Source organism: Schistocerca gregaria, chromosome 1, assembly GCF_023897955.1.
Source record: "Schistocerca gregaria isolate iqSchGreg1 chromosome 1, iqSchGreg1.2, whole genome shotgun sequence".
NCBI lineage: Eukaryota > Metazoa > Arthropoda > Insecta > Orthoptera > Acrididae > Schistocerca > Schistocerca gregaria.
This window is the reverse complement of record NC_064920.1, coordinates 792,802,423-793,039,687: the sequence shown is the minus strand read 5'-3', so window position 1 is coordinate 793,039,687 and position 237,265 is coordinate 792,802,423. Positions and strand designations below refer to the sequence as shown.

Sequence of the window (237,265 nt, the reverse complement as noted above, 5' to 3'; positions counted from 1 at the left end):
TTACACAGTCTTCATGCCTGACAGAGCTGTTAGTAGAGGCCAGTCTGTTCACGGCCCTAGCTGGCCACCCAGGTCACCTGATCTGTCGGTGTGTGATTGTGTGAAGAGCCCTCAAGTCTAAGGTGTATCACAACCACCCTCATAGTCTTCAAGAACTGCAGAAGAACATTTCAGATGAGACTGTAGCACTGCTAGCAGTACAACTTTGATCTGCTTCAACAACTTGCTAACCACGGGCCAAAAGTGCCAGGAGATGAATGGTGGTCACTTTCAACATCTGCTGTAGTCAGGTCAGTACTGCATTTCCTTTCCTCTGCTGTGTTTCTTTGTACCCTGGAACTCTGTTCTCTGGACCAGTTTCATTTGCCCCACCCTGTATAACAAAAAATGTGGGGCTAACAGCATAAAATATAAAAGGTCAACTGATAATAGATTTGCAACACCACTTGTGTTTCTCGTTACAGTTAGGTAAGTTAGTAGATGGAGTCAATTCACCTCAAGTCATGATTTTTGTAAGATTGATATTTTCAGATATCTGTGTAAAAGAAGACTTGTTTACAATTTTGACCTTGAGAGACACTACATGAGAGAAGATTTTTATGACACACTCAAATCCTTCATTTCTGAAAACAATCTGTAAATCAGAATACTGTGTCTATTAGTACCGATGAAGTGAATTGCATGGTAGGCAAACACAAAGGATTTGTTACCTTGCGTGTGAATAACATATCTATTTATTTATTCCATGTGATGCGATGGTACACAGAGTGTGGCAGACGTTGGAAAATATCATGTAACTTTGTTAACATATATTAACATAGGCCTATAGTATCCTAATGTATTATATTGCTCAATGTTTTCAATTTAACACAAGCAACAAGATTACTGTTCTAAGTATTCATTTAAAGAGTAAAAACAGTGACACAACAAATATGACTTCACGGCTTTCCTAAATTTTATGTTGTCTTCGATGGACTTAATACTAGTGGGAAGATTGTTGAACAGTTGGAGGCCCATGTGGAAAACTCCCTTTTTACACAATTGAGTGTTTGTACGTATAACATACAGGTTTGTATTTTTCCTGGTGTTGTGTTCATGTACTTCATTATTTTTTATGACTCTGGGGTCAGTTGGCACTATGTATTTTCTGAAAAAATTTAGAGTCTCAAGAATGTAGAGGCAAGGCAGTGTAAGGATTTCCAACTTTCTGAAGATGGGTTTGCTCCCAGTAATAATCCTCATTGCTCTCTTCTGGAGTCTGAATGTGCTCAGAGTAGTTGGAGAACTTCCCCAGAATATTACACCATATTTTAGGTGGGCTTGTATGTAAGTATAGTATGCACTGGTTAATGTTTTCAGGCTAGCTCATGTTTTCAGTACACTCAATGCATAACAGCCAGTACACATCCTGGCATTTACCTTTCCTGTATGTGTATTCCATTTCAGGTTATCTTGAACTGACAGACCTAGGAATTTGAAAACAGTGTCGGCATCTATTGACTGGTTATTTATAGTGACAAATGGATGAGAGGAATTTGCATTTTGTGTCGTGTGGAAGTTCATGGAAGCTGTCTTTTTAGTGTTGATAGTTAATCTGTTGATTTGTGCCCATTTGCTGAGTTGATCAGTAGCCAAGTTCACAGCTTTTTGCACAGCCCCTGTATTCTCCCCTTTGAGGAGTACAGTTGTGTCATCAGCAAATATTAGTGTTTTGTGTGCATCAACATTCAGGCTTAAGTCATTAATATACAGGAGGAAAAGTAGGGGACCCAATACTGAGCCTTGTGGAATACCTTGCTTTACAGTTTTATTACTTGATAGTATTTTGGTTATTGAGTTGCTTCGTATATTAGTATATTTCATGCTGACTCTCTGCATCTGATTGGTTAGGAATGTAGCAATCCAGTTGTTTTTGCAATTCCTCTGATACCATAGTGTTCTAATTTTTCTAGTAATATTTTGTGGTCAACAGTGTCAAAAGCCTTTGACAGACCCAGAAATATGCCTGTTAAGGGTTGTTTTCTGCCTTTCTTTAAGGATCATTGTATCATGCACCAGCAGGTACTTTGTGGACATATTTTGGAAACGGCACATGTTATGAGTATTCAAAAGCAGCCACTACAGAGAAGAAAGTTTACAGTGATATTAGAAGAATTGGATAGCCAATACAGAGACCTTCTATTGCATACTGAAGTTCGACGACTGAGTAAAGGCATGGCTGTAAACAGATTTAGAGAACAGCCAACAGGGATAAAATCTTATTTGAAAAAAGAGAATGATTTGATGTTTAAAGCTTTCCTGGCGTACTGATTGTTTCATAAAAACATGGGAGAACTGCCGGATATCAGTAATGTCCTGCCACGATATTTCGGCGCAGTCTTCTGGCCATCTTCAGGTGAGTGCCACTGTAGTAGTACTGGCGAGTACACGCTGAGCTCCACTATTTAAAGCTGTACTGAGGTGACATTGCGCATGCACTGCTCAGCGTGTGTGTTCATAACGGCTCTGTGCGCTGCGCCTTGGCCCTCCACTGTGAAAGCCTGGCGTATCGGTATGAGGTCGATTTCCATCTTTATGCAGATAACTACGTTGACCTCGAAGTTTCTCTATAACAGGATTCTAAGCAGAGTTTAGCTGATAACCGTTATCTTGATTGATGAGAGTGTCTCATTGTCAGACAATCTTATTTCCACAGATTCATTGATAATCGAGCTCCAAAAGTGTGATCTATGGGCCAAAAGTTTTGTGTCATTGTAATTAATGGAATGGTCTGTGGAAATACAATGTTCAGCGATTGCGGACTTGGTGGGTTGGAAAAGGCGAGTATGCCGTTGGTGTTCCACAATGCATTCCTGCACAGTTCGTGTTGTTTGCTCTATGTATGATTTGCCGCGTTCACATAGAATTTTGTAAACACCTGGTTTACGCAGGCCCAGGTCGACTTTAAATGGATCCCACCAGTGATGAAATTTTGGAAGGAGGGCGAAAGATGACTCTCACTTGATACTTTCTCAATATTCTGCCTATCTGTGAAGAAATATTCCCAATAAATGGTAGATAAACAGTCGACCTGAAAGCCTCTTCCTCTTCCTTGTTCCGTCGTTTGTAGGTCTTCATCACTCTGTTCACTTGCCTAGGTGGAAAGCCATTCTTCAAAAATACTTTTTGCAGGTGTTCCAGTTCCGCTTGAAGACTGTGGCCGTCAGAGATAGTATGGGCATGGTGGATCAAGGTTTTGAGAAAGCCCATTGTTTGTGCTGGATGGTGGCAACTAGTAGCTTGTAGAGACAGGTCTGTATGAGTGGGCTTTCTGTACACCGAGAGACCAAGTGTGCCATCACTCTTCCGTCGCACCAAGACGTCTAAAAATGGCAGACAATCATCTTTCTCTATGTCCATGGTAATCTTTATGTTTTCATGTATGTTCATGTGAAATAAAATTTCTTGCAGACATTCCAGACCATGAGGCCACACTGTAAAAGTGTCATCAATGTACCGCCAAAATACTGTCGGTTTAAAAGTGGCAGAGTCGAGTGCTCTCTCCTCAAAATCCTCCATAAAAAGATTGGCCACCAGGAGAGACAAAGGACTCCCCATGGCGACACCGTCAGATTGTTCATAAAATCGGTTGTTAAATATAAAATATGTAGAGGAGAGAGTGTGCTCAAACAACGCTGTAATGTCTGCACTGAACATATTGCCAATGAGATGTAGTGAGTCCACCAGAGGCACCTTTGTGAACAGTGAAACCACATGAAGACTGACCAATAAGTCATTACTTTGCAGTTGTAGTGACTTAAGTCGACTGATAAAATCACCAGAATTCTTTATGTGATGTGCACACTTGCCTATCATAGATTTCAGCAAAGATGCTAAGAATTTTGCTAGGTCGTAGGTGGCTGCTCCAATGTTACTCGCAATTGGACGTCATGGCACATTTTCCTTGTGGATCTTAAGCAGTCCATATAGCCTAGGTGGAACTGAACTGTTTGGTTTTTTCGACATTTATGATAGTGTATATTTCAATTTTTTTCGCATATTTAATATCCTGAAAGTTGAGTCGTAGGCCTACAACATTTGGTGGCAAGAAAATTATCTTTTATTGTGTGCCATTAAAATGGTTATTTTGGCTACAGAGTTGTTTAGTGCTTAAACCTTTATGAATTTTTGAGTTAGTAGATCTCTAAATGGGCTACAGTGCATGTAGTATGTCTCAAGCCTAGAAAGGTTCAGAACCCTCAAGTCAGGTGTCGAAAGGAATTTAATGTATTAAGTCTGCCTAAGAACATTGTAAATACAGGAATCCATACATAAAATACAGAGGACTGTAAATTAGAATCCTTAAATGTATGGAAAACATGGAAGAAGGAATGATTTCCATGCATGTAAAAAATAAAGTAAAGTTCAAATCTAATGAAACTAGTAGTTTCCACTTATGTCAAGAAGTGGAAGTCTGTGCTTGTGAATTGCTCATACTGGAAAAATCATTTATAATTAGTACCATATGTAGATGGGAAACTTCCAAATAGTCTTAGAAAAATTTGTGTCATTAATATGCTACCTAGCAGACAAAAGAAAATGGATGATACTCTATGGAGATTACAATATTAATTTTCTGAAAGCTTCAGATAAAAGAAATGATGTGTGAAAAAAAGGAAAAAAACAGGAATTCTGTTGTTAACATCTCCATCAGAACCATACAGCAAGGAGCACACTACTAGACAACATTTCTGTAAGTGAACACTTAATCAGTTTTATAAATGATGGCAACTCTGCTCCTGATGCACAGCTAATCATACGAAATAACTTAACTGATTTCAGTGATGTATATCATAGAAAATAATCAGCCTAATTAATGGACAGTCTTACAGGAAGCTGGAAAGATATTTACAATGCCAGTTCCAAATTTTCTGTATTTGTGGGTGGGTTTTTATCAGTTTCCTCCAAAAAACAATAAATTATAGCACTAATAAGACATCAAAAAGAGCTCTGGATTATAAAAGTAATTAAAATATAATGTGCAATGATAATGAAATTTTTGAAATGGTTAGGACAAACAGAGAAATAGGACAGATTACATATTACAAGAAATACACTACTGTCTAACCGTAAGTGATATAAAATAAAAAATCCTATGAGTAATGCCTGAAATTAATAACACTCGTAACAAAATATGGTTAGGTTATTTTTCTGCTTCAACCCTTTTCCAATTTCAGATGCACATTATGAGATATGGAGTTGTTGTTTGTTGTTGTTGTGGTCTTCAGTCCTGAGACTGGTTTGATGCAGCTCTCCATGCTACTCTATCCTGTGCAAGCTTCTTCATTTTCCAGTACCTACTGCAGCCAACATCCTTCTGAATCTGCTTAGTGTATTCATCTCTTGGTCTCCCTCTATGATTCTTACCCTCCACACTTCTATTTTCTTCTTGTCCAATGTCCATGTTTCACTTCTATACATGGCTACACTCCATACAAATACTTCCGGAAACGACTTCCTGACACTTTAATCAATACTTGATGTTAACAAATTTCTCTTCTTCAGAAAAGCTTTCCTAGCCGTTGCCAGTCTACATTTTATATCCTCTCTACTTCAACCATCATCAGTTATTTTGCTCCCCATATAGCAAAACTACTTTACTACTTTAAGTGTCTCATTTCCTAATCTATGGAGATATGGAGTAAGAGGGCCTAATTTTGCATTATATGTCAATCAAGAGTAAAAGGAGTAAGCTGCCCTCATATAATGCTGCAAACAAGATAAATGATATCTAGTTTTAGTGCTTCATATCAGGTACTTACAGCGTAAAAATTGGCTTGTGAGACACCATCTGTGATGGACAAGAAGTTTCAGTCTCAAAATGCAGGAATAGATGCTAGTTTGGTCACACGAAATAGTTGCTTCCCCTTTATAATTATTTGAGACTCTGACTGTAAGAATAAAAAATGATATTATTTGAGCTGTAACTACAACATAAAAAGATAATTTTCATGCCACACCTTCTTTCTTTTTTTCTGCCTTCTACTTTCCACTTCTTATAAGCCTCTCAACACAGCTTCCTTTGATTGTATGTTCTTTCCTCTTTACTTAATATAGTTTTATAATCAACTTCTTATCTTATATGATTTTATTATGAGTATTCTTTTAATGATTAATAGCCTGTTTACTTGCACTCATCCCCCAGGAGCTGACTGTTCTCATGATATTTCACATCATTCTCAAGTCTGAAGGCAGCAGTGATACTCTTTTCAAGATTATGTTTCGTGGGACATGGGCTCTGAGTGGTTTACTTCATCCTTTTATGAATCATGTCACATTTCTATCCTTTCCACTTATTTTTTCTTATGTTCTTGAAGAAAAAGAATCTAATTGTGAAAATGAGTCATCACATTTAATTAGCAGTGTTGGCACTCAACCTCATACTCCAACTTCAGCTATGTTATACAATACATAATTGATTCTTTGCAAACAGCTTGAATATTGTACAAGCAGAAAACAAAAGAGATGCTAAATCAACTGAAAATCATATTCAGCAAATTAGAGTATTTCCATTTAAATCCAAAGGCAGGGAACGTGAACATTCAGCAATAAGGTTGGTTTATATTTCCACAAGCTATGCTGCATGATATGCAGAGTGCGATTGGCTTTGCTGGTTGGCATGTTGTGGCTCACGAGTTCAAATCCAATCACCAGCAAATATTGTAATTTAGAATTACCGGTAATCACTTTTACAAGTACCTCAAAATTTGTTATGTTTGTAAAGTTTGCATATTCAATGTTTGTATAAATTTTAGCACTTTGTGTCTGTTCTGCCCATATGTTTGTGTTTCAAATAAACATGCTTTCAGTGTGCTAAATGTTGTATTTCATTGATGACTCCACCTACAGGGGGCCATACCAAATATGACAGAAACTGAGAAAATCACACTCTTGATGAAAGGAGTTGCAGATGATGGTAAAGGATGTCACAACAAGAAAGGTATACATCAAGTGGTATCAGTGCACTCAGGAAATGCAACAGAAAAGAATCAGATGAAAGAGGTGTGACTAACTCTTGAATATGGTCCCTATGGCAGTTGTGGAAGACAATTATGACCTTGCTTCTCCTGTATGCCAGGTGGTAAGAGAAGAAATACAGCATTTTATGACAGCCAGAACTGTAAGATCAAGAAAGCAAGAAACTGCAGCCATGTATGTTGACCCCATATGATGGGAATTAAATGAGAATGTTGGAAATGAGGTGTATTGATCTTTAGCATCAATCTCTGCTATCAGTTGAATCCACCAGAAAGAATGGACCATCTTGACTTAGGCCACAATTGACAACACAAGTAGAATGAACTCCTCCACCAAGAATAATGCCAAACAGAAGAACAGATATTTGGAGGGCACAGAAAAACACAAGGCTAATTTTCCACTGTGGACACACTGAACAAGTTGTATGCTACTGCAGAGAAAGAAAAAAATAGTGTCCAACCACTACTATACTGCCAGACTTCAACCATAACAACAGTTCTATTCATGTCAGGCAACTGCAGATAATTGTAGTTGACCTGTGGGGCTACGACCATAACTGTATCCTGGATGAGATCCTCCTCAGCACATCATAGATATTTCTCATTCCCATAAAAAGCTACTAACATTTTGCTAAGCTGCCATATTCGGGAAAAGTAATTAAAGCGACCATCTATGGAAGTGAGGTCGTCATAGATGAAAATCCTTCATGAATGATAGTAACCAAGTTGTCAAAAATCTCAGTGATTTCATCAACAATGGCCAACCTGTGTGGCCGCTAGTAGACACAGGGGCTTCTTTTTCTTTAATATTTATAGCTTATTGTCACCAGCTAAAGAAGACTGATCCATGATATGAAGGTGATCATGCTGAAAGTCACAAATGAGAAATGTGTCCATCCGACAATAACATATATCTAAAAACAAAGATGATGTAACTTACCAAACAAAAGCGTTGGTATGTTGATAGACACACAAACAAACACAAACACACACACAAAATTCAAGCTTTCGCAACCCACGGTTGCTTCATCAGGAAAGAGGGAAAGACGAAAGGATGTGAGTTTTAAGGGAAAGGGTAAGGAGTCATTCCAATCCCGGGAACGGAAAGATTTACCTTAAGGGAAAAAAAGGAGAGGTATACACTTGTGCACACATACATATCCATCCGCACATATACAGACACAAACAAACATATGTAAAGACAAAGAGTTTGGGCACAGATGTCAGTCAAGGCAGAAGTACAGAGGCAGAGATATTGTTGAATGACAGGTGATGTATGAGCGGCGGCAACCTGAAATTAGTGGAGGTTGAGGCCTGGTGGGTAAGGGGAAGAGAGGATGTATTGAAGGGCAAGTTCCCATCTCCAGAGTTCTGATAGGTTGGTGTTAGTGGGAAGTATCCAGATAACCCGGATGGTGTAACACTGTGCCAAGATGTGCTGGCCATGCACCAAGGCATGTTTAGCCACAGGGTGATCCTCATTACCAACAAACACTGACTGCCTGTGTCCATTCATGCAAATGGACAGTTTATTGCAGGTTATTCCCACATAGAAAGCTTCACAGTGTAGGCAGGTCAGTTGGTAAATCACGTGGGTGCTTTCACACGTGGCTCTGCCTTTGATCATGTACACCTTCCGGGTTACAGGACTGGAGTAGGTGGTGGTGGTGGTGGGAGTGTATATGGGACAGCTTTTTACACCGGGGGCGGTTACAAGGGTAGGAGCCAGAGGGTAGGGAAGATGGTTTGGGGATTTCATAGGGATGAACCAAGAGGTTACGAAGGTTAGGTGGACGGCAGACTTGGGTTGGTAAACAACGATGTGCACAAAGGTTAGGTGGTTGTGTTGCCTCCAAAACACGTTAAAGGGTGGAGAAATTCGGGAACATTTCGAAAAAACTCTCCTGTTGTCCTTGTGAAGAAGGAGGGCACATGGCGTTTCTGCCAACAGTCACCGCCTGAACAAAATCTCAAAGATTTCTACCCATTCCTGTGCTTTAATGACACCCTAGACTGTTTTATAGGAACGAAGTATATCTCAACTATGGACACACAGGCTGGCTACTGGCAAATCAAGACTGATAATGCTGACCATGAAAGGATGACTTCGTAACAACTGATGGTCTCTATGAGTTCAAAGTTATGTCATTTGTACTGTATAATGCTCCAGCTACCCCATGAATGTATGATGGACAACCTACTTCAACATCATAAATGAGCCCTAGTTAGTGGCTATGGAGTCCACGTCAATTCGGAGAACATAAGAACAGTCCAGATTTTCTGAGTTCTCATTACATTTGTGGTGTAACAAGTTTTCTCAAATATGCTCATGTCACTGGTGATTTATAAAGGTTTTCTGTACTAAGGCACATCCCTTACAAGAACTACTTCAGACAGACAACATATTTTCCTGGGACGAGATGCAAGAAAGATCTTTCTTTTTCCTTAAGAAGGCATTAGCACCTTCTCCAGTTCTAACATTGTATGATGAGAATACTGAGACAGAACTTAACACCAATGTTAGTGCTTATTGGACAGATGCAATTCTCATGAAAATTCAGAAAGCTGCTGAAAAGATGGTAGCTTATGCTTCCAGAGATGTACTACTCAATATCCTTTGGCAGAACACACTAGAGTGGATGAAATCTCAGTGTTACTGTATTATATGACATTGTTGCTGAGCAGAGGGAAGATCCAGCACTACTGAGACTCTTAGAAGCCTTGAAGGAGGAGGAATGCACCAAAGGAGAATTACAGTTAATGAAAGGAACATTGTATAAGATGAACTATGATGTCATCCCAATCTCGAAGTATTTTATTAACACTCCAACTTCTGGTAATCTGGAATTCGTGGAAGAACCATTCAGAATCAAATACATGACCCATTGACGAGGTGTGTTCCAATCTGTTAGAACCTGTAAGGAGTTCCAGCAATGGAAGTATGTGCTACAATTACCACCAGAGCATCTGATACAAATTCCACCTGCACCAGAGCCATTCCATCAGACTGTAATCAACCTCTGGGGAGGTTCCTGAAGTCAATAAATGGAAATCAGAAGATAATATAATCTGCACTTACTGCTCACTGAGCAAGTTGTTGCACTGGTCAGAACAGTGGACTCACATCTGGTACAAATTCCTGTCGTGCTATCCAGATTTCAGCTTTCTGTAGTTTCCCTAAATCACTCTAGACTGTCAGTGGTGCCTCCCATGTGACATCTGTTCATCCTCTTGCAACTAAAGGCAGTGGCTGCGTTAGTAGCAAGGTGCAGCATCTCTGAGTCACTATCCAAACCTGCTTTTGGTCAGGATATTAAAATAATAACTTTCTCTTTTAATGTTTTGTGATATCTGCCCCACATGTGTTTAAACAGATGCTTTGCACAATGCCACAGGCAATCTGGATAGAGTTTTCATTGAAGGATGTCCATAAAATCAACCACTGCCAAGCTAAAGTCACACACAATCACTGTGTTCGTCAGCATGCGCTGAGCAACAGTAGAGCAGAGTGAAAAGTGTAATATCTCAAGGAGGAACTTGAAACAAGTAGTTCTGGATGGGAGAATGCAAAAGGACTATCATTCAATCGTAAAAGAATTGCTTACAGTGCAATGGATAGGTATGTGCATATCAGAACACTTCATGATGGGAGGAATCCTCTACCGTATACACTCACTGTAAAGAAATTTCTAAACTGACTGATGTGTGAAACGAAGTATGGGGCAATAATGAAGACATGCTGAATAAAACCTGCTTGGCTAATAAGAGGGCAATGTCTGAGGTTTTCAATGACTGTTGAAGCACAATATTATAGACATATCTCTCACAAAGCCCAAAGATATTCAGTCCATGCAAATAGATTGTTAATGGTATAAAAGGTAGTCTCCAGACACTTGGATGAAACAGGAACTGAAAAATATGGGAGCAAAGTGAAAGCAGAAATGCTGAATTCAGTTTTCAAACATTCCTTTAAAAATTTTTTGAAGTATTGTCCCAGTTTAATTCTCATACCTTTGCAAAGATCGGTGAAATATATATTAGTATCAGTGATTTTGAGAAACAGCTAAAATTGTTGAAACTGAAGAAAATTCCAATGAAATCGCTAACAGATTATGTACTGAATTTGAGGCTGAGTTAGGGTACACTTATCAAACTTCAATACTTGTAACTTCAGGTCTGTCCCAGGGAGTTGTGTTGGGTCACTAGCTGTTCATGGTGTGTTAATGACGTTACAGACAGTATAAATAGTGAAGGTAAAATCTACTACACCACTAGGCTGCATCACATTCCACTACAGTCTTTTTTTTTTTTTTTTGTCATCAGTCTACTGACTGGTTTGATGGGGCCCACCACAAATTCCTTTCCTATGCTAACCTCTTCATCTCAGAGTAGCACTTGCAACCTACATCCTCAATTATTTGCTTGATGTATTCCAATCACTGTCTTCCTCTACAGTTTTTGCCCTCTACAGCTCCCTCTAGTACCATGGAAGTCATTCCCTCATGTCTTAGCAGATGTCCTATCATCCTGTCCCTTCTCCTTATCAGTGTTTTCCACATATTCCTTTCCTCTCCGATTCTGCGTAGAACCTCCTCATTCCTTAGCTTATCAGTCCACCTAATTTTCAACATTCGTCTATAGCACCACATCTCAAATGCTTAGATTCTCTTCTGTTCCGGTTTTCCCACAGTCCATCTTTCACTACCATACAATGCTGTACTCCAGACGTACAGCCTCAGAAATTTCTTCCTCAAATTAAGGCCGGTATTTGATATTAGTAGACTTCTCTTGGCCAGAAATGCCTTTTTTGCCATAGCGAGTCTGCTTTTGATGTCCTCCTTGCTCTGTCCGTCATTGGTTATTATACTGCCTAGGTAGCAGAATTCCTTAACTTCATTGACTTCATGACCATCAATCCTGATGTTAAGTTTCTCGCTGTTCTCATTTCTACTACTTCTCATTACCTTCGTCTTTCTCCGTTTTACTCTCAAACCATACTGTGTACTCATTAGACTGTTCATTCCGTTCAGCAGATCATTTAATTCTTCTTCACTTTCACTCAGGATAGCAATGTCATCAGCGAATCGTATCATTGATATCCTTTCACCTTGTATTTTAATTCCACTCCTGAACCTTTCTTTTATTTCCATAATTGCTTCCTCGATGTACAGATTGAAGAATAGGGGCGAAAGGCTGCAGCCTTGTCTTACTCCCTTCTTAATACGAGCACTTCATTCTTGATTGTCCACTCTTATTATTCCATCTTGGTTGTTGTACGTATCGTATATGACCCGTCTCTCCCTATAGCTTACCCCTACTTTTTTCAGAATCTTGAAGAGCTTGCACCATTTTATATTGTCAAACGCTTTTTCCAGGTCGACAAATCCTATGAACGTGTCTTGATTTTTCTTTAGCCTTGCTTCCATTATTAGCCATAACGTCAGAATTGCCTCTCTTGTGCCCTTACTTTTCCTAAAGCCAAACTGATCGTCACCTAGCGTATTCTCAATTTTCTTTTCCATTCTTGTGTATATTATTCTTGTAAGCAGCTTCGATGAATGAGCTGTTAAGCTGACTGTGCGATAATTCTCGCACTTGTCAGCTCTTGCCGTCTTCGGAATTGTGTGGATGATGCTTTTCCGAAAGTCAGATGGTATGTCGCCAGACTCATATATTCTACACACCAACGTGAATAGTCGTTTTGTTGCCACTTCCCCTAATGATTTTAGAAATTCTGATGGAATGTTATCTATCCCTTCTGCCTTATTTGACCATAAGTCCTCCAAAGCTCTTTTAAATTCCGATTCTAATACTGGATCCCCTATCTCTTCTAAATCGACTCCTGTTTCTTCTTCTATCACATCAGACAAATCTTCACCATCATAGAGGCTTTCAGTGTATTCCTTCCACCTATCTGCTCTCTCCTCTGCTTCTTATGCAATCAATATTTCAAACTCTCTGCTGGGCTCTTCTTCAGGGTCTTCTGTCATTTCCAGTTAGCTGAACACTATCAAAGACCAATTTTGCATTCACTAATAAAATTGAGTTACCCCACATTCATTCTCCAGGAGCATGGTTGCTACTGGGTGGCTATCATCATTAAATAAAAAGTGAAAGAGGCAGAGCAACAGGAGGGGAATGTTTATCAAGACATTATTGTCACATTATAGACATGACTTCCTGGTAATTGATTGCATCCTTCACACATATTTGTTGCATATTTATTTCCTTGACAGCAGAAAAACATGAAGCTGTAAGCCTGTAACTGTATGCACTATTGAATAAAGCTCTATTCATTCTTGGAAATCTTTATCACTTCTGTGACCTCCTTTCTATAAATGTTTCTTCCCTAGGCTAGTATACGTATGTTATTGGCTCAAATGTTTAGCTACTGCAGATTTCATCAGTAATTTTAGCTGCATGTGGCATTAATGCCCTTTAATATGTTCTCCCCATTTTGTCTATATACACTTTGCCACAGCCATATGCCACTTCACAGATTCCAATAGAATGGATATAATCAGGTACACCTGTTCTGAGCAAAAGAACTTTTCTGACTGAAAATTGTGGTCTGTATACCATTCTTGTTAATAGCATAATTAATAATATTGTCATGTCATAACTATAACCAAGTTCAAATCCAAAAGCAGGGTCATTAATGAAGTACAACACTTAGCAGTGAAAGCATGTTAATTATGGACACCAATGTAGAGAGAAAACAGAATTGTCTAATGAATGTAGAGTGCTGCTATTTATACAAACATCGAATATTCCAGAATACACAAAAATTTCAAAGATTATAAATTTCAAAAATGCGCTAGAAATGCTAAGCACTAATTGGCAAACATTTGTTGATTATTGGATTTTAATTGGCAGTCTGTAGCCCACCAGCCAGCTACACTAGCCACTATCTCACTTTGGATGCAGCACAGCTCATGGCATTGCTACCTCTCCTGGAGAAACACAGTGGTTCTGAGGATCTCATTGGAACTGACTACAACATCATAGACCTAGAACTTATCATTGGTCCACTCTATAGCAGCACTGAAGGATCCACATATTCTCTTCATTATGGTGAACAACTGAAGGTAGGCCCTCCCATTCGTGCTTTGCAATCATCAAGTGGAGCTTCAAATTCTCTGAATGAGAAGAACCCCAACAATCTGCACTTCAAGAAAGTAGTAGGGCTACATGTGGGGGACATGGACTAAGTCTCCACTCTTTTGTCTTCTTGATGAAGGGTCATAATCCTTGACTTTGTATGTGATGTCTGGTGCATGACAAAGGATACAAAACGGCCCAATGTAGCATTTTAGTGACTTTTCCAGTAGTCCCACATTTGACACAGGAATAAATATTCACATTGTGTCTCCCAGGCTTGATCTCACTGACCAACGCTTTATGTTATAGCATTCTAGTTCCTTCTCCTGGGCTCCCAGGATCACATGCAAGCAAGCTGTAGATGGTAACTGTAGATAGTAGAGCACTTGCCTACGAAAGGTAAAGGTATTGAGTTCAAGTTTCAGTTCAGCACACAGTTTTAATCTGCCAGGAAGCTCCATGTCAGCGCACACTCCACTGCTGAATGAAAATCTCATTCTGGAAACATCCCCCAGGCTGTGGTAATGCCATGTCTCCACAATATCCTTTCTTCCAGGAGTGCTAGTTCTGCAAGGTTCACAGGAGAGCTTCTGTGAAGTTTGGAAGGTAGTTCGAGTCTCGGTCTGGCATACAGCTTTAATCTGCCAAGAAGTTTCATATCAGCACACATTCTGCTGCAGAGTGAAAATCTCATTCTGGAAGCTCTCTTGCTTCTGGTGACAATGTGTTTCATGCAGTCAGCCTAAATCTGGCTACAGTTGCCTGAGACTGCAGTCATGTGTGTATGAGTTGCATCTGTGAGAGTTGTATATCTGCCATCTATTTTTGACAAAGGCCTTACAGGCCAAAAGCATTTGTGACAGTCTTTTTGTTGTGCCTATCTGGGACTCAGCATCTCTCCTATATGGTGAGCACCAACTTTCCTTTTCAAACTATTGTTACATTCCATGCTGGATTGTCCATTGTTTGATTTCAACCTAAATATCATCTGGCTAAAACAGCAACAGTGCATCCATCATCACTTCGGCTACATGACCATGGAGCAGAAAGAGTCATAGGAATCGATTAGTGTCTTGCATTGCTGTGTTATATGTGAATTTTAGAACAGGAGGTATTGTATCCCAAACTTTCTGTCCAACATAAACATACATGGGGGGGGGGGGGGGGGGGAGGGGGCAAATTTCACAATGTCTTATTAAGGCATTCTGTGAGGCCACTGTCAGTGGGTGTCAGTACTCACCATGTACCACCTTGCTCAGTTAGTAGTAAGTGCAGACTATATACTTATTGATTTCCTTTTCTTGCCTTCAGGATTCTCCCCAAGAGGTTGATTCCAATGGAATGGCTCCGTTGCAGGCAGAACTAATATTAGTCATTCTGGAGGTAGCTGTAGCACATGTTTCCATTGCTGGTATACCTTACAGTGTCTAAAAGATCAGTGGACACCTGACCAATGATACCTACATTTGTTTCTGGCTAGGGCCTCCATGAATTCCAGATGACCATAAGTTGGTGTGGTTTGGAAATATTTTGGGATTGCTGGCAATAGATGAGCTGGGATGACATCATAGTTCATCTTTGCTGCTTCAAGGCTTCTGTAGTTTTCAGCAGTGCTGGTTCTTCCCTCTCCTCAGCAGCAATGTCATGTAACACAGTGATACTGAGATTTTATCCACACTGCTGTGTTCTGCCAATGGATGTAGAGTAGTTCATCTCTGGAAGTGTAAGCTACCATCTTTTCAGTCCCTTCCTAAATTTACACCAATATTGCACCTGTCTCATAACCACTAACAGTTGTGTTAAGTTCTGTCTCAGTATTCTCATCATACAATGTTAGGACTGGAGAAGTTGCTAACACCTTCTTATGAACAGAGAAAGATCTTCCTTGCATGTCATTCCAGGAAAATTTGGTGTCTCCCAGCCATAACTCTTGTAAGGGATGTGCCTTGGTACAGAAAACCTTTATAAATCACCAGTAAGATGAGCATATTCTGAGAAAACTTGCTACACCATGCAATGCATGTCTGATACAACATACCAACACAATATGTGTGCCTTACAGTATTTTGGCATTTCGGCGAAGGTGCACAATAATGTCTGACCTCTCACAGTAATACAGTAGGGACATGAGCAAAGAGGAATAATGGAAACAGACACTACTTTGTGTGCACCACATACTGAGATTTGGGTCAGAGAGGAGGCATGCTTGGATGGCTGAAGTGGCTAAGGCATAAAGTGGAAAATTTGAGTTTGGATCCTGGTGTGGTGCAAATATTTTTTTTATCTATCTATATTTTTTTTATCTATCTATCACCAATGACTTATTTTAATGGCACAATACAGAAAGTATCTTTCATAGGTTGTACTTTTCTGGGAAGCAAGAGACCAGGAGTTGTAACACCAGAGATAATTCTCAGTAATGTGCCAAGTATATACCTAACATGATTGATTTCCCCTCAAGTGATGTTGCTCCTTTAACTTCCTCTGATCAGTTTTCTTTATCATCAAAATTATTCCCACTTTATGGAGGAGGAGATTAGTGTTTTAACGTTCTGGCAATAATGAGGTCATTAGAGATGAAGCACAAGCTCGGATTAGGAAAGAATGGAGAAGGAAAGCAGCCTTGCCCTTTCAGAAGAACCATCACAGCACTTGCCTTAAGATTTCAGGGAAATCATGGAAAATCTAAGTCAGCATGGCCAGACATGAGTTTGAACAATCGTCCTTCCAAATGTGAGTCCAGTGTGCTAATCACTGACCTCACTCAGTACCTTTTTATGAAGATTTCATTAATCAAATATCCCTTTCCTTTCTTTAAAGGTGGATAAATACAAAATGAGGGATACAACTATGAGAAATCTCTTACTGTATTTACTTAACATACTAGTGGTAAACCTCTAAGAGTCTATCACATAGTTTAAATAGATATGATAGTAGTATAAAGTGATACAAAATGGGACAAAAATGTGAATTCAGTGGCAGAGAAGATGAATGAAACGCTTAGATTTGCTGGAAGGATTTTGGAAAAGTGGAGTGTATCTATTAAGGAAATTGCATACAAAATGTTAATGCAACTAATTTTAGACTACTGCTCAGTCATTTGGAGTATTCATCAAAAAAAGCTTGCTAGTGGGCATCCAACAAATTCAGAGACCTGCTTTAAGGATTCTTACATGCCAGTACAATCCATACAAAAGTGTATGATAACTTACATATTTACCTTTTGGAGGCAGATGATGTTTTTTTAAATTTTTTAAAAAAGAATGCTGGCTCTCAGGGAACTGTGCAACAGCTCTGCTGCCTCCATCAAATCACTCACATAGAGACAATATGAATAAGATGAGAGGAATTTGTACTGACCATATAAACAGCAGTTTTCCACTCACCCCAAAAGCAAATGGAATAGGACATAAAGTCACCAATATTGGTGTGATCCTGGCTAATGGAAATGAAATGTTTTCCCACTAAACAGCAGATTTGCTGAAAGCTGGCTGGTGAATAGTGAAAGGGCTGGACATTACCTTTGCTTCAAATACTTCAATACATTTAGGTTTCATTTATCTTAGTATAAATGTTCTCCTCTTTGATTATCTTTTCAGTTCTCGTGTCATACTTTTGGTATTGTTAGCATTGCAAGCTTCCAAAATACACAGTACTGAAGCAGTAATATACTCTACACAACTTATGGAGAAATGCATGTGAAATCTTCTTGTTATTCTAAGTTCACACGGACACTCCAACCTTGCAACACACTAGTGTGAGCCTGTCAGTGACTTACATATCAATGTGATGGACATGTATTCAGACAGTACAGGTTTTGCTTCTGTTTTTAGATATGGGCACAAGAAGTCTTGAAGATCATCATGCTCTACTAGCACTATTTATTACTGGATTCTGAGGATGGCATTTGGTTAGATTAGATTAGATTAGATTAATACTAGTTCCATGGATCATGAATACAATATTTCATAATGATGTGGAACGAGTCAAATTTTCCAATACATGACATAATTAAGTTAATTTAACAACATAATTAAGTTAATATAACAACTTTTTTTTATTTGTTTTTTTTTTCTTTCTTTCTTAATTTATATCTAAAAATTCCTCTATGGAGTAGAAGGAGTTGTCATTCAGAAATTGTTTTAATTCCTTCTTAAATACTTGTTGGTTATCTGTCAGATTTTTGATACTATTTGGTAAGTGACCGAAGACTTTAGCGGCAGTATAGTTCACCACTTTCTGTGCCAAAGTTACATTTAATCTTGAATAGTGAAGATCATCCTTTCTCCTGGTATTGTAGTTATGCACACTGCTGTTACTTTTGAATTGGGTTTGGTTGTTAATAACAAATTTCATTGGAGAGTATATATACTGAGAAGCTACTGTGAATATCCCCAGATCCTTAAATAAATGTCTGCAGGATGATCTTGGGTGGACTCCAGCTATTATTCTGATTACATGCTTTTGTGCAACAAATACTTTATTCCTCAGTGATGAATTACCCCAAAATATGATGCCATATGCAAGCAATGAGAGAAAATAGGTGTTGTAAGCTAATTTACTAAGATGTTTACCACCAAAATTTGCAGTGACCCTTATTGCATAAGTAGCTGAACTCAGCAGATCATCAATGTGTTTCTTCCAATTTAATCTCTCATCAATGGACACACCTAAAAATTTTGAATATTCTACCTTAGCTATATGGTTCTGATTAAGGTCTATACTTATTAATGGTGTCATACCATTTACTGTACGGAACTATATGTACTGTGTCTTATCAAAATTCAGTGAGAGTCCATTTTACAAGGAACCACTTAGAAATTTTCTGAAAGACATTATTGACAATTTCATTAGTTAATTCTTGTTTGTCAGGTGTGATTACTATACTTGTATCATCAGCAAAGAGAACTAACTTTACCTCTTCATGAATATAGAATGGCAAGTCATTAATATATATTAAGAACAACAAAGGACCCAAGACTGACCCTTGTGGAACCCCATTCTTGATAGTTCCCCAGTTTGAGGAATGTGCTGACCCTTGCATATTATGAGAACTGCTTATTTCAACTTTCTGCACTCTTCCAGTTAGGTACGAATTAAACCATTTGTGCACTGTCCCACTCATGCCACAATACTTGAGCTTGTCTAGCAGAATTTCATGATTTACACAATCAAAAGCCTTTGAGAGATCACAAAAAATCCCAGTGGGTGGTGTTCGGTTATTCAGATCATTCAAAATTTAATTGATGAAAGCATATATGGCATTTTCTGTTGAAAAACCGTTCTGGAAAGCAAACTGACATTTTGTTAGAACTTCATTTTCACAGATATGTGAAGCTACTCTTGAATACATTACTTTCTAAAAAATTTTGGATAAAGCTGTTAGTAGGGAGATTGGACAGTAATTGTTGACATCAGATCTATCCCCTTTTTTATGCAAAGGTATAACAATAGCATATTTCAGTCTATCAGAGAAAATACCCTGTTCCAGAGAGCTATTACACAGGTGGCTGAGAATCTTACTTATCTGTTGAGAACAAGCTTTTAGTATTTTGCTGGAAATGCCATCAATTCCATGTGAGTTTTTGCTTTTAAGCAAGTTTATTATTTTCTTAATTTCAGAGGGAGAAGTGGGTGAGATTTCAATTGTATCAAATTGCATAGGTATGACCTCTTCCATTAACCGTCTAGCATCTTCTAATGAACACCTGGATCCTACTATATCCACAACATTTAGAAAATGATTATTAAAAATATTTTCAACTTCTGACTTTTTGTTCATAAAGTTTTCATTCAATTTGATGGTAATACTGTCTTCCTGTGCTCTTGGTTGACCTGTTTCTCTTTTAATAATATTCCAAATTGTTTTAATTTTATTATCAGAGTTGCTGATTTCAGACATGATACACATACTTCTGGATTTTTTAATAACTTTTCTTAATATAGCACAGTTGTTTTTATAATGTTTGATAGTTTCTGGGTCATACTCTTTCTTGCTGTCAGATACATTTCCCTTTTCCGGTTACAAGATATTTTTATACCCTTAGTAAGCCATGGTTTGTTACATGGTTTCTTACGAGTATATTTAACTATTTTCTTGGGGAAGCAGTTTTCAAATGCATTTACAAAAGTGTCATGAAATAAATTATATTTTAAATTGGCATCAGGTTCACGGTACACCTCATCCCAGTCTAACAGCTGTAGGATTTCCCAGAAATTTGCAATTGTTAAATCGTTGACTGAACATACTACTTTGGAGGACTGTTTAGTACTGCTGAATGGAGCTATGTCATATATTGTAACTAGCTGTGCACCATGATCAGAAAGATCATTCTCAACAGGCTGAGCATTTATCTGGTTAAACTTACCTTGGTCTATAAAGAAGTTATCTATCAGTGAGCTGCGATCCTTTACCACTCGAGTAGGAAAATCAATAACGGGTGTCAAATTGAAAGAACCGAGTAATACTTTAAGGTCATTTTTTCTATTACCCTCTTTCAGAGAACCTACATTGAAGTCCCCCTTGTCTGACAGATAGCACAACAAGGAGTCCAAATTTTTCAGAAATAGATGAAAATTTGCCAATGGGGACTTATATACAGTTACAATTATAAATGTGCCTTTATTTAAGGCACAGGATTCTATATGTTTCTCTACACAAAACTTTTTTGTGTCTATACTTTTTGCACAATGATAACTTTTGACATATATGGCAACTCCTCCTTTCTCCATGTTTTCTCTAATTACATGTGCAGAGAGCTTATATCCACTTACATTTACCTTATCCATATCAATGTGATATCAGACAGGAATAGTATATCTATTTCATTCTCAGCTTCTAAACAAACCAGAAGCTCATCTATTTTATTCTTTAAACTCCCAATATTTTGATGAAATATACTTACATTATTTTTAATTATACTTTTATGAGAACCTTTCCTTATTCTAACATTTGCAGTACTCTCCTGTCTGAGTTTCTCATTGTGCTTAGGCCTAGTTACTATACCAGTGGTCACATGATGTTCAGAGAGGCAGATTGTGTCAACTGGGTTGGTGACTTTAATTCATCAATGAGATTACCTAGGACTGAGATACAACTTGGTGGAGATCAAATTTCTGGTGATTGGTGAAAATTTATAATTGACAGCTGTGATTGGTGATCCAATGTGCTAGAGTTGTGCTGTTTAATTTCTTTCCTAAACTGAAGATTTGTTTCAATCCTGACCTCTCGTAGAGCCCTGCTATTACCCCAGCCAGTTTACCCATCCCTTTCCTGTTGAGATGTAGGCCGTGCCTGTTATAGTCCTACCTACTGAGAGAAACAACAGGAACCACACCAATATGAGCCCCCGCACCCGACACAAGCAGCCGTTCCAACTCCAAATTAACTCTCCCAACAGAAGAGTTCAAATGAGGCCGATAATGGCGTATCAGGACAGATACAAATTCAACATTGGTGCGTCTCGATGCTGACGCAATCTTTATCAGGTCACACTCTATACTGTACCCAGGATCTCTGTCGATACTGTTCCCTGGCCCTCCCACAATAACCATGGTGTCTTCCCTAGTAAATCCTTTACAGAGTGAACCTAAATCCTGTATCACCTGATCCAGACTAACACTTGGTTTGAAAAAATTTGTGACCTGGTATTCTGGTCCTAATTCCTCCTGCAGAAGTTGGCCTACACGTCTGGCATGAGAACAGTCTAACAACAATTTTTTTTTCCTTTTCGATGGCTTTCCTACATTCTTTTTCAATTTCCTATTGAAAGTTTGTTGTGTCTTGTTAATATTGTTGTTCAGTCCAAAACTTGCTTTGATGCAGTGCTCTAAGCTAGTTTCTCTTGTGCAAGCCTCTTCATTTCTGCATAACTACTACCATCTACATACATTTAAAGTTGCTTACGGTTATCAATACTTGGTACCTCATTACAATACCAATCCCCTCACATTTTTCTCTATTACGAAATTGATGGCTCCACATTGCCTTGAATGAGTCCTAACAACCAATCTATTCTTTCTGTCAAGCTGTGCAGTAAATTTCTTTTCTGCCTGATTCACTTTCAGTATCTCTTCATTAGTTACCAGATCTACCTATCTAATCTTAAGCACTCTTCTATGTCACCACATTTCAAAGTTTCTATGGTCTTCAAAATTGACTGAACTGCTTACATGCAGATTTCACATCTACATGAGGCTATACTTGAGACAAATACCTTCATAAAAGATTTCCCATCACTTAAAATTTATATTTGATGTTAACAAATTCCTCTCTTTCAGAATTGATTTTTACTGTTATGTCAGCATACAATTATTATTCTCTCTACTTCAGCCGCTGTCATTTACTTTGCTGCTCAAAGAAAAAAAACTCATCTACTACTTTTAGTCTCTCATTTCCTAATGTAATTCCCTCAGCATTACCTGATTTAATTGAAGTATGTTCCACCATCCTTGTTTTACTTTTGATGATTTTCATATAACAACATATTTGCAAGACACTACCCATTTCATGCAAGTGATTTCCAACTGCTTTGACATACCTAACAGAATTACAATGTTATCAGCAAAGCTTGAAATTTTTATTTCTTTTCATTAATACTCCAATTCCCTTTCCAAATTTTTCCTCAGTTTCCTTCAAAGGTATTTCAACGAATAGATCAAATACTGTCAGAAATAGGCTACACCACTAGTTTACCTCTACTCAACTGCTGCTTCCCTTTCTTGTCCTTCATCTCTTGAACTGCAGTCTGGTTTCTGCACAAGCTAGATAACCATTCACTTCCTGTATTTTATTGCTGATACTTTCAGAATTTCAGAGACAGCACTTCGTTCAACATTGTCAAAAGCTCTCTCTAAATCTAGTAAACCATAAAAAAAAGTTTTGCGTTCCTTAAAACTATCTTCAATAATAAATCATAAATAACCTCCTGTGCGACTTATTTAACTGATGGTTCAGCAATTTTCACATCTGCCTTACTTGTAATGGGGCTATTACATTCTACGTGAGGTTTCAGCAAATTCTGCCTGTCTCCTAGATCTTGTATACAATGGAATAATATTGCCATGGTTTGATCTCCTGAAGGGCTTTAACAAATCTGAGCCAATGTATCCTAGGCCACGGTTCTTGTTTCAACTTAAGCCTTACTGTGTTCCGTCAGATTCTTCTGTATAGTATCTTACTATCAAATCTGCATATACTTCCTTTTGTCTCTCTATAATACTGTCTTCAAGTTCATTACCCTCATATAGACCCTCCACACATGATGTCTCAGGAGAAAAGATCAATATTAAGAAAAATGAGAGGAACGATCATTTGAAACATGAAAGTATAGTAACATTTGCTCTACAAAGTTCCCACCTCAGGAGCTATGAACACTTGTTTACCTTCACTACAGTAAAACACATCTCTTCTACAGAACAAGTGCTCATATATCTTAACGTTCCCTTTTATAGCCCATGTTCACCAGACAAATTTTCTTGTGTTGGTCCATACTACCCTCTTCAGAAATACAGAAAGCAACAAGCTTGTAGTAGAAGAGATTTGTTTCACAGTATCGAAGATGAAGAAGTGCTCGTAGCTCTTAAAGTTAATTTACTAAGCCTTTTTGCTTTGAATGTTTATTCCTGCTATATCCCTAAATACTGACTACTCCTCCTGGGACACACTGTATACTCCCTTCATTTCAGCCTTCCCATTTTTGCTTCACACTAATGTGCCACCTGGACTCTTAATGCTCACACAGCTGCATTTCTTATCTCCAAAGATGCCTTTAATCTTACTACAGGCAGATTTTCCTTAGTACTGTGTGTATCTAAAGGTTTGCATTCCTCCTCTAGCCCTTCCTGCTTAGCCTTTCTGTTACTCTAATGTTCAGCCATCTTTATGCTCTTCTGTCAGCTTCACTTTTATGTTTCCCCCTTCCATCAGTTAAATTCAGTATCTTGTGTGTTATTCAAGCATGTCTACCTGGTCTTGTCTTATTGTTCGCCTGCTGCCTACACTGCACTCTCTCAAAGCAATCCATTCATCTTCTGTTATTTTTCATTTCTCCCATTTCAGTCAATCATTATCTAATACTTCAGGATAGCTGGCCACAGAAGAGCTGGGATGATGAGCAACCATTTCTGCCCCACTCTTATACAAAGTTCCTTTTATTAATTGGAATTCTCCTTTGGTCTGTTCCTCCTCTTCCTCCAAGGTTTCTACAGTTTTCAGTAATGCTGCATCTTCTTTCCATGCAGCAGCACTATCATACAGGGTTGAGAAAAATTGTGTCACGAAATTCTAACCCTGGACAGCTGATGCCAGTAGGAACCAAAATTACTAATGGTGTGTAGGTCAACATTGCATCATTTTTTAACTATGGAAACTTAGCGCCACACGCTCCGATTTGCCGTGGGGTTGCCCTGTTGCCATTCGTCGGCTAGTGCTATGGTTGTCGGTTCACACACATACATGTCCCTCACCCCGTCAGTGCCCCGACGTGACACACACACACACACACACACACACACACACACACACACACACACACACACACGTCGAATAGGTCTTGCTGCTTGTCTTCACCGTACATCAGAAGCATTCAAATGTAAGCTTCACTTTGGAGCACACATACGTCACCTGCGATTTAGCCATACAGTAAGCATGGCAGCACAGTATTCATTTGAAGAACAACGATATACAGCGTTTGTTTATGGATTAACTGACGGTATGCACATGAAGCTCGACAGATGTAAGAGGAACATTTCCCAGCAAGACACCACCCATACCCGCAAACGTTTACAGCAGTTCACCGGTGACTTGGCAAAACAGGTTCATTAACGGGATATCATGGAGACCTTGAACACGACAGGATGCTGCATTTGAAGAAAATGTTCTCGAGCGCTTCGAGGAAGCACCTATGTCAAGCAGTTGGACACAACATGGGGTCACTGATTGGTCAGTCCGGGAGGTTTTGAGGGTTGATGGCCAGCATCCATTTAGTTTCCACACTGTCCAAGATCTAAATCCTGTGGTCGGCTATGAAGACCGACTGGGGTTTTGCTGATGATTTCTGCGATGTGTTGCACGATATCCCAACTTCCTCACGTCACATTTTATCCACGGACACCAGGAACAATTTTTGCTCAACATTTGGGCAGGCATTGTGGGTGACCATCTGATTGGGCTTGTCCACCTACTACCTCTACTTACTGGGGCAAATTACCTTCACTTTTTGCAATAAACTCTACCTGGCTTGCTGGAAGATGTTTCCCAGGACATATGGCTATGCTTGTGGTTGCAGCATGATGGTGCGCTGCACATAACAGGACAGCATGGATATTTAAATGAACTCTTCGACGGCCAGATAATTGGCAGAGGTGCTCATAGGACATGGCCCTCGCAACCACCAGACCTCACGCCACCGCACTTTGGGGATTCTTCAAGGTTCTAGCATGGCCACCTGCGTGCGAAGCACCTAGAAATGAAGAGGAATTAATGGATCGCATTCAACATGGCACTGATCGGCTTCAGGGCAATGCCAGGAATCTTTGAAAGAGTTTGGCAAAACACTGTTTGACATTACCAAACTTGTGTCACATCAGAGGGTCGCCAGTTCAGGCACCTGCTTTAAGTAAACGATGTCCTAGCTACAAAAAAAGGACCTTTCAAATGTGAACACAATTTGTAAAAGACTTTCTGTATGTGAACTAACAGCTATTGATGGGTTTGTTCCCAGTACGTCTTCTCATGAAACTACAATGGATGTGTTGGGACCCGGCAGATTCTCCCCTAGGCCCACAGGGTGGAAGGCTGGCATGTTACCACAATACATTCCCAATCTCTGGCAGGCAAAGCATTCACGGTCATGCATTGTCTGGCAACATGGCAATCCCGTGGCTAATTGGGACACGTGGTGCCAAGTTTCCGTAGTTTAAAAATTATGCATTGTCGACCAACACAACATTACCAATTTTGGTCCCCACTGGCATCAGCTATCTAGGGTTAAAATTTCATGACAATTTTTCTCCTCTCTGTATAATGCAGTGATAATGAGATTTCATTAATAGTGTTGTAATGTGCAAAGAAATCATTGAAATGCTGTCAATGTTCTTATGTTTTTGTTAGGTTGTGTATACCATTGCGACGTACTCATAAAGTCACAGTGACAGCCTTACCAGTCAACCCGAGGAATCCTTCAGGCCAGTCAGCTAGTGTATAGAATGGTGGTCTATAACAATGGTGCGCGATTTGCCAAATAAATCAATCTGGACCATGTTCATGGTCAAATAACTGCAAGGCGTTCTTTCTACATTGTAGAGTAGTCCTTCTCAGAATTGGAGAGTATTCTGGAAACATAACACATCAAATTTTCCGCACCTTCCTGAATTTTCATCAGAACTACACTTATCCCATAACCACTAGGGTTGGTGCGAAGTTCTATATTGGCATTCTCGTCATCCAATGCTATTACTTGTGAAGATGTTAGTGCCTCCTCAAGGGCAAGAGAATATCTTACTTGCACCATGTTCCAGGAAAATTTGGTTTCTCCCAGCAATAGTGCTTGCACGCACATCAACATACAGGAAGAATATAACTGTCTCTTAGATGGAGAGTGCTGCTATTTATACTGACCTCAAATATTTAAGAATATGAAACATTACAAACCTACAAAAATCTGAGAATCTTTTGTAAATGATAAATACTAAATAACAAATACTTCCCAGTGGTGGGATTTGGAAGGGCAAACTACAGCACACTATCCAGCAACATTAACCATGAAACTATGTTGCATGCAGTCGCAGTAATGTTTCATTTGAAACCTCTTTTTATGTACAAACTATAATAAACTGCTGGCCTTCATTGTCTTCTTCAAGAAATCCAACTCTGATTCCAAGCTGTTATTGTCACCAATACGACATGGAACTGGTGTTGAGGCTCTGTTTGCTTCTTGGCTGTGTGGTGAAGTAAAGGGGCATCAAAGACCTATTTGTCTTCGTAGGTATACATTCTGTGTCCCAGAGTTTTGTCAGATCTTCTATAGACAAATACATCTTGAAATGAGAAACCAAGTGCATTTCCTACCTTCAAGGTGAAGTTGATCTTGGGATGAACCTCACTCAAACCCAACTGAGAGCTATGAAGTTCTTTACAGCTGTATGGTCATAAAACAATGAGCCAGTCACATAATAGAGCCAACAAGAAGGCTTTGGTGGTGTATTACTTAATGCCTGTTGTTCAAAATGCTCCGAAATATATCAGCTATTACTGGTGACAAAGTTGAATCCATTACAATAGCTCCAGATTGCTGAAAAGAATCTACTTTGTACTTAAAATAGCTAAATGTAGAATTAATTCCATCAGGTCACACAAACAGCAATGAGATTATGATAAACATTCCCCTTCTCTCACTCTGCCTGTTTTGTTTTCCATCCAATGATGATGATCAACCAATAACATCAGAAAGAATTTCAGCCCATAACCCCACTTCTTCAGAATTCACGCAGGATACCTCCCATTTATAGATGGATGTGCCATACGTCTTTGACAGTGTTCAGTTTACCGGGAACATCAGAGATCATGCAGAAGATCACAGCATAAGAATTCAAATGTCAATTGTACAAGAAGAAATTAAACAGTGTAACAAATTAGAAGATTTTACCTTCAATGAAAATGGCCACAAAAGCCTGCAGACTTACATAAAAAGCTTGTATGGACAAGATATTTACATGGTCACTACACAAAAAAAAAAAGCACAGATGAATTATTACACCTTTACAGATTGTGCAATGATCAAGTCACATGCTCAACTGCACATGTACTGCCTATATGTGAGCATAAGGCAGTAGCAATCAGTGATAATATCACGTTTCACATGGACACTATATGTAAACAGCGGTAAATGTAAGGACATGACAATGTGGCAAAAAGGGGCAATCGTGTTTGGCCATATGGTTTTTTTAGTAGCTGGATTTGTTGATGTTTCATAGCAGACTGTCCAACGTGTTTGGAAGCAGTTGTGTAACATACATGGCTATGAAACACGATCTCAGACTTATGGTTGGAAAAAGATCCTGACATAGAGACTGGAGATGTGTTTCTTAGCTTGTGAATCAAAATTGCTCTCAAACCCAATAAGAAATGTTGCAGGCAGTCGACAGAAGATCCACACCAATCTGTTGGCAGAGAACACTGTCATGGGATCTGCATGCAATGAACATTTGGAGTCAGTCACCTCGAAAGAGGCTATTGCTCACACAGACACATACGGATGGCAACAGCCAAGTTCATTGAGCCTATTACTCCCCAACAGCCTATTACATCTCCACTGCCCTGCAAAATCACTTGATTTGAACACTACAGAAAATCTATAGAACATGCTGGAACAGCAGATAAAACACTGGCATCTGCATACCCACTATTTGGTGGAACTGTGAGGTGAGGACCTAAGCGAGTTGCTTAACTGGGATGCAACATACCTGCACAACTTTGTAGACGACTTCCTACTGGAGAACCTCTGCGAAAGGAGAGGTTATATGCTTAGTGATCTGGATTTTCTCCCTTGGTGTCAGAATCAGTCACCAAGTGCAGTTAATAAATACCATGAGGATCTACTTAAGAGTGAACCACTTCTTCATGAAAGAATCCAACAAATACCCAGGGACTTATATTGTGTTAGTTCCATTTCAACTGTTGTATATTTTTCACTAGCAATGTTCCCTCACCTCAAGACAGAATGAAATTCAATAATGCAATAAGTTTATCAAATTTCTATGCAATGAAACAAAAAAGAGAAGGTCTAGAAGTTGTAACTGCATAAATAAGATACCATTCTCTATCCAAAATGGATAGTGGTATACCTCTCATAAGAGGAATTAGATGAAAGAAGCACCCCAGTTCTGGGTACAGGACTACATTTCATAACTAAATCTATGAAAGTTGTTAGTGCATCAAAGAATCCTTGTTTACTCGTCAGGAGATTCAGTCCAAAGAAGTATGACAGGACATATTCATTATTCTGTGGTGAATGAAACTGCCCAAATGCAACATACCAGCAAAGGAAAGGAAAGCTATTGATGACTTCATGAGAGAGAAAAGCATCACTTGATCAAAGCAGATAACGGTAATGCTTCAGCTGTTATGGTTGCTGTAGATGCACCAAAAGAACATGGGACAACTATTGGCTGATCCTGTGTACTGCAAGGAAAAAAGTGACCTGACAAACTGAAACAATAGAAAATTTAAAAAATCTGTTATCAGACTCTAGAACAGACAGTTCTATCAGCAGGATTTAATGGTCTACCAAAGATACACAAAGAAGGGTGTCCGAGACAAATAGTGAATGGACTTAACTCTCCAATTTACTTTTCAGCATATCATTTGTCGGGGAAAATGAGACATCGAGATGTGTGTGACCTGATCTACGTGTTTTATGAGATAGGTTAAACATAAAAGAAAGAAAAATTTGATGGATAAGCTGATGGTGTTAGTCTGAAAAAGACGTGGCGAACAGAATACATGCTGCCCATGTAGCATTTGGTCGCCTCAGAAAATGAGAATAAAAACCTACCACTATACACCAAACTGATGGTTTATAAAGCTGTTGTCATCTCTAATGCTGCTCTATGGTTGCAAAACGTGGACATTATACTGCTGCGATCTGAAGAAACTAGAATGCTTCAACCAACAAAAGCTAAGATACATCATGAACATGAAATGGGATGACTTTACATCAAATACCACTGTTCTAGAGAAAGCAAAAATGAATAGGATAGAAGCTCTCCTTATTGGGCACCAACTAAAATGGGTTGGACATGTCCAGCGGATGAGAGATGACACAGACTTCCACATCAAATGCTGTACAGTGAAGTGAGTGCAGGTAAAAGGCCATGAAGTGCCCCTCTTAAACATTATAAGGATCATTATAAGAAAAATCTAAAAACCTTGAACATTAATTCGAGTAACTGGTCCACCATAGCAGAAGATCGCAGTTGCTGGTGCTCAACTACCTCAAATGCTCTTCAAAACTTTGAGCGGGAACATCATAGACCGGAGAATGACAAACGCCAGAGACGCAAATTCCTCCAGGCCCCTGTCATGCCCTCCACCTTCCAACATTTGTAATTTCTGTGGTCGCGTATTCCATGCAAGGACTGGACTACTATGCCATCAAAGACATTTCCATGCCTGAACCATGACAAAGGAAATCTTATGGGAGAAATGAAAACTCTGATATGAGTATCAGCCGACAATGAGGACAACGACTATGGTTTCATCTATTTTGCCACTAGCGGCTGACATTTTTATGGGACATTTTGAAAAACAGATATTAAGTAATGTGCCATTACGGCCTTCTTATTGGCTCCACTATGTGGATGACACATGTGTTATAAGGCCACATAGCAGATTTTCACAATTTTTTGAAAATGGAGTTCATCCCAGCATCAATTTCCCCTAGAAGGTTTTAAGACACTGAGTGTATAGAAAGCCTACAAACACTGACAGGTCTTTAGATACCAGTTCACACCACTACCCAGGCCAGATGCAAGCAGTGGTGAACAATCTATCTTCACATGCCATTCATGACAGTGACGATAATAGTTTGGAGTTTTTTAAAGAACAAACGAAGACCAATATCAATGTTGGTTTGTCCATAGACAGGGCTTTCAAATGAAATATTATTAATTATGCTAATAATAAAGATGAGGAAGCAGCTTCTCAGTCTGTTAGGTTGTCATTCACTTCTAGAGTTATTGATTGCGTCAGCAGAATTTTACAGAAAAATGGTCACAGTCCAGTGAGAACAAAATAAAAGACTTTTTCTAACACAAAAGCACATGTACCTGATTACCACACACTTTCGGAGTCTATGAAATGAAGTGTGGCTATGGCGATGTGTATACAAACAAAAACAGGAAGGACAGTAAAAGAATATATTTAAAAATATGAGTACCACATGCTGTTAAAACGAACTGTGAAATCTATGGAAGCCAAATGTTAGGCGAACTGTGGCCATACTTAGACCTCAGTAATGTATGTGTGCTAGCCAAGGACAGTCACACTTATAGAAGGAAACTCAGAGCAGCGGAAATAGTGAAGAGAGTTATAGGCTTCCAGCTTCATGGCACCTTGCCAACAAGGAAGTAACTATGCAGCGTGGTGTGTGAAGAATACAAACATAACCATGGCATGACTATAATATTTTGATAAACTTCCCCCCCCCCCCCCCCCCTCTCCCCGCTTTGCTCTGCCCAGTTTGGTTTCTATCCAATGTTCATGGCCTACCAATAATAGCTGCAAGATTTCAGCCAATAATTCCACTTTTTGAGAACAAGCACAGAATAGCACCCTTTGACAGTGTTCACCTAACTGGGTCTACCAGACAATCCTGAAGAAAATCCCAGCAGAGAGGTCAAACCATCAACTGTGTTAAAAATTGAAGAGGAACATGTCGGAAAGTAACAACTAGGAAGCTTCTACCTTTACTATTAATTTAGTCCTCAAGATCATTAATATACAACATGAACAGCAAGCATCCTTCCATAGTTCCCTGAGGTGCATCTGAAGTTACTTCCACATTTATAACAAGCTGTTCTTCCAATCATCAGTGACAAAGGACACAAAAGCCTGCAGCCTTCCTTAATATTAACAGCAAACTCAGACTTTTTTTTTGCAGATGTTGCAGTTATCTATAATGAAGTATTGTCTGAAATAAAGTGCAATAATGATCATTTGGATCCTGATAAGACTTCAAAACAGTGCGAAGACTGGAACTTGCTTTAAGTCACAGCTGGAATCAATCAACTCGCACAGATACTTGGTGGTAACAATCAATAGGGCCAGGATATATAATGATCACATAGGCTCAATCATAGGTCAAGCCAGTAGCAGACTTTGATTCATTGATATAACACTACAGAAATGCAATCAGTGCACAAAGGAGATTGCTTACAAAAGATTCATGTGACCTATCCTAGAATACTGTTCTAATGTACTGTACCCACAACAAATAGGATTTACTGGGGACATTGAACATACACCAAGATGTGCAGCATTTGATTGACTCACGGGGCAGCATAATGGTGATGCTAAAAAAACTGAACTGGCAAACTATCCCACGAAAGCTACTTAGTAGGTTTGAAGACCAAACTTTTAAGTGAAACTATGGAAATCTCATGTTGGAATTTCAACAATATTATGAAAAGGATAATTTGTTTCTCATTGTAACGATTACATATTGAGTTGCAGACAGGCACAACAAAAGACAGTTACACACTTAGTTACAGTCAAGCAAGTCACTTGTGTACAGTTGTGTATGTTTCGTTACTTTCGACAGAGAAAATAAAGCATAAAATGAGGATAAACTTCAATGGTGTTGTATTGAGTTATTCAAAAATTGTTTAAGGCAGCAAACAGTCGTCAACTGGACACTGGAGGGAGATGACTTATGAGGCATCTGACAATCTGTGAAATTACATTTCAATGGTGTAATCACGAGCAAATAGCTAGCTTAGACCAGTGAGGCTCAAAAAATGACAGAGTGGAATTATTGCCATAGATGTCTCAAAGTAGTGTGAATATTCTTCTAAACTACATACTAACTACAAAAATATAGCAAGCGAATTTTACACAGTTTTCTTCATGTGCAGTTCAGGCTTAACATATTGGAAGAGATTCTCAGTCCCTTTGCCATTTTCTGTCGCTGTTCACATAAATAGTACTAAAAGCTGTCCAGCAATTATTACTTTTAAATACATTTAATTTTAGTATACTGCATTAATAATAAATAAGTGACTTCACACACAATAATTTGTAATTGAACTGAAAGGTACAAAACAATAACACAAGACACCTGCAGTAAAACAAACAAGGTGTATAATGCAGATCATTCTCTTTTTCTCAAACTAAATTTGGTGTAAAGGTGAAAATAAACCGTACTGACTGTAAAAGCATACATAGTTATCTACAAAGAACAACAGAGTGTAAATGATATTTTTTATACAAGAGATTACACCACTGTTTTACAACAAAATTTGTAGCACTGAAATGAATGAGATTTAGGTAATACAATGCATTGCTTCTGGCACAAACTACTCCAACTGCTAAAAGTATGTATTTCATTATTCATATATTTCACGCAAAATTTGTTTCATTTTTCAGTCACAGGTTTTGAAAAAGTTCTAAAAATATATGTTTTAATTTGGCTATATGAAAATAACAATGTCCTGATTTTTTTTACTGATGAACAAACAGTTAATATACCGTCAAACGGGGTGATTTTGGATGGTTTTGTCATTATTTTGATTGTAACTTTCATATATATTGTCAGATTAAATTGACTGTTATGGAAGTGGTAGGGTATATGTGTAATGAATAAAATATCCCAGAACCAGAAAGTGTATGTGTAGGTATATTTATCTCAGGCAGTTAAATAAAGTGTCCGAAGTCATCCCATGGACTGGGATGATTTCAGACACGTGTTTTTTAAATCTCTGTCCGAAGTTAGAGTATATAGAGGGCAAAATTGGACATTTACTGCCTTTTTTAAAAATTCTACATGCTTTTTATTTGATTCTGGTGACATTTTACACATTGATCATGTTGCTAGGTGGGAAATTTTCCAGCTTTGCCTTGATATTGGAGAAAAACATCTTATCAGTCTCTTTGTTCACTCCTGCATGAGCTCCTTTAATATTTTCAGTTAAGTGAACAGTGAGATGCTCTGACTGTCGTTTGAGGAATAAATGCACCCATTCTTCTCTTTTTGGCCAGATTTATCAAGGTAGCCTTTAATTAAATATCTAATATCCAATGTAGTGTAGGGAAATCCCCAAAGTGTAACCCTCAAGATACCTTGCTTCAACACTTTTTCTTCTTCTTTTTCTTCTTCTTCTTTATTTAGCGCTGGCTGTCCTCCCATTTTTCTGGATGTGCCTCCTGCACTTTATTTTGTAGAGTTGATTTAGGTATACCATACAAATCACACGCTTTTCTGTACAATAATTTACCACTCTGAATATCACGAACAGCTCTATCTAAAAGTTCCGGGTCATAATTACACCGTACTGTAGCACCTCTCCTGCTCTTATATGTATTTGGCAATGTCTGAAATCACCCCACACAGTACACAGTTTTACAAAAACCTTTGTTATTTTATAACCTTGCAAGATAAACTCAACAAACTTGTACAGAAATTGTCTCAATGCTGTTAGCTACTGAGCACGTCGACAATTAAGGTAACAATAACTTATCACTCGGTGCAACAATAGAAAGTTTCCACTTCACAATACTGCATGGATTTTTAACACTGAGACTGTTAGTCAATTATTCACCTAGGGAAACAATTGACGCAAAATAAAAGTTGTGGAAAGCAATACATACAATCTTGCACTTAAAATAACTGGTGCATGGACGTTAAAATAAGTAACTCTCTGTTTCTACGCAGTGGCAAAGAGCAAATAAGCTATACTGTCGGAATTCGCCCCAGTGTCCGAAATCACCCCGTTTGACGGTACATGGAAAACAAAAGATGGCTTTACTTCCCTGCAATTACCTTATGTTCCACAATTTTACACTTCAGTAGTTATAATTAATAAAATTTGCATATGTCCGTAACATATACATATATAGTGCACATCGAAGGATTTTTCAATTAAGACTTGCTTGAGAGCATGTTGACTGCACTCTGGAAATGAATGCAAATACATTCTATGTACACATTAATTACACACGTAATTTGTCAGACTTCCCAAAGAAAAAATACAAAAAAATATCAACAACAACAAAAAATGAAGTCTGCCATTCTATTAACAAATACAAAACTAACAAACAACATAACAATAATTTTATTCAAGTAACACAGCACAGTGAAATTGTACGTTTCCAGGCATGCGTGTCAATGGCACATTGATGGAAAAAATAAGAAACTTATATCTCACTGTATCCGACAGTAACTGAAAGTGCACACTGTCAAATGAGAACAACTTAATATGAATTTTCATGATAAACCTACAACTGTTGTCCTCAATAAGAAATACTGTTTTTTTTTTACAATATAGAGATACAATTGATTTGTGGCAAATTCACACATATCAATGCCTGCTTAGTGTTCTGAAAACAGTCAAACTTAGCTTAAACTAGGTACAATTTTGAATGATTTCATTTGACTCTTGTATTTTCATGGGCAAGCTGAGATGCTGACCACTTTCCTTTAAAAACTAAATGAATGAGAAACAATGATTAATCAATGCCTCCATAATCTTATAAAAGGAAGGCGATAAAATCATTTATACATCCATACATCAACTGTGATTTATAAATACATATTGGTCTGCAATACAGGATAGAATCAAAATGTACGTAAGAATAATTGGCAAATGTCGAATGTTGGAGCTGCTGAGCAGCAGGCAGGTACATAGTAAATTGCTTAGCTTTTGAACATTAGTAGAAGAAACAAATTTCACAATTACTAATATTATGTGGAGTACATGTGAAATGTAGCTGTTTTAATTAGTGTATTATAATGGCAAGAATGCAAATGACAGCCTTTCACAAAGTGCTTGTATCACATATTTTGCCAATAACAAATTCTATTACAAGCAACAGTGTGCACTATTATCAGCCATCCTGTTGCTTGTTTTAGAATTCTTTGGAAAACGCACAGATAATTCTGAGGTTTCTAGATACAAAATTCCCTTTCTTGGTAGTTGTAAAGACAGTGGCAGATAGCAAAGTGAGGACAACAGAAAGTCCCCCCCCCCCCCCCCCCCCCCCTGTTTTTAATACTGAAATATTCATATTTATTTTCAATTGTTACGATATTTATTTTTCAACCTTTAATGTTTATAATTCATATTAGTGCATTTGTAAGATACCGCACTTTATTTCAGTCATAAGCTCAAATTCTAGCTGTGAAATATAATGAAACAGTCCACAGTGTGACTGAGTGGGTAAGAAAAATTACACAGACATAGCATTATGTTGTGCTTGTTGCAAGATATACTGGGCAACAGTTCCAAAATGTTCCTCTACAGCAGAAACCAACAATATTGTTTTTGCGCAAACTAAAGAACATTTTATTTTATTGCTTGCTTCTTCTTTCTTCCATGTATGTATAATACCACTCTTCACACATATAGCAATAGACAACCCTTAGTGGAATATAAATAATGGAAGGAGCAAATATAACAATTCACCATAAAGCTGAGGCTTTGAGTTGTTGATAGGCACTTAAACACATCTGCAAATGTTGCTGAGCTTTTGGAAAAATCCTTCTTCATAGCTAACAAATATACATACACACAAATACATAATACCTGTATGTCTACATTGTCCTGGTCAATTACTCAGTTCTAGCTCTATAGCTTGACTCGGTTGACAGGCAGGAGGAGAATGGAGGCAAGAGAGGGTTCGAGGGAAGGGTGGCTAATGGTCGGGAGCAAGAGACAGCGTATGCACAGAATAGGGATACGATACCAGTGGCATGATGATAAGCAGTCAAAGTGAAGGTGAAAAATTTGGTTAAGATGTTCAAATGCGACTACTAATCATTGTGCCCGATACTGGGGAACATACTACCTACAACTGTTCCCACTGCCTACAAAGTGATATTCCATTACCACCCATTCTACAAAATATCCTAGTTTATGCTAACATTACACCTACTCCCAATCCCTGGCAGTATGGGTTATTCTCCCTTGGAAAACCTAGGTGCAAGACCTGACTGATGACACATCTGGAATCAGTCCTATCCCACCAGATCTACTGCACAACATTTTATGTGGGCCTGCCAACTGATCAGCTGTCCACCTATTTGAATGGACACCCCAAACTGTGGGCAAGACCAGTGGTGCTGAGCACGTCATCCTCAGCTTCAATGACTGCTATACCTCAAGCCATCTGTTGATGGGAATTATCCTCACAACACTGTCCATCTATCCTGTAATGCTCCTGTCCTCAATCTACACTAGTTCCTGTCCCAAACCCACCTTCACTCCTGTCCTAATGATCGCACATCACTCAGTCTACACTCACATCTTCCACTTCCTCTGTTCTACCTCCTCCTTTTTCAATCCACTCATCACCAATGTGCACAGCACAAAATAACCCCTGCCTGCATCAGAGTGAGATTCCCAAAATCACATTCCTATCTCGTGAGCTTGCTGCCTCTCCATCTCAGCTGTTAGCCCCTCTTCCGTCCAACCCTTCCTCTCATTCCCCACCTCCTTTCTCCCCTCAGCCTTTTCATCTGACACTCTCCCTCACCCCAGTCAAGATGCAGTGCTGGCACAATGTAGTCAACTAGGACGTTAGTACTGCACAAGAGTGTAAGTGTATTCTGTTACCTCTGAAGAAGGATTCTTTTGGAAGTTGAGCAATATTCTCAGTGTTGTTTAACTGCCCATCCTTAACTCAACACCTCAAATATCACTCTTATTGAAAACTTAGACTTCAGTGTTTGTATGTTGTAGTACCAATCCCTACATCAGAAAATTATGGTTTATACACAGGCTAACCACAATATCAACAACCCATTTGTTGAACACACTGAAAATGGCAGCAGTAACAGCTTCAGAAGCTGTTTTAACACTCATGCCATGTGATTCTAACCCCCCCCCCCCCCCCAAAAAAAAAAAAAAAAATTTGTCTTCAGCATCAGCTTCTCCGGCCTTAAAGGTAGAAATTGCCTCTTCGGCATACCCTACTTCCTCCATTAGCCTTATCCAAATATTTCCTGTCTTTTCATTTCTCACATAATTCCTCTCCTGTCTAAAATTTCCTCCGCAACCCCCTCGCCCGCCCCTCACACAAAGTTCCAAAAGTGTCACCTTTCTCAGTCCTCATTTCACTAATTTTGCTGACAGCCAACTGCCTTTGTCTTCTTCTGTGCTCCCCATTATATTCCTAAACTCTTTTCTCATTTTTCAAAGGGATTACAAAGAAAATGACTGGAGTTGAAGAAGTAAAACTTAACTTTACTGTTAATTGTTTGACTTCTGTTACATAAATAAATATGTAACAGTGCAAATCTGGCAAGAAACACTACTAGCAAAAAAAATTTACAACCCTCCATCAAAGAAAATTACTGGAGGACATGAAAGATAACTGACAACTTACAAATGAGAAACTTTAGGGTAAAACAAGTATAACAGGCAATAACAGGAATCTATATATTTGTCGAAAAAAATTCGTTACTTCCAACATTTACTGTCCAACATCTAATACCAATACTTACACATTTCATTTTGTATAATAAAGGAATGCATCTGTTCACAGCATTGATGTATTACTATCACAAAAATATTTCTCATTTTTAAATTCTATACAATATTATATACAAACAACTTTAAGACCCTGTACATTATATTCAATATACAATAGAAATACAAAACATAACATGAATTTTACAGTAGCTGTATCCTACAAATAACATTTCTTGATATTAATAACCTGTATCTGATGTCTGGAAATTACTAGTGTTGTTTATGTTAAGAGAAATTCACCATTTGGTCACTGTTGTTGTTGTCCAGAATTAGGAGACGAAAAGAGCAACTGTGCTTGTTGCTGAGAAAGCTGAAAAGGTATTGGTTCCTCTGTTCCATGAGCTTGCAAATTCACCTGAAGCCACAAAGTAATATGAGTGACAGTGAAAAATTAAATTAAAAGTTAATATCATCACAGAATCAAAGATATTCACAGCTACTAATCACATTTATAACCCTCAATTAACTGTGAAATTTACAATAAAAGAAGCAATAACAAAAATATTACAAGCATGACATGACAAATTTATTTCATTTTATGTGAATTATATGTATTGTGGATAAAAAAAATAGTGGACAGCAGGAAACAGAATTTTTATTAAGCTCAAAAATACTAATAATTGTTGGTACCTTGCAAAACAGAGGAATGTAAGGAAATTGTCATTAATGACTTCTTAAGACAATGAGCAAAGAAGTGATGTGATTTCTAGGATTCTCTCAACAAGTTTGACAGAAGATATGTTTCTTGGTATTCAATCAGGTTGACAATTACACTTAGGCCAGAATATTTTGATGACCAGTCTTATACAAGTGTTTTCATCAAATGCTGTGAGAACTGGTCTTAAACATGATTGCTCCCTGGAATCCAATCAGATGATGAGTAATCTTTAGTAATGTACAACTATTTATATCACAGTTCATTTCCAAACACAAGCTAACGCTTTAAATGCACGTTTTCTGACAACGGCACTGTTGTTCAAAGAAAAGTATGTCCCTTAGATAAGTTCAACTCTAACTATTAGATTTCCTGAAGCTCCTACTGTAATAGACTCCCATATCAGAAAAGCTGGAATCATGATATTAGTCTTAGTCTTGCTGTATCTCATTTTATGCTTAATCTCAAGGCAGTGCTTGACTGAAACTTATTTGTTTGGATGCCAATAAAATGAATCACTAGGAACCGATAAAATTTGACTGAAAGATAATGTGACAAATAACATGAATTTGGTGGCTTTTAAGGAAGCAATGCGAATTTGACAGTTTTTAAGGAAGTAACACAAAATCAGTGTTTTTCAACAAATTTTGTCTGTTTCCTCGTAAGAAGTGTTGTAAACCTAATGATGTCAGTAACATATTTAATGTTGAAATGTTCCATGTTCAAATGTTGACTACTTTTTGCAGTTGTGACGTTACTAGTGGCCTTTTGACTATCGACTTTTGCAAGCGCATACCGATGACCATTGTGTGAATTTCAATTATTTATTTCTTTTGTATTGTATGTGTCACAGTATGCCATTTCAAAGCAATGGCGCAATGAAAATCTACCACTAACACAACATCCTGCTCATTAAATGTGGTTAGTAATGCAGCAACAATATAAGGCTTGAAGAAATGTGATCACTGAGATTTGAGACGGTAGCCGAATGAGTAAGCCGTAATTTAGTGGATATTTTAGTGGTTTATGATACAAATGGATGCAGGTTTGTGTCCCACTGCATGCTAGTATGTATTTTTTTTCCATCGTAGCATTGTCAACACAGTCTGGGTCTTTTGTTATGAATGTAATGCAAATGTTTGGAAGGAGGTGGGTGCGAACACTGCCAAAAACATCATGAATCATTCAGCTTATGACTCTACCACTTTTTACACTAGAAGTAAAGGAAAAAATCTGAAAGTGTAAAATAAGTTATGTTCTGCAATAAATGATGTTAACATTTCTGTCTGATTAGATGTCGAAGAATGAAGTAAGTATTTGGGCGTTTATTTCCGAATATGTGATGAGCTCCGAATGGTTGATGTGGCAGGTATCTCACAGGGCAGCATTAATTTCTGCTACACAAACAAGAAGCTATAAAATTCATCTTTTTGGATTTCCAGCACACTGGATTAATAACAGGAGAGCAACTTGAGTTAACCAGTTTGCTGTAGAAAACAGGCGAAGTTGCAAAATTCAGTTACTTTTGTTTAATTGATGACCAGTTTCACATATCAGAATCCATCTTCAAATAATCCAAACAAAGAAAAAGGTGTACTCTGTGATATCACGCAAACCACATTAACATTGTACAGTCTCGCTAGCGGGATGAAAGCAGAGCTCACCATCTGCAGCATTGTCGACAGGACTGACTGCGGACCTTTGGTACAGAGCCGAGTGGAGGGTCTGAATCAGAGACTGAGACGGTTTTGCGACCGTGTGGGCTGCAGATTCCTCGACTTGCGCCATAGGGTGGTGGGGTTTTGGGTTCCGCTGGATAGGTCAGGAGTCCACTACACGCAGCATGTGGCTACACGGGTAGCAGGGGTTGTGTGGTGTGGACTGGGCAGTTTTTTAGGTTAGATGGCCTCGGGCAAGTACAGAAAGATCAACAGCCTCAAAGGGTGCGGGACGGAGTCAGGACATGTGGGGACCAAGCAGCAATCGGTATTGTAATTGTAAATTGTCGAAGCTGCATTGGTAAAGTACCGGAACTTCAAGCGCTGATAGAAAGCACTGAAGCTGAAATCGTTATAGGTACGGAAAGCCGGCTGAAGCGAGATAAATTCTGCAGAAATTTTCACAAAGGCACAGACTGTGTTTAGAAAGGATAGATTGCATGCAACCGGTGGTGGCGTGTTTGTCGCTGTTAGTAGTAGTTTATCCTGTAGTGAAGTAGAAGTGGAGAGCTCCTGTGAATTATTATGGGTGGAGATTACACTCAACAACAGAGCTAGGTTAATAATTGGCTCCCTTTACCGACCTCCCGACTCGGTAGCATTAGTGGCAGAACAACTGAGAGAGAATTTGGAATACATTTCACATACATTTTCTCAGCATGTTATAGCCTTAGGTGGAGATTTCAATTTACCAGATACAGTTGGGACACTCAGATGTTTAGGACGGGTGGTAGGGACAGAGCATCGAGTGACATTATACTGACTGCACTGACCAAAAATTACCGCGAGCAATTAAACAGAGAACCGACTCGTGGAGATAACATCTTGGAACTATTGATAACAAACAGACCAGAACTTTTCGCCTCTGTAAGCGCAGAACAGGGAATCAGTGATCATAAGGCCGTTGCAGCATCCCTGAATATGGAAGTTAATAGGAATATAAAAAAGAGAGGAAGGTTTATCTGTTTAGCAAGAGTAATAGAAGGCAGATTTCAGACTAACTAACAGATCAAAACGAAAATTTCTGTTCCGACACTGACAATGTTGTGTGTTTATGGAAAAAGTTCAAGTCAATCGTAAAATGCATTTTAGACAGGTAAGTGCTGAGTAAAACTGCGAGGGATGGGAAAAACCCACTGTGGTTCAACAACAACGTTAGGAAACTACTGCAAAAGCAAAGAGAGCTTCACTACAAGTTTAAACGCAGCCAATACCTCTCAGACAAACAGAAGCTAAACGATGTCATAGGTAGCATAAGGAGGGCTATGCGTGAAGCGTTCAGTGAATTCGAAAGTAAAATTCTATGTACCGACTTGACAGAAAATCCTGGGAAGTTCTGGTCTTACATTAAATCAGTAAGTGGCTCGAAACAGCAAATCCAGACACTCCGGGATGATGATGGCATTGAAACAGAGGATGACACGCGTTAAGCTGAAATACTTAACACCTTTTTCCAAAGCTGTTTCACAGAGGAAGACACTGCAGTTCCTTCTCTAAATCCTCGCACAAACGAAAAAATGGCTGACATCGAAATAAGTGTCCAAGGAATAGAAAAGCAACTAGAATCACTCAACAGAGGAAAGTCCACTGGACCTGATGGGATACCAATTCGATTCTAAACAGAGTACGTAAAAGAACTTGCCCCTTCTAACAGCTGTGTACTGCAAGTCTCTAGAGGAACGGAAGGTTCCAAATGATTAGAAAAGAGCACAGGTAGTCCCAGTCTTCAAGAAAGGTCGTCGAGCAGATGCGCAAAACTATAGACCTATATCTCTGACATCAATCTGTTGTAGAATTTTAGAACATGTTTTTTGCTCGTGTATCATGTTGTTTCTGGAAACCCAGAATCTACTCTGTAGGAATCAACATGGATTCCGGAAACAGCAATCGTGTGAGACCCAACTCGCTTTATTTGTTCATGAGACCCAGAAAATATTACATACAGGCTCCTAGGTAGATGCTATTTTTCTTGATTTCCAGAAGGCGTTCGATACAGTTCCGCACTGTCTCCTGATAAATAAAGTAAGGGCCTATGGAATATCAGACCAACTGTGTGGCTGGATTGAAGAGTTTTTAGCAAACATAACACAGCATGTTGTTATCAATGGAGAGACGTCTACAGACGTTAAAGTAACCTCTGGAGTGCCACAGGGGAGTGTTATGAGACCATTGCTTTTCACAATATATATAAATGACATAGTAGATAGTGTCGGGAGTTCCATGTGGCTTTTTGCGGATGATGCTGTAGTATACATAGAAGTTGCAGCATTAGAAAATTGTAGCGAAATGCAGGAAGATCTGCAGCGTATAGGCACTTGGTGCAGGGAGTGGCAACTGACCCTTAACATAGACAAATGTAATGTATTGGGAATACACAGAAAGAAGGATCCTTTATTGCACGATTATATGATAGCAGAACGAGCACTGGTAGCAATTACTTCTGTAAAATATCTGGCAGTATGCGTATGGAATGATTTGAAGTGGAATGATCATATAAAATTAATTGTTGATAAGGCGGGTACCAGGTTGAGATTCATTGGGAGAGTCCTTAGAAAATGTAGTCCATCAACAAAGGAGGTGGCTTACAAAACACTCGTTCAACCTATACTTGAGTACTGCTCATCAGTGTGGGATCCGTACCAGATCGGGTTGACAGAGGAGATAGAGAAGATCCAAAGAAGAGCGGCGTGTTTCGTCACAGGGTTATTTGGTAACCGTGATAGCGTTATGGAGATGTTCAGCAAACTCAAGTGGCAGACTCTGCAAGAGAGGCACTCTGCATCGTGGTGTAGCTTGCTCGCCAGGTTTCAAGAGAGTGCGTTTCTGGATGAGGTATCGAATATATTGCTTCCCCCTACTTACACCTCCCAAGGAGATCACGAATGTAAAATTAGAGAGATTCGAGCACGCACGGAGGCTTTCCGACAGTTGTTCTTCCCGCGAACCATACACGACTGGAACAGAAAAGAGAGGTAATGACAGTGGCACGTAAAGTGTCCTCCGCCACACACCATTGGGTGGCTTGCAGAGTATAAATGTAGATGTAGAAAATTGTACATGCTTGCATTTAAGCCATTAGTCATGTTAACAGAGACCAATCATTGGCAGGACAACTGTTTTGTGAATGCTCGCTGCCAACCAAAGCTGAGTGCATATCTTTCTGCATGTATTAACTTACCAAAATTTTAATTAACATTGCTATGATTGTTTTCAAATTTCGTTGAAATAAGGTTCATTTAAGCAGTTACCAGACAGCTTGCCCCGCACATGCAGAGTTGAAATCGTGTATAAGCAGGACCTACTTGGACTTTTGGCTAATTGGAGTGTGGTTGTTTAGTGTATAAGCAGTGACAAAAAGCAGCCAGAATCTACCTGGCAAAATTTTTCTGACACTGCCAAGCTTCCAAATTTGCACATGCGCATAGCTGTCTGTGTTAGAGTGGGGGTGCACTTCACAAGACTCGTGTTTTGTTTGTGGTGCATTTTTCAATCGTTTCAAAGCTATTGCAGTTCCCACGTTCGGATACTCATTTTCATATCTGCTGTTTTTTATTCATTGTATTCTTATTCTAGACTCGGTGCCAAACAAATATGTCCTGTGCAATTTGTTGCCTACAGCAACTGCTGACGGAAGGGTGCGAGAATTTGAAATCGATGGTTTACATGCTCCCAATAAGTTAACAGTGTTCTGTAAATTCTGCAGTATCAGAGTTTCATGGGAGTATAAAGATTCTATAGTGAAACATGAGCAGACAGAAAAAAAAATGGCAACAATATGATGCAGACCAGTTTGCCAATAAAGCAGCAGTCTACAATTAGCAGCAGCTTTGAAACTGCAAAAAAGAAGATGATCTGTTGTGAATATCTGGCCCAAAGGACTGTGGAAACCTCTTTGAAGGTCAGCATTCCACTCTACAAATTGGAGAACGAAGACTTTAGGCAGTGGATGAATGAGTTCATTGAAGGTGAGCAGTGGTTATATTGAGGCTACAGCCTGCCTCAAAACTTTTTTTGGTAAATCTTCAATTTACGTGTACTCTCTATCAGTCCGTACCTCTCATCTTTGATAAAAATATAGAGAGGACCAGGCAATTGGAACAGAAATAAATATATGTTTTTTTAAATACTTGCAAAACTTCAAAACAAAACAACTTGGATATTTGAGATAAAATTTATGTTGATGCTGAGACTTTCTCAGTTTTCTCATCTTTGTATCTTACGATATGGGCAAATCATTAATCGTTTAAAAAAAAAAAAATGTTAAGTCTGCAACTGTAAGTTCTAATTAACATATCTGGAAGTATTGGAACAGTGTGTCCCACTCCTTCACACTTAGACTGAATGAACGTATTGTACAGCTGTTAGGTAACATACGTAACCTCAAGCACTACATACCCTGAAATTTTCACCAAAAGCTAATTAGTGAATCTTAAATAATGGTACTAATTTAGGCATAAGAGCTGATTGTTACAAATCCACAACAACTTCTTGGTTCCTTTGACTTGCTTGGTTTACTGTTTATAGGCCACTGTTCTAATAACCTGGTGTTCCAATTACCCCAGTTCTCCCCTTATCTTGCTCTTGTACAGTATCATATTATTTTAAGGTTCAGGTAACTAACAGACTGTTATTTTTAGGTGTTCGTAACAACATATGTGTTAAAACAGTGAGAGAGTCTATTGTGCCTTCAATACACCAGCAAATGAAAACTGAGGTAATGGAACAACTAACACGGAAAGATATTAGCCGACGAGACCGCTGACAGAAGAAGCCGTAGTGTTTTTGCCATTTTGTTGAAAACTATTGAAGCTTGGAATGAGCAGAAACTGGCAAGTGTGAAAGTCCTCAATGCAGGAAACTCGACACAATGTACTCATGGTATTTTGGAGCCTTCTCAAACAAATAATATACAGTATGATAATGTTAAAGCAGTAGTGAGTGGCAGTGCTAGTTATATGAACAAATGCATTAACTGCTTGAAAACAATAATAGGTGATAATTTAATCCACGTTCAATGCTGGTGCTGCGCGGAGTGGCCGGGCGGTTTAAGGCACCATGTCACGGACTGCACGGCCCCTCCTACCGGAGGTTTGTGTCCTCTGTTGGGCATGGGTGTGTGTGTTGTTATTACAAGGGAACCTCCCCATCGCACCCCCCTCAGATTTAGTTATAAGTTGGCACAGTGGATAGGCCTTGAAGAACTGAACACAGATCAATCGAGAAAACAGGAAGAAGTTGCGTGGAACTATGAAAAAATAAGGAAAATATACACACTGAGTAGCCCATGCTAAGATAGTCAACATAAAGGATAATCTGAGCTCAGGAGCGCCGTGGTCCTGTGGTTAGCGTGAGCAGTTGCGGAACGAGAGATCCTTGGTTCAAGTCTTCCTTCGAGTGAAAAGTTTATTTTTTTTTATTTTCAGACAATTATTAAAGTTTAGGCACTCACACATAATCAACTTCACTCTCCGAAATTCCAGGACATGTTCAGATTTGCTTGGAGATTTGCAGGATTTGACGGTCTACACACGTAAAAATTTGAAAACGTTAAAAACATATGATTTGACAGAGCACAGGGAAAAGTATGCGACTGTGAAACTGTTGGATTCATTTGTTGCAGTTTATGTGACAAACTCTTATGTTTTCATCACTTTTTTGGGTGTAATTATCACATCCACAAGAAAACCTAAATCGGGCAACGTAGAAGAATCTTTTTACCCATTTGCCAAGTGTACAAGTTAGGTGGGTCGACAACATATTCCTGTCATGTGAAGCACACGCCGTCACCAGTGTCGTATAGAATATATCAGACGTGTTTTCCAGTGGAGGAATTGGTTGACCTGACCTTGCGATCAAATGTTTTTGGTTCCCATTGGAGATGCACGTCCTTTCATCTACTAATCGCACGGTTTAGCTGTGGAGTGGCAAAACACACACACTAAACTTATTACAGTGAACAGAGACGTCAATGAACGAATGGACAGATCATAACTTTGCGAAAATAAAGAAAAAAATTTCACTCGAGGGGAGACTTGAACCAAGGACCTCTCGGTTCGCAGCTGCTCACGCTAACCACGGAGCTCCTAAGCTCAGATTGTCCTTGATGTTGACTATCTTAGCATGGACTACTCAGTTTGTTTATTTTTCTTATTTTTTCATAGTTCCACACAACTTCTTCCTGTTTTCTCGATTGATCTGTGTTCAGTTTTTGAAGGCCTATTCACTGTGCCATTTTATAACTAAATCTGAGGGGGGTACGATGGGGAGGTTCCCTTGTTAGCGTAAGTTAGTTTAAGTAGTCTGTAAGACTAGGGGGGCAATGACCTCAGCAGTTTGGTCACTTAGAAATTCACACACATTTGAACATTCAATGCTGAGCACATACAATTAATCAAATTGCTAACATTTATTCCAAGGAACTTAGTAAGTTATATGCTACTAACAGCTATTTAAAGGGTGCTTTTTTAAACACCAGGAAGAGGAAACATTTATATCTGCAGTTTCTTAAAGAGAAAAATAGAAATACAAAGATTTTTCCTCTTCCAGTTTTAACATGATGGAACTCTTGGCTCTCCACAGCCATTTGCGCAGCATAATATTTTGAGGTAATGATTGAATTCTTCTGCAGTGATGATATGCGAGAGATGCTGAATGCAGGCTCTGAGTATATTTCGCTGTCAGATAATGATGTTAGAGACTTCAAAGCATTCCGCTTCACATGAACTTTATTCAAAGCTGAAGCATCTTGAAGTATGCTTCAGTATTGTGGGAAAAGGAATATTTAGCAATGAAACCAGTTAGATTTTAAAAACGATAAAGAGGGAAGTGCTTCAGGCAGGAATTTAGGAGGGATTGATGTGAACTGGGCTGCAACTCCAAATGAGATTGTCAGCTCTAATGGCTACATATCCAAGTAAATCAGTTTTCAAAGCCTTGGGTTCTTGTTTAGACCAAAAGACAATAATTCTCAATCCTATTAATTCCGAAATGGCCAGAATCTTGGAACCTGTACCTGGGATGACTGTTCTTAGTACTACATATACTCTGTAAGGGTATTAGTCTCTCTCGAATTTTATTCAAACCCAAATGTCAATGCAGTCGGGACATGTTGACACAGTGAAATGTTTCCAGGCAACTGCTGTCGACAGACAGCAATTTGCAGCTGCAGCGTTGAAAGCTGACAGCGAGAGGCTGTTTTCAAACTATAATGAAGTACTGACAGATAGGTGGCACAATCTCTCTGAAGACAACATTGAAATAATGACAATGCTGTCATTTGAAAAAACTAACTGTCTACAGAGTGTGCTTTAAAGCTACTGTAGACCGATCTTTTTTTAGCCAGTTTCTTTATACTTCAAAAAAAAAAAAAAACAAAAAACAAAAAGGGGGGGGGGGGGGGGGGTACTATAGGACTATGCATATTCTCACTTTTTCATATGTTTACTAGTTTTTACTTCTCTGGTGTAATGTTGAACTATGCTTCTTTTGTTAGAGGATGGATTTCTGTTTTGTCTCTTTTTACCCTATTTGTCCAGATTGCAGTAAAAACAGCTGAGAATGCTGTACATGAATGAGCCTTACTACCAGTTGTATACATGTGTCAAAAAAGAAGAAGAAGAGACTACATTAAAGGAAGTTTTTATATTGAAAGACTGTGTTACTGATAATAAATAGAATTTAAAACTCAAAACTTGTACTGAAACATATTATAAACTTTGTTTCCAAGCAACATGTGCGTGAACATCAAAAAAATTAAGAAAATTAAATTTTGTCTTATTTTTAAACCAAGATAAATACCTTTTGTAAATGTTTATAAATATTTTGTTACTTAGGGGTACGTAAAAATAACCTTCAAGTTTTCTTAGTGATATTCATACAGAAAAATCTCATGGGGATGCAGCCAAGACATTTTATTTATTAATAATAGCACTGCAGAGGCAAAGATTTTTCTTTACATTAAAAGATTTTCTTTTAAGTTACATAATTGCTATTCCATAAGGAATTTCAAATATTTAATACAAATATTTAAGTCAGTGAGAAAAAGTGTTGAGGGTCAAAAACATGCTGCTGACCTGAAAAAAAGGAGAGTTCTGTATATTTTTTAATCTGCTGGATACATCATCATTGATAAATAATTTTTTTGCAGTATTTAAAATACATGTATCACTCAACACCATTCAGACCAAGCGCAGCAACAGTCTATAAATGTTACAAATTGAAATAATAATCCCTGTTGCAGATACTTTATTGATAACACATTTCATGCTTCTAGCGAATTTTCAGATTCTTGAGCCTCAGAGAGCGGTTTCTGTGGTCATCACAGCTCAAGAATGATATGAAGAAGCACGAAACAGGTCATCAATAAAATATCTGCAACATACTGTTATTTTCATTTTTACCTTTGGTATTTTCTAAATAATTATTTGTGTCAAAAATTTTTGTTAAAATAATTTTTCTCTACACTTGTCTCATGTTTGGCCCACTCTACCTTAGGTGTAATTCCATTTTCAACATAGCATTGAAAAACGGTTAAATACGACAAAAATAGATAACGGATAATAGTAAAAGCTTGCAAGAAAATAACACCGATAAGGGCAAAAAAATAACACCTATTTTGGTCATAAAATAACACTGATTTTTTTCCTGTTCCTATGTATCACTGATGTTTCTAGAACTTTTCTATAACTATTCTACTAACCTCCACCACACAAAACCAGCATAAACTGCAGCACTGGAACAGAATGTATAACAAACTATTTTCAGAGGTGTAGATCATCTTTAACATTACAAGGCAGATCTTTTTGTTTTTGGGGACAGAAGCGAAATACAATCACTGCCAAATTTTCATTGGATGCTACTACATTTCTACTGATAACATTCAACAACACCAATAATTAGACACAAAATATTTCATCACTAAGAAGGAGGAGGAGGAGGAGGAGGAGGAGGAGGAGAAGAAGAAGAAGTAGTAGTAGTAGTAGTAGTAATAAACTTACTCACCTGCTGAGGATCTATCATGATGGAAGCCGTTGGTGTATGGGTGCGGGCTGTGACAGTAGCCACAGTGATTGGTGCATGGTAAAGCTCTGATGAGACAGGAGTGGATGATTCACCCTCTCGTCCCACAGAAGTTGTGCTACTAACAGCTGCATTGTATGGCAGTGTAACCTATAGAAATGGAATATTAGCCTCATGTAAGAACAAATTTTTAATTTCAGTTAGTAGAACAGCAAAACTTTCTATTGATATGATGAATATTGACAGTGCTTAATCTCAATTTCAATTATACAATGGAAAATCACTGATCACTGCTACATCAGTGATTTCTAAGAAAAGATTTACTTAATTTCAATTAGCCATATGTAACAATCTTTTCATCGACAAATGAGACAAATTTAACAACATAACATGTCAGCCTATGCAAAAACATAGAGCAGATAATATTATTTCTTTTTTATTTTACTATTTTTTATTTATTTTTCTCTATCTCTCTCCTTTCCCACTACCCCCCCCCCCTCCCCCTCTCCACTGCCCGCCACCTAACTTGCAGCACTTCACTGAACGCCATCTCCACCATAATATCCCTCCCCCTCTCCACCTCAGCCGCCTCCTTTCCACCACCCAGTCACCACTCCCATCATGCACTCGAGCTGCTGCTCAGTGTGGTTTCAGTTGCCTGTGACTGCAGTCGTATGTGTGAGTTGCGCGCGCGCGCGTGTGTGTGTGTGTTTATTGTTGACAAAGGCCATTGGCTGAAAGCTTTAAGTCTGGAAATCTTTTTGTTGTGCCTATCTGTGACTCAGCATCTCCACTATACAGTGAGTAGCAATGTTCCTTCTCGTAATATTGTTACATTCCTTCTTGGATTTTCCATGGTATGATATTTACTTTTTTTATCTTCAGCACATACAAGGAAAGGCTAATCCCAAGACAAGTAGTTTGCTGCTGAATCTCTTCAACTTAGCATTGCATATCTCGTGTAGCAATAAAATACAAATGATAGTTATTTTGCATTCTCTTTACTCCTGCATTTATATTGAGCATGAGAAGATGTATATGTAAATATAAATGTAAAAACTTTCTGTGGGCACTGCATTACAGGTCTTTCAGAAAAAATATTACTTACGTAATACTAAGTAACAATATTATGAAAAGGAAAGTTGCTACTCACAATATAGTGGAGATGCTGAGTCACAGACAGGCACAACAAAAAGAATGTCACAAATAAAGTTTTTGGCAAGTAAGGCCTTCATCAAAAACACACACACACACACACACACACACACACACACACACACACACACACAACTGCAGTTTCAGGCAACTGAAACCACACTGTTAGCAGCAGCACCAGTGCATGATGGGAGTGATGAATGGGTGGGGGTAAGGAAGAGGCTGGGGTGGGAAGGGGAAGTGACATGTGGTCCCATTCCAAATATACCGAGGGTCTCACTGAAGCCTTCACAGACCGTAATTCTCCTTCCAACCTTGTACAAAAACAAATCTCCTGTGTCTTATCTTTCCTATCTCCCACCACCTCCCAAGTCTCACCATCCGGCCACAGAAGAGCCTTCCGCTTATAACTCAGTACCATCTTGGACTGGAGCAAATGAATTACATTCTCTGCCATGGTTTTGACTACCTCTCGCCGTGCACTGAAATGAGAAATGTCCCGCCCACTATCCTTCCCACCCCTCCCACAGTGGTATTCTGCCATACAATGAACCTACACAATATACTTGTCCATCCCTACACAACCCCTGCTCTGAACCTCTTATCTCATGGCTCATACCCCTGTAATAGACCTAGATGCAAGACCTGTCCCATACATTCTCCCACCACCAACTACTCCAGTCCAGTCACAAACATCATCTATCCCATCAAAGGCAGGGCTACCTGTGAAAACAGTCACGTAACCTACAAGCTAAGCTAAAACCACTGTGTTGCATTCTATGTGGGCATGACAACCAACAGGCGGTCTGTCCGCATGAATGACCACCGAAAAACTGTGGCCAAGAAACTAGTGGACCACCCTGTTGCTGAGCACGCTGCCAAACATGACATCATTTTAATGACAGCTTCACAGCCTGTGCCATATGGATTCTTCCCAACAACACCAGCTTTTCTGAATTGCGCAGGTGGGAACCTTACCTGCAATACATCCTACGCTCCCCTCCTGGCCTCAATCTTTGTTAGTCACTGTCATCACCCATCCACCCCCTTCCCTATTCCCATTCCAGCACTACCCAGCCCACATCCACCATCGCACCCAGTCTTTTTAGTTCTCTCCTTTTCTGCTTCCCCACCCCTCCCCCAAGGTCTCCCCTCCCTTCCATCTAACCTACAGCACTTCACTGTCCACCACCCCTACCCTACTACTCCTCCCCCTCCCCACTCCAGCCTCCTCCTCAGCCCCATCCAGTCGCCTCTCCCATCATGCACTAGTGCGGCTGCTCGCAGTATGGTTTCAGTTGCCTGAGACTGCAGTTGTGGTTGTGGTGTGTGTGTGTGTGTGTGTGTGTGTGTGTGTGTGTGTGTGTGTGTGTGTGTGTGTCGCCCATTTTTGACTAAAGCCTTACTGGTCGAATGCTTTATATTTGACAGTCTTTTTGTTGTGCCAATCTGGGACTCAGTATCTCCACTATATGGTATTAACTTTCCTTTTCATAATACTGTTTGACGTAATAATAAGTGAAAGAAATATTCTTTTTTGGATAGGTAAACATAAGAAACTTTACTCTTTCTATGGAGTTATGAATGTATTCATTTAGTTATTTTCCAGAAAGTTCAAAAATGTAAGAAACATTACTCCTTATGTGATGTTCTGAACAAAGTGTACATACCAGAATGAGATTTTCACTCTGCAGCGGAGTGTGCGCTGATATGAAACTTCCTGGCAGATTAAAACTGTGTGCCCGACCGAGACTCGAACTCGGGACCTTTGCCTTTCGCGGGCAAGTGCTCTACCTGCCTTTCGCGGGCAAGTGCTCTACCAACTGAGCTACCGAAGCACGACTCATGCCCGGTACCCACAGCTTTACTTCTACCAGTAGAGCACTTGCCCGCGAAAGGCAAAGGTCCCGAGTTCGAGTCTCGGTCGGGCACACAGTTTTAATCTGCCAGGAAGTTTCAAAGTGTACATAGTTATTTCCCAAGTAGCTTCAGCAAGGAATTATAATTTGTTAAATAGAGTTGTTAGGATTATTGGAATAAAAGAGATCTCTGCATAAAATTTTAAAGTTAAAATTAAAACAGTCTTCAGCTCATAAAACATATATTATGATGGTGACTGGTTTTGGTTTATTTACAGACCCTCTTCATCTTCAGCCCATTATGCAATAGCAGTAGGTGGAGGTGGAAGGCAGTTGGTGTTTGTCTTTAAACAGGGAGCACCTGCTCTGTTCACTACCTCTGCCTGCCACCACTGAAGAACAATCTGAAGATGGTCTGAAATAGACTGAAACCAGCCAAAATAATAATGAATGTTTTTATGTGGTCAAGGTGTTTTAATTTTAACTTAACATTAAATACAACATTACTTTTCTATCAATTAGATGATGTACTTAAACCAATTGTGTGAAAATCTATTTAAATCAAATTTCTATCAATTTTAGGTAGGGAGCCAGAAATGTTCAACGTTTTAGGGGTGGATGAAACATGACGGGTTGTTTTTGATCGAACCTCCAGTAGCCGCAATGGTACTGTGTGGCATCAGCATCCATGTGAGAGGCTAAAGCATTGTCGCAAACATCAGTGTCACCATTGCTCTACTTCACTTCCACGAATCACAAGCCCACAGGAGTGCCAATAATTCACACTCCAGGGTTATGCTGACTGTAACAGGGAGTATCTTACCACAGTGTACAACTGCCAAGCCAACGAGAGCATCTTCCATTCACCTCTCCACTGGACTTCATCTATCATAGAGCAATCTGCTACTCACTGCCGACCACAGTCTGAAGGGCTTCATCAGTGTAAAATCATTCCATTACAACATCAGTGATTGCCCTTCAGTCTGAACCAAGTGTAAAGCCAAGTCCCAAGAAACTGTTTCCTTGTATTCTCTTTAGTAGACTTAATAAACATACAATTGTTCCTTTTCTGCCAGGGCACCTCAATTTGCAGCATGTTGTTCCCGTCAGTCAAGAACATTAAAGTTCATAAATCTGCAGAAACAGTCAAGTTTCTTATGTTTGCCTACCTGCACAAAGATTACTTTCACTTATTATTGTGTTAGTTACAGAGAAAAATACCTTATCTGGAGACTGAAAACAGAAGAGGATTTCTTAGGAAAATATTCAGATCAAATTCCTGCGAAGGAAATTGGATAAAGAGGCCACTGAGATAGGTCTACAAAGAAGCAACAACATTAACAGACACCTTTACTAGAAGAAGGATGAAATTCCATGAACATATCCACAGGGTGAACAGGATCAGGGCCACAATGCAAATATTTTGAGGTAGCAAAAACAAGACAAAATAGATCATGGAAACAGTAGAAAATATTAAAAATTGGGACCCACACAAGATAATATAAGCAATTGACAATAGTTCATGAACACCACAAAAATGCTTTTACACAAAAACACAAAGAAAAGAGAACAAGAAAAAGTGGTCAGAAGAACCAAGAAAGAACACAGCAAAAGTACGAAAAGAATTTGGGAAGATTGACAAAACAAGAACAAATCATGGAACAGATGCATGATCTGTTATTTGGAAAAAGTATGCAGCCACCTTCCTTAAACTTACAACTAAAAAATCAATTATAGCAATGCACCTCACTGTGCTGGGAAGATAAGCTGGTATCACTAACTTTGAGTAAAAGATTATATTGTTGGAAGAGAACTTTGAACAGAGGTAAGGCATACCATACAATGAAACCAGAACTATAAAAAAATATATAAATAAAATAAAATAAAAATATAAAATTGCCACAAACTAAAAAGTAAAGGCAGCCCTGATAAGCACTACACATAGGGATGATTATGAGATAAAGTGTTAGCAATTCACATTGCTCTGAATAATAATGATTGATGATCCTGTGAAATGTTCCAACAAGATCCACACAATAGTTCTGAACCACAAAATAATTAAAATCATACATTTTGAAGCAATGTTTATCCTACCAAATAAGGCAAAATGTGAAACTTCCTGGCAGATTAAAACTGTGTGCCCGACCGAGACTCGAACTCGGGACCTTTGCCTTTCGCGGGCAAGTGCTCTACCATCTGAGCTACCGAAAAACGACTCACACCCGGTACTCACAGCTTTACTTCTGCCAGTATCCGTCTCCTACCTTCCAAACTTTACAGAAGCTCTCCTGCGAACCTTGCAGAACTAGCACTCCTGAAAGAAAGGATATTGCGGAGACGTGGCTTAGCCACAGCCTGAGGGATGTTTCCAGAATGAGATTTTCACTCTGCAGCGGAGTGTGCGCTGATATGAAACTTCCTGGCAGATTAAAACTGTGTGCCTGACCGAGACTCGAACTCGGGACCTGGCAGAAGTAAAGCTGTGAGTACCGGGCGTGAGTAGTGCTTCGGTAGCTCAGATAGAGCACTTGCCCGCGAAAGGCAAAGGTCCCGAGTTCGAGTCTCGGTCGGGCACACAGTTTTAATCTGCCAGGAAGTTTCATATCAGCGCACACTCCACTGCAAAGTGAAAATCTCATTCTTGAAAGGCAAAATGTGATGAGAATGTGGAGTTCCAAACATTCACTCACAGCGCAACAGTAGAACAAAACATACAGATTTGAACTGTTTTCAAATATAGTTTCTACTTGAATGTATGTCCAACAAAGGCAATATTCTTAAAAGGATAGTTGCTACTCACCATACAGCAGAGATTCTGAGTCACAGATAGGCACAATAAAAAGCGTGTCTGTGTGTGTGTGTGTGTGTGTGTGTGTGTGTGTGTGTGTGTGTGTGTGTGTGTGTGTGTGTGTGTTGCTAATTTCGATAACGACATGTTTGGCCGAAAGCTTTGTTTGACAGTTGTTTTGTTGTGCCTATACAAATCAGCAGAGAGAGAGAGAGAGAGAGAGAGAGAGAGAGAGAGAGACTTTTTTTCTTTTTACTGTCTCCTTAACTGGTAAGTTAACTTTGTCTCACAAATAATATTTGAGTTCATTCTTCACTTACAAGGTGACTGGCAGCAGTGCTGCTGATATTAAGTGACATAGGCGAAAGAAGACCATAGCGTGCCATAAACAACTGCTCTGAGACACGACGAAGTTCCTCTTGTTGTTGTACTATCAACTGCTGAAGCTCTTCATGCTTGCGCTGCAACTGTTCCTGAATGGTGTTCTGTGCTGTTGTCATTGCAATTGGCTGCCGCACCAGCTGCAAATATGAACATTATGGCTAACAAACAGATTGTTATAAAATACAGAATGAATCTAAATCAGAACACAATAAATGCTCCTGATACTTTAAGAATGCTTATAGCAGAAAAAATTTCACAGATACATAAATGTGTTGGTAATACCAATTTAATCAGTTACCAATTTTACGAGAACTGTAGTGTGTAAAGTTTTGGCAGACTGTTAATAATTTAGGAGTACAGAAGACCACTGACTGAATATACGAAGCATTGAATCATCGACAAAAAACATTTCTGTCAGCAGGAGATGGTAGATGAAGAGGATGGGGGCAGAAATAGAGGTTGGGGATGGTTAGCCTGTGATTCAAGAGGAGACAGCAATTTTGCTGGCTAAGAATGCCAGGAGGGAGGGATGGCAGGATCACGTGCTCGGCATGTGATACACAGGTACCAGGCTTGGCATGTGATACACAGGTACCAGGCTCGGCATGTGAGATGGGGCACATAATGAAGTGGCACAGAGACATGGAGTGGGAGGGAATGACAGGCAGAGGAAGGAGAAACTGTTAGGTGGAGGGTATAGTAAGAGGGGCCAGGAGGGTTACAGGAGTGAAGTATGTGTTGCAAGGTTGTGCCACAGCTTTGTGGTGACAATTTATTCTCTACTAATTTCCTAAGGCTCATCCCAGAACTTCTCCTCTGAGTCCATCTACCCCCTCACCCGAACAGCACCCCCTCCCCCCCTTCCACACCAATCTTCAATATTTTCTCCAAAATACACAAACTCAATGATCCAAGATGCACCATTAGTTATTATGCTCTTGCTGAAAGAATTTCCACTCCTGTTGACCAAAACCTCCAACTAACTGCCTAAAGCCTACCCTCTCACAACAAATAATACCCACTTCCTTCACTGACTCTCCGCCAGTCTCATCCCTTTATCGCTTAGGTCCTCCCCATCCCTTTACCAACTGGAACCCTTCTCGCCAATGGTGATCTCACCTGCCTACACACCAATATCTCTCATGCCCATGGCCTTGCCCACTATGAACACTATGTCTCTCATCATCATTCACAGTCCAAACCTCCTAACTCATTCCTCATACACCTTGCCCACTATATCTTCACACATAACTACTTCTCTTTGAGGGGAAGGTATATAGACAAATTTGTGGCACAGCCATGGGCATCCACAAGGCATCCTGTTAGGCCAATTTTTTATGGTTCATCTAGAGAAAATCTTTCTAGCCTCACAAACCCAAACCTCTCGTCTGGTTCAGGATCACTGATGATATCTTCATGATTTGGACTCAGGGCTAAGACATTCAATCCAGATTCCTCCACAATCTCAATACTGCCTCCCCTACAAGTTTCACCAGGTCTTCCTCAATCCAATATGACACCTTCCTCAACATTGACCTTCACCCTTCTGATGGCTCCCATCCACACCTCGTCCACATTAAACCCACTAATTGCCAAGAGCACCAGTATTTCAACAGCTGTCACCTGTTTCACATGAAAATAATAGCACCCATACAGCCTAGCCCCCTGTGGACAGTGTATCTGCAGTGATGAAAACTTCATTGCCCAATGTGTTGAAGGTCTCATGAGGACTTCTCTGGACTGTGACACTAACTGCCCCAACTCCCACCCAAAAAACCTAGTCTGAAAACCGATTTTCAGATTTCCCACACCGTTTCCTCATACACCCCTAATCCTCCAAGCACTCCTAAGAATCAGTTAAAAAAAGAGGACCCCCTTCATCATCCAATATCAACCTGGACCACAACAACTGAGCCATATCCTTCTCCAGGGCTTTGGTTATCTATCACCATGCCCAAAAATGTGGGGCATCCCACCCAAGTCCCTTCTCACCCCTCCTAAAGTGGTATTCCATTGCCTATGCAAACTTCACAACATCCTAGTGTGCACTTACGCCACTGCCACTCCGAACACCTTATCACAGCGAACATACCCCTGTGGAAGACCCAAGTTTAAGATCTGCCCAACCACTCACCCAGGACTCCTATTCCAGTCCTATCCACCAGAATTAATGACCAGTGCCAAACTGTGTCCAAGAACAAAGTTGACCACTCAATGGCACAACAAGTAACTGAGCACAACAAGCTTGAGGTCAATGACTGCTTCACGACCTAGGCCATCTGGGTCCTTCCCTCCAGCACCAGCTTTTCTGAACTATGCACATGCTGTAACAAAGGGGGTGGATTTCTTCCATTAGCTTCCACAAAAATTAGTATAATTGTTTCCAAATTCTGTGTTCTATTTGATATTATCATTTATATGGCATGTTCACAGTGCATAATAATCTCAAATTTTGAGTCAGGGCTTATCCATCTTAACTTTATCATTTGTTACAGTCTTTGGGTTATTTTGAATCTACTAGTGTGATTAGTTTACCTCAAAACTGCAGTAAATACAAAACATCAGAAATTTCAGATTTTATTGTCACTGTTTATAAGTACACAGATAGCAAATTACTAACTTCCTGACACAGTTAATAAAAAGGAATATAAATAATTATAGCATTTAAACAGCTAATGATGAAAACATACTAGCAACCTTGGCATTCACTTAGTTTCAGAGTAACTGAGCTGTTTAGTTAGAAACATTCTTACTGAAACAGAATCCCAATTTATGCAAACTTGCCAATCTAATTCAACAGAAATTATTCTTGTATCTAGAAGTCCTCATTCAAACAAATCTTTTGATATTCAGTTACTCAGAATATAAATCTTGTATTTTAATTTATGAAAATACAGCAAACAACAATAGTTAAAGCTATGTAAAATTATTGTAAATCTTTGAAAGCAAACATTTAAGAAGCCATTTTAGTCAATCTGCAGAAGATTGTGAAACAAGTAATCTGTGTCCACAAGTATGGGACAATGCACTGCAAAACAGAGGAGTCAACAGAAATCACAAGTCTTAGAAGTACCATTATTTATCTAGATTTCATGTCCTGAAGTTTATTTAATAATCTAGTGACTGTTGTAAATGAATAATTAGGGATTGATGAAGGACTGTGCCATACTTCAGTAATGCTTATTGTGAAAACTAGATCAGAATATGAACAGTGCTACTTCCAACAGTTACTTGCTGTTTACATCATTTTTGTATTGATATTTCTTCAAGAACAGCAATTTGAGAACTTCAATCAGTGACTGTGTTAATTATTTGTTTGCCACATGTGAACTTCAGGGTCACTTCGGTGCTAAGTTACTGCACTTGAACAATTGCATTATAGGACATCGGACGAGTACAGCAACTGGCTAACTGTTTATCTGTGTGTAATTTAAATAAACAAGGCTCGAACTGACCCCATATAGTAGTTCATTCAACATCCAAATGCAAATAAAGTGTTTGAACTGCAAAACTGGTGGAGGTTACATTACTTAGAACAGACTATTTTTGACACCCACTTTTCAGCCATATTCGACACAGTCACAGCTAGCGGGGGCATACACGTACAGCCAACAGTTACACTACAATGGGAAATGTAAAAAACCTAAATTTAATTTCAATGTGATGCAATGAATGGAAGATTGACTTAAACACTTAAAAAATTCAAATTATGTAGGTAAACAGACAACAATAAACACTCAGTAATATTTGGCTATAAGATACATTATATGTCCCTGGACTCTGATTTTGAATACGCAAAAAGTCGATTATAGTTAGACCCACTGGAAGCTGCTGACTAAAGTCTACAAAAGTTGCACAAACGAGAATCTTGAGTAATCTCTTGAGTACTAACAGATGCTTTGGATTTCTTATCAAAGTCAACATGAAATATTTGAATGAGGGAATTCCAAAGTGGAATGCTGCCAGCATTCTATCCAACAAGTTTAGTCAATATGAGAGTTATGAAGATGTTCACAGAACTTCAATGGGAATTAGTAACATAAAGGTAATTTTGCACAATAAATGTTATGGGTAAATTTATCAATAAGTATAATCTCATAAATTTAAAGCATCTGTGTTTAGTACAGATGTTTCCATGGCATATTTTACTACAGGTAAGGAAAAAAACAAGAGAAATTAGAAGAGATGTGGAGCACATGGATAATTACTGTTTCTGCAGCCTATTTATCGAAATAAGACAAACAAAAAGAATAGCAAGAAATATCTGCTAGTGTACATTGTGCAGTGTCTTGAAAAGTATTTATCCAAATTTATAAGTCAATTTTAAATTTATAGACAGGTGGCAAACCTATGTTTATATCAAATGACAGCTTCTCACATTGTGGACAGGTATTAGAAATTATGCTTATTGTGAACTGTACTAATCATTCATTCTTGGAATACTATGCTCTTAAAGTTTTAATGAAAGTATATATATCAACTTCCCATGAATAAATTAGGGCAGTGGGTTTTACAGGTGAGAAACTTACTGAACTGTTCATACAATATAAGCTTTCACGACTGATACTAACATCACTTTAAACTTCCGGGTTATTAAACCATTGTCTATGTATAAAACTTTCTCCTAATGTTTCCTCTCTGACTGTGGGAGACATATTCAGAGATAAAATGGCTTATTGCAACCAAAACTCCAGGGAGCACTCATTAAACAGGCAGTGCAGAAGGCACCACTGTCTATCATGTGACATCGGCCATGAGATTATCATCAGTATTACCAACATTCTCGATTGGAAATAATCTATCACCATTCTGACGTTGTAATGTTGATATCAAAATTTTGTCTAATTTAACATCTTCCTCTTTTCTTTTAAAATTATTATGGTATTTATAGATCTCAATAGCCTCTCTATACATACACATATGATAATGCAATGTTTTCGATATGACACTCTTGTCAGTGAATTTTATTTCGTGAACATACTTTTGGGAAAGATGTTCTGCTACAGCAGATTTATCCATATGTTCTAGGTGGCAATTCTTCTTGTGTTCAACAGGATGGGTGTTAACACTTCTCTTTGTGGTACCAATATAAACCAGTCCATAACTATAAAGAATTTCATATACACCTGGTGTGGCCAAAGGATGTTGTGTATCTTTTGCCAATCTTAGACATTCTTTTGGTCAGAAGATAGTTTCCACACTGTACTTGCTCAATGTCTTCCCAATGCGATCCGTAATCGTACTAATGAACAGAAGAACAGAAGGAAAACTTTCCCTTTGGGTGGCCATTGTTCCTCATTGGTCCTGTTTCTCTCCCTAGGGCAAAGTACTCTATCTGTCTCCTTGCTAGAATGACCCCTCTTCTTGAATGCTAACCGTAGATGTTTGAGCTCATCTTTTAAGTTAAGTCGGTTCTAAAATTTGTGCGCTCCATCTACCAGTGTTTTAATCATCACTCTTTCCTGTCTGGTGTGGTGGTTAGAATCTTTATGCACATAACGGAGAGTATGCATGGCTTTTCTATATGCACTGTGGCCCAATGTCCCGTCCCCTCACTTGATAACAGACACATCCAAGAAATCCAGTTGGGTGATATTCTCCGACTCCTCAGTAAATTGTATTTTTGGGTTGATACTGTCAAGGTGTACCACGAAGGCATCCAATTTCTCTGCACCTCGAGACCATGATACGGAAGTATCAACAACATAGTGGTGCACCTGGCTGGTATTTTTCTGGCAGTCTGCAATGCCTCTTGTTCAGAGTTTTCCATAAACAAATTGGCAACAGCTGTGCTAAGAGGACTGCCCTAGGCACCACAACAATCTGCTCATAAAAATCATTGCTGTATTGAAAATAGGCTGTGGTGACGCAGTGTCTAAAAACTCCACAATATCTGCAGGAAAAATATCAGCTATACATGGGATAGCTTCATTCACTGGAATCATGGTAAACAATGGCACATAAAAGCTAACCAGGATATCATCTTCGTCCCTTTCTTCAATGAAATTATATGAATTTTTAATATGACTATCAGTTTTGCCAACATCAGGTTGCAGCAAGGTGTCTAGCTTATTCATGGGTGGGAGACTCTAAAGCACTCACAAATATGCATCAATGGAAGAGTGAAATAACCTCACAGTCATTGGTGACTGAAACGTCTTAATTGATTGTGGAATGATTATTTACTCTGTCAGTTCAGGCAAAATACAGAGACAACTCATTAGAGCTCTCGACTTGGTATAGCATCAAAAACATGCTTCTGAGACAATTCACTTAGAAATTACGTATAGAAAGGCCTACCATCTCCCCCAACCCCACACAACCTCCCCACACTGCCCGTAACAGCTCTGTCCTGTCCCCCATCACATACATATCTTAAAGGCAGCACAGTGTCTTCCCCCACTCCTATGCTGCTATCCTTCCCCCTCCCCATCCCAAGTTGTCCCCTTATCCCCAACCCCACCCATCCCATCAAATTGTCACTTATGTCAGATACAGTCACAGTCAGACCCCAGCATCTGGAGACAGTGGCCATGTTCGTGCGTGTGTGGAGGGGGGAGGGGTGGGGGCAACACACTTCCCTGGGGCATTCCTGATGATACCCTAGTCTATGATGAACACTCTTCATCAAGGACAAATACTGGGTTCTATGACTTAAGAAGTCGTAGAGCCACTCATGCATTTGTGAACTTAATCTATATGCTCGTACCTTCATTAACAGCCTGCGATGTGGCACTGCATCAAATGCCTTCTGGAAATCTAGAAATATGGCACTGCCTGTTCCCTTCACCCATAATTTGCTGTATATCGTGGGAGAAAAGGGAAAACTGAGTTTCGCATGAGCAATGCTTGCTAAAACCATGCTGATCCATGGAATAAGCTTCTCAGTCTCAAGATAATTTATTAAATTCGAACTGAAAACATTGTAAGATCAACACTATTACCCTTGCTGTTATTCTTCTGTGTACTGAAATTTGCATCCAGAGTGTAGAAAACAGAAAAAAGCTTACAAGTATAAAAATTGTAAAGTGAGACCTATAGATGAATACGGTAAGCAGATCCAGAAAATATAGGTTGCAGTGGTTACTCAGAGATGAAGAGGCTAGCTCAGGGTAAAGTAGCAAGTAAAAATTGAGTAAGGTTCTCTGTACCAGTATTTGTCATCACTTTCCTGTTCTACCCACAAAGGAAGCGAGGGAAAAATGTCTGTCTAAATACCTGCATACAAGCCATAATACTTCGTATCTAGTCTTCATGGATCATACGCAAAACATAAGCTGGAAGCAGTAGAATCAGTCTGCAGTCACCCAGAAATGCCAGTTCTATAAGTTTTATCAAAAATGTTTCGCAAAAAGAACACTGTCATCCCTCCAATGATTCCCATTGAGTTCAAGAAAGCATCTCTGTAATACTCACATGTTGATCAAACGTACCAGTAACAACTCTAGCAGCACACCTTTGAACTGCTTAAATGTCTTCGTTTAATTCTGTATCAGTGTCTTCATCGGTTTTGAGCTGCTGAATTGTTTGCTTACCTCAGTTGCAGGCAATGTAGTAACAACAGCTGGGAAACCTGTAGCCAATACTGGCTGGACAGGTATGGCTGTAACATATTGCTGCTGGGCTTCTAAGAATGGAGCTGCCACTGGTAGTGAAACTTGGGACGTTGAGGTTGGTATCGCATTTGATGATGACTGTTCTTGTTGCTGCTGCTGTTGCTGTTGTTGTGGTTGTTGTTGCTGCTGCTGCTGCTGCTGCTGTTGCCGCTGCTGTTGAGCTGGTGGAGTTACAGGCATCTGTAATTTGCTGCTGACTGACTTCGACCGTCGCTGCAATAAAATCATCATTCTTCTTATTTTTGAAATGGTGCATTTTTATGGAACTACTGACTGTCATTATTTTTCTGTAATATTTACTGCAGGCACATATAGCCCTTCATGTAGAAGCAAGCAATTTCACATTTTATAAACATATTGTGTCTCTCTTATAATATTCCAAATTTTTAGACTTCTTTTCACATTAAAAAAGTTTTTCTTCTTTGTTGATACATCACTGGAATAATCAATCTTGTACTCTGTTACATAGGTAAATTTATCTTCCTAGTTTTGCAAGATTGAAGTGATTTTTACCATCTTATATATATTCAGATGCTTTACAGCTATGAAAAGAAAAATGGATGTGACCAGTAATATAAAAAGCAGGAAGGGTTTTTGAAAAAAGAATGTTTGTAGTATGTTATCTATATCTCTACAAGTTCTTGTCCATAGTTTTCTGGTTTCAATTGGCAGTTGCAGTCACATACAAAACTCTTGTATTTTCTTTCTCTGTTTTGAGCTTACACAGCATAGTTGCAGCTATACATATGTTTCATCTAATTACCCTACACTGGGTGTACTGCACATATGGCTCTGAGCACTATGGGACTTAACATCTGAGGTCATCAGTCCCCTATAACTTAAAACTACTTAAACCTAACTAACTTAAGGACATCACACACATCCATGCCCGAGGCAGTATTCGAACCTGCGACCATAGCAGTCACGCAGTTCCAAACTGAAGCACATAGAACCGCTCGGCCACCGCGGCTGGCTACTGCACATAATTGCATCATCTATGCATGAAGTTCATAGACATTGTCTGGTAAGATTAACACCAAAAAGACACATCTGTAGTCATAATTTACATACATGCTGTAGAAGCTGCCATGGGCATTGTAAGACAATACTGGCCACTGTTTGTCAAAACTGTTTGTGGCTTTTATGGAACACATGAGACACACTCATCAGTGTTGAGCATATGCTGAACCTGCTGATCTATTATTAGTGCAAATTTCATGCAACAGATTAAAATATTAAAACAAGACAGAAAATTATGAATTAATTAATTAATGATTTTAAAGAATACAAATGGTGTCTGCTCAGCAGAATAGGATGTTTTGAAGGAAGAAGTGAATATTTTGCCACTGTCTTAAGTAGTTAAAGCATATGTGATTACACCGCACAGGGGGGGGGGGGGGGGGGGGGTTGATGGGGAGCGAGAGGAGGGAAGAAGAAGCATAGTAGTAAGATAACAGCACTCCAAAGAAGCAACCAACAAGTAACAACTGTTAATTTTAGACAGGCATGTGTGATAGTTTGTGACTCAATGTATTTGGTAGCAAAAAATGAAGTACTGCATAATACGTACTTGTTCATAGTGGAGGGTAAAAATAAAGATACATGAATCAATGGTTTGCTATAGTGAAATTACACCAATAAAATCAGAGAGAGTGACAGGACTTTACAGGCCTCTGCAAAAGATGAAGCTGACCAAACATTGAACAGATTAAGCATTTTACTATAGATAGATTTAATATACCATTGACATTTTAGTTCTCTGGTGAACTAGCGTTGGAGAAAGGTAAGTAACTCCACTGGACACATAGATAGACACTGTTCTTTTACAGTGAAAATTGCAGAAGAAAAAAATGCCAATACAGTATGTACGAAGAAGGTTGAGGCTTCAGTGTATGAGGCAGACAACAAAAGGTCTAAAATTAACAATGAATTATGAACTGAAGAGACCTGTAGGAGACAGGGAGAAATGTAGGACAATATATCCTACCAACCCATCTACAGACTGCAATCAAAAGGAAAGAAGATCATCTTTTAAATGGTTTCCTCAACAGACAACTCCCGGCACAGGTTTTACAAAAAACACACACACACACAGAATAGTTAATGAATTCAAAATAAAACATTCAGAATGAGCCTGTGGAGCAGTAGCTGGAACAATATTTACAATTAAAATGATTGGTAACGTGATCATCATGTCACATATTGGAGACCTGTCACAACAAATCGCTGAAAGACAACAAAACAACACTGCACAGGAAAATATCGATAATTGACAAGGTAAAACTGAGAGACTTACATATCAATGCCACTTAAGAAGATGACACCTCACCTCAACAATGTTTAAATGTTCCCAGTGCTAACAAACAGCATTTCATTTTGAGAACAAAGTTTTTCGCGACGGCACTGTTGAACAAAATATTCTCGGACTTCTTGCCGCGTCAAATCTTGGTAAAACCTCGAGCTTTTGACGATATTCACCACCATCGTCATCGTCAGGAAACTGACTGGCTAAACAGCAGCTGTGGTGGACCTTATGTAGCCCCAGGACGGCTTGTGATTGGACGGCTCCTGATTGGACGGCGAATACGTCATGGTGTCACAGATGTTGTCAACGCCTGCACTGGGGCGCCATCCCTCCCGGAGTATCGTAGACCCGCGACGAATCTCTCTGACGCTTCTCCATATCGAGTGCTCGCTTCCATGCACCACTAAGATTGTAACCATTGTCACGATAAAAATTGTTATCGCACATTCTAATTTCTATCGCCTCTTTAATTACCGAGTCCCAGTATGTGGAGGCCTGAGACAGAACTTTTGTTTCACCAAACAAAATTTTATTTTTCCTAGTGAGGCTATGCTCCGCAATTGCCGATTTTTCCAGCTCCCTATTTTTAATGTGACGTTGATGTTCTCTACAGCGATCGGAAATGGTCCGGACTGACTGACCGATGTAACTACTTCCACATTCACAAGGAATTTTGTAAATACCAGGAATCCTGAGACCGAGGCAGTCCTTCACAGGAGGTTGAAAGATAGGTCTTAAACCTCGTCTACGAAGGATCCTGCCTATTTTACTGGAAATATAACCGAAGAAAGGAAGAAACAAGCTAGGTTGTTCATCATGCGAACAATCATTATTTTCACGTTTCTTTCTCTTCCAGAACGCTGACTTTACATCCCGTGAACCATAGCCGTTCCTACGAAACACGTATTTAAGGTGATTAATTTCAGAATTTAAATGGTCTTTGTCAGACACAGTTCTTGCTCTATATATCAATGTACTTAGAACGGCTTTCTTCTGAGCTGGATGATGGAAACTCTTGGCGTCGAGATATAGATCTGTGTGCGTTGGTTTGCGGTGCACAGAGTGGCCAAGCCGCCCATCTGCTTTTCTTTGCACCAGTACATCTAGAAACGGCAGTTTTCCCTCTCTCTCTCTATCTCGGCAGCGAACTGAATATTCGGGTGCACACTATTCATATGTTCCAGAAAATTCTCGAGGCTCCTGAGCCATGTGGCCAAACCAAAAACGTATCATCCACATAACGATCAAAAATAGATGGACGTAGTGGAGCCGAATTTAGTGCACGTTCCTCAAATTGTTGCATGAAATAGTTAGCCAATACAGGGGATAATGGAGAACCTATGGCCGTTCCAACCCTCATTTCATAAAATTTCCCACGATACAGAAAGTAGGTGGTCATCATGACATGTCGAAACAACTGTACAGTTTCTGGAGGAAAGTGTTCTGTCAGAAATTGCAATGTGTCCTCAATAGGAATCTTGGTAAAAAGCGAGACCACATCTAGGCTAACTAAAATATCATTTGGGCCAACTCTAATCTGTTTGATTTTTTCAATAAACATTTGAGAGTTTTTGATGTGGTGTTCACAATGGCCAACTATGTGAGTCATTAAATTAGCCAAGAATTTCGCTAGCCTGTATGTAGAAGATCCAATGGCACTAATGATGGGTCTTACAGGGACATTATCTTTATGGATCTTAGGTAATCCGTAAAGCCTTGGAGGCCTAGGGGCTCGAACTTTAAGATTTTTTTATGACATCTTCTGGAAGACCAGAATTTTTCAAGAGCTCCGTTGTTTTTCTGCTATATGATAGAGTTGGGTCCCGTTTCAAACATTTATAAGTGCTATCCTCCAATAAAGATGCTATTTTGCTATGATAATCTTTAGCATCAAGAACCACTGTGGCCTTACCCTTATCTGCTGGCAGAACAACAAGATCTTCATCCCACTGTAACGCACGGAGACCCTCTCTTTCTTCTCTACTAATATTCGATTTGGGAGGCTTGGCTGAGGCTAAAATGCGACTGGCGGTAAGTCTTACCTCGTCGGCGTCATCCTGTGAAAGATGTCTAACAGCCTGTTCCACTCCACTAATAAAATCCACGATAGGAACAGTGCGCGGTGTAGGAGCAAAATTCAGTCCTTTATTAAGGGCCGAAATAAGTTCCTTCATCCAAATTCTTGCTTGACAAGTTGACGACAGGTCATGCTGGTTCATGAGATGAATCCAATCTTTCCGTGCCTGCAAGCCGCTCAAATTTCTTAGTTTGTTTAGCCGTTGAATTGCTATAATGAGCTCTTTGATGAGCTGCCGTCGACGTATCGACCCACTCCCAATCTAAAGCTGAGAGGACTGCAGACAAATGGAGATGGCAGTGATACAAACAGCGAGCATTAGTATCCAGTTCATACCTGGTGTGTCATATCCTTTCTCTGACGATCACCTTGCTGGTTATCTGTAAAATATTACTCACTCCTGCCGACCTTATGTGATGTTTAACCACAGCAAACTTGGGTATGATCTCCTTATCCCGACATCGTTGCAGAAATGCCAAATTACTGCGCAACTGAGCATATTTCACGCGTAGCTTCTCCAATTGACGAACCTGGCGTGCAATGTCCTCGCCGTAATATGAATGTAATATGAGAACAAAGTCTTCCGCGAAGGCACTGTTAAATAAAATATTCTCGGACTTCTTGCCGCGTCAAATCTTGGTAAAACCTCGAGCTTTCGACGATATTCACTACCATCCTCATCGTCAGGAAACTGACTGGCTAAACAGCAGCTGTGGTGGACCTTATGTAGCCCCAGGACGGCTTGTGATTGGACGGCGAATATGTCACGGTATCGCAGATGTTGTCGACGCCTGCACTGGTGGCGCCGTCGCTCCTGGAGTATTGAAGACCCGCGGCGATCCTTCGTAAACGAGGTTTAAGACCGATGTTTCGACCTCCAAGGAAAATCAAGGGGATGTTGCGTCCTGTGAAGGACTGCCTCGGTCTCAGGATTCCTGGTATTTACAAAATTCCTTGTGAATGTGGAAGTAGTTACATCGGTCAGTCAGTCCGGACCATTTCCGATCGCTGTAGAGAACATCAACGTCACATTAAAAATAGGGAGCTGGAAAAATCGGCAATTGCGGAGCATAGCCTCACTAGGAAACATAAAATTTTGTTTGGTGAAACAAAAGTTCTGTCTCAGGCCTCCACATACTGGGACTCGGTAATTAAAGAGGCGATAGAAATTAGAATGTGCGATAACAATTTTTATCGTGACAATGGTTACAATCTTAGTGGTGCATGGAAGCGAGCACTCGATATGGAGAAGCGTCAGAGAGATTCGTCGCGGGTCTACGATACTCCGGGAGGGATGGCGCCCCAGTGCAGGCGTCGACAACATCTGCGACACCGTGACGTATTCGCCGTCCAATCAGGAGCTGTCCAATCACAAGCCGTCCTGGGGCTACATAAGGTCCACCACAGCTGCTGTTTAGCCAGTCAGTTTCCTGACGATGACGATGGTGGTGGTGTGGTGGTGGTGAATATCGTCAAAAGCTCGAGGTTTTACCAGGATTTGACGCGGCAAGAAGTCCGAGAATATTTTATTCATCGGCATTTCATTTTATTTGTAGAAAAAAAGACAAGAACGCAGGCAAGCTCCCAATGCGTTTTGGCAAGCTTGTTAATTGGGAATGTGAGTCATTATTCAAGCACAAAATTTACAGGGGGCCAGAAGGCACCAGGAGGGGAGGGGGGGGGGGGGGGGGGGGGGATCGCATGAAAATTTGAAATTTTCTCAGGAATAACTACAAACGCAAATCTGGAGATTGTTCTCCAGAATTATTTGCTGTTAGACACAGCATCATACACAATGTAGGAACAGCTACAACAGCAGAATAATTGCTAAATGAAATGAAATTCTATGAAGAAAGTTTCACTTTCAGACCCCAGGAGCTACCACAGCTCAGTTATACTCATTGAATTAACTATCCAATCGAAGTCTATACGCCATCTATTTTACAATGCTATAATTATGTGAGGATTGGACACAGTACCAAACGAAGCCACAGATCACAGGATGCGAGTGTTGCAGATGTCCTCACAAAAGCAACACTTATGGAGAAACCAGTCACAGTTTCTAATTATGATGAACAACCTAGCGTGTGATCCAAATGCCATATTAAAAATTTGTCCAGATATATAAAACACAACTAAATTAATAAATTTATGGCTCTTAACATTATTACTTTCTGGGTATCAGTAGCTTCACTTGAAAACAGAACTTACATGAATGTACTTACCCCTTACCCAAAATAGACAGACAGGACAAAGAATTTCTGCCCTTACCAAGCCACCACCATTTTAATGGAAACTTCAGCACTGCCACCTGCAGCTCACAGCAATTAGCTCACACCACAAAGCTAATGACAAAGATGACAGGAAAAGAAACTTCGGTGGCAAAATTGACAGAATAACATCCACCTTTTGCTGTACAACACAACCAGCCACAATGGCAGCAATGTGGAATATATGAAGACCACAGAGGACCACTTCATAACTCTGTAGCCCAGGAACAAATATATCACAACCTTCTCTTCTTCTTGCCCCACATGGCTGTGATCCTTTTCTATCACAATACATTAAGCATAAATATTACCATAATGAATGACAACAAGAAATATAGGCAACCCTGTTTATGGAAGAACTGACAACTGCATTATCCCAAGAGAAGAATACAGCACCTGGCATCAATTATACATCACGAAAAAGGAAACTATTGTTGCTAAATCTTTATTAATAATCTATTGCCTTGAAGACTCAAAACAGATGTAATGAAAATATACCATGCCATCTCCATTAACAAAATGAGAAAAGACTAAGACTGAGTACCCTGCCTGACAATGCTAATGGAAAGGACTATTAAGTGGCATTCAGTATGGTGGTGTGAGAACTAGAAAGTCTTACGAGATTAGAAATTTCTTTTGGAAAGAGACTGAAATCCAGTTACAGCTACTCATTGATGAACAACTAACTTTTCTAGAACTTATTACAAGTTAGTTGCATGCATATACTTGACCAAAAAGCAAATGAAAACTTCCTTATATCAATCTTGGGGGAAAGAATGGGAAAACTTAAAATTCCCAAAATCATTTGAGAACAACACCGTACACGCTTCTGAGAAGTTGGAAAGTAACCATACTGCAAAGCAGAAATATGTTGGGACCACAGAAATTAAAAGAGGACATCCACAAGAATCAGTCTTAGCTTCTTCACTGTTCAACCTATGTAACACAAACTTTCAAGAATATTTTCACAGTGGTATCCAAACACACAATATAAAGCTGAAATGTCTACATAAGCAGAAGACAAAAATTTACAGTCTTGTCAACAAAAAATGAATACAGACATTAGACTTACCCATGAGTCATGCATAGACAGAGGCCTTGTATTATCTGTAGTAAGTCGACAGTGATGATCTTAAGTATACACAGAACTCTAAGCAGCCAAACAATGCAGCTGCAACAGTGTAACTTCCCAATTGCTAAAACAACAAAATACCTTGGAGTCATAATAAATAATAAGAACAAATGGAAATATCATCTCAGACACATTGTTATCTGATTTGATTAAGCTTGCTGTGATATTATGAGGTACAACGGAGTATAGTAGGTGTGTGTGAGTGTGTGTGTGTGTGTGTGTGTGTGTGTGTGTGTGTGTGTGTGTGTGTGTGAGGTTTACGGGCGCTAAACAGCGTGGTCATCAGTGCCCAAACGCATAAAAACAGGAAAACATGCAGTGAAGGGACTAAGACGAACAGCGAACACGGAGAACAGCTAAAAGACACAGTCCTGATGCAGTTCCAAATCCTCACATACAGAGGCAAAACAAGAGAAGGAACGCACTAAAAAAGGAAAGGAAACACAGGTAAAAGAGAACAGAAACCAAAGGGAAACAAGGAGGTAATCGTGACTGGCAGACCTCTTACCTAAAACCTGGGTGAGCCAGTCACCCAGCAGCACAGTAAAACCCTCTCCCTAAAATCCGAGACAACAAATTGGACAGGACACAAAACCTTAAGACCTTAACCACAGTCATTGCGTCATCTTGCAAAATAGAGGGCAAATCCGGTGGCAAAGAAACCACCGCCCTCTTGTCAGAGAATAAAAGACAGTTAAGTAAAATGTGGCGGACAGTAATCTGGACGCCACAAGCACTGCAGATTGGGGGGTCATCCCACCGGAGTAAAAACCCACGCGTTAAGAGACTGTGCCCGATGCGGAGGCGAGTGAGGAGAACCTCATCCCGCCTGCATGACTGGTAGGACGTACGCCATGGCCGCGTGGTGGCCTTGACCAGACGCAGCTTATTTTCACCGACTGCCAGCCACTCCTCTTCCCACTGATGCATAACATGATTATCAGCTTGGTACAAGTGTTGCACGGTCTGAAGGGCACTCAGGGATTCAGAACAGATGAGGAACTTAAGACTGGGAACACATCTCATCTGCTCCAATGCCCGCAAGATCGCAAACAATTCGGCATCAAAGATGGTAAACGCCGCAGGAAGCCATAACTTGACGACTCGATCAGGAAAAACAACAGCACAACCCACAGAGTCCCTCTGTTTAGAGCCATCCGTAAATACTGGTACACGGTCGGGATGCTGGCGTAAAATATCGAAAAATAAGGACGTAAAAACAAACGCAGGAGTGCAGCTCCTCCGGTACTACGACAACTCTAAAAGGACGCTGGGCCTCTGGAGCAACCAGGAAGGCAGGCGGGTAAAACCTTGTCGTTGGGGGGCCACACGTTCCACACCAAGGGACTCAAGCAAATGCTTGGCATGAATCCCAAATGGTCTCGTTGCCCTGGGATGACTGGAAAAGAGACGTTCCATAGGCGGTCGGGCAACGGTAGGGTACGCAGGGGAGGTAGGACAGGCAAGGAATTGACACACCCATCGCACCATGAGGAGTTTCCGCCGGATGGCGAGCGGCGGTTCCCCTGCCTCAGCACACAGGCTGGGGATGGGACTGGTACGGAAGGCACCAGTGGCCAGCCTGATACCCTCATGGTGTACTGCGTCAAGAATCTTCAGATGCGAAGACCTTGCTGACCCATACATGGTGAAACCATAGTCAAGACGTGATCGGACGAAAGCCCTATAAAACTGCAGCAGACACGCCCGATCTGCTCCCCAGGACCGATGGCTCAGACACTTCAAAATATTCAGTGCCTTCAGGGCCCGCACCTTGAGGTCTTTAAGGTGAGGCAACCACGACAACTTGGAATCATAAGTGAGGCCCAGAAACCTCACAGTGTCTCTAAAAGGAAGAATGGTGTCCCTCAGATGCAATTCAGGGGAGGGAAAAAGACGTCGAGAACGATTAAAATAAACACACACACACACATTTGTCTGCAAAAAAGGTAAAACCCGTCTTCGCAGTCCATGCCTCTAAGCACTTTATCGTAAGCTGTAATTGCCGACTAGCAGTGACAAGACTGAAGGAAGAACAGAAAACAACAAAATCGTCCACAAACAAGGAGCATTGGCCAGGACTCCGGATACTGGACGTGATACTGTTAATGGCGACGGCAAAGAGGGTGACACTTAAAACGCTTCCCTGAGGAACACCATTCTCCTGCACGTACAAGTCAGATAGCACATTACCAACCCGATATCGAAAGAGGTGATGGGAAAGAAAGGACCGAATGACGATGGGGAGACGGCCACAAAAGCCCCACTCATGGAGTTGATTGAGGCTAAGGCGGCACCAAGTAGTGTCATACGTCTTATTAATGTCAAAGAATACACCTAGACAATGCTGGTTACGTAGGAAGGCCTGCTGGATGGCGGCCTCAAGCAGGGTCAAGTTGCCTATAGTGGAACGACATCTCCGAAAGCCACACTGAGAGGGGCTAAGGAGCGACGGTTGACCATTCGTTCCAATGTCTTTCCGGCACAGCTAATCAAAGCAATACTTCAATAACTACTGGGATGCGTTCGGTCCTTCCCCGGTTTGAGGAGGGGAATCAAAATCACCTCCCTCCACGAGTCAGGGTACGTGTAGGATAACCATTTCATATTAAAACAATTCAGGAGAACTTCCTTGGATGGCAGCAACAAGTGCTGCAGCATCTGTACTGGATTTGATCATGACCAGGCACAGTATCATGAGCCACAGACAGTGCCGAATCCAGTTCCCTCATTGTGAAGGGGCAGTTGTAGGGTTCAGAGACCGGAAGTCCAAGTGACCCCTCTCGATGGCAGTGCGGTAGCAGCAGAAATCTGGATCACAGTTAATAGTGGCGGTAGATTCTGCAAAATGCATGGCCAGTGTCTGGGCAATGTCTCTCGGCGCCGTGAGGAGACATCCCGATGCAGCAATGTCGTGACAGGTAGTTGGCTGAGTTTCCCGGAAATCCTCCTGATGGCTTCCCATACTTTCATAGAACTAGTGGAGCGGGAGATGGAGTTCAAGAACGATTGCCATGACCGTCGTTTGCTCTCTTTAATCACTCGCCGCGCTTTGGCCCTTGTCACCAGAAAGGCCACAAGATTGTCAGCTGAGGGATGGCACTTGAAGCGGCGCAGAGCTGCACGGCAGGCTCGGATGGCTGAGCGGCACTCAGTGGTCCACCAAGGGACAGGACGCCTCTTGGGATGACTGGATGACCGTGGGATTGACAATTTAGCAGCAAGGGAGATCACGGCTGTAACATGGTCTACCCATTCGTGGACGCCGGCACGGTGTTCCAAAACAGCCAGTCGGCTGAAAAGTGTCCAGTCAGCTCTGCAGAAGTGCTACTGGGGCGGCACTGGTAATGCCAAAGCCTCATCCAGGAGACGAATCCAAAGGGGGAAGTGGTCACTAGAATGAAGGTCAGCAGCAACCTCTCACAGAGCAGAATCCGCGAGTGTTGGAGACCAAAAGAAAGGTCAACAGCCAATGACGACCCGGAAGCAGTACAGAAATGAGTGGGAGCACCAGAGTTGAGGATGCACAGCTCTTCAGACATCATGAGGCTTTCCAGAATGCGACCCCTGGGGCAAGTAGTCAGAGAGCCCCGTAAGACATTATGAGCACTGAAGTCCCCCAGAAGAAGAAATGGGCAGGGGAGTAGTCTAATAAGGTCTGTGAGAGCCTCAGCATCCTGAGGTGGTAAGTAAACGGAACAGACTGTGAGCCTCCGACCCACAAGAAGGTCAACTGCAACTGCTTGCAAGTCCGTAACGAGAGGGAGCTCAGATGAGGGGTGCATGTCACGGACAAAAGCCGCAACACCACCCTTTGCCCTTTCCCCCGTCAGATCATCTTTTCGATATATGGTATAGCCCCGTAAAGAAGGAGCATCAGTGGCCTGAAAATGTGTCTCTTGGAGACATAAGCACAAAGGGCACTTTTGTACAAGGAGTTGTAATTCGGCCACATGCGTCCTGAACCCATTCAGGTTCCACTGTAATATGGGAGCAGGTGAACAGGGTGGCTGAATTTTCACCCTACCTCTGTGCTTTGGAGGAGAGCCCGTACTGGGCGGAGATTTATTCCTGGGGCGAGAAGATCGCCCCCGGTCGACATCAATGTCCATCAGCTCCGATGACGACCCACGGGAGATGTCAGACAGTACGATGGCCTTGTCATCGGACAGACCCTGACTAGTCTCCTCAGGTGGCAAAACCTTCGCCTTCGGCGTCTTTGTCTTGGGGGGCTTAGAATGCAGAGCCTTGTCAACAGGTGGAGCTTTACTCGCCTGGGAAGAAGGCGCCATATGGGGAGAGGCAGGAAGTACCCCAATGTCAGCAACCACGGCCTTGTCCGACGTTGTGGGGAGAGTCGCAGGTTTCAAAACAACCGCAGCAGCACAAGTGCACTGGCAAACGCAGGTATTAGTGCTAACACTAGCAACCTCCGTTTGCATATTTGTACCAGTTTTTTCAGAGGGGAAGCGAAAGATGTCGTAAACACAGGAGGTTGTATGGCCTTAAAAGAGCTTCTTGGCCTCACCATAGGGGATGTGCTTAGATGTTTTAATCTCCTGTATCTTCCGTTCTCCTAGATAGATTGGGCAGATCCGGCTCCAGACAGGGTGACTCCCAGAGCAATTCAAGCACTTCACAGGTGATGAACAAGCGGCTCCTTCATGGGCAGGCTGACCACATTTACCACAAGTGGCTATCCCATTGCACCCCAACGTAGTATGCCCAAAGTGCTGACATTTAAAACAGCGCATTGGGTTGGGGAAATATGGCCATACTGGCAAACGTAAGAACCCTGCTTTAACATGCTCTGGGAGTCTCGGGCAACTGATCGTGAGAATACATAAGTCGGATTTGACTAGGTCTCCATCGACTCGTTTCATAATATGCTGTACGTCAACAATACCTTCTTCAGCCCACTCAGATTTTAACTCGTCTGTGGGAATCCCTACATGTCACAACACCCTTACTATAGTTCAACGTGGAGTGGAGCTCGGTCTCGATAGCATTTTCTCCGAGACAGGTTGCTTTCCGAAGAGAAGCGACTTGACGGGAACTAGAAGTCTCAACTAACAGAGTACCACTGCGCAGTCGCTTAACAGATTTCAGTGTACCTGCAATTCCCTCAAGACCCTTGTGGATGTAAAACGGAGAAACCCTCTCAAAGCTACCCTCCTTCCGTTGAATAATCAAAAACACATTCTGATTATCAGCATGTGTTCTGTTACGATAGTCTGATAAATCTCGAGCAACACCAGGTGCTGAGGACTCGCAGCATGAAGTCGCTTTTTCGATGGGGTGTGTTTGCCTACCAGTGGCTCACCCAAGCCAGTGGTAGGGGGAAATGTAGAGGTCAAAGGGTCAATCGCGGTCCCATGAGCAGCTAGGGAACTAAAGGTCTGCTCAGACAGAGTCCCGCGTTCCTGAGTAAGCCTTATACAGCTGGGGTGCGGCAGGTGCCCCAGAGGTTGCCCGCTTGCGACTGTTCCACCCCAACAGCCATGCATCTTATAGGTGCGGAGCACACCGTAAGATTGAGGGGTTTATATAGAGGTTGGCCTTCCTTGCAATTCAGGCGGTCAAGCCAAGATTATCGTTCCCCGCAGCACACAACATTCCACCACCGCGCCATACGGTGGTCGCTGAAGCATGTCCAGGGGTTACGGTGACAGGAGACTGGCGGCGCTGACCAGTCCCCAGCTCAGGACCCCGGGGTTGCCAAGCCTGTATTCAGCAAATGAATGTTGAGCCCCTGGGGGGCGAGTATAGTAGGTTTCCAATTGATAAACAGTTGTGACTCTACAATGAAGCCTAATAAGGACTCATTTGATTGTGGACACACATGATATGGATTAGCACCAGACAGCACACTCCAGAAACTTGATACTATGCAGTATGAAGCCTTGCACACAATTACAAAGGATATTACATTGACCAGGGCCAATGCATTGCTGATTGAAGTAAACACGCCACTTTCAAGACAATGAAGAACATTTTTGTATGTAGCAATCAAGATTGCTGTCTGCTGCATTTGTGTTGCATGTTTGTTTTCATCATGATAGTCAAAATGTTTGTGTGTCAATTGTCTGATGTGCTGTGTTTAGTTTATTGTCGACAGTCAAAAAAGTTATAAGTGTTTGAGTGCTCGGTCAATGTTTATTTCCAAAAAGTTGGAATAAGTATTTGCATTAAATTTTGCTTGACAAATGGAATAAAGTGCAGCACCACATTCAAAGTGTTGACTGTGGCTTCTGACGAATGTACTACGGGTAAGACAAAAGTTTACTAGTGGTATAAATGTTCCAAAGATGACTGAGAAGATGTTGAAGATGACAACCTCCCTGGACACTCTAGCACATCAGTTACTGACGATGACGTAGAAGCAGTGAGAAAATGGTTCTGGAAAATCCACAAATCACCAAAACATTTGTATATTTCCATTATTAGTGGTCTTCTGAACTATTTGTTGCAAGTTGCTATAAGAGAAAGTATTTCGTATTATTTTGCAAGATGTCTTGTTACTCTCACCACTTACAAAGCTGTAATTATCCCAATCGACTGTTAAGTGATACCAGATTCAGTGTGGACATTGTGAAAGAGAGTATTTCTATTTGCTGACATTAGATCTAATATGAATTATGATAAAAAAGTAATGGGAATTTTTGTTTTTCTTAAAGAACCTTTACTTATTGATCAACACCAATGATGTTTCCTTCCAAGCAATTCTCCACTTTTTCCAATCTTGGAAGACCTTCTGGAACTCACTTTTCATTATTCTGTACATCTCCTTCAGCAAATCTATTTTTGCCTCATCAATGATGGCAAAATATGTCCTTTCATTGTTCTCTTCAGCCTCAGGAATAGAAAGAAGTTGTAAGGGCCCTTGTCCGGTGAACGCAACACAAAGGTTTTGCTTTTTCGCAAAAAGTCATGAAGAAGCATTAAAGTGTGAGCAGGAGCAATATCGTGTGCAATTTCCACAACTGGTTTGGTACAATTTTGCTTCATGCAAATGGTGCAAATGGTGTAGTATTCCTTATTGACCATACAACGATAAGGCCTGGACCAACATAGAGGTTGCATGCTGGCCTATCCTCTGGCTGACACCAAGCAATTTTTTTTTGCATTTTTTTGGCAAGAAACAAGTGGCAGCAAAGTTCGTTCCATACTTGTTTCATTTCGATCAAAAACGACTTTGCATAGACTTTGCTCAGAAATTTATGAATGAAGCTGACAATCATCCATAACTTACTTATAAATTAATATCAGATGACAACACATGAATATACAGGTATGGCTGTGAAATAAATATGAAAATACTTAATTCCTTTGAAAATTAATAACTTCTAAAGACCTTAAGTCACCTTAAAGAACACAGTACATACAGATAGCGCACAAACAGCACCATTACAAAATGGCTTCAGAATTTCTATTAACATAGGACAAAATGAGTTATGAGAGACAATTTTCATTCTAAGAGTTAAAAAATGTATTCTAATGCTAAGTAAATTGCAATACGATTTGTGCAGTGGTAATATTAGAAAGTAGATCACAATATGTGATTGAAAGTACCTGGACACCTGGCTGAAAATGACTTAAAAGTTCATGGCGCTCTCCACTGGTAATGCTGGAATTCAATGTAGTGTTGGCCCACCCTTAGCCTTGATGACAGCTTCCCCTTTTGCAGGCATATGTTCAATCAGGTGGTGGAAGGTTTCTCAGGGAATGGCAGTCCATTCATCACAGAGTGCTGCACCAAGGAGAGGTATTGATGTCAGTCGGTGAGGCCAGGCAAGAGGGTGTTTGTCCAAAACATCCCAAAGGTGTTCTATAGAACTCTGTGCAGGCCAGTCCATCACATGGATGTTATTGTCATGTAAGCCACAGGCCGTGCATTATGAACAGGTGCTTACATGGTTGAAAGATTCAATCGCCACCCCCAAATTGCTCTTCAACAGTGGGAAGCAAGAAGGTGCTTAAACCATCAATGTAGGCTTGTGCTGTGATAGTGCCACACAAAACGCCGAGGGACGAGGGGTGAAAGCCCCCTCCATGATAAACACGACCGCACCGTAAAATCATCACCTCTGAATTTTACTGTTGGCTTTACTCATGCTGGCAGATGATGTTCACCAGGCATTCAGCATACACCCTGCCATCAGATCATAACACTGTGTACTGTGATTTGTCTCTCCACACAATGTTTTTTGACTGTTCAATTGTCCAATGTTTATGCTCCTTGCACCGAACAAGGCGTCATTTGGCATTTATCGGCGTGATAAGTTGCTTATGAGCACCCGCTCAACCATAAAATTCAAGTTTTCTCAACTCCCCCGTAACTGTCATAGTACTTGCAGTGAATCCTGATGCAGTTTGGAATTCCTGTGTGATGGTCTGGACAGATGTCTGACTATTACACATTACGACCCTCTTCAACTGTCGGCGGCCTCTGTCAGTCAAGAGACGAGTTCGGTCTGTACGCTTTTGTGCTGCACGTGTCCCTTCACGTTTCCACTTCACTATCACATCAGCAACAGTGGACCTAGGGATGTTTAGGAGTGTGGAAATCATGCGTACAGATGTATGATGTGACACCCAATCATTTGACCATGTTCGAAGTCTGAGTTCCGCGGAGGGCCTAATTCTGCTCTCTCACGATGTCTGATGGCTACTGGTGTCGCTGATATGGAGTACCTGGCAGCACATGCACCTAATATGAAAAACCTATGTTTTGGGAGGTGTCCGGGTACTTTTGATCACATAGTGTATTTGCAGAGGTTTGATTCTCATTAGATTTAAAACAGTCAATGGTAAAAAAAGCTAATCTGACCATTTCTCTGAATAAGATTTAGTTAACCCAAAACCAAGGGCTCTAGCAAGCAACTAATGCCACCACAAAAAGGCTGGTGAAATTCTTGCCCTATTTCATGTATAATACTTATGGTAGTGATAAGTTTAATGTAATTTTTATTCATTAAGTTTCATGTGCAACCAGTGAAGACATTATGCTACATTTTCTGATAAAAAGGCATGAAACTATCAATTTTTAAAAGCTCATGGAAATCAGCATGCAAGCACAATACATTTAATGTTTAGACAGGCAGCTTTAATAATAATACATACAGGATGTGGGTAGCAGCTACGTTGGCCTTGGTGACTTCACTTAGTGAGATCAGAGATGAATGTGTGTTTGCTTATGCGTGGCATGTCAGTCATGATTAAGTGCTTAAAGTTTTTCAGGTGACAAGTTAAGTGACTCATAGAATTTCTGCAGGAGTTTGTGAGCCAGGTAAGTCTTCAACAGTTGCCCTCATAGACTTCAACTTACAATGGAAAAGCAGTGTTAGATCTGGAAAAATCCTGTATAGTTTCAGGACTTCAACTGTAAACTGCAGCATCGTGTTTGGAGACTTGATGGCTTAGACTTGTGGACTTCGAAAAGTTGTCCACAACTAATTTTTTGAACTTCATATTAGAACAGTAACATGGTGAGTTGGGCTTCGTGCATTCTTGAACAAGCTCACAAGTCAATCAGACATTGCAATCACAGCATTACGCAAGAGCTCAATAAACATTCTAACTTCTGAGCAGCACCCAGCCTATGTTCAAGGGAGGTTTACTATCTTTGGCTCGGCAAAAAAAAAAAAAAAAAAAAAAAAAAAAAAAAAAAAAAAAAAAAAAAAAAAAAAACCACACACTTTCTTTGAGAATTTTTTTCTTAGGATGTTTTATAGATATCAATGTCAAATTTGGTCAAAATGTTTATTGACATTTCCTCTTTTTTTGACCAGGAATGTCGAAGAGCAAAGGCGGAAGTGCCGTTATAATGGAACAAAATTTCGATGTGGACCTCCACACGCAGTATGCCACAGGTCAGACGGCTCGTCTGAAATCAAAACTGAGTTGACGTTAGCGAAGTAGATAAGATTCTTTAGGAGTTGTACCTCGCTTAAGTTATTTGGGCCATAGGAAACAAAATGGCGGCCATTTGAAGAAAATAAGGTTTTTTCATCGATTTTTCAACTTCGTCAGCCAAGTAAAAATATTTATAATTGATGGATCGGAATAAAAGTGGTATAACTCCTAGACAATTTGTTAAGCTTCATCAGAAACAAAGAATCATACCAATCGGTTCAGTAAATTTGAAGTTAACATACTGCATGGTAAAAAAAATGTCATTTTGAGAAAAACTCTTTTGAAGTTTTGACTACATATAAATGCAACATTATGCAATGTACATTCAATCTTCTATTCCGAGCCCATAAACTAGTCCTTCCTCTTCATCATAGAGGGCGTTCTGCACAATCTGGGCCATCCTGCGCTGCTCCAGAGCCGCTTGTATGGCCGGTGGCAAGCGGTTTTTGGCCGCTTGAATTCGGTGGTCATCCAAATGCTTGGAAAACTGCATCGAATAGAGTCCCAGGGTGACGTCCATTGTTGTCATGGTCTTCAGACTTGCTGAATACCCTTCGATGAAGCTGCTCACTGCCAAGAAAGTCGCATCTCCACAGTCTTCGCACCAGAATGCAAATGCTTGGGGGCTAACTTCCAGACATACGTGTTCAAACTCTCATTTGAATTTTGTGTATTTCCTCCCAAGCACCAGTACAATAACTCGTCCTCCGAAAGAAACAAACTAGTGAATGGAAAATGTCGATTTCAGGCAGGTGCATTTTTTTGCTCAACAACAAACATTTCCGTTCCATATTCGGAAAAACTGTTTCAGGGGTGGATTCTAAACACTTTTATGGATCAAAAATCCAATTTAAACAAAAAAATCGATTTTTTGGACCAAAAGATAGTAAACCTCCCTTTCAGAATGTTTATTCATTTCACCGAGCACAATTCTGTCTGCAATTTAATCAAGTTGTTGGAAGTTACGACAACATTAATAGTGTAATGCAACAAGTGTCTGGCCATAGACACACAGGATGTCAATGAACTTCAAAAATCGGTAACACTATTACTTAAGCCCTTTGACACAAGAGACAGTGTGTAGGTGGAAATAATTCTCCATCTGACAGACATCTTTCATTTCTTTAATTTAGTTCTGGTTATAAACCTTTCCTTTAAGACATACTGGGAAGTTACTTCTGAATATAGCAATTATCCTTGGAGGTGGGTGAGGCACTAAAGTCAATGGCATAAAGATGTGAAAAGCAATGGGGAACTGGCACATTGAAAGTTCAGTTTGATACCCTACATTTAACAAGCATGGCAGAATCTAATAATCCATCCATCTTTAATGATCATGTGTGTAAGATCCCAAGGTCCAGCAGCAGGAGAAATGAGGCTCCTCTGGTTGTCACTCTTCAAAATTTTCACACAGAAAAAACAGGAAGACCAGAAAAAGAAGGGAAAGATAAATTTAATACTGGGAGCAAGTGCCATTGACAAAAAATAAATGTAGCTGAGTAAACTTATCAAAGAAATAGGAGAGCTCGCCTCAAGGCTGCAGCAGTCAGTTCCGTAGAACTAGCTGAACTGACAGTAAAACGAGTGAGATGGCTCAACAAGAAATAGAAGAAGCTACTGAAAGTCATAAGCCATGTCAAAGCAAAATTAACTCGACACTTAATTAGACACAATATTCTTTTGCAAAATGTGTCTGAAGTCACAAGTGGCCATGAGTGCTCACCAACATAAAGGCAAAAGAGTCTGAGCTGCATGGATAGTGAGTGATACGAAATGTCTGCTGTTTTCAGCTTTAACACGCAAATGTGGTACTCTACTAGTAACTATGCCACTGGTAGCATAGCTTATTGCTTCATGTGAACACCTAAACCTCTTCATTCACACTGTCAGTGAAAAGCAAGGCAGCATCCACTGGTGAAAATCATACATTAGAGTAAGTGTTACAGTTACAGCAATAACCATCTGCATGCAATATAAACATTATCTAATTTGCTGCAAAATGGAAACATGAACAGTTTTGTTTGTGTGTGTGTGTGTGTGTGTGTGTGTGTGTGTGTGTGTGTGTGAGAGAGAGAGAGAGAGAGAGAGAGAGAGAGAGAGAGAGAGAGAAATCAGGAGCTTGCAACCAATAATATATTGTATACAGCTTTTAATTAATAGTACCGTGCTAAGTTGTGAATTCCTTGATGATGTTGCCTGTGCAGAGGAGCTGGTTGCTGCAACACCCACAGCAGAATCACATGCAGATCCAGGACTAGGTGTAGCAGAACCTGGAGTAGTAGCTGCAGAAGGAACTGTGTTCGTAGTACATCCAGACTGATGCTGCTTCTGTGTCACTGGCGATTTTGTCTCTGCTCTAGATACTTTTCCTGCTTTTTGTAAGGCAGACACTTTGAAGCATTCAAGTTAACATAATAATTGAGTAGCCCGATGAGAGAGGAATCCATGCCACAAAAGTTAAAAATGGGAATAACTATTAATTTACATCTATAGATTGTTACCACCATTTATCTTTCTACCATTTAATAACTAGTTCCCTAGAATGAGACCAATATCAACATTACAAAACTCCCACTAGCGTGGAAAAGAAATTAATGAGATCAGTGCACTTTTTTTATGAGCAATGGCTAGTATTTTATCATACATTCCTCAGATATGAATCAGTTATTATTCAGAGTTCTGAGATGAGTCACAGAACAGTCAGTAAAATAATAGCATTTATTTTATACATAGTTTTTTTTTTAATTCTCTTCATACGATACCAGCAAACATGCTCACACAATCAAACAGCAGATGACTAAAATATTTTTAGCGTTATCTGTTCTTAATGAGACAACTACAGCCTACTGAATAATAAAATTCTTCCCCATTGCACAAACAACAATGTTTATGAACAGTACAGAAAACTGTCTGTACTTTACTTTTATTTTTGTGTGGCAGAGCTATCTCTTTCAAAGGACATCTCAATTACATTTCTTTGTGTCCAAACACTTCTAAAACTGATTAGTTCTCACAATGATTGACACAGATATTGCTTTTACTTTTCCAAATACATTAATGACATGGTTACAGAATTCCAAATCACATTTGTGAAGAAGAAAATAAAAGTTGACTGCAAAACACATTAATTTCAAGAACTTTCTTTCTGCATTAAAACAAGTACAGTTGCACTACAGACTGGATACAGAAATTCAAATACGACAGAAGAAGTGGAAAGTTATTAAGTAAATGAAAAAATTACAGTAACAGAATATGGACAAGTCCATAAACTTAAACACCAGTAACAATCCGCTGGAGAAACAAGTCCGCAGCTGTGAATACAAAGAAACATCACAAAATTCATATAATGAAAGAAAATTTGCCTTGCCCAAAAGAGAAATCCTCTGGTGTGAGATCTCAGGAAATTATAGTGAAGCTGAAGGTAAAAACATTAAAGACATGAGTAGAAATTTAAAAAATAAGGAGTGTGTAGAAAAACAATAACCTGCAAAAAGGTATGTAATAAAAGTTTGTCATTAAATATTCAAGATAAAGGTCACTATATGGTATGTTCATTTCAACTGGGGACTCTGAAATACTCAAAAACTACACATTGGACCAAAAAAAGTTGTAATTCCCATTTGTTTGTTTAGGAGAGGGACATCCAATAATGCCACACTCAACCCGCCATGCCACCCCGTGGTTGGGTGGTGGTGGGAGATTATGAAATCTTTAATGGGGACCACCGTTTTCTATTGCAGATTATGATTCTACAGCAAAATTTACATATGTTTTGTGTCTAAGAATTTTCTTCATTTCTTCACAGATGGAGCTGCAGTCAGAGGAACAGAAATGGGTATACAATCATAATTTATGACAAGCTACTCAATGGCCCTTGAATATCCAATGGCACATGGAACCCTGTCTCGATGCTGTTAGAGTAGGACAGGCCAGTATTTCATAACCTCTAATTGGAAAGACCATTCGCAAAGTTGTATTCTTCTGACATATCAAACAGAGACTACCCGACATGCCACTGTGGCGGTGTAGCTAACTACGACCTATACTACCACGCAGTACACTATGACTGGAGCTCACACATCATGCAGACATAGAACAGATAGCGGCTCTCAATGTTACAATACCTGCACAGTGTTTATCACCTGCATACCTACCAGAAGAAAAAACTGAAATAATCCTTATTTGTGGAGGAGAAATGGTGAGGCTGCTGTTGCCTTGTATGCCAAGAGGTTTCCCGAGAAAGTTCGCTCTCTTTCGTTCTTTTATAAGATTGAGAATGCCTTTACGGCTGATGGGAGCATACAGACCGGCAAAAGGAAAAAAAGCAAATGTGTTACAGGGGAAGCTAATGAAATAGCTATACTAGCGACAGTGCACCACAATCCACAGACCATGATACCAGTATGTCTGCAGGGAGTATTGTCATTATACTGCATTGTCATAAGTATCATCCATACCACGTGTCACTGCATCAAGAACTTCATCTCACCGATTTCCATGACCACATAGTGTTTCGTGAATGGGACATCAACAAATGCAAACGACCCTCTCATTCTTTGCTGAGGTACTATTTTCCAATGAGTCTACATTCACAAACCATAGTAGTGTTAATCAGCATAACATGTATTACTAGAGCATAGACAATCTCCGATGGTTATGGCAAGTTGACCATCAACATCCCTGGTCAGTTAACATATGGTGTGGCATCATGGGGAACAAACTCATATTTTATCAATGGCATATTGAATGGGAATAAATATCTAATGTTTCAGGAACGAGAACTATCAGTATTAGTGCAAGATGTTGCCCTGTACTTTCGACAAAATATATCGTTTCTGCATGATGGTTGTCCAGAGCATTACACAACTGAAGAATATAGGTATCAGGCCATGTTTACACTCGTCAGTGGATTGGCAGAGATGGCCCTATTAATTTACCCACTAGATTACCAGATTTGACATCACTGAAATTCTTTCTGTGGGGGTATTTAAAATATAAGATGTACCAGAAAACGCCAATAGGCCATGAAGGCATGGTTGACTGCATCAGAAACACCTGTGCTGACGTTTCTGGAGATATGCTTCTGTACTGAGTATGGTCATTTGAAAAATGGATCACTAAGTGTACTGAAGTTGGCCGTACTATGTTTGAATGCTAAACTCTAAATGGAAAAGTAGAGTAGCATTTACCTCAAGCCATGTTCACAGTGGTGCAACGCGTGGTCCCCTGTTCGATATGTCAGAGAAATACAACATTGCAAATGGGGTTTCCAATTAGAAGTTGTGAAATAATGGCTTGTCCTACTATTGCAGCATGGACGTGTGCTCCTATGTGCCACTAGATATTCAAGGACCATTGAGCAGCATGTCAAATTATGATCGTGTACCCATTTGTAATCCTTCAATTGCAGAGTCATTTGTGGCAAAAAGAAGAAAATGATTCAGACAAAATGTATGTAGATATTGCCATAGCATCATAATCTGCAATAAAAATGGGGTTTCCATTGAATACTTCGAAGTTGTCTCCACCACCTGTGCAAGTGGTGGAGTGGGATCAAGTGTAGTATAATTGGAATTATAACTTTTTTTATTCAGTGTATAGTTTTCAAGATATTTCACTGTCTAAAATGAACACACTGTATACAAGTGAAAGAAATGAACTCTTGCACAGATGGTCAATTAAATTTTCGTTTGCAGCTGCAGAAAGCTTTTTTCTTCTCTTAACATTTCAGTCATGTATCTTTCAGCTACGTGCATCATGAGCTGACAGATTTCATTAACATGGAGAAGAATAAAATAAATTAATTGGTAGAATACCACAGCAGAAAAAAGATGAAAGTTTAGAAATATGGATTCACAAGTAATTTGAAAAAATAAATAAATAAATAAAATAAAATAACTGAAGGATACAGACAAGGTGGATTACATTCATGGGAACAGCAAGAAACTAAATTATGTTACAGTGGAAAGCTATTTTACCCAATCATAAAAAGTGAATCTTCAAACAGCAAATTTGGATGGGAGAGCTCAAATGCTCTCAGAAGGAAGGACATGGATGATGTATTTATGGATTTATGTAAATAGCAAATGAGGCAATGAAGAAGACAAAATAACACAATGGCCAGGGAGTTGTGGTTTGGGGGACTGCAGAAGGGTGAGGGGCAGCAATGAAACACGCTATAAAGTCAAAAGGATAACAATAGCAAAGTTGCGTTCAAAAAATAAACATTAATGATCTTGTATTTCATCAAACATATTCTTGTACTTCATTTCTACTACTCTGCAGTATGAACTGCACCACTTTCATTTTGACATTACTTTTAATTCCTACTGTGTATATTATATGGCTTATTTGACTTAATTCTGAATTACGTTTCTTCGCCTGTTTTCTTTAACAATTTTCAGAACCTGTTTATGCACTTCATATACAAATAAAGCTGTACCATTGCTTCCTTAATGGAGAGCTTTATGATATATTGCTAGTACATAGCTCTGTCACACTGTATACCAAATGTAAAAACACTAGCAGGCATAAAATGGATACTTTTGTCATATATTACTATAATTTTTTGAAAAAAGCCCAATGCAACATCCCAAATTGTCAAACAGCCCATACAAGATGTAACAGAAAACCATCCCACTTTAAAAAGAAATCACTGCAAGGGCTTTGGAGGATGTTGAACAGTGATAAGAGGTCTCATTGGTTATTTCACTGCTACATCACAGTAGTATAAGTGGAACTACAGGGTAATAGTGAGGTTACAGTATAATATTTGCATTGTAAATTACTGTCTTTTAAATGTATAGTATTAGACTAAAAGCAGTTTGTAGAACTACGGATATTATATTGATGCTTATGTAAGCTGCTCATGTTTTCTTGGGTTTCTCCCATATTATCATTCTATTAACATGTTAGCAATGACAGTTTCACATTTGAGGTACATCTTTCCTTCTCCTATAAGTATTCTCACGACATGGATTTTCTATGCTTGTTCATTTGGTGTAGTGATCTGCCTCTCCTCTCTCTCTCCAGCCATTCCAGTTTTTATCACTATGCTTTAGACCAAAGAAATTACATCTTCTATTACAGATTCATTAAATATAATTAAAGGATCAAAATGCATATTATTCTTCCACACAATGTCTCAATCGATATAAAATTAGCAATGCTTCCACATAATGTCTCAATCTATATAAAATTAGCTGTTTCTTTAATTCCCTTCTACAAGAAATAACAGTGACATGTGCACCAAAAGTTGTGTATGAACTATTCTACTGAGTCATCGTAGTGCTGCTGTCCTTTGGACATACATTTGATTGAGCCAAATTATTGAAGTGCTCTGGGAAAAATTTGTAAAGTTCAAAGAACATAGCAGTACTCTCCAATGAAGGTATTTCAATTTAATTTCTTAATTTCTTAATGGAGTAGCTGGAGGTCTTCCAAAGTTTTCCAAATGCAAAAAATTTCAGATTGGGTTCAAGAACAGACATGTTTCTCTTTCAGTCACAACACAAGCAAAATTCTTCTTATTGTCTATTCCCAATAAATCTGTTTTGGCAGTTTGCTAAAAGATGATGAACTTATACACTCCTGGAAATTGAAATAAGAACACCGTGAATTCATTGTCCCAGGAAGGGGAAACTTTATTGACACATTCCTGGGGTCAGATACATCACATGATCACACTGACAGAACCACAGGCACATAGACACAGGCAACAGATCATGCACAATGTCGGCACTAGTACAGTGTATATCCACCTTTCGCAGCAATACAGGCTGCTATTCTCCCATGGAGACGATCGTAGAGATGCTGGATGTAGTCCTGTGGAACGGCTTGCCATGCCATTTCCACCTGTCGCCTCAGTTGGACCAGCGTTCGTGCTGGACGTGCATACCGCGTGAGACGACGCTTCATCCAGTCCCAAACATGCTCAATGGGGGACAGATCCGGAGATCTTGCTGGCCAGGGTGTTGGCCCTGTGTGCCTCGGTTGTATGCAGTGCTGATTGTGGCGCTCACCTGCACGGCGCCAAACACGCATACGACCATCATTGGCACCAAGGCAGAAGCGACTCTCATCGCTGAAGACGACACGTCTCCATTCGTCCCTCCATTCACGCCTGTCGCGACACCACTGGAGCCGGGCTGCACGATGTTGGGGCGAGAGGGGACGACGGCCTAACGGTGTGCGGGACTGTAGCCCAGCTTCGTGGAGACGCTTGCGAATGGTCCTCGCCGATACCCCAGGAGCAACAGTGTCCCTAATTTGCTGGGAAGTGGCGGTGCATTCCCCTACGGCACTGCGTAGGATCCTACGGTCTTGGCGTGCATCCGTGCGTCGCTGCGGTCCGGTCCCAGGTCGACGGGCACGTGCACCTTCCGCCGACCACTGGCGACAACATCGATGTACTGTGGAGACCTCACGCCCCACGTGTTGAGCAATTCGGCGGTACGTCCACCCGGCCTTCCACATGCCCACTATACGCCCTCGCTGAAAGTCGGTCAACTGCACATACGGTTCACGTCCACGCTGTCACGGCATGCTACCAGTGTTAAAGACTGCGATGGAGCTCCGTATGCCACGGCAAACTGGCTGACACTGATGGCAGCGGTGCACAAATGCTGCGCAGCTAGCGCCATTCGACGGCCAACACCGCGGTTCCTGGTGTGTCCGCTGTGCCGTGCGTGTGATCATTGCTTGTACAGACCTCTCGCAGTGTCCGGAGCAAGTATGGTGGGTCTGACACACCGGTGTCAATGTGTTCTTTTTTCCATTTCCAGGAGTGTATGTACACAAGTCTTCTAGCTGAGATTCTGATAATGGCAAACACTTCATTAATTACTCCAAATGCTGAAGAAATTTCTGAAATAGTCAAGTGCAGTTCATAATTTATAAAGTTTTGAGTGGCATTAATGCTTCCTCATATATAATTCGTCTTTAATTCCCTTCTAGAAGAAATAACAGTGACATATGCACCAAAAGTTGTGTATGAACTATTCAACTGAGTCATCATAGTGCTGCTGTCCTTTGGACATACATCTGATTGAGCCAAATTATTGAAGTGCTCTGGGAAAAATTTGTAAATTTCAAAGAACATTGCAGTACTCTGCAATTAAAGTATTTCAATTTAACTTCTTAATCACACAACAGGATACTATTTGCCTTCATAAGCAGTTTGTAAATGAGTGTACATCCTGTTCACTCAGTGGGGTACCACACAATCTTGGGCATGGCAACTAATTCATTCGCCATAACCATTATCTTCTCAAAGTTACTTGCCTATCTGTCACTAAATAAGACATTAGGTGACAATTCTATTTTATATTCATCATCATCATCATCATCATCATCATCCTTTCAGTGACTAGGCCATGGCCTGTTCTGAATCCTTAAACAGAATCATTCCCATCTTTCTTGAGAAATTCCAATACCTCTTTTCCCGTTTGGCTTACAGTTCATTATCTCTGGGCAATTCCATGACCTGGCATTCTAACAAGATGTCATCTCCAATTTTCACAATATATTTAATTTTTTTATTCGTGTTCAAAATATTTAATTCTGTTCTAATGTCTTCATTTATAATAATGTCTCTTCTTGTGCAACCCTTCATCTTTTTTAGGAATCTCATATCTGCTGTTTTCATTTATTTATTTATTTTGTGGTCATTCAGCTTTTGCTTTCATCGAATAACACAGGAACCACCACCAACGCTTTATGGATTTTTGTGATGGTCTTTTTTTTTTTTTTTTTTTTTACTCAATGATCTGCTAATGGTACCACAGACAGCTTGGAATTTGTGTAATCAAAACTTACACAATAGCCTATAAGAGATTTGAGACACTTGTTCTACAACTGAATTATCCAAAGCAATTTTTGATTTTACTAGATTTTTTCCAGAATGTCATTATTTTTGTTTTATTACTACAAATTTTAAAGTTGTATTTATTGCATATTCTGTTCAGCTGCTATACTGATCTTTGGAGGTGATCTTTCTTTTGCATAATAATATCATCTTGACATTTCATCCATTACAGTTTTATCTTTTTGGAGGGACCATGAGGTCAAAAGAATAAGGTAAAGCAGTTGTGACTAAAAGGAATACAAAGAGTATTGTTGTCACAACTAAACCCTTTGTGACAAGGAAAAATAATTATGGAAGTTTGTAAGTTTATTTCAAAGACCAGTGCGCTGCTGATCACAGCCAGAAAGGATCAACACACCAGAATGCACTTCTTGTCATAAAAATATTAAATGACTGCCAAAATGCACATACCTGAGGACCGAGACGTCCAGGCACTAGAAGAGATGCTACCTTGTGATGTAGTACCCACTTGTTTATCAGAAGACTCCCATGCACCCATCTCACTGTCTTGGCTTCGTTCACCTTCTTCAGGGTCCTTTCTCATTTGCTTCATTACATCCATGTAACTATAACATTAAACTTGTTAAAATTAATGCTGGACCAATTTTTCTGAATGAGGAAACATGTTAACTCATAAATAAGTCAATACCTGTGAGGTGCAATTTTTGATTTTGTTACATTATGATTTCCTATTTGTGCCTGTCATCATCATGCAAATTTCTTTCTCCTAAAAAATAAATTACCTTAAATGTAATGAAATTGAAACTGTAAACAAAAACACACACTGTCAAATATAGACTGCTGCACAATTTTACGGCCAATTATTCCTCATTAGCCTTCAGTACCGAAGCACACAACAGGTAAATTTTGATTTGTACATTATATGTCAAATATTTACTTCAATATGTAATTGAATTACTAATCTGACAGATTAGTAACTAGAAAGATTCCAAGACTTACCAAGCGGGAAAGCGCCGGCAGACAGGCACATGAACAAAACACACAAACACACACACAGAATTACGAGCTTTCGCAACTGGCAGTTGCTTCGTCAGGAAAGAGGGAAGGAGAGGGAAAAATGAAAGGATGTGGGTTTTAAGGGAGAGGGTAAGGAGTCATTCCAATCCCGGGAGCGGAAAGACTTCCCTTAGGGGAAAAAAGGACAGGTGTACACTTGCGCGCACACACACACACATATCCATCCGCACATACACAGAAACATATGGTGCATTTATTTTTGTAGCTGAGACAAAAACAGTGAATGGCAAGAAGTTTTTAAAGTGTCTGTCGGGCCTGATGGTCTAGTGGTAAAGAGTGTGCCTGGAAACCAAGAAGTCCTGGGATTGAATAACAGTCAAACCACATATTTTGCAGTCTGCATTTTATACTAGCCTTCATCTCTTGATGACATGAGGAATCACCGGGAATGACATGTGGTTCAGATTCCACATTAAACTGTATGTCCTCTTTCCCTGATGGTTAACTGGAGTAGATTAGGGACACGCAAGTCACTGAAGTGACATCCAATTGAAAGACTTGTATGAGGCAAATGAGCTATAATAAAATTATTATTATTATTATTATTATTATTATTATTATTATAAATTAATTATTTATTGGCCCAATAACAGAATATTTACTACACATATAAGTCTGTACCTCACTATGTGAAGAGTCAGTTGGGTGTCAGAGAATGATTGGAAGAGTAGCAGAGAGCCAAGGAGATAGACCTATGTCAATCGACACTTTAACACTTTTCGGAATGTTCAGAGTTTCAACTAACAGCCGCACACTCATTCGAAGGTCAGCATTCAACAATTCATGCAAACGAGTAACATTTTCATCAGTTTAGCTTGTTGATTGCTGTTCAAAGACATTGTCCCCCCCTTCTTGGTCCTGCTTAAACTACTTCATCCACCTCATAATTGTTCACAATCATAGCATTGTCACACCACTGATGCTCAGAGCTCATTGGTCTAGAGTGTGAAGCAACAAAGCTGAGGAAAGTCACCCCCCCCCCCCCTCCAGCTAATTTGACACACACACACACACACACACACACACACACACACACACTCTCTCTCTCTCTCTCTCTCTCTCTCTCTCTCTCTCTCTCCCTATGACTTTTGAGACACACCTTGTATGTATCTGATAACTTAAGATAAAGAAATTAAAAGAATAGTACTAGAAGGCACATCTTATCTCACAAACTAAAAGTACAGAAAGAGATAATTCTAAAATTTTACAAAACATTTGTCACTCCCGGTTGTAATGAATGGAAGTGAAACCTGGATAACAACAAAAAAGGATATACTAAGAATCTAGCATGCAGAAATGGGATCCCTTGGATTTGTAGGTAGACATATAAGGCAAGATCGAAAGTAAAATACAGAAATAACAGCACAGTTAGGATTAATATATCTATAAAAAAGAACTGTAGAATACAGAACGAAATTGATAGAGCATGTCATTAGGATGGAAGATGACAGACTACCAAATGTACTATACAAATACAGACCAATGGAATGGAGACATGTAGAAAGACCAAAAATCAGAACTTAAACTAATCCCTGTAGAAGGCATAACAGACAAAGCCTAATACACACAGAAGATGACATCAGGGTTGCCACAAGTTTCCCTCAAGTGAAAATCCCTGATTTCCAGACAAGTTTTAGCATTTTTCCCTGACAAATTTTAAGATCTCAAGGGTAAGGAACATAAGTTGACCAAAAAATGTAAGGAATTCTGTGTTTCTATAGGTTTTAGCAAAAATCTTAAGTACTAACACCAACATCTTGTGTAACGAACTGCTTTTCGATGGAGAAAGCAAGCCAAATGGTATACATGTTTCGATGTTATTTTATTTCAATAAAGCGAAACACATTTGGTGACAAAAATACACATTTTGTTGGAGTTGCAAGACAGATTTAAAATAGCTTCACTGCTTTCAGAAATAACCTCAGAAAAGAGAACACCTCCTGAAAGAAATGAATAAGGTGGGAAAGAGTTGCGTAAACCAACACTGTAAGTGACCACAAATAAAATGTTGGTTCTACTATGTTCGTTATTGATGGTTATTACCCACTGTGTTATGTCTATTATTCTACAGGTATTGTGTGATTTTTCTTTCAAGAAATACACAAGTGCATAATGTATAAACTGCCAGTGACTGCCACAATTTTCTTCTTCTTATCATCCATACTTTCTAATGTATAAACTACTTTCAAAGTGTCAAAATGAACTAGAATAAATAAAATATCTATAAAATGCTGCACTGTACAATGTACTTGCAGTGAGACAGTCGCTATTCTTGAAATCCATCGCCTGTGGCCTCTGGCTTGCCGAGGAGCATCTCAGTCCTGGGTCCATGGATAAACCATGGATATCCACCACATTACACCACACAGACAGACCCAGCCTGCGGGCAGATCAGTGAGACTAGATCCAACAGGCAGGGCCCAAACGTTAGTGGTAAAATATTGGCTTCAGATCAGCAGGCCCAATCCCTAAGAGATACCCACAGAAATGGCCTGCAGTTTTGGCCTGTCATGGAAGTCCACTCGTCTGGCCAGCCATTCACATTTCTCAGACACCATGTTGATGATACGAGACTCCAGCAATCACCGATGCAACAGATTACTTGTGCAAATACTATGAGAATCAATACTAATGAGGATAGGTAGCAACTCACGGTAAAGGTGATTGCTGAGCCACAGAGAGGCACATAGAAAAGACAATCACACTTCCACAACTAAATTTTTGGCCATAGTCATAGTCAGAAAATGAGAGCACACACACACATTCACACAATAAATCAGACAACAAATCATGTACCATTGTCTCGGCCACTGCATCAACAAGCTCTGAGAATCACTTCCAAACAAACCACTTCTCACCCCACACTACCTTTCATTGGCAGCTGCTAGGCTAGCAGCAAGTAGGGGTGGCAGCACTGACTGCAAGCAGAGGCAAGGCGTGGGAAGGGGAGAAGTAGTAAGAATGAGAGAGTTGGGAAGCAACGCACATACTCAGCTGGACCCAGCCAGCAATGCAGCACGACATCTCAGTAAACAAACAGTTTCATGCTACTGAGACAAAAACGAGATTTTTCAAGGTGAATATGTGGACAAGGGAAAAAAAATTCCCTGGATTTCCCGGTTAAAAATACACTTTCTCCCAGGTGAAAATACACTTTTTCCGTGTTAAGGGACAGTATACTTTTCCTCGGAACTGTAAAATTTATCAATTTATAGAGATTGCAACGCACTTTTGTAAGCCAGTCGTAGTTCATGTCACGTGATCTCGCCAGCCGATACAGCAGATATTCAAAGCAAAGAACACGCCATGTCGTCAGCCAATAGCATTATCACTGTTAAGTAGTGCGTACACACAAACAGGAAAATATTGGTATCAACGATTAATAAGCTGGAAGAGAAGCTTAACTTTCACATATAACGTTGATCATCTTTGCGCGTGTTACACTTTAAGATACATCACACAAATGCGCCAGTAAAATTTTTAATAACGACATAAATGTAGGATTTTCTGGGCTCGAAATTTTTCTAAATCGTCATCATCAAAGAGTTGATTTTTGAATGAGAGTCAAATGCTCTGTGATTAAAGAAATTCATCGCACATAGTTCATCTTAGGTAAAAGGAAATTTACTTTTAAAGTAACGCTTTTTAGTCAATCATTCACAATATTTTCCCTCGTGTATTCACAATATTTTCTGTTTCAGCAGTTGCCAGAGAGCGCCAATTACAGTCGTCACACAGCTTGTGCAGCTACGATGACACAAGAAGCCCAAGCCCGTATGTTCATACGTGTAAAACATTAAAAGATCTTACGTTATGCCATTAAAGAAACAAGACATCAGAGGATACTCCAAGAGCATCGGAATTTCATGAACCATAATAACGTGCATAATTCGGTTTAAAGTGCACGTTCGTATGTCCAGATTCGGTTGTAAATTTTCTTGGAATACCAGTACTGTATTATTTCATTTTTGGTTCTTTATTATGGCATAATGCCATACTTGCAACAAGACGAAAACACGCTCTTTTGAAATGCAGAGAACAGTTGAAACTCGCCAATAGTGTAGAATTAAGCATTTCATTACAAATAAATTGACTGCCTCAGTGGAAAAGATTAGTAAAAACCACTTTTCTTTAGCAAACAGATAAAAATAACTTCATTGTTCTGCAAGGCGATTAATGGTTGACTGAAATTGTCGTCCGGGCAGATACCCCGGTTCACTCCTAGTGAATATGGCAGCTTGTGCGCGATAGTAAAATTTTTCCGAATAGCATCTTGCTGCTACTGCTTATATAGCTAACAGACACACTTTAGTAGCCAGAAGCGAGAGAAGGTGCTACACACACGCGACGCAACTGCACATGCACATGGGCCCGCATGCAACTGCTCACACAAATCTAATGAAAACAGTTGCGACGTCACGCTCATCAGAGGCAATTTGTTGATATGAAGCATTCCATAGTCTACCTAAAGCCTCTGACACATTTTGCTGCTGGCAGATGCTTGTATGAGCACTGTGTTTTCTTGTTGTACATGGCACATTTCCTTTGCAACTTAAGTTTTATTTTAGTTTTTTTCTCTTGTTCATGCTTTATTGCTGCAGTATTATTCTGCAGTAGCGAGACACAGTAATATCCTTTGTTTGAGTATTATTTCTTACCAGTCAAAATGACAAAAATTTAACTGAAAACTAAAACAAAAAAATCCCAGAATTCTAAAAAAATATGCAGGCTTTTCCCATATCTTCCAGTTGTCCCGGGTCATACACACCCTGTTTTTCCATTATTTTCACCCAAATTTCTCTGATACATTTGAAATTCCCTGATTTCCAGAACTTGTGCCAGCCTTGGATGTATTTTGAGAGGTGCACAAAGATGTCTTTCCTCAAAAAAATTACCTTAAGAATGCACTGTGGAAATATAATAGCACAGGATGGAGAGGAAGCAGCAGTAGCTAGTGGCACAGCTAGCAAGGGTCTACAGTGTAGAGGATATTGCAGCCTGCCCGAGGCCTGCTGCTCTGTACAGTCACGACAGTGATGGTGGTGGTGGTGGTGGTGATAGACTGCAGTAGAGCATTCTTCAAACCTTTCCAGACTGGTGCACAGGTGTTCAAAGCAGTGTATGGTACTACTGCATAGATCACACTGATAATGTTTATGATGAACATGAACAACAAAACAGATACCACATTAACTTAAGACACCCACTACCAACACAAATCTTACCCCTACATGATCTGTCACGGCTGGCAAATATAAGTTCACTTATTGTCCTACTGCCTTCCTAGACTGCTGCATAGGTCTTTCCACATGCTGCTTGCCACACCATGTCTTTTTCTCAGACAGATGGATAACATCACAGTTCCTTAGCAGAAGTACTAACCCTTTTGTAGAAAGAAGTGACAGTAGTATTTTTTTGTGTTGTATTCCACAGTTTATGGTGTTAACAACTTTTTGTGATTGTCACCATGCCACTGCAGAGCTGGAAGGCTAAAAAGCCCTAGATGCACTGAGGTGACAAAAGTGATAGGGCAGAGATATGCACATACACATATTGCAGTAATATCACGTGCGCAGGGTATAAAACAATAGTGCAGTGGTACAACTGTCTTTTGTTCTCAGGTGATTCATGTGAAAAGGTTTCCGATGTAATTGTGGCCGCATGACAAGAATTAAAATACTCTGAACATTGAATGGTGGTTGAAGCTATTGTTCGCGTCACGTAAGGTGGCCCAATTTTTGGCCGTTCTGTGCCTCCCCGTCCACTAGTCACTAGCGGCCAATAATATTCATTATCTTTCCGAGTGGCTAGCAGTGAGTTCGAGCTAGAGAGCGAGAATCTCACTCCTACATGCTGCACTGTTTCTGCACTTCGTGATCATTTAATAATTCATTCAACTATAATTTTTTTGTTTGTTTCTTTTTTTTTCTTGTAGCAGTATAGCTGTGAATGTGTGTCTTGTAAATGTTTAGGTGAGATTAAAAAAAAAGTCAGGTGACGGCAATAAATGTGAAGTGCTTCACAAGCAGGCGAGGCGGATTATTTACCACATTTATAACTTTTTCAAATGTGAATTTAAAAGCAGGTCTCCTACGGTTGACATTGGAAAACACAAGAACTGACTCCAGAACCATGTGGTGCCAGCAAGAGAACTGTAAAGAGAATTTTAAGGGAAAGTGTCAGAGGCTGTAAGAACTGTAGAAACAGTTGGTTTTGTGCCGGACGGAAAGCATCGAAATTGCAAGGAACCTGTAACACAAATGGATAGTTTTAACAACGACGTTTTAAAGTGCTCCATGCGAATGATGAATGCCCGACATGACAAAAACGTGTTACAGTTATGCAAGCTTCAATGATAAGTGCTCTGCCGAGGTAGAGAATTTTAAAAGACATTGGTCCAGGTACGTATGTTAAGATGAGAGTTTTTATTTCAAAGAAGTGACCTAGGTGCAGCATGAACTATATCCCATAAAGATTTACGACACAAGAGAAAAAAGTAGTTCAAGAGTGTATTGCCTTGATGAAACACGGATCAATTAGAATCATTCCAAGAAGATCTGCTGGAAAATAAGTGATGGTATTGGCAGTTTTAAAGTTCTCATAGGGATAGGTTCTCAGATAATTATTCTGCATGCTGACTCTTCTTCTGGTTTTATTTCTGAAAATAAACTTGTATTCTTGTCGGTCATTGCCAGTTATAATTCAACTGTTATAGAGAAAACAAAGTACAAACAACAGAAAAGCAGAAATTTTTGCCCAACTTAAAAATAAAAATATTAAGCACCGTATAAATCACATTTGTGCTGATCTGCAGCTCATTGATTTACACTGCACAAGTCAGGTGACAGAACGACAAACTTGACTTCCTTGCACGTGAATGGGATCACACAGTTTTGGATTTACCCACATATCACTGTCATTAAAGCCCTATGGGGTTAATTTGGGCAAATGGTTTTGAGACTATGTGAGAGAAAACAAAATGTTCAAGATAACATACAGTGAATCACTTTGTACATTAGGTAATAGACAATGAGGCAACCAGCCCACCTGTAGCGTGGGAACACTCTGTGTGGCATGCTGAAATGCTTCAGAAAGAAGAATCTGACAGGGAAGTGATGGTGGATATAAGCCTTGAACCTATTGTCATAAATTTTAAATCAGATTGTTCGGAAAGAAACTCAAACAAAAACAAACTCAAACAGAAGTTACGATGGTATTGTAACAAAGTATAATATTTCTTAGTTTTTAAAGAATTGAGGTTTAAGAAATGTGTCAACATATCGGTTGCACACATAATAATGAGAACTTCCTAGCCTTTTTGATTAGGACTTCTGTATCCTTTTAATTATCCAGATTATAATGTTAAAGAAGTTAAGATTCTCCCACCATGTTGTAAACCTCTGTCATTTCCAACGCACGAACTGATGAGGTCCTAAAATAACAGTAACTGTTACTTTTTGAGATACTGGTGGTTTTTGATGTTATCGGTCAGATTCCCTGGAGTTAATCACAGAATATGATTAATCGTTTGCTTGTTCAATGGATTATAAATGCGATCTCTCACTGTAATATCAAATGTGTTAGTTTACACTCATAATGCCCATTAACAACAAAAAATATGACAACTTACTAAGCGTTTTTACAATAGCCTTTTACATTAGTCTTTCTACCACTAATTCTTTTTTACACGCAGTGATTACACTCAAACACACACACACACACACACACACACACACACACACACACACACACACACACACACACACACACACCTTACACATTCTATTGAGCAGAAGTAGTTGTGAAGCAAATATGAATTTCGGTTCATGCTTGAGGTTAATTTTGTTGTCTATTAAATTTTTACTTATAATGCAGTTCAAATCACAATAAATGGTAATTATTGCAAGTAGTTTCAATGTCATTTTGAGAAAAATTGTACTTCACATCTTCACAAAGCTGTGTCAGTTGTTGTCATCTTCCGGTGTCACGCAGAGTAAATCTGTGGAGCAGTGGATGTTAATTAATGACGTGAATTAATATTTCTCCTGTGATGATTGACTGAAATTGGTTTAAGTATTTGTTATTCCCCTGACAGACTTGAACGTATAATACAGGCAAACTCGCCTGGCTCTTATCTGCAGCAATGCAGTTTGGCAACGAGAACTTTGTTTTGTCCCCTCCCAGCTGTCGCGCATGTGCAGTTCTCATCAACCCCCCCCCCCCCCCCCCGCCTGTGCTTCTTTTTCATTCTGCCCATATGCGTGGAAGTGCCATCCAAGGTGATGCGGGCTTTAGGTGCATGGGACATTCCATTTTAGAAATTGTTAGGGAATTCAGTATTCCGAGATCCACAGCGTTAAGAGTGTCCCAAGAATACCAAATTTCAAGCATTACCTCTCATCGTGGACAATTCAGTGGCCGATAGCTTTCACTTAACGACCAAGAGCAGTGGCATTTGCACAGAGTTATCAGTGCTAACAGACATGCTGCACTGTGTGAAATAACTGCTGAAATCAATGTGAGATGTACAACGAATGTATACATTAGGATACTGCAGCGAATTTTGGCATTAATGGGCTATGGGAGCAGATGACTGATGTAATCGATTCCAAGTGTGGGGCAGACCACAAGTAACCTTGGACCCAAGTTGTCAGTAAGGCACAGTGCAAGCTAGTGGTGGCTCCATAATGGTGTGGGCTGTGTTTACACAGAATTGACTGAGTCTTCTGGTCCAACTAAACAAATCACTGTCTGGAAACGATTATGTTCCGCTAGCTGGAGACCATTTGCAGACATTCATGGACTTCATGTTCCCAATCAAAAATGGAATTTTTATGAATGACAATGCGTCATGTCACCAGACCACAATTGTTCTCAAATGGTTTGAAAAACATTCTGGACAATTCATGTGAATGGTTTGGCCACCCACTGAACAATCAAGAGGTCAGCTTGTGCACAAAATACTGCACTGGCAACACTTTCGCAATCAAGGACTGCCACAGAGGCATCATGGCTCACTATTTCTGCAGGGGCTCCCAATACAATATTAGGAGGCATCCCATGACTTTTGTCACCTTAATGTATATAGCATGTAAAAAAAAAACAAGGTATGTATAATTTTAGAGTGTTTAGAGGAGATGAAATGAAACTTTTCTATGGGAGAAGAAAGCTGCAGTTGCACCATTTCACCAGCAGAGTCCAAAAAGATCTTGATGTTAGTAATGTTCAGAGAGAGTGTTCAAACTGCTGAGTGATGAACATTGTTCTAGAGATATTGCTGACCTTCTTTCCATTTCTTTCTGAGGGGCGAGATGAAGCTTTTGGTGTACGAGACACTGACAGACACACCAAAAGAGCTGGCTCCACCCTCCTTCTGCCCCCCCCCCCCCCTCCTGCATAACTGTTCACAGTTGTCAAGGGATTCATATGGAAACTTGCCTATATGACAGAACACAGTAAGTGCACAATTACCTGCCTCACCTACAGCGGCATCCTTGAAACATTGTGACAAACACACACACACACACACACACACACACACACACACACACACACACACACACACACACACACACACACACACAAACATGGCAGGGTAGAAATATATGCCTATGATCAGGGTTTTTGCAGGTCTAGACTTCTCAAAATTAACAGAAATGTTTGCTTGCTTCACAGGCACCTACAATTTTGTTTCCATTTTTTTACATAACCCAAAGAATTGGATTATATTTAGTGCTTCGCACAAAATTTGCTTTATGAAAGCAATCACCGTGACAAGAATTTTCAGAATTCTGCTTCTCTAACAGCTTTCAAGTATTTGTTGTATTTGTCCTATTTCAGCAGCGAGTGGAGTAGGAAAAGGTGAGAATATTCATTCAAAAAAGTGTAATAACGATACCATCTACACACCTTCTACTCTTTGTAATGCTGAAAATGCTAGATAATACAGATGCAGTTGTATGTGAAAATATGACTTCACTGAAATCACTCAGGTTGTAAAACAAACTACTAGCAAATAAAGCAATACTATTCTTTTACAAACATAGTCATCATTTTCTCGATGTTTGTTTCTTCCAAAGAAATTGTTTCGGCTTTCTTCTTCCACAGAAGCCAGTTCAGGTACCACAGAGGACTGGAGGAGGAGGCATAGTTTGAGTAGGTCATTTGCCTGTGAACTAAATAAACTCTGTTCTCTGAGTGTTCATATCTGAACTACAGTTTTCTTTTGTGTGTGCAACTGAAGAATAACCACAAAACAAACACTGCTTTCATTTTGACGTCTATGGGAAAATCTCAAGTGGGATGCCAAGTGTGCCATACTGTCAGTCCCATGTTCAGTGAACAGACTATACCAACATGAGGGACATCTACATAAATCCGAAGCAAGGCTCTGTGCCTTTCACTATCTAAGCAAATTATATCCTTATCAAATTCCCCAATTTCCAGATAAACAGGGTACTCTGCTCGCAACTTCTCAAAGCTTCTCACAGCTTTCCTATTCCCTTATGTAAACTTTTTTTGTATTCTAATTTGGCTCCATAAGTTTTACTCATTTGTCAGTTTCAGTATCATTACACAATGAATGTGATTCCCAATTATGGACAATTATGGACACAGGAAAATAGTATAATCATGAAATATCAAACGTGTACATTAACTGTGTGTGGTAAAATTGGAATGTGGAATGTATTCAACAGCAAGAAGGTCATGGGGCTCACCTGACAACTCTGTGTGTGCATACAATGAACTCTGGCTTTGAGTTCCATTGATGGTAAGTTATGTAGAACCTAGTTTGTAACCATATCCACTGCTGCCCTTTGGTCAGAAAACGATAATGGCAAGAAGTACCTTCTCCCTTCTGCATCACTGGAAATAATAGAAGAAAATACCTGAATTCTGAACAGGAATAACACAGGTTTATGATGAATACCATTTTCGTTTATACTTACAAGCTTCATGGCACGTGACAACTTTCTCAAGATCATCCACATGGTAATAATCATAACCTGATGTACCCAGTACTTCAAATGGTAAATAGCCAATAATGGGAGGTGCTCTGAAAAGTATCAAAGAATGCAACTGCAATAACAATGTCATCATTTTGAATGGATATTCAAAATTAAAGTGCCATACCAATATATCTCAAAGAAAAGTACAAGCAATTTATAGCTCACTTTATGAAAGAAATTTTGTTTTCCGCTTCTCAGAAATTTCCTTAAAATTTCTTCGCAGGTCACACGCAAATTACACAGATTTCTAAAAACTAAATATGTGTGTTCTCAGACATTTAATGTTTCACACGACAACAACTGGGATTTACTTAGACTTACATACACTTGTTTCCTGGATACATTTTATTCACTTGCTCCTCCCAAAAGAAAACACTGGAGAATCAGGTTTGAGTTACGAAATTTCACTGCAAAGTTAAAAAATACAATGTAAGACATTCCTCTCTGGTTGAATAAACAACTTCCTCCCTGTCAAGATGCTGCTGATGAGGGCTGTATGTCAGGCACAGCATAGTTACTTAATGGTGTTTTCTAATGGCACATGAAACATTTGGAATTTATGGATACATGTTTTATCAATAGAACTACATTTTCAAATCTTTCACACAGAGACTTCATTTACTTAAGAAGCAGATATGCATCTACCGATCAATTTTGGACTCTCGTTAGTACAAAAGCATTCCTTTCTCAGCATCTTTGGAAAATCTAACAGATTATTATTCTCTGTAAACCAACAGTTAACTCTTCCACACAGTACATACACGATGTAATCAAAAGTTGTGAATAAATCCACAGGAAGAGGTCATAAGAACCCATTTGTTCAGGCATTCAGTCAGAGAGATTCCACAGGTGCATCTGACATTGTTAACAATGTTATATGAAGAGATGTGGGAACATCAAGGAAGCACTAAATGCAGTCATAGCTGTGGTAGGTATTAGAAATTAACTTCTAGGACATGTTTGTCAGCTTATAGCTTAACTCTGCAAAGCTACATGATGTTATCGGCAGTGAATATTTTTATGCTTATGACTATAATTAAAGTCAAGATAAAAATATGCTAAATGTACCATAATGCAAACTGCAAACTGACACACAATGTTACCAAAATAAGACTCATTTTATTTAATAACAAGGAATCATAACTTTGAGATTTCTAGCAAGTTCCTCCGGAATGTGCAAATGTATGCACAAAAGTGTTATGATAAGTTACTACAGCATAAACAGTAGCATAGCTTCACATTAATCAGGGAAGTATCAAACAAATGACATGTGTCTTCTTAAACTAGCCGTGACTGCCATCAGTACATAACATAAAAACACAATAAAACTATGATAAACACACATGGCTTTGATGGAGACCTGCCATTAGCAACATCGTGCTTGCTGGTGAAGTACAAGCAGGTGAGAGAGCTTGGCCACTGTGTATTGCTGATCAGAGGCACAGTTTACAATGGTGAGTTACAAAGCTAGCAGCAAGATATTTAAAATTCTACATAAGCCAAAATAGGATGAGTTAAAATGTAATTTAAAACAAATCACAGCAAACAAATGGGTCCACAGTAAAATATTAGTTATAAATGCAAGCTCTCAAACAGGTGTCTATGATTATGCTCTCTATGGGTATGCTGCCGGATATGATCGTCTTCACTACAGTGAAGATGATCATATCCAACAATATACCCGTGAAGAGCATAACATAAAGATGCCGTGAAAATCTATGGCATCACAGGTGTCTATGATGAATATTAACACATAACAAAATTAAATGCAAGCAACGTATTTAAACACAAAAACCCTCATGCACAATGAGTCCGTGAAACAGGGTCAGCCAGATGCACACACCTCTGAGGAAGACATGGGCGGCATGGGAACATGGACGGAAAATAAACGGACAGAGTCAGAACATCAGGATGCTGATTTACCTTATTGTATAGTAGCATGACAAAGCTCTCTGTTTCTGTTTGCACACTATTTCTTTTAATATGTATAAATATTAATGTTTCTCTAGGCTGCTTGACCTTTATATTGCGAAAAATAATGCCTTCCAATGGTAAATAACTTACCTGATGCACTGGCTGACACTTTTATTACTGAATTATATACATATTTTTTTAATAATTTCACAAACTGTGAAAAGCAGGACATTTCCTATAAACGTTACGTGGATGATACCTCGATGATGCTAAAAGGTAGTGCAAATAATACTGATCTATGCATCCCAAAATTAGCTTCACCACCAAAATAGGGAAAATTAATTTCATCAACCATCTGGGTCTGATGACTGCTAAAACTACCAACTGACATACGTTCAGTGTTTATAGAAAACCTAAGTGCACCAATAATAAAATTCAAGCCAAAATCTGTCACCCAATTCTGCATAAAAAAGTGTCCTTTTTACTTCCACAATATAGTGACATATTCACTTGCCATTAGACAGCCAAGAAATATGTAAGAAATTACACTTTTTAAAACAAATAGCAGTGGAAAATGGGTACACAGAGAACTTTCTCACGAGATCATGCAATAAGATAAAGAAATAAGAATGACATAAACACTCAAGAGCACAAAAATTGGGAAGGGGACTGGACGACATACACTGAAGAGCCAAAGAAACTGGTACATCTGCCTAATATCATGTAGGGCCCCCGCGAGCATGCAGAAGCGCTGCAACATGACATGGCATGGGCTTGACTAATTTCTGAAGTAGTGCTGGAGGGAACTGACACCTTGAATCCTGCAGGGCTATCCATAAATCTAAGAGTACGAGGAAGTGGAGATCTTTTCTGAACAGCATGTTGCAAGACATCCCGTATATGCTCAACACTGTTCATGTGTGGGGAGTTTGGTGGCCAGCGGAAATGTTTAAACTCAGAAGGATAGTCCTGGAGCCACTCTGTAGCAATTCTGGACATGTGGTGTGTTGCATTGCCCTGCAGGAATTCCACAAGTCCATTAGAATGCACAATGGACATGAAAGTATGCAGATGATCAGACAGGATGCTTATGTACGTTTCCCCTGTCAGAGCCACATACAACCGTATCAGGAGTCCCATATCACTCCAGCTGCACATACCCCACACCATTACAGAGCCTGATCTTGAACAGTCCCCTGCTGCCGTACAAGGTCCATGGATTCATGTGGTTGTCTCCATCCCCATACACATCCATCTGCTCGATACAATTTGAAACAAGTCTCGCCCGACCAGGCAATATGTTTCCAGTCATTAACAGTCCAATAGCGGTGTCGACAGGCCCAGGCAACATGTAAAGCTTTGTGTTGTGCAATCATCAAGGATACACGAGTGTGCCTTCAGTTCCCAAAAGCTCATATCGATGTAGTTTTGTTGGATGGGTAGCATTTTTGATGGTCCAGCATCGAAATATGCAGCAATCTGCGGAAGGGTTGAACTTCTGTCAGGCTGAATGATTCTCTTCAGGCATCATTTGCCAACTATAACACCATGTTCAAACTCACTTAAATCTTGATAACCTGCCACTGGAGCAGCAGTAGCCAATCTAATAATTGTGCCAGGCACATGTTATCTTGTATACACACTGCTGACCACAGCACTGTATTCTGCTTGTTTACATATCTCTGTATTTGAGTATGCATGCCTATACATTTCTTTGGCACTTCAGTGTATCAGCTAGAGAAATTACTTAAGAACACAATTGACAGACCTGGCTTCCAAATAAATTATACTCCGAAACTGCAGCTTGAATATAAGACAAATAACAAGTAAAATAAATTTGAAAATTTAGACATTCACAAAATACACTGCAACGGTTATGATAAATTTTATATTGGACAGATGGATATAAATTTTGATACTCATTTTAGGGAACACACATCCACAGAACAAAACTACATTTGTACAACACCTTCCAGAACACAAATGAACACATGTTACAACATGCAGATCGTACATACTCCACCAAAAGGGAAATAGACATCTATGGGTATAAGAAACACCACCCAGCTCAAATAGTGAATGAATTTAGATCAAACGCCTATTTTTCACTGTACAACAGGCTCTTGAAGTTCCTGCGCATCCTGCTGTTCTGACCCTGTCCATTTATTTTCCATCCATGTTCCCACGCCATCCATGTCTTGCTCATAGGTGTATGTGTCTTGTTGACACTTTTTTTGTGAGCTAATTGTGCCTGTGGGTTTTGTGTCTTGGTATGCTACTTTCAATTAATTTCATTACTTATTATATACACCACAGACACCTGTTTGAGAGCTGACTTTTGTAAGTAATATTTTGCTGTGAACCCATTTGCATTCTCTAATTCAGTTTTAATTATATTTTAACTCATTCTACTCTGGCTTAGGCAGAATTTCAAATATTCTCTCTCTGACTTTGTAATACAACATTGTAAACTGTGCTTACTGTCAACATCGCCAAGTGGCCAAGCTTCCGCAACTGTCTGTAGCCTTAAGCACAGTGTGTTAATGATGGCCCTACACCATGTGACATGAGCGATCACTACAGTTTTATCATGTTTAAATGTCGTATGGTGATGCCAACCATGGCCATAAAATTTATTTTCTTCTTTTACTAAGTTTGTAGGAGACAGATATGTTTATTAGACGTTTCTCAGGAACTGTGAATAAATATTACTAATTATATTGCAGTCACTTATCATAATGATCTTATTCATAAATATGCACATTCTTTTTAGGTCAATCTGATTGTGATCATAGCAATTAAAATTGTTTTACTGAACTGAGTAAAAAAATTGCAATCATAGACTATTGTTCCAAGTATTTCTTCATAAATCTTTAGGATGATGATGATGATGATGATGATGATGTGTGTTGCTCATGTGCATGATCAATCCACCTAAAAATATGGCAACTATTCAACATGTTTCACAAATAATAGGAAACAAATTGAACTTTCAATGTATCAGAATTTTTGGGGGCAGTTTCTACATCTGTATCTACAAAGATCTCTTCAAGCCACCATACAGCACATGGCAGAGTGCACCCTGTACCACTATTAATCATTTACTTTCCTGTTCCATTCAGAAACAGCAGAAAAGAAAAATAACTACCTATATGGCCTCCGTGTGAGCCCTAATTTCTTGTATCTTATGTTCATGGTCCTAAGATGCAATATATGTTGGCAGCAGTAGAATAGCTTCAAATACTGGTTCTCTAAATCTTCTCAATTGTGTTTCTCAAAAAAAGTCTCCTTCCCTCCAGAGACTCCCACTGAGATCCTGAAGCATTTCCATAACACTTATGTGTTGATCAAATCTACCAGTAACAAATCTAGCAGCCCGCCTCTGAACTGCTTCGATTTCTTTCTTTAATACGACCTGGTACGCATGCCAAATACTCAAGCAGTATTCAAGAATGGTCACACAAGCATTCTATATGTAATCTCTTTTACAGATGAATCACTCTTTCCCAAAATTATCCCAATAAACCAAAGTTGACAATTCGCCTTCCCTACCCCAATTGTCACATGTTCATTCCATTTCATATCACTTTAGAGAAGTACGCTCAGATATTTAAATGACATGACTGTGTCAAGTGGGACATTATTAATACTGTATCCAAACGTTATTGTTTTTCCTACACATCCGCACTAACTTACATTCTTCTACATTAAGAGCTAGCTGCCATTCATCACACCAACTAGAAATTTTGTCTAAATCTTACCTTCAAACAATCACTCAACTTCAGCACCTTACCGTACACCACAACATTATCAGCAAACAACCGCAGATTGCGTCCACCCTGTTCACCAAATCATTTATGTTTTAAAACAAAGATTCCAAGACTTACCAAGCGGGAAAGCGCCGGTAGACAGGCACAATAAAATAACACACAAACACACACAAAATTTCTAGCTTTTGCAACAGACGGTTGCTTCTTCAGGAAAGAGGGAAGGAGAGGGAAAGACGAAAGGATGTGGGTTTTAAGGGAGATGGTAAGGAGTCATTCCAATCCCGGGAGCGGAAAGACTTACCCTAGGGGAAAAAAAGGACAGGTGTACACTCGCGCACACACACATATCCATCCGCACATACACAGACACAAGCAGACATGTCTGTTACCCTTCATCTATAGTTCACAGTGTAACATGTGAGAAAAGAGCAGAGTTTCGAGTGAGTGATGCTTTCTAAAACCATGCTGATTCATGGACATAAGCTTCTAGGTCTCTAGAAAATTTATTACATTCAAACTAAGAATATGTTAAAGGATTCTGCAGTAAAGGATGTTATGGATATTGGTCTGTAATTTTGCGGGTTCATTGTTTTACCCTTCTTATATACAGGACTCATCTGCACTTTTTTCTGTTTGCTTGGGACTTTGTGCTGGGCAAGAGATTTGCGATAAATGCAAGCTAGGTAAGGGGGCAGAGCCAGAGAATTTTCTTTGTAAAACCAAACTGGGATTCCATCTGGACCTGTTGATTTATTTGTTTTCAAATGTTTCAACTGCTTCTCCATGTCTGTGATGCTTATTACTATGTCGTCCATCCGGGCATCTGTCCAATGTTCAAATGATGTTCAAATGATGGTATGTTTGTACAGTTCTCCTGCATGAAAGATCTCTTGAATGAAAAATTTGAAACTTCAGCTTTAGTTTTGTTTTCTTCAATTGCCACTCCAAACTTGTTAATTAGGGACTGGTTGGAAGCTATTGATATACTTAGTGATTTTATACAGGACGAGAATTTTCTTGGGTTCTGTGCCACATGTTTTGCTAAGGTATGATGGTGGTAGTAGTTGTACACTTTGCACATAGATTTTTTTGCAAATGCACGAATGTCTACTAACCTTTGCTTGCAGTCATTTGTGCATTCTCTTTTGAATTGGGGGTGCAACAGCCTCTACTTCTTCAGAATTTTCCAAATCATATTATTAAACCATGGTGGGTATTTTACAGCCTTAATCCACTTACTAAGTAGATAGCTCTCCAGACCATCATTTACAATCTGCTTAAACTTTGCCCATAATTCCCCTGCAACTACCTTACTGGAAGTAAGTGATGTCAAGTCACTGTGTAAGTGAGATGATATAAACTGCTTATCTGTTCTTTCTAGCACATCTGGGTATTTACATACTACTGACCACAGACATTCTTTGAATGACTATAGAACTGTCACAACGGAATTGAGTGGCTGATAAAAAGTTCAACAATTAATTTGGTTTCATGTACACCTGCTATCTGCGACCGTACAACTTCCCTGTCAAACTCAACTTTAACCTCAGTAGAGACAACATTTTTGGCAACTGCAATGAACACTCCCACTCCTATGGTCTCTATTCTGTCTTTCTGATACACACTCCATGATTTGCTAAATATCTCAGAGCTTTCCACCTTGAGTTTCAGCAAGCTCTCAGTCCCAAGAATAATGTGAGTGCATGAAATTTCCTGGAGGGCAGTAAATTTGGGAACTTTGTTACGAATACTTCGACCATTTACTGATGAAATTTTGACAGCTGAAATGTATTTCCTCTGAACTCGGTCTGCCTTTCCTTGTTGCATATCGACTGGCGAATGTTCATCAGAGTACCTCAAACTACCAGCTATCATAAAAATACCAAATATGCTTTCCACAAGTACTCTGCTACTTGAGTAGTTGTTCCCTTTGTATAGTTCAGCCCTAACCTACCAAGGGAATCCCACAAATCCCTACTCTTTTAGCACAGGTTTAGAAATCTGCACCAATGTGGTGCAGAGTCGGCAAAGCCTTTAGTTGAAACCCTCCACTCAGCTCAAAACCAAAGGACCCCGATCAACTCTGGGAACAATGATGTAAATTGCAAGCTCTGCTTGTAACCCAAGTGTAAAGCCAGCAGCCTTCACCAATCACGCCAGCCCACCTGTATGAACTGAGAATGGCCTCAGAACCCACGTGACAGGCATTGTTGATGCTGACATGAGCCATAAATTGCACATGACTGCACCCTGCACACTTGATAGCCATAGGCACAGCTGACTCCAATTTTGGACGAGGCCCTCCAGCAGATATACTCAGTGCACATTGGCTTTCTTTTACAGCCCTGGATGCTTTCTGTCTAAAAATCTCCATAACACGTCTAGCATTGGAGCTCCTGATAACTAGTAAACCTCACCTGTTCATATCTGTTCAAGCAGCAGCCACATGTCCTCACAAGGTGAATGGGCAAGAATGGGCAATGCCAGACGGCCTGTCTCCACATAGCCCTCCACATCAAGCGACATGAAAGCATTACCACCCACCACTCATGCTGCAGTGAGGGCAGATCTTTCATGTCAGGTCCACTGCGAGGTGGCTCAGCAGCAGCCCGTGGGCAAAACAAGCAACACTTGAGGTGTCCCATGCAACACACAGGATTCTCCGCCACAGCTATGTTCTGAGGCAGCACCCTGAAGGTGACTGGCCATAGCCAAAAATGCATTCAGCTGTTCCGCGAACTGCAGTCGGCTACCACTGGGTCTGCATGCAGCATGTACACATCCTACCCATCCTATCAAGTCTACATGAAGAAGTAGACTGCAAAAGTGAAAAAATCCTAGATATGCAGCTTGCTACTATCTTGATGTGTCACCAATAACACTGATGCATTAATAAGCTATATAGATGGCTGTTCAGAAGTAATGAAAACTGTGCTACTGACTGAAAGAATTTACAATTACAAAACTGCAAGATAACCTATTAAACAGAGAAACATGCACAAAATTTAAGAAATACACTACACTGGAAAAGATAAACACTTAACCTGGTTCTCTGAATGTTAAATACTGTTACAGTAGCAACAGAGGACCCTGTATGTTGGCATTCTTAGTGAAATGAAGAATAATTACATAGGCCAATGAATTATTTTTTTTTTTTACTTTGATAGCTGATCTTTACAGATTTTTATGAGATGAATCCAAATCTAGCCTTAGTTTTTTTTGTATCAACCATAGTTTTCGAGCGATATGCTTTTTATTATAAGGTATAAAAATCATATGCTATGTGGTAAATGGGGAAATTAATGAAACACTTTGTTACAACATAAACAAGGTTTGTATTTACGGTAAGCTACTTAAAACAATGACCGTGGTATGTGTTAATAGAGGTTTCACTTGTCAGCTGGAATTGGTTTGTATTTTCTTTCTTTCCTTTTCTTCATTGAAGCATCTTGTGTTGCTTTTTCTATGATGAGTTGCTTGCTGAACTTGACCAACAGTAGTCCCCCATCATGTTGGTGTTCCTGCAGCCTTGGTAGCGTTTTTCCATCACTTTAATGTTCTGGTGAAAACGCTCTCCTTGCTTCTCACTAACATCTCCCATATTGTCCGGGAAGTAACCGAGGTGACTGTTCAAAAAGTGAACTTCCAGGCTCATTAAACATACTAAAGTTTCAAACGTCTTTAACATTGTAGCTATAATAGAAACATGTTTTGCGTCTTTTTTCATGTACTACAAACTTTGCAACGATTTGCTTGAATGATGGCCGTGTTTCTTTCTCATTTAAGGTTACTGTAGATTCAAAGTTAACATCAAATATCAATTTTCTAATGTAAGGTCTAACAAAGACGCCTTCTTTTAGTTTAGCGTCTGAAAGGTATGGAAATTTTTGGCAGAGATACTTAAAACATTGTCCATCTTTAGGCAAAGCCTTTATAAACTGTTTCATTAGGCATAACTTTATATGCAGGGGTGGTAGGAGTATGTTTCTTTTGGATCTACTAGGTTTTTGCGTAGAATGTTCTTCTCGCCATGTTTTAAAGACTCCCTCATAGGCCAGTTCTTTCTGCATCAGTGTTGATACCTAGTCCTACTGTCCCATTCGCACAAGAAGCATGGAAATTTGGTAAAGCCACCTTGCTGACCAAGGAGCATGCATCTTATTTTTAGATCACCACATATAATCCAACCATGAGCAGAGTAGCCTATTTTATTTAGCACTATTACTAGGTTTTCATAGCTTTCTTTCATATGAACAGAATGTCCAACATGTATAGATGCATACATGTTCCCATTGTGTAACAAAACAGCCTTTAAATTAGTTTTGGATGAATCAATAAACAGCTTCTAGTCTTCCTTTTTGTATTCAATATTAAACTCATTCATCAGATCAGGAATGTCTGAGCAGTACACTAAATCATCTTCTTGTTGAAAGAAACCAGGGCAATTGCAGATCTCTCTGTCTATACATGTATATGCTGGTTCCAACTGCCAATAAATTCCTTTTCTTTTAATCTAGGGCCAAGCAATTCGGCTTTTCCTTTTGTTAAGCCCAGATACCTAACCAAAGCATTAAGCTCGGTCTGAGTAAACAATTTGGGCACTAGATGTTCTGTATTACAATGGAGTTCATGACCAGGAAGTTCATCTAAATCAGATTGTACATCAGAAAATACTTCTGTTGGAATAGAATTTAAATCATCTCGTGGTTCAGGAGCCGGCAAATCGACACGATTCCCTACTGGTCAGATGGCAGATGGAAGGTTAGGGTAGCTTTTTACCTTCTTGTTCTCGAATTATGGCAAGTAATATCAATACTGCCTACAGGAAAATTAAAGAGACCTTTGGAGAGAAGAGAACCACGTGTATGAATATCAAGAGCTCAGATGGCAGCCCAGTTCTAAGCAAAGAAGGGAAGGCAGAAAGGTGGAAGGAGTATATAGAAGGTTTATACAAGGGCGATGTACTTGAGGACAATATTATGGAAATAGAAGAGGATGTAGATGAAGACGAAATGGGAGATACAATACTGCGTGAAGAGTTTGACAGAGCACTGAAAGACCTGAGTCGAAACAAGGCCCCCGGAGTAGACAACATTCCATTACAACTACTGACGGCCTTGGGAGAGCCAGTCATGACAAAACTCTACCAGCTGGTGAGCAAGATGTATGAGACAGGCGAAATACCCTCAGACTTCAAGAAGAATATAATAATTCCAATCCCAAAGAAAGCAGGTGCTGACAGATGTGAAAATTACCGAACTATCAGTTTAATAAGCCACGGCTGAAAAATACTAACGCGAATTCTTTACAGACGAATGGAAAAACTGGTAGATGCAAACCTCGGGGAGGATCAGTTTGGATTCCGTCGAAATGTTGGAACACGTGAGGCAATACTGACCTTACGACTTATCTTAGAAGAAAGATTAAGAAAAGGCAAACCTACGTTTCTAGCATTTGTAGACTTAGAGAAAGCTTTTGACAATGTTGACTGGAATACTCTTTTTCAAATTCTAAAGGTGGCAGGGGTAAAATACAGGGAGCGAAAGGCTATTTATAATTTGTACAGAAACCAGATGGCAGTAATAAGAGTCGAGGGGCATGAAAGGGAAGCAGTGGTTGGGAAAGGAGTGAGACAGGGTTGTAGCCTCTCCCCAATGTTATTCAATCTGTATATTGAGCAAGCAGTAAAGGAAACAAAAGAAAAATTTGGAGTAGGTATTAAAATTCATGGAGACGAAGTAAAAACTTTGAGGTTCGCCGATGACATTGTAATTCTGTCAGAGACGGCAAAGGACTTGGAAGAGCAGTTGAACGGAATGGACAGTGTCTTGAAAGGAGGATATAAGATGAACATTAACAAAAGCAAAACGAGGATAATGGAATGTAGTCAAATTAAATCGGGTGATGCTGAGGGAATTAGATTAGGAAATGAGACACTTAAAGTAGTAAAGGAGTTTTGCTATTTAGGAAGTAAAATAACTGATGATGGTCGAAGTAGAGAGGATATAAAATGTAGACTGGCAATGGCAAGGAAAGCGTTTCTGAAGAAGAGAAATTTGTTAACATCAAATATAGATTTATGTATCAGGAAGTCGTTTCTGAAAGTATTTGTTTGGAGTGTAGCCATGTATGGAAGTGAAACATGGACGATAACTAGTTTGGACAAGAAGAGAATAGAAGCTTTCGAAATGTGGTGCTACAGAAGAATACTGAAGATAAGGTGGATAGATCACGTAACTAATGAGGAGGTATTGAATAGGATTGGGGAGAAGAGGAGTTTGTGGCACAACTTGACCAGAAGAAGGGATCGGTTGGTAGGACATGTTTTGAGGCATCAAGGGATCACAAATTTAGCATTGGAGGGCAGCGTGGAGGGTAAAAATCGTAGAGGGAGACCGAGAGATCAGTACACTAAGCAGATTCAGAAGGATGTAGGTTGCAGTAGGTATTGGGAGATGAAGCAGCTTGCACAGGATAGAGTAGCATGGAGAGCTGCATCAAACCAGTCTCAGGACTGAAGACAACAACAACAACAATATCAACACTGCAAAAGTAGCAATCATTGGACTGATTTCTTGGCTCTCTCCATATCATAGGAACAGCAAATCTAAAGGCTTTTTTCTCCTTTTTGAACCATTTTCTCAGATCTTCAACACACACATAACATACCTTATGCAGTGCCCAAGATTTATCTTTATCACTAAGTTTAGATACAAAGTTACATACACCTTTTTCACAAAGTCTGTAATGTTTCTTTGGTGTTTTTTAATCACAAATTCATCAAAAATACAACAAAAACTGTCAGCAGAGTTTTTACAACCACGATTAGATGTTGTACTGAGCACATGTACAGGAAATGGGAAAATGAGGTTAGGTTGACAGTAAACAAAACACCATCTGTTATCACAAAAATAGACTTGACCTTTTTTTGCCAGCAATTGTTTTTCAGCAGTGCTACCAACATCATCTAAATTCATTACAACTCCTTTTTAAATTATTTTAACTATATAAAAAGTGTAAAATTCTTTAAAAATCGCTTAATTTAATAAATATAACTGTAAAATGTGAAGAAATGGTGAGTGATAAGAGTTTTTAATATCGTATTTGGATTTCACACCCTAAAAAACAGGAATAAGGTATTTTCAGCAAAAAAGTTTTTCCATCGTTGGCCTGTGTTATTATCTGTACATACTATTAACCATGTAGTACACTCCTCAACAAAAACATGATTGTTACTATACTTGAACTATTTATATTTTCAGGCTGCTATATTGCATATGGAACACCATACACACACATCAATACTAATTTCAATACCAATTGAACATTTGCAGGTAACCAATATTTATAGCATGTCCTTTGGACACAATGCGAACAATATATGATTAGACAACAACATCCAATGTTTTGGGAATTAGTGGATTCTGATAACTATCACACAACTTATTCAAGAGCTGGCCAACAGCAACAAATAGCCAACATATTTTTACAAGTGTGTGTGTGTGTGTGTGTGTGTGTGTGTGTGTGTGTGTGTATGCACCCATGCGCGCTCGTGCGTACGCATCCCGCATCCTACTCCAACCTGTGCTAAAGTCATGGACCACACACCTGTTAGATATTACATGGCAACTGCAGCCTGACAGCTTGTGTTACTGAGAGGTATAGCAGTCTTTATTCCTATGTGTTAGGAATCATATGAACAGTAACAGCTATCTCAGCAACACTGTAAAGACTGCGGTATTGTCTTTCCACAAAGTAGCTCCTTATGCCAAATTTGAGTAGGGCAGTGTCTGACGAGTTGTGATGAGGAATGTATAAATCTTCTTCAAGGAGAGACGGGTGCACTGCTTCACAGCCCTGTGAGTTCACCTGATGTCTCACCCATCAAACCATTGTTCATTTAAAGTAACCTCTCATACAAATGCTGTGGAGGGAAATTCCCCAACAACATATCCATATGCTCACTGCCTCCATGTTACAATATTTAGAGGTTCTAATGAGGGCTTCACACCATACCAGTTCATTAAAACCAATGGGAATGCATACTTATGTAATCCTCACATTATGAATTCACATAGTTAACCTGGGGTATAAAATTTATTTCAAGCATATTTATCCTCCTTGATGATGAAATTTTCAGAGATGTTAATGCAAAGATATAGAGGAGTCAAAGCACGTCAGAGTATGAAGCACTACAATTAGCCACTGCATTTGCAAAATCTCCTTCCACTAGTACACACTTTTTTGTTTCACCAAATACGTGTGATACATTCTCCTGGAGATTAAAATTGTGACAAATCATAGAAAATTTACTGCATTCAGATAATAATTGTAGTGGGCACCTACGTCACCCACCAGCAATCCAGTATACTCTTGAGAATAGCTGTAGTTGTCTCTAAGAGCTTGGACTAGAGGCTTCATGCCATGATAGCTTGAACATTGTGTAATCAATGAACAGAATTCTGAGTGTCAGATTTCTGTCAACAGAAATTTGATATGTTTCATTCTGGCAGGTCAAAATCAATATTCAACAATGGAACTTGTGACCAAATGCAACTATACCAATTAAACTTAGAGGTAAAATGACAAATTAATTCTGGATTTTCCACGATAATTCTCATAGAATGGGCATAATAATGATATTCAGAAAAAGAATTTTGATCAGAAAAATTTGCGAAAATAAAAGATTTTGTTTTTGTAACAGTAACAACAACTGATCATTCTTAGGCAGCAACATGATTCCAGGACTTAATAGGTCACATAAAAGATACACGATACCTATAATTCAGTTAAAATTACTTTGTGATTAACATATGAATGAGTCAAGTGGTAGGGCAAGACTCAGCCAATCACAACTGTTTCTTGGGCTGCACATGATTGCTGTGTTAACCGTTCTGCAAGCAAGAGCCTTGTCAGGTGATGCATCCCACAGAGGTTGGGAGGGGACCAGCTGGGGCCTCTTCCAAAGGCTGGAGCAGAGAAGGACCACCAAATACGCAATGATTTTTGCACATTCTATTGTGCCACTATAAAAATAGTTTTATGCCAATATGGCAAAACTATATCCCCTGCTAAAGTTATTACTTTGATAAATATTTTAGTTTTTGAACTAAAATATTGAAATAATAATGTCAGACTGATAATGTTTATCAAGCAAACATAAATAAACTACTTGGTCAAAAACTTCGATTCTTTCGTATCTTATACTCTCATATTGAAGTGTGGTTTCAGTGTTTGCAGTATTGAGATGTTTTGAAATTAAGAAACCTGTACCAATTGATTCAGAGAGCTTGCAATGAAAAATGTGGTAATTTGATTTTTTTATTTTTTTTTATTTACATAGTCACAGTCTGCTGCTCAGTGTCAGAGTTCAGTTTATCACATCACTCACATCCACAGTCTAAGTTGGCGTTACAGTTACAATGACTGTAACAACATTAAATGGAATGAAGTTGCATGGGTGACACACTGGTGTAAGAGTAAAGCATTGGGCTTGTGATGGAAAGCTTGTGAGTTCAAATACAAGTCCAAACTTTTTATAAAGCTTGTTACGCTTCTCTAAGAGTATTGTCCTTGAAGTAAAGCTGTCATAAAATTAATGGCTATCATTTTTGTTACTATCATTCCTTCTATTAAATTAACAAGCTTAGTATTTTTTGCCCCCCCCCCCCCCCCCCCCCCCATGAACAATGGACCTTGCCGCTGGTGGGGAGGCTTGCGTGCCTCAGTGATACAGATAGCCGTACCGTAGGTACAACCACAGCGGAGGGGTATCTGTTGAGAGGCCAGACAAACGTGTGGTTCCTGAAGAGGGGCAGCAACCACTTCAGTAGTTGCAAGGGCAACAGTCTGGATGATTGACTGATCTGGCCTTGTAACAATAACCAAAACGGCCTTGCTGTGCTAGTACTGCGAACGGCTGAAAGCAAGGGGAAACTACGGCCATAATTTTTCCCCGAGGGCATGCAGCTCTACTGTATGCTTAAATGATGATGGCGTCCTCTTGGGTAAAATATTCCGGAGGTAAAATAGTCCCCCATTCGGATCTCCGGGCGGGGACTACTCAAGAGGATGTCGTTATCAGGAGAAAGAAAACTGGCGTTCTACGGATCGGAGCGTGGAATGTTAGATCCCTTAATCGGGCAGGTAGGTTAGAAAATTTAAAAAGGGAAATGGGCAGGTTAAAGTTAGATATAGTGGGAATTAGTGAAGTTCGGTGGCAGGAGGAACAAGACCTCTGGTCAGGTGACTACAGGGTTATAAACACAAAATCAAATAGGGGTAATGCAGGAGTAGGTTTAATAATAAATAGGAAAATAGGAATGCGGGTAAGCTACTACAAACAGCATAGTGAACGCATTATTGTGGCCAAGATAGATACGAAGCCCACACTTACTACAGTAGTACAAGTTTATATGCCAACTAGCTCTGCAGATGACGAACAAATTGAAGAAATGTATGATGAAATAAAAGAAATTATTCAGATAGTGAAGGGAGATGAAAATTTAATAGTCATGGGTGACTGGAATTCGAGTGTAGGAAAAGCGAGAGAAGAAAACGTAGTAGGTGAATATGGATTGGGGCAAAGAAATGAAAGAGGAAGCCGCCTGGTAGAATTTTGCACAGAGCACAACTTAGTCATAGCTAACACTTGGTTTAAGAATCATGAAAGAAGGTTGTATACATGGAAGAACCCTGGAGATACTAAGAGGTATCAGATAGATTATATAATGGTAAGACAGAGATTAAGAACCAAGTTTTAAATTGTAAGACACTTCTAGGGGCAGATGTGGACTCTGACCACAATCTATTGGTTATGACCTGTAGATTAAAACTGAAGAAACTGCAAAAAGGTGGGAATTTAAGGAGATGGGACCTGGATAAACTGAAAGAACCAGAGGTTGTACAGAGTTTCAGGGAGATCATAATCGAACAATTGTCAGGAATGGGGGAAAGAAATACAGTAGAAGAAGAATGGGTAGCTTTGAGGGATGAAGTAATGAAGGCAGCAGAGGATCAAGTAGGTAAAAAGATGAGGGCTAGTAGAAATAATTGGGTAACAGAAGAAATATTGAATTTAATTAATGAAAGGTGAAAATATAAAAATGCAATAAATGAAGCAGGCAAAAATGAATACAAACGTCTCAAAAATGAGAGTGACAGGAAGTGCAAAATGGCTAAGCAGGGATGGCTAGAGGACACAAGTAAGGATGTAGAGGTGTATATCACTAGGGGTAAGATAGATACTGCCTACAGGAAAATTAAAGAGACCTTTGGAGAAAAGAGAACCACTTGCATGAATGTCAAGAGCTCAAATGGAAACCCAGTTCTAAGCAAAGAAGGGAAAGCAGAAAGGTGGAAGGAGTATATAGAGGGTCTACACAAGGGCGATGTACTTGAGGACAATATTATGGAAATGGAAGAGGATGTAGATGAAGATGAAATGGGAGATACGATACTGCGTGAAGAGTTTGACAGGGCACTGAAAGACCTGAGTCGAAACAAGGCCCCCGGAGTAGACAACATTCCATTGGAACTACTGACGGCCTTGGGAGAGCCAGTCCTGACAAAACTCTACCATCTGGTGAGCAAAATGTATGAAACAGGTGAAATACCCTCAGACTTCAAGAAGAATATAATAATTCCAATCCCAAAGAAAGCAGGTGTTGACAGATGTGAAAATTACCGAACTATCAGTTTAATAAGCCATAGCTGCAAAATACTAACACGAATTCTCTACAGAAGAATGGAAAAACTAGTAGCAGCTGACCTCGGGGAAGATCAGTTTGGATTCCGTAGAAATACTGGAACACGTGAGGCAATACTGACCTTACGACTTATCTTAGAAGAAAGATTAAGAAAAGGCAAACCTACGTTTCTAGCATTTGTAGACTTAGAGAAAGTTTTTGACAATGGTGACTGGAATACTCTCTTTCAAATTCTAAAGGTGACAGGGAGCGAAAGGCTATTTACAATTTGTACAGAAACCAGATGGCAGTTATAAGAGTTGAGGGGCATGAAAGGGAAGCAGTGGTTGGGAAGGGAGTGAGACAGGGTTGTAGCCTCTCCCCTATGTTATTCAATCTGTATATTGAGCAAGCAGTAAAGGAAACAAAAGAAAAATTCGGAATAGGTATTAAAATCCATGGAGAAGAAATAAAAACTTTGAGGTTCGCCGATGACATTGTAATTCTGTCAGAGACAGCAAGGGACTTGGAAGAGCAGTTAAATGGAATGGACAGTGTCTTGAGAGGAGTATATAAGATGAACCTCAAAAAAAGCAAAACGAGGATAATGGAATGTAGTCGAATTAAGTCGGTTGATGCTGAGGGAATTATATTAGGAAATGAGACACTTAAAGTAGTAAAGGAGTTTTGCTATTTGGGGAGCAAAATAACTGATGATGGTCGAAGTAGAGAGGATATAAAATGTAGACTGACAATGGCAAGGAAAGCGTTTCTGAAGAAGAGAAATTTGTTAACATCAAGTATAGATTTAAGTGTCAGGAAGTCGTTTCTGAAAGTATTTGTATGGAGTGTAGCCATGTATGGAAGTGAAACATGGACGATAAATAGTTTAGACAAGAAGAGAATAGAAGCTTTCAAAATGTGGTGCTACAGAAGAATGCTGAAAATTAGATGGGTAGATCACGTAACTAATGAGGAAGTATTGAATAGGATTTGGGAGAAGAGGAGTTTGTGGCACAACTTGACCAGAAGAAGGGATCGGTTGGTAGGACATGTTCTGAGGCATCAAGGGATCACCAATTTAGTATTGGAGGGCAACGTGGAGGGTAAAAATCGTAGAGGGAGACCAAGAGATGAATACACTAAGCAGATTCAAAACGATGTAGGTTGCAGTAGGTACTGGGAGATGAAGAAGCTTGCACAGGATAGAGTAGCATGGAGAGCTGCATCAAACCAGTCTCGGGACTGAAGACCACAACAACAAACAGTATTTTTTGTTCTTTTATATCAAAAGAAAATTTTAATGGAATTGTTTGGCTCAATAAAACATGAGTACAGGTTGGACAGAAGATCCAGTAACTAGCACCACACTACACCCTGTTGGAAAAAGTAACAGGCTGATTCTTCTCCATGCAGGTACATTAGCAAGATTCATGGAAAAATGTATTTTGTCATTTAGAGAGAAGAAAACCACTGATTAACACAAAGTAATGAATGGATACACAGTTCAGCACTGTTTTAAAGACTCAGTTTTGGAAAACTCGAGAAAAGCTTTCATAATAGTTCTGGACAATGCCTGACAACATTTGACTATCCCTGGTAAGGTGGCTATAGTACCTTCCAGCAAATAAGAGATTACCAACTGACTACACTGAAAAAATGTTCCCGTACTAGATGACTTTAGAAAAGATGAACTACTGGATCTTGTGACTCAGAATAACCTTTACCTCTATATGTCATAGATGAACTGGCAAAAAAATATGGCCACATGGTCCTCATCCTCCCACCATATAACTGCCAATTCAATTTCATTGAATTCATATGGGCTCAATTTAAAGGTTATGTGGAAAGGAATAACAAAAACTGTACATTGGCAAAAGTAGAAAGATTGGCAAAGAATTCTATCAACCAAACTTCATAATGTTGTAAAGTACACAAACAAAGTAACAATGAAAGCAGTTAAGAATGAGTGTGTAGCGGAAAACAATATTAAACAACTTCTTATTTCATTTAATTCTGACAGCAGTTCTAATGATCACACTGACGATAGTGAAACTGATTCAGAGATACGTGGTTTGCACCCGACAGTTGTATACTTATTTATATTCACCCCTCCCTGTTTTCTCCGCTTATTTAGAGAAACAATTATTTTGTGGCATGTGTGTGGTTGCACATTCTTCTTACTGCTGTTATTTGCCTATAATGTGTGATAGGGTATCTTACGCACTGCCGCCCCTACAGCAGCAGTGGTCCCCACCATTGCTCTCCCCATTAATTACAAAGACCTTAGCAACAGTCAGTAAGAAGATGACTTGTCTCTTTCTTGGTGCATGCACAGTTATCAAGCACATGAGCACATGGCATACTGTGCACAAGCTGGCAAGTCTGCTTCCCTTCACTGCCATCTGTCAGTCATAAAGCAGTTTTAATCAGAGTATAATGTGCGTTCACAGGAAATGTATCCTGTAATAGCAAGAAATACGCTGATGATGTCTCCACTAGCAAAAGAAATCTACATTTGTCCCCAATAAACACAGAACACATGAATAGAATGATATCTTCTTAATTTTCTTTACTTACGTTTATCACACAGTTATCAAAATAATGTAATTTCTTCATTAGTGCCTTTGTATACTGCAACTGTTTTGGAAGCAAATAGATAAACAAAGGTCTCAACAATACCCTACACCATGTACGGTTCAAAAGCTTAGACATGCACTGAAAGAAAAGAATTGTGGACTATAGGCTTTTCCCTCTGATAATATAAATAATGCTACTAATGCTAGCAAAGGATATGGTGGGATTTACCTGTGATCAAGGAACAAGAATTTCCATTCTAGGCTATGTCTTGAAGTGAATTCACTTTTAGTAGAGTCCACAACTGACATTTCACGGATTAATAGTGGAGTCTGCAAGCGTCCAACACCGACAAAAACTAATCTAAAACAGAAAACATAATGAAACTTATGACTACATATTTTATTTAATGAAATAATCAGTTACTGGAAATCCTATTTCTAAAGGCAAGGACACTACAGGAGCCGGCCACGCTGGTCTCGCGGTTCTAGGCGCGCAGTCCGGAACCGTGCAACTGCTACAGTCGCAGGTTCGAATCCTGCCTCGGGCATGGATGTGTGTGATGTCCTTAGGTTAGTTAGGTTTAAGTAGTTCTAAGTTCTAGGGGACTGATGATCACAGCAGTTGAGTCCCATAGTGCTCAGAGCCATTTGAATCATTTGACACTACAGGAAATTATACACAAGATGCTGCTAATGTCAGTACCATACACAAAGCATATTTCACTAAAATATTCTCAATGTATGCATTTTGTAAGCTACCTATCTTACTGATTTATGCAATGCTCTTTCTTTGTCTATTGTTAAGAATTCAACAGATGGAGTAATGTTTCACCAAAGCTATTCCAAAATGTCTAGTTTGTTGATAATTCAAGGTAATTTTGATACAAGACTGTAAAGATGCCTGTCTGCTTCAGATCTTTCACGTCTTTAACTTCATACTTCATCCGAGTTTATCCTCCAGGTACTTCACATTTTCTTGAGGTGGTTAACCACAGTTACTCTGAGTGGCTACCACATATATACCATTTTTAATATACTTCTCATTTATTGTCAAGAGCCACTTAATGTGTCACAGTCCTCAATTACAGAATATTCAGATTTACTTGAATGAAAAAGAAGTATTTTCAGCAGACTAAGTTGGTGAAACTTCTATAGCATTTCTCAATGCACCTGCAAATCATTAGCAAGTGTTTCCTCTTCTCTGTGCTGTTGTCCATCTTTCAAATGACTTCATCTAATAGTGTGGATGTAAATCACCTTTAATGCAACTACGTCTAGTTACCCTGTGTTGTATGTATCTAATACTACGAATTTCTATTATAACTGAATTGACTGATGTAGTGCTACTTAGCTATCCTGCTTTTGCTAGGGATCAAATCTAGAGTAATAGTTCCAGCTTCCTTTCAGTATGCTGTGACCATGTCATTGTTGGTTGCCATCTTATACCTGAAGAGGCTTGAGTGTTATATGCTCACTTAAACATATTCATCATGCACTTAAAGCTGCACCCCAACAAGGTTTCTTGAATATAACCTGTTTGTCTTACATAAACTGTACTCTTCCAAAAATTACAGAAATCTTAACAATCTCACAATTAAGTATGTTATACATCCTCCATTATGGCTCAGACTTCTACAAGTTTCATAAAGAATGATTACAGTGTAAGAGAACAAAGTTTGTAAAGGATTCAGTACAACAAGACAAATGTGATGAACTTGATGTAGGTCTTTAGAACAACTAGATTATGTGCATCTCTTTACTGGGATTACATTTTAAGAATCTCTCGGAGACTCACAGACATGTACACTAATACATGGCCAAAGAACAGATATTTTAAGATATACTGATATAGTTATCCTAACAGAAAGTGCAGAAGATCTTGAAGTCACATTAATTAAAATGGATATGGTTACGGTCAGAGAATAAAACACGAAAATAAATAAGTACTAAATAAAATTGATGGCAACTGATAAAGAAGAGAAAGGCAAAGTCAAAATTTATGTTCATAGAGAGGTACTTGAGCAAGCTAACTCATTTAGTTATTTAGGAAGTAACATTAGCAAAAAGTGCCTTCAACAACAAGATGAAAAGTATATTATTATTATTATTATAAAAATGCTAGCCTAGAAATCAGGAAAAGGTTTATCAAAACCTATTTTTTGGAGTTACGGAGACATATGAACAGAAGAAACTGCATTATTCTAAGACTTAACATTAGAGACACATGCTCAAAATAAAGTGGGTTGATATGGTTACAAATGTAGATGTCTGCAAAAGAGTGGATGATAAGAGAAGCCTGTGGAAATAAGCTGTAAAAGAAAGAGAGCAAACTACATATAATGGCCATCCAATGAGACCCAAGGGACTCCTCAATGCAATAGTAGAGTAATAGTTAAGGGAAAGAGACAAACATGAATTTATTTAAAAAATTATACAACTATATGAGAAATGTGCTCTCATGAAGACTGAAAATGTGAGAAACAAACCCGAACCTTGCCTAACAAGAACTAAAGCAGCTCATGACTATCAGAGATGCTGCACATTGGGCATACAAACTACACCACACTGCTTACAAGCAGAAGCAGAAGAGAGTTAGTCAAGCTGTGAGAAATGCAAAACTCTGGCATGCCCATATGTTATCTGACAACAGAAATAGGCCAACTCATCTATGGAATAAACATGTGTGGTCTTGGTACTGGAAAAGTAAAAACTGCAGCTGATCCCACTGTCCCAGAAGAAAAACTGAACTGGTACTTCACATTACCTACAACCACAACTGAACCACACACAGAACAGAGACTCACTGATTACTTTATGGATGCAAAAGACTGTAGCAGACAGTTGTCACAGTGGCATAAAACCAATTCCCCATCTGCAAAAATATTGAAAACTGTAATTTCGTGCAAAAAAATCATGGCCCCTGTGTTCTGGAATTGAAAAGGAATCATTCTAAATGAATTTCTGCCTCGAGGCATACTTTCAATGCACAGCCATATTGTGAGGCCCTATAAAAACTCATAAGGAACATTCAAAACAAAAGGAGGGGAATATTGACAATGCCCCTCCTCACACAGCCTTAGTCACTCTGACGTTTTGGATTCATTGGGTTGGGATGTTTTGAATGATCCCCTCATATTCCCCTGACCTGGCATCTTCAGATTGTCATCTTTTCATCTTTCTAAGGCAAACATGAGTGGAATTACATTTAAAACTGATGAGCCAGTGCAGAAAGACATTCCTAAGTGGGGGAAGGGATTGGCAGGACAGTACTTTGAGGAGGGCATAAAGAAGCTTGTGCCATGGCTCACCACACGCATTCACTGGGATGGCGATTGTGTGGAAAAATAGTCAATGAGTGCAATTTTTTTTCAGATACAGTATTTCTGAAAAATATAAAATCTAGTAGGCTTATTTTCTAAACATGCCCCGCAGATATATCATTAACTACCTTCCAAAGTAGGAGATGTAATTCAATTCTCTAATATAATGTGGGAGGTTATTTCAGAGTTGGGTTGCTGCTACTGAGAAAAACTTCAAGAAAGTGGATGAATGATGCAGTGGGACAGACTAGATTTTCCTCTGATGGGAATAGTTGTTTCTGCCGTGTTGTTCAAATAAGAACATTATGGTTGAGCCGATATAAGAGGGACAGTGTTCATTGATAAGACAGTAAAGCAGACAGAAGGTTGGAAAATATCTGCGTTTTTCTGCATGCAGCCAGGACAGCAGTGCTTATGATGTTGAAATATGATCAAAAAGTTAAACATCACATTTATAACATACTCAGGCATTCATAACCAGTTCCAGGCATCATGAGCTTTCCCGAGAAAGGTCTTGCATGATATCATCTCTGTGATCAATAATTGGAAATATACGTTTTTCTACAAGTCCTTTTTTTTTTCAGGCAAGAGAGAATAAATTTTTATATTTTTGCAGAGTGTGGAGAGATGTTGATGCCTTCTTGCACATTGTAGTTACATAATCTGTCCAATGTAAATTTTCATCCATTATTACACCTAAAATCTATGCCTAAGGAGAGAAGTTGATAGCATTAAAGGTGGTAGGGATCCCTGACAATTCAGGCTAATGAGCCTAGAATGACCAATGAGTACCACGTGGGTTTTGGATAGGTTGAGCTCAAACCCTATATCCTGCGCCCATTTTGATACCGTCCACAGGTTGGCATTGACACTCTTTATAGCTGTTTTCAGGTTTATTGGTTTTATACTTAGATACAACTGCAGGCCATCAGCATACATGTGGTACCTGCGGTAGGACAAAACTGATGACACATCATTTATGTACAATGAACAGAGTACAGGACCTAATACTGAGCCCTGGGGGAAGCCGGGATGACTTTATGGTGTCAGCGTGTTGCATTGCTGGAGAGACATCAGGTATGAACAAAAGCAATGCACTGCACTTGGCAATAAATTTAGGCTGCTAAGTTTGGCAAGTAAAATGTCGAAGTCAACTGTGTCAAAGGCTTTGCTGAAGTCTAGGAAGCACATGATAGTTGCTTCTTGTGCATCCAAGGCAAGCTTCATGTCATCTGTTATTTTTATTAAGGCAGGTGTTGTGCTGTGGTATTTACATAAACCTGATTCATATTTGTCTAATAGGTTGTTTGTGGTAGTTTGTCAGCTGGCTGTGGATTATATTCTAAGGCCTCGGGCAGTGCAGGAAGAATGCAAATAGGATGGTAATCAGAGGATACTGTGCAATTTTCTTTTTGGGTAGTGGTTTAACTAGTCCCTGTTTCCAGACCTCAAAGAAAACACTTGCAGTTAAGAAGCAGTTGAGGATACGTGTTATAGTAGCCTGTAGTGTATCAGTAATAAGCTCCATCATTTTCACAGTGATTCCATCATGTCCAGCATATGCTGATTTGATATGCACGGCGCCTTTCTGATGGTATTGAGAGTAACATACACATTTATAATGAGCCACCAAAGTTTCATCTCCAGTCACAAAAGGGATCAGAAAATTCTCACCCTCCAATTCTGTTTCATTAAAAAAAAAACAACTCACAGGCACTATTTAGTTGTGCTGCACTGTCAGCTGTTTTGGAACTGTCAGTGTGCACAGTTTCTGGTAACCCAGCATTTCTGTGAGTATTCCTGTAAGAGTGTTCTGTTCATCATGAACATTTGTTATGCCTCCACTAAAGTCCCTACACCACTTATAATACACAACTGTTCTGCTCACAATACCTTTGCTGTTAACTGTTCTGCTTACAATACCTTCACTGTAAACTGACAGGAAGGGCATCTGGGCACTCTCTATCACAACCATTGCCAAATCCACATTTACATGCTGACCCTGTGAAAATACGGGATACTACCAGGAAAAAGAAGAGACATTATGGCTGACTGAACATATTGAAACACTGAGATGAACAGCCCCCAAAAAATCCTCCTCTTCACACACCACAGTCACACACTTTAGAGAGGAGCTCTGGTACCTATTTCAGAACAATACTGTAGAGTCACATGCTGGCAAATTCTCTAACCTGCTCAGAGAAGAAAACTAAAGTGCTGCCCTCAAAAGAACTGCAACTTGTTATTTCCCATAACAAAACATTAGTTCCCACTGCCATACAAAATTATTTCTTGGCAAATATCACCAGACACCACAGTTTATCTCCTGCCAGTCTCCTCGGTTCCTGCACCAGTTAGACAACACTGCTATAATTCTGTCATCTCTCTGTTATCATCTATATGAATTTCCTTTAGGTGTGGTCTATTATGGGTGGTATGCCTTTGCCCTTTTATTCTTATGTGACTGACAGCTAGTAGTAGGAACAGCCACAACTTATGGACTCTGGACCATTGTGCAGTTTAGCATTTTTCTTACAAACAAATCACAGCAAAAGGTGAAGAAAGTGAGAAGTTAACAGAAAAAATATCCCAGGAATGCTCAAACATTTCCATTTTCACTCACATCACATGCAATATATAGCCTACTCTCTTCACACATTGAATCACTGTCAGTTGGGTGACCTATATATTGTACTTTTAAAAGGCCATTTCTTCAAAAAAATCACTTTATTTACAAATACAAAATTACCTGTACTTCCAAGAATAGTCAGGGATTTGAAACCATTCCTATAACCACTCACATCATTGTCTTCAGGTTTATGTAGAGTTGTGTCATGTTACAAACTGAATCTGTCTGATACACAAACCTGCTAATAAGTAAATTAATGTAAATATGTGGAGAGTACACTGTTGCCTCTGTTGAATCAAACTCCACAGAGAAGTAACTGTACCAACAAATTTCTGTACAAGTAATGTCAGCCGTGAAAATGAGAGTCATCTGAAATGATTATGGTATTTACCAAAACAATATGACAAGCCTGAATAGAAGATAACCCACTTCTTTTGAAGAGGTTCTGTATGAAATTTTTTTAAATTTATTCTGACTAATCAAATTTACAAACTGTTTTACTGTTATCAAGTATCTTAAAATTCATCTAAAAAAGTTAACACTATGTATTGCAGAGATTCAGGGTGTTTTATTTACATTATATGATAGTGATGAACAATAGCTGTGGCATGTCATTGGACTAGCATTGTTCTATATCATACTGCAAGCCCCACCCTTTTCAAAATCACCACCAGCTCATATTTGTTTTGAATTTTGCAACACATGCAGTTGGAAAATTCCTCTTTATCTCCAGTGGCTTCATTCGTGTAATTTCTCAAGTAATTGGGAAGCATTCATCACATTTCTCTCGCATATAGAGAACAGCAAGCTATTCCAATTCATGAAACCTTCCCTGATTTGGTCCCCTGAAAGTTTGGTATGTAGAACTGCCAATCTCTAATTTATTTTTCATCTGATACCACCTACAAACATTCCACTCTGTGACATCAGATTTTCTTCCTGCTGCGACATTATTTGTGGCTTCTGTGTTACGAATAACCATTAACTCAAAATTAGTTTTGTGCTATGTGCATGAATTAATTGTGAACTCCAAACTTATAGAGGCACATTTTCTCAACAGAGTCATCAGTTATCAATCACTACAATTTCTGTTCCTACAGTGTTAAGTGAGCTGAACAATAATAATATGTCATCCTCTTGGCTCCTCACTGCTGAATCAACAGATATCAGACTACTTCTAGCTAACAGTGTGCTTCATCCTTCATTGACAACTTTCAAAATAAACAGTGCTGTCGAGCAGTTGGTGCTATACTATAATTCTTGAACCTAAAAAATGTTTCATTTATTATATTGTGTTTTGGATGTTTTGTGTGAATTTATTTATATTAGAACTAATTTAGCTCCTGTAGAAAAGTATACTACTGTTGATTATTTATCCACTTGTATGCTCAGTCCAGTTCTGACTGCATTTACATTCAGGCGAACTGCAGTTTAAATGTTGTAATCTTTCACAAAAAGCAAGATACGTGGGATTATTCAAATGGTTGGTATAATTTCTCTATTTTATGTCCATGGTTTTTATGAGACATTTACGTTGGTGGCAGTGGAATCATTCTGCAGTCTTGTACCGGTAACCAATCTAGAAGCACTGCTCTCAATTTCTTCAACGTCTTCCTTTAATACGATTTGTTGGATATCCAAAAACTCTAGCAGTACTTGAGAATGGGTCCTACTACTGTTCTGTATGAAGCCTCCTTTACAGATGAGCTACTGTTTCCCAAAATCCTCTCAATAAACTGAAGATGACCGTTCTCCTTCCCTACTACCCTCCTCACATGTTCATTCCATTTCATATATCACTTTGCAACGTTAAACATAGATAATGTGCGTAGCAGCACACTACTAATGCTGTATTTCAACATTACAGGATTGCTTTTCCTACTCATCTACACAGACTTAAATTTTTCTTTGTTTAACTGCCATTCATCATACAAACTAGGAATTTTGTCTAACAAGGAAACCACACAGCAACCAGATTTTTGTAATTTTTTTATATTTTTGGTACACATATTTCAGAACTCGATTAATTTTTCAAAGCAATTTGATGCAATTCTCAAAAATTCTCCAGAAACTTTGCAGTTTCCAAATCATCTTTAATGTGTGAAAGTTAGGTTGATTTGTCGATATATCATGGCTCTATGGTAGGGTGCTCACCTGCGAAGTCAGTGGACTCAGTTCCATTCCCAGCGGATTCAAATTTTTAAAGAATGACATGTTCTGTAAGCATTTGCATTAAGCCTAAAATACATAAAGATGGAAAATAATCAGTAAGGGTTGAGATAGGTAGCCACTGGATCAAGTCTCATTTCAATAACTTTTTTCATTCTTTTCTGTTCACTTTGAATACTTAAATCATCATTTAATTATAAATTCCATCAAATATATGGCAATTAACACAAATCTAATTGTAATTTTAATGAAAAATGCATGTTGTCTATTTCTAATTACATATCATACAGAAAAATCTAGTTTTCATTGCAAATATAAGTTCTTAATTTCATAAAAGACTAGCAAATTCAGCAATGCTTTGTAACTGCTAAATATGTATGGAGATCCTACACTAAGGTGAAAAAAGTCATGGGATACCTCCTAACATTGTGCTGGACATCTTTTTGCCCAGCATAGTGCAGCAACTCAATGAGGCATGCACCCCACAAGTCGTTTGGAACTCCCTGTACAAATATTGAGACAAGCTGCCTGTATACCCTTTCATAACAGGGAAAGTGTTGCTGGTGCAGTATTTTGTGCACGAACTGACCTATCAATTAAGTCGCATAAATGTTTGATGGGATTTGTGTCGGCTAATATGGGTGCCCAAATCATTTGCTAGAAATGCTCAGAATGTTCTTCAAACCAATCATACATAATTGTGGCCTGGTGACATTGTGCATTTTCATCCATAAAAATTCAATCACTGCCTGGGAACATGAAGTCCATGAAGGGCTGCAATTGATCCCCAAGTGGTGGAACATAATGTTTCCAGTCAATGGTAAGTTCAGTTGGACCAGAGGACCCAGGCTATTCCATGTAAACTGAGCCCACACAATTGTGTAGCCACCACTAACTTGCACAGTGCCTTGTTGACAACTTATGTCCATGGTTTCATGAGGCCTGTGCCACACTCAAATACTACCATCAGCTCTCACCAATTGAAATCGGGACTCATCTGACCAGGACTCGGTTTTCCAGTAGTTTAGGGTCCAACTGATATGTTCACAATCCCAGGAAATGCACTGCAGGCAATGATGTGCTGTTAGCAAAAGCACTCACGTCATTCATCTGCTACCATAGCTCATTAACACCAAATTTTGCCACACTAATGGATGCATTCGTCATATGTCCCACACTGATTTTTATGTGGTGTTTTGCTTGTCTGTTAACAATGACAACTCTAAGCAAAAGCCGCTGCTTTTGGTTGTTAAGTGAAAGCCGTTGGACACTGAGTTGTCTGTGGTGAGAGGTAGTGCCTGAAATTATGGATTCTTGGCACCTTCTTGATACTTTGGATCTTGGAATATTGAACTTCATAATGATTTCTGAAATGGAATGTCCCATGCATCTAGCTCCAACTACCACCCTGTGTTCAAAGACTTAATTCTCATTATGCAGCCATAATCAAGTCGGAAATCTTTTTACATGTACCACCTGAGATCAAATGAGAGGTCCATCAAAGCACTGTCCATTTGTATCTTGTGTACACTATACTTCTGCCATCTGTGTATGTGCATATTGCTATCCAATGAATTTTGTCAACTCAGTGTATATATGTCCTAATCTTCCTCCCTTTCTCCCCTCTCTTTCTATCTTCTCCTTACCCCCTATCTCTTTTCACCTCCTCCTCCCACCAGTTTCTGAACTTGTCCCTTATTTATTGTCACTGCCAATGAAACTAAGGCTGAGAATTGAAGTTGTTTAAATGAATGGGTAATTCAAGTCGGATTATTAGTATACAGGACTGACAGACCTCCTATTACTGAATCTTTTGAGGATAGTAGCTTCAAGGGGAATATTCCACATAGTTTTACTTTTTTTAATGGTATTCTAATCATAAGCTGTTAAGCATGACAAGAAAATTATTTTCTCGTTTTAAGGAGGATCATTTTGACATCAAATGAGTCAGGATTTGATGAAGATTGTTTAAATGCATTAATCCACAATGAACCATGTCACTGTACTTGAGAACTGGCAAATGTGATGAACTATAATCATTCCATCATCTTATAAGATTTGCACACAATGGGGAAGGTACAAAAATCAGGTGTATGGGTATCACATGTTCCAAATCATAATCACAAAAAAATGATGGTGGCCAAATGTGCACCTCAGCTTGCTCATCATCCATTGGTTCATAAGCACTGACCACTCGTATCCTGTATTGTTACTGGTGATGAGAAATGATGTCTTTATGCTAACATATGGAAAAGAAGGAATGGTTGAGCCCAAACAAAGCAGCAACTTCCAGTACAAACACCAGTATGCATCCACAAAAAATAATGATATGCATCTGGCGGAACAGTGATGGAGTGGTGTACTACAAATTGCTTCCCCGAAGTGTAACCATCGCTGCTGACACTTATTGTCAACAACTGAGATGTCTTGCAGATGCAATCTAAGAACAACAAACCAGGAAGACCGCATGAAGTGATGCTATTCCATGGTAATGCCCGCTACCAGTCTGCTAAACTGCCAAAGAATACTGTACATGAGTTGGGTTGGGAATTCATTTTGCACCTACTTTTTCGCTTTATCTTGCTACTTCAGATTTTCACATTTTCCACTCTCTGTAACACAACTTTTAAGGAACTTCCTTCCCAGATGAAAATGCATTCCGAACACAGCTCGAAGAGTTCTTCGCCACAAAACCAAGTGATTTCTACAGATGCAGAATCGAAAAGTTACCCCTGCACTGGCAGATTATTGTAAATAATGAAGGAGAATATATTATTGATGACTAACGTCTCTGTTACAAATATCTGTTGTATTTCTTAAACTTACAGAAAAACACTACACTTCAACGTAATACATTTAAAAAAATGTATAGCCTAAGTCTGCCCAAATGTTTATCAGAGTACCATACAAAAATTTGAAGTAAACCAGACAAGAACTTTTCGAAATTTTGGGTGATAATGTTAAACAATGACTTCTCTTAATATAGTAGAATAGATTTTTGGTCAAGATTATTCAAATTTTTGAGTGAATTATACATTAACTTTTCTCCTACTTTACCAAATTTACTGGAATCTAAGCCGCACTCAAATCTAAGCCGCACCTGAAAAATATGACTCAAAAGCAAGGAAAAAAAAATTTTCCTGAATCTAAGCCGCACATGAAATCTGAGACTCGAAATTCAAGGGGAGAGAAAAGTTTTAAGCCGCACCTCCAAATTGAAACAAAGTTGGTCCATTGTAATATGAGACACAATTTAGGTCGAATGAATGACGATACAGCTACGGTAGTAGCTTCATCTGGTTTGAATTGATTGCTTATTTTTCTTTGACCTGATAAATACTATTCTCTTTGTTAAAGGTGTTTACGTCACTCTATGCTCAAAATGTATTACTATACTGTGTCATGCATTGTTTGCAACAGCGTGGCTTGCTTTTGTGCACGCTACCGCCGCTTACAATTTAAAAAAACCAAATGAATCGTCTCATTAGCGAAACAGTGGCAAGAAACTGCTATATGTTGTTACTTACACTGCTGCTTTCTTTACTAATGATAAACAAGAACCAAATAAGAGACTGCGTATGATAGAGGTTCTGAACGAGAGCTTAGCGAAAAATTTTCTCCGTTTGAAAATCTTTGCAGACGCCTCTTTAATACATTACATTCTGCACAGAAATTAGAGTCATCTTAGAATTGAAAATCTAGTCAATTGCCGTACTTCATTTCTGACTGTATCACTACTAGGCATAAGAATAATACGAATATAAACATGACATGATATGTACATTCTTCCGTGTTTGCTGGTGTCTCACTCTAGTTTCGTCGTTTATTAGGCAGACAAGATTTAAATGAGATAGCAGCAAACATGAAAGAATAAATGACAAAATGTTTATATTCATATTTTTCTTATGGTGAAGAGTATACTGCAGGTATGTCACAATTCATTAAAGTTCCTATTAGTAACTAACTCTTCTCACAGGTAGGAAAAAATTCAGAATGTAGAGTTGGTCACACTGACAAACATCCCAAACACTCTTGCCAGTCAGATTTTCATAGTACATTGAAATGCTGCTACATTTGAAGATGAACAATATGGAATTTGTATTTACTTCATTGGATAATGTATGAAAATGCAGTGGTTGAAACTCGGGGCGCAGAAAAAGGTCGTCTTCCACCCTTTTTTAAAAAAATTTATGTACTGACGCAGGGGTTTTGGCACCAGTATTTATCTTTGTGCCTGCCAAGCATGCCTGTGTAGCGCTACATATATTCAACGGCAGAAGTTAGTTGTGGCGGCACCTGCCAACATTTTTCAGAACTTCCACTTACTTTGCACTCGATTGTAAGCCGCTGGCGGTTTTTTGGATTACAAAAACCGGAAAAAAAGTGCGGCTTACAGTCGAGTAAATACGGTATGTATTTTATGCTTCACACAAATGTTTGTAAAACATGTAACTTTGCTTAATAATGTGAATCTGGCTCGAACTGCATGCAGGCCCCCAAGTGGCAGGAGAGTACTCTACCACAGAGCCACACTGCTGAAATGGGTCCTTACATTAGCTTATTATGCATGGTCAGTAAACTTCAAAGCCAATTTTCTCAAAATTTTTTGAGATTTGCATAGAATTGCTTTGGGGTCTGAACTGCTTTGAGGCTTTGATATTTGACGTCTATCCACCCGTTAAGCTGGGTGGTAGCATGCTTGCCTCCCATACACTAGGTCCGGGTTCAATTACCGGCCGCATTGGAGATTTTCTTTGCTTGGGGACTGGGTGTTGTGTTGTCCTCATCACCATTTCATCCTCATCATTAGCTGCAAGTCGCCCAATGTGGCACCGACTGAAAAAGACTTGAATTTGGCGGCTGAACCCAAATGGGAGATCCCGGGCAACAATGCCATACAATCATACCATTTCATTTCATGTCTGGACTTCACATACCATAAACAGAAGAAAAATACCAAAATTTGATTGCCGTGTGGTCTCCCTGTATGTGATCTTGCAATGTCCTATAGTCACTCAATGACTACACCTTCCCGTATACCACACTGTCATCAGCAAATAGTTGCAGATTGCTGCTCGCCAAGTCCAACATTTATGTATATACAGAATAAGAGTTGTCCTATGAGATTTCCCTGGAGCTCCTGATGGTACCTTTGTCTCTGATGAACTTGCCATCAGGGACAACATACTATTATTTAAAAAGTCTTTGAGCCACTCACATATCTGGTGACCTGATATGTGTTTTGGAGCTTTGTTAACAGTCTGCTATAGGTCATCGGAACCTTAGTTAAAGTCTGCAGTGGGGACCCCACGCCAATGTTTTCTGGAAATCTAGGAAAAAGGAATCAGTATGTTGCCTTTCATCCATGGTTTGCAGGATAACATGTGAGAAAAGACCAAATTGAGTTTTGTATAAATGTTTTCTAAATTCATGCTTCTGTCTCAAGGAAATTTATTTTATTTGAACTCAGAGTATGTTCAAGAATTCTGCTGAAAACTGATGTTAAGGATATTAATCTGTAATTTTGAGCACCCATTCTTCGGTATGAGAACAATGTAACAAAACTACTGAGGCACATACAGTAAAACACCTCATTTATCAGTATGAAACCAAATAGAAGTACTAACATTAAAATATATATGAAAAGAAACACATGAATCTAAACTATTTTTAGTTCACATTATTATCATAAAACTGCACCAATCTATACAAACATGGATTATAAGATAAAAAATAGTGTAACACTCACTTCATGCCTACTTCTCCAGAGAAATTGACCAGCCGATTACTGCTGGAAATAAGGTGGTCAACCTCCAATGGATCAATATCTGACCCTAAAAATTAGAAACAAAAAGCAAAAGTGATAAAAGTTATTCTCACTAAACTCTACTGAACAAGATTATGCCCACTGACACCATAACTTACGAAAATAGCCCACAAACTGAACAAGCTCATATGTATCCTCATCTCGGAAATCCAGACCACCTCGACGCATGTGACATGAAAAGGATACTTGATTTTCTGCAGAAAAAACGAGAGACAAAAATTTACAACTGTTATTTAATTCTCTCTTTATTCTAAACATTTCAAAAATGTTGTACATTCTAAATACCTTTTGTGTCACCATAGTTCATTGAGTCAACACTGCTAGCTGGATTCAGTAGTATGTTGTAGAGAGCTGACTGATCCTCCTCATACACCATGTCATAGATTGTCATATTCATTAAGTCACTCTGTAGCAAAAAAAGTATTACTGGTAATTTTAGCAACAAATCGTGGCAATACAAGTGCCATTAGCAAAGTTCTGAAATAGAAGGGTACAAGTGGGCAAGTAACAATTTCATTCTGTGCCTGTCAGATGTTCCTGACACGAGCATCATTGGTAAATGTTGACGGGCGTCCTGAACAAGGGTCATCTTTAACTTCCGTCTGGCCATTTTTAAACCGTGTGAGCCATTCGTAACACAGAGTATGGCTTAGGCACGCATCACCATAAGCTTCCTGCATCATTTAGTGTTTCTCTGTACAGGCTTTCTTTCAGTTTCACGCAAAATTTAATGCAGACACGTAGCTCCTCTAACTCCGCCATATCAAAATTCGCAAATATGTGCAACACAACATTCTACTCAATACAGCACTGAACAATAACTAACAGACATACAACAATGGAACTTCCAGGAGTTACACATTAAACACAGATGTGTACAGGGTGTCAACTACATTTCACTGCAACACACCACTCACACAAAATTACTAATGTTCCAGAATTTTTTAACAGACTTCTTACACTGTCAATGAAATGTCCATTTTTTCTAGTATTTAAAACACCTCATCAGACTGGACACATCTGATGATACTTTAAGACTGGGAAAACAAGCTTAGATGTGTTTTGGCAATACCTATGAATTAAGAATAAATATAAATGTAGCTATTTTCCTAGCTCACCAGTTACTCTCTTCAGAATATTTGCCAAATCTGCCACACTCTCCTGTTCTCACTCTTCCCTTAGTTCATAGAGATCTAGTGCCATTAGATAACTACAGGAAACAATACATTTTCAGAAGCTCACAGTGTTATGAAACAGTGGTCATTATGGTGTATCGACAAGTATTTTTGCAGGTTGTAACTGTTTAGTTTGTAGAGAAGTAAATATTTCTATAAGTAATGTATAATTCCTAAACTGTTTCATGGATTTACATGTCCAGGGCTTATGGTTACAGAGAACTGGTAGTGTTCACCAGCCTCCAACTATGAAATGCTGAGTTCACCAAAATGGTACTTAGCGAAGTCTGCCTAAGTTCCCAAGATGCACTCAATTTCGTACAATCAATGGGGAATGTATAGCATATCAAATATAGCACTATGGGTGAGGTGAGCATTAACCCCTGCTAATGATAATGTACACAATCCACTGATGAAATAAGGTATTTAATTAACTACATACAGATAATGACAATTTATTTGAGGTACGAGACTGGAACTTACTGGTAAATGGCCAAGGAGAGAAGTAATGCTCTCAGAAGCATAAAAGATCCTTCCAGATGAGGAGAACACCATGATGAAACCGTCTAATGCCTACAATAAAAATAAAATATGCAGCATAAGTAAACAAGCAAAGAAAAAAACTGAATACACAACAACAGACCTCATTGTAAGTAGTTTACTTATAAATGAATACAATGTTTAAAAAACTACATAACAGTACATATCAAAAGCTTATAAGACTCACATATTTATCAGTAATAAAGCAAACAAGCTGTGAAGAATACAAGGTCTCTGAATCAAGCTCAGCTAGTAAGATTAGAAATTTGTTGTTGTCGTTAAATATTTAAATTTTATTTATATCTACATCTGCACTCTGTAAGCAACAATATTGTTCACAGTGGGGGGTACCTTTCAACAGTGCACTTGCAAGTGGAACAAGGAAAAAACAACTGTCTATATGCCTCTGTACAAGCCTTAATTGTTCTTATCTTGTCTTCAGCGTCCTGGGGTGAGATGCACATTGGTGGAAAAAGAATTGTTTTGCATTCAGACATAAATGTTGGTACCCTAAAATTCCTCAATAATGTTTCACAAAAATAATGTTGTCTCTCCAGGAATTCCCATTGGACTTAAGGAGTATTTCCGTAATACTCACGTGTTGATCGAACCTACCAGTGACAAACCTACCTAGCACTGCACCTCTGAACAGCTCTGATGTCTTACTTTAATCCAACCTTACGGGCACCCCAAACAATCTAGCAGTACTCAAGAATGGGTTCCACTAGTGTTCTATACATAGTCTCCTTGATAGGTGAGATACACTTGCCTAAAATTCTCACAATAAACCAAAGTCGACATTTTGCTTTCTCTACAATCAACTTCATGTGCTCATTCCATTTCATATCATTTTGCAACATTACATCTAGATATTTTTATCAATGTGACTGTGCCAAGCAGCACACCAGTAATGCTGTATTTCAATAAAACAAAGGGTACAGGCCAGCAAAGCTTTATTGCGGGAAAGGATCCGTCACATTTGTGGTAGTCTCGACGTGAACAACATAAAACTGTGTGAACTGCACCTCTTCCTGAGTAGGAAACTGGATGAGGAAGACTGGCACAAGGTCGACAGGTTAACCTTCCAGCAAGCTGCCAGATCAAGTGAATGTACCACCAGTCGCCAGGTGACGAAGTTCGACAAATTGCAACGGAAAACAAGAGATGAAGGACCAGTTTTGGATACGCGACGAACAGTGGTGAACCTCTCCAGCCACACCTTGAGCGATGCAGCCACAAAAGTTTTGGCGAAAGGGATGAACTATGCAATCGCACCAAAACTAGTACCGAAAGAAGACATTATCGAATCAGTGGAGGCCTCGGTACACCATCTACCACAACCAGAAGCAGAGAAGATCCGACAAGAAACAGTACGAATCTTGGCTCACGCAAAGCCTCCGAAGCAAAACATCAGTAAAGAGGAACATCAAGCCATCAAGGAGCTGAAGAACAATTCTCAGATTGTGATAATACAGGCGGACAAGGGAAATGCCACCGTAGTGTTGGACACAGTAGATTACGATAAGCGGATGGAGGATCATTTGAAGGAACCCATTTACCATAAACTTAAGGGGGATCCGACGGTCAAGATAGTGAAATCGACGCAAGCGCTGCTGAAGCAAACCAGGATGAATTTTGACACGACCCGTAGACTCATTCCACAGGTGCCACAGGCACCAAGAATATATGGGGTACCAAAGATCCACAAAGAAGCCTTCCCTTTACGGCCGATAGTGAGTAGTATCAACTCGCCGACCTACAAATTAGCGAAAGAATTGGCTCCGAAGCTTAGACGTTTAGTGAGACATACAGATGCATACGTCAAGGACTCCACCCATTTTATAGCACTTTTGAAAGAGAAGCGTGTCTCTGATACGGATTTGATGGTCAGTTTTGACGTGAAATCTTTGTTCACGAATGTACCCGTGACGGACACCATGAACATCTTAGAGGAACGCATGGCACCTGACATCAGCGAGCTAGTGCGCCACTGTTTGACGACCACCTATTTTAGGTGGAAAGGGGATTTTTACGAGAAGACGGACGGTGTTGCTATGGGTTCCCCTCTTTCGCCTGCTGCAGCAGACATTTTTATGCAAGCATTCGAAGAAACAGCACTCCTGTCCGCGCCATTATGCCCGGAATGCTGGCTACGATACGTGGATGACACCTTTGTTATCTGGCCACACGGAGAAGATAAGCTTCAGAACTTCCACGAACATCTTAACCAGCAGCACAGCAAAATTCATTTTACCATGGAGATTGAAAAGAACGGGGTATTGCCTTTTCTCGACGTTGAAGTTTATCATAAGCCAGACGGGAAACTTGGACACAGAGTTTACAGGAAGCCCACCAACACGGACAGGTACCTGCATGCATCCTCCCACCACCATCCTATGCAAAAGAATTCGGCCCTGCGAACTTTAACTAAGAGAGCCTACAGGATCAGCGATGAATACAACCTGCAAGCTGAACTGCAGAACCTCAGGACCATTTTTGGAGCTAATGGCTACGACATGAGGCTGATACGCAAAACCATGGCGCCGAAGGAGGAGGGCAACAGGGAAATACACAACGAAGCACAGAACACCGCCGTGCTACCGTATGTACAAGGGGTTACTGAACGTCTGGGCAAAATTCTCCGTCGGGCAGGTATTAAGCCGATTTTTCGTAGCAACAACAAAATAAAAGACATTCTGGGCTCGACAAAAGAAACAATTGACAAGTTTCATGCCGCCGGAGTTTATGAAATCGAGTGTGAATGTGGACTGGTGTACGTAGGTGAGACTGGGCGTCCAATAAGCACAAGGCTAACTGAACATGAGAGATATATCCGCCTCAAACAATATAGCAAATCAGCGGTGTCAGAACATCATGAGCAGTGCAGGATGAACATCGAACTTCGAGAGGCCCGAGTACTGGCGAAACAGCCGTTTAGTTTGAAGAGGAAGATTAGAGAGGCTATAGAAATAGCCAAGCGACCCGATAATATGAACAGAGAAGACGGGTACAGACTTCCAGCGTCTTGGCTGCCTGCTGTGACAGCTTTGCGGAAGGACAGCTCGCGCAAAGCAACAGGCGTGCGGTAGGCCACAGCGGAGGATGGTACACAGAGCGCTGACGCGGCCTAGTCGATACTAGGCAGTTAGTAAACAACGCTACGCTGCAGTCGCCGCTAAGTCTCCTATTCGCCGATTTCCACCAATGGCAGGCAGTAAAGGAAACTCCAATGGAAAACGCCTATTTCCGCCAATAACAAGACGCAATGCAAACGCCAATAAAATGAACTCCTAGTACCCTTCCTCCTCATCCTCACATCCAATCACAACACTCTTCCACAGTATATATGTACCCATACTTGCACTCATTTAGCAGTTAGCAACACACCCTGAGGAAGGCGTCTTGCAACAGATGCCGAAACGTTGGAATTTTATAAATGACAATGCGGTCTCTAACCCAGAAGAATTTTATTGACAAAACAAAGGGCTGTTTTTTCCCTACTCCTCTGCATTAAATTATATTTAGAGTAAGCTGCCATTCACCACACTGTATAGAAATTCTGTCATCCTGTATCCTCCTACAGTCACTCAATAATGGCACTGAGCTGTACAATACACTGCATCATCAAACATCATTTTATTTTTGTATATAGACAGTAAGAGCGGTCCTATTACACTTCATTTGGAGCTCCTGACGATATAATTTTCTCTGATAAACACTCACTCTTCAGGACAGCATATCGGGTTCTATTACATAAAAAGTCTTCATGCCAGTCACATATCTAAGAACTTATTTTGTAACTCAGATCTTTAACAGTCCGCAGTGAAGCATCATGTCAAACGCTTTCCAGAAATCTAGGAAAATGGAGTCCACCTGTTGAACTTCACCATCGGTTCGCACGATATCATGCAAGTAAAGCGCAAGCTGCGTTTCCCAATAGCAACGCTTTCTAAATCCATGCTGATCTGCAGACACACTCTTTTCCACTTCAAGGAAATGTAATATTTTCAAAGTTAAAATATGCTCATGTATTCTGTTAAGAATGTTGATCTGCAATTTTAAGAATCCATTCTTTTATTCATCTTATACACAGGAGTCACCTGTCCCTTTTTTTCCAATTGCTTGGAGTCTGCGATGAGCAAGAGATTCATGAGAAATGCAAGCTAGGTACAGTGCCAATGCTGCAATGCTGTGATTTCATCTGGATCTGGTGACTTATTTGTGTTCAACTCTTTTACTTGCTTATCAGTGCTAGGATGTCTATTTCTATGTCCTCCATGTGATAGTCTGTCACTCAAACATTGGTATGTCCAGATGATCCTCCTGGCGGAATTTAAAACTTCTGCTTTTCCTTTTGGTGTCTTCTACCACTGCACCAGATTCGTTGATGATCGAGTGGATACAAACCTTCAGCCCGATAAGTAATTTTACATGGGACCTTTATTTTCTTGGCAAGATCTTCCACTAACTTATGATGGTGGAAGATGTTATATATTTCACGCATCAATCTTTTTATGTCACCACACTGCATCCTACATTCATTTGAACCTGTTTACCTTTGAACAATTATTTTTAAAATGACAAAAGGTGAATAGTATTTAGTTTTTGTAGATGTCTTGCTAAACTGCAGACTAATGAGCCAATTTCTAACAGCCTTTTTTTTTCCTTTTTAAATGGAAAGATGATGAAATTCTCAGTGCATTATGAGTGTTACTGACAATTCCTCTTCAAAACAGAAAGCTATCCACATTGAGGGTAGACACAACAAAACAGCACTTTTCTCTCTAGAGGCATTTCTTTCATCCATTTTCTACGTCCCATTTAAAATTAACCGAATAAAATATGTACAGAATAATTAGGCCTACTGTCTATAACTCACTTGATTGCTGGATTCCTTACTTCTAACTACAAGAAATTGGAAGACTTCTGGCTGCAAATTCTTTGCGTCTGACCGTTGGTGGTGGTTGTACTACTACTACTACTACTACTGCTTATGATAATAATAATAATAATAATAATAATTATGTGTATGGCCTGGGGCAGTGAACTAGCTGTTAAAAAGTTACTGTTGTTATGTTGTCAATCAGTTCAGTTGTTATTGCAAAATAAATACTGAAGCAATCTCTCATCACTTGTGGCAATAATGCACAACTTGGAGAAGGCCTGTTCTTGAAATGTTTAAGCACATGTGATGTATATGTATCAATTTTGTTGCTGCAGATGCGTGGTACAAAGCACTAAACACAAAAATGCAGCATCACAAGATGATTTATGTAGAGCAACAAAATTTCATGAATACATTTGTCTAGGTAACATATTTCAGTGATTAACATTCCAGGATCATAGGTTCATGTAAGCATGATATGCGCCATAGCAAATGTGAAATGCTGGTACATTAATTACCGGCAGTACAAGAATGTTAAATGCAAGAATGCAAAAGTGCAGAGGTCTGGATGTCACTTTGTAGGATGAACTGTCATCCAATGATGTCCCACACGTGCTTGATTGGAAACAGATCTGATCATCCCTGTCGCAAAACATCCCCTGTAATACGTTAGTGAATGGCAGCAAAACAGATTGAATCATCAGACTGACGCACAAATTTGCAGTCAAGGTGGCATGGGATAACCATGAGAAGTGCTCTTCCTGTCATACAAAATTGCACCCCAGACCATAACTCCAGGTGTAGGTCCAGTGTGTGTAGCACCTTGACACGCTGGTCGCAGGCCCTCAAACAGGCCTCCTCCTAACCAACACATGGCCATCACTGCCACCGAGACAGAAACAGCTTCGGTCAGAAAATGCAACAGAGCTCCACCCTGCCTTCCAATGACATCCTGCTTGACACAACAGAAGTCACAAATGGTGGTGGTTTGGGACCAATCAAATGCACGCTACAGGGCAAGTGGTTCGGAGTTGTCCTTGAAGTAACCGATTTGTAACTGTTCGTTGTGTCATTCTAGAGCAAACTACAGCTCAAATTGCTGCTGCAGAAGCAGTACGATGTGCGAGGGCCATACACCAAACATGGCAGTTTTCCCTCTTGGTAGAGTTACATGGACACCTAGTGCCCAGTCTTTTTATGAGTCTCGTGACCACCGCTCACAGCAATCATATACAGTGGCTACATTCCTGCCAATATTTCTGCAATACTGCAGCACGAACATCCAGCTTCTTGCAGCCCTATGGCATGACCTCATTCAAATTCAGTGATGTTGATAATGGTGCCTTTGTTGCCTTAAAGGTATTCTTGAGTAACATCAACCCACCATGTTTAATATCAAAGGTAACTAACATCCATGACTGTTACAGAGTATATTTACAGCAAGCCTGATTTGCACGCTCATAGAGGAGCTACTAGCACCACTCTTATGCGACTGACATGAAATCTGAATGGATATAATCTCTGATGGGAAACACATCTACCAACTTTCGTTTATGTTGCCCGACACCTTCTTAGTGTTGCAATTTTTTTCCATCAGTGTACTATGTCAGGAAGATGTGAGTCATACATTTCTCTCACAGACTCCCCACCACATTAATGCTAGAATTTGAATATATATATTTATATAAAACCTTCCCTCAACAATAAATTCACTGTCACTCAAATTCTAAGTGAAGTAAAGCACAAATTTCTTTTTTTCTTTAATTTAATTTAGTACTTCTTCATTAGTAGTCCAATTGGCTCTGGAATTCTTCAGTAGCATCACATTTCGCAAGCTCCTATTCTTCCCTTTTCTGAATTGTTTATTTCCATGTTTCACTTTCACATCAGACTACACTGCAGAGAAATGACTAAAGAAAATAATTCCTTACACTTAAATTTGCATTAGATGTTAACATTATTTCTCTCCTATAGAAAAGATTTTCTTGCTATTGTAAGTCTAGATTTTATACCTTGTCTACTTTTGCCAACATCAATTATTTTATTGTCCAAATACTGAAACTTTACCGCTACTTTCAGTATATCATGTCCTAATTTAATTTCCTCAGCACTCCATGATTTAATTCAACAACATTCTGTAATCTCTGTTTTACTTTTGTCAATGTTCAGCCTATAACCAATTTTTAGGACTCTGTCCTTTCCAGTCAACTCTTCTTCTAAGTTCTTTTCTATCCCTAACAGAATAACAATATCATCAACAAACTATAAAGTTTTAATTTCTTTCTATATAGTGGTGGACTGAGCCTCCAGTACCATTATCTATATGACACTGCTATTCTCACTGGAAGCATCCAGGGATGGCAAGGGAAGCTTCATTCCCAATTACTGTCTTTACTCCAATTATCACATTACTGTTTTTTAATAGGTTGACCATACACAAAGTTAACAGTGATGCTTTGCACTCTGTACTGTCTGTGCTTGCTGCACCAGTTGGTGTTCTATGTTACAAAATGGAACACAGTGCTAAAGTTTAGTTAAAAAGTTTGTTAAGTGTCCAGTTTCCAGTGATTTTGGAGTAACGCCAATCATTAATTTAATTGCTAGCTGCACCAGTTGGTTGTTTTATGTTACAATACACAGTGGAAAATTTCAAAATTAATGCTCTCCTTTGGTTGTTGTTATCATATTTCAGGCTAGTGTATTCATGAAATTAAGGAGAGTAACTTATTGTTCTCCTCTAACTATCATTGTAGCATTATCAATAAATGCATAATTATTGTACTTTTAATTCAATCAGTCGATTCCACCCTTTCATTCCCCATATGGGCCCGCCTGTTTGCCATAATGTCAACCCAACAATAGTAACAATACTGATCTACGACACCTCGTTTTTCAAAATGCCTTCTCATAGCTGCTGGAAACAAATTTTGAACAAATAAGCCTGCTACCGATTTAATGCTCTTTTTGACACAATCTAAAAGAAAACCAGTAGGTAACTCTCTCATTCTCATACACAAAGTCTCTATAAAAAATTTAACAAACAAACCAAAACTTTGTGGTTCCTTTTCCTCTTCTATTTTTGGTTTGTTATTGTTGTTACTGCCCTCAGTTTACCTATTTTTCACAATTAACTAACATTCAAATAAAATTTCATTCTACATTACCCCACAAAAACCAATTTGGTCTCCAGAATATTTCGGACAACTTCATCTTTACTGATTTTACCCTAATATCCTACAAACAATTTGACATTTTGGTGGTCACTGAAACACCTTAAATTTAATTTCCATTGTATGCTCATTACACATGCTTAATATCTTCCTACTTTCAGCCTCTTGCATTTTTTGTAAGCAATCTTTCTGCTAGTTCCTCCCTGCTTCAATCCTCTCTAACAGCACTTTACACTGTGCTATGTAAATATCCAATGTGAGAGCTACCTCAGCTGATTCGGCACGTTGAACTCCATTTCTAAAACCATTTAGTTCATGAGTGAGATCACTTCTTCTCTACAAGTATTTTAAAATTTCCTTTTCCTTCGTTTTAACTAACCCTAAACAAGTTATACAGATAAGAAAAACTATAGATATAAACATTTTAAAAATTAGGATCTAAATTAAATCATAATCTTACCTCTAAAATAAGGTGTGTAAACTCTTCATTTGACAGGAAAGATGGTTTCCAGTCTTCCTGAATCTCATGTGCTCTTGAGCGAACAGCTAGTTCTTGAAAACGTTTAGAAAGAAAAGGAGAAAAGACAGTACATTTGATTTTGTACAGAATTTGAAATTACATTTGGAATCTCAAAATTAATTTAAACGTTACAATAAATTTTTATGTGGATATGTTTATTGGAGAAAAAACAGACAGACATGGAGAAAACAGTAGTTTCTGAAATGTAGTGCTACAGAAGAAGGGCCAATCCAAATGAAGTGGTCCAATAAAAATTGAGTGCTTGACCATTTTTAAATATTTTAATTTTTTTATATGTGATTGCTCTATACTTGAGAAGTTCAAAACAGTTTTTAAAATAATTTATCTTGCACCTTTACTGGATGGTGGCCATTTTTATTTGTAGGTGCGTGACAATTTTTCAGTCTAGAGATATTAGTGACAATTTGAATAACTCTGCACTGGGTTAAGTTACAACATTGCAATTTGATGATTGTTTCTAGAAAAGTTTCCTCTACAACACTGTCTAAAACACAAAATACCCTAAATTCAAAAATAACCAGTCAAAATTGCCTTCAACATTTGGTATCCAAATGATCAAAAATCCACTTTTTATGCCCAAAAATAGCAAACAAGGAGTTATTTATGAGAGTCTATTTTTTTCCTATAGTTAGATACCATACACTACTAGCTTCATATAGAGCAAGAACTCTTACAAATGTTTCCTTAATTTTTTATGAATTTTTGAAATTTGAAACATTTCTTTTTTTGTAACGTTTGGGGTTAGTTATCTCAGGTGGGACTGAATATAAAAATACGACTTTTGCACAGTTTGCAAACCTATATGATAGCAATGTACTGTAAAAATTTCAACATTGGTATCTGATTGTGAACAAAGATAGGATTTTTTGAAAATGAGGAGATAATTGACATTACTCTACAACTGATCTTATGGCTGTTGCCTGTTCATGTGTGATATTGGCGGGATATAATCAATTATTATTGAAGTAAGATACTGAATTATATACAAAAAGTGGAAACATCACTCAAATTAACATTTACATTCTTCTGTCATACTTAAAATAAATATTTTCAATTAACATCCTTTGAGATGCAATGCTAAGAACACATTTCTTCAGACAGCTTCTGTGATATACAATAAGACCTCCCAGTTGCTGTGGTAAGTTCAAACTCTTAAAGTTTCCATAAAACATTTGACATTGGTATCCAAATTTTGTCAGTAGTAGATTTCTTGAATGATGTTCTTGGGCCAGCAGGGTGGCAAAAATGCTTGAAAACATCATTGTTTTCCAAACTTATTCTTTCAACCTCTGCAAGCCACCACTGTCCATCATACACACATGCCACCTTGTCACCGATTTCTAATGTTACATATCATCAAACTAAGTTTTCTGCAATGCCAAGGAATTGCAGAAATGCTTTGTTTCTTTTATTGCTATACAGTTTTCAAATCTGGTTCGAAGTGTTGTTTTCATATGCCATCAGAAAATAGGCAATGCCTTTATTATTATCCTTTTAAAAGACATACATGTCCTTTACTGCGAGAAATTGGTCTGTGGTTGGTCTTTGTAGGCTGGCTTTACTTACTTCACGTGTTGTTGTACCTCCTACTACATCACATGCATTTTTACCACTGTAAGATGCAAAAAAGTGCCATTCAGCCTCCAACCCAAAGTCTGCTTTGTGGTTGCACAGATTTGGAAAATTCTTTTTGTTTTTATACTAAATACCACTTCCAACTGAGAAAAGTATAGCAGCCTCTCAACCTTGGGAAAATTTTCTTTTATGTAATTTATCACATACTTTTGAAACACATGTACAGCAAAAGTGTTGTGCCCAAATAGTTGCTTAGAATCCAAATTGAAGAACTGTACACTTCATCTTTCTCATTTTTAAAGTAGAGAATAAATGGATGCTTGGTCACTGATTGACCTAGTGGTACCCTTGTATTGCATTCTAAATCACAAATGTAAAATTTTCTGCAAAATCAGTTAGCACTATTTATTCCGTTTCATGAAGTTGTGCTTTTTGTCCTTCAAAAACTTACTTTGGATTATAGAAACATAGTGGTGGTAGTTTTTGTAAGTTATCAATTAAAGATTCGAAGTGCTCTTCCTGAGATTTAACCACTGTTATCATTTCTGCGCTGCCAGTTGTGACCCACTATTTGAAGGTAATACTGTCTGGCATTTCCTCATCATATTCGTGAAACAATTCATAACAGCTTCCTTACCAGGACATTCATTACACAAACTCATCATGCAGTCATAGCTGTTAATGTCACAGACCATTAAATCTGGTAACTGAGTTTCACACCCGCAATCACCAGTTTGACATTTTGATGATATAAGCAAACACATACGGAGTGTGTCCCTGAGGATCCAGCCAAAATACAACACTAAGGGTGGAGGTCACAAAATTTTGACCTTCCAATTTTGCATTCAGGATGAGAATTTTTGAAAGCTACATAAAGTTTATTTAAATTTGACACCACTACTCATTTCTGCTTTGTTACTTTAACTCCATTTATAATAACTCTTTTGCTATCTTTGCAACCTGGGCCCATTCTATTGTTTTCATCATCTTCAAAAAACTGCTGGATCTTTTTCTTTCTTCATTTATACCTACTCCTTTCTTCTTTCCTGGTACTGGAAGAATGCCTCGTTCTTTCACTAATTTTCAGGTTAGTTTAACCAAACAATGAGTAACGGTTAATTCATTAACTACACTACTGGCCATTAAAATTGCTACACCACGAAGATGATGTGCTATAGACACGAAATTTAACCGACAGGAAGAAGATACTGTGATATGCAAATGATTAGGTTTTCAGAGCATTCACAAAAGGTTGGCGCCGATGGTGACACCTACAACATGCTGACATGAGGAAAGTTTCCAAGCGATTTCTCATACACAAACAGCAGTTGACCAGCGTTGCCTGGTGAAACGTTATTGTGATGCCTCGTGTAAGGAGGAGAAATGCATACCATCACGTTTCCTACTTTGATAAAGGTCGGTTTGTAGCCTATCACGACTGCGGTTTATTGTATTGTGACATAGCTGCTCGTGTTGGTCGAGGTCCAATGATTGTTAACAGAATATGGAATCGTTGGGTTCAGGAGGGTAATACGGAACACCGTGCTGCATCCAAACAGCCTCGTGTCACTAGCTGTCGAGATGACAGGCATCTTATCTGCATGGCTGTAACAGATGGTGCAGCTGTGTCTCAATCCCTGACTCAACAGATGGGGACGTTTGCAAGACAACAACCATCTGCATCAAGAGTTCGACAATGTTTGCAGCAGCATGGACTATCAGTCCGCAGACCATCGCTGTGGTTACCCTTGACACTGCATCACAGACAGGAGCGTCTGCGACGGTGCACTCAGCGACGAACCAGGGTGCACGAGTGGCAAAACGTCATTTTTGGGATGAATCCAGGTTCTGTTTACAGAATCATGATGGTCACATCCGTGTTTGGGAACATCGTGGTGAACACACATTGGAAGCATGTATTCGTCATTACCATACTGGCGTATCACCAGCGTGATGGTATGGAATGCCATTGATTACATGACTTATTCACCTCTTGTTCACTTTGATGGCACTTTGAATAGAGGACGTTACATTTCAGATGTGTTATGACCTGTGGCTCTACCCTTCATTCGATCCCTGCGAAACCCTACATTTCAGTAGGATAATGCACGACCGCATATTACAGGTCCTGTACAGGCCATTCTGTATACAGAAAATGTTCGACTGCTGCCCTGGTCAGCACTTTGTCCAGATCTCTTACCAATTGAAAACGTCTGGTCAATGGAGGGTCGAGCAACTGACTCGTCACAATACGCCAGGCACTACTCTTGATAAATTGTGGTATCGTGTTGAAGCTGCATGGGCAGCTGTACCTGTACACGCCATCCAAACTCTGTTTGACTCCATGCACAGTCATATCAAGGCCGTTATTACGGCCAGAGGTGGTTGTTCTGGATACTGATTTCTCAGAATCTATGCAACCAAATTGCGTGAAAATGTAATCACATGTCAATTCTAGTAAAATATATTTGTCCAATGAATACCCGTTTATCACCTGCATTTCTTCTTGGTGTACCAATTTTAATGGCGAGTAGTGTATTTTTTTCTCTTGACCAAGAGTCAGGGAGAAAACTTAAAATTTTAACTTTTTCCTCTTCAGATGTCACAGAACATTTAATTTTTAATTTTTCTATTAAGCTCAAATATTCAGTGTCAGATGATGCTTGTGGTAGGATTTCTTTTTCTTTAGAAATAATAATGGTATCTGTATTATTAAAGCATTATCTTAAGTCTTTTCTAATTTTGTCTGAAATTTATTGTACTTTATTTTCAATAGCTGCTTTTCTTTTTATGCTACTTAATTTTATTATTTTAAAAGCAGGAGATACGTCTAACTTAGAACAAGCAAAATCCAATATGCTAACAGCTTCCCCATTAGGAATATAAATGTCATTAACAAGGTTACATGATTCTGGTTCTGGATTCACAACAAATATTTTTGAGTAACAATTTGAGCACAGGGAATTTCCAGGAATCATATTACGTTTCAGTTGGGAAACTGTTTCACTCTTACATAACAAGGGCAAATGTTCAAGTTTTATTTCCCTCAAACCTTTCGTAATAGGCTTTTATGAACTTTAACTGGATCACAGCACTTTCTTCCAAAAATGTGGTTGTACTTCAGAATATATTTGTTCTTATGATACTCACACACACTGATGTTATAGAAGAACTTACTTGAAATTTAAACAAAGTTTGTCTAACTTCATCAAAGTAATTGGCATTTTTCAAGTTTTTTTGAAACTGAACCATAAACTGCTTTCTGACACACTTCACTTGCTACCTGTCCAATAGAGCATTGATCAAACATGTTATTGCATTCCAGTTAATCTCTCAAAATTAATTACAAATTACACACAGAACAAAGCATATAACACATTCTACACTCTCGGTGAAGTATTTACATCCACTTTAACAGAGGTTTCAGAACAAACTGACTACAAGAATGGTACACCCAACAATAATGTACTTCTACAATGCCACACCCATCAATAATGTACTTCTTTACTGAGAATAAACCTAAACGTAAATGGGATTTTTTATTACCATAGAACCTAAGCGAAAGCACATATTGTTTAATATTGCATTATTACAAATAAATAGACTAAATAAATATTGGGTGAACTAAATATATGTCACAATTAAATTTTATTACAATGTAACAATAACCCAAAAATAGGCAACAGCCATAAGATCAGTTGTAGAGTAATGTGAATTATTTCCTCATTTTCAGAACGTCATATATTTCTTCACAATCAGATATCAATGTTGAATTTTTTACAGTACATTGCTATCACATAGGTGTGCAAACTGTGCAAAAGTCGTATTTTTATATTCAGTGCCACCAGAGAAAACTAACCCCAAACTTTACAAAAAATGAAATTTTTCAAATTTCAAAAATTCATAAAAAATTAAGGAAACATTTGTAAGTGTTCTTGCTCTATATGAGACTAGTAGTGTATGATATCTAACTATAGGAAAAAATAGACTCTCATAAATCACTCCTTATTTGCTACTTTTAGGCATAAAAAGTGGATTTTTGAAAATTTGGAAACCAAATTTTGAAGGTAATTTTGACTGGTTATTTTTGAATTTAGGGTATTTTGGGTTATAGGCAATGTTGTAGAGGAAACCTTTCTAAAAACAATCATGCAAATTGCAATGTTGCAACTTAACCCAGTGCAGAGACATTCAAATTTTCACTAATGTCTCCTGACTGAAAAATCGTCGCACACCCACAAATAAAAATGGTCACCATCCAGTAAAGGTGCAAGATAAATTATTTTAAAAAACTGTTTTAAAATTCTCAAATATAGGGCAATCACATATAAAAAATTAAAATATTTAAAAATGGTCAAGCAACCATCACTGGACTACTTCACATGGATCGACCCAGAATGCTGAAAATCAGATGGATAAAAGTTCTGTAGTACAATTGGACTAAAAGATGGAAAAGAATGATACAACACATTCTGAGGCATCATGAAATGGTCAGTTTCGTAATGGAGGGAAGTATGGGTAGTAAAAATTAGAGAGGGAAAAAAAGAGTCCCATATTCAGTTCCCCACTGTGTCAAAGATTTTCTCTGCTTGGGGATTGGGTGTTGTGCTGTTCTTATGTTTGTAACATCTTAACTAACTTTCCACATTTGAGATGAATGTATGGGCACATACCAAAAGCCACTAAATTTAAAAAAAAAAAAAATGTTTACAGTGACAAATGAAGTATGTCTGTAGTGTGGTACTATTATAACATACGTTGTTTGAACATTTTATACTGTCTCTAATGCTACCAGATAAAAGGTTTATATAGTTGACTATTATCAGACACCACTGATAACAGCTGAACAACTGAAGCTCCATGTAATGCTTTATCATAACTGATGCTGCTTAATTGTTCTGATAATGTTCAGTGGTGGTTTATACGAATTAATAGTCAAATACTTTTATGTGGTTGTGTTGGGGAAAAAAAGAATTACAGGTACAAACAAAATGGTGTATTACTGCCTCCTTCCAATATGTAATTTTTTCCAAATAACATAGTTTACAAGTTTTTAGCCAGCCAGAAATATTATAGTCAGACTTGCATCCTCAGGTCTCTTCTTGTCCTTATTTCTCAGTGTCACTGCATATGAGAGTTTGTGTACATATTAAGATGGGTGTATGGAAATAGTAATACAAACACTTCTTCCTCCATTCAAACACACACACAAAGAGAAAAGTTGACCATTTCCATCACATATGAAGATACTGCATCAATAAATTAAATTGGCTTACTGCATTAAAGAATTTTCTGCTTTTTACATAGTGGAATAATTGTGTTAAATCTGTATAGAAGCTTATATGGAATACATGTAGCTTAATTCCAATACAACACGATAAAAAACAAATTTCACATTTAATTAATCACAGCAAAGGAATGGAATGATTACCACAGATATGTATTAAAATTTCCAAAAGGTACCGCTACTTTGATTCTTGTCTGCAAACAAAACACGGAAACTGCTTGGTTACCACATTAATTTTGCATTAAGTGCCTGCTTTTCTGAGATTACTCATTCCTTTGCCAAACTGCAGAAATTGCACCTTTTCTCTAAGCTTTAGTAACACTACATGAAATATTTCATCTTTCTAGAGTTCTGTTTGTCTCCTGTTGCAATTCCTCAGATCCAGAGAAAGTAAGTATTAGTTCCAGATGCTAGTAGGTAATGCTTGGACCTGATAAAGGAGTAAAATGGAACTTTACAACCTACCCCTCTGCTTTGGGGACATTTCCCAACAGTTGAAAAAATTTGTGCACTTACATATTAACTTGGTGGAGCAACTTCTGCCGTCAGAGTGATTCCACTACCTGTTTACAGTTATTGATGGGTTTACATGTTTGGCAGGGGCCACTCCTATCACTGATATTTCAACTGAGACTATGGAAAAAGCCTTTTTGAACACATGAACAGCACATTTCAGTTGCCTGATATGTCTAAAGACTGACAGGGAGAGACAGTTTGAGTCAATTCTATTCCAACAGTTACCCTGGCTGTGCAGGGTGAACCACCATAAGATGAACAGCAAAGCAATGGGATGATGGAAAGCTGGCCCAGGTCTTTGAGGGCAGCTACAATGCATCTCAAGGACAAATGAACATAGGCTCTATCATTGTTTTTCCTGGGTTTATGTGCTGTTTATAAGTCTGACATCAGCACACCTGTAGCAGAAAAGATATATGGCAAAAATATCCATGCCCAGCAAATTCCATCAAAGACACGATGCCTACAGCAATGGGGGCTGACGCATTGTCAAAGTTTATTGCACAGTTATGACAACAGATGTCTCAATTTGGCACTCTTTCATGGAGCAGACAAGGGACCTGACCAACTTTTGTTGACATGGATTTAAAACAGTTTGCCCATTATGCTCCAATCGCACGTTATCAAGCCACTGTTGCAGCCACTGCATTCAGAGCCTTAGGAAGTATTACACAGAGACAAACAAACAAAGGAAATATGCAAAAACGAAACCCCATAGTGGTTTAAATACAGAGTGTGAAGCCAGCATTTATGATCTGTGATAATTCCCAAGCTTCTAACCAAGTGGTAACAAAAGAAGCACCAACTAATCCACAAGAACCAACACCAAGCTCACTTCCACTGACAACTTAACAAACGACTAAACAAGAGTAAATACCACAAAGGCAGATCCAAGCAGAACATAAAGTGCATTTTACATATATGTACATGCTCCACACTTTAGAAGGGGAAGATGTGTGGCGGATGACCAAGAATCGATGTGGCAGCACAAAAGGCAGAGAGATTACAGTGCAACAAAGTACACTTGTGTTTCTGACATCTTTGACTGTTTTCCTTACTGATTTGTGTGTGTGTGTGTGTAAATTCTCTGATTCAACATTCTAGTTACCTCAGTGAAGTTAAGAATTTTAATAATTAACAAAGCAATTTAATATTCTGCACACGATTTTTAGTGCACAGTAATTGCAGTTGATAAATAAGAAGTTCAATCTCAGTGCACTCTCCAGAGGCACAGGTGAGTTACTTCTGCCTCTGTCAATGACTTTCCATACATGAGGACATGATGCGTTGTCCCAAACAAGAAATCTTCCATAGTCACGAATAGCGCTTCATACCCCCATATGATTGTACTTTCATTAACAATAGTTTGTGCCTTTCAAAATCAAAAATTTTCAGAAGTCAAGAAATGCTACACCTAGCAAACTGCCTTTCTCCGTGGGATTTTGGGATGTCATCTGAGAGAAACACAAGTTGAGGTCTGCATGACCAATGTTTTCAGCATCAATGCTGGTTGGAATGAAGGAGATAATTATCTTTTACATGCATCATTATGTTTTAACTCAAAATAGTTCGTATGATTTTACAACAGATGGCTGTCAATGAGACTGGGCAGTAATTTCGTGGATCACTTTTGCTAACCCTTTTTTGTGGATGCTGTGTACTGTGGTTCAGGGGCAGCTCGTTCTTAAGGGCCAGAGAGGCCCAGCCACACCAGAAATTGTGTGATATCATTTTATTTGGTGTATTTTTTCAGTAAACTGAGTATGACATGATTTTGATGTAGTGTGAGTGAAGCTGTGCACTCTAACTCTTCAATGAAAACTATCTTTCTGCAATTTTTTCTACACAGATCTAAGACATTTTGCAATTTGTACACAATATTTAATAAAAATAAAGCCTCAGGGAAGAACATCATTCACATAAGCTGTTGTTGTGTTGCAACAACAGCAGCTTATGTGAATGATGTTCTTCCCTGAGGCTTTATTTTTATTAAAGATTGTGTACAAATAGCAAAATGTCTTAGATCTGTGTAGAAAAAATTGCAGAAAGCTATACAGATGAAAAATATAGTGCCCAACAAATTAAATGTGTCATTGTAATAAATATTTTACTAATTTTCCAAACTTTATAAAAAAATTGAAAGTAAAACAAAATATATGTCTTATTGTTTGTGGCAGGTACTGAACATTGATTTTATCATGAGATATAATAAAGAACAGATTTTATTTGCTCCTATTAAATTATTAACAGTGTATGAATCATAAACAGAAAATAAAATGAGCCAGCCCTATATATGTTGATAATTTCTGTGGGTTATGTAACAGGTTTATTGACATGATTCTGCTATGACAGTCATCATAGGCTTCATGTGTTGCTCTTCTGTCAGGCGAACATGTTTCATTTAGCATCTAACTCAATGGAAGGAAGTAGGTTGACTAACAGGATATTTGACTTTTGTGACAGGAAACCAAAACCTAAATGTTATTAGTTATAAGCAGTGAAGAACATCTCCAAATTAAATTTGAAAAAGCCATCAATAGAAATCACTCCAACATAAAAACACGACAAACAGATATTAATGGACAATAAAAAGCATCTGCACAAACACACTCGGAGGACAACATGCTCGCAAACGTCTGTCAGTCCTTATGCGCCATAAAATATCATTTGGATGTGATAAGGGGTGGGGGGAGGGGGGAAGGGGGGGAGATAGCATGGTGTTTGCACACTAGTCTCCTCACCAGTATCAGCTTTCCAAATGTTGGAGCCATTATTTCTAATCCAAGCAGCCACTCAATTGGCTCCATAAGACTGAAAACACCCCATACCAGTCCTCCCAACAAAGAAATTCCTGGTAATAGGCCTACTAAGAAATGAACCCAGGTCCTCCACATGACAGTCAGAAATACTGATTGCTCAGCTAGGAAGGTGGACACTAATGTTTGATTACAAGACGAGTAGTCTAAGCCATGGGTGCATAGGCAAGTTCACTCGAAAAACAAGGTAATAAGTGACAAAGCAAAGACCACTGCCAAATGCAGTATAACTTAATGTAGTTCTGTCTGAATCAAATTAAATATAAATACAAATAAATAATATCATTAGGAGTGAACAATTATTGTAATTTTCACTTATGAGGTTTTACTTGTTAACTTCAAACATCCCATACATTCTGAGAACTACTGTGGGAGGTTGTTTCGCAAATTAATAAGGGTAATATAAATATGACTGGACACTATACAGTCCATATCATAGATAGGAGAAAGAAGTCTTTCAATGAAAGCTATGTGTATACACAGCTATATAAAAACAATGATGTCACCTTAATAATGTAACTATTATTTTATTTCATCTCAAGCTTACCATTATGATTTTTCAAAAATGATATAGTAGACTTCAGAACAGTTGATTTATCCATTTTACGATTGTTTGTAGAAACCATCGAACTTAATTCATTGATGAGCATGTTGAACTGGTCTCGACGTTTCTTCTCACTCAAATTTCGAGATTTCCTGCAAACAATAAATTGATATAGCAACAATAACCAACAGACTTCTAACACATCCTCGCACATATATTTCCCACATTTATATTCACCGTTTGGTATCATCCTTGTCATCACCGTCGTCGTCCATGGTATCACTGAAACAATTATTTAATTTGAGATAGTGAGAATTTCGTTCTTATTCTACAACTGCAGCCTTATTTTGTAGCTAATAAACACTTCATTGGGAAGACTGCCAATTTTTTCGCATTAAAAAATGCACCCTTTACCGCAATAGGTGATCATACATAGTTTGCAAAACATTGCTACAGATGTATAGTACTTACTCGGATCTCCGAGATGGTTCCCTTTTAATGTAACTAGACATTTGTGAAAATTATTCTCTACTTTTCAGCGCTTGTCCACACTCTGCAACACACCTATCTTGCTTAAGAGATTCAACAGTACTACATTCATAGCCACTGATCTAAATAATTCCATTCAGATTATAAACACAACACAAATCTGATGTTTCCGTCATTACTGTGCTTCGCTTTGCTATCGTCATTTATTTCCTTCATTGTAGCCAACAATCGCACCCGGGAAATCTATTCAATAACCAAATTATAATTTTTTACGGTGCTGTCATTAAAATATTATTTTATTATCGTCATCTTTGTTCTATTACAGTAGACGGAAAACGTTTTCATCCAGTTGCTGAAATGAATTTATGAATTCTGAAATATCACTAAATAATAAAACGGACGTCAGCCGTCAGATGTTTTGCGAGTTGTCAAGACCAATTTGTTTTCCTATACCGTTTGTAAACAGGCCGGGGACGCCTGTGCTTAGAGAGATATCTTGTCAGTGAAAAGTCAGTGTTTAGCGTCGAATTTGAACGTACTGTTTAGAACATGGTCTATCTACATTTTCCTTCTAATAAAACAGAAGAGGAGTTAATGTTACAGGCAAAATACGCGAAATTAAAGAAAAAGGTAAGGAATTATCCCATGTCTAACTCACAAATCACAATGAATAGTTATTAAATCGCCATGCCTTTCTTTCGTAGCACCTAATGAAGGACAACTGCGCTGCATGCGGTACCTAATGTATTATAGATATTATAGTTTTCACAAACTATTAGCGCAACGCATAATTGTGCTAAGGGTAAAATAATTAAACTCAGTCATTAACATTTCTTGAGGCTGCTTTATACATGACGTCAATTGCATTGTTTCTCTGATGTTTTGTGAATGCAGAAGGCAGATTCTTCAGTACTATTTAAGTCCATATAAGTAGGGTATTCCAAGTGGTTGTGTTTGAAGACAAACTAAAGCCATTTGGTTCCTGGCTTTCTAGGCCCATTTTGTACTAAAAAAAAAAAAGTTTCAGTTGTAAATATTTGTCATGTATTATTGTTTTTCTGACATGTTCGACATCCCGGAGTACCTCCTCACTACATACCAATTGTAATGAAAGTAAATCTAATGTTGTAAATATTTGTCATGTATTATTGTTTTTCTGACATGTTCGACATCCCGGAGTACCTCCTCACTACATACCAATTGTAATGAAAGTAAATCTAATCTATTGATATTGTTAATGCTGCAACAGGAAGAAGCTAAAATTTTTGTGAAGCGACTGGGACTTGAATCCAAACACAATTTTTATGTTCCATTGAGATATGTGTGAACAGCTCAATTGAATTTTGTCTGAAGATGTAAGGTGACTGGATTTAAGTCCCAGACGAGCATGCCTTTGTAATTTCTGAAGCAGCATGCTTACCGCCACTGGAGCAATACAAGTCTTTCATACATGTTTCCAATGCTGTTCACAACTAAGTTTCTCATTACAGTCTTGATCCATACTATCATCAAACATTTCTCAAAGTGTATTTGCATTATTTACTATGCTTTGATTTGTAATTATTACAATATATTGATATGTGATGCTTCACTAGCAGTAGCCTCCTCAAAAGTTTAAGCAAATGAAGAGAAAGATGCTGCCACAACTCATGGATAAAAACATGGTACAGGAGCTGAATATGGAATATGGCTCTGGTATCTATAATTTCCCTAGGACATTTCTTTTGATTTTGAAATCCTGGCAAATTTTGTATCACTGTGTGTTTCAAAGCAAGACAAAAATTTTAAGAAAGCAGGTGTGATGGACCAGAGACTTACTGCTACTCTACACTTTTCAGCAGTGTAGGATTAATTTCAGAACCTTATAGATTTATTTCGCATTCTGAAGCAAACAATACCTCAGATAGTGCTGTACCTGAAGTAGCGATGGTTGAAGGTCTTAAATCTTAGGGCTATACGAAAATAAAAATTACTGAATTTTTATTTGAAATTTCTTTGCCTTCTCTTCTTGTAAACTTTGTCCAAATCACTGCTCAAACTCTTACTCTTTTCTGTCATTGTCTTAGTTGGTACTCTACTATAACAACCCACATTTTTGTCAACACGCTATTTGGACTGAACACAACATAAATTTTCTTCAATGAGTGCTGTACTTTATTATTGTTTTCATACTCTTCCTCATGTTTGGCAGAAACTCATCTGACCCATGCAAGATAATAATAAAGAGAAGTTGTGGTTCCACATTGGCCACTATGCTGTGGTAATTTGCATACCGAGATATGTTATGGAAGTAAGTATAGACCCATGTTGATAGTCACATTTGGAAAACGTGGAAAATATTTTACACTTTCGTTTCCAAAGAGAAGATGAGGAAAGCTACATACCAAGCTGTAGGACACTTCGAGCATTTGCAAAAAGCACTATATGTGTCATCTTCGACTATTTAAATAATTGCACCTTACCAAAAACCCTTTAGAAAATAATAAATCAAACAATGGAAACTCCAGGTGGGAATATCAACAATTTAGGACAAGACAAATTGGTACTTCCATAAAGAAGATGCATTAAATTTAAGATATGCACAATTAAAAGACACTTATATAAAGCTTTCAACCACAGCCTTCATCGGCAAAAGAGAAACACACACATTTCGTACACACAAGCAAGCACATCTCAATGCGCACATGACCACCAACTCCAGCCAACATTCCGACCCAAGATGCTGGAGTTGGCAGTTATGTGTGCATGAGGTGTGCTTGCTTGTGTGTATGAATGGTGGTGTTTCTCTTTTGCTGATGAAGGCCATGGCCGAAAGCTTTATATAATTCGTAGAATGAAGGCTTTCATGACTGGATGACATCGCTTCTGGTAAACCTTTCATGATGTGAGGTCGTGGTCCAAGAAAATCTCCTGTTCCTGACGTTTCGTCCAGGACTGCGCTGGACATCCTCAGAGGCACTCCTCCGCAGAGTCTTGCTGACTGATCGGTCAGACTTTCGAGAGCGGCATACAGTGTGTGATCAAAAGTATCTAGACACCCCCAAAAACATACATTTTTCATGTTAGGTGCATTGTGCTGTCACCTACTGCCAAGTACTCCACATCAGTGACCTCAGTAGTCATTAGACATTGTGAGAGAGCAGAATGGGGTGCTCCACGGAACTCATGGACTTCAAATATGGTCATGTGATTGGGTGTCATTTGAGTCATACATCTGTACATCACTATGTCCACTGTTTCTGATGTAATAGTGAAATGGAAACGTGAAGGGACACATACAGCACAAGAGTGTACAGGCCGACCTCTTCTGTTAACTGACAGACACCGCTGACAATTGAAGAGGGTCGTAATGTGTAATAGCCAGACATCTATCCAGACCATCACACAGGAATTCCAAACTGTATCACAATCCACTATGACAGTTAGACGGGAGGTGGGAAAACTTGGATTTCTTGGTCGAACGGGTGCTTGTAAGCCACACATCATGCTGGTAAATGCCAAATGCCGCCTCGCTTGGTGTAAGGAGCATAAACATTGGACAACTGAACAGTGGAAAATTGTTGTGTGGAGTGCCGAATCACAGTACACAATGTGGCTATCCGATGGCAGGATGTGGGTATGGCGAATGCCTGGTGAACATCATCTGCCAGCATGTGTAGAGCCAACAGTAAAATTCAGAAGCGGTTGTGTTATGTGTGGCCATGGTTTTCATGGAGGGAGCTTGCACCCCCTGTTGTTTTACTTGGCACTATCACAGCTCAGGCATACCTTGGTGTTTTAAGGGCCTTCTTAATTCCCACTGTTGAAGAGCAATTCGGGGATAGCGATTGCCTCGTTCAACACGATCGAGCACCTGTTCATAATGCACGGCCTGTGACAGGGTGGTTACACGACAATAACATCCCTGTAATGGACAGGCCTGCACAGAGTCTTGATGTGAATTCTATAGAACATCTTTGGGATGTTGGGGAACCCCAACTTCATGCCAGGCCTTGCTGACCGACATCAGTACCTCTCCTCAGTGCAGCACTCCGTGAAGAATGGGCTGTTAATCCGCAAGAAAATCTTCCAGCACCTGATTGAACGTATGCTCGCAAGAGTGGAAGCTGTCATGAAGGCTAAGGTATTTTTCCATAAATTTGTCTAATCCTTGTCCTTCAGTCTTCTGCTCATTGGTTGCAAAATTTCTCTTCCCGTGAGTAGCCATTTTTCTCTAAGGCCTGCTTCAGATGTTTTATTTCAGCATCCAGGTGTTCTGATGTGCATATTCATTTGGCTCTATCTACAAGACTTTTAATGACACCCCTTTTTTGTTGTGGATGTTGATTGGATATCGGAACACCGTGACACTGAAATAAAACATGTAAAGCAGGCCTTTGAGAAAAATGGCTACTCAGGGAAAGAGGTAAAGAGAATTTTGTGACCAAGGAACAGAAGACCAGAGGACAAGGATGAACCACATCAATGGAAAAAATACAGTCTCTCCACCTTCTATTAAAAAAATTAAAATAGATCAGATTGGTAAAATTTTACAGAAACATGACATCAGACCGGTCTTTAGATCAACAAGGCAAATAAGTCAAGTACTTCGATCTGTAAAGGATACACCCCCCTCTATCAACGTGTGCTGTGTACAAAATTTTGTGTATGTGTTATAAAGTTCATATTGGAACTACCAAAAGGAGCATAAATACACGACTAAAAGAGTGCAAAAGTCTTTGCCGGCTAGGAAAAATAGAGAAATCAGCTGTAGCAGAGCATGCTCTTTAGTCAGGAAACCATGAAGTGAAGTTTTCTGAAACAGAAATTTTATCTACAACATCAAATTATTATCCACGACTATGTAGAAAAGCCACTGAAATTTATAAGCATCAGGATAATTTTAATAGGAAAGAGGAGTCAATGAAACTTAGAGACATATGGACAGTAGCTCTGCAGAATCACTAGATGATTTTACCTTTAACAATATGACAATTGATAGTTAAGTTCTCTCTTTGACAAGGATTATCTTTGCTCATCACGTGTTACTGCGACTGTGTCCCCTTTCCTACAGTATATATGTCGCTCTTGGATGTTCGACCAGTCAGTTGGCAAGACTGAGTGGAGTAGAGTCTTTGAAGATGTCCAGCACAGTCCTGGATGAAATGTCAGGAATGGAAGATTTTCTTGGACCACAACCTCACACCCTGAAAGGTTCACCAGCAGCTTTATATAATTGTCCTTTAATTGTGACTGTCTGCAACTTAATGTGTCTTCTTTATGGTAAGTAGCAATCTGTCTTTTTCTTCATTGCTGTTTACAAAACCATAAAATACTCTTATCCCATAAAAAAGCACTTAACAGTTCAGAAGCTTCTATCTGGAAAAAATGGAAGATGATGTCTGATAGTAGTGTTATCTATAGGAAAATATTATCTTTAAGTAAATGTAAAGATATCCAGAATGTCTTAGATAAAGTTCCAGTTCTGCAGTGAATGGCTCTTCACTTTAAATGGAAGATGATGAGCATAAACATGGAGATATATTCCTGTAGGCCATACTTTTACATCACATCAATCATGATAAACCATTGGAATCTGTAAGACTCTTTAAATATCTAGAGGCATCGTTTTATGTCAAGTGCTCTATTGGTCCTTAGCTTACTACCACTGATTTTCTAGATGTCTTTACATGTTGTGGGTAATTGCACAAATTCTTAGCACTTACTGAAGCAGTGCTTGGCTTTTGGAGCCCCTTGAGCTGAAGCTGATGATATTTTGTGATGAGGATGCAGAAGATTTTGTCACTTTTCTGGTGATGTCTTTCATTGTCTAGCTTGCCTACATCCCTATGAGTTAATACAAAAGTTCAATAGTTTGGACAGTATAAGTATCAAAACTTCAAGAGTTTTGATATAATATTCACTCTACTAATGGCTCTCAAATTTGTCAAGAAATTTTATCAGAAAGAAAAGCATTCAAAATTTGGATAAACTTATTTCCTGAAGTAATTGTCATAAAAACCTATGCTTTTGGGAAACTGTGTTCTGTTAGTTTCTTTGTGGGATCTGCAAAATGTAGCTTTCATGAGTGGATACCTCTTGAGATAATAACAGCAAATTTTGCACCATGTTTCTTCGATATCTCAGGAAGGTTACTTCTAATGCAGTTCATTCTACATTCCCTGAAAGAAGCATGGTTTTTGCTACCAAGATACATCATGCAAAAGTTTGTGAATGAAGGAACACAGTGGATTTCCGCATATTGATGTTTCGTGACCGTAAAATGTACTTTCATAGCAAGCAAAATTACAGTATATCCTTCTGAGAAACAGTAGCAATTTTTAAACATCACAGCATAGTTCTCTTTGACACAGCTTGTCTTTAAAACTGATCAGCTCTTTTTGAGCTAGCATGTTAAGTCAGACAATTCCATAATAAACAAGGGAATGTAATCCATTTTTTTCTACTACATACATGAATTTAATAAAAATTGAAGCAGTTAATAATGCTGTGCCATGTGCTGCACCATCCATGCTGAGTGCTTTGTTGAATATACATATAGATGTGTTGGATTTACATACTAAAAACACTTGCTCCTAATCATGCCCAACACTTATGAAGGAAGTAAGGTTAGCATCAATAGAGATAGTACTTAACCTCAAATTGGATAAGGATGGGGGGAGGAAATTAGGTGGCTGCTTTTTATTCAAACTGTTCACACTCATCCTTCAGTTCCTACTCTTATGTGTGAATTTGCTTCTCCTCTATTATTTTTGCATTTTAAGTTAGCTGCCTAACACATTGTCAGTGTTAGCTGGAGCTATTAAAGTGTTGGATTCATTTGTGTAGCTGGTTGGTCACAATATCTGATTAGAACACTGAGGATCAAGGCAAGATCCCAGGTACCCTCTACAATTTTTCCTTATGTGTGGACTGGAATGTGGTCAACACAGCCTCATGAACACAACTGAGATGTGCTGCTCAGGTTTCAACTGCCAACTGCATACCATTCTAGTGTTTCTGAGTGCCTCATTGAGGAAGTAGAGTTAGATCTGGTACCAGTATTACACAGATCCGTTCTCTCCCACCATTGAAGTCTCTTCTTCTTCTTTGTAGTTGCTGTCTGAAGGGATGTTCTACAATTTCTCCTGTAACAGGGCGAGCTTTTTTGTACCTGTTGCGGAGCAATCTTATATGGTACCATAATGAAATTAGTGGCAACGGCCTTGCCACAGTGGATACAGCGGTTCCCATGAGATCACCGAAGTTAAGTGCTGCCTCCAGCTGCCATGCACAGTTGCCATTTTTCGAGGTGCACTCAGCCTCGTGACGCCAATTGAGGAGCTACTCGACCGAACAGTAGCGGCTTCGGTGAAGAATACCATCATGACGACCGGGAGAGTGGTGAGCTGCCCCACACCCTTCCTATCCGCATCCTCCTCTGAGGGTGGCACGGCGGTTGGATGGTCCTGGTAGGCCACTCGTGGCTTGAAGACGGAGTAATGAACTTAGTGCCATAATTTATCTGAGATGATTAGTCTACCTGGAAACAGAGCTGTGGACCAACTATTACTCTGTCCATTTCTGTTTTGCCAGACTGTTCAGTTATGGTCTGCTGCTTATGAACTGAAACACTGTGTATTGTTCAGAATTTTTTTTAAAAAATGTTGTTTCCATAACATAGTTAGCAGACAGCTGCCTCTAATTTTCTTAATAGGCCTCTTCGTCCATGGTTAATGCTAGTAGGACCAAGACCAAACAAAACAGAGCCTGACTTGTTGATGCCTTCACCAAATTTTGCAGTGTGAACAGTGGTTTCTTAAGTAACCTCATCTAGTATTTGTTTATGGTAGTTTCATATTTATGCCAACAAAGTGCATGTTCTTTCCTTTGTCCAACATAAGAAAGAAAGAACAGAAAAGGAAAGGAAAGGGAAACATGTAGAAAGACAGAAAGAAAACAAGTAGCTTACAATCTGATTATTTTTCAATAATTTTTTTCATAACTTTTGTCATTTGATTGAGTATACACACAAATGATTTGATTTCTTATAATTTTGAAAAACTAATTTGCCATAAATGATCACATACAGTTCAAGCCATTTTCTAAAAAGTTTAATTAAATGATGGGAAACTGCTGAAACATGCTCCACATATTACTGCCCCAGAGTATGTGAGTAGATGTAGAATACTGGAGTAATGATTCCACAACATACAGCCAACTGCATAACCCTCAGAATGAGTGTATACTTTCTACCTTTTCTCTGTGATCATCACAGTAATAATCATCATTGTCTTCTTTCTTGTACCTTTTTTTCTCCTTGCTAATATATAGCCGGTGGCATACACCATACTATAATTTTCTATCATGATTTCACTACCAGTGAATTTTTCCTGCAGTTTCTTTCAACATGGACACTTATTTATGCACAATTTAATCAACTGCAATTTCTTTGGAGCAAGACAGGAGCTGCATTCAGTGTGGTCAAGGAAATTCAGAGGTACGAACTAGACCTAGTTGCACTACAAGAAATCCGGTGGGACGATGCTGGGAGCATTGATGTTGAAAACTGTACAATTATGTATGGAGCCTGTGAACAAGGTCATCTGTTAGGCACTGGTTTCTATGTCAGTAAGACTTTGGCCACTAATGTTTCAGAATTCATTTCAGTCAACCCAAGAATATCTGTTCTAACACTGGAAGTAAAGCATATTAAGGCAACTTTTGTGAACTGTCATGCTCCCACGGAGGAGAGCGAATGTGAAGTGAAAGACGAGTTCTATGCACAGCTAGAGGCAGTGATGGACACTATACCAAATGGACACCTGAGGATCCTCCTTGGTGATATGAATGCCAAGGTTGGGAAAGAGCAGATATTCCAAGACACAACAGGTAGGCACAGTCTACACAACCTAAGCAATGGCAATGGAGTTAGGTTCATCAGCTTCGCTACTTCATTAGGGTTGTTCATCTCCAGCACAAACTTCCAGTGGAAAAACGTGCATAAAGGAACCTGGGTATCACCAGATGGGAGAACTGTAAATCAAATAGACCATGTTGCCGTTGATCTCAGAGCCAAGAGATGGGTGTTAGACAATAAGACAGCGTGGGGTGCCGAAGGTGGGAGTGATCATTTCTAGGTCAGAGGCGATTTAAACATACAGCGTAAAGGAAGAACGGGGCCTAAGTTAAAAAGAGTGGAAAGGTACCATGTGGAGAAACTGAAAGATGAGGCGATGATGACCAGATACCAGTTGCAACTTAGTAACCGCTTTGAAGCACTCAGTGAAGTGGACGCGAGTCAGGACCTCGAACTAATGTGGGGAAACATCCAGAGCTCAGTTAGGGATACAGCAAAGGAAACACTCAAGGGAAACCCAGTGGGCAAGAAGATCTGGTTTGGAAAGGAATGTGCAGATGCCCTGGAAAGGAGAAAGGAAGCCAGGAACAAATGGCTGAAGGGGACAAATCTGGCAAAGCCCAAAGCACAATTTGAGGAGGTCTGAAAGACTACACAAGCAATTCTGAGAAGAGCAAAGAGGAAATACATAAGGAATATCATCACTGAAGCAGAAACAGACTTCAGAGGACAAAAGACGAGGGAAATGTTTCTGAGGGTGACGTACCTCTGCAAAGGTCACCAGGCCAAGCAGAAATTTGTCAAAGATTCCCATGATAAGATCCTGACGAACGATAGGGACATAGCTGAGAGATGGAAAGAGTACTTTCGACAGCTGCTAAATTGTAATGAACCCGAACTGCAGTTTGATTTCCAGTACCCAATTACAGCCGATGCAGACTATCCCCCACCTTCCCTGGATGAGATAAAAACCAGAATCAGACACCTTAAACAGAATAAGAGTCCAGGTGAAGATGGAATACAGGCTGAAATGATCCTGGCAGGAGGAGAGAAACTTGCAGAAAAAATACATCGACTGATACAGGCAATATGGACCAAAGAAGAACTAGCAGGAGAATGGAAAACAGCTCTGATTTGTCGAATACACAAGAAGGGCAACAAACTGAAATGTGACAACTATCGAGGAATCGCCCTGCTTAACGTCTGCTATAAGATCCTGTCCAATTGCCTCGTACATAGAATTCAGCCAGTGGCAGAATCGGTGATAGGGGAGTACCAGGGAGGCTTCCGGCCAGGACGATCAACAGTAGATCACTTATTCAGTCTCTGGCAGCTCACTGAGAAACTGGGTAAATATGGTAAAGATTTGCATATTTTATTCATTGATTTTTAGAAGGCCTATGATTGCATACATCGCAAGAGCCTGCTCAACTGTTTAAGGGACTTTGGCATAGCAGAGAAACTCATCAATCTGATAAAGATCTGTCTGAACAAAACACATGCAAAGGTGAAGATGGGAAATCGCGTAACTGAGGAATTTGAAATTGTGACAGGACTCAGGCAAGGAGATGGGTTGTTCCCTATCCTGTTCAACTTTGCCCTCGAGAAGATCGTACGCGAGACCTTCCAAGAGAAGGAAGGGATTGAAATCAAAAGAAAGAGACTGGCATACTTAGCCTATGCAGACGACATCTGTTTACTCTCTAGGTCGGAAGAGGAGTTGGAGCAAATGACCAAAGCACTAAAGGAGGTTGCCAGCAAATTTGGGCTAAACATAAACGAAGCTAAGACAGAGTACCTCGTTATGACGTATGGCCACTGTCAGACTGCTGATCATCTACAATCACTGCAGGTTGGGGACCATTCCTGCAAGAGAGTGCAAGAATTCAAATACCTAGGGGCACTTTTCACTGAGAACTCGTCGTGTGAAGCAGAGATCAATGCCAGAATACAAGCAGGAAACCGATCTTAACACAGCCTAGCACAACTGCTTCGGTCCAAATCTCTCTCCAGACAGTTCAAGATTCGACTGTACAAAACCCTGATCCAGCCTGTTGTTCTATATGGCTGTGAGACATGGAGTATCCGGAAACAGGACTTCCATAAGCTCCTTGTCTTTGAGAGAAAAGTGCTTCGGTAGATCTTCGGTCCGGTTCTGGATGCAGGTACAGGGGAATGGAGGATCAGATACAACCAAGAGCTTGAGGCAGCAAACCAACATAGCAGGAGCTGTGAAAGCCAAATGAATGCAGTGGGCCGGCCATGTAGCCCGGATGGAGGATCACAGATGGCCTCGGAAGCTCCTGGATTTCACACCTACAGGAAAGAGACCGCCAGGGAGACCCAAGAAGCGTTGGAGGGATGGACTCCATGAAGATTTAAAGCAAATGTCAATAGATGTGGGCGAATGGCAGATAGCAGCAATGGACATAATACAGTGGAGGAGGAAACTTGTAGATGCGTGCGGTCCACTGGGCCTGATCACATAGTGGTAGTAGTAGTAGTAGTAGTAGTAGTAGTAGTACCTATATGATATCATATTGGAAAGCAGTACTTGTCATATTCCGAACAAGTCAAAGAGATTTTTGTGGTACTTGTTTGCTAATCAACATTTACAAATTACTAGAAAGTGCTTAAATAAAATTATACTTTTTCTACCCTTATATTTATTGACTCATTTGTTGTAAAGGCAAATGATCAAAGATTTAAAATTTGATTTCTGTTTAAGAAACAAAATAGGCTAATCATTCTTTCTTTACATTAAATTTTTAAGTAAACCATAATGTATTGATTTTGCAGAAGAAAGCTGTCCAGGCTTTAAAATCACCTCGTCCAGAGCCAGAGAGGACACCACAAGCACCAAAGCGACCAGCTGAGGCTAGAGATGCAAGAGAAGTGGCAAAGAAGCTCCTGAAGTCAGGTGCAATAACTGCCATACCAAAAGCCCCTCAAAGGCCAGAACAGGCTGGATTCAAAAGACCAAGAAATCTCAAAAGAAAATTTCCGGGAACTGAAAAGACTGTTAGTGGTTACCAGCCATTTTCTGCTACACATCCAGAGGATCTAGAAGCAGATAACAGACCTAAAGTTAAGGTACAGCTCCTTTTATAATGCTAGTTTATCATGAAAGCCATATGCACTCTTTGCTGCTCCTTTGTTACCCGTGATTGTACATGTCATGCATAAACACTTCAACCTTAATTAATTTTCTAAGAACAGACCCAAGACTAGTGCAGTCTGTCAGAGGGTGAGAGCATATCTCACTGCATGTGAAAAATTATGAATATGTCAAATACCTTTTTATGTAGATATACTTCAAAGTAGGTTCCAACAGTTGTTCCAGTCCGCAGCTTGTGGTCTAGTGGCTAGTGTTGCTGCCTCTGGATCACAGGGTCCCGGGTTCAATTCCCAGGTGGCTTGGGGATTTTCTCTGCCTGAGGCCTGGGTGTTTGTGCTGTCATCATGATCTTTCATCACAGTGGGTAGATTGGATTGTGTAAAAATTGGACTGTGTCAAAATTGGGACTTTGCACGGACACTGATGACCTCGCAGTTGAGCACCGTACAAACCAAATATCAGTCACTCCTGTAAAAGAATCTTCTTAAGAGAGTAATATATAAAAGCATAATAATTTTTCGTAAACTTTAAGATAAGTGTTCACCAAATGAACTAGTTCCACATTTCTGTCTGCTGCCAAATGTCACCACTGTTTGGTGACTAATTATCATTTCTTCTTCTTCTTCTTCTTCTTCTTCTTCTTCTTTTTCTTCTTCTTCTTCTATCTGTGCAGGCCAGATAGGGGCTATGTTTAATTTTATATCTTCTTGTAAATGTTACCTTATACTTTGATGCTACATAACAAATATAGCTTTCAAATTTAGTTCTGAGAGTGAAAACTATCCACATAAACTAATGATCATTTGATGTATACAATTTATGTTAACTTAGGGTTTTATAAAAATTAACAGTTTTACTCCTAGCCCTCAAAACTGTTGATCTGAGAAATGTGCTAACATGAACACTCAGAGCACATAAGAAGACTGTGGACTAATACCAATGAAGAGAATGGATAATAGTAAATGTGTGGGAACATTGGGCAGGGTGCTTTAGTGATAGAGATCATTGTGTAATAAACTAAACATTAAAATCCAGACATTTTCCAGTTGTCAGATGGAGAAACATAATGGTACAGGTTTCAGGTTTGCTAATTCTTCCAGAGACAGCATAGGACTTGGTAAATCCATTGAGGGTTTATAAGATTAACATCAACCAAAAAATTAAAATGAGGTTTATGAAGTTTTCTCAGATTAAGTTAGGTGATACTAAAGAAATTAGATTAGAAAATGAGACACTGAAAGTACTGTATGAGTTTTGCTATTTGGACAGCAAAATAAATGACTGAGTGAAATAAAGGGATTATGAAGAGCAGTTCAGTATCAGAAAGAAAAGTGTTTCTGAAAGAAAGACATTTGTTAACATCAAATATAAATATAAGTGTTAGATGGTCTTTTCAGAAAGTACTTTTCTGGAGTATAGTTCTACACAGAAGTGAAATATTAATGGTAAACACTAAGACAATATGAGAATAGAAGCTTTTGAAATGTGGTATTGTAGAAGAATGCTGAAGATTAGGTGAGGCGAGTGAGTAACTAATGAAGAGGTATTGCAGTGGATGTCAGAGAAATGGGCTTTATGACACAAATAGATTAAAAGAAGGAATAGTTTGTTAGGACACATCCAAAAGCATCAAGAAATAGTTAACTTTGAGATGAAATAGTTAAATTTGAAATGAAATAGTTAACTTTGAAACTTCCTGTTAGATTAGAACTGTGTGCCAGACTGGGACTCAAATCTGGAACATTTGGCTTTTGTGGGCAAGTGCTCTGCTGACTGAGCTATCCAAGCATGGCTCGCAACCTTCCCTCACTGCTTTACTTCCATCAGTACCTTTTGTGCTATCTTCCAAACTACACAGGAGTTCTCCTGCATACCATGTGGGATTATTACTCTTGGAAGAAAGAATATTGTGGAAACATGGCTTAAGACAGTCTAGAGGATTGCTTCCAGAATGAAGTTTCACTCTGCAGTGGAGTGTGAACTGATTTGAAACATCCTGGCAGATTAAAATTGCATTGGAATGGGACTCTACTGCAGAGTGGAAAGTCATTCTGGAAATAATTAACCTTGCTTTTCATGGGCAAGCCCTCTACTGACTGAGTCATTACTGCTAAACTGGTTGAGGGCCCTCATATGCTCATCTTGTAGGGAATGATTCTGGTGATTATCCTGTATGTGTGAAAGCTGTTCTATGAATTCTATCCCAAATGTTGTTTTTGACTTATAAAAAAACTTTTGGCACAAAATGATTCTGACATTTACTAAAGAATACATATGTGTGTGGTTTGTGTGGCCAGATCTGCAACTGGATTGTTGACTTGTTGATGAGCAGAACACTGCACATTATCCAGAGTGGGGAGCCATCCTCAGATACGGAAGTAATTCTGGGTGTATGTTAGGAGAGTGTGTCTTTCATTTTGTGTTTTAATAATAGTTTATAGTTAACGTGTTTCAAAGTGAAATCCAAAAACTGAAATTTTTAACCAATAATTAAAATTCTCTCTCTCTCTCTCTCTCTCTCTCTCTCTCTCTCTCTCTTTTCATACAGTCGAATATTATTGCCAAAAGAAGTTAATCTGCAAATGCACATATTGTGTCCTCATTGGTAATTTGTAGGTGACAAGCTATGTCTAGATACGATATGTGCATACATTTGAGGGTAATCTTGCCTGAACATTTCACAGTAGTGATAGTGGCATACTTTTGGAGGGTTCATTTGAACCATGGCAGGATATTTGTTTTCTGTGAACAGGCAGATATAATTTTTGCATGCAGCCTTCTGAAAGGTAACAGATATGAAGCTGCCCAGATGTGTCAGACTAGATTTCCAGACAGAAGACAACTGAGTCATGCAAGTTATGCTGCTGTTTATCATTATGTTGCTGTGACAGGACCTTATCACCACTAATGGTGTACTGAGATGGTCGGTAAAAATTCACTCATGTAATTGACCAGGAAAATACCTTCTTGTGGTTTTGAAAAAGATCTAGATATCTGCAAATGCCATAATATCTGATACATCTTATAATAAAGCATGGAGTGTACTCAGAGCTCAATTTATAAAAAGTATGACTGAATGGGATGTCAAGCAAAATATGTGACTGGATTGAGGATTCAGTGGTAGGAAGGGTGCACAATTTTGTCTTGAATGGAGAGTCAGTCATCGACAGATTTACAAATAATGTTGGATGTGCCCCAGAGAATGTGTTGCAACCCTTGCTGTTCATGGTGTATATTACTGACCATGCAGGCAATATTAACAATAACTCATACTTTTAACTGATGATGCAGTTATCTACAATGAAGTAATGTCTGAAAAAGCTCCACAAATATTCAGTCAGATCTTTATAAAATTTCAAAATGGTGCCAAGATTGGCAACTTGTTGTAAATATTCAAAACTGTAAAACTGTGGACTTTACTAAACAAAATACTCATTATCCTGTGGCGACACTGTCAGTGAGTTACAGGTGGAATTGGTCAGCTCCTACAAATACATTTTGTAGGGACTTGAAATGGAAGGAACACACAGGCTGAGTCATAGGTAAAACAGGTGGCAGACTTCATTTTATTTGTAGAATCAGTCTACTGATGAGGCTGCTTACAAATCACTTGTGTGAACCATCCTAGAATTTTACTCAATTGTGTGGGACCCATACCAAATAGAACTGAAGGGGGATACTGAATGTATACACAGAAGGGCAGCATGAATGGTCACAGGTTTGTTTAACTTGTGGCAGAGTGTGATGGGGATGCTGAAGAAACTGGGCTGGCAGACACTGGAAGATAGACAAAAACTGTCCCGAGAGAGCCTACTCACAAAGTTTCAAGAACTGGATTAAAAGATGACTCCAGGGATATACTGCAGCACTCTATATCTTGCTCCCAGAGGGTTCATGAGTGCAAGATTAGATTAATGACAGCATGCAAAGAGGCATTTAAACATTTGTTCATCCTGCACTCCAAATGTGAATTGAATAGGAAGAAGCCCTTCAGGTGCAGGATCCATGTCGAAGGCAGGGGTCTGGGCAGGGGCAGATGTCAGAAAAGGCCAGTGTTTGCATGTTGGGTTGTTGAACAATACTGGGTGACATAATTATAAATTGAAAGAAACATAGCCTATTGCTGAATGTGGTGTGCTGTTTTGGTATTGGTATTTTCTTACACTGAAAAGTGGGAGTAAGCGCTTGTGGTTTATGGCCATAGAGATAGTCATGAAACTTTTTTAGGCCAAATATGATTACTAGAGCTTCTTTTTCTATCTGACTGTATTTACTCTGAGCAATGGAGAGAGTCTTAGACACAAATGTGACTGGTTGTTCCATGCTGTCAATCACACGTGAAAGGGCTGCCACCAATGCATAATCTGATGCATGACCTACCAAGATTAGGGGCTTGGTGGGTTCATATGCTGTGAAAAATATGGGACAGAGGGACCTGTTTCAAGTCATGAAGAGCTTTTCGTGTGCTGGGGGCTGTTCACAGTGAATGTTTTTATGTAAGAGGTGGTGTAATGGTTCTGCAATGGCTACTGCATGCAACATAAAGTTATGGTAATAAGAGTTTCCCTAACACTGACTTCTGTTTGGGAGGGGAGGGGGGGGGGGGGGGAGAGTTGGAGGTTTTTGTGCTGTCTCAACATACTCTAGGGTAGAGTGGATGCACTAAAAATTTATTTTATTTACACGTCAAGCTCCATTGGACCTAATTGAGGAGCAAATCTCCGAGGTCATGGAATGTCTCAGTACATGAAATTACAACATAAAAGTAATAACAGATAAAAATAAAATGTTTATGAATCTGAAAAACGTCAATCTGTAAGTTTAAGTAAACACAATCAACAATACAACAAGAATCAGCTTAATTTTTCAAGGAACTCCTCGGCAGAATAGAAGGAGTGACCCATGAGAAAACTCTACAGTTTCGATTTGAAAGTGCGTGGATTACTGCTAAGATTTTTGAATTCGAGCGGTAGCTTATCGAAAATGGATGCAGCAATATACTGCACACCTTTCTGCACAAGAGTTAAGGAAGTCCGATCCAAATGCAGATTTGATTTCTGCTGAGAATTAACTAAGTGAAAATTGCTTATTCTTGGGAATAACCTAATATTGGGAACAAGAAATGACAGTAAGGAATTGATATATAGAGAGGCCAATGTCAAAATACCCAGACTAGTTAACAGAGGTGGAACTTACACCACTTATTGCCCGAACCGCCCATTTCTGAGCCAAAAATATCCTTTTAGAATGGGAAGAGTTACCCTAAAATATAATACCATACAACTTAAGCAAATGGAAAATAATCAAAGTAGACTAATTTTCATGTTGAACTATCACTCACTTCAGATACCATTCGAATAGTAAAAATGACAGCATTCAGTCTTTGAACAAGATCCTGAACGTGGGCTTTCCGTGACAGTTTACTATCTAAACACCTAGAAATTTGAACTGTTCAGTTCCTCTAATCACATTCCCATTCTTTGAAATTAAAATGTTCGGTTTTGTTGGAGTGTGTGTTAGAAACTGTAAAAATTGAGCCTTACTGTGATTTAATGTTAGTTTATTTTCTACAAGCCATGAACTTAGGCCATGAACTGCACTATTTGAAACTGAGCCAGTGTTGCACACGACATCCCTTAGTACCAAGCTAGTGTCACCAAGAAACATAAATACTTTAGAGTTACCCGTAATACAAGAAGGCATATCATTTATATAAATAAGGAACAGGAATAGCCCCAATGCCGATCCCAGGGGCATCTCCCACTTGACTTTATCCCACTCAGGCCCCACATCACAGCCATTCTCAACACTGTGAATAATGACCTTTTGCTGTCTGTTGCTAAAGTAAGAGGTGAACCAACTGTGAGATACTCGCCATATTCCGTAATGGTCCAACTTCTGGAGCAATATTTTGTGATCAACACAATCAAACGCCGTAGTTAAATAAAAATAAAAAATAAAAATTATACCTAGCGTTTGAAACCTTTTGTTTAACCCATCCAGTACCTCACAGAGAAAAGAGAATATAGCTTTTTCAGTTGTTCAACAACATCTAAAGCAAATCGTGTGATATAAAATTATCAACTATTCCTACATACACAGCTTTTTCAATAACTTTAGCAAACACTGATGGCATAGAAATAGGTCTAAAATTGTCTACATTATCCCTTTCTCCCTTTTTATAAAGCGGCTTTACTACTGAGTACTGTAATTGTTCAGGAAATTGGCCATTCCTGAAGGAAAAAGTACAAATATGGCTAAATACAGGGCTAATATGTGCAGCACAGTACTTTAATATTCTGCTAGGCACTCCATCATATCCATGAGAGCTCTTAGTCTTCAATGATTTAATTATTGACTCAATCTCCCCCATGTCTGTATCACAGGGGAGTATTTCAGACATCAATCTCGAAGAGGCATCTGCCAAGAAAGCTATATGCTTTCCTGTAGAACCTAAATTTTTATTTAATTCACCAGCAGTGCTCAGAAAATGATTGCTAAATACTGTACATATGTCTGATTTATCAGTAACAGAAATATTTTTGCTGCGAACTGACTTTATAATGTCAAACTTCAAACTTGTGCTGCTGACCAGACACTTCCTCCACAACTCGCCAAACGGTTTTAATTTTATCCTGTGAATTAGCTATTCTATTGGCATACCACATACTCTTTGCCTTCCTAATAATATTTTTAAGCACCTTACAATATTGTTTGTAATGGGCTACTGTAGCTTGAGTGTTACAACTTCTAACATTTTGATATAATTCCCGCTTTGTTCTACATGATGTCCGTACCCCACTAGTCAGCCACCCAGACTGCCTGTTACTGCTAGTACCCCATTTAAAATGTCTTGATGGAAAGCAACTCTCAAAGAGCATGAGAAATTTGTTAAGGAAAGCATTATATTTATCATCTATGTTATCGGCATTATAAACATCGTGCCACTCTTGTTCCTTGACAATGTTTAAAAAACTCTCTATCACATAGTTTGTAATTATATGTGACATTTGTTTGAATACAAAAGCTTTTTGGTGTTAAAATTTGTGCATCATGGTCTGAAAGGCCATTCACCCTTTCACTAACAGAATGCCCATCTAGTAATGAAGAATGAATAAAAATATTGTCTATGGCTGTGCTACTGTTCCCCTGCACCCTAGTTGGAAAAAATACAGTCTGCATCAGATCATATGAATTTAGGAGATCTACCAACATCCTTTTTCTTGCACCATCATGTACAAAATTTATATTGAAGTCACCACATATAACTAATTTCTGGTATTTCCTACAAAGTGAATCAAGAACCCCCTGTAACTTGAGCAAAAATGCTCTGAAGTCAGAGTTAGGGGACCTATAAAAACAACAGTTCGAGTATAATGACTTTTCTGGAGACTAGAAATCTACTCTGTAGGAATCAGCATGGGTTTCGAAAAAGACGGTCGTGTGAAACCCAGCTCGCGCTATTCGTCCACGAGACTCAGAGGGCCATAGACATGGGTTCACAGGTAGATGCCATGTTTCTTGACTTCCGCAAGGCATTTGACACAGTTTCCCACAGTCGTTTAACAAACAAAGTAAGAGCATATGGACTATCAGACCAATTGTGTGATTGGATTGAGGAGTTCCTAGATAACAGAACGCTGCATGTCATTCTCAATGGAGAGAAGTCTTCCGAAGTAAGAGTGATTTCGGGTGTGCCACAGGGGAGTGTTGTAGGACTGTTGCTATTCACAATATACATAAATGACCTGGTGGATGACATCGGAAGTTCACTGAGGCTTTCTGCAGATGATGCTGTGGTGTATCGAGAGGTTGCAACAATGAAAAATTGTACTGAAATGCAGGAGGATCTGCAGCGAATTGATGCATGGTGCAGGGAATGGCAATTGAATCTCAATGTAGACAAGAGTAATGTGCTGCGAATACATAGAAAGATAGATCCCTTATCATTTAGCTACAAAATAGCAGGTCAGCAACTGGAAGCAGTTAATTCCATAAATTATCTGGGAGTACACATTAGGAGTGATTTAAAATGGAATGGTCATATAAAGTTGATTGTCGGTAAAGCAGATGCCAGACTGAGATTCATTGGAAGAATCCTAAGGAAATGCAATCCGACAACAAAGGAAGTACGTTACAGTATGCTTGTTCGCCCACTGCTTGAATACTGCTCAACAGTGTGTGATCCGTACCAGATAGGGTTGATAGAAGAGATAGAGAAGATCCAACGGAGAGCAGCGCGCTTCGTTACAGGATGATTTAGTAATCACGAAAGCGTTACGGAGATGATAGATAAACTCCAGTGGAAGACTCTGCAGGAGAGATGCTCAGTAGCTCGGTACAGGCTTTTGTTAAAGTTTCGAGAACATACCTTCACCAAAGAGTCAAGCAGTATATTGCTCCCTCCTACATATATCTTGCGAAGAGACCATGAGGATAAAATGAGGGAGATTAGAGCCCACATAGAAGCATACCGACAATCCTTCTTTCCACGAACAATACGAGACTGGAATAGAAGGGAGAACCGATAGAGGTACTCAAGGTACCCTCCGCCACACACCGTCAGGTGGCTTGTGGAGTATGGATGTAGATGTAGATGTAGATGTAGATGAACAGTTAGAAGTTTAGTTTCACTAAATTCAACTGCCTCTGCACAACATTCAAATATCTGTTCAGTGCCGTGTCGTGATATGTCTATGGACTCAAGTGGATACTGCTTTTTATGTACGTAACCACTCCCCCACCCCATAAGGAACTCCTTGAAAAACAGCCAGCTAATCTGTATCCTGGTAAAGGAAGCCTCTGAATTGTCAAATTATTTAAGTGGTGCTCCGCTATACCAATAATTTCAGAGTCAACATCTATAAGCAGTTCACTAACTTTATCTCTAATACCTCATATATTTTGATGAAATATGTTAATTTCTTCTCTACTTGGAAAAATGACATCCTCTGAAGGTGAGCCTTTAGTTAGAGGGACTTCCTTTAAGTAGTTATACCTATCAACTGACTTCAATCTAAAAAAAGGTGCAGCTCTAACAGCAACTACTACAGCATTTTTTCCATGAGTGATTTCACCACCACCCACTATACTGTCACCTATAAGCTTAACCAGACTCCCCTTCCCATACCTATTGAGGTGCAGGCCATGCCTAGTGAAACCCGACCTACTGATAGACCCAACTGACACCACTGAAATATGACCCTTGCCTTCTGCCATGACCGTTCTCTCCAGCCCCATGTTAATGCACCTAACAGCTGCATTAAGATGAGGCCAAACATGACGCTGAAACAGTTGCATGAAGTGCACATTAGTGCCACCAGTTTGAATAGCTATCTTTGCCAGGTTACCACCTACATCATATTCCCCATCCTTATCAAGACTGAGACTGTTCTGTGCTCCACCCACTATCACTACGTGATCCTCCTTTGTAAAATTCCTACATAACTCCCCTATGCTGTCAGTCACCTGAGCCAACACTGCACTAGGCTTCACAATGCTGTTGACCTGGTACTGACACCCCAACACTTCCTGCAACTGCTGGCCCACACCTCTGCCGTGCGAATTACCTAGCAGCAGAACCGTCTTTTTTCTGTTGGACTTTGCAATTGACCTAGGCCTCCTACCTGTTGACGACTGCTGCATGTTCCCTACAACTGAGTATTCCACTCGGCGAAAGAAAAAAACAAAAAAAAAAAAAAAAAAAAAAAAAGAACTGCGCTTGCCTTTTCTGCATTTGAGTTTGGCCTGTTGGAAGACTGTGAACAGTGCATGCTGGTTGTTAGCCAAGTTCTGTGTGTCCATGCGTGTGACGAGAATGTCTTGTAAATAATTTGCGGTGCATGGCACCCTATAGGTGAGGTGCTCAAGGTGGCACTAAAAATGGCCAGAGCACTGGAAATGCCAAATAGAAGTCCATTATACTGAAACAGTCTCCTCTAACTTGGGAATAGGGTAAGCATCTATAACAGAGCTGTCCTTAATGGTTGTCTGGAATCCCCACAAATGCACAATGTGTTGTTTGCTTTTTTTTACAGTAACAATGGGGGAAGTCCATTGCCTATGGGGAATGGGAGTGAGAATACCCCCATTCTGCAACTACTGTACCTCAAGCCAAAATTTGTCTCTGAGTATGTAGGGAACATTTCTGGCTTTGAAGACCTTCGGTGTCACTGGTAAGAGAAGAGCCACATGTACCTCAAAATCTTTAACACTCAAGTATTTTTCACCAAAGAGAGTGACGACTAATAAAACACTGGCTCCAGGAAGGTAGCTGTTGATGGCAGTGTCTGGCTGCTGAGTCTTTGCTTGCATTGTGTGAATCTGACCTGGGTGGGGGGGGGGGGGGGGGTGACTAGGGGTGAGGGTGGCACCTTGATGATCTGAGAGATGGTTCAAAAGTTCTGATAATCAGTAGGCATGTTTCTAAGGAAGGGCTCTCCAATTTAAGGAGATCCCTGCGTAGTCCTTCATTTGGGGCAGTGCAAGGGAATGATGTCCAGGATCCCGGAAGCCACGCATCATTGCTTACACTGAAGATTACTGCTCTGTATACAGCAGTTTGTCTAAGACTTCACATTAACTTTGTGACAGCTGAAAAATTTGTGGCAGGCTGCTGCCACATGTTTGTGGGAGTCAAAGAATTCTAACAAACTAGACTTTAACCTGTCATAGTCCAGAGTGTGAGGGTCCCACTTCCAAGTTAAGTTGTTGCAAGAGGTGGTAAATGCCTATGCCTACATATGCCAGAAAGAAGGCACACTACTGGGCATGATGCCATGTGTGTGACATAGTTCGCCCATGCCTGGACCTTCTTGTTGAACTACTGGAACAGCAGGGGCATCATCCGGAGGGCCTTGACCATTTTGTTGATCCAAGAGAGGCAGTCAGAGAGCTCCATAGATGAAGAGGAGATAGCCACCAGCCACATGGCCAGGAATCTGTTGGTGTGCTGCATCTGCTGGAGCAGTAACAACACCTGGGCAGTGACTTCCACCAGTTCCTTCATACTGGAAGCAATGCGACAGTAATTGTACTTGAAAGTGGAAAACCACCCGTCAAAACATTGTCTACCTGGCTCAAAGCACATGCCTAAGACACTGATTAGAGATTTTTTTAAAAAAAAAAAAAGAAAAACAAAAAGAATTCATTGCCAACTGAAGTATTCACCAAAGATGGCAGAGGAAAAATACACAGGTAGAAAATGAATATGAAGTTTATTGTAACACCCATAAACAATCTTCTCTGACAGGAGTTAATTTAGGACATAATAATTGAAAACAAGTCGCTTCATGTATATTGAAAGAACTATAATAAAATCCAAAGAGCTGGAAATGTCACTGCAAATTGAGAGTTTCAATATCCAATGTCCATACACTAAATGTGCCATTATCAAGGTCCAAAAGGGACATGTAAAAGTTTAAATCCTGAGAGAATGAACAAAAGTTAGTCCCAAAGGGACATAGAAAAGTTTGAATCTGTCGTAACACCAAGTAAAAACAAAGACAAACATTACAAAGTCCAATTTCTGGTCACAGTGTCAGAGGCCACACCTCTTTGTTGTAGAGGCCACAAACAGTTGCTCAGTAGCTGGCAGCTCCTAAAGGCAAAGGTTGACGTGGATGGCCTCATCGTCATAGCAGCGGTTCCAGACTGAGATCTTGATAGTGATAATGCTTTTTCATTCAATGCCTGGTGCGGGAAACTTGCTTGGAGCAAATTCCTTAAGCGTAGTCCAGCTGCCAGTTCAAATACCGTGCCCAGGCCCCAGGATACTGCAAGTACTATTTTCATTCACATGGCCCACAGAGAATAGAAGTTCAATGGGGACCAGTGACCTCTGGTGACACTGGGGTTGCAGCCAGGTGGTTGGGCTGACTGCAATCATCCCTAGTCTGTCATCTGAAGAGCTGTCCTCTGTGAAGCCCATATCAGCTTAACCTATCTGTGGTGATTGTTGCTGGTTGAGTGGGTGCAAGGCCTTGACACAGCAGTTAGCTTAGATGTTTGACCTGCTTTCCCCCACAGTGGAATAGACATGTTTTGATACAATGCTGCTCATGTATTCTGTGGATGTATACATTTGCAACTGTTACTCTGTTCTATTCACACAGTAACTTTTCAAAGTTTGGTTTATGTAATGCTTTCAGATTCTCTCTACATTTCTGGAAGTTATTCAATATTGGCTTTAAGGGATTGTTCTATTCATTGTTCTTGCCTGCACAGGCAGACCACTTTGAAATTTGCCAAGAAAATGACACATTGTTGAAGCTGCATAGAGCAAAAAATTCTGTAGGTAGTAGTAATGATCATGAGATTGATTTTCCAGTATAAACAATTGTGGTGACAGATCTTCATAATCTTGAAGTAAGGATGTGGGTCATACACTTCAGCAACTATAATACACTGCTCTGCTTGTCCTAGATGCAGAAGTACAGTACTTCCAACTTTTATAATTCTTCAGAATCTGAAAGAGATTGTGAAGCTCTTGGAAAAGGTACATGCTTTAGCAGCATGTTTGACTGAAAAAAGTAGATTTCGTCAATTTAAATATGTTTTCAATGACGATGTAAATAAAACAGAAAGAAACTTCCACATGGGAAAAATATATTAAAAATAAAGATTCCAAGACTTACCAAGCGGGAAAGCGCCGGCAGACAGGCACATGAACAAAACACACAAACACACACACAGAATTACAAGCTTTCGCAACTGGCAGTTGCTTCGTCAGGAAGGAAGGGAGGAGAGGGAAAAATGAAAGGGTGTGGGTTTTAAGGGAGAGGGTAAGGAGTCATTCCAATCCCGGGAGCGGAAAGACTTCCCTTAGGGGAAAAAAAGGACAGGTGTACACTCGCACACACACACACACACATATCCATCCGCACATACCATCTGTGTGTGTGTTTGTGTGTTTTGTTCATGTGCCTGTCTGCCGGCGCTTTCCCGCTTGGTAAGTCTTGGAATCTTTATTTTTAATAAATATGTTTTCAGTGATATGACTTTATCCCACAAATATCAAATAGGTAAATATCATCTTTCATGATATTACTAATAAAAGACTTGATGATATTTACACCCAGTGAAACTAACTGTTTTATTCACACACCAAGTCACATGTGCAAGATTCCGTACGTTTGGTTGTCAAACCTAAAAGATTTGGGATTTACAGTACTTAATTGCTTCACTGCTGTTTGTCGTACCATGGGTCTGGCAGTAAGTTTCCAGTCACTGATCCAGAGATGTACTTTGGTACACTACAGTTTTTTTTTTTTTTTTTTTTTTTTTTTTTTTTTTTTTTTTTTTTTTTTTAATGTGGCCCTGTAGTTCCTTTTGTGAATGCTTCACTTCATTGCACCTCTGTCAGTATTGGAGGAGAAGAAGCAACTGGTATTCAAGTTGAGATGTGTTTCACTGGCTTCACAAGCACAGAACATCATCATGTTGTACTTCTTATAGGAATGAGTGCAACACAAGACAGTTGCACAAGAAACTGAATTCCCCTCAGGAGGCTCAGCATTCGTTTGCTGGGTACGGGCTTGGCGAACCCGGGGTCCTCGAGCTGTGGACTGGTGTGCGCCGTCAGTCTGCTGATACCGTAAGCTCTGGGCATGCTTCAGCGACCACCGTGTGGCGCAACGGTGGAACGTTGTGTGTCTTAGGGACCGGGGATCTTGGCTTGGTTGCCTGGATCGCGAGGACGGTACATACCTCTATAAAAAACCCTTCAATCTTAAGGTGTACTGCGCGCCGATAAGATGCATGGCTGTTGAGGTGGAACAGTCGCTAGCGGGCTACCTCTGGGGAACCTGCCGCACCTTAGTTGTACAAGGCTTATCCAGGCATGCGGGGCTCTGTCTGGATGGCGTAAGTTTCCCTTGCTGCTCGTGGGACGACCATGAATACCACGAATTCTTCCTCTTTTCCTCCTCCTAATTTTTCGCTGGCCAGTGGGATGGGTGGACCGCTGGTAGGCACTACCGCCCAATCCAACAAGAGGGCTAGGTTAGCCAGTCCTCCTGACTCCGGTCTCAGCAAACATACAGCAGTTCAGAGTAACAGAGCACATACTGAAAACCAGAATCTGTTTTTAATTATAAAAAGGAAATAGGGTTCCTTTGAAAAGGTTTCGCCATTCTATATCCAAAAGGGTCTAGAAGGAATAGCTGGAATTTTAAAATCAGTGAAACGTTTATGGAATGGGACAGTGCTTGTTGAAACATCAACTGCTCAGCAAGCAGTTAACCTTCAAACCGCTAAAAGCTTGGGGGAATACACTATCGATACAGAGCTTCACAGCACCCTGAATTCCAGTAAGGGTGTTGTTACCTGTAGGGATCTCGTTGACATTCCTGTAGAAGAATTAAAGAGTGAGTGGGCTCAGGAGGGAATTGTTGATGTTCAGAACATCATGAAAAGGGTGGATGGGAACCTGGTGAAATCAGACTCCTTCATTCTTACTTTCAATACCCCCACACTCCCAGAACACGTCAAGGCAGGATTTCTTTGACTAAACGTCCTATCTTATGTCCCAAACCCTACGCGCTGTTTTAAGTGCCAGCGTTTTGGGCACACAACTCTAGGGTGTAAGGGAGAAGCAATGTGTGGCAACTGTAGTAAGCCTGCCCATGACGGAATTGACTGTTCGTCGCCTGTCAGATGTATAAACTGTTCTGAAAGCCACCCTGTTTGGAGTAGGGACTGTAGAATCTTCCTAGAGGAACGTAAAATACAAGAAATAAAAACAACTAAGCGTATCCCCTACAGTGAAGCCAAAAAGATCTTTAACATTTGTTACGTCTTTTGCTTCCATTGTTCAGAAGCCGCCTCTGAAGATCGATGCATCTACATAGACGGAGGTTGTTAGTGTTGGCACGAACACGTGCACATGTCAGTGCACTTACAAGGCAGCAACTGTATCAGAGCCTGTAGCCCCTCCTAGAACAGCAGAGAAAGGTACAGTAGCTAACACTGAAGAGCCCCAGGCATCTCCGATTGCTGAGGCTGTTCCAAAGCCCAGCATGGTCATAAACACCCCAGCTCCGGTTCCAGCAAAGCCCTCTAAACAATGGAAAGCACATGTGAAGCAGCACCAACAGATTAAATCGGCTGGTAAACCCTCGGATCATGTTAATGTGGTCCCGCTAGACGCTTCATCAGACTCTTCCCCAGAGCTGATGGAGTCTGAGAATATGGGGCAATCATCTCGCCCCAAGACTGAGCCTCCACCCGCTGCAGTCTCCCCACCTCGGTGGAAAGAGAGGCAGAAAATACAACCACCGTGATGGCTCCCATACTACAATGGAACCTGCAAGGGTTCAGGACACACATGGAGGAACTACGTCTATTGATTCAGGATAGACCTATGTGTGTATGTCTGCAAGAGACAAATTTCAGTGAAACATACACCCCAGAGCTACGTGGTTATGTCCTCCACAAAACGGATGACCTGAGTGGACAGCGAGCTCGAGGAAGAGTTGGTATCTTTGTCAACACCGACTACCACTCCTCGCCTCTCTCCCTCACAATGGATTTACAGGCAGTTGCAATATTAGTACATGTGCGCAATATGCTAACAGTATGTTCGCTTTACGTGCCCCCACATGGTGTGCTTGGCGAAAAGGCTCTCAGTGATCTTCTTACACAGCTCCCCCACCCCTTCATCCTCTGTGGTGATTTTAATGCACACAATATGCTTTGGGGCTCTGTGAGTACTTGCCCCAGGGGTAGAGCAATTGAGAGGCTTCTTCTGTCTACCAGTGCCTATTTGCTAAATACAGGTCAAAGCATGCATTTTTGCATTGCAACTGGGTCGTCCTCTGCCATTGATCTATCGCTTTGCTCTCCAGCCATCGCCCACACTGCTGCATGGGAAGTGGTTGATGACTTACACGGCAGTGATCACTTCCCCATCCGGATTCACCTGCCACATGCAGTGGAACCAGAAAGGAAACCGCCTCGATGGGTGCTCGGTAGAGCCAACTGGGCACTGTATAGTCAACTCGCCCAGTTTGAACATCGGGTCAGTGTCCAGGAATGGGTGGATCATATTACTGAAGAGATCCAACGCGCCAGTGAAGCGTCCATCCCACAGTCCACGGGACAACCGAAGCAGCAGCCTGTCCCTTGGTGGAGCGACGAATGCCGCTGTGCAATCAGGGCTAGGCGGGCAGCTCTGCATAGGTTCAAATGCCGGCCAACTGTAGAGAACCTTGCAGCTTTTCGAGTGGCAAGGGCAAAGTGTCGTCGGATTATACGAGAGAGCAAGAAGAGGTCGTGGCAGCAGTTCCTTAACACCATTAATCGTTCTACACGAAGTTCCATTGTATGGGAGACTATCAGGAGAATTTCTGGGAGAGGTGGGAGGTGCCCTATGGCTGCTATAATGTGGAATGGTAATAACCAAACGACCCCAAAAGATATTGTTTAGTCTATGGCGGCTCATTTTGCAGCTATTATTGCAACTGCCAGCCAGAATCCAGCTTTCCAGCCCCACAGAGTAGCTGCTGAGAGGAGCAGTTTTGACTTCCGCTCACCCAATACAGAAGAGTTCAACTGCCCGTTTTCCATGTTGGAACTGGATTCTGCATTGTGTGGGGCTCGTGATACATCCCCTGGTCAGGATAGAATCCACTATAGCATGCTGCGGCACCTCACAGGGAGAAATAAAGAAATCCTTGTCCGAGTTTTTAATCTAGTTTGGATGTCCGGTCACTTCCCCGACTCGTGGCGTGAAGCAATTTTAATTCCTCTTTTAAAGCCTGGGAAAGACCGCACGTGCCTGGGTAGTTACCGTAGTGTTGCCCTCACTAGCTGTGTGGGAAAGACCTTGGAGCAGATGGTCAACCACTGCCTTGTCTGGACGCTAGAATCCAGACGACTCCTTAGTTGCTTTCAGTGTGGGTTCAGAAGGTATCGCTCCACCTTGATAACCTGGCCCTCCTGGAGGTGGCCATACAACAGTCTTTCGTGCACCAGCATCACCTGTTGGGAATATTTTTTGACATTGAAAAGGCATACGACACTACTTAGAGGCATCTTATCATCAGGCAGCTCCATGAATGGGGTTTTCGTGGATGTATTCCCAATTTTATTCGGTCCTTTCTGTCGCCACATTGTTTTTGGTACCGAGTCGGAGACGAACTGTCTAGTCGCTTCGAACAAGAGAACGGTGTCACTCAAGGTAGTGTTTTAAGTGTGACGGTCTTTGCTATTGCTATGAATAGTATTACATCTGTTGTGAAAAGTCCTGTGCAGTGTTCCTTGCTTGTGGTCGATTTCTCTGTATTTTGCTCTTCTTCCAGCCTTGCAATGACGACCCGTCAGTTGCAACTCACTCTCTGACGTTTGGTTGACTGGGCACAGAAGAGGCGTTTTCAGTTTTCAACTGATAAGTCGGTGTGTGTTCTTTTTAACCGTTCTCGTTCCATTTTTGACTTGCCTGAGTTGAGGATGAGGGACACCGTTCTGAATTTTAAAGACACGGTGAAGTTTCTGGGCCTCACTTTTGATTCTAAGCTTACGTGGCTGCCACACATTAAGGAACTGAAAAAACAGTCTCTTAAGGTGCTGTCTATTTTAAAATGTCTTAGTCACCTCACATGGGGAGCAGACAGGACTTGTCTGCTCTGGTTTTACAGAGCCTTCGTGCGGTCCCGGCTTGATTATGGATGCATGGTGTATGGGTCTGCAAGACCCACTTATTTGAAGCTGTTGGATGTGGTGCACCATGAGGGGATTCGGCTGGCCACTGGGGCGTTCAGAACGAGCCCCATACCGAGCCTGTGTGCGGAGGCAGGTGAACCGCCACTTCACCTCCAGCGGCGTCTACTAATGGTGCGCCAGGCCTATCAAACATTATCCACACCATACACGCCTGCATACCACACTGTTGCTCAGCCTCCACTGGACAGGCTTTTTCGCAACCGGCAACGAGCAACAGGGCCCTATGGAATTCGTGCAAAGGATTGCATTTTAGAGATGGGTGTGGCCGATTTTAATGTTTCATGTCGAGGTTGGAGCAGATACCCACCTTGGCTCCTCCAGAGGCCCAGACTGATTTTCGATTTGGCAAATTTTAAGAAAGACAGTACACCAGATTTTACTTTCAAATCTTTATTTTTTACATTTTAGATAGGCATCATGATTTTACAGTAGTATACACTGATGGATCCCAACAGGGGGATTTTCTTGGCTGCTCAGTAATGTTCCCCGAACGTGTCATCAGGATTCGCCTTCCCCAGGAATACACTGTTTTTTCCGCAGAACTGCACGCGATCCTGAAGGCATTGGAGCAGATACGGTGTACTCAGGGCAAAAACTTTCTAATTTGCTCTGACTCAATGGGCGCATTACAGTCACTGCAGAACCTGTACCAAGCGGAGAAGTTGGAACGGCTGATTTACGACCAACTGTACATCCTCCAACAACAGGGCAAGCAAGTGTCCTTTCGCTGGGTGCCAGGGCATGTGGGCATATGGGGAAATGAACAAGCTGATAGAGCTGCCAAGGACGCCTGCAGATTACCGGAGGTGACACAATGTTCTATTCCTTTGCAAGGTATTGTTTCTGTGCTGCGGCGGAAGTGTATGCAATTGTGAGAGGAGGAATGGCTGGCGGTGAGGGAAAATAAGCTGCAATTGGTGAAACCCACCATCCAGCCGTGGTGTTCCTTCTGCTGGTCACCTAGGGGTGACGAAGTGACCCTTACACGTCTTCGCATAGGGCACTGTCCTCTTACGCATGCCTTCTTACTACGGTGAGAGGAACCCCCACTGTGTGATGCCTGTGGTGTACGAATCACTGTACGCCACATTTTAGTTGAGTGTGATTTATATCTGTCAGGGCGGAAGTTAATATTAGTGGGGATCTGCCCTCGATTCTAGCCGATGACAAGGCGAGTGTCAAGAAAGTTTTAAGGTACTGTGATGTTTCTGGGCTTCAGCCAAAAATTTTAGGTTGGAATTTTTAGTGTGTTGTAGAGTGGCTTACCACTCCTTTTTATACTTGTAATAGGCCAGTTCCAAACATGTGCTATGTGTTTCATTTTAACCCTTTCACCTACGTTCTCTTGCAGTTAACCTCTTTATGTGCTGCATTCCACTTTGCAACTGTTGACGTGCAAACTGCCTATGTAGCCTTTCACTTTAAATTTTAGTCCTATTTTAGCACTTGCTGCATTTCAGTGACACTCGTCCGTTGTTGTTTCCGTTCGGGCGCTAAAGACTACACTGTTGAGTGCCCATATCCCCCATATCCATCCACAAGAAACTGAATTGAGGAGACATCCTCATTATATCAGCTGTACATTGTACATCATTTGGCAATCAAGTAATGTGACACAAAGAAGTGTGAATGCTGACCACTTTCAACATCATAGACATACCTGAGATGGAAAAGACTGACAGGTTAAACAGTGGGTAAAAAAGAGTTGAGAAACTTTTGGTTAAAACTCAATTACCAGGCTATTGACCTGTGTGATGTGCTACTGGCCTCATTTAGATCACTTCTTATAGCTGTGGAATGAAACAAAAAGATCATTTTCCACATTCTGGACCTCTGCGTTTAAATGCCCCATATTCTCTAATGGGCAGCAATAGGCCAAAATATCTTAAGCGCAGAATTTTATCTATCTCTGGTGACAAAACTTGTAAAGGTCTCACAAAAGGACAAAGAAAAGTAGACAAAGGAAGATATTCTGCTGAGTGTAATTCTCTACTGTATCCTTAAATGCAATTTCCAATTTGTTTTGTAAGAGAATAATGCAAGAAAAGTCTGCTGATGCAAAGATGTGCAGTTCTCATGAAATAGAAAAAGTGCAATGAAATCAGATATGAATGCAAAACATGCAACCTACATAATATGTGTAATAACCTTTTTCTTGCCTAAACTCACAAATAAAAATTACTAACCATGATCAATGCCCAGGAAGAGTGATGTAAGTGATACTCCTCAAAACAAAAGGGAAAAGAAAATAAAGTACACAAAACAAAAATCAAACTCACATAAGCCTCTAACTTTTCAAATGTTGGTTTAAAACTACAAACAAAAAGAAAGACTGAGAATACATATCCCATGTGTAAACAGAATTGAGACACATATAAATGCAATGTTTCACCGTGATATGTACTGATAAAATTTTCTGAAGCTTCCAGCCACATCTTGTGATTAAAATTCTCAAACTTTCAGCTGAGTACTCCTGTGTCCTGGAGAAGGAGATGATATGTGGTGTCATTATTCAAGCGCCTTTCCAACAAAGATTTTATTGATCTGCTCAGTTATCTGATGACAGTATTGCAGATTAATTTAAGCACATTCTGAAGTCATCATATTTTTTGTATGTTGAATATATGTGATGGGGAGCCCATTAGCTCTAGTTATAGTCAACCTGTTTATGGCATTCTACGAAGACATTGGCCTGGAAATGGATCCTGCAAAGGCTAATTGCCTTTATCATTATGTTGCCGACATGTTTGTTGTCTGATCTTATGGATGTGAACAACCAGCAGATTTCTTGGACTGCACCAACAATATGCAAGACGACATCTAATTCGCAATGGGGGTAGAGACAGATGGTGCCTTGCTCTTCCTTGACATCCTAGTCTGGCATAAGGTTAGTGGGTGTCTCAGCCACAATGTTTACCAGAAACCCAACCACACAGACCAATATCTGCTTGCTGACAGCAATCACCATTAGTTTCAGAAATGCTCTGTTCCGAGGATCTAGGTGCAACTAATGGAATCCATCTGAGATGTTGAAAACCTGCCAAAGGAACCAAGCCACTTACGGGAAGTATTCAAGGAAAATAGCTACAACACCATCACTCTAAAAACATGTAAGCAGAAAGACCTGGAGGAGAAGTCAAAGAAACTTGCATTTTTGCCATTCTGTGACTCAGTAACGGGAAATATTAGCCAACTCTAAAGAGGCATAAAACTGTTTCAGTCTTCAGGACACCAACAAATAGTATGAGCACTATGAAAGATTATGTAGGCCTCAGAATGCAAGATGTATATAAAATACCATGTAGATATGGACAGTTTTAGGTCAGACTGACTGTGTGTGCTATTGAGCAGAGATGTATAGAACATGAAAGATGCTTTCACCTCTAGTACCCTGAGAACTCGGTGGTGGCAGAGAATGCTCAAGAAAGCAGATATCATATTGCATTTGATGAGACACCAGTTACACGGATTAATACTTTCTGGGTAGTGTAATGAAAGAAGCAATCAACACAAAAATTTGTGAAAATATCCTCAGTAATGATGGCGGCTTGCAGCTGACCATGGCTTGGGACCTGGCCATCAGAAGGCTGAAGCAGGCTCAGCGGATACGCAATGAAAACATTACGTTATATGGTGCTGGAGCGAGTGACAGTGATGTCACAGAAGTCAACATGGCTATATAAGGACAGTAGCAGCAACCAAAAGACAGTCACCACTTGAAAATCGCCGAAGAATATTCGGCCGAAAGCCCGTGGATTTTAAATGACTTGATGTGGCTGGAAACTCAAAAGTACCTCATCAGAATTCAGAAACTTAGATATTCTGATTTGAAGCATCTCTGCAGATGAATTACTGCATTTAAAAAGAATATCCACACACTGTGCCATCCAAACAACATTTATAAAAAATTGTCTATTTGTGGTGTTGAGTTATTTGTATATCAACAAAAAGTACAAGATTCAGAGAAATTTTGGTATTGAAGATTTCCTAGGGACAGTTTATTGACTTACATGCACAAAATCCGCTGTGACACTTTCAATAACTATTCCAACACACTCTTAGCTTGTCTGTGGTAGTTGTTTATTCATGAATTTTTGTGCTAATAGCAATCAGGAAACAGTGGACATTTCTGGTTCTACAGCATTTTTTTTTTTTTTTTTTTTTTTTTTTTTGTAAATTACCTATATCAGACAAAATTGCAATACTTCAGAAATTGTCAGTACAGAGTGTGGCTGCTTACTTTGATAATTCAATTCAGATAGTAATCTCTCTCCAGTGCATAAGAAGTTATTTCAAAACCTTTGAAAAACTGCTAAACTGGACAACAAACTGTGTTGTTGTCACCCTGTTTCTATAGTGTCCACATTACAGAAAATTAATGTGAGCTCCTTCTGTGACTAAGCACTAACTCTGCTACATTGTAAGGAACATATATCATGAAGCTACACAACAGGTGTCATTCAACAGTTATTACTGTAAATCACAATAAAGCAGTGGTATGGCATCACAAACATTCTGTGTACCTCATTAACCATATGACTAAATAAGATGTTTTGCTCTACCAAAACATACTATAAAGTAGTAAGCCAAGATGTGGAGGTACGTGTTGCAGACAGGCAATGTGGTAAACGGTGTAACTCCCCCCCTCCCCTTCCAAAACTCAAAATATAAATAATATAGGGTGATTAAAAATATTCGCACAAATATTAACAGATTTATTCATTTATTAATTTAGTGCCATGATGAATACAGGCAGAATAGTTGATTTTATTATGTAGCAAGGGAGTACAGTGAACAGCTGAAATGAATCAGAAATGAAACCTCACTTTCATCAAAGCATAGTAATAGCATGTATTAAACTGCCAATGAATGTACAATTCTTAGTGAAAAGAAGCAATTTTATCATCTCTATGGTTTTGCCATTAAGTAACCAATTTTTGGAGAAACTTCAAAGTTAGAAATTAATAAGTGAATAATTTTTGCAGCCACTGTATTTGGTTTTTTTTGTGACAGTGACTAACCTGAGTGATGAGATTCATCTCTTCTAGTGTTCCACAAATGTTCAGCTCAGGTCAAGTCAGGCAATTGGATAACTTAATACCTAATAGCAACCCGAACACAAAGCACTCAGCACAGGCCGACAAATGAGCCAGTAACAGCTCAGTTCTTAATACAACATGTAGCAAGTATAATCACAACAGTCCAAGGTGCTGTAAGTCTGTTTCTTCAACAACACAGGTTTTATTATGCAAAAATTATTTACAAATAAATTGCATATACACTCCTGGAAATTGAAATAAGAACACCGTGAATTCATTGTCCCAGGAAGGGGAACTTTATTGACACATTCCTGGGGTCAGATACATCACATGTTCACACTGACAGAACCACAGGCACATAGACACAGGCAACAGAACATGCACAATGTCGGCACTAGTACAGTGTATATCCACCTTTCGCAGCAATGCAGGCTGCTATTCTCCCATGGAGACGATCGTAGAGATGCTGGATGTAGTCCTGTGGAACGGCTTGCCATGCCATTTCCACCTGGCGCCTCAGTTGGACCAGCGTTCGTGCTGGACGTGCAGACCGCGTGAGACGACGCTTCATCCAGCCCCAAACATGCTCAATGGGGGACAGATCCGGAGATCTTGCTGGCCTGGGTAGTTGACTTACACCTTCTAGAGCACGTTGGGTGGCACGGGATACATGCGGACGTGCATTATCCTGTTGGTACAGCAAGTTCCCTTGCCGGTCTAGGAATGGTAGAACGATGGGTTCGATGACGGTTTGGATGTACCGTGCACTATTCAGTGTCCCCTCGACGATCACCAGAGGTGTACGGCCAGTGTAGGAGATCGCTCCCCACACCATGATGCCGGGTGTTGGCCCTGTGTGCCTCGGTCGTATGCAGTGCTGATTGTGGCGCTCACCTGCACGGCGCCAAACACGCATACGTCCATCATTGGCACCAAGGCAGAAGCGACTCTCATCGCTGAAGACGACACGTCTTCATTCGTCCCTCCATTCACGCCTGTCGCGACACCACTGGAGGCGGGCTGCACGATGTTGGGGCGTGAGCGGAAGACGGCCTAACGGTTTGCGGGACCGTAGCCCAGCTTCATGGAGACGGTTGCAAATGGTCCTCGCCGATACCCCAGGAGCAACAGTGTCCCAGGTCGACGGGCACATGCACCTTCCGGCGACCATTGGCGACAACATCGATGTACTGTGGAGACCTCACGCCCCACGTGTTGAGCAATTCGGCGGTACGTCCACCCGGCCTCCCGCATGCCCACTATACGCCCTCGCTCAAAGTCCGTCAACTGCACATACGGTTCACGTCCACGCTGTCGCGGCATGCTACCAGTGTTAAAGACTGCGATGGAGCTCCGTATGCCACGGCAAACTGGCTGACACTGACGGCGGCGGTGCACAAATGCTGGGTCTGACACACCGGTGTCAATGTGTTCTTTTTTCCATTTCCAGGAGTGTAGTAATATTTCTGACTCTTCTGGAAACACACAAAATGAAAAGCTTCTGTAGGTGGATATGCCTTGGTCAGTACAGTAGTCTGAAAGTTTGTTGAATAGCTCATACACTAGTCCAGGAGAACACTGTTAGTAGGTTTGTCTGAGAAACATTTGAACCTCCTGTCGGTACACGCATATTTTATCAGTTCATTCACTTAGAACACAGCTGTCAGTTGAATGGTGGGTGAGGACATTATCAAATTAGGCAGACAGCAAGTCCATGCGCTAGCTAAACATCAAAGGTAGAATACAGTGAAGTCCAGATCAAAGTCCAGAAGAAAACTATTTAGCACATAATCATTGACAGTAAGCACATGAAACTCTGAACATTGGCTGCTAGTGACAAGTAAACCCTTGGTGGTCTGAGATAGACCTGAAATCTGGTGCAGATATTTTCCCACTTGACCTAGCACTGGTGGATGTATCCTTGCACACCACACCTGGCGACATTGCCAATTGTATCACAATAACATTGACTGATCCATTGACACATCTGGCAGTATTACAACTAGAGGGGTAACAGGTACTCTACATTTTCCTGGGATTTCATTTGATATCATTTTGTAGTGTTATCCCCCAATAGACATGATTAATAAGCTGTAAATGGACTCAGCAATGTCAAGCAAAACAATGCATGGAAATATGGAGGGGATTGGTCACATGGGTAAAGCAAATAGGAGAGTTCATTTTATTGCTTGTACACTGGGAAACTTAATCTTATATGTGAAAAAGACTGCATACAAAAGACTTGTGTGCCATGTATTGTAATACTAATTCAGTGTGAGATACATATCAGGTTAAACTAAGGTCACTGGCCTAGTTACCATGTGGGTGAGTGTAAAAAAAAAGGGGGGGGGGCATAAAAATCCTAAATGACTGTCATTGAAAGAAATATATTGGATGTCCAGCAAAAAATGGCTTTTCATATCACATGTAAATCAAGAATCTGCTACCCGCTGGAGTAAATGTGTTAAGGTCGAAGTTGACTGAATGCCAGCTGACAAAACTGACAAACAACTTGAGGTAGCTGTTACAAAAAGCTGAGGTGTAGAAGCAGTCAGGCCTGGGCTGAATCTGCTGTGAGCATAGCTCTACTGAGTTTTGGTACTGTTCGTGTATCCTACCATACTCTTCAAACCATGACACACTATAGTGTAACACAATAGGGTCATCTGAGGTCCTACTGCACATACAAGTTCCTGGAATGTTGGTATTTTCTGTTCTGTCTGAAAATAAAAGTTTATAGCCATTATGTATTATCAGGTTTGATGTGTGGCTGTGGGCCATTGACTTTAATAGGAAAAACCATTCAAAATAGACCATGAGAGATACTGGAGTGGAAGACGTAATTGTGACATTTTGAAAATGAAGCAGAGGTGAGCCAGCCATTACTTCTACTTCTTCTTCTTCTTCTTCTTCCTCCTCCTCCTCCTCCTCCTGCCGCTGCTGCTGAAACATTTCTGCTTATGGAGGTCACTCATAGAGTATATTCCAAGCATCTCTTTTCTCCCACAGTCTATCATTTAGAATCACCTGCTGTTGTGGTTCACATTATATTTCACCTGGCCTCCCCATTTTTTACTTGGTCTTCTAATTGGTCTTCATCCAGATTCTGTCAATTCTAGGGCTCTTCTTGGAAGTCTTTCTGGTACCATTCTTTTGATGTGGCCAAAGCATTCAAGCCTACTAGTCTCCATGGTTTCTTTTATGGACTTGATCTACAGGTTGTTTCACATTGTTTCTTTCCTGTTCGTAGCTGAATGATTGGAAGATATCCATAGGAAATTCAAGAGATAATTAAAGATTGAAATGACCTAATGAAAGGTAGATAGATGTTGTTAGAAAACACCCAGGAGCAACATGTATGAATGTAGCTGATGGTCAAATACATGGAAAAGTCAATAGAAGATGTTAATCCATCAGAGGATATCAAATGATTGATTAAGAGTGACTGTCCTGTGCCACATACTTAGCTGAGATTTATAGAGTATAGATGTAGAGTTAATAATAGGGCTGCCAAGAAATGACATGCTGACAAAAATGAAGATATCATAAATAAACAAAAAGTATCTGCATGAGTTTCTTAGCTTCTTGCTTTAGGTTTATTTACACATTTTCAGAGAATTGAGAGATTGGCCCAGGAGGCCCTGTCCCTTCTTGCATCAGAAGCAACATCCATCTAACATACATTTCATGTGCATTAGGTTAATGATTATTTTGTCACATTAAACAGATCACATTATCATAATTTACTCAAAGGTGTTACAGGATTTTAAGTTAGTTTACAAAAAGAAGGAAAACAGTTAATGTCAGAACTTGCCTCCCTCACTGTTCCTCAATTTGCTTAGCTATTTTAATGTTTGCTTATTCATGCACACCGATAATGTCTCTTATCCATAGTTTTCATGTTGATTGTTCTCTTCCTATTAAATTTATAATGTCTTTTCGTTTCTTTGCTTGAACTTCCAGTGAAAGTTGGGTCTACAGTCTGGCATTATTGGTTATTCTTAAATTCTTAAATTTTCTCCACTATTTACAGCCTTTTGTCTATGTATATTAGATATCTTGAAACAAATAAACTCCTCCCAATTCCTTGATTTATCTTTCCCTGCTATTTGTATATGTTATAAGATCAGAAATTAGAAAAGCTGAAAGCCGAAATATGAAAAAAATGTAAATAGGAAGTGTTATTGGTGTGTTAACTATTTACAGATGTGAGTAATTATTCCCTTTGAAAAATGTCTATTTGTTCAAGAAAATATTAAATTTCCAGTAGGAGATAAACAGTTGTTGTTGTTGTTGTTGTTGTTGTTGTGGTCTTCAGTCCTGAGACTGGTTTGATGCAGCTCTCCATGCTACTCTATCCTGTGCAAGCTGCTTCATCTCCCAGTATGTACTGCAACCTACATCCCTCTGAAACTGCTTAGTGTATTCATCTCTTGGTCTCTCTCTATGATTTTTACCCTCCATGTTGCCCTCCAACACTAAATTGGTGATCCCTTGATGCCTCATAATGTGTCCTACCAACCGATCCCTTCTTCTAGTCAAGTTGTGCCACAAACTCCTCTTCTCCCCAATTCTATTCAATACCTCCCCATTAGTTATGTGATCTACCCATCTAATCTTCAGTATTCTTCTGTACCACCACATTTCGAAAGCTTGTATTCTCTTCTTGTCCAAACTATTTATCGTCCATGTTTCACTTCCATACATGGCTACACTCCATACAAATACTTTCAGAAAAGACTTCCTGACACTTAAACCTATACTTAATGTTAACAAATTTCTCTTCTTCAGAAACGATTTTCCTTGTCATTGCCAGTCTACATTTTATATCCTCTCTACTTCGACCATTATCAGTTATTTTGCTCCCCAAATAGCAAAAATCCTTTACTACTTTACGTGTCTCATTTCCTAATCTAATTCCCTCAGCATCACCGGACTTAATTCGACTACATTCCATTATCCTCGTTTTGCTTTTGTTGATGTTCATCTTATATCCTCCTTTCAAGACACTATCAATTCCATTCAACTCCTTTTCCAAGTCCTTTGTTGTCTCTGACAGAATTACAATGTCATCGGCGAAGCTCAAAGTTTTTATTTCTTCTCCATGGATTTTAATACCTACTCTGAATTTTTCTTTTGTTTCCTTTACTGCTTGCTCAACAGATAAACAGTAGTGTTCAATATAACTGAGGAAGCAGCAGCTCTCTCTCTCTCTCTCTCTCTCTCTCTCTCTCTCTCTCTCTCTCTCTCTTCTCTTTTTCCTGTCTGCTTTTTGGTTAATTTAGCTCATGTTTGCACATATGGTATTAAGCAGTACTATAGCAGCAGTTTATTGTTAATATTCCTAATTAGATTCTGTTACACAGGATAGTATGTTGTGTGTAGTTTGGACTCAATAGGAAAAGGGCAAGTGGTTCCCCTAACTGAAACACATGAAAATCTCATTACTTTTTTCTGCAAAAATTTTGCCAGAAGTGACTGAGTAATCAATAACTGTTATTTTCAACTTGATTATTGTATTTCTGTGCCAACTTTAATAATGAAATCTACAACAGTACTGTATACAATGTATGTGAGGCAAGTAAGACGAGAGGAAAATTGCATTTTCTTTTGAAAATCTCCAGTCTTTCATAAGGGCTCTCTTTCATGCCTTGAAAACCTGTTGCAGAACTCAGATACCTCCTGAAGCCCTACTGCCTCTGCTTCTTCATTTTTTGTGAATAACTTCCCTTAGTCCTCCATTAGCTTAATGCCTCTCTTAACCGGATCTGTTTATTAACTAGGTGCAGGGCTTTGATGAAATTTTGTTTTCATGCCACTATAAAGGATCACTGTCTCAGGGAACTCATTGCTTAAGTCAGATATAGTAAAAAAATATAGTCTGGTTTTGTTAGAAACCAACTGTCTATATTACCCAGCGAGGTGGCGCAGTGATTAGACACTGGACTCGCATTCGGGAGGACGACGGTTCAATCCCGCGTCCAGCCATCCTGATTTAGGTTTTCCGTGATTTCCCTAAATCACTCCAGGCAAATGCCGGGATGGTTCCCCTGAAAGGGCACGGCCGACTTCCTTCCCCATCCTTCCCTAATCCGATGAGACCGATGACCACGCTGTCTGGTCTCCTTCCCCAAACCAACCAACCAACCAACTGTTTATTCCCATTTCTGATAAAGTTGGAGAATTGATAGATTTCTGCTGTAATGCTATTGATACACTATTTGAATTTTTTGCCTCTGTTTGTCATTCTCAGCTTTGATTCTGAAGACAAATTAGGATCAGGGAATGTGAGGGTAATAGATTTGAAGATACAAGGGTGATCTGAAAAGTCCTCAGCCTGATAGTGAAAATGACAATTTATCCTTTCAAAAAAAGTTTTATTTTCCAACATAATCTCCTGTGATATCAATAAATTTTGTCTAGCGATGTTCCAGTGTCATTATCCCCTTTCTGTAGTTTTCATCCAGAAGTGCTACAAAGTATCCATCTACAGCCACAGTGGCTTTTTGAATGGATTTAAATTGCTGACCAGCGAGGAATTTCATCAGTTTTGAGAATATCTGGAAGTCCAAGGGAGTAAAATATGGGGAATAGGGTGGATGTACCAGCACTTCATAGTGCAAATACCTCAGTTTCCCCTTTGCCAAGACATTTTTGTGGGCCGGTGCATTGTCCTGATGGAAGATGATTTCTTTCTTCTTTAAGAATGATCTCTTTTCACAAATGTTTCATCCAGTTTTGTTAGAAGTTGAGTGTAGTATTCTCCAGTTATGGTTTTACTTTTTTCAGAGTAGTCTATCAACAAAATTCCTTTTGCTTTCAAAAACACCAGTGCCATGTTCTTTCTTGCCAATGGCACCATCCTTGCCTTCTTTTAGCTGAAGAACCAGCTTCTGTCCATTACATAGATTGCCATTTGGATTCGGGTGTGTAGTGGTGAATCTGTATGTCATTTACGGTCGCTTATCAACGTAAAATGTCACATCTCTTTTTCTTGAAAAGCGCCAAGCAATGTTCGGAAAGAATCTTGCGAAAGCATTTGTCATCCACAATTAGCACACGCAGCACCTATATTGCACGAAGTTTTCTCATTTCAATTCATGGTGCAAGATGTGACCAACACATTCTTTTCATATCCCAAGAACATTAGCAGTTTCATGCATCTTTATATGACAGTCTTCCAAAATCACATCATGCACTTTGTTGAAGATTTCTAGAGTGCTTGCACTTTTAGGACATCCTTTACGTGGATCATCTTGGATGCTTTCATGGCAATGTTTAGACTTGGCCAACCATTTATTCATTGTGGAAACTGAAGGTGAAGAGCCGCCATACATATTTACATGTCACAAATGAATTTTGGTCTGTGTTAAATCTTCCTTTACAAAGAATTTAATCACTGCACAGTACTTGATTTTTTTTCCATTTTCAACACCATGTGCACCATAACTTTTTCAAATGGCTGCCTACAGTCAACTGCTGCCTGGAATGACTTGCAATTCTATCTTCCATGTACTAACATAGGTACCAACGTAAAGGGGAAAAATCATGTTAGTGGTGCTGTGATCTCGGGGCAAGGCCAAGAACTTTTCAGACAACCCTGATAGTTGTCAAAGCTGAATTTTCATGTTTTTGCAAAGTCTATTGTTGATTGATAAAAACTACTTATCTTCTTAAATGGTATTAATTATGTGCAAAATATTGGCAAGTCATGTGGATCTTCTTCTTCTGCTGCTGCTGCTGCTTCTCCATTAATAGATGTTGGCGACCACTTGTTGCATCCTTCTTCTGTGAACTGCAGTATGTAATATCTGGTCTATACTTCGTAGTCCTGTCCACTGCTTTATATTGTCCAACCAGGATGATGTTCTTCACCTTTGTATTCTTTCTCATTCAATCTTCCCCTCTATTATTAACTGCAGAAGCATATATTTGGTGTTCCATACTATATGTCCTAGGTATGCAGTTTTTCTTCTTTTAAGGACTGTCAACATTTCTCACTGATTGTTCTTTCATTCCAGTACTTTGGTGTTGGTTAGTCTTGCAGTCCACGGTATTTTAAGCGTTCTGCAATAAATCCACATTTGAAAGGACTATAATTTCTTCATTGTTGTCATATTTAGTGTCCTTCCTTCAGATCCATATAGAAGCACAGATGTAGCATTTTACAAATCAGCCCCTAGGTCTGTGCTTGTAAGGATATTTTTAAATTTTTGAAGACTTTTCGGGTGTGCTCTATGCGACATTTTATTTTCAAGTCTGTTCACCAGTCTTCACAAAGCCAAGTTCCGGGGTATTTAAACTTGTTGACTCTTTGTATTACAGATGCTTGAACTCATAGATTTGCATCTTTAAATGAGTCACTCTCTCACCATAAAATTAGTCTTTTTGATGTTTATATTCAGATCTAGAGTACTGCTGTAATCTCTTACTATGTTGATTAGATTAGATTATTTTTTCATTCCATAGATCCATGTTGAGGAGATCCTCGTGGATGAGGAACATGTGACGTTTTTTTTTTTTTTTTTTTTTTTTTTTTTTTTAAGCTAAAATAACAATACTAATAGTATGAATATATACAATACATCAGTTGTTTCTATTAAAAAAACTCGTCAATGGAGTATAAGGAGTTGGCCACTAGTAAGTCTTTCAGGCTCCTTTTAAACTGATCTTTATTTGTAACTAAATTTTTTATGTTTGCTGGCAAATTATTGAAGATGAGTGTTCCTGAGTAGTGGACCCCTTTCTGAAGTAAAGTAAGTGCTTTTAAGTCCTTGTGCAGATCATTTTTGTTCCTGGTATTGTATGTATGAACTGAGCTGTTTGTTGGAAAAAGAGATTATATTATTTAGGACAAATTTCATTAAGGAGTAAATATACTGAGAGGCAGTAGTTAGTATACCCAGTTCTTTGAAGAGGTCTCTACAAGACGTCCGTGAATTTACTCCACAAATAATACGTATTACACGCTTTTGGACTCTGAAAACTTTTGTTTGACTTGAAGAGTTACCCCAAAATATTATACCATATGACATTATGGAATGAAAGTAGACAAAGAATGCAAGCTTTTTCACTTTTATGTTGCCTATGTCTGTTAACACTCGAATTGCAAATACAGATTTGTTAAGGCGTTTCTGCAGTTCTTTGGTGTGCTCCACCCAACTGAATTTATTATCAAGTTGTAATCCCAGGAATTTAAGACTGTCAACCTCTTCTATCTGCTCTTCTTCGTACTTTCTGCATATTCTGAGTGGAAACCTCTTACAGGTTCTGAATTGCATATAGTGAGTCTTTTCGAAGTTTAATGTCAGTGAGTGGGCTTTAAACCATTTATTAACATTTATGAAAATATCATTAGCAGATCTTTCTAGAACTACACTCAACAAACTATTTATTGCAATACTTGTGTCATCTGCAAACAAAACGAACTCTGCTTCTGGCAGCGTAACTGATGAGAGATCATTAATGTACACAAGAAAAAGCAATGGCCCTAAGATGGATCCTTGTGGGACACCACATGTAATTTCTTCCCATTCTGATGATGACTGATGACTTAATTCACCAGTCCCTTGTACTGACACCCTTTCTTTCCTGTTAGCGAGGTATGGCTTGAACCATTTTGCAGCACTGCCCGTGACACTATAGAATTCTAATTTATTTAAAAGGATCTTGTGGTTTACACAATCAAATGCCTTTGACAAATCACAGAAAATACCTGCTGCTTGTAACTTGTTATTTAATGAATTAAGTACATTTTCACTGTAGGTGTAAATAGCCTTTTCGATATCAGAACCCTTCAGAAATCCAAACTGTGTTCTTGATAATATGTTATTTGTGGTCAGATGGTTGAGAAGCTGCCTGTTCATTACTTTTTCCAAAATTTTTGAGAATGCTGGCAAAAGTGAAATCGGTATGTAGTTTGATGGCATCTCTTTATCCCCTTTCTTGAATAGACGCTTAACATCTGCATATTTCAGCCATTCAGGAAATATCCCAGTTATAATTGACTGGTTACACAAATAACTTAGAATTGTACTAAACTCACAATAACATGCCTTAATTAACTTTGTTGATATTTCATCGTAACCACTAGAATGCTTTGTTTTTCAAGATTTTTATTATGTAAGTTATTTCTTTTGGTGAAGTGAGTGACATATTCATGTACCTGAAGCTGTTTGTAAAGGCTAGTTTCAGATATTCAAGGGCATTATTTACCGATCCTGACAATCCCATTCTATCAGTAATGGATATAAAGTACTTGTTAAATAGATTTGCCACACTATGCCCATCGGATACTAATGTGTCATCTACCCTTAGTGCTATTTGCTCCTGTCCCTTTCTGGTTCTATCACTCTCTTCTTTCACTATATCCCCTATTGTTTTTATTTTGTTCCCTGACATTGCTATGTTCTTCTCGTAGTGCATTTGTTTAGATATCTGAATTACTTTTTTTAAATATTTTACAGTATTCCTTGTATTTAGCAAAATCATTAGCATTGGAGCTATTCTTGGTCGACAGATACATTTTACTTTTTGTCTTTCAGGAAATCTTTATTCCTTGTGTGATTCATGGTTTTATTATAGACTTCTGTTTAATTTGAGTAACTTTTAGAGGAAAACAGTTTTCAAACATGGTACTGACATTGTTCATGAATGTGTTATATTTTTCATTCATGTCATGAGGAGTTGTTGAAGGTCATCTAAATTATCAGCTATCAATAAGGTGTCATCAGTATAGTGAATGTTGTTGATGTACACTCTGTTAACTTTTATGCGTTTTTCTACATCATCAAGTGCCTCCTGAAAAATGCTCTCAGAGAGTAAGTTAAATAACAGGGGCGACATTATGCATCCTTGTTGGACTCCTCTACATATATTGACCAGATATGTGACCTCATTATCAAATTTAACCTGCACTGTCTAATTCCAATATGAATTCTCTATACAGTGGACATCTTTCTCATCTATATCAATTCTTTTGAGAATTTCCATGAGTTTATAATGTTGTACTCTATTGAATGCTTTTTCAAAGTCAAACAGACACCTACATTTTTACCCTGACCATAGCACTTTTGTACTAGAAGTTGTAGTGCGACTATTGCTTCTCTTGTACTTAAACCTTTCCTAAATCCAAACTGTGCCTCACTAATGAATTTCTCACATTTTTCATATAGCTTTTGCCGATGACTATCGGAAATATTTTCAAAGAATAGCTCATATGACTAATGAGCCTGTGATCTTCACATCTTCTTGCATTCCTCTTCTTTGGTAAGGGAATAAAAGTTTATAATAGCCGTTTGGCAGGGTAAGGACCAGTGTCGTAAATTTTGTTAAACAGTTTGTGTAAGACTTTGATGCATTCATCGTCCAGGAGTTCAATAAGTCCGATTGGAATTTCATCAGGCCCTGTGGCTTTATTGGTTTTTGAGTTTTTTATGGCTTTCTCAATTTCTTCTTTCATGATTTGAGGTCCTGTTAAACTGTTGTACCTAGAAATCTCAACATTTGGTCTATCATTTGAAAAGAGGTTCTTAATGTAGTCTTCCCATATATATCTCTTTCTTCTCAATGGTATCTAGAACTATTTTATTATTTTTGTTGGTTAATAAGGAGATGTTTTTTCTCCTATATATCCCAGCAGTTTCTTTTAACTTTTTATGTAAGTTAAAATTGTCATGTGAAGTTTGCAAGCTTTCAATTTCTTCACATTCATGTTTTAGCCATTCATTTTCTGCTGCTTTAATCTTTGATCTTATGAGTTTCTGGATACTATTGTATTTAATTTGATCTAACTAGGCTTTACACCTTCGCCTTTCATCCATCAATGAAAGAATTTCGTCAGTCATCCATTTCTGTTTTCGATATTGTGTTTTATATCCTATTATTTCTCGAGCAGTGGTTAGCATAATGTTTTTCATCTCTTCCCATACTCTGGTACTGTTTTCTTGGTCAATCAGAGCTTTCATTGTCACTATTTTATTGTTGTCCTTGCTAACTTCACTTCTTAATTTTGGCTCTTTGAGTTTTTTATAAGCTATCTTCCTTTGTTGAGTTGTTTTTTTGTGTTTTACAAGTTTTGTTTTTAGAGAAGCTATTAGTAGTAAATGGTCAGATGGAACATCTGCTCCAGAAAAAGTGGATACTTTTCTAACTGAAGTTCCAAAACACTTATTTATTAAAATATGGTCTATCTGGTTACAGACTATGTTGTTTTTGTTGTCAGCTGAAGATTTCCATCTATAGAGTCCTCATGGTGGTAATTTGAACCATGTATTAGTGACTTTCATGTTTTCTTCTTGGCGGTATTGTATCAGACAATCACCTTTCTCATTTCAATCCTTTCATGTTCTTAAACCAAAAGGACCTACGAGGTCCTCATATCTGCCATTTCCCAGCTGGGCATTGAAATCTCCCATTATTATATTAATTTTGTGATGTTTTGTAAGTGTGAACACTTCTTTGACTTGGTCATATAGAGAGTCTGCTTCTTGTTCATCTGCAGTTGTTGCATATACTTGAATAAAATTGAGATTAACTGGTTTGGCACTGAGTTTTAACAAGGCAATTCTATTGGAAAGTGGCACAAAATATGTAACACTATTGGAACAGTGCTCTGAGACAATAACGCCCACTCTTCTTCTATGATTACAGTCCTGATTCCCAGAATAAAACAGTGCACATCCAGCTGTAGAACACCTTCCACTGCCAGGCCACCAAGTTTCTGCTATACCAAGTATATCAATTCTTAGTCCTGTTGTTTCTTGGATAACATTTGATAATTTTCCTGCTTCGTATATACTTTGAACATTCCAGGTTACAATATTAATTTTCTTCCTTGTGTTCATCTTTAACATGGATCCATTCAGAACTGTTGCCCCCAGAGATCCGACTGAGGAACTGTTTAAAACTCCAGAACATTTAGAAATGTGGTTCTTTAGGAATTCTGTCGGGGTGGTATTCTGTTGCCTTCCCCCAAAATGTCAGCTGCTCCTAACAAGTGCTGCACTAATTTAAATACCCAGAAATTGTAAAATAAAACTTTTAATGTTTGGGGGTTGAGAATTTGCTTCCATTTATTTTACACCTATAGAAAAAAAAATTCTCACCTATAAACAAACTGAAAATGAGAACATTGTACTAGCTACAAATACTAACTTCTCTTGAAAATGGAAGACCACTGGGTGATCTGGATTGGGTGGTGAGGTGATAAAAAGGAATGACTCTGCTCGCACTGACCTCTCTCTCCCTGGAAGGGGGTTGTTGACCCATCACATCATCCAGAGAATACAATCTGTGGCGTGAGAACACATTCAGCTAAGCATACAGGAGTAAAAAAACCAGCCTGCATTTGGTAAGAATGCATTTCTCATGCAGAATTATTATTTTGAGAAGCTGATGGCTGTCTTTTTTTTTCTGTATTTGCAAAAGCGAGTGTCTAGGGACACTTATTCCCATTATCCTACTGAGCTAAAATTCCAAACAGAGTATTTTCACATTGAATGGAACCAAACCTCGGTAGTCTGAAAAATCAAAAACTTGAAAAAGTGGCAATTAAGAGCCATCATAGTGTGCAGATTAAGTCTCTGATGGTTTCTTCTCTGTCATTAATGTGTACCCTTAACTCATTGCACATCCATGATATCCTACAGAACATGATGAATGAATGGATGTTTAAAATGTCCTCACTTATGAGTAACTGAAGTAATGTCAAAGTCAACAGGAAAAGTGGTTTACAGTACAAATTTTTGTTGTGCACACTACAAATGTTTTTTTAACTGGAACTGCAGTTCCAAATTGAGTGACATTTGATGTTGAGGAAGTGAGTGTTGATAATATTTCAAATAGATCACTAGACTTGATGCAACCCTAGATATCTTCACTGACCACATGCATTTCCCAAATTAGTGAAATAGTAAATTTTTTGTTGTTGTGTATGATGAATTTCGTGCCATAGCATTTTTATTTGTAAAAGACCAACTAATGCTAAAGGCTAGAATATGATGTCTGGCTTACAGGCAATTCTTTTGTATGAGAACTGGGCATGAGACAGTATTTTGCTGGAGTATTGTCTAGAGAATGAAGTCAAGAACACCAGGATCTATTCAGTATAGTAGATTGTTGTTGATGGGTCTAGAGTCAGTACCAGGAGTGACTTACCATTGAAGTCAGTTCCACACCACATTACATCATCAGGTCTTAGAGCATTGTGATACAGGCATTTGGTGCAAAGCAGCAGGCCTCCACACATATCTTCTCTGGTCATCCTCACCAAGCCAGAAGTAGAACCCATAACTGAACTCCACAGGCTACCATCTGAGCCTATGATTGTCTGACGTTACATTATTCCAAATGGGTAGTTATGAGGTGTTATCATCACCATAGAGATGTCAATGCCAGTCTCTTTAATACAACCTCTTTAGTTTCTTCGAATCAGGCACTCAGCTACAAGATTGCAACAGTTTGATCACTCATTCAAAGTGAAAAAGTCCTTATGTCTAAAATTGTATTTTGTTAATTCATTCACTGAGCTACAAAGTCTCTCTCTCTCTCTCTCTCTCTCTCTCTCTCTCTCTCTCTCTCTCTCTCTCTCTCTCTCTCTCTATCCCTCCCTCCCTCCCTCCCTCCCTCCCTCCCTCCCTCCCTCCCTCCCTCCCTCCTCACTTATAACCAGTTTCATTGACTCTTCCACATTTCAACTTTTCCTTTGTGTATTTATTGATTAATTATACATGTTCTATATGATGCATGATGATACTGATTGTTCCTCCATTAAATCATAATATTAATATGATCATCATCACAATCACAATTGCATTTAATTCTCTGTAGCTTATTTTAAAGGGCTTAAATTGTCAATCCACAAAAGAAAATAAAGTGGGCTGGGGGGAGGATCGAGGACTACATAGTCTGCCGGAGAACATGACAGAATGAACATGTTTAGCTGCACATTGTTGCTGCAGTCGTGATTTGATTTCTATCTTTTGCTAGGTGCGTCCATCAGCTAAGTTGTCTCACAAACTGTGCACTACAACAACCCAATTTCACCTGAAAATCTACTATATTTTGTGACTTCATTGTTTAATCCATACAAATTATAAAAAAAAGAATGTGTGTTTGTATATGTGTCTATAAGTGTGTTATACATCTCTTCCTAAACCACTGAACCAGTTTCAACCAAATTTGCTACACATATCATTTACTGTCTGGAAAGAATTACCTCTGAGGAAAAGAACCACCCATATATCAAATTTGTGGGGATGAGGCTGAAAAAGCAGTGTAGTCCAAGATAAGCTATCCAGTGTTTGAGAATGAGAGCACTTAGAGACTTACTAGAAACTTTACACATAATTTCAAATATTTATGAAACTTTGTTATGAAAGTTTGTTGTCCATTCAGTAAAACTGCCACACGAAGCATGACTTTTCATTTATTCCTTTGTCTCTACTTACGGTATTTGTGATACATTTTGATGACAGTATCCACATATGCACATACATACATACATACATACAAAATATATCATCATACGACAAATAGTTCAGGTGATATGATGTTAAAAACCGATATGTGTGAAGAACTGCCACATCATGCATGGTGTTTTAATTTTACTTCTTTACTACTATCTCTGTTCACAACACATTTCACTGACAGTAGGCGCATATACAACTGGATGAACCTGCAGTATTATATCACTACACAGCACATAGCTCAGGAGGTATAATGTCATAAACATTAAACTGTGTGAAAATGAAACTGCAGAACAAAATTACTAGATGTGCAGGTGAAATATGTGTGCAAATGTGAGTGATGCAAGCAAATCCATGGGTAAAAAGCTCATCCTAAACCCCTAGAACAATTTCAGTTAGTTGTGGTACGCATATTAGTTACAATCTGGAAAGAAGTACTGTAGGGGTAAGAACCTAGCAGCCTCCTATTGGGGCGATTGTGATGATGTGGAGAGAGAGAAGGGAGGCAAGCAAATGGACAGAGAGCAAGGGGAAAGGAGGAGGAGATGGACAAAGATTGAAATAAATAAATACCCAGGCAATGCCAGGTTTCTCAATTAGTTTGGAATGCAGTGGCAGCCCTAATACCACTTTTCATTTTTACTGTAAAAACCATGACTGGTTTCAGCCCATAAGGCTATTTTCCATGTTATATTCCACTATCATATTTAAAATAAAGGAAAAGCAACCACTCACCTATAGTGGATAAATGCTTGAAGCACAGTAACACATAACAGAAAACAGCATTTACACTAGCTATTTTCTATAAATAGTACACACACACACACACACACACACACACACACACACACACACAGATGACATCATGACCACAAGCAAGATGAAATGAGTACTGAACTTGAAATAAAGGGAGATGCAGGTAGAGGAAGAGGGAGTTTGTGGGGAGGGGGGCCAGGGAAGAAAAGGACAGAAAGGTGAAGATGAACAGAGAGAGAGAAGAGAAGAGGATAGGGGTTGAAAAATGGGGTGAGAGAGTGAGACAGGCACAAGAAGAGAAGAGAGAATGTCGGGGGGGGGGGGGGGGGTGAGGAGCTGTGGGAGAAGGCTGTGTATGATGTGGACAGAGAAGAAGTGGTGTGAACAGATGAGAGAAAGGAAAAACAATCTGAGGCAATGGGATCAGGTTAGCAGAGATTTAGGCCAAGGGAACTGCGAGGGTGAAGGATGTGTTGGAGAAACAGTTCCCATCTGCTTAGATCAGAGAAACTTGTCCGTGAAGGGAGTATCCAAATGGCCCATGTAGTGAAGCAGCTGGTGAAGTCATTTGTGTTGTGGTGTGCAGCATGTTCAGCAACTTGATGGTCAAGCTTCTGGTTTGGCACAGTTTGGCCATTCACGTGAGTAGATAGTTCGTTACTAGTCAAGCTCACATAGAATGCTGTACAGTAGTTGCAGCTGATATGTAATTTGACTGATTCCACATTGGCCCTGACTTTTATTGGGTAGGAGATGCCTGGGACTGGACTGCAGTAGGAGGTGGTAGTAGTGTGTATGGGGCGGATCTTGTATCTGGGCCGACCACAAGGAAACAGCCCATTGGATGTAGGGTTGAGGGGAATAGGATTGGTATAAGGATGGAGAAGGATATCTTGTGTAGGTAGGGATGGAGAAGGATGTCTTGTAGGTTGGGTTTGCAGAGGAGCATTACTTACTTTGGATGATTTGGGTAGGATATCCCTCATCTGAGGGCACAATAAGAGATAATTGAAGCCCTAATGGAGGATGAGGCTGAGCTTTTCAAGGCCAGGATGGTACTGTGTGATGAGAGGAGTGCTGGTCGATGGCTGGCTAACAGGTTTATTGATGTCAGAGGAGCAGATGGCATGGGAGACTTGTTTATGGATGAGTTGGATATATATCTGTCAGTAAAGGCTCTTGTAAGATTGTCAGTATATTTTGACAACTCTTGCCCTACACTGCTGATATGGTATCCACGGATAGCAAGGCTGTAAGGAAGCAACCTTTTGGCATGCAATGGGTGACAGCTGTCAGGATCGAGCTCCTGTTGGCAGTTGGTGCACTTCATATGGACAGACATGTCTATGGAGCTGTCTGAGAGGTGGAGATTGCCATCTAGCAAGGTGGCTCAATGAGTTTGGAAGGACCTGATGAAATGGATTTGGGAATATGTGTTCAGGTTATGGAGGAAAGAGAAAAGGTTGTCTAGATCATGAAAATGCCACCATTGAATCTGAACCAGACAACATGTTTTAGGTGTTGACTGGCTAGGAAGGATTCCTAAGGCCCATATACAAGTTGGCATGGGATGGTGCCATGTGAGTACCCACAGAGGTACCATAGATTTTGTTTGTAAATTTGGCATTTGAAAGTGAAATAATTATGGGTCAGGATGTGGTTAGCTAGGAGGATTAGGAAAGAGGTTGTGGGTTTGGTATCAGGAGGACATGGAAAGATAGTGACATGGGGATGTTGGTGTATGAGGTTGTCACATCCACAGTGACCACCAATGAGTCTGGGGGAATGGGGCAGGAACTGTGGAGAGGCAGTGAAGAAAGTGAGCAGTGTCTTGAATGTAGGATGGGAGATTACAGACAATAGTTTGGAGTTGTTGGTCATCAAGGGCAGAGGTCCATTCTGTGGGAGAATTATACCCAGCTGCAATGGGATGACTGGTAGGGAGACCTCTGGGGTTAGGTTTTTGGAGTTAGGGAGTTGGTAAAAGGCAGGAGTGCAGGGGGTTGCTAGTGTGGGAAGGGAGATGGATTCAGGTGTCAGGTTTTGGAGGGACCTAAGGCCTTGAGCACTGCTTGAAGTCATGTTGGACTTCTGGGACGGAATTGTGGTTGTAAAGTTCGTATGCAGAGGTGGGTGAAGGTTGGTAGAGACCCTCAGCCACATAGGCACTACATTTATTGACCACTGTGGTGGAGCCTTCATCTACAGGAAGGATGATAAGATCTGGATTCTTTCAGATTGCGGATAGCAGTGTCTTCCGTAGGAATTATGTTGGACTTACTGGGAATGGTCTTAGGAAAGAAAGATGAGACCAGGTCCGAAGGGAGGAATTCCTTGAAGATTACCAGGGGTTATTTGAGAGGAAAGGGAGAAGGATCATGGTTAGAGGGAGGTTGTAACTGTTGTATTAATTATATACAGAAGAATGTAGCAATAGGCATCATCAGCAGTATGTGTAATAAAATAAATAGTGTTGAAGTTCATTTATCCACAAAAATCATTAATACAGCTTAATAAAATAAGTAAAATTGTATAAACTTGTCCACACTTTAAAGAACGACATAACGTTGAAAACCAACTCATCAAAAAACATCATAAAATACCCTAACAAAGTTAATAATGTTATTTAAACTCATCGACAATGTATAAATACCGCAGCTATATGTCACATGGATTTTATTGTCAGATGCTCTGAGAGTTTGTTGTTTAATATTTACCAAATGCACACTGAACAGTATACATTATACACCAGTTATACTGTCATGATGTTAGGAACAACTGATTACTTACTAATTATGAACAATGTACAAGTACATGTGCATTTGAAGATAAGACTTTCAGATGTTTTATTAACAACTAGTGGTAACAGCATTTAATTTTTATCTATCAGTTACAATTATGTACTACAGTTTGATTAATTTGTACAATTAAAAAAGAAATAGCTTTATTTTTGAAATGTATGATGCTGATCTGTATAAAATCCATTATTTCAAACAATTATCATTTATGTTTTCTGATTTCTTTTTAGTTGTATTGATATGAGGTAGTACAGGAATTGCTTACTTCAATATCACTGACTACTGCTATTTAAAAATGTTAACTGCTTGGCACTTTTATTTATCATCCACAAAATGAAGCTGCAGAATCAGTTATGTCTGAGAATTTTCACGTTTTCTGTTATCCAGCAAAGGGGGGAAATCGGAAATTTCGGGGGAAATCGGAAATTTCTCAGCCTAGCTGTGAAAGACTGTTTTTATGTAAAAAATGCATTCATTTTTTGTCACACTCACTTATAGACAATGCATTTTGTTCCAAATTCTTCCAATAATTTCATTCCAACCCAAAACTGCAGGTCTGCATCTGCATCCATACTCTGGAGACCACTCTGAAGTGTATAGCAGATGGAACTTCGTACTTTACCAGTTATTAGAGCTCCTTCCCATTCCATTGATGTTTGAAGTATGGGAAGAATGACTGTTTAAATGCCTTTATGCACACTGTAATTAATCTAATTTTGTACTCACGATCATTATGGGAGCGATACATGATGTGTTGTAGCATATTCCTAGAGTCATCATTTAAAGCTGTTTCTTGAAACTTTGTAAGTAGGCTTTAAAGTCTCTCCTCAAGTGTCTGCCAATTCAGTTTCTTCAGCACTTTTGTCACAATCTGCTTCAAGTCAAACAAATCTGTGATCATATGTTCTGCCCTTCTCAATATAGAAGGTTGGTTTGAAAAGTTCTTGGAATGGAATAGAAAAAAGTACTTATGTCACTGAAACTTTCTTTATTTTTCAATATAGTCTCCTTGTAGATTAATGAACTTGATCTAACGATGTTCCAGTGTCTTGATCTCGTCTCAAAAATTAGTTTCCTCCAGGCCTGCAAAATAGTTCTCTAGCTATCAGTTCTTTGTGTGAAGTGAATCTTCATCCAGCAAGACGGGGCCATATCAGGTGAATAAAGTGGGTGTGGTAATAATTTGTACCGTAGTTTGTGTAATTTAGCCATGGCGATGGCACATGTGTGTGGGCAAGCATTGTCTTGATGGAAGATGACTTTCTTGCTTGCTATACCTGGCCTTTTTTCACATATCTTTTGTTGCAATTTATTCAAGAGGGTAGCGTAGTATTTTCCAGGAATTGTTTGCCCAATGAGGAGATAATCGATCAACAGAATTCTCTTCGCATCCCAGAACACATGCCATGACCTTTCCCATCAAAGGAATTGTCTTTGCTTTCTTTGGTGGTGGATAATCAGCATTTTTCCACTGCTTTGACTGTTGCTTTGTCTCTGGGCTATAGTAGTGCACCCAAGTTTCATCTTTGGTCCAATCCAGTGCAAAAAAAATCTTGTTTGTTTCTCCTGAAACACGACAAACATTGTACCAATATGTCCAGTTTCATGCGTTTTTGATCCAGTGTCAAGAGTCGCAGTATCAATCTTGCAGATAATTTTTTGCATTTCTGATTCTTCAGCTAAAATGTGATATACCATTTAAGATGACATCTGGCAAGCATGAGCAATTTCACGCACTTTCAATCGGCAATCCTCCATGACCATTTCGTGCACTTTTGCAATGATTTCTGGAGTAGTGACACATCTCGGCTGACCACTGTGTGGATCATCATCTAAGCTCTCCCAGCTAAATTTATATTCATTTGCTACTTGGCAACAGTTGAATATGAAGGAGCAGAGTCCCCCAGTGTCTTCTGGAAATCGGCATGACTGTCCTTTGCTTTTATACCTTTCTTTACAAAGTACTTAATCACTGCTCGAATCTCAATTTTCGTTTTTTTTCCCCATCTTCGCAAATCACTGCGCGGGAACAACAGAGCCATGTCACCACCACAGCTCTCTTCCAAGAGCACTGATGTGGCACATGTTTACAGGCAACAATCCAATGAATATCACGTGTACAACTTGTTGCGCTACCACTGATCTCTCTTGCTGATTCTGAGAACTTTTCAAACCACCCTCTTATATTCAGTATCCCCTTTTAGTCCTATTTGGTATGGGTGCCATGCACTTGAGTAATAAAGAAATAACGCCATAAGAGATTAACTGTCAAACCATAATTAACATATGTTGTTGTTGTTGTCTTCAGTTTGAAGACCGGTTTGATACAGCTCTCCGTGCTATTTCAAACTGTGCGGGCCTCTTCATCTCCAAATAGCTACTGCAGCCTATGTCCTTCTGAATCTGCTTACTGTATTCGTCTCTTGGTCTCCCTCTACGATTTTTGCTCCCACAGTTCCCTCCAATACTAAATTAGTGATGCCTTCATGTCCTGAAGTCTCAAATGTATCTTATCCACGGATACCTTCTTTTGGTCAAGCTGTGCCACAAATTTCTTGTTTCCCCTATACTCTTCAGTACCTCCTCATTAGTTACATGACCTACTCATCTGATTTTCAACATTCTTCTGTAGCACCACATTTCAAAAGCTTCAATTCTCCTCTTGTCTGAACTGTTTATCATCCATGTTTCGCTTCGATACATGGCCACACTCTGGACAAATACTTTCAGAAAAGACCTCCTAACACTTAAATCTATATTAGATGTTAATAAATTTCTCTTCTTCAGAAATGTTTTTCTCGCTATTGCCAGTCTGTATTTTATATCCTCTCTACTTTGCCCATCATCAGTTATTTTGCTACCCAAATTACAAAACTTATTTACTGCTTTAATTTGCTCATTTCCTAATCAAACTCCCCCAGCAACACGTGATTTAATTCTACTACATTCCATTATTCTGTTCAACTGCTCTTCCAGATCCTTTGCTGTCTCTGACAGAATTACAATGACAATGACAAACCTCAAAGTTTTTATTTCTTCTCACTGAATCTTAATTCCTACTCTAAATTTTTCTTTGCCTTCCTTTAGTGCTTGGTCTATGTGCAGACTGAATAACACTGGGGACTAGGCTACAACCCTGTCTCACTCCCTTGTCAACCACTGTTTCTCTTTCATGCCCCTCGACACATAACTACCATCTGGTGTCTGTACAAGTTGTAAATAGTCTTTTGTTCCCTGTGTTTAACCCCTGCTACCTTCAGAATTTGAAAGAGAGTATTCCAGTCAGCTTAGCCAAAAGCCTTCTCTCAGCCTATAAGTGTCATAAATGTAGGTTTGCCTTTCCTTAACCTATCTTCTAAGATAAGTCAAAGAGTCAATATTGCATCATGTGTTCCTCCATTTCTCCAGAATCAAAACTGATTCTTCCCGAGGTTGGATTCTACCAGTTTTCCCATTCTTCCATAAAGAAATTGTGTCAGTATTTTGCAATAATTTCTTGTTAAACTGATAGTTTGGTAATTTTCACATCTGTCAGCAGCTGATTTCTTTGGAACTGGGATTATTACATTCTTCTTGAAGTCTGAGGGTGTTTTTCCCATATCATACATCTTGCGCACTAGATGGAATAGTTTATTCATGGCTGACTCTCCCAAGGCTATCAGTAGTTCTGATGAAATATCATCTACTCCCAGGGTGTTGTTTCAACTTACGTCTTTCAGAGCTCTCTCAAGTTGCTCTCATGGTATCATATCTCCCATCTCATCTTCATCTACATCCACTTCCCTTTCTATGATCTTGCCTTCAAGAACGTCTCCCATATATAGACCCTCTATATACTCCTTCCACCTTTCAGCCTTATTTTCTTTGCGTTGGATTGGTATTCCATCTGAGCTGTTGATATTCATAAAACTGCTTCTCTTTTCTCCAAAGGCTTCTTTAAATTTCCTGTATGCAATATCTATGTTTCCCCTAGTGAAATATGATTCTAAATCCTTACATTTGTCTTCCAGCCAGTCTTGCTTAGCTTTTATTTATGTCATTTACTGTCTTATCAAAATAGTGACATTTATAAGACAGGTCACTAATGACATAACATGGACCTCACAACAATCTAGACATATTTGACAATGCCAATAAATGCTGAAACAGTCTGTCATGATTAAAGATTAGTTACTATAAGCAGCTATTTTGGTGCATATTTCTAACAATCATGTCATTATCTGATGTACATTATGCTAGAAGAAAAAAAAGATTTGTAAGGAATCTCCTTTGTAGACAAACTGCATTTCCCTAGTATTCTACAAATGAACTGAAGTCTGTCACCTGCTTTACATTCAACTGAGCATAGTCGATCATTCAATTTCATGTCCCTTTAAAGAGTTTCATCCAGCTATTTGCATGAGTCGACCAATTCCATTTATGAGTCATTAATACTGTAATCACAGGATACAATGTTGTTTTTGCTTTTTGAAGTACATAATTTTACATTTCTGTACATTTAAAGCAAATTACCAATCTTTGCACCTCTTTGAAATATTATCAAGATACAACTGAATATTTGTGCTGGTTTTTCAGACAGTACTTCATTATAGTTAACTGCATCATCTGTGAAAAGCCTTAGGTTACTATTTATATTGTCTGAAAGGCGATTAATATACACCGTGTAGATCCAAGACAACATTCTAAATCTTATTCTTCTTTATCATCACCTTGTACCACATCACGTAGGGTTGGCGTTGCTATTCTGGATCTTTCTCTTCCGTAGTTCTCTATCCATTGCCTCTTCCTTCTTCCATCCTTTCTCCCTTAGGTCCCCGGATATCTTATCCTTCCACCTCATCTTTGGTCTTCTTCTCCTTCTTGCTCCTTCAGTCTTTATATCTTCAACTCTATTTCTGATATACTCTTCCCCTTTTCTCTGTAAGTGTCGGTACCACCTTAGTCTGCTCTCTTGTATCTTTTCCTCCATGGGTCCAACTTTCACAGCTTCTCTAACAAATTCATTTCTAATTCTGTCCTTCCTTGTTACATTCTAAATCATCCCTATAAAAAAATTCTCAATCCAATCATAAATTTTGCTTGATACTCCATACAATCATACTTTCAATAATAAGCATAGCTGTGGCACTGTTTCACATGATTAGCATTTTTGGAATCCATGCTGGTCAGCATGGAACATGTCATGCTGTTTGTAATACCTTGAGCTCAAATTTGTTCTAAGATTCTACAACAAATGGCTGTCAAGGATATTGGACGGCATTATGGATCACTTCCACTACCTTCCTTGTAGACAGTTTTTTTTGTGTTATTTTCACAACCATTGGGCACAATTTTTTTGTTCAAGATATCTGCAGTAGATTATTGTTGTGGACAGGACACTTCAAATCCATCAGTCTTCCCATTGTGGAAGTAGTGCTGTGAGCAGATATATTGACCTGAAAAAATTACCTTCCTTTAGCAATTCAACCCTCTTAAACATATTTTTTTCACTCATTTGGCTCTGAAATCATTCCTCATAGTGGGCCAGTTAGTGCTTTATGCTTTGCAAGGCAGCCAAAGGGATAATCCCTTTTGCTTCATAGAAAACACAGGCCACAACCTATGCAGCAGATCAAATCAATTTCACCTGATTGGTACAGGGCCACCGACTTCCACCCAGTTCCTCAATTGCTGTTTCATTTATGGAATGGTGGAGGTATGTAGCCCCAGCATTAAATTGTTGCAAAAAGTCAGTTGGATTCGTATTAAAATGGCTCAAGGGTTATTGAGAGATTTTATTTCACATTTCCTTCTGGTAAGCATTCATCAAATGTAACACACATCTTGGACCATGCTTGTTCATAGTTAACTCTTTATGTAACATGTACTATGTTCATATTTCTGATATGTTAGAGGCATCATTACTTCACACAACTTTCATCACTGATTATCTGATACTACATTGTACACTTTTTTGAAGTTTTCATTTATGATTGCAGTGGTGTTCAAATATCATTCACATGGAGCCTTCTTCAAGAAAAATATGACCATATTTTAATTTGGAAACCCAAATTTTTTTTATCCATCAGAATGAAGCTCACACAACATGGCTACCTTAAAGATATGTATAAACAGAAGTATTCTGCAACTGACTTACATTATTGTGCAACATATACTGAACTGCACGTTTCCTCCTTATCCTCATAGGTGATTCCTGGTATATGTACATTGAACATCATACCAAAACATAGTTTTCAAAACCAGTGTGTAGTAATTCTTTGTTGGTTTGCCAGAATGCTGAAGAGAACTGAACTACATGAATACATTCTGCAAATTCAGCATATGCCATTCTGTATCAGTTTTCTTATTCTTGCTGCATAGTTGAGAACTAGATACCTAGTTTTGCTCATGGTATTTTTTGCAAAATATAGAATAATGGGCTATAATTATAGTTGTATTAATTTTCAAGTTTTATAACTTATTCTATTTGGTAGGTGTGTAGTCTAATGAGGGCTGACACTAATGGTAAATTTAAATATGACATGATAGTGACCTTATCACACAAAAACACTAGATCCACTCTTGTAGCTTCAAGTATAAACAGGTCCATCCAGTTGTCTTTCATTAGTTATTGTGTTTACATTCACTGAATGTTAACTTTGGAGACCATCTACTTTCAACCTTTAACACCATTTCCCTTTTTTATTTTGTTTCAGAATCTATATGAAAGTTTTGTCACTGCTAGAGACAGAGAAGAGAGAGGCAGACCAGATAAGCCAAGGCAGGGAAATACCATATTTGTTGCAGGTCATAAAATAACAGAAGATTATCTTCGGAAAGAATTCCAGCGTTATGGCAATATTGTCAATGTCACAATGGAAATCGAAAAGAAGTGAGAATATAAATGATATCTGCATAGTTGTCTCTGTTACATTCTGCAGAATATATTCTCTAAATATATGTATTGTCTTTGTTTTATTTTAGCCGAGGTTTTGTAACTTTTGACAAGATGGAAGCAGCTGCAGATGCTATTAGTGAGGTAACTAAAATCATCTTCATAAAATCTTGAGTTTAGTACTTTTTATCAAGTACAAAGCTTCATCTTAATGTGTATTCATGAACGCATACAAATTGTCTGTGTGGACATGTTCCTTTACAGACTCTATTTATATCATTAGCTTTCTCTTTTTGTATATGATGGTAATGAAAATCTGCTCTCATATTATGTTTCTTGGTAAAAACAGTGAAGCTGTCCTCAACCCAATAGTTGGTTTGAACATAACAATGTTTTATGTGCGGTTTTGCAAGGAATACTACAATTTGGGACATTTGTTATTTTCTTATGTAATTTACATGAATAGTGCACACCTAATTGTTTGGTCTGTAGCAAAATTCTCTATTTATAACCTACTAAGACTAGATATTTCAATTTTAACACTGTTTTGTAATTAAAGCTCAAGTACAACTAATGGATTTTGATTTTGTGATAGTGAACTTGCGAATAACTTTGTACTGTGTGTACTTAAAAGGGAAGTTTTATGTCTTTGTCTTTTTTTTTCACAGAGATTAAGTTAATGTGCCATTTCACACAGGAAATAATTTTAACTTCAGTGATACAAGTATTTAATATCTTAACAATCCTGCATAAGATGTCATACTAATGTTAGAACTTTGGGCGCATAAAGAATTCAGTACTGCCATGAACAAAAGGATGTTGGTTAAGATGTGGCACAAAACACTGCCCTTTCTCTTGTCTGGACCATGCAGCAAATTTAGACCATCTTAATTGTCATTACAGTGTTTTGCTACTGCCACTGTGTGGCTTGTTAATTGATCTGCATTTGTGGGCAATAAAGAGAGAATTTACTGTAAGAAAAGTTTTCAGTTTGAGCTTGGTTTTTAAAGTTTATTTAAATTTGGTTTTGCGGACTAGAATAGTTAATTTAGTCAACAGTAGATAAAAATGGAAAGAGGCAACCACTCACCTATAGCTTACAGATGTATAGAACATGGGCCCATGCAACAACATGGAGAATTATGTAGGAATTAAACTTCTGCTCTTTCCGTAGTACATGTGCATACTCACCTGTGCTTCTATACATTAGACATTGATGAGCTCAAGATGAGTGGTTGTCTTTACTCATTTTTGGTTTTATTGTTTGCACCTCAATATTTCTGCCATTGCCATAATTGATGATGCGCTGCTTACATATTGGCAGTGTATTTTAAGTTTAGTCCACTAGTTTTAACAAATTTCAATCAGTGAATGCTGTAATTTCCTTGAAACATCCAGGTTATCAATTACCAATTACACGAGAGTATATAAATCACTTACTGCAGAAAGGCAACATGTCAACATTTCATACTTTTATAACACAGATAAAAAAGTGATTAAAACCGGCTTAATGCCTTTTTATCTCCTGACAAGTATTTCTGGTGTATTGATGTAGGTGTACTTGATTATTATATTCGTGTAAAAGCCAAGTATGAGGGAAAGAGGGGGATGACTTTGTTGGTGTTGGACATGTTCCTTCCTATAGTACACTGGAGTTCAAATTAATTTTAGGGTTAAGATACTTGTTTTAAAATAGAGTTGTACATACAAATGTCTTTTATTGTAATAAACATTGTTGCATATTTCTGAATAATATTTTACATTTTGTATGGTTGCGTTACTCAGTTATCTTCATCTGTACTACAAGATGCCATTGTTGTTGGCCATGATGTGACTGAATTGTAAAACTGCATCTTGTCTTGCAGGATAGGAAGCAAAGATTTCTTAATGTCATCTATTTTATTGTTGTTTATAAGCAGTACAGATATGTAGGCTTTCTTTGAAGGGAATTCCAAAGGTCAAACGTTGTACAACTTTTCTCAGCCTAAAAGCATCCATTGTCAAGCCAGTAATATTCATGTGGCATGTGACGAAAAGGTCATCTCAGGGTATTCTGAAGTAGTGAGAATGCTTTTAAGATGTCTAGGAACATCTTCTATTTCTGATAACATGTTCCAAACTAGTTTCCTATTCACAGTATACGCAAAATTGATGTCATTGCTAGACCCATGTTATCAAGTAGAGAGCTTTCTTTTTTGTCACAAACAATGCATTCATCCACTCAGAGCTATAATCATTAAAGAAAAGGAAATTTATGAGTTTTGGACTAGTTGCCTTTCTGCAATAAGTAATTCGTGTATATTACAATGTAAATGTAAGAATTCATACTACTTAAAATGTACATTTACTTGGACTTCATAAGTTAATATCTCACATTTCCAAGATGTTTTATTTTTATGCAAGTAATATTCTTTTCAACCAAACTTTGTTTTTTTTTTCAAAATAGTAGCCCTACACCTTATGACATAATGCACAAAATATGCAGAGAAAACGTGCTGAATGTGGAACTTTATTCGTTTCTGTAGTTTTTGTTCTGTGGATGTTATAATGTGGAAGACTTGATTGAAAGTTCCTTTACAGTCCCATTACTTTGAAAATAGATCTGTAGTCTGATACCATTAACGAAATAAAGAAGCCAAAGGTCTTTTATCAAAATTTTCTGCTTGCTGTGTAGACATTTATGAAGTAATAAAAACATATGCAATCAGTTTCTGAAGACAGCCTTGAGTGTATAATACCTGTGAGTTTCTCATTTTTACTTGATGGAAAAAATCTAATTCATTCTAGTGAAAACTGACATGGACAAGAATATACATTAACTAATGATCTGCCCTGTCTTTTTACAGGTAGCACAAAGTATCTACAGAATAATGCTATTTTTTATGATATGTTCGAAAAAAATATGCATAAAATTCCGGGAAAACACTTTCGTGCAACTAGTTTGATGTAAGCAGTGCACGCCAGGAAGGTTCTTAGGAGCCATGAATGTTTTCTGCTCCACATTGATTTGGTGTTTGGACTGACATCTCATGGCAATTATGCGAGAATATCATGATGTAATTAATCTGTTTACCACCAATGGAGATATTTTAGTGAATCATGGTTAAAAATGGAGAGATTGCAATCAGTTATGCAACTTTTGTGTCCCTGACCATTTACCTAACCATGCAAAGAGGACCTATAGTGTAACATGGCTCTATAGTGTAATGTGGCATCCAAACCTCTATTTGTTTCTAGTGAATGTACACTTCTTTCCATGCATGCACCACTTTACAAACAGGCCCGGTATGGAATCTGGTTGAGTTTTGCTGCTCTCTCAAGTCACTACTGCTCTCTAAGAGTTGTTGTGGTGGAAACAACATCGACTTCATAGTGATGGGGGACTTCAATTCAGGCAGTTTCCACAAAACTGGTTACAAGCTGCTGCTCGCTTCACTATGAAATATTGACATTGTTAGTACACATATTTTTGAAATGTTAACATTTCATTTAAGTCACCTTGCAGTTAGAGTAAAAAAATGTGGTGTTGAAACCAATATTTAGGTTGGGGACAGCTTCATTTACTCAAGGGAACATGAGAACAATAATTATAGGAAGAAACACAGTTTCATTCTCTAAAAGAGAAAAACAAATGAAAGTAATGTATATACAGAGATGTACAGTGCTATTTCTCACTTGCTTGATTTACAGAGAAGACATGAGAAATAACAATGAATTATATGAAGAACACTTTCCCATTTTTGTATGGTAGCTTATAGAGTATTTTTTGTACTTGTAGATCTAGATGACATGGGTGTTATGGGATGCCTTAAGGACAACTTGTTCTCAGTCTATAAAGTGGTTAATAGATTTCTGTCTCATGTATTATTTAGTTTAATGATAAATGTGTCTAATAGCTGATACATAATTAACTTGGAAGTTAAGAATTGAAGAGGAAAAAAATCTGTGCCCACAAAAGTTTGGTAAGGCAAGCACAGGAAAGAAATATGTTGCTGATGCTGGTGGCTTATTTATTAATATAATTTTTGTTTGAGTATATATTTAATTTTCATAATTCCTATCATCACATGTTGCTGACCAGAAAGAGTAATAATTCTTAGTCAGTGGGATTTATGTATACAGGGTGTACATAAAGTCTGGGAACACCTTCACATATTTATTGCAAAAGAACCAGATATTATACATATGTCATTTTAAAGAGAATCCCTGAAAGTTTTTTTTTCCCATGTACACCACCACACCATAATTTGGTAATTTGCCGATAGTCTGCATTAGTCGATGGATTGGCCGTGCTACAAAAGGGGACAGCTGTATCATGAAATGGCCTCCATGATCACCAGATCTCACTCAGTGTGACTTTTTTCTGTGGGGACACATTAAAGATCTGATGTATGTACCCCTACAACTATGTGATGTAGCAGAGCTCTGAGAGAGAATACAGGAAGCGTCTGCCACAGTTAACAAGGCCGTGCTGGGATAGGTATGGCAACAATTATCTGCCGGCTCACTCATGGTTCGCATATTGAATGTTTGAAAAAAAAAAAACTTTCACAGTTTCTCTTCAAATGTAATATGTATTATGACATCTGTACAATTTTTATTCTTGTGCAATAAATAATTGAAAGTGTCCCTGGACTTTATGTATACCCTGTATTATCCATTATGTGGTAGTTAATCAGATTGTGGTAGTTATTTATTATTTCTTTTATTCTTTCAGACTGATGGATCCATTGTATCTGGCATACAGTTAAAAGTTTCTTTGGCCAGGAGGCAGCCTGTCATACAGCCCATTAATGATGCATCATCATCTTCGGCATGGTCTACAATAGGTATTATATGGCAATTTTACCTCATCAATAAGCCTGAATTAGTCACGGGAAAAAATTATAGTTTTTTTTACTCTTCTTAATTTTATGTGAAGCCCCTTTCTCACCTTTGGTCAACAAAGACTACAGAAATTAACTTCTTGAAATTTATATGTACAAATACATCTAAGCATTAATGGTATGTTATGAATTATTGTGGTATCTTTATAAATGACAGGATTAGTTTACATTGCCAGTGCTGTAAATTATGGTTTTATGATTACACCACTTGACAAAAGAGGTATCAGCGTGTGTACAAATATCATCTCACACATTAGCTTAAAGAAAAGAGACAGGTCAGGATCAAACCAGAATAGGAAAAGAAGAATTCTGCATATAGGCAGCTGTCATGGGAGGGGTGTGGGCCAGCAGCTTCACAGCAGGTCACAAGTTTAGTGAAACCAAATGCTAGCCTTAGCCAGGTGACAGAAAACTTAGGTCAGCAATGCAGGGACTTTGAGAAGGAAGATCAGGTAATTATAGTTGGGGGAGCATGTTAACACTGAGCTGAACAGGGTTCTCCAGACACCGACAAAATCTCACGTAAGTGTTGTTCCAGTAAATTCTATTGGTAGGTGGGGATATACTACACATGGCCTGCACCTGAATAGGATGGGGAAAAGTAAGTTACCGTATTTACTCGAATCTAAGCCACACTCGAATCTAAGCCGCACCTGAAAAATGAGACTCAAAATCAAGGAAAGAAATTTCCTGAATCTAAGCCGCACCTGAAATTTAAGCCTCGAAATTCAAGGGGGGAGAGAAGTTTTAGGCTGCACCTCCAAATCAAAACAATGTTGATCCATTGTAATATGAGAGACAGTTTAGGTCGAATGAATGATGATACAGCTACAGTAGTTTGGTTCGAGTCGTAAGCTTAGCAGTTAAGCTATACCAGGTGGCCATTGCTATGCGTCAGGCACTCCGTCCGTATTTATACGGGTATCCTTCCTTTTTCACGTGCTTCATCTCGTTTGAATTTATTGCTTATTTTTCTTTGATATGATAAGTGCCGTTCTCTTTGTTATAGGTGTTTATGTCACTCTAAGCTAAAAATATATTACTATACTGTGTTATGCATTGTTTGTTGCATTCTGTGTTTACGGCCTGTCGCCGCTAGCGGCGTGGCTTGCTTTTGTGCACACTACTGCCGCTTACAATTTAAAAATAATAATAAAAAAGGAAAAAGAGGAATCTTCTTACACTGCTGCTTTCTTTGGTAATGATCTACAAGAAGCAAATAATAGAATGCAGAAGATGTTCTGAACGAGAGTTTAGCAAAAATTTTTCTCCATTTGAAAATCTTTGCAGACTCCTCTTTAGTACATTACATTCTGCGCAGAAATTAGTCACCTTAGATTTAAAAATCTAGTCAATTGCCGCACTTCATTTCTGACTGTATCACTATTAGGCACAAGAATAGTACGAATATAAACGTGACATGATATGTATATTCTTCCGCGTTTGCTGTTGTCTCACTCTAGTTTCATAGTTTATTAGGCAGACAGGTTTTTAATGAAATAGCAGCAAACACGAAAGAATACATGGCAAAATGTTTATATTCGTATTATTCTTATGGTGAAGAGAATATTGCACGTGATTCACAATTCATGAAAGTTCCTATCTCTTCTCACAGGTAAGAAAAAATTCAGACCATAGAGTTGGCCATATTGACAAACATCCCAAACAGTCTTGCCAGTTGGACTTACGTAGTACATTGAAATGCTGCTAAATTCGAAGATGAACAATACTTAATTTGTATTTACTTACTACAATGTATGAAAATGCAGTGGTCAAAACTCGGGGCAGAGAAAAAAAAGCTCGTCTTCCACTTTTTTTTTAAATGTATTTACTGACACAGAGGTTTTGGCGCCAGTATTTATTTTTGTGCCTGCAAAGCATGCCTGTGTAGCACTACATATATTCAACGGCAGAAGTTAGTTGTGGTGGCACCTACCAAAATTTTTCAGAACTTCCGCTTATTTTGCACTCGATTGTAAGTTGCAGGCGGTTTTTTTGGATTACAAAAACCAGAAAAAAAGTGCGGCTTAGATTCGAGTAAATACGGTAGTTTCTCTACTAGCAGTAACTGTAAGGGGGTCCACAGTCACACAAGGGGTGATCCCTGTGGCTAATGGGTCCAGACAGACAGGTTTTTTAGGTTAAAGCCGAAGTCCAAACAGATGACAGTCAAGATAAATAGAATAAAAGAAACTTCACGTAAAGTTAATAGGGGTAAAGCTAAGGGCAGTATCAACATACTTCATCAAAATATCAGGGGAATAAAAAATAAAGTAGATGAGCTATTAGTGTGTTTAGATGATCTCAAAAATAAGAAAGAGATTGATGTACTCTGTCTGTCTGAACACCATGTAACTGTGGGCATGGTTAGTGTCAGTATAAGTGGGTATAATTTACATCTTACACTTGTAGATCTAGGATGGATAAAGGAGGAGTTGCCATTTTTATAAAACAAGGGTATAAATGCAAAACTGTAGAAGTAAGCAAATTTTGTGTTGATCAGCACTTTGAGTTTTGTGCATATGAATTTCAGCTAGATAGTGTAGTACTGATATTAGCAACAGTGTACAGGTCCCCATTAGCAGACTGGGAGCTGTTCATAAAAAAGTTTGACTCCCTATTATGCTGTCTGTCAGACAAAAAGAAGAAGTTATTAATCTGTGGTGATTTCAATGTAAACTTTGTAAGCAATTCTGATAGGAAAAATGAACTAGAAGTGTTATTAACTATGTATAACTTAGAATCAGTGATCAATTTCCCTACAGGACAGTAGCATGCTAATAGATAATGTATTTGTACAGAAAGAGGATGTAAAACAAACATGTGCTTTCCCTGTGGTAAATGGATTGTCAGACCATGATGCACAACTGATTAACTTACAAAACCAAGCAGGGTGTACAGTTCAGAAACCATTGAGGTCACTCAACCCGGTATCTGTCAAACACTTAAGAGAAAGCTTAAGAAATGTTAATTGGGGACATGTATATAATGAGACAAATGCTAATGATAAGTGTGCAGTAGCCACTTTGAACCATATTCAAAGGTTCCGGCTCAAGGGTTGGCAGATCCCCCCGACTCCGGCATTCAAATGGACGTGGAGGTCATTGCTGCTGCACAACGCTCCACCTTCCGACACTGTGGATCACAATGGCTTCACCCCCCGAAGGAGGAGGAGTGCAGTAGCCACCAGAACGATCGCGGGGGGCACACATCGGCATGGCGTGTCACGGACAATAGTTGCCACAAGTAAAGTCCCGTCCACCAGAGGGCATACGAGGAGAATTCGGCCGCACCCTATGCCGATGGAACAACAACTCAGACAGCACGGGCCATGCCCAGTCAGTTTTACATCGGGCATGCCTAGCAGACGGTTCCCAGTCTAGACTATGTGAAGTGCGACGGACCACGTGAATCGTGCTACTACACAATTGGCGACAAGTAGGGCCGTTCTTTCGCGTGTTGCATCGTTGTTCCGGTTTCGCAGCTTATCCACAGCATGGAGGATTTAGTGTGGGTTTTGGTTGAGCAGCAGACGGAGCTCATGGCAACCTTGAAACAAGCACTTCCGGCGTTGCTCTCCACGCAGTCTACTCCAGCGCCGTTCCCTCCTCCCTTTCCCCCGTATGACAAGACGGTGGAGGATTGGGATGCATATGAACATTGCCTTTGGCAGCATTTCCAGGCATTTCATGTTGCCGATGTGGAGGTATGTCATGCTCTTTTCTCGTCTTGGATATCTCCCTCACTGTATCAAGTTTTGCGGCAGCTAGCGCCGTTGCAGGAACCCTCGTCCTTGTCTTTTAACGCATTGTGTTCACTGCGGTCTTCATATTATCGCTGCTGCACGCATGTTGTGGCAGCTAGGGTCAAGTTCTATTAATGCAAGAAACAGCCCCATCAGTCTTACCGGGCGTGGGTCGCTATCCTGCACGGTCTTAGTCGCGAGTGTCATTTTGTCACGAAGCAGTCGCGAGAGTCGTATGCCCCTGTTATGGTGCGTGACGTCATTGTTCGTTCGGCCCCTGATAGGGAGGTCCAGCAATGGGCCCTGCAGTTGGAAGACACTTCCCTTGAGGAAGTCCTGTCCATTGCCCAATCGTATGAAGTCTCTCACACCGCAGTTCAACAGTTGGAAGCATGGTGCGACATCACAGCAGTTCAGGGGGGGCGCGGCCTTGTCCACTGCGTCCGGGGTGGATGACATGTGAGCAGTTCAATCCGGTCGTTACGGTACTCCCGCACAGCGTGTAAACAGAGTTCCGACCGCCGTCCCCTGTCACCATCTTGTGCGTCGTGCAATATACATCATGATCGGTCAGAGTGCCCCCAGCGTTGAGCCATTTGTCACAAATGTAATAAAAAATGGACACATTTGCTAAATTTTGCTGCTCAGCCTCAAAGAATCGAAGGAAGCATGTACAGAGGACATAGACGTTGATATTCAGGAAGTTTCATTGGGCCAGGCTCCCGACGCATCGGCACACAAACTCTTTATCGAGGTGTCGGTTCGGTCGCTCCGCTTACAACTGCAAGTCGATACGGGTGCGGCAGTTTCCTTGTTGAATGCACAAACTTACTCTTATCTTGGGTCGCCCCCATTGGCGCCAGTTTACTGGCGTTTCCGCGGTTATGGTAAACAGGTCATTCCCCTACTGGGTCAATTCACGACCGACATTACTTACTAATCAGTCTCTCGGCCTCTTACTTTTATTGTTGTCAGTGATGTGAGGTCCGCTAACCTTTTTGGATTGGATGCCTTTCAAGCTTTTGGTTTTTCTATCACAGAGACCATACGGTTGGTCTCCGAAGACGTTCCCTATCAATCATTGGAATATTTGACCTTTGACTGTCTTTGAGGAGGGCCTGGGGCGTGTTTCAGACTTTGAAGCTCACTTCACGTTGAAGGCGTTGGCTCGCCCACATTTTCTACGCGCGAGGCAGATCCCCTTGGCTCTCTGCCCTCAGGTAAAAGCAGAGCTAGACTGGCTGACAGCCCTCGAGGTCATTCTGCCCATTTCTTCCAGTGAATGGGCTTCGCCCCTCATTATTGTCAGGAAACCCTCAGGAAAATTACTTCATTTTGGTGATTTCAAGGCCTCCATTAATTCCCAATTGGTGGTGGACACCTATCCCTTGCCTTGTTCTGATGAATTGTTCTCCGCCGTGGCGGGAGGCCAATATTTTTCGAAAATCGATCTTTCGGAGACTTATCATCAGATACCACTTGATGAGGACTCCAAACGGCTGGCGGTCGTCAACACCCCGTTTGGCCTTTACCAATACCAGCGGTTGGCCTTCGGAATATCCAGTGCCCTGGCGATATTTCAGCGTTATCTTGAGCACGTCATGTCGACCATCCCTCATTGTATTAATTACCTGGACAGCATAATTGTCATAGGCCACAGCACGAAGGAAAACTTGCACAACCTTCGAACCCTCTTTCTTAAATTCAGGTCCGTGGGCCTGTGTTACAACCTGCGTAAGTCGAACTTCTTCCAACTGTCCATTGAGTATGTGGGCTACACCATCTCTCGGCATGGCGTCCAGCCGCTAGGAAGTTTGGTCCAAGGTATCGTCAACCTTCCGCAGCCCGCTTCGCTGAAGGAGTCACAAGCTTTTTTTAGGCAAGATTGCCTATTACCACCGGTCCATTCCAAGGGCTTCCACCATAGCCTGCCCCCTGTACTGTCTTCTGCACAAGGGTGTTCCTTTTGATTGGTCACTGGCATGTGAGCATGCATTCACCTCGTTGAAGGGCCTCCTCATGTCAGCGCCTTGTTTGGCTACTTTTGACCCCAGTAAGCCATTGGTCCTGGCTACAAATGCTTCACAGTATGGGGTGGGGGCGGTCCTGGCCCATTGCAACGCGGATGGCTCCGAGCAGCCACTGGCATTTGCGTCTAAAACTCTTAGTCCCGCGCAGTCCCATTACTCACAGGTGGGGAAAGAGGCTTTGGCCATTGTCTACGGTGTTACCAATTTCCACCCTATCTTGTATGGCACAAAGTTTCAGTTAATCACTGACCATAAGCCATTAATATCGTTATTTGGCCCCCCCTCTCAGATTCTGGATAGGGCGGCCCACAGACTGCAGTGCTGGGCCTTGTTCCTCTCGAAGTACCATTATGACATTCATTTTCGCCCTACCAGACAGCATGCCAACGCTGACGCCCTTTCCCATCTTCAGGTGGGCCCAGATCCTAAGTTCGATCAGGAGGAGATTATCATTTGGATGTGGCATCCTGCCAAGCAGTTGATGGCTTCCCGATCACTAGTTCTAGAGTCACCAGGGAAACGGCAGCTGACCCAGTTCTCTGGCAAGTTGTTCACCTCATTCAGCAGGGGTGGTGGTACCGCCCTCCTGGCTGGCCTCGGACCCTCTTCATAATTATTTTGTTCTACGAGACCGCCTCTCAGTCTTGGAAGGAGTTCTCCTTCTGGCTACCAATGATATAGCTCCTCGCGTGGTTGTTCCTGCAAGTTTGCGAAGGGAGGTCCTCACGTTATTACATGAAGGGCACTGGGGTGTTTCCCGTACTAAAACCTTGGCTCACAGACATGTGTATTGGCCCGGTATTGACAGAGAAATTTAGCACTTGGTGGCCGCCTGTTCCCAGTGTGCAAGCCGACAGGCATCTCCCAGGTCAGCGTTCTCTTCATGGCCGCCTGCAACCCAGGCATGGGAGCATGTTCACATAGATTTTGCGGGCCTGTTTCTCAATGGCTTTTGGCTCATTGTCATTGATGCTTATTCCCGATTCCCATATGTGGTTCGCTGCTTCTCAACCACTTCATAAGTTGCAATCCAGGCACTTGCAAAAATCTTTTCTGTGGAAGGTCTGCCAGTCACCTGGTATCGGACAATGGACCGCAGTTTATTTCGCAGACCTTCCAGGATTTTTGTAGGTGCTTCAGTATTCGGCACGTTTGCTCTCCCCCCTTTCATCCACAATTGAATGGGGAAGCCGAGCGCTTGGTGCGCACGTTAAGACGCAGATGAAAAAGTATGTGCCCGAATTTCTGAGGAGGCGTTGACGTTTTTCCTGACGGCATACCAGACCACACCGATGGGAAAATGCAGCCCTGCAGAGCTCCTCCACAGGCGCCAACCTAGGACTTTGCTGCACCTCCTTCAGCCTGGTCCTCACCAGTCTTCGCAAAACAGGTTTCCCGGCTTTCCACCGGGTATGTCGCTCTGGGCACGTGGGTTTGGTTGCAATCCACGTTAGATACCGGCAGTGGTCCTGCACTGCCATGGCCGCAGGCTCTATACCTTGCAGGCGGGGGACCGGGAGGTACATCGTCACCAAAATCAGCTACGTCCATGTTTGGGCACCCACCCTCCGACCCCTCGGACGCCAGCTTCCCCATTGCCGGCATCCGTGTTGTTTCCTCAGGGGACACTACCGCCCCTCCCACCTGTGCCTCTACCACACTGCGATGATTCTCAGCCTTGGCAGCCTCCAGTAGCTCCAGCACCGGCATCACCATCGTTAGAGATGCCCCGGTGAGAGCCGGCCCCCTCGCAGGCCCAGTTTCTCAGGAGGCTGGTTCACCTGTGGTCGTGCCTTCCCCTTCATCCCCACCACTGGGTCTTGCCCTCCCAAGGTGGAACGGGATCCGGAGTTCGACAGCTTGTTGCCCATTTTGTCCCAGGCTCCAGTGGTGGGACGACAGGGGCCTCTTCGTGTGGGTCACTCTCAACCGTATTTGAAGGTTCAGGGGTTGGCAGATCCCCTCGACTCCAGCATTCCAATGGATGTGGAGGTTATCACTACTGCATGATGCTCCACCTTCCGATGCAGTGGATCACAATGGCTTCACCCCCCAAAGGAGGAGGAGTGCAGTAGCCACCAGAATAATCACGGGAGGCGCACATCGACACGGCATGTAAAGGACAGTAGTTGCCGCAAGTAAAGTGCTCTCCACCAGAGGGCACGTGAGAATTCGGGTGTGCCCTCTGCCAGCGGAACAACAACTCAGATAGCACGGGTCGTGCCCAGTCAATTTTACATCGGGCATGCCTAGCAGACATTCCCAGTCTAGACTATGTGAAGTGCGATGGACCACGTGAATCGTGTTACTACAAAGTGCAATATATTTCTTGATAAATTTATATCCTTCTTTGTACATTGTTTCCCATAGGAAATTACTAAGTGTAACGCCACACACTTTTCAAAGAATTCTTGGATTACTACAGGTATTAAAGTGTCTTCAGAAAGAAAAAGGAGTATGAGACAGCAAGAACTAGTAAAGATCCAGAAGTAGTTTTACACTATAAAATTATTGTAACATACTGAGAAATGTTGTAAGGAAATCGAGAAATATGTATGTTACAGAAGAAATAAACAACTCTGGCAATAAAATCAAATCAATATGGAATGTTGTTCGAAGGGAGACAGGAAAAGTAACCACTGGGGTAGGTTGTATAACTGTTAAAGAGAACGAGGCCATCCTAACCAACAGTACACAAGAAGCTAATGTATTTAACAACCATTTCTTAAATGTAGGAGAAAAAAATTGGTGAGAACGGATCCAAAGAAAAAGCTAGGCAGTACATGGAAGAGTCTGTTTTGAAAAACTTTAGTCATATTAAGTTTCACCTAACAACCTCTTGTGAAATAAGTAAAATTATTAAATCTCTGAAAAATAAATGTTCTTTTGGAATAGATGACATCTCTAATAAGATATTAAAACAATGTGGAGCAATTACAGCTGATGTTCTTTGAGTCACATATGTAATGCATATGTAATGTAAACTATTTTCTCAGACAGGTTAAAATATGCCATTGTCAGGCCTCTCTACAAAAAGGGGGACACCACAGATCTCAATAATTATCGTCCAGTATCCTTGCTTACAGCATTCTCAAAATTCTTCGAAAAAGTAATGTATTCAAGAGTGGTTAGTCATCTCATCAGTAATGGGATACTTAGTAAATCACAGTTCGGATTTCAAAAATGCTGTTCCACTGAGACAGCAATATACAATTTCACTGTCCACATAATAGAGTCTTTAAATAGTAAAATGTCACCAATAGGAATTTTCTGTGACTTGTCCAAAGCATTTGATTGTGTGAACCATGACATTATGTTACAGAAATTACAATCCTATGGTATAAATGGAATAACATATGAGTGGTGTAAGTCATACCTTCAGAACAGGAAGCAAAAAGTTTCCTTATATGGGTCAAGTGATTTAAATAAGTGTGCCACTTCATCTAACTGGGATGAAATTACATTAGGTGTTCCACAGGGTTCAATCATGGGTCCCCTTCTGTTCTTGATATGTGTGAACGACCTCCCTTCCTATCTGAAACAGGAAGCTGAACTGTCACTGTTTGCTGATGATACAAGCATCATTATTAATCCAGTAAAAGAAAGTCAAATTGGAAGTGATACAAATAAGGTCTTTGGAAAAGTCATTAATTGGTTTTCTGCAAATGGGCTTGCTCTAAACTTTGAAAAAACACAGTACATCCAATTTTCTGCTGCAAAAAGTACAATTCCTTCAATAAATATAACACAACAACGGACATTCAGTAGACAGGGTAGAGCATACTAAGTTTTTGGGTGTACATATAGATGAGAATCTTAATTGGAAAATTCATATTTTGGATCTCCTAAAATGACTAGGTTCAGCAACTTTTGGAATCAGAATAATTGCCAAGTTTGAGGGTATAGAAATTAGTAAGCTAACATACTTTGCATGCTTTCACTCTCTGATGTCATACGGAATAATATTTTGGAGTAACTCAACATTTAGACAAAAAGTATTCACTGCTCAAAAGAAAGTGTTTAGAATAATGTGTGGGGTTCATAGTCGCACATCTTGTAGGCATCTTTGTAAAAGATTGGGAATTCTTACAACAGCCTCACAATATATCTACTCACTAATGAAATTTGTTCTCAACAACATGGACCAGTTTATAAACAACAGTGACATTCCTGATTATAATACCAGAAAAAAGAAAGACTTACACTAGCCTTTGCTCAACCTATCTTTAGCACAGAAAGGGGTAAAACAAGCTGCTGTAAAAATTTTCAACAAATTTCCAGACGAAATAAAGTGTCTGACAGACAGCAGTAATGGCTTCAAAAACAAATTGAAATCATATCTCTTTGACAGCTCCTTCTATAGCATGGATGAATTCTTGAATAGGAATAAATAGATCTATAAATATAATATATGCATTTTGTGCCATTTAAGGGAATGGGGTAAATAATAGAAATATTAATCTTTAACTCTGTATTGTAATATATACATATTTAAAAAATTTGTTTCATATGTGCGTTTCTTGTGCACTTGACATGTTCCACATCACAACAGCTACCATACCGTGCAATTGATCAGTGGAACACACAACCAACTAACTAACAAACATTGATGCTCTCAGGAGACATGCATCTGCTACCAGTTCTTATCCTCAACCCCTTGCCATACTGAGAAGAGGAGAGGGATTCATTTCTTAATGAGCTCACGGCTACCACCATCAAAAGTGTCATATATCACTGAGTGTTCTGTATTTTTATTCTGACTAATCAAATTCTGTGTTGATGGCATTTATGCCATACCAAAAATCATACATCTATATCATACATTTCACTCATGTTCTAAATTCACACTTCAATTAAACTTCAGAGATATATTAATTGTGTTCTTTGCACTATATTGTTTTCCAAACTGTTCGTAAGTTTCATCACTTTCAACAGATAACATTTTGAATATACATTTTTTATAAGTTTTTCTTGATTTATGCAAACCAGCATATTACTAGTACAAAAGTTTAGACTGTAACCTTAGCGAATCTGTGTCTGATTATTCAGATTAGAAATCCAATAGGTAATATGTTTTGAATTGAAAAGAACTATATAAAAAATAAATTAGAACATAGAGTGGGAAATGGTTCTCTGAAAATTTCCTCCTTGAATCTGTTAACATGAGCTCAAGGACCTAATGGCTTTGTTAAATGAGCACAAAAGGTGTTAAGTTTAACGTAAGGTTAATGAATTGTACAGATGCTTAACTTCCAACCTGTGTAACTTTTTGTTTCATTTCCTAACATTTTCTTTGTTTCTGTACTGAATTTGGAGGGTTAGACTAAATATGTAGTACAACATTTTTCATTTGTTGAATATCTGGCTGTATTTAAGAAAGGGCCTTAAAATCCCAATCTTGGCTTTCAACAAAGGGCACAAATGATACAGACAAATAAATACAACTGAATCAATATTTCTACTTTCTTTGTTTGTTCAAGTATTCAGTATATTTTAAGTTACATGCTGATTTTAGTCCTCTTTCTTGCTGTTGAAAAATAGTCAGTACATGTATTTAGCTTTTGTCATTATTTAATGCTGCATCTGTTGTTGCTCACTGTAAATTCATCATTTCTACAAATGCATCATTTTTACAGCTGCCAGCCATTCCCAGAAAGGAAGCCATAAGGACAAACGGGAAATAGTTACCTACGATGATGACGACATATTTGGATGAATACTTCTTCTGTGAGGCATTGTATGCTGTTGCTGGCTTATGTGTATTAGCAGAGAATTTTATTGCTGTGAATTGTGTAAATATCAAACTTTTTGATATGTTTTAAATTGCCTACAGGAAACTGTGGTTGTTTAAGTTGTACAGTCATATGTCATTTTGAAATCTTATAAAATTTTATTAAACCGATATTTATTTCTATTCAGGCACAAGAATAAAATGAAAACTTCCTGTAGGTTACTGCTTTAGATTAGAATAGCTATACCTTTTGTTCTGTAGGTCCTCAAGGATGTAGAACATGTCACGAAACAAGAATATGTAATACATATTTACAAAAATAGGAGGGGGGCATCCTTCCACAGAACCTAATTGAAATGGTCCACAGCGCTCAGTTACAAAATGTTGTAGAGCAAGGATGTTAGCTTCCAAATAAAATGTGCTTCATACAGTCTATATTATTTTTTGGTAGCGCCACAGTGCATTTTGAGAGTTTTATTCGCTCACCTTCAGGTGGAGAGTCTTGTTACCTATAATGTTGCCCAGTGATGTTGAACTGCATTGTTTTACATCCTTTGTTTTACATTCATTACATCTCTTGGGCCTTTAAAAAAAGTGAGTGGGACTCTGTGCATTTTGATTCCCTCCAGTAAGGGCAGTGATAATTCCTTAACGTTACAGAGCCATGACATCAAGTAACATGGAGAAAAGTGACCATGGTGAACCAAATATGTTCCCTGTAGAAAGCCGATTAGGTCACAAGGTAATGAGTCATTAACTGAATATAAAATGTTGTAATGTGGCGGCCAAGAAAGTGCGGTGGGACCAAACAGAGAGCGGCCCGTGACCAAACAATTGAACGGAAAGGACAGGCATGAAACAACAATGGACGATCAAGAGAGATCTTACAATGACAACAGGCAAGAAGCAACGGAGTGACAGAGACAACCAAATGAATCCAAGACGTCCACTAGTAATGAAAACAAAGAATGGTAAACATGCTGTCCGTCGTCGAGGCAATAGGTCAAGACGCTTGCAACGATTAGACTCGCTGGCTGAGCGAGAGGCAGGCGCTTAAATACATGATCGGGGGTGCCGCCATTGGCCACGGGGACCACGTGTACCACTGTGGCGCCCTCACACTAAATGTGGGCCAGGAGGCGCCCTCCGCCACGCCTTATGGCGCGATGGTGCAGAGACCTCTAGGGGTCTTCGACGTCCATGACGTCTGGTGCGTATTCAAATTCTGCAGTACGCAGTACCAGAAAAAGACGTTATTGATCCAGAATGACACATTTGGGCATATGGCATTATCAGATAACCCTAGCACTGAAGTCTATTCATTCTGGTTAGGTTAATGTCATATAACTAGCAGGTCCATTTGTTACCTTCAGTGCTAGGATTTTCGATCAATGGAGTCATTTTGTATTCAGTTAATGGCTCATTACCTTGTTACCTACTCAGCTTTCAACAGACTACATATATAATCCCTTGACAGAGAAAAGAATATTAGTACTGATACTGATATGGTGATTGAGCTTCATCAGTTGTTGTGGTTCAACTGTTGCCAGCAACACTGCTCCCTGCCATAATTAGAAACTTAGGATCAAGAAGTACCTCTGTTCGAACTGCAGTGCCATGAAGACACCTGCCCATGGTCATATGTCCAGGCTTCTTACTCC

At 39.5% G+C, this 237,265-nt stretch overlaps 2 protein-coding genes across 6 annotated transcripts; one reads left to right on the top strand and one right to left on the bottom strand.

The window, feature by feature from the left end:
* Nucleotides 1-32,896: 32,896 nt before the first annotated feature.
* On the bottom strand, nt 32,897-158,954 carry LOC126269773 (circadian locomoter output cycles protein kaput-like). 5 transcript variants are annotated; one of them, XM_049974017.1, is made up of 17 exons: nt 158,583-158,954; nt 158,349-158,393; nt 158,115-158,263; nt 147,293-147,384; nt 138,721-138,810; nt 137,348-137,468; nt 137,161-137,256; nt 136,985-137,069; nt 123,347-123,478; nt 103,108-103,214; nt 102,877-103,024; nt 91,532-91,686; nt 83,419-83,624; nt 63,476-63,769; nt 55,877-56,077; nt 49,737-49,904; nt 32,897-38,718 (listed from the first exon to the last, which is right to left on the bottom strand). In XM_049974017.1, exons 1-17 carry the CDS (start codon nt 158,621-158,623, stop codon nt 38,611-38,613), a joined length of 2,238 nt encoding a protein of 745 aa, XP_049829974.1. In that variant the 5' UTR covers nt 158,624-158,954; the 3' UTR covers nt 32,897-38,610. The 5 variants fall into 5 exon arrangements, with proteins under 5 accessions (XP_049829974.1, XP_049829973.1, XP_049829977.1 ...); XM_049974016.1 differs by having other exon boundaries at nt 83,419-83,627; nt 158,583-158,824; XM_049974020.1 differs by having other exon boundaries at nt 83,419-83,537; nt 158,583-158,823.
* A 192-nt stretch (nt 158,955-159,146) lies between these two features.
* LOC126269829 (negative elongation factor E) lies at nt 159,147-235,787 on the top strand. Its single transcript, XM_049974021.1, has 6 exons — nt 159,147-159,230; nt 170,239-170,532; nt 219,034-219,209; nt 219,302-219,356; nt 223,930-224,041; nt 235,510-235,787. Exons 1-6 carry the CDS (start codon nt 159,150-159,152, stop codon nt 235,587-235,589), a joined length of 798 nt encoding a protein of 265 aa, XP_049829978.1. The 5' UTR covers nt 159,147-159,149; the 3' UTR covers nt 235,590-235,787.
* The last annotated feature ends 1,478 nt before the right edge of the window (nt 235,788-237,265 follow it).

Bases quoted from the DNA above. Each gene is read 5' to 3' on its own strand.
- LOC126269773 (XM_049974016.1), bottom strand. From the start codon at position 158,623: ATGTCTAGTTACATTAAAAGGGAACCATCTCGGAGATCCGA. The intron at 103,025-103,107 runs GTAAGTATAAAC...TATTATTTCCAG, and splicing joins TGTCACGTGCCATGAAGCTT to TGATGCAGAAGGGAGAAGGT. The intron at 63,770-83,418 runs GTACTATTAATT...ATTTTATTGCAG, and splicing joins GGAATTCACAACTTAGCACG to CGACGGTCGAAGTCAGTCAG.
- LOC126269829 (XM_049974021.1), top strand. From the start codon at position 159,150: ATGGTCTATCTACATTTTCCTTCTAATAAAACAGAAGAGGAGTTAATG. The intron at 159,231-170,238 runs GTAAGGAATTAT...TTGATTTTGCAG, and splicing joins ACGCGAAATTAAAGAAAAAG to AAGAAAGCTGTCCAGGCTTT. The intron at 224,042-235,509 runs GTATTATATGGC...TCATTTTTACAG, and splicing joins TTCGGCATGGTCTACAATAG to CTGCCAGCCATTCCCAGAAA.